Source organism: Phalacrocorax aristotelis, chromosome 1 (genome assembly GCF_949628215.1).
Source record: "Phalacrocorax aristotelis chromosome 1, bGulAri2.1, whole genome shotgun sequence".
NCBI lineage: Eukaryota > Metazoa > Chordata > Aves > Suliformes > Phalacrocoracidae > Phalacrocorax > Phalacrocorax aristotelis.
In genome coordinates this window covers 161,679,637-161,953,589 of record NC_134276.1, presented here as the reverse complement: position 1 = coordinate 161,953,589, position 273,953 = coordinate 161,679,637, and the positions used below count along the sequence as shown (strand labels likewise).

Here is a 273,953-nt window from a genome sequence, read left to right as displayed (position 1 = left end):
GCACCTCTGCCCTCACCTGAGTGCCCACCACAGCACCTTTGGGTTTTGCACCCCTCATCAAACACACCAGCAGTCCCCCACTAGTCCACTAGGGACTAGGGAGCCACTTGCTTTGCTTTGGGGATACCACAGTTTCGTGCCAGTCCCAGCACACGCTCAGCTGGGTAGCCTGCATGGGCAGTGCATGGTGGCCCCAGACACATTACGGTGATATAACCACAACCTTGATCAGCGTCATGTAACTGAGGCTGAGAAATAAAACTCAGGCTCTTATCAACCCTGCAGTGAGTTGCTGCACGCTTACACAGTGACCAAAGTCAATTAAATCTCCAGCAGAACTAGGGCGGGTTGAGCTCGCTGGCTGAGGATGGGAGGCAGTAGCCACAGGTACTCAGATGGCCCTATAGCAGTGAGGTCCTCAAGGGCAGGCAGAAGAGCTGAGATAGTCCATGCCACCACATGTGGGAGAGGCAGAGATGGCGCAGACCCATGCTCCATTCTGGCGGTAGCAGGAAGAAACTGCTGGTCAACATAATTGTGAAATCTCAAGGGTCCTTCCACCCATCCATGTAAGAAGAGGACTTGGGAAAGATTTTATGCAGCATCCCAGCTGCCAGAAATGGCAAAGCTATTGATCATCAAGTTACAGAGCTCCGGCATAAAATCATGTGAATCCAAAGAGTGAACAGATGGCCAGCCTGAGCAGGGATGAAATTATTTTGTTGCAGAACTGACAAGCAGCTCGATTCAGTGTTAGTGCAAGAACCGGATTTGATTTGGCAGAGAAGACAGGGTGCTTGCAAGGCTTGGTAGTGCCACGTTTATTCAGCTCTTGGATTTTTATTCATCCTGAGGTTGTTTCGCTCGAGTTGGGGATGCACTCGCAACTCAGTCAGCTCATCAGGAGTTTGATGCAGTTGCCCAACTATTGGTGTCCAGTTTCATTGTAGATAGAGTAGCGTACACTGCCTGGCCTCCAGCTGCTGCTCCAGACGGGTGTTGGTCTCCAGTAAGTTCTGTGGCAGATCTGCCAGCCCCCTTCATGTGTCTCAGATACCCTAAGACATCTCAAATGGCTCTAAACGACTCCATTTTGGCAACAGGATCCCAGAATTATGGTTATATTGAAGAAAATAATTTTGCTGCTCAGTCATTTTCTGATAGTGCTTTGGGGATTCTAGGTAGCACAGACAAACTTCTCAAGAATTGGTCATAAAGCAATCAAAATAAAAGGCTCTCTTCAGCACCAGGGTGGCAGACAAAATCTTTGTAGAGCCAAAGTCAAAGAAAGTGCAAATACTTCCACTCTCTTGCACTCTCTTGCAAGGACCCGTCTCTCTGGAACTGGGGTCTCTCACAGAAGCACATCTATGAAGGTTTTGAGAATTTAGAAATGCCTGCTGCTGACATGATGCTTTTGAATGAAATTGACCAGAAATCATAACTGGAGTCTGAAGAAGAAATCGGCCAAAGAGAGGAACTCTGACCCAAATAGCAGCAGCCACCAAAGCTCCTTGCAGAATCAAGTCCAGTGAAGGCAGAGGGATATTCGTAGCTGAGAACAGTCCATTCTCAGAGCTGTCTTATTTTGGTACCACTAAAGTAGGATGCCTGGGAAAGTCCCCTTATTTTTTCGTTGAAAAGGAGCCGGTGCCAACGTAAAGAAGCCTGGCAGAGCGCAAGGGCAGGTTCAAGCAGGTTCAGCCAGGGGAAGTTGGGCTCTGGAGGCTTTACCAGCTCGGTGCAAGCAGCACTGCATAGTCTCCTCTCCCAGGGTACCCCGCTGGCAGCATGCTTCAGTGGACCTCCTTTTGCAGGACGAGTTGGGGAAAGTAGCTCTGCTTTCCCCCCCTTAGTCCCCTGTCTTGCAGAGGAAGGACAGGGAGAAGGTTGGGAGGTGATAGTTTGGGAAGAAGGATCCCAAAACAGAGGAGCCTCCTGGAGATTTGCAGACATATCCAGGGGCACAGTGAGGTTCCACAGGGTCTGGGGCAAAACGCAGGTCTGTGATCTTTCCTAAATGAGGATGTCTCATAATGTAATGAGCCAGGCCTCTCTCAACAGGTACCCGGGGGCAAACTGCTCTCACTTTTCTTTCTCCCCTGCCGCCCTGCCCACCCTCCAGCTCATCCTGGGCATGTTAAATGAATTAAAATTAAATGCATCTCTAATTTATCTCCATTCTGTTCTCCCTGGAGAATGATTGTCCCAGGGCGAAACCTCTGATAATGAGAACTGCTTTTGAAAATTAAAAAATACTTGTTATAGAAACCCCAAAACTAAATGTCCTGAGATTAACAAGGGGGCTAAATCCCCCGATGAATGCAAATTTGGAGTGATTAGCAGCTGTTCACGTGCAAGATGACCACCCAATGGCATATGCTTCCAGAGCATTGACTAAGGCCCTACAGAACTATGATAGATTAGGAAAAAATGCTGGCAATTGCTTTGACTCTGTGAGTGGTTTCATGGATATCTTCCACAGGCAGGAGTTGGTGGAGGCAGACGCCCACCCTGGGCTGGTAGAAGCCGTGTTACAGAAACAGGGGTGGGACTCACAGCCCAGACATCTGATCGTGAAATTGGAGGACTATTTGTTAGTGAAATTCCAGTGTGTTTTCCAGAGAGAGGGGTTAAGGGGAAAGGAAACGACTGCCAAAATAGCTCCAGCCCTGCTTCTTTGTGATGCTTCAGTAAGAAGCACAAAATAACCCAACACTAAGAGGCTGGGGAGAGAAGGTCTCGCTGAACAGGTATAAAAATCCCCATCACTGTGAACGCAGCACCTCATCAGGATGATAATGGGATCCCGTGCAGAGGATGTTCCTTCGTTATGTCACACAGTACAAGGTCAGACATACTAAATCACAGCACTTGTCTGGGGACTGAGACATGTAAGAGGAGACTAGATGATGTCTGTTGTAGGTGTGGTGCTAAAGCCATTAAAGCCCTGCAAGTGCTGCGCTCAAGACAGGAAGAAAAGAGAAGCACAGCCAGTTATGGAAAAAGCAGACTGCCTAGGAAAGCCTTGAGCTTTCTGGTGTTAGACGTTTCCCAACAAGGGTCTATGTGCTGCCCACACAAATGCAAGCTTAACCCTGCGGAAATCATCTGATTCCTCACTACGTATGGACCTGAAACCTGCCCCAAGCAGGAGGCAACCCAGCCCTCCCCTGACATCCTTGCCCCTTCCATCCCCTTGGTCCCCTCTGCCCTTTGCCCCTGCTTCCCTTCACCGTGATCAGTTGTTCCAGCAGCAGCCTCCACGCTCACTGCCGTCTGCGTGCCTGGCTTGGGTGACCTTTCCCCGGGACAATGGCTGCTATTGAATCCAGGCAGGCATAGCCGGCAATGACACGGAGCTGCAGACACAACGGTCCCATCGCTGCAAAGAGGGTCCTGCCCAGCACAGCTGGGAGCGGGGGAGGCTGGCCTGGGAAAAAGGCTTCAGCCATGAGCCTGCCTTTCATTGCACTCGGTGGCTCATGCGTCACATGGATGGCTCCATGGTTAGATACGCTTCTTAGCCAATTTAGTCCCACTGTGAGGTGCCAGAGCCTCAGCACTGAAAATTAAAGCCTATAACATGACTCCAGGAGCTTACAGTGATGGTAAATATCTTCCCATGTGCCCACACACCATAACAGCTTTGCTAGGGAAAAATATCTCAAATAGTTTTGGAGAAACAGCTACTTTGATTCACCAAGTCCTTTGTGGCTGCCGTACCACGACAGGGTAGTTGTCTTTCAGGAGACACTTGTCACGCAGAGCCTTGTGGACGTGGAACTAGAAGGCAGGGACAGATTTATTGATCAAACCCCACTACTGGTGCTCTCTGCAGGGCTTGGGATGTCTGCTGCCCCACATCTGCCATGGGCTAACAATTCCTCCCTGTCTCACCAGGGAAAATAAATGAGTCAGTGCACACACAGAAATTGCAAGATGGAAACTGATATCTGAATGCTGTGATGATGATGAATATTACTATTGTTGCTATTATTGCCAGTGCCAGACAGTACTAAAGGATCTGTTCTGTATAACTCACGCTACCTCCCCCCAGCCCCTTCCAGCTCGCCTGCATTTTTACAGAAATATCAGCCCAAGTTTGGCATTTCCATCCAGCACCACCTCTCGGCAAAAATCACAGGTCTTAATGATTCAGAGCCCATTGCTGCATCCCTGCTCAGAGCTAGAGCAGGACCAGAGAACACCCTGCTGCCACCAGCTCTTGACAAGCCCTGTCCCTCAGCAGAAGGAGGCCAGCATCACTCCAGATCTGGGATGCAGTAAACTGCAAATGAGGGGGAACTGCCAGCTTGAACACAAAAGGCGGAGAGAAAGACTCTTCTATCCCCGCCATGAGCTAAACTGCAACCCCTCAATCCAGAAGAAGAGGCAGGAATACAAATACACAGTATTACTATACTGAAGTCTTTAGATTGGTAATTTTGATCAGTGCTAAAGGCAAAAATTGTCTCTGGAAACGTGTAGAGTCAGTCAGGCAGGAACCTCAGGGCAAACCTCGAATGAGGAAAGGTACCACATTAAGAAAATACACAGAGTAGTCCAGCATCATCAGATTTTAAAAGGTGCTCACCACCCCTGGCTAAGGCGGCAGTCGGAGTGGCCCTGCACTAGCTCTGGGTAGAAAAGCTCCCAAAGGAAGGGAGAAGCCTCCCTCCAAACCCAGACATTCATTCTGAGCCACACAGCCAGGTCACCCTCCAGAACACCAGAAAACCAGCCTGTCTAGGGCCAGCAAACACCTTGCCAGGCAATCCATGAAAGCTCTCATGCCTTTCCCAGACACTTCCCTGGGGGTTTGCTGTCTGCTGGATAAAAGAAATCCCAATTACACAATCTCACCTCTCCCCACCATCCTCGGTGAGGGTGGTGTGTGTCCCTGTGCACAAATGCAGGGGGGTTTAAAGGTTCGTATCAACCAGCCCTCTCCCTGCAGGCCACTCCAGCCTGAGTTCCCACACATGTCCTTGGGAACATGCCTCCCTCGGAGTGGAGAACAGATACCTGGGATTTGCTTTGCCTACGGGGATGGTTCCCCCGGACAGGGGAGAGAAAAGGGGGGTTAATTCAGGGTTTCATTAACCTAACAGTTGATTGCAGACAAAACTTGTCCTATATAGGAATTGTGTCAGGAAATAGGCTGAGGTGGAGGGGGAGAAGACAGTGGGTTATAGCAACCTTGCTGCTTCTTCCAGGCTTGCTTCTCAGCTGAGGCCAAGAAGAACAGAGTGGCTTGTGTGGGTTTGGCTCTCAGCTCCAGGCTTATCAAACTCCAGGTGGGCATGGAAAAGGCAAAGCTGTGCCATGGCACACGGCCACCTCACATAAGAAACACAGATGATCCCACAGGCATGGATATGGGCACACATACGAGTCCATAGAGAACCTCTGGGCCATTTGAACAGCATCCATTCCCATGCAAGAAATTATAGGGCAAAAATCTCCCTGCGCACACTTATGTGGCCTTCTGGAGATGTGTGGAGCAACCCTTGAGTGGACGCAGAGACATAGATACATACATCCCACATAGCCATAGGGATACTCCACAGCATGAAGTGAGAGTGGGTCTTGGAGTGAGTGATTTCAGGATTGGTTTCCCCTGGTGTAAGCTTCTGCTGCCAGCAAAAGGACTGGTGCCTCCATACTGGCCATGCCGTCTCAGCTTCCTACATCAGCATGAGTGTGGAGGTGGCAGGGTGGCAAGTTGGAGCTGATCGGGCTGAAAACAATCCTCGCAAAATGAACAAACCAGGATAAAAGAGGGAATGCACAGCTGGGGGAGAAGGCAGGAGAGCTGCTTTCTCCAGAAGCTTTTTTCCAGGTGACTTGCGCCAATTTTGAAACCACACCCTCAGCCACAGACAGAGATGTAAATACGTCTGTTCCCAAGCAGAGCTGCATCATACGGACACCTCTCCTGTCCAAAAGTACCCGCTTGCCTGCCCTGCACAGCTCGGGCCAGCCGGGGTGGGGGAGGAGAGCACGAGGGGGGGTTTGCTTAGGACCCTCTGGGAGGACCCAGGTGCAGTTCTGGGAATGTGTGAGAGCTGCAGAGGTGGAAGGAGGAACGGGGGAAGGAAGGAAGGAGGTATTGTCACCAGAGAGGACTTTGTGCGACCAGCATTGCTGAGATTCCTGCAGCCCTGGTAGCCCTGCAGAGGTTCCTGCTGGGATCGAGCAAGGAGGAAGGAGAAAGAGAGGCCAGATAGGTTGACAAGAGAGGCCATGCCATTCCTGGAGCCCGTGTTTTCTCAAGATAAGTCTGACCTATTTGCAGTCACTCCGGAGCAGTGGCAGGAGCTGGCCTTTACGTCTGACTTGACCTTCTATTGTGGCTTAGACACTGGAGGAGATTAAGGCAGTAATCAAACAACTCCCAAGCTTTGAGGCATACCCAGCATGGGGCCAGGGCGATGCAGAGAGGCCCAGACTTGCCAACAAGTGCCAGGTCCAAAACAGCCCGTCTGGCATGTCCTGTCTTGGACATATGCCAAGCAGATTGACTTGGGAGGCTGAGGCATCGGGAAGCGTCTAACTCACAGCATATGCATCCAGTGACCGTTCATCCCAAAATCCTGTAGGACACCTCTCAAACCAAAAGCCAACCACCTAGATCAATGGCTTGGAGTCAAGTCCAAGTAGCTGTGGGACACGAGTTTGCCAGAAGCATCCAGAATGCTATTATTTTCTGCTTAGTTAAGACAAGTCCAGATCCAGGCTGTAAATACTTGCAGGAGGAGGAAGAGAATGAGAAGAAGGATGGCAGAAAGACTGAGATGTGGCAAAGGTACCAAAATCCATGTTTCATGTATCCCTGCTTGGCTGCTTCAGTGGAAAGGACGAGGTCTTGTTGCACCTTGGAGCACATGCCCCTCCTCAAACCAGGGTGTGGTGGCTGAGGACGTGGATGCGATGAACTGTGTCTCCTGCTGCCCACACAAATATCTTGGCATCTTGGCAGGTCGATGTGTGCTCCTTCATCACTTCTGGACCTTAGGGAGCCGTGCAGTCAGCCCAGCACCCTTCCTCAAAAAAGGGGACAGGAGAAGAAAAGTAATGCCTTCAGGAAATCCATTCAGGGGGTACATGAAGAAAGTAAAATGTTTTGTATGTTTTAACCAAATTTTCATCAGAGCTGTGAACAGGAGACTGTATCCCTGTGCTGTGCCTCAAGCCAACTAATACACGCACTGTGTTAGACAATGCTAACACAGTGAAGATGGTCCTCTGCCGGCGTTAGCAGCACTGCCTGCTGTGTGGTGTGTGTGAGTGGTACAGGCAGCCCTGTCCAAGTGGTGCAAGGCTGTCGGGAGCTCCTGAGCCCTGTTCACCCTGCCTGAGGTCAGGAGAGTTGCCCTGGAGTGGCACATGGCCAATGGCTGGGGAAGGGCTAGTCTTTGGGTACAGAAGGTAAAGACCTGCATGCTGGGATTGACTTCAAGTCCAGTAAGAACTTGAAATGGCTGATATTTAAAAAAAAAAGAAAGTTGGGGTTTTTTTTAACAATAAGAAAATATCCTTGGATCCCAGCTGGGTCCGAGGGTCTGCGAGACATGAGGGTATATCTGTACCACACTCCCCTCCTTTATCGGGATCTTTCCATTCTCTGAGGTATCTCAACCCTCCCTCTGCCCAAGATAATGGAGAGGCAGCCAAAATGGCATTTTAAACTCTTGGCACCCTCTACCAACAATTGGACAAAGCAAAGAGGCAGGATGGGAGAAACTGGCTTTCTGGAAACTTCTGTTAGATGGAGAGGGGTCACACCCCCTTCAATAGAGATTGGAGTCGGGGGTCATTTTACATCTGCCTTTAATGAAGAATGGTGGGAAGGGAAATTTAGCTCCGATGAGCTAATTAAATATATATATAATTTCCACTCTTTTAGCAAGAAAAAAAAAAGCCTTGGAGCAGCTGCTAGGTCATTGTTTGTGAATTTAAAAATAAAAGTTTCTTGGCATCGATTTCAAAGATGGAGGCAGTATCTTGCGTTGTCATTTCAGAGGGAAAGGGAGAGTGAGTGAAAGAAGGATGAGGCCAGGCAAGGATAGTTCAGCTTGACTACGTGTTGCTCAGGTGTGTCTTGGCTTTCAAGCTTCTATTCCCTCTGGCTGGTTTAGGTAATCAACATCCTGCCCAGATGGTGAGCCTCACCAGGGACAGATTTACAGGCCCCACACCCTGAAGAGCTAGGAATGTCCTCCCCCAGGGATGGCTAATGCTTGGCAGTGCACTGTGCACATTGGTGGGGCTTAATGGCCCCAACAAGACTCACCTGGAACCATCACCCCTCTGCCCAGGGGCTCCATTTAAGCTCAGGTCCAGGTACCTGTTTCTGGCCTGAGCTATGTTGTAGGTGTATCTGAGCCTGGCCTTGTCCCTGGCTGTCCTGGTTTCCTGACTGGTCATCCCAGATGGACTTCAGACCTTAGCTGGTGGTAGCTTTGTCTCCAGGATGTACCTTGGACCTATGCTGCAGTCTTGTCTCCAGCCCTGTCTCCTGTTGCTCCTGACCAGACCTTGCCTTGTCTAGGGCTGTGACTGGAGTCTGCCCCTATTGTCACCTTGGCCGTGCTGATCACCTGTGGGACCATGTTGGAGTTGTGCTTGGACCTGGGCCAGTCCCATTTGTGGGGCAGCCCTGCTCCTGCTGCTTGCTGGCCATGAGCTGAGGTCCCTCCAGTCCTGAGCTGTGCATGATGGATCCTGATCCTTGGGCTGTGTGGGACCTGGCCCCGTGCCTCCTCCTCAGGTGAAGGCCACAGACCTTGCACCCCACTGCTTCCCCAGAGGCCCTAGGGCACTACTGCATCCCTCTTTCTGTCCCTGCAGCTCATCAGTGATGGCTCTCCCATGCCACCTACCGCTACCTGGCCTCTCCACAGTGGGGCTTGGCACCCATGTCTGCCAGCCTTTGGGACCCCTTTTTCATCTCTGTGTCTCTGAAGCAAATTCATGGCCCTGCTTCCAAGTTATGATCCCAACCTTGCTTCAAGTCCCCAGTCCCCATACTGTGACCCTGCCCCGGTTCTGTGCCACCATCCTGACCCAGCTCCATGTCCCTGCCCTGGCTGTGTGTCACCCAAGCAACAGTAGCCAGGGCATTTCACAAGGTGTGAGAACATACCTTGCTGGTTGTCAGGACACTGAGTGTATAACTGGGCCTCTTCTGTCCTGGCCAGCCTCAGCTGGGACTTGCACCCAGACATCCTCATGGCCCAGGAGCTCCATTTAACCCCAGCTACGCTGTAGGTGTGCTCATACCCAACCCAGTCTCCTCTGTCCTGGCTTACTGACTGGTTTTCCTAGATGGACTCTAGACCCACTTTGTAGGTCGCTTCATCTCCAGTTCCATCTCTGTCTCTGCTCAGGTACTGAAAGATTGTACCTGGATCAGTGGGGTCACCACCTGGGCTGGGGTCACTCCTGGCTCCAGGCTTGTCCTCTGTTGTGGAGCAGCCCTGTTCTTGCTGCTCCCTCACACTGGTGACGAGCCAGATCATGGTAGGAGGCCTCATCTCCAGTGGCCTTGATGCTGGTTTTTCCCTTCCCACCCTGCTGCATCCATTAGCCTGATGCTTTCTGGCAGTGGCTGCAAGTGGAACGGGAGACCTGAACTTTTCCATTCCCCAGCCTCCAGCACTGCCAATCCCTCTGAGCTGGGAATGGGCATTAAACTCACTCTCCTCCAACAAATGGCTCCTGGCTCTCCCTTTCACTTCTTGAGCCCCACATGCTGTTCACCCAGGCTGAGAGGGAAGGATGGGGACATTCGCCTCTGCCCCAGTGGGTCCAGCCCCTCTCAGTTTCTCTACCTGCTCATATGATGTCAGCTGGGGCTGTAGCAGATCTCTCCCTTGCTGTGAGTACTTAGTGCTGCTCCTTCCTCCCTCCTGTCCTGCTGACAGCTCTGGCACACTTGGTGTGCTGTCCTTGGCACACACGAGCGTCACTCCAAAGAGCCTGCCCCCCAACTCTTGGCAAAAGGGAAAATAGTAATAGTAATAGTAAAAGACTTGTAATTCCCTCCCCCCCCCCCCTCAGATTAGACAGCCAGGAAAAGAGAGCGAAGCATGGGAGAGCGTGGCTGGCCTCAAAGCCCTGCTCCACCTGCTCAACGGCTCAGCCACAAAGCCAGGGAGGGTCTCTCAAGAGACACTGTTCAAAGCCAAAGGAGAGTAGGAGGAGTTTTCCTTGCTTTTGAGGCAGTGCCCCAGCCCATCTGCCTGGATCCTGTTATTGGAAATCACCTCTGCACCTCCAGACACCCTCCAGATGTGCTGGCAAGCTCAAGTTAGCTCCTGGTGTCCATCCTTGTGCAGAAAATACTGCTGGCCCATGCTCCCCTTTCCACTGACACAGAGCAGTGTGGTCAATACTCACAGTCTAGGCTTTTTTTCCGCTCCAGGAGCAAGACAGAAAGGCTTCCCACATGTGTACTTAAGACAAATCTGTTCATCAGGAGGTGTTGGCTCCCTCCTCACTGTGGTTATGGGAAGGCCTTTTTGTTTAAAGAGGAAAACAAATGAATAGATTCCCCTGACACCCAGCCTTATCAGGCGTGATCCCAAGGGAGTCCCTTGTTTAAACATCAGGAGTACATTGCTGGATAACACCCTCCTTCTCCCTCCCCTCTTGGCCTTTTTTTTGGTTGGGTCAGGCTTTTTTCTGCTTTTATTTGCTCTTTCTGAGCTCCTTGCTTCTTGTCAGACATGCTTGGGGAAAGTGGGAGGACAGTGAGGGTCCTACAAGCCAGGGCTTCTGGGCTGGAACAGCACAGGGCAGAGGTGCTCCAAGGACTTGCTGTGGCAGAGCAGGAGGCGAGGATGCTGCAAGCAGGTGGGAACATATGGACAGAGTGTTTCGGGCACATCAGGGCAGGACACGAGGAGACTGAAGTGGGAGAGAAAGTTCCCTCTCTCTTGACCTTAGGTTTTCCTCTCCTCTCTGCACATCTAAGCCGGTGAGGCAGAAAACGGTGTGCTCTCCTCCTGCCTGCCCTACAAAAATAGAGACCAGAGTCAAACTCGGAATTCCCCTCTGTCTCATCACTGGGGAGACAGGGTCTTGGTGGTGATCTCACCCCATCAGAAAACTTTCTGTGCACAAGGCTAGTGAGCAATGAAGAGGGAGGCCGGGGAGGAGGAGGGGAGTCATGGCAGGAAACCAAGAACACATCAGACACTCTAAATTTAGATCTTTTTATTCAGCTCGGACAATATTGCTTGATTTCTTATTGTTCAGGAGAGGGCAGAGGGCAGGGGATCTATTGAAAGGCTTTGTCCTGAGAGATGCCACTTTGTCTGGGTATACGGGGGTGGAGGAGTTGCAGATTGGGTCAGTCCGGCGTGGGCGAGAGGTGCGTGTCCCACTGCTCCAAATGGCCTTGGGATAGGGTGGTGGGTGAATGTCTCTGAGCAGCCCTGGTACCTGCGAGGCAGAGCTCGGGGCTGCCCTCAACCCCACGAGCCCACCACTATCCGTGGTCAAGGCGGTGATAAGGACAGGCACGAGGACCCTTTGGTGAGCACCCGTGACCGGCAAGCGGCACCTTTGCTTTGGGGCAGGTCCCCATGCCAGCAGGGTGTCAGGCACAGGGCGTGTAGGATAAATACACACCCGCTCTATACATCTCGCTGCCTTTCCGGCATCACAGCTCAAAGTCTATTTTTAAACTCCCTCCTTTATTACACAGGCCAGCAGATAGCAACGGCCTGCCTCCCACCATGCCAGGGGTACTGCTCTCCCACACGCCCTGGGGAACAGGGTGTCCTCCACAACCGCGTGGGGACCATCCTGCTCGGGGACGGGGATGGGGTGCAGGGTGGGCTATGGGCATGAACCCAGTCGTCTCCCCTGTCACAGGCTTAGGCCGCAGCATGTACAGGCAAATCAGGTTGCCCGGCTGCATTTGTGCTGTTGTGAGCCAGCTGCTGGCTACACTGGCACAAGGGTGCAGCAGGATGTTTCATCCCACTGTATCAATGGGATGCCAGGTTTTTTGGGGGGCCTGAGGCTTACGGGAGGTAAATGAGCTGAGGGTTGGGTGCAGCATCACCAAATCCGCACGCCGCTGGTGTCGGCGCAACCGAATCAGCGCAGGTGGGAGCACCAGCTCTCGCGGGTAGCGCACACAGGGCATTCCACCTCGGGCAATGCCCTGACCCCCAGCAAGCAGTATTTAGAGTGGGCTTTGCTCTGTGATGTGAGCAGTGATAGCAGGTGGGGGGGCGATTTTCATTTCACATCATGAGTCATGTTACGTTCTGAGCTGAGTAACTGCTGGGGCTATTTTTACTCCAGCTCAGCAAGCTTCCTTCTCGCTGCTGCCACCACCACTGCCGCTCGCTGCAGACCCAGGGGCAAAGGATGAGGAGACGGTGAGTGGCAGAGGCCGAGGGCAGGGGAAGTGGTGTTTGGGGTGGTGTCAGTGGAAAGGGGGACTGCTGCCCACATAACCAATTTGGAAACAAAAATAGTATATGCCTCTTGAAAAACAACAGATGACCTGCGATGTGTGGTGTATTCACACACACACATACGTATATATTTATTATACTGGGAGAGGGGAAAGGGGGAGGGGGAGAAATTCCTTTCGAGTGCTATTCACCAGTCTGGAAAAATAAAGAAGGAAAGCAGAACATTTTTTCCTTTCATCAAAACAGGAAAGAGAGGGGGAATGGGGTGGGGAGCATATCCATAGACATAATGGATGGTTGCCAGAGTAAGGAAATTGTTCCCTTCTACTCTAAACTTGGGGGTTGAGGTGGGGGGAGAAATATATGGTAGCATGAGCCGGGAAGGCTGCATCCCCTCCTCCCCACCTGGCGTAGGAACGTGTATGCACACGAGAAAGAGCTGGGAAATCAGTCCCCCCAGATTTGCCTTCTCTCTTTGAATCCTGCTCGAGCTGCACATCTGCAGAGATGTGAAATGTCTTTGCCTTCTCCTCCACCCCGAAGCGCAGGGCAGCAAGCTGTGGCTGGCACAAGTCCTCTCCCTCTCTGCCATTGTCAGGGGCTGTTGTCTGCCCTCTGCATGCTTCTGTGTGCTTGTCCCCCTTCCCCATCCTCTCCTCTCTGCCAGATTTCTGCCAGGAATGGGTGAGATGAAGGAGGTGGTGAGGGGCTAGGGGAGTCCCTCTGCCAGGGAGAGACAGGCAGAGGGGGGGTTCCTGGAGGAAGCCTGGCAGATCCCACCTTGCTTGCTTGCTCTCCAGGTGACACATTCCCTTTCCCCTGGACCCAGTTGCCTTGTGAGGGCTTTGCTCATCCTTGGAAAGCATTTTCCCTGCCAGCACCAGGGACAAAAAGGCAAATTATGCAAGCCCTCTGCACCCCGAGGCTCTGCCTTTCTCCGGCACCAAATATAAACACCAGGCTCCCTGCCTGTCTCTGTCTCCTTCCTTTGGTCTCTCTTCTCCTTTCCTCCTTTCTTCCTCTGTTAGGCCAAACTCAGTCACTAGGAAGTCAGGGCAGCTTCCACGGCAGCAGCCTCTGGGGCAAATAGTGTAAACAGCGACATAAGCTACGTACAACGACTCTCTTCTGATTGGGTTGGGATAAACCTCATAGAACCGGGCGATATGGTGTGAAACCAATGTGCCCACAGAATGGGCCTCCTGGTGTAAACTAGGCATAAAACTTACTCTAGGTGCTTCATTTCAGTGTCACGGCTGCTCCCCTCCATTGACGGCTGCAGCAGCCCTGTGGAGTGGGCGTAGAGATTGCTCATCCTTCTCCTGAACTTAGAGACCGGAGCAGGAGCAACACCTAAGTTAGATACCTTGAGTGGGCGGGCTGACTACACGTTGCCTGTCAACACCTCCTAATTTCTTTCCATTGATTGTTTTTCAAAATAGGACTCATCATGGAGAGGCTGAGACATATCAGCTGTTCAAACTAAGTCTTGCTTTCCATTGTAAGTCCTGTTTTTCTTCCTGCTGTTTCACAATTTTCTCCCCTCTCTTAAAAAAAAAAAAAGTAAAAAAAAGGATATCACCCCTTACATTGTGCCTTTGTGGATGGTGGCTAATAGATCATTTTTTCCACCGACATGAGATGAGGGGAGAGCATCCCTGCAGCAAGGAATTGCCTGTTGTCCTTGGACACGTGTTGCCTTCCTCCCTAGTGATAAGAAAATAACCGAGGAGATGAGTTCAGCTGTTCACAGGTTAGAAAGCTGTAGTGGTGGTGAAAGTGTTTTAATAAGAAACCCTGCTACAGGCTCTTATGAAATCTCTGTTTTTGTTGCGGTTTGTCTGAGGGGCCATTGCCAGCTATCACAGTTGTGACTGGACCTTGTCAAGTCAGAATGCTCTAACAGGACATTTTCATAGTCCAGCAGCTTCATGTAATCTCGAAATACCTTCCCACCGTATACAATGGTGGTTTCAAACTCTTGTCCTATGACATCTGGGACACTGATAGCCCTGCAGGCCACCACACCCACCCCACAGGCCACATGAGGGGAAGACAGAATCATCCCCATTAGATTTAGGGATTCGTGGGATAAATGACAAGCTAATTTCACAAAAGCAAGACAATCAAAGGAGCACCCGCCTGGCTAAAGGCACAACAGTTTCAAGTGCACGTGCCCCTGTTGAACTCAATGCCAATGCGACTGGCCCAGCATTTAGTGAGTCTAAAGACCTCAGTAGGGAAAAATCTGTCCCTGTCTTAAGAGCAGAAAGATTAAGGAAGATCGAGCGAAGCCTGAGCAGCTTGAATATCATTTTGCTCTATTTCCAGGCCGGGTCATAGGTAGATGATTAGTCAAATTCCAAACATCCTCTTCCTTGCCGTCTGGAGGTTCAACAGGGATTAGCTTTTTGTTTCTGATGTCGAGCTTCTAAAAACTGCCCAGCATCATCCACATGAAAATAAATAACTCTATTTCTATCCCAGCTTGCATGTAATGTAGCCGGATATTTTTTTTTAAAAAAGAGCATAGGACACATAGCGCCCCAAAACCAGGCCCTGCAGCAGCTCTTGTTGCTACTGAGCACGAAATTTGCAGCAGTCCCTGCTAGCTTACTGCTGAGTCCTCCTCTCCAGCAGTGATATCTCTCCCTGCTGAGGAGTTTAATCAACCCTCCCACGCGCAGGCTGTTCTGCCGTGACCAGGCAGCCACTACGGCGTGGGGGACCCTCTACACAGCTTGAACAAGGTGGTGTGAAGATGGTGGAGCCACACCAGGTTATTCAAGGGCAGAGATCCTCCAAGGGCACCTGAGCCTCCATTTACCCCTTTTGAACTTTAAACATGTAATGGGGTCATGGACATTTGGGACCTAGCTTCCCTCAGCTCCCTCTACATAGATAGAAGGACTCCTAGAAGCTGGTTTGGTCATCCCAAATCCTTGGCTTTCCTCCCCCCGACTGCCAAGGAGCCCAGAGCTATGGTGTTTCTTTCGCTGGTGGCATCTGGAGTGAGGTGAGATGGACCCAGGCCCTTTTAAAACCCTTTTTTGGAGCCTCCTAGAGATTTCAGAAGGAGTTTCAGTGCCCCGGTAGACATTAGGGTAGTAGCTCCACCCTGCCGGAGGGTCGGAGCCAAATTGTCATCACATGAAACGGCTGGTACACTGCTGGCAGGCCAGGATGGAGAATGAGGGGAATTCTAAGAGCGTCCTGAGGAATTTGGGGTGGGACAGGGCTGGAGCATGGTAAAGGTAAAGTCCTGTTAAGGTCTCTGGCGGTGGAAATGAGCAAAGGTATGCATTGCATTTCCACTTCCTCCCACTTGAGCTCCAAAATTGGGACCAAGCCACTTGAGACTTGGTTTGAGGGACTCCCAGGACACTTCTTATCCCTGTACTCACTCACCTCAGATAGCCTGGGCTTCGGAGCTGCCATGGCTCTAACAAAATCCCCACGTGGGGGGAAATCTGCCCCTTCTTCTTCTGGGTCAGGGTGAAGTGTGGTGGTCCCTTGCAACGCGAGAGCATCTTGACACGCTGCCCTACTGTAGGACCTTTCATTTAGTGTTTTCTTTACCTGTCTCTGCAGTGGGAGTAGCAGAGGAACTATGGTATCTTAAGAAGGCTATGAAGGACCCCCAGTCCTCCTTGTGTCCCTGTGCTTCCTGAGCAACATCCATACCCATGAGACCAAAGTCAGGTTCAGGGGTGTAGCTAGCCAAGCTGGGACGTGTTGACAGATGCCTACTACTACTACAGATGATCATTTGGTGGGCTGCCTGCTGCTCAGTCCTGGTAGCTGCTCCTTGTACCCGGACACTTTGGATGGTGCATACGCGAGTGCTGGTGTGAGACCGCGTGTTTTAGAGAGGGTTGGCTGCGTGACACTCGCAGGCACCTATATAGTCTAAGCGAGCATGTGTGATGCTGTGAGATGAGGCCACTGGTATGCTGGTGGGTGTATGTATGTGAGAAAGGGAGAGAGAGGGGGAGAGTGAAGGAGAACACATGGATACCCAGGGATGTGTGAATGAGACGAAAATTTGCACGTAGCTGTGCATGCGAGTGGCTCGAATAGAAGCATGTGCGTAGCATAGAAAAAGCAGGGAAGATGCTTGGGATTCAGAGCGAACGCCTGCTGAGTGCCTGCGGTGCATGACGGTGCAGGAATGTATCAGTGGATACGAGCCTGCACAAAGATGGTGCAGAAACCCCTCCTGGTCATGCCTGGAGTGTGCTTTGCAAGTGTGCAACCCCGCACCAGGAGATCGCTCATACGTACATGAGAGGGCGTGCGTACGGGTGTTTTTTCAATAGGATGTGACTCTTTCTTGAACTCACCTGTTAGCAGCCTTTCCCTCCCCATCCCTCTCCCCCCTCAGCAAATATCTGCTTGCTTAATTTCCCTTCAGATGTTTATTACATCGTGGAGATAATAATGCAGCAAAATACCTCCCGGTGCCACGAGCAACACCAGATTGTCTTGTAGCAACATTTAAATTTCTCTGGCTTTTTTTTTTTTTTTTTTTTTTTTCCCTGCACACAAAGAGATGTAAGATATTAAAGCCATCTCTCTCCCCGGAGCTAGTGGTGTAGCAGGGCAGGGAAAAAAGCGAGTGGAGCTTAGAAAAATGGGCTCCAGACTGCAACAGCGAGAATCCAGGGCCAAAAAAATAACAAACTACTGTGCCGGGAACTCCTCTTTCTTTATCTCTTCCTACGGAGGAAGGAATTTCTGTCCCCATTCCTCACATGATATTAAAGCCACATTACACAGGTTATCACAGCATTAGTAATTTTTAATTAATTTATCATTTAAATTAACACACTTTTTATTTTGTCAGCAATGGACTGCTACTCCCTCACTAGATTGTTCGCCTTCATACCCAGCTAAAAGGAGGATGGCAAGTTATGCTCCACCCATCTCCTCTCCTTTATAAAAGGAGCAGCCCCAAGTGCCAGTTTAGTCTCTCTTGCAGCTCGCTGGCTAAAATAAAGACCCATCGGCTCACTCGCCTCCCCGTCAATTTTACCTTTTCTGCCTCTTTTTTTTTTTTCCTTTCTTGTTGCAACAGAGCAGGGGAGGCAGTAGCGGCTCAACTCTGATGCTTGTCAAGGCTCAGCGCACGCACGCACGCACGCAACCCAGAGAGAAAACATTTTGCTCTCACCTGTCTCCAAACCCAAAGCAAACCTCACGTCCAAGCAAACCGCCGACACTTTGAACGAGAAGGCACCCGAGCCAGAATCTAATGTAAGGGGAAGAAATTCTATGTGCTGTAGCAACTTTCCGCTAAAAAGCAAGCAGGCGTAAGGAAGAAAAGGAGCATTTTACGAAAATGACACCTTAAGGAAGATTTTATTTTCGGATTTTGTACCAAACTTTGGAAAAGTTGTTTGTTTTCTTTTTAATTGTTATTTTGTCCATCTTTTTCTAAGAACATTGAGTCGTCGTCACCTGCGTGTAAAATCTTTCACATATACATATTTTAAAAAGGAAGAAAATCAAGAGGAAAAATAGCATGTGGACCACCTAGCAAAAGGCAGCGCCAAAGCATCCCTCGCGGCAAGGGGGGCGCAGGCTCTGGATGCGTCTAATTTCGAGGGACTGCATTTTTTTTCCACCGGGCTTATGAGATAGCACAGAGACAGGCAAGTCACCGAGATTACTTCTGTCTCCCCTCACCACCACGACCACCTCCTCTTCCAAGGGCTCCTGCAACTCTCCCAGCAGAGCCCGGCTCGGCGGGGACATGGGAATGCGCGGCGCCCTCGATGCCTGAGGCCGGGCGGCCGCGGGGCTCTCTGCGGGAAGCGCTTCCCTCCCGGGGCTCGCCGTCCATGTGCCCGCAGCCGGCGGGGCCTGAAGTCGGGATGAATTTCGGCGTGGTCTTCGCGTTCATCCTCTCCCTGCCCCTGGCCCGCATGGAGGTGAGTTTCCGTCGCCGGCAGCGGGCGGTGCTGCCGAGCTGGGAAGCCCGGAGCGGGGGAAGGAGGACCGGCGGCGGCGGCAGCGCCTCTCGCCCCGCAGGTGCGGCGGGGAGAAGCCCGGGGCTGGCCGGAGCTGCACGGCGGGGGCTCGGAGCCCCGGGCGGGCGGCGGCTTTCCTGCCCTTTTCCCTCAGAAAAGGGCTCCGCAGCAGCGCGGGCGCTAATGGCGGGCAGAGCCGGCCCTGAGGGGCAGACACCGCTTCCCGCCCCGCGGCGGGGGCTGTCCCCCCTCAGCAGGGGGAGCCTCCCCTCAGGACGGGCCCCGCCGGGGTGGATTCGCGTGGAAATAAGCCCGCCCCAGTGTATGTCGCAGGCTGGAGTGGGCGGCAGGCTGGTGGGGAAGGGGAGAGCGGGCTGAATCGGCCCCTGGTTAATGTGGGAGCAGGGGTGCTGCTGGGGAGCCCCGGGGAGCCCGCAGCCCCCTCGCCCCACCGGCAGCTTCGCCCAGCGGCTCGCACCCCGGGGCGCGGTGCCAGCCAGCGGCTCTGCCAAGCCTCTCACCCCCTCCAGTTATTTTGGCATCGCAGCATGCATGCATGCATGCAGGGACCGAGGCCCAGTTGCTACCTCCAGAACAACGCGCAGCATGAAACCCAATGTGACCGCCAAGGGACCGATGGAGAAAGGGCTGGGGGGGGCTTCGAAAGGGGCGAGGAAGGGGGACAGTATGGCTGCAGATGCCGACACCAGCGCGGCATGGTTGTTCAGTGAGGTGTGTGTCTAGCTGGGGCCATGGGAAGAGGCAGGAGATGAGTGTCTCTGCTGCGCTTGCACGGTCATGCAAGCATCTTGTCCTGCAGCCCTCCTGCACGCTCTGCTCAGGAGGAAGCCAGGCACAGGGCGGGGGCCAGGTAGTGGATTTGGCTGATGAACATACACCCCAGCCCTCTTCAGTTTCCCTAAATGGAAATCAAAGCCTCACCCTGAGACAGGGTCGAGGAAGGGGAGCCCCAGGACCCCAGATTCTTTGAACTCTGCTGCCACGTTTCATCACCTGATTGCATGCAGATTGAGGGGATCAGAAAGCCCCTAATGTTCACTCATGGTGCTCTGTTCCCACTTCAGCTCTACCCAAGGTGGCAAAACCACGGGTTGGATCTGCAGCTTAGGGGCTCTCAGGGGCAGGAAATATCCTTCCACCAACACTTTTCTGCCTTTGCATCATTTCTTTCTCTTCCTTCCTCATTTTTGGGCAGCCCCTCTTGTGGGTGGCAGGGAAGGGGTTGGGTGTGAGGCATCGCATCACCTCCTTATGGGCCCATTTTGCCCTTGCCCAAGCCGCAAAGGGAAGCAGTTAGAGCTGTGGGCTGCCCAGTGGTTATGTTTGTTTTGGGCAGAGGATGGTATTTCCTCTGTGGGTGGCTCAGATCTCTTCCCTCCATACAGCGTGAAACATCAGCTATGGTTGGCACTGGGGAACGGTGAAGATGGAAATGTCTGATCCTGGGGGGCTGTACTATACTCTGTACTGTACTGGGGACTGTGTTGTAATCACATTAAAAGACTGCACAGCTCTATGAAAGCCTAGCAGGGTTAGAGTTGGGGAATTCTGGCTCTTGGGAGGTTTCTTGAGAGGAATCATGATATTCGTCACTTTATGACAAGAAGTCATAACCAAGAAGGTTCCTGCTTGGGTAGATGCTTCTGCCTGCAGTCCCGACATCTACTTTGAGGGCAGTGTGTTGCACCTCTGCACCAGGTGCATACAGCACAACTAAGACCAGGCTGATGAGCCACAGTCATCCTCTTAACAGGGCTTGCACGTCCTCCTCAGCCCTGTTGGAGAAAGTGCACAGGGAACAGTAGCTCCGCCTGATCAGTAGAGGCCTGAGCCAGGAGATGAAACCTCCTGAGTTCTTCTCCCTCTTCAATCACACCCATCTGGAGCTGGAGGGCCCTGGAGCTCTTCCAGTGGGAGGGAGTACGAGCCTCAGCGAGAAGGTATTTGCCAGTTGGGAAGCAAGGATGCTAAACCAATTTGCATTTGCCCCTCAGGCTGTAATAGTTGCCTTGCAACATTTACAGAGATGGGCTGAGCCCAGTGTGGTTGTGCTGGGGTGAAGCCCCACTGGCAGGGCTTTCTGGAATTCCCAAGGAATGGGGTGCGGCCAGGTGCTTGCTTATAACCTTGGCCCAGCTCCCCATTGTGTCTTCCTGGTGCAAGGCTCCAGGGCTCTTCCCAAGTCTTTCTAGCATGAGGCTGTGACAAGGACAAAGCAGTGGAAGCTGGGATGGATGACATGTCTGGGGTGAGCTTGTGGAAGGAGCTGCCTCCCTCTCACCATCAGCTGATGCTCAGCAGCACGAGAGAATGACAGTGGTTCCTGTGCTGTTTGCAGGGCTGCCAGTACACAACGAGCCCTGGGGCTAGAAATGCCTCCAGCCCTCTCAGTGGAGGTGTGGGGGGAGTGTGGAGGAGCAGGGTGGAGCAGTGGAGTCCCCCTTGAAATGGGAAGAGGGTGGGTAGGTCTGGTTCTATTTTAGGAACGTGGGCTAGATCAAACGTTGAGTTTCAGTCTTTTAAGGGAGGAAAACATAAGCTGCCATCCCACATGGAAGGGGCTCGTGTGAGGAGGGTTGTGCCTGCTGCGGGGAAAGGCACGCGTAGTCCTCCAGCAGGCAGATGTCAGGGTGCGAACGTCACCAGGAGTGGTGCTGGAAGGATAGAAGCCCTGTGCCAGGGGAGCGAGAGCCTCGGGTTCAGCAGGCTGGTGGCAGGTGCTGCCGGTCTTGATCTCTGCCTGGGAATGTGGGGAGTCTCCCCTCAGGGTCCTCACATCAGCTTCAGAGGGAATTAAAAAATGTTGTTTGTTTGGGTTTTTTTTGCCTGGCTGATCACTCGAGACCCTGCTGCCAAGATCCCCTGCCACGGTCAGTGTGGACGTGCTCAGGAAAGTCCTCCTCTCCTGGGCAGAGGAGCAGATAGCTGGGTGCTTTCCTACCCTGGGGCCACTGCTGCTGCTACCCTTCTGTCCTTCTGTGTGCAGTCACACCACCCAAAAAAAGAGGCTGGAGGAGTCCTCACCTTGGGAATATCTTTGGCTGGTTTATTTGAGCCCTGAGGGTCTGCCTTCCCCACCGGTTGCACAATCTTTGCTCCCTCCTCCTCTGTATCCACTGTGCTACCATGAGAGACACACCTTCAAGCAAGACTAAAACCATTGCCTGTGAATAGCCGGAGGGAGGACGGGAGCACAGCCGTGCATATTCGCTGCACCACCTCTGCGGTGGCTGATCCCAAGGGGACCTTTCAGCATCCCCAGTTCTCAAAAGCATACGTTGGCAGAAAGCTGCAGAGGTGGGGTTAGACAGGAGGCTGATTTCGGGAAAGTATGGGAGTGGGGACAGGGGAATGTCCTGTTTGCAGGTCATTGCTGCACGTGCATCGGTTTGCAGCGGCCAAACAGCAGTGCTGACATCTGGGAGGAGGGAGGCAAAGCTGACGCGCTGAGAAGCCCTGGTGTCACAGCCGCAGCGCAGAGCAGCTGCCGGGCGGGCAGGGCCCCTGCCCAGGTGCTCTGCTGCCTTGTGTCAGGTGTGCCCTGGCTCTCCCCCCACGAGTGCCAGCAGCCAGGAGAAGGGGAGGGGATGTCTCCGCCAGGGGACTGGCAGGGTGGGGGGTGCCCCTGCAGTTCAGGGGAGTGCCAGGCACTGGGAGCAGAGGGAGGGAGGGAAGAACAAACTTTCTTCTAGGAGTTCAGGACCTCGCAGGAATACAAGGCCAGGCCTTGGGGCCCTTGACAACCAGCCAGGAGTCCATTGAGACAAAAGTCTTCTTTCATCTGCCGCACAGTTAAAGGAGATTGTTAACCTGTGTTAGACAAATAACTCCAGAGGAGCTGCTAAGCAGGAAAAGCACCAGCTGCTTGGGCTGGTCTGTTGGAGATCCCACCTCCTGCAATGCTCCTCCACCTTTAGAACCCATGGGATCAGGTGGAGGTCGCTGATGGACCTCTGCTTCCCTGTGTCCCATCCCCACCAAGTGCCCCAAGCCTGGGTGTGTGTGGTGCCCCGACCTCAGAGCCCTCCAGGCACAGGGCCTGGATGGGGGGCCAGAGGCATGGCTGTTCCCAGTTACAGACCCCAGTGGCAGCAAGGACAAGTCATGCAGCTCAGGTGTGCATAGCTGCTCTTAGGGCAGCCTTGGACACGATTCTGCAGCGCTAGAGGAAAGTAAGGAGCTTCACAGGCTTGCAGTTGTTACTGGCAGAGCCACCTCACAAACCCTGGGGAGGAGGACAGGATTATGAGCTATGTGGGCTGGTGATACGCCGTAGCCATGCTGATAGTATCTGCAACAAGAAAAAATTGGCACCTAGAACTGCTGCTGTGAGCAGGGAGCGGAGCTTGTTCCTACAGGCAGTCCCCAGCAATCCGGCTCCTGAGGGCCTGCATTTTCAATCCCTGATTTGTATCTGTTCCCCCTGCTCAGTTAGCAAGGTGACACCTCCCAGCTCGCCTCCAAAGTCACCGAGACTCGTAACACCTGCCCACACTCTCCCCCAGCGAGTGCCGGAGTTTAAAATAAAGTTCCATTTCCTACACGTATTAAGTGTCAGGAAGGACCAGGGGCATCAGTGCACAGCAGCTTTCGTACACAAATGCATTTGGCTGACAGGTGCAAACATTAAAAAGCCTGCAAGTTCACCACCCAGCGCTGAGCTCTGGCTTCAAGTACTGGGAATTGCAAATGATCCCTTTTCCAGTAAATGTGTGTGGCGCAAGGCAGGGAAGTGCTGCAGAGCCTCTCCGGCACTGGGCTGTTGGTCCCACTCTTCCTCACGCAGCAGGAGTTGTCAGAAGGCATCTTCATTTTGCTGCTATTCAGTGATGCCTGAATTATACAAGTCTCTCTCTCGCTGTGCATTCATCACTGATGCTGCTTCCCTCTCCCTCAGAGACTTGAGGAAGTGATGCTTGGGGATGTAAAATCTGCTTTTCGCTGCAGGCAGACAGCAAGATCTGTGGTGAGATGTGACAGTGACAGGGACGGAGTTGGGCAGAGAGGCTTGATCTGACTCGAACTCTCTGGTGGATCTGGTTGTGGAGGTTTAGGACGCAAGTGTTGTCTGCTCTGCAGCTGTCCTGGAGGTTTCTGCCCTGTGACTTGGGCTGCAGCAGCCTTCAAGCCACTGTCTTCTAGTTGAAGTTATTGTATTAGAGGGTGGGCTAGCAGGGCTGAGGAGGGAGCCCTCCTACTGCCCTGTTAGTAGAGGTGATGGGCAGGCGGCCAAGGGACAGGCGCGTGTGGGAGGGTGCCAGGCTCAAGCAGCCATGCAAAAGTGGCTGCAGGTTTGGGCTAAAGCCCTCAAGGTTTAAAAGCCAACGTTTAACCTGCCTGGTGGTTTTCCTCCACTCCGAGTGGAAGGAAAATGTTCTACACTGAAAGCAGGCAAGGAGGGAATAGCTGTACACTAGCAGGACCACACACATGCTGCCAACTGCCCATAAAAACCCACATGAAACCCCCTGTGTTTCACAAGCACACGAGCCAAGTTCTCCGTTACAGGGGCATGTGTAGGGCTGTGGCTCAGACAGCATCCAGCACCCGGCTGAAAGAGCAGCTTTTCCACATGAGTAGCCCTGAATGAAGAGAGCTAGGAGCTATGCAAACACTTTGGCCAGTACTTTCCTCCGTCTCTTTTTCTAGCCTTTCGGAAGTATGTTTTAATCAGTGCTTGCTTTCCCACACCGCTCCTTTGTAGTCCTGTTAAGTGCTGTCACTGGGGCCCATTCAAGCCTGATGTCAGAGCAAAATTCCCAAGAGATTGATGGCATAGCACCTGCCCACACAAACCCTGAATTTGGCCCATCATCTGATCTATAAACCTTCTTACTCAAGGTTTTTGGCACTGGCATGCAATGACATCCAAACTCTCACGTGTTTCTTCATCCCGATCAGCTCCTCAGCCCACCGCCTCGAACAGCCTTCCGTGTCCTCCCTGCAGCGTTTGTGGTTTCACTGGGGCAGCTTCAGCTGCAAAGGTCAATCTTCCTCTCCAACCCCCACCTTTTTTTTTCTTTTTAAAAGAGTATGCAAATGATGTATATTATTGGGCCGCTGTGGTTTGAAAACACACGCGCACGCACACGCACATACACACGATATCTGACAAAGCCCGTGAGGGAGTTTCATAACAGAGGGAAATATTGGGAAGGTTTTATCTGATAGCGTAAGGGAAGTCTGTTAAAACGCGTTTACTGCAGGCAGTAGGAATGAGAGGCCACCTGGAGAAGTCATACAGCACCGGAGAAGGAAGCCTTGCTGGCTGCTTGCATACCGTTTGGGGATCTGCTTTGCAGCCTGGGCATTTTTTTGCTTTTTCAGTCTCCCAACCACTTTGTGAGAGGCAGCGAGAGGGGCTCTCTCGCTTTTGCTCAGGTTTCAGGCTCGTGCGTTCATGAGGGCATGTCTTTGTGTTTCACTGGTTCTGTCATCCCGCCTCTGTGCTCCTTCGACTTCATCCACTCCAGCCCCGTGACACAGTCAGTATTTGCAAGTCACCTCTCTAATGCTTGTTTCTCCCCTTTTCTTTTTGTCATCTGGCAGGGGGACCCCATACCTGAAGACATTTATGAGATTTTGGGTGGCAGCTCAGTGCGCTCCATCAGTGACCTCCAGCGCGCCCTGCGGATAGACTCCGTAGGTAAATCTCCTCTTCACCAAACACTCCTCTATTTTTTCTTAACTTTCAGCATGGGAAGGGAGGGGATATTATGTTTTCCAGCAGGTACACTACCAACACACCTCACTATAAATATAGGAACCATTCAGGAGCCAAGACCTGGCTGTTTACACACCCAGCCCCCATGAAAGCTGTGGGAATTAGGCAACTAGATGCTTTTTTAGATCTCCCCCTAACTGCCTGGTCTATCAAGGGGCACTGGCTTCCAAAAATGATAGGAGATGGGCAAGGTGAGTGCAAGGAACTGAAGTCAGCACTTTTCACCCTGGGAGGTGCGCAGGCAGCAGGGCTTGAATTGGTCAAGGATCAGTTTAGGAGGTGGAGAAAATAGGAGGTGGAAATAGTGTGGTAGAGGAGGAAGGGGCTGAGTGGGTTCTCAGGTTTAGCATCCACAAGAGTCCATGGGCTCCTAGAGGCTCTCAGGATGAGAGCGGAAGAGCACATGGCCATGGGTGTGATGCAGGACAGGGGCTAAGTCAGGGTAGCATCGCTTTGCCTCCTGCCCGTAGATAAGAGCTCCAGGGGCTGCAGTGCCTCAGGGTCAGTTGGCCAGGGCTGACCGCAGTGAGCGGCAGGAGCAGCGAAGCGTGGAGGGGTCGGCACGTGTGGGAATTGGAGCACGCGCCACGGCGGCTGGGCTGGCCCAGGAATTTATTTATAAACGGTCTCTTCAGAGCAAATTCCTTTCTATTCTAACCCTGCTCCCGCCCGTCGTCCCCCGGCCCCCCCAGCTTGCCTTCTCTCTCGTGTTTTGTCTGTTTGGAGCTTTGTAATCCTTGCCGAGACACTATCTACGGGGGAACAGAATTTCCTGCTTTTGTTTCCTATGCCAGTCCAACCACTGGCGCAGTCTCAAAAGCATTCCCGCTGCCTTTCAAAACGGCCCTGGAGGGGCAGGGGGGGAGAAGCAAGGGGGAGGGCACCAGCTGCGTTCAGCTATTGTTTGCCTTAGAAAGAGGCGACGAGGCTCCCCACCACCGCCACAGCCGCTCCCTGCCCTCACCAGTTCCCTCCTCCTTGTCCACGAGCCACACAATGGGGCAACTTCCAAAATTAGCTGTGCTGGATTGTCCCAGGCTGGTACCCCCACCCCAACCGTCTTCAGTGCTGAGCCAGGGTGTAGAAGGACAACCTGGGGGAGGGAGGGACCCAGTTTTCAATAGATGTGTTTCGAGTCAACAGTTGTTGCTATTCCCTCTCCCCCCATCAACTCAACCTCCCTATAAAAGGCAGCCCCCACCCTCGTTTGATAAAATGCCAGGCGGCACAGGATGGAGGGGTGGGGAAGGAGTGGCTGAGAAGATGCATGCAGTCTGTCATGTCCCAGTGTCTAAGGAACAGATACATCTCTATCGCAGATACCAACCACCCTCACAATTAAGAAATAAAGGGGCTTCTCTTGTTCGCTTGAAAAGCCCAGGGGTATGAGAGAAGGCTGCAGAACTTTGAGTCACTGGTTTCACTTCAGGTCCCAGATGGGAAAGGCTGGTCAGGGAAACAGAAAATGCTGCTGTGAAGCTGTCTCTTTGTTGCAGCCTGTGGCTCTCATCTGGTCCCCGGAGTGACCAAGGGGCATCACCGTTTGCTTGCCCAGTGTGGAATTAGTGTATTAGCAAAGTAATCCCAAAGCAGCTGGGGCTATTCCCTGTGCTGTCAATGCCCCATGTACGTGTCACAGTTGCTGCCCTCCACTGACTGCACAGGGAGTCAGGATTAGGCAGCTCTAGGAGGCAGATGAGTTGAGATAGTGCTCTCCCATCCGTAGGCACTACTGTAGACCTTAACTGTGGCTGCCCGCCAAGCAGGCATGACCATCTAAGCCAGTCATATGGACATCCTCTGTAGCTCCCTGGAGAGCTACGTGCCCTTCTAGAGCGTGATCTACCAGATCTCGTTTTGGGTGTCTGCCTCAGGGAGAGATGGTGTCCTAGAATCAATCATGCCTCTCCAGCCACTTTAAAGTGTGTCTGTCAGCCCACCTCGCGTATAGATGTTGATTCCTCAGGCACATGATTGCTGCCTTGTGAATACAGCCCCTGTGCACCCATCCTAAATCCTTCAGTGATTGCTTCAGAGCTAAGCAGAGAGCAAAGCCCCTGCACCCCCTTATAAGAGGGCTACACTAGGGCAGGACTGAGGAAGAGGGATGGGACATGATAGGTATCGGAAGTCTGCTCCACCGCACATCTGATAAACAGAGATCTTCCACTGGCCCCAAATTCCCTTTAAGAAAATTGCTCCCTTGATGCTGACGTCCATTCAGCTTCCTTCAGCTGCTAAAGCAGGTCAGAGAAGGAAAGAGCTGTGGCTGGGTGGGAGCTATCTCTGAGTGCGGCCATTGTCCAGAGCTCAGGAGGGGCTGCATGTTGGAGTACTCCATGGGGATTATGGGCATTTCTCTATTCAGCGCTTCCTATGGGAAAAAGCGGTGGGGTGGGAGGGAACTGCTCAGGGCTGGCCTGAATGCTATCTGCCTTCCTCTCCCATCGCTGACCGAACTGCCTCCAGACTCTGCAGCTTGCCTTAGAGTAGTATAGGGGAAAAGTAATTTTAACTTTATTTTTCTGTTCTTCTGTCATAAAACTGACTCTAACCTAGAGCAGCTGCGGTGGGTTGGGAGAGAGAAAGTAAGCACCCCACCTCCCATCCATCATCCTCTTCACCTGCCCCCTCACATTCCAACTCTACCAGTCCCAAGCCATCCTAGCAAGGCACCTCAGTGTTATATACCACATTTTCTGCTGGTCCCGTCTGGTCTTTGAGCCTCCTTGCCATATCCTGGTTTCAGCCAGCTTATCTGGGTCCCTCTGCTACTGCTCTCTGACACCAGAAAGCCCTGCCATAGGCCTTGTCATTCTTGAGCTGGAGTTTTCCTCTCCCAGACCTCTCTGGGACTCCTCTTTCACGATAGGCTTGTTGCTTTGAACTGCCTAGCCTGAGCAAAGAACAAACCTAGAGTCTCCGTGCCCCAGCACAGCTGTGACCTTGCTGGTGGATTTATACCTAGCGTGACGTACTGGGGCCATGGCTTATCCCACGTCTCTGCACTTTGCCTGATGAGCAGAGCACAAATGCGTGCTGTCTTCTCCTGCCTTTACCTGGTACTATTAGGTTATGCCTTTCCCTTTGCAGAGGAGGATAGCTCGAGCCTGGACCTGAATGCAACTCAGACTGGTAAAAACCCCGTGGCCCTGTCTCGAGAGCGACGAAGCCTAGGTGAGTTGAGGGCGTTGCACCTTGTGATTGTTGGGGCGCTCACGTGAGCAGCTGTGGGTGGGTGCAGATGCATGTCTGAGATACATGTGTGGGGATAAAGGTTACAGTGCTCATGGATGTGTAGACAGATGAGAAGGAGGGTCTGGCCCTCACGTAAGAGCTGGCTGTTACACCCCAGGAGAGCAGGAGAGGGAGTCTGGTGCTGATTTGCTCTAAAGAAGTGCCAACTCCTGCCTAAGACGGCTGCTGCACTAAGAAGCATCATTTTACTGGGGCCTCCTTCACAGGGCTTGGATCTCTCTAGGGAGGAGGCTGGAGGGGTGGGAGAGAAGGTGGCTGCAGTGGGTTGGTAACAGCTGCAAATCCCATTTCATCCCCCCTTCTTCTGTCGGCCCTCCATAGATGCTCTGGCAGCAGCAGAGCCAGCTGTCCTCGCGGAGTGCAAGACGCGGGTGGTGGTCTTTGAAATCTCCCGCAACATGGTGGACAGCACCAACGCCAACTTTGTGGTGTGGCCGCCCTGCGTGGAGGTGCAGCGCTGCTCTGGGTGTTGCAACAACCGCAACGTGCAGTGTCGCCCCATGCAGATTCGTGTCCGGCACGTCCAGGTAAGGGAGACCCCTCCCACTGCTTCCTCCTCCCACAGCCCACCTCCATCCCTACCCCCCAAAACCAAAACCACAGTGGGTGTCAGGTACAGGGCTCACACAGCTGTCTGTTCCCTCGCACTCCCTCTGCAGTCACGTCTTCTGCGTTAGCCATGCAGTGCTGCAGCCTCTAGTGTGGGGTGATGTCCCTGCCAGCTGCTGGGAGGGCTGGTGCTGTCCAGCAGCTGGGGACTGTCACCACAGCAGAGCTACAAGGCGCCATCCCCAGCTGCAGCTCCATGCCATGGCTATTTCTGTGGCTCGAGGCGGCCTTGTCTGCTGTGTTAGAGCAGAAGAAACAGGATGCTTTCATTGCGGGAACTGTTTCTGAGGCAGAGGAGGGCTTGCAGTGTCAGTCTCCATCCCCCCACTGCTGCTGCACCTTCTTCTCATGACGTTCACTTGAGCAGCTTCTCCTCTTTCTCAGCCTCACGGTTACCTCGTGACCCACTCCAGCAGCAAGCAGACACCTGATGGCTAACCTCTTGCTCTGATCCTGCCCTCCTCACAGCTACCAGTGATCTCCTCACAGCTTCCTCCCAGACAGCTTGTTTAAAAATAATACTCATCCCATACTAATCCTCTGCCTGAGCTGTAAGAGACTCCCCCAGGCAGGCGGCAGAGGTTGGCTGGGAGAGTTTGTATTCACACAGCCCTTTTCATCAGGAAATTCCTTTCTCAGAAAAGCCAGGCTGAATGAGGGAAAAATGGGGGGCGGGGGGGGGGGGGAGCAGGAGTTGTTTTTGTGGAAAAAACAAGTGAGAGGTCAAAAGCTGGCCTGAAAAAGTGACCTGGAAATGGTTTCTTTGAGGACAGAGGTCTCTCTATTGTTTGGCTGGAAGTGTTTGTCTAGTGAGCAGCGTGTGGTCTGAAGCGTGTGGAGTGGGCTTTCAAGGAAAGATAAACAGCCTGGCTGCTTCGGTGCTGGCTGAGGGATGCTGCTCGGGGCAGTGGGTTTAGAGGAATTCAATCCCAGATGCGCAGCAGAGCAAGTATTTATAGCCTGCGGAGCACTTCAGGGAAGGCGGTCTTATTAGATAAGCTGAGTGGGGTCAGGCCTGGCTGCTCCCGGAGTGGGAGGATACCCTAGAAAGCTCGTGCCCTGTGGTGGGATATGGAACAGTGAGCCTTCCCTCTGAGTCAGCACTGGTGGAGAGTCTGAGGGAATTTCAAGAGTACCGCCTTTCCTGTGAAATGCAGAGCTGAGGTCTTCAGCCCTGCGAGTTATTAAAGAGCTTGAGACAAATTCAGACAGGCCTCAGCAGAGCTGGTGAAGCTGTGTTTGCTTGCATCGGGCCCGAGTTTTTTTATCCTTTTGCCCTTCCTGTAGGGTCCTGTGGGAATTAATTCTGGTTGCCCCTAGGTCTCTGCCATCACAGCTGTCAGAAACAAGCTACTGTATTCTGCACGTTCCATGTTTCTGTCTGTGATCAACCAGTCGTCCTGCTTAAGCAGCAGCAATAGTTAGGAATGGGGGAAACATCAAAACTAGCCTGGTCTTAGGTCTGCCCTGCTGGTGTGTGAAGAGTTAGCTCCCATACACACCACCCCTGAATTTGAACCGTGGACTATAAACTGCCTTCTGACCCTTTAGGAAGAAAGCCAGTACCGAAGCGTACTGACACTGGTTATTTTTACAGAGTGGGAGCTACAGATGTTTTCATCTTTTGCTTGCCTCCCTCTTCCAAATAGGTGAACAAGATTGAATTTGTCCAGAGGAAGCCAAAATTCAAAAAAGTCATTGTGCCTTTGGAGGACCATGTGCAATGTCGGTGTGAAGCGGTGTCCAGTCAGCCCCCCAGGAACAGCCGGCCAGGGCTACGTGAACAGAGACGTAAGGATCTTGGCATTAGCGTGGAGGGAGGCGTGAGAAGAGAGGGTGGGGAGGGAGGAAAGAGCCCTGCGCTCGTTTCAATCTGTTTAGCACCAGTGAATCCCATGGGCCTTCACTGGTTTATACCAGCCGAGGGACCTTTCCCAGGGTGTCTGGCTGCCAGCAAGGGGCTGGAACTGAGGGAAATGAAGGGGGGGAAGGTGAGAGGTGAGGGGAAGGGCATCGTGGGAAAAGGGAGAGAGCAGAGACTGTGGAGAACAGAGGATGAGGGACACAAGAACAGAAGAAGGAGGCCTTGTGGCCCTCCCGTTGCAGACCTCTGTTGATAGCATGTGGAGAAAGATATTTCAACAGGACCCAGCTGCCGCTCACTGTACAGACACTCTCCCCTCTGTTTTGGCAGGCTTGTCACCGTCGTTCACCACAGCCGCTGTCTCACAGAGGCAGCGAGTACGCCGGCCGCCAGCGCAGAAGAGGAAACATAAGAAGTACAAGCACGTCAACGATAAGAAAGTGCTGAAAGAAATCCTCGTAGCATAGAAGTGCTGGCAGGGGAGAAAGAGCACAAGGCAGGTAACAGCAAGCTGGCTTTTCCAGTCAGGAGAAATGCTCTCCCAGGACACAGTTTTGCCCAAGCACCTCTGACACTTCCTACAGCTCCAGCTGCTCGTTCAGTGTGGGACTACTGCAGGGCCTGGGTGTGATAAAACCGGGGTTGAAGGAGGGGGAAGGACTAGGCTGGGACCCAACACGTGCATCATATTTATGGCTTTATGGCTCTTCACAGAGGTGGAAAGATCAGGCTGCAACCATACTTGCTCTCGGGCCCTGCCCTCCCCTTTCTCTGCCTCCCTTACAGGCAGAGAGTGAGCCTGACTTCTCTCTACACCTAAACTTCCTCGGGCTCCATGTAATTAATCTCTTCTGTGGAGTCTGTGGAGCAACTCCTGTTCTCCTTTCTCTACTGCTTCTCCATTGAAAGCAGAGCATTAATGTTGCTCTGGGGATCTCTTTTCCTTTTATTTCATTAGTTGAGTTGGCAGAAAGACTGAAAAGCACCGACACTTTCAGTTCATCTCTCTCCTAGCGGGAAGCCTGTGTGCATAAGAAAGGTCATACCAGGGGAAAGGAGAACTGGAATCTCTGGCAAGAGATCTGGACTTTGTCAGCCCAGGGTCTGATTCTTCTCTCCCTGACTTGTGTAAACAGGAGTAATTCTCATGTCATCAGAAGAATTTCACTGGTACAAGGGAAAGGAGAATAAGCCCTGGTTCCGCGTGAGAGAGGGAAAGGTGCAGAAAAGAAAGAATAGCCAGGGCATGGATCTGGGGGGCACAGCCTAGCAGGGAAAGCCCTGGCCTGTGACTCAGCAGTTCCAGCTCTGCTGCAGCCTCTTGAACGAGCCTGGGCCACTCACTTCACATTCACTTCCCTTCACCTCGGGAGAGGGGGACTATGGGCTTCCATCGTGTGGCCTTTCAGGAATTGGGGACAAGGGGCACCAGGCAGTGTCTTGGGATTGGTATTCCCACGCTTAGCACTATGAGGGCTCATATTATCCTAGGATCGTCCTCGAGGATCCAAGGTTCCCAGGGTAGAGATGATGCAAACCCATGCAAATCTCAGCTCTGGCTCAAGCTGTCCAGGGGTAAAAATAGAGGAGGTCAAAAGCCCTTCTGGGCTTCTAATCTGGCACTTTGACACAAACATTTCTAGAGGAGAAAATGGGAGAAGAAGGGAGTTGCAGGGGCAGAGGGTTACATATTCTAATGCTGTGTCTGTTTTTGTTTCACTTCCAGGTTTATTTAATGTATTTGTTGTATTGCCCCCATGGGGTCCTTCAAGTGATAACTTCTCGTCTTTGTCCATCTGCCTCGACGTCTGATTCAGACGGCAATTGGTGCTTCCCTTTCCATCAATGGACCTTCTCCCACCAAAGCCTCTCCCTTCTTTCATTTACAAGCATAATTTTAAAGTTTTACACACACAAAACCAGGACAAACATGACCTCTGTGTGTGTGTGTGTATATATATATATGAGAAAAGAACAAAGTACAAATAAAACCATGAACCCTGACAGCCACAGCATGCGATGAGGACAGGACAATGCCTTCCCTGTCCAGGGGACAGGATGGAAAATGTGAAAAGGAAAGTGGGTCCAATTTCTTCCAAGAGGAGGAGAAAGACAAATGGACAGAGGGTGGAAGGGGAATACTCTCCCCTCCCCTTGTGTTTTGGGTAAGGCTGGGGAGCCTGACTGAGATCTACACTTGCACTGGACCTACATTTTGAAAACAGGCATATCTCAGATTGCCAGCGGCGACCGATGATGGAAAATGCACTAAGGACTTTTATCGCCCTACCTGGACAGATATATATTTTTAATTGTGTGTGTGTACATTTTATTTTGAAAAAAAAAAGAAAAACCAAAACCACTAAGGTATTCAACATCTCGGGGAACAGAACAAAACAAAAAAAAACCAAAACAAAGAAGCCAAATGCATTCCCCCCCTCCCTGTCCCCTCCTGCTCCTGGTGCTGACTGGAAGGTGTTTGGATCGTGGGGAAGGAGCAGACAGCAGCAGAATCGTCTCCACACCCCCGGCCCCTGCCAAGGGGAGCCATCTTTGCACATGCTGGTGGAGAATTCAACTTTCCAGGCTCGGACTCAGATTATTTTTTAAGTTCGCTCTGTATGTGTGCGCGTGTATATGTGTGTGTATATATATATATACGTGTGCGTGCGTGCGTGTGTGTGTATGTGTATTTATACATACATATATAAATATATCTATGTTCTTAAATGGATTTCATTCCCCGGTGGCAGGAAGCTCGGCGGCACGTGTACGCATCGGTTTCGTTGGGCTGGCAGAAGAGCGCGCTGTTAGTGCAGCGCGCCTGCAAGGTCCACGATGGGACAGGCAGAGACATCATCTGATCTCTCTCCGTCTTGTTGCCCTCTTCTCTCACTCTCCACCAACCCCCCAGCACAACTTCCTTGCAGGAGAAGTGGCACCACAACAAGACCAACAACAGCCAAACTTAGAAGCATGACTTAATCTCAGTGAGCTGTCCTTGCCTGCTCTGGGGTCCTGAAAGCAGAATCATGTCATTCCCACGAGGTTTTTAACCCCTTCGGGTGTCCTGTGCATCATGCCTCCACTGCTCTGTCCATGCCAATGTCCCCACATCTCCCATAATTTTTCTCACATTTTCCCTCTCATATTCCTACTGGATTTTTGCCCATTAGATGTTCCCAGCCCGCCTAACTTGGATGTTGGTCCAAGATGTGGTCAGCTCTGTGTAGGTATAGAGAAAGAAATGAGGATGGTCTTTGCAGTTGGCAGCAGCTGTCTGAGACATAAATGAGCTCTTCTAAGTGAGGAGGATTGGGAGAAGAACTGGAGGGTCAGCTGTAGAGTCCCTCCTGGGCCACTGCCTGCTCTGGAGCAGGGAGGAGGACTCTGTGGGCGAGGGCTATTTCTGCGCACCCAATACTCAGTCACCATTAGCAGAAATGTTACATATGATGGGAATTTCCAGTGTAACCTTGGAGTCCCGGTCTCGGATTGTGCCATGCTGAGTGCTGCAGAGTTACGCATGATGAAAACACCTGCCCAGAGCTAGCACCGTAGTCCACCCCCGCCCCTCCTGCCTCCAGCCGCTTCTCCGCTTGCACACACACACGCACCCCCATTGCGGGGCAAAGCCCCAGAGGGAGCCAGGGGAAGGAGGTGAAGCTGCAACCTGGGAGCTGTTACGTGTTGTGGAGGGACGCAGCCTTCGCCTCCTGCAAGCCCAGAGCACTTCTCATACCACTGCCAAGGTGGCATGTTGGTCCATCCCTCCATCCCCAAGCCCTTGAGTCTTAAGACATTTTGTTTTCCTGTTCCAAAATCTGTTTCTTTTGGTTTGTAAAGATGGTGAGGCTTTATTTTATTTTAAATTTTTTTTTGCCTTTTTTTTTAAATGTAAAATTAATTTATACCCAGTATTGTATTTAAAGCTGTAAAAAAAAAAAAAAAAAGAAACCAAACCTCTCAAGCAACATTTTCTCTTTCTTTTGTGAGCTGAATGAAATATAGATGTCAAACCAGCTCACTGCGGGGTAGAGTGTGATTCCCAGGGCCTCCAGTTTCATTTTCAGGACACTTATTCTGAGCTTGTAGAGAGAAGCGACCAAATCTGGGAAAGTCCTGGGAGCCCACGCGCAGCCCTGCCCACGGCCGGCAGTGCTGCGCTCCTCCTTCCCGCCTGTTGCCCAGTGCTCGGGCTGGTTTGAAATGACTCAGGCGCTGGGGATTTTGTCTCAAAGAGGTCCCCGTCTCCTTAGCTGCTCTGTTCAGACACCCAGCCAGAATTTCCCTGCGCTTTCATCCGATCTCCGGATTCCTCTTTGAAGGGCTTGGGACAGTTGGCAGTGTTTACACTCCCCAAAGCTGTACAAACAGTCGGCCCCTTCCCTCCTTAGTCACATCGTCTAGACAACGGCGGTCCTCCCCTCAGTCGGAAAGGCCATTGCGTTTCCCTTTCCTCCCAGCAAGGGAGGTATCATGTATCTGGCACTTGGGCACGAGGCCACAGGGAGCAAAGGCAGCTGCTGCTCCGTGCCTCAATTTTAGGGTCCCCCCGGGACACACACAGCACCCCCAGTCCGTGGCTCGGCTCTGAGGAGCGCAGACCGAAATGGGGACTTGTGCTGCAACGGTGACCCTGGGGAGCTCCGTGTCTGGGTGTGCTCCAGGAGGCCATCGAAGAACAAGCCTGGCACTCCTGGGTGTGTGCCTCGCTCCAGTGTGGTTCATTTTGGGGTGATGACACATTTTCCCTGATCCTCCAAAGGGAGCTGGAGTAGGGGTGAGCTCTATTCATCCCCAAGGATGGAAAGCAGTGAGGAAAATAATCACATCCTTGCTCTGATTTCCTTAGGATAATCCTGTGGGGAGAAAGATTTTTGCCGTGAGACTTCTTTGGGCTTGAAGACCTGTCAGCAGGGAATTTGGGGAGCAATGGGTGCAAAGAGGGGTACAAGGCACAAGAAGCATGGGTGCTTCAGCCTGGTCCAGGGGTGAGAGGGAGGGCTTGGCATCCCAGGGGGTCAGCACGCCGCCTTGGCCACAGCAGCCTTTGGGGAGGCATGCAACCCCATCCGCAAGCGTGCGCCTCTGCTTTTAACAGCTCGAAATGAATAGGTGCTGAAAGAATCCGCGGGCCCGGGCGCCTGGAGCTAACACCTCCGCAGCGCCTGGCGTCCGCTCTCAGCAGCTGCTCAGGCACTCGCTTCAACGCCATTTGCTCACGGTGCCTTGGCAGGTGTTCAGCACAGGTCAGCGCGGGGCGCAGGAAGGCAGGTGCCCGCACCACTTCTCAGGGCTGGAGCAGGTGGTTTACATCCACCCTACAAAGCCAAGCTTGGGAGATAAATCCTGAAAAAAGCCCTGGGAGGGCTGCAGCATGCCGCCAGAAAGCATCTCCTCCGCGCAGGGATGCCAGCTTGGCTTGCCGGGTGCTACAGGTGATCTCAGAGGAGCCGGGGAGCCTTGGCAACTCTCCCTGGTTTAATTGCTCAACTGCTGCTTTACCCAAAGGCCCAGCCTCAGGATATATCATTCAATGGCAGGTTCAGCTTTAGCTGGAGGAAAAGCATCCAGCCTTCAAGGTGGCACAGTGAGGCTTTGGCAATGGGTCCTCCTGTGAGAACATGGCACCCAAAAGCAGCAGGCCAACAGGGGAGCAAATTCAGACACAAAAAGTAAACCCCCATATTTTAAAGCCAGTCTTCAGGCTTTTTAGCATTGAGGGTTTGCAACAGCAAAGCTGTTGCACGGCTAAATGAAATGAAATATCAGTTTGCAAGAGTTTTCTCACCGGCCCCAGGAAAACCCTTGACTGTTTGTTTATTTTATTTGAGCTTAGGAATGTGAAGGGCTTAAGCTCTCCTCCATGCCTGGCCGTGGCTGGTCAGCCCAGCCGTGCGGCACAAAGCCCACACAGGCATTCCCCTCCCTGTGCTGGGCTCGCACCTCCCTGCTGTAAGCTGTGCCCCCCACGACGGCTGCCCTGTCCTGCTGCCTGACCTGCCCATGCTCCGCATTTGTCTGGGAAAGGGCTCGGTGGGAGCTGTTGCCATCCTGCAGAATCCTGGGTTGGGCCTGGAATCTGTCGGAGGGTGGCCCTGTCTCACTGTCAATGCACCAGTGCCTGGAGGGCCCTGGGGGCGGAGAAGCCGGCTGTGCCAAGGGAAAAGCAGGGTACAAAGAGGGAGGAAAATATTAAGAATTAAAAGCTATTTAGGAAGAAAGAAACAACAAAAAACCCTCTTCCAAGCATGCAGCTGTTCCCTGCTTGCCTTCACATAGCCCGTGACCAAATGGTGCTGGCCTCCTCCAAGCCATGATCTGCCCGTGACCAAGCGCAGTCTGAAGAATTTCCCATCTTAAAAGACATTGCGAGGAAGCCAGGTGGCCTTGGCTGTTTTCGGTTTTCATCACAGGGTTAAAGGAACAGAGCCCCCCAAAAAATAAGCAGGAAGAGAGTAGGAAGTGAAGGGAACCCCAAATGCCGGGGCCTCACTGCAAGTGGTGCAGGCACTAGGTTAACATGAGACCCCCAGACACAGTGGTGGGTCCGTGGGGCTCTCAGCGGAAGAGCCAGGAGGGCAAAGAGATCAAAAGATAAAATTATTGCAGGGCTCACCTCCCCTTTTTCCTCCCCCAGCCAGGCAGATGCCAAACGGGACTCTCCAGTGCGACGGACTGCCTTGGATTCACAGCAAAGGCTGTGAAGCAGCCTCGAGGGAAACAACTCCCTCGTAATTACTAACTCAATAAAAGAAGCTGTTTGCAAGCAATTAAGTAGCAACCCAAACACGGCAGGGTCCCGGGCAGCAGGGAGGTTTGCGGCTTGACAGTCAATGTGCGTTTCGAAATGTTTGCTGTGATTTTCTTTTTTTGCATGCGCTGCAAAACGAAGGACAGACGGTGCAGAGATGCTGGGCAAGCAGCTCTGCTGCAGGTCTTGCCCTGGCAGCTTTGGAAACTCCCAAGTTCCCAAATGCCCTGACCTTCAGCCCTGGCCAACGCTGGTCAATGCAATCAGTGAAGGCAAACTCTGCTCCCCAAACCCGAGCCCTGCTTGGGTGTTTTCTGCATGAAGACAAACTCTTTTTCAGTATGAATCTTGGCACAGACCTGGGGAAGAAGAGGGGAGAAGGTGTTAGCTAGTGTTGGTCCCTGCAGCGCAGAGTTGGCTGTGAGCGATGACGTCAGAGTCAAATCAAATGAGGTCAGAGCAGGAAAAGCAGTGATTAATGAACCAAGGTGTGCTCTGGGAAAGAAGCCTGTACTGAGGCACATGTGCCTAGTGGCAGCCCAGAGCACCCAGAAGACGGCGGGCAGGAGGTTTCTGGATGCCCCACAGGCAATCTTCTCCCCTGGTGACATCTGTTGTCACCCCATGAGGGTCCAGCACACGGACAGCCTGGTGTATGCACATGGGGTCACATGTGAACCGCACCAGGCACCTGCACAAGTGCTTTTGCTGCCTAAATTAGGCAGGCGGCTGTGAAGAGGCACTCTGCAGTGTGCATGGCAGGTAGGACGCTCGCTGTCTCCTCCAGCGGGCAGGGTCCAGGGTCTGCCAGAGCAGGCAGGGCTGCACAGGAGGTAGCAGAGCTCAGCCAGGCGTACACAGCAGGGTGCGGAGGAGGTCCTGGGGTCAGCCATCTCCGTGGAGGGCATTTCACCCCTCCCCAGGCCTCGGCTGAGGATGCCAGCTGGCTGCATGGACATCGGCAGGTTATCAGGGGACTCAGGAGGGTTTGGGAATGCTGGGGTATTAGCAGGAGGACAGGGAGGTTTGCTGTGACGCTGGCTTGATGTCTGCGAGGAAGAACCCTGCGAGGTGCCTGTGTGAGGTGCTGTCATTGTCCCCAGTCCTGGGCTGGCTACACGTGTCGGGGTAAAGCAGGATGGGGAGCAGCCACCCCCAGCCTGCTCCAGCATGGCCCCAGGAGGGCACTGCTTGGGGTGCAGGGGGCTGCACAAAGGGCCCTGCGTTTTTAAAGCCAGCAGTGGTGTTATTTAGGTGGAAAAAGTGTTTCACTGTGACCATGGAGATTGTTTGTATTTCACTAACTGGCTGAGGAGACAGAGAGAGAGAAAGAGAGAGAGAAAAGACCTTCCTTCCCTCTGACAGGTTCAGGAATTTTTTCCGCTAATCAAGAAGAAAAACAAAACAGTTGTGCTGGGAGGGGGAGGGGAGGAAAAGGGGGGTCTCCCTGGTGTCCCATAAACCAAACGACTATGGACAAAACACCACAATCGCAGCACAGCCTTGTCCTGGAAAGTTTGAGGCAGCACTGGCTGGCCAGTGCACCTCTCGCTTGTGGGGTACCCTGCTTCAGAGCATCACGGGCTGGGCACGGGGCATGCTCTCTCCTAGAGGGATGAACAAATCCAGGTGAGGCTTTTGGTCCCTGAAGGGCAGGACCGGCACTCTCTGCAGCAAGGCAGATGGCCAGTGGGGCAGGTTTGTCCCTGGGGTGGGATTGGGGTGCTCTACTCATCGGAGCATCCCAGCAGCACTGTCAGCCAGTTGTAAAAGGGCAGAAATGGGTGCTTTTTGTATTTAGGTTTGACAGGGATGAGGCTCTCCTGGCTCCACTGAGGCTGCTGTGAGCAGCCCAGTAATCGAATAAAGCATTTTCCCAGGGCAGCCGCCTTCAAGTGTGTTAAATCAAACAGAAAGGAACAGCTGAACAGGATTTGCAGCTTTTTCCCCATGATATGTATTTTCCCTTTTCCATGGATAGTCCCACCGGGTATGCTTCAACCTATTGTTGTACTTATTTATTTACTCAGGTTTTGTATATGGTTTCAAAGCTTGTGGCCAGGAAGGAGCAACCCAGATGCTGCTACCGTGCAGGACAGAAAACCTGCCCCAGTTTCCCGCTCTGAACACAGATGCAGAGCCAGAAAGCAACCCCAAATACAGAGCTGAACCCCATTCCCTTCCCTCCCTGCTCTAACCCAGTCATTAGAAACTGGGATATTTCATTGCAAGTTCATCCTGTGTGTTTTTTCCAAGCAAGATGTTAGTTGCTTGGAGTGGTTTGGGTTAAGGAGCTGCTCTTCCTTTTGGAGAGAGGGCCATGTTGGGTGGATGGGTGTAGGAGAAGCCCTGGGAGCTTGGACGGTTCCCATTGCCACGATGAGGAAGAGCAGGGGCTGATACACCACCAGTTCCTGAGGAAGGCCAGCCAGCAACAGGGGATTTTTGCCAGCTGAAAAACATGAATATTTCTGAACCTGGATTAAAAAAAACCCCAACCTCTAAGGAATCTGGGTGCATGTGAACACTCATCCGGGAAGTGGAGGCCCTCGGGCAGCAAATGGCGGGAGCTGGCATGGTGCTGCCATGCCCACCACAGTGCTTCGCCTGCGCTGTGGGTGCAGCTGGGGCGGGATGTCATCACTGCTGGCAGCATCTCTGGCATTTGGGGTGCCCATGGCCACAAAGCCACGGCGTCACAAGCTTGACACCACCCAGCCCGGAGTCCCTTTCTTGAGTCACGACAGTTGAGTGTGGCAAAGACATTTTAGTCAGATGAAGTGCAAACACCAGGGTCTGGAGGAGACCTCAAACGGTTGGTTTTTTTGGAAGCAGGAACACCTCTGTAGGTGATTCTACCTGTACAACCAGGACCAGAAGCACTGAGCTGGGTCTACAGCATCCATGAAAGTCTCTCCACTGGAAGCTCCCCACCCATGTTTGATGGGCTTTCGGGTCCCCTGGAGACCAGGACATGACAACTCCCCTGCTAGGCCTCCCGCCAAGCTGTGGGTAAGGCAGGTGGGTCTTGAACCTCAAATGCGATGAGTCCTTATTGACTTGGAGTGGAGGGAAATAAGAGCCTGGTGAGACCTGGATGCCTACGCTCAGCCAGAGCTGGTACCATCTAGGACACACTGCAGGGTAAGGTGGGGGTGGAAGCGGTCACTGCAGTTCTTGAGTCTGGGAGAGCAACAAACTCTGTTGCTCCCCAGGCCTGGTAGGGCCTGAGTCCCTGGGGTATGTGTCACTGGATGGGAGAGGTCACAGTGCCAGGTTTTGGCAGTATCAGACGTGCTCTGGGTATGGGCATCTGCATCTCAGGTCTCCATTGCTCATATAAGGTGGCAGTAGTTCCCATCCATAGATTTGAAAATGGACCTGAGAAGTTTGTGAGACGCTGCAGGAACCAGCTACCAGGAGACAGAGCAAACTTATAAAGGAGTGGGAGGGTGAAGCTAAGCCCAAGAAAGGCGGGAGTTTCTTTTTGGGAGCTTTTCCTTTCACTCCTTTCCACCCCTCAGCCAAAGACCCCTCCTGCTTGCCAGGAAACTTGGTCAGGCAAGCATTTTGCCACCTGGCTTATGCACGCATCGGTCAAGGAAACAATTCTGCAATTGAAAGAGGAAATCTTGGTCCCGGCTATTTCCAACCTCTATTGTTTGTTACTCAACTCATGCGTTACACAGACCAGTAAGCAAAGCAGCAAGATTGCAACACTCTGCATGTGCTTTCAGACATGTAATTTTAGCATTGCAAGAAGGATTTGTGGTACCAAGAAAGCCCAGTTCTAAGGAAAGAGGAAACCTGTGATTCTGACACTTTATTTTGACCATAAAAGGAAGCAGATCATTTGGGTGACCTAACAGGTTTAGTCATTTCGGCTGTAATCCTCTGGGAGTCCAGCAAACCGCTGCTGGGGTTTTCCCATTCCCAAGGACCTGGGTTGCCTGGGAGCCCTGGGAAGGGCTGAAGTCCTTGAGCAACTGGAGCTTTGTGTCTCGGATTGAGCTCCTGATCTTTGGACCTTTGTTCTGGGCAGCACGGGACTCATGCACACCCCTTCTCAAGGAATCTCAGGCCAGAACAGGCTTTGCCAGTAAGTGTCAGACCTTGACACCATTCCTCCTATGGACCCTGGGTCATTACATGTGTTTATAAGGCACTTGTCAACATGTTGTCCAAAATCCTCCCACCTTTCCTGAATACCAGGGCTCTCCTCAGCTGCACATGTAAAAGGCTGTTTGAAAATAAGTTGAATTTAAGGAATTTAGAAATAAATGGATCTCTGTATGGAGCTCCTGCACAGCACTGGGGGCTGATTTCAAAGTGCAGCATGGCTTAGTCCCCTTCCAGTGGAGAGTAAAAAGGCCCTCCATGCTGGGAAGAAAATAGGGACCAATGCAAGGCAGCTCTTCTCTGCAGAGACAGAGACAGTGAGGAGCTGTCTCCACACTGACCAAAGGCAGCTTATCTGGTGTTGACTGCAGTCCTGCAGATACCCGACCCTGTGTCGCGGGGCGTTCCCCCACCAGGAATACACCACGGAAATAGAGAAACCTACCAAAACTGCAGTGGCTTGGTGGTAAGTCCCCCTGCAAACAGATGAGCACCAAACAAACTCCAGACATCACCAGCTCCTCACGCCACCACTGCAGGGCAAAGGCACCAGGTGCTGGGATGAGGCTGAGATCCCTGCTGCACACCCAGACGCGGGCTGAACCCACGCCCAGCATGCCCAAATTTTCTGCCCGATGGCTGCAGGGAGGGCTATCACCAGGACTCCCTCGTGAGCCTCCTGCAAGCCTGCTCAGGCCTCTGAAGCATGGCTGTTCTGGCCGCTTCCTAAAATGCAGAAGCACCCTTGGGGTTTTTTTTTAAATCTTGCAGATATAACATGCTTTCAATTCCTCAAAAATGGGGTTCTGCATGTGACCAGAGGCACTGTCCTCTTTCCTCCCCATCCCTTCCCCTATCACCAACAAACGTGTGTTCAGCTGGTGGTGGGAGCCGGGGAGTCTCCTTCTCCTTCTTTTTAGTGGTCCATGGGGCTACGACATGTGTCTCTTTCATTGAGAAAGTTACCAAACCCTGGTAGATTGCGACAGGGGAAAGTGGGAAGCTGGAGAAGGCAGAACAGGGGTGTGTTTTAAAGAAAGAAATCTTTCTTTTCCTAGGTACCTGGTTATGCAAGACCCTGAGGATCTTGATTTGACCGTGAGACAAAACCATCATGACATAGCGCTGGCCAAGGGTCAGCATTGACCCTGCTTAGTTTGTTGCGTCAATGAAAAGAAGGGGGAAACGAAAAGAAAAAGAGCTCTTCTTACTGCAGCACTTGAAAGAGCTGGATTGGAGATCCTGGCTCACCTCTGCAAGAATGGAGGGGCTGGGAGGGGGTCCAGGCAGTTGGCTGAGGGGCACCCTTGGGCTCTGTGCTTTGTTTGGGGGTGAAGCAGGGCTGTGGGTGTTTTCCTGCACCCCCGAGAGCTGAAGCAGAGCTGACAGAAGGAGAGTGTCCTGCGGGCTCCTCCATCACTGCACTGGTTCCCAATGGCGGCTTGGGGGCAGGGGAAGCACCAAGCACCCTTCGCTTCTCTGGAGCTGCTGAGAAACTTAGTATGGCTGCTGGGTCAGGGATTATGGAGAAGGAAGGGGCAGGAGAAATGTGCTTATTGAGAGCTAAATTCAACTGGGCAGACCAAAGTAACTTCAACTCCTGCATATCCCTGTCCTCCCCATGCACAACACCTCAACGGGGAAGAGAGTGGGGCTTTCTCATCCAGTGAAACCCCAGACTGCAAGACGTGAGCATGAAGTCCTTGCAGTATGTTTTTTCCAGTTGGCCAGGGTGGCCAAGGGCAGGACACGGGGACTCAGCAAGGCCCCACAGCCTTTCATCCTGCAGCAGGTGCCCTCAACCCCCTGGTGTGGGTTCACGCTGGTGTGCCCTGCTGCAGGGCCAGAGTACTGGGGCCGTACTGGAAAAGGCACTCCTAGGACACAGCCGGGAAGGTCAAACCAAGGGACAGGTGCCAGAAAAGGGGCCAAGACCGCCAGGGTAAGAAAAGATGCCAAGAGGGCTGGGCTGCTTCCATCTAGGGACCTAGTGGCCACGGAGGGGTGGCCCAGGCTGACCCCTCGCCCTGGGGAGGCAGCAGTGGAGGCAAAGCATGGGTGTGCAGGTGGCCAGGGTGGCCACCCGTGGGTGCCCTGTCCCCCCCCACTGGGCTGTTTTGCAGTCATCGGCCAAGGCAGGAATGCCAGGAATGCGAAATCCCGGCACACTGCCCCGTCGTCCTCCCCTCGGCTGCCCCCCGCTTCTCCGGCCCGTCGCAAGAACAGGATATTCACCCGAGCGACGAGCGACGTACACTCACACACATCTTGTTATCAGGAAAAAACACTCAGTCAGCGTCTGGAATGAGTTCTGATTAACTGTGTGGCCACCGGGTGTTTCTCGTGGGGCCACAGGGAAAGTGCCCGCTCATGACAGGGTACAGGCAGTCGGGCAGCAGTGAGTTGGAGTCACCGGGGCTGCCAACATGGAGGAGGGCTGGAGGTGAGTTTCGAGTGCTGGCACAGCCCTCCCATCACCCAGCAGTCCCTTGCACCCCGCTCTCCCTCCTGGCAGAGCTGCAGGGCAATCCTCTGCAGAGGGGAGTGTCAGGCCTCGTGGTGGGGGTTCACACCCTCCTCGCCATGGTGAAGCCGGGACCCTTAGGCTGAGCAGTGCCCCCAGCCCCATCTTCCTGTGTCTGCTGCCCTGAGTCATGTCAACACGTCCCCACTTCCAGCACAGGCTCTGCAAAGACGTCCTGTCTCAGGTAAACAGGATCTCGCTGCGCTGTGTGACCTTGTTTACCTCCCCGAAAGAATTTGGCTGGAATTTTTTTTTTATTTTTTTTTTTCTTCCTAAGGGCTGGTGAGTCACCCCGCAGCAATGCGTGCTGCCTTTCCACACTGACTCACCCCACTGCCCGCGCTCCCGCCTCTCCCTCCTGCCCCGCCGGCTCCAGGGCAGGCGAGAAGCCCCCGCTCACCCAATGATGCAACCTGCACTCTGGTGCCGATGGCAGTGCCGGTGGCCGTGGCGGTGGCGTCTCTGCCACAGGAAGCACGGCCGAGCGCTCGGGCAGCCCCTGTGCCAAAACACAGGAAGAGCGCTGAGAAATTACCCCGTGCATTGTCAACTCCAAAAACACCAAAGAAAGAAAACAAAACAAAGCAAACAAAAAATAATGTAAAAAAAAATTGGCCTCACTAGAACAATTGCCCAGAAGAAAAGAAAAGAGAAAAAAAAAAGAGGCCAATGGACCTGGCCTGGCGCCAGGACCCTTGTTTTCCTTTCCCAACACAATACACGTTAAATAATACTTCCTTCTCGCAACAAGGCCCTCCTGGGCCGGTTTTGCTTTTCTCCCCTGCTGCGTGGTGGTCGGTCAGCGTAGATGGCTCCTGTCATGGCAGCATCAGAATTTTAGGGCTGCTGCTTGTCCCCACTGCTGTGGATAGCCCGTTCCCAGCACCACGGAGGAGCGAGGGCCCTGTGGTTGGGCTGCCCATCACCCTCTGGCTTCCCTGTGGGGTGCAGGGGGCTTTTCAGAGCTTCTCCTAGCCTCTCCCACCCACCAGCATAAGCCAGACTTGGCTACTTTGCAGGACAATATCTCCTCAAGGAAGGCTAGGCAGCCATCTCAAGCCACCCCTGCATAGCCATACCCAGGCTACGAAGCCATCCATACAAGTTAATCACAGCGGTCATATCATATACATCAACCTACTGCCAGATTAAATAAAACAGAGTAACAAAACAATATACATCACAGGTGGGATGAATGGTTTCACGACATTTCTGGCCAGGCTTCCAGGCTGGGACGAGGGGAACCCCTGTTACTTGCACCTTGGCTCTTCCGTTCCCATTTGGCTTGCACTCAGATTTCTTCGGGATTTCTCTTCTCAGTGACAGCGTCACTGGCACCCAACCGACTGTATTTAAATGTCAGCATTGCAGAAGAATCCAAGTAAAACTGATTTTGTTTATTCTAACTTCTTTCCTGAGAAATTTAGCATCTGAGACACCACGCCTCTCATTTGTTGGCGGTGTCAATCAATGGTCTGCAAGGTGCTGATCAGATCTGTATCTCTTTAAGGATTATTGGGATTTCTGATTAAATAGCAGGTGCGAGAAAGAACGGAGTTGTCCTTCTAAAAATCAAAATGAGGTCTTTGTACACAAAACCAACATTACTTCAGCTGCATACGTATCTCCCCAGATTTCTACTTTCTTACGTGAGCACCCAGGCTTCCAGGCAAGACGGTCCCAGTAGTTCTGAGTGCTCACAGACATGGCACATCTCTGTTACTGACACGGCTCAGCGCTCAGTCAATAGCAGGCGCAGCTGGCCAGCCTTGTCCTGGCACCAGCAAAGAGGGCCAGGCTCTGCAGCAGAGGAGCGGACGGCAGGTCTAAGTAGACATCTGACGTACACGTCCGCTGACGCTCTGAGTTGAGCGAACTCATTTGTTTCAAGGATTGACTTTGTGCACTGACATTCCTAAGGCAATCCAGAAAAGCCAGATCCAAAGTCCCACCTCGCTGCATTGTCTGGGCTTAAACGTCAGCTCCTGGTCCTGGGTGATGGATTTGTGTTCTGGGTAATAACAAATGCATTGTGAAGGTGGCATCTTCTTGGCACTGTTTTGGTCTGTTCTTCTCTAACCCAGAAGATAAGCCCATCCCCTGCTGCAGGGTGTACATGGTCATTAACATCAGCAGTCAGGGTAACCTCTTGGTCAGTGAAAGCCAGTTTCTGAGCAAACATTAGCCATGTCAAAGAGGTTTTGGAGATGGATTAGTGGGAGGTTATTAGGAAGGAAATGGCAGCAGAGCTGGGATGCAGCACGCATCCCCACAGGCAGCTGTGTGTTTGGACTTCCCCTGTGCTTGCTTGGCCCTCCATGCATACCCAAACCCGTTCAATTGTGGTGGTAACTCTGGTCACCCACTGGGGCAGCAAGCTCACCTTTGTGGCCAACAGTGGGATTCACAGCAGACATCTAAACGTTGGCTCTGAAATGTCACCCAGTTGCCTCAGCTCCCTAAATAGCCAACAGAGTGAGATGGGCAGGTCCAGAAAGCAATTCAATTCCCTGGCTTAATTTTTTTAAGGTTGGGTTTGACTTGGGTCTGTTCAGCCTGGAGAAGAGAAGACTGAGGGGGGATCTTATCAATACTTATAAATATCTGAAGGGCGGGTGTCAGAAGGATGGGACTGGACTCTTTTCAGTGGTGCCCAACGACAGGACAAGGGGCAATGAGCACAAGTCAGAACACAGGAAGCTTTACTTAAACCTGAGAAAAAACTTCTTTACTGTGAGGGTGACAGAGCAGTGAAACAGGCTGCCCAGAGAGGTGTGGAGTCTCCTTCCCTGGAGACGTTCAAAACCCACCTGACACATTCCTGTGCCCCCTGCTCTAGGTGTGCCTGCTAAAGCAGGGGGGTTGGACAAGATGATATCCAGAGGGCCCTTCCAACCCCTACCATTCTGTGATTCTGTGGGGTGAATCGTGCTGTGGCAGTGCTCTCCATCTAGAGAAGGAGACAAGGGCTGCCAGTGTTTGCTTCATTTTCAATCAGCTCAATTTAAGGTGCTTAATTTTTAGCTGGCAAACATGAAGCACAGTGAATCCCACCTCAGGAGAACAATGTGCCAGTGTATGGCAAGCAGCAGCAAGTCCAGGAACACAGCTCCTGCCTTGATTTATTTAACGACTACAGTTAGTGCTAAAGTTTGATCATGGGAACCACTGCTTCAGCAAAATGCAGCTTGCTCAACATGCAGAGCATGCCTCATCCTCCAACAATTTGGAGGTTGTCAAATAATATGTCCCTCGGGGACCTTGAAACATGTAGGAAAGAGGAGCTGAGGCTAGCAACTTGCCTCTGAGTGTGGCGTTTTCCCTCGATCTGGCACAGCACTTGTCTTTATCAGCTACCAACCTTTTGCAATTCACCCATTTCTGATAACACAAGTGAAAACCTGGAATAGTCAAACCCAAACATTTAGGCCAAATTACCATGCGTATGTGTCCTCATGCCTGGTGGGAGCAAACAGTTTGACCATATTTGCCTCTACATCCAGGCCAGCCCCTGTTCTCGGTGATGGAGAGCGGTGCTGCCGGTGGATCTCCCTCCCGCCTGTGAGAACTTGGTGGAAACTTTTATCCAGCAAAATGTTTGTTGCTTGGCCTCCTCTGCTAAGGGAGCAGGTGCTGGAGGTTGTTTGGCTAGCTGATTAAACAAATCCCAGGGTTTCCTGCCAGAAAAGGCGAAGTCAAGGCTTTTCAGCTGCCTTGTCCCTACGAGCTCATTAGGCAGCATTCAGCAGCTCAGTTACCACTGAATATTCAGATTTGAGGCACAGAGTGTTGCCCTGGCCATAGCCCTAATCACAGCCACGAGTTCAGCTTTGAAATGGCTGTAGGAAATACCATGCAACTACCATAAAGAAAAGGTAATATTCATGAGAGGATAGTCCAGGTTGTCTCAGTACTGCTGTGAATATGCTCTTCAAACCATTTTTAATGGTCTTCATGACTCAAGCCTGGAGGGCTATGTAGATAAATGGTGGGCTTGGCTGGTCACGGGACACCTCGCATGTTGAAAGCTGTAGCAGTGTCAGGCCAAGTCACCACACTGAGGTGTTTTCAAGGCGACTATCAAAATGATCACTTCCCATGGCAACCCATCACAGGGAATATGTGCTATTTTGATTGGGAAAATCCATCCATAACTCTGGTCACTCCCCGACTTGTGCCCCGTTTGTGGCTGCTCTGCTCACTACAATGGCAAAGTCCAGCAGGATCCCATTTTGGTTAGGGAGGCAAGCATATGTCTGGGATGTGTGACAAAAACCTGCCAAGCTGATCTGCATCAGAGGAAGTGGGAAGCAATGGTGGTGACATCAGCCATGGCTGAGCAATGAAAAGTCATGTGAACATTTTTAAAAGGAGAGGTAAGACACTACCCCACTTATGTGGTATCTCCCAGCTCTCTCCACTCAGGTATAAACCTCCTGCAGATGATGTCAACCCTACGCTGGAAGATTGCTAGTTCAATGATCCACCGACATGTGACCCCTCGCTGCTCTCACCTTCTGCGAGCAGAGGTGTTACTGGAGATATATTTTTACATTCCTCATGCAATATGTGGCCTCGCTTAGTGTTTCCATTGCCATTTCTTTTGTACATCCCCCTTTAACAAACCACCCACTCCCAAAACCACTGGCTGCGGTCATGTGGAGCTGCAGCAGGCAGCTTTGGGATAAGGCACACCAAAAGCGACAGCTTTACGGTGACATCTGTAACATCGATTGTCTCTTTTTCCTCAGCTTTAAATTATTTACATGTTTATCTTACAAAATAGTTCTATTGACTGGCAGCTTCCTTTGCGTGAACTCCTAGGTGTGATGGTGACTAGTGACTCTACAGAGCCTACATCTTTTAGTGGGGTTTAGTTACCCACTTGACCAAATCAGGTCAGGAGTCATCTTTCTGCCAGGTTTTTGCAAGTAGACGGTGCTGTATCTGTCAATCAGGCTTTCCTCAGCAACAAATCTAACTACACTGCAATTTCAGGCTCTTCCTAAGAAAACTCTCTGAAATGCAGTCTAAGGCTGTATAATTTCAGACGGGAAGCGTAACTGCCTGCTGAGAAAAATGGGAACATACACTCCATTTTAAGCTCATTACAGAAAGGAATTACTTAGAGAGTCACGCGGATGCAAAGCTAATATCATCCTCTAGATAGTAACTGCTGCATCTAGTACTGCTCAGCAATGTGCAGAAATAGAAATGGACAGAAATCTACCCAGACAAAAGCCAAGATATTTTTTCTGATGTCATTCGGGCGCCCAGACCTGGCTCCTGAGCTGCGTTGGCCTGACCGTGTCCCGGCCGGCGCTCCCTCCTCAGACCCGTTCTCCCAGACACCTGCAGTTTTCTTTGAAGTGAGGACATGGAGAACATTTCCCAGACACATGTCAGGATGCAGAGGGAAAAGCAGAGAGATGGATTCTATCTGTCAACTCACGATGAAATACAGCGGCACCCCCCTGCCCCAGCCCCAAAAGAAAGCTTAATTTTTTCTAGTTAAAAAAAGTGTTTGGCTCAATCCCTAGACCAGCTGCTTCCTACAAAAATAAGAGGTATGCACGGTGTACAGAAAAGAATATTTGACATTCCTAATCAATTAGATAAGGGGAAAAAGCAGTCCATTTTCCTGTTCAAAATAAAATTATCGTGGTTACTACAGATTTCAAGGGCATTTATCTTTCAGCCTCAGACAGAGGGGCACTGAGTAGGCTGCAGGTTGCTGACCCGGGGCTGGAGAATGACTAAGCTGCCAGCTGGGATGGAGGAGCCCAGGCCCGGCTCCTGCTGGGACGGGAATAGCCGTGGCAGTCGCCAGCCAAGTCAGGTGTGCATTGGTAGAGCTGGGCTTTTGTGAGGACTGCGTCAGGCTGGAAATAGCTGGCAGCGCACGGGAGGGAGCTAAAACACTTCAAACCAAATTGTTCAAGGGAAGCACTCCCGGATCTTTCCCGCACGTTCCCTGGCTTTGAAAACTTGTATAAATATTTACCCAAGGAAATGCCAAGGAAATCAAGGTGAGGAAGAAGGTGGCTAGGAGAGCTACAAGAGAACACAGGTGCCTTCCCTACCCCAGTTCAGCTCAGGACATTTCAGTGGAAGAGGCACAACCTAAGATACATTGGGTATCTTCTACCCAAAAGCACAGGAGGCTCCAGGCACTGGGGCGGGTGTTGGGCATCGCTGCCAGCCCTGCAGCAGAGGCAGGAGGCACAGGCATAGTGGCATGGTGCCCTGTCCTCGAAGGGCACATGTCTCTGGATCACCAGCAGCCTTTAAGGCCTCTTCACGGGCCTCAGAGAGAAAAGATGAGGTTTTCGAGAGGACCAGCTCTGTTGTCTCCCAGTTCAGGGGAAAACAGCAGCCCCACATCACTGCCTTTTGCACCGCCTTGGTGCAGCCAGCGCAGGTAGGTGTGCAGGTCCTTTGCACGGGTTTTACCCCAGGCAGCTCCAGCCCCCCTGTGTGGGTCCTGGAGACTTCAGGCCCAGGCGGCTGTTTCGGAAGTCTTGATTGCTGCTGCTTTGCTTTTGCAATATCACTTCCATGTTCTTCCAGGATTTGTCAGGACATCATGTTTCCCCAGGAAAAAAATATGCAGATAGGGCAATGAAGCATCTGAGCCTACAAACCTCCACTCAGACCCAGAGGAGCCCTCTGGAGACTGTGCTCGCTCATGAAACCCTGGGCCTGTAGTGCCACCTAATGAACAAGTGCCATTCAGAGTCCACATCCGTGCTGTTGTGTTCAGGGAATTCAGACAAAGGTGGTTGCAAAGGCTTCCTCAGGGCACTTCATTCCTCTCTAACCCTTTTCATCCCTCTGCCAGTGCTTCAGAAATTACTTACTCGGTCCTTTCAACCCAGCTGTTAGGCACCAGATAATACTAATCCTGTTCTGTGGACAAGTCACAGAGCAGCTTTTTGCCAAGCCCAAATACACAAGGCAAGTCAACAGTAGTTGAGTAACAAATTAGAGGAAGTCCTTTCTCTGCATCACTCCTGGAAATGCTGCTTCCAAGGGACAGGGCAGGGATGTGACATGGTGTGGAGTGTTGTAACCTGCACCACCCTCCTGGGACTCGCCAGCTTGTTCCCTGTGCAACATCAGGGGCCTCCTGAGTGACAAGCCATGAACTCGTGATTTTCAGGAGGCAGAAGTTGGGCTCCATTTGACCAGCGAGGACAGTGGTCAAGCATGAGGGTCAGGAATGGCTCTAAAGGGCATTCCCTCAGGAAGAAACCAGCTGGCGCTTGGTTTTTACATAGGAAATCATCGATGAGAAGGAGAAAGAATGTCCCACACAAAGTGCAAGCTTGGTGCCAGCGGCAATGATGCCTCCCCAGACACAAAGAGCAAGACCAAGGTACCGAGGTGCCTCCCAGGACTGAATTCAGGTTTCTGGCCTCTGCTGATGTAAGGAGGCAGCCCAAAGGGCAAACCATTACCCAGGAGGAGGATTTGCCTAGTGGCAGAAGGCAGAAGGCAGAAAACATGTGAGAGCTCAATCCCTCCCTGGAGCTTAGTAGTTAGGGCTGTGCGTTCCTCCTACGCCACCATTTACATTCTCTGTCATGATCTCAGATCAGGCACCCACTGGAGCAGAGGCATCTTGTAAGGGTGTTGTCACAGAGTACAGCATGCGTTTTAAAGTTAGGTGTGAGGTCAGAGGCCTCTCCCAGAGAGTGGGAGAACTGAGCTAAGTGTTCTCCTCAGCCTGGAGGGACTGCAATGCACTCTTTACACTGGCCTAGTCTGCTCTACTCCACCTGGCCTGGCATGGCAGGGCATGGCTTAACGTGGTGTGTCTGTAGCACAGATGAAGAGCACCTCCTAGCTTCTGCATCCCAAGAGCATAACCCAGACACATCCTGCCTTGAAGGCTGGGCTTCAGCATCTGGCGCTGAAGCAGGAGATCAGAACACAAATGCCAATCACATCACAGCCCGCAGAGATGCTGAACCCTCAGCTAAGTGTGAAAGACTCTCTGGCCCCATACCTGTTTTTTGTTTCTTTCTAAGTTTTCAGAGTGCTTCAGGCATGAAGAAAGCGAGCACTGCAACTCTGTCCCCTTCACAGTGGAAGGAACAGGGGACATGCACTGTCTCATGTGCAAATAGTCCCCTGCAAAAGAACACATTTTTAGGGCTGAATGCTCTACAAGCAGGCAGTGCCCCAAGAGGATCATGCATGAGAGTGGGAGTTTTAAGCAATGAACAGCTGAAGAAGTTTCTATAGAGCATGTGGGAGCCAAGGCTTTTCAAAGACCTATCATATGTCCACAGATGGGCAGGCTTTCACTAAAACAACAAAACTCAAATTAATTGAAACAACAAAACTAAATTTCATTGAAACCACAAAAATATATAAAAAAAACCCCAAACCACAAAAGCACTTATTTCCTCTTGCCCACCCACACTTCAAGTCTAGGCTTCAGAGCACTGAAAATCCTGCTGCAGCTTCCTGTAGAGGAATTTATCTGAACTGTGTATTTTGTGCACCAAACCAGTGTACTTCACTTTTGCTGTGACACAGAAGAACTCAGCAGTCAAAGTGGCCCAGAGAGAAGGAAGACCATCCTCTAGATAAGTGTTTACCTTGGAAAGCGGAGATTGGCATTTCAGCACCTTCACTAGGACCCGTTTAGGTGTTTCACATGAGTCAGGCACTGGGTGACATGTACACACATGTACAGGTCAGGGACTGGGACACAGCTCTCCTCTTGCCCAGGAAAATAACCATGGAGATGAGCTGTGTCACACCAGTTCCCCTGCTCAGCGAACTCTGAGTTTGTCTTGCACCCAGCGAGACAACTTCAGTGGGTGAATGCGTGCTCCCCTTGCTCCTGAGAGAGATAATTGGTGTTTGCGGCAGCCTCCCAGAAGATGGGATTTCACAGCCCTGAAGACAGAAGAGGGGCTGGACCTTGACCACTGACACTGCTCGGAGTGTGCTATAATGTTGAGCTATCATTTACCATGTAAGGAAACAACAAGCCCTCTTCCAGCTGCATTTTCAAATAAAAAAATGGTAGCTGCTACTTTCTGCGCTGATCTTGTTCTGGGAAGGCTGGGAAGAAGCACCTACCTGGTGGTTCCCAGTCACACCTGGGTGTGAGGCAAGGTGCAGAGGAAAACTGAGCTACCCACCAAGTTGAGGGGACACTAAGGGAGAAGTGCCAGTTGTGTGGTGTTCAGAGGATCACAGCCTGGGATTCAGTGCACCCAAGCCATGGCCACAGTGAAAGGGAAATGTAGGGTGCTCTGATCTAAAGAGCGTGAAAGGCTAAAGTAGACAACTGTCATTTATGCCTTGTGGAGAAGGCCCATGCTAAAAGGTGCTAAGGGGGGAAGTGAAATGACATTGAGGCCACAGGAGGTATTCTTCTTCATGGCAGACCCCAACCAGAGCTCTCAGAGGGATCTACGCTTGAGCCAGATTATCTTACTTCTACCCACTAGGACTAGCTCCTTTGGCCAAGGCAAGGGGAATTCCACGCCCGTTTTCCTTGTGCGTGTTGTGTAACCCTCAGAGGCAGAGCACTACTTCGCGCTGGGGCTGCACCTCGCTGGCCATCCGTCTGCTGCTGGGAAGTCCCTGTGCTGGGAGCAGAGCAGAGCCAGGTGAGGAATGTGCAGCAAAAGCTCAGCTTTAAACACAGTGTTCGCTGGCTGCTGTCCCAAGAGCTCCGGGTAAACCAAGGAGCTGCCAACTGGCAGCAGAGGGCAGCTGCACTCTTCCCATGGGTTTTAAGAAACTAACATTAAAAGTACTAATCAATATGGACATAGCAACAGGGTTGGTTTTCTGGTGCCCCTGGGCTTAACTGCACAGATATTCAGCGCATCCTGCCTCTGCCTCAGCCTGCTCCACTTGCTGAGCCAGCTCCGGGTCTGGCAGGGCCGCTCTCCTGGGCCGGAGCAGTGCTGACCGTGCCCATTTGCTGTCCTTTATTTCTGCAACGGGTTGCCGAAACCACCATCTGCGTATAAAATGGACCTGTGCTTGCAGAGCAGCATGACGAGTGCCATCTACTGATAATTAAACATACCACACCACAGAGAGAGAGAGAGAGAAAGGCCGGTTCACCCATCAAGTCAGCGATGCATCGCAAATGGCATCGGCGGTACGCCTGTCCATGGCTGCCGGCTCCCGTGGCATTACGGAGTCGTGGCAGCACCGTGCTCGTAGGATGCCAAGGCTTGCTTCTGCTGCAAGGTTTTTTCTTGAAGCTTCACCAACCAGTGTTTCTTCAGGGATGTGCTGGGATGTTCTGAAGCGATGCTGATTTTTGCTGCAGTCTTCTGGAAAAAAAGTCTTTGGCAGGATTAGGCTTGGTAGAATATAAATGATCAGTAATAAATTTTTTGTGTTAATGTAAGCGCTTGCATCAACTGGAAGTTGAATCACTTAATCAGACTAGTAGCAATTAAAATGGTAATTTTTCTGTACTAGATTCTGCTTGTAATTTTTACTGAAGTAAAACTCTTTGAAGTTAATTGGAATTTTGATTAAAGGCTCCTGGATCTGGGTCTCTGAATTTGTACTGAAGAAGGTTCAATATTTGCTTTGGTTTTCTGCACATTGAGTTCACTGCTATATATTAGTGTGACTGTACAATTAGTCATAACAAGAACAACTCCAATAAAGATTGCTGTAATCTAGTTCTTGATACACTTTAGGAAAGGTCTTTTATCACAGAATGGCTTTTAAAGTATTGCTAAAACAGGCTGTAAGATCTGAAAAACTTGATTGCTTACATTGCCTTAATTATTTCTAGGTCCTATAAATGGCTCAGTAGCATCCACTTAACGGTAATTCAGAACTTGGGATGGGGTGGGAGGCAGGGAGACATTCTGGCTCTTCGGTTTTTGGTTGTCAATGCAAAAATGCCCTACTCCAATTGCATTGTAACCCTTAGTAAGAATTAAAAGTAACTGTGGCATAACAGCTTTAAAAAGTAACATTTTTGTCGAAAAAGTTGCCAAAAAAAACTTCAAACAAATAAACCATCTGAAAAAAAACCCCACAAAACCTGACCAGACTGTTAGTAGCATTTTCGGAGAAGCAAAATGAGCCACAAGCAGCATGTTCTGGTACTGAGGGCGCTCGCAGAACCAGGGGAGTGTTGCCTTTGTAGCAGTCCTGACTCACACAGTTTCCACTGCAGTCGGTGCAACTGCACGTGAGAGCAAAGCCCCCGTGAAGGAAGGAGGGCTTGCAGAGGAAAATCCCCCAGCAAACAAGGAACACATATTTTTTGTTATGTCATGCAATTTGCCTGGAACTTTGCGGTATGCGGATGTCACCTCGTGGACAGATTTCATCACTCATACTTCCAGGCAAAGCAGTGCTTTTTCAAAAACTGCGACATTACCGATGCAAATATTGCTTGAACTTCGCTTGGGTCCGTTGCTGGTGTGAGAAAAGGGAAAAGCAGAAGGAAAGAAGGGAATAATTGTGCAGAAATTATACCCATATCGAGCATGTGGGTTCTTGTTGTATACCTCTGTTTATAAGACGACTATTATTGCTTGTGATCAAAATGCAGGTTGATTCATATTGAGAACTCCTTTAGTATTCATGAACAAAGTTCCTTTAATTTTGAAAAAAAAGAATTCTCGACCTCAAAAAACACATATTAAATAACAAGTTGTAAATATCCCGTACTAAGAAGTGCAACAGTTTATTGATAATGGATTCACCTGCACATTTGGTGTGACTGTGGGATTTATTTATTTATTTTATATTATCCTAATGTGGTCATCGGAGCACAGTTTCTTCCATTTTCCAGTTTGGCACTGCAGTAATTGGATTCCAGTGCAAGGAAGGGTCTTACAAACAGGTTGCTGCAATTCAGAGAAATGTTTTCATCCTCTTTTGTCTCTACTTTTTCTGAAGGTCTTAATTTTGAGAAACAAATTAAATTTTATCTTAAATATTTTTCTCTATTCCTTTTAAAACATAGAAGAATAATATGAGAAAGGAAGAATGAAAAAGATCAAAATTTTTATTATTATTTTGCAATTCAGCACAAAAACCTTGAATATTCATGGCTATGCTGTTACAGAACCAAACCTATGTTACAAACTGCTAGGTCTGCTTAATGGTTAGCCCAACGGTCACAATTACCAACAGTGATCTTTGAGTTCTTGTAAGTAACCAAACACCCTGCCAGTTACTGTATCCACATGTATGGGTTGGGTACGTTGTGTGAAAATGAATGCTTTCAAACTAAATTACTAACATTAACTCACTCTCACTGTAGACTTCATTTTGTATAATATTTGCCAGTTATACAGTAAGGTTTCTCCTGTCGCAGACTTTGCATACTGTGTCCAGAGACATGCAGTCGCAGTGGAGGAGCAATTGAGCGGACTTGTGAGAGGAAGGGTAGCTACACATGTAGAAATAAGTCCCTGCTCCGATGAAAAAATGTCCTAGGAGACTTAAAAAAAAAATAATCTATTGTTTAAAGCAGTGATCAGGAAGCAAAAGCTTATTCTGTGCACCAGATCAGCGCGCAAAGGATCCTGGACTAGAAATAGACCTAAAAAGTTCCTATTTGCTCCTGCCTTACCCAAGCAAGCCTTGGCCACCCTGAAGAGGCGGCCTTAGGTCCTGTCTGTTTCAAGATGTCAAATAGCTACGCGTGTGCCATGCCCGTGAAATCTCTCAGCACTTCACGAGAAGGCGCTTGAAGAGCCACAGCGGATTTCTCCTGCCCCGGCCTGCGTCGCCTGCCTCAACGCTTTGTCACCTGGTGGTTTCCCACCCGCCTAGGGCCATTCCTGTGGTAAAACACCCGTAAATACCACCGCTTTGCAGCGGCTGGATACCGCGCCGGCGGCGGGCAGAGGCTCCTCACGCCGCTCCCCCTGCAAGCGGCGGGGTGTTGGAACCCGGCGGCCCTTTGCCGTGAGGGAAGCAGGGTGCCAGCGGGAGCCTGGCTCCGGGAGAGGCGAGAGGAGGCCGGCCGCGGGGCGAGGCCGAGCGGCGGGAAGCGGCGGCTGAGATGGGCAAGCAGCGGCGGCCCCTCACCCGGTTCCCGCCCGAGCCGAGCCGAGCCGAGCCGAGCCGAGCCGAGCCGAGCCGAGCCGAGCCGAGCCGAGCCGAGCCGAGCCGAGCCGAGCCGAGCCGAGCCGAGCCGAGCCGAGCCGAGCCGAGCCGAGCCGAGCCGAGCCGAGCCGAGCCGAGCCGAGCCTCGCGCCCCGCCCCCCCACGAGCGCGCGCCGGGGAAAACGTTGCGCAGGTTCTAAAGCGGGGCGGGGGGAGGGGAGGGGGCGCGGCCGCGCGCGAGGGGGCGTGTGAGGGGGAGCGGCGGGTAACGGCCGCCAGCGGGCAACGGCCGCCGCCGCCGCCACCGGGGCCAGCCTCGCCACTGCCACCCTTTCCCCCCTCCGCCTTGCGACAGCCGGGGCCGCCGGTGGCCGGCGCCAGCGCCGCTGTCCCGCCCGCTGCATGGAGCTGTCGGCCATCGGGGAGCAGGTGTTCGCTGTGGAGAGCATCCGCAAGAAGCGTGTGCGGAAGGTGGGCTGCGGCGGGGCGGGGCGGGCACCGCCGGGAGCGGGGGGGGGCACCGGCACCTGCCCGGGGCTGGCGGGCGAGGGACGCGCCTGTCGGCGGGAGTGGCTCGTGGGGTGGGTGGGGTCCGGGGGCAGCCGGGGGGGCGGGGATGCCATTGCTTGGGGAGGGGGGCGTTCAGTTTCTGCAAAATGAGCGCCGGTGACAACAAACCGGGCACCCCGAATGAGGAGAGGGTTTGCAAAGGTTGGCGGCCAGCTTGGTGACTCAGTTTCCCCAGCTGCAAAAATGCTTTTCAACCCCGCAGGGTGTTATGGCCCGTAAGCACACAGCACGTAGGGATCCTCTGGTGGAAAGTTCCTTACAGGGCAGTGGTTTCAAACATTGGGAAGCTGATGAGCCCCCCATGAGGAAAATTACACCCGTTCTTTGGCACAAGTACCTGAGCACTTTGCTTGCTGTGCTGTCAGATAAAGGTGTCTGCAGCTGCAAGAGTGGCACTTCGAGGGATGGCCATCCTGAATGGATGAAGGCCTCTGCCATCCTTTGGGAAGTGCTTAACAAGTCCCTCAGTATATGAAAGATGTTAATAGTTGTACCCATTCCTCAGGAGCTCTTGAACATGGTTTCCAATCACTGCTTTTATTTTGGTTTTGCTTTTTAAATCTTCTACTTGGAGTGCACAAATAAATACGTAACTCTGAACTTCAGTTGTGAGCTGCTGTTTGCTAGGGTAGAAAGGTTGAGTGACTGTGATGCATGGAACAGTGTTTGAGCAAAGTGTGTAGCAGCTGGAAGGGAACATGTCAAACAGGCACTTTGTAGGATCTGAAATATTGTATTTCTTGTCTCTGCTTAAAAAAAAAATTCCTCTCACACTTGCTTCTGGCATACATCTCCCTCTTGCGTTTATGCATGCTGACTTCTTGTAGGATTGCCTGTAAATGCAGGAATGGTTGCAGTTGTCTTGCCGGCTGGCTGTAGGGGTTTTTTGCCTGCTAGGCTTCTGCAAAGGTATGATCCCAAGATGCTGGTAATTCAAGTATGCTTAAATATCCCCGCGTGCCCATTTGCTGGAGAAAAAGGTATAGCAAGCGTAGTTGAGTGAGGAAGTGGCTTTGTTTTGAAAATAAAGTGATGGGAAATGAGCTCTTCAGTTGCGGAGTTTAGTCCTGTTGATTGGTTGCATCTCTTACTGTAGCCCATATTTGATTGCAGAGTTCACCTGTTTTCTTCTTCCTTTTTCCGCCCTTAGGGTAAAGTAGAATACCTGGTGAAGTGGAAAGGATGGCCCCCAAAGTAAGTTGTGTTTTACTTGTCTTTTACTCCTTTTCTTGAATCTTTAATACAGCTTACACTGTATCTCTGCAACTGAGCAGCTCGTTCTTAATGGGCAACCTTTTGTGCCTCATTCCAACAACAATAAACAAAAACAAAAAGCCATAAACCAAAACCAAATCTATTTCCGGACTGGCAGCTGAGGGATACAAACAGTGCCAATCTATTCTGACTGGTTTTTGCCACCACTGAAATATTCCATTGAGATGCTTTCTAGCTACAAATGTTTTTAAATTTATTATGAGTTCAACAGGGAACCCTGATTCTGCTGAACTTGGAATGGCTCCTGCTTTTGTAAGTCAGCACCAAGAGGGCCCCACTTTATTTTTAAGGCTATATGCAATCTTTTAAAATAGAAAACAAGTAGATGGTCTTGTCTTGTTGTCCTACTGCTTCCACTCTGCAATTCACGGATGGAAAGGGGCAGTGTTTCAGATTTATTGATTGTAGCCAAATGCAGGTGATCTTTGTCCCTTGAAAATTTGTCGCCATGCCTTCATTTCCTTGTCTGAAACCTTCTGTTACTTTGAGTGCCTTTTTGAAACAGAGCAAAAGCAGAAAGCGAAAAAAAATGTTTTTGCAGTATTGCTGTGCATTGTTTACAGATACTAAATGCAGCTGCCTCTGAAGAAGAGTGATTGCTCTGTGCCTAAACAGTCTGTAAAAATGCTTTGAGATTAAAAGGATTAGGTAACTGGAGAGTATTTCTGTGTTAGCTAGCAGTCTAGTAGAACAGCCTCCTGGCCAACCCATATGGGGCCCTCTCTTTGCTTTTTTTGTTTGTAACTGTGTGTGTGTGTGTGTGTGTGTGTGTGTGTGTGTGTGTGTACACATACACAGTGTGCGTGGGTACAGCTACATAACACATGCAGCTGCACTGCGTGTTGCTAAGCGAAGGGGACTGCTTTCACAATTTCATCCGTGCAGTTGCAAAGCGGGGCCCACTGTGATGGCCCCAATAGATTGTACCTGGTGTCCAAGAAGATGAAATGTGTTCCTGCATGCCTAATCCTTGTGCTTACAGGGGATGCATGAATATAAGTAGCTTCCCCTATCTGGTGTTGGTGGTAGAGGGTGACTTCATTCTTGACTGTAAGTTTTGTTGTCAAAGTGTATCCTTATGCACTTGCTGAGCACAAGTTGCCATATAGTGCGGGTCAGTTCTTGGACTTCTTCAACCTTCTAAGTAGCCAGCCCTAATTTAATCACTGGTAGGGGTAGGGAAATGTATTTGTAGTCTGTGAGGCACCATCCCCTTTTGGCCAGAATACTGATGTTTATCCCATTTTCCGTTCAACAAACGCATTGAGGTCCTTCTCTTGTAAAGTCACTTGCCAAGACGGTGGGCTGAGGCATGGTGTAATGCTTCCTTGGACAGAGCAGCACTTATTCTTACTGCTGCCTTTCCTTTCCCTGTGCCTTGGGGCTCTGGGGGAGCCAGAAACTATCTTATGGGAATTAAAAGCACAGCCTTCTGTCCAGGGAGCAAGGGGATGTCAGGGTTCCATTCTTTTCATGCTGTGCCATGTTCGAACACCTTCCCTCTTCCCCCAAACTCCAAATCTGAAGAGCACTAATTTTCTTTTTTCTTTTTTTTTCCTCCCTCCATTTTAACTGTTCACTCGGAGGCTTGAGTTGCTTAAAACCAAGATGCTTTGAGCATTGAAGTAACTTTCATCCTGCTAGCAGTCTCTGTTCCTTGTTTCTAAATGTACATGTACCTGTGATGGCATGCAGCACCCCAAGCTGTTTGCTTCAAACATATTCAGTTTCCTCATCCCATGTCGCATTTCTCTTCATTCCCCTCCCCACCCTTGTCACATAACTCTTTGTAATCTCTGTACCAGTTATCCCATTGTTCCCACTGGAGGCTTCATGGAAGGGAATATGGATAGGTCAGTATTTTGCTGCTTTCCCAAGTAATTGATATTTCACTTCCCCCCCCTTTTTAATAAAAAATTCTTGTTACTGCCCTGCACCTCAGATTTCTGAATTATACTGCTGGAGCCAGGGAATGGACGAGTTACAATCCAATTCTAGCTACAAGCTTGTTTACAACTTGTGTTGGAGTTAAGAGGGGAGGGGGAAGAGGAGGAGTAGAAGGAGGGGGAAGGAAGATCATATGATCTATGTTTTCCAGAGTGCCTGCTCTCTGCAGTTCTGCTGCAGCCTGGGCTGTGTGTACCCGTATATATAGCTCTGTGCACGTCTGTGTGCGCGCGCGCATCAAACTGAACCATGTTTTTTTTATATGCAGTGTTTTGCCACTGCAGCGAAGCCAGAAACTGAGCTGCAGAGAAAAAGGCAACACCCACCAGGCTTTTAAAAAGCAAATTCCCTTTCTTGTCCTGCCCATGAAAAGCAATCCGATGTATTCCTCGCCCCACCTTGTGTTATTATTTTTCTTAAATTTGTAGAACGAGTGCCAGAATCTTGGCAGCTGGGAGGAAGCCTTCCTCTGTTCAAACAGCATCTTGGCTTTGACAGCTTGCAGTCAGGTTGCTGCAGGAAGCTCGAGCAAAGGAGGGAGGGAACAGCTGGTTATTAAGACATGTCTGTTCTTAACTCTCTGATGTACAGGGCACCTTGGGATATCTGAATTTTGTATTTTTGTTTCTCACTTTTGTAAAAGAATTGTACTTTCATTTCTCAAATCATTCTCCAGGAATGCTCCTGTATTTCAGTACCTTCTGTCTTACGGAAAGATGAAAGGGAAAAGCATTCCTGAACCACTTCCCCTATGTACATATATACATGTATCACGTGCCCTCACATGCAGTCTGTTCTTTATCCAGAAATGTAAACATCCTGAAATGCTTTTCCGCTGTTTAAAGGCACTGATACAAATGCACCCTTGCCCACCTGCATGTGGCTGCTCTCTGGCCCTCTTCCCCAGGGGCTGGGAGGGGCTTTGCCTCCAGGCCCTGGACCTCCCATTCCAAGTCATTTGGGGTTTCAGACTTCCTTTCTTGTCTTTGAGTTTGTATGGTAGAGACACACTACTGACCTTTTCTGGGCAAACATGACCCCATAGAAGCAAATATGCCATGAGGACCACCTTGTGATCCTTTCACCTTCCACAATGGGAGTTTTTGGCTGCTTCTGCCTGGTATTAAGTGCAGCTGTGCCCCTTGGGAACCGTTTTTGGTGTTGCCTGCTGGGTGGGTTCAGTCCTTTCCTAAGCATCTGACTCTTGTCACAGCTGTCTGTTGACCAAGGAGGGAGATGAGGCAGTGAGTGACACTGTTCACAGGCTACTTTCAGAGCATCAAGCTTATTTTAAGTAGTTTTGGTAGCCCTAACCACAATGCAGATGGGTTGCTCCTGCGCTGGTACAGAAATACTGATGACCTCTGCGAGATAGAAATAACCTGCAGGGGGAGTTGAGCAAGAGGAGGAATAATTGGAAAGTTGCCATCAACTTGCCTCAGGGCCCAGGTCTAAACACGTTTAGTTGAATGGCATCAGTGGAGAAAAATTAAACTCTTCTTAAATGAATACTTTCAGTTCCAGTGATTAGAGGTAATTAATAGTGCAGGTGAGAAGGCGTACTTACTCTCTGAGCACTCTTAATTTAGAGAGACCTGTTTTTCAGAAAGCTGTAGCAGATCACATCTCATTGTTCCATGGGGTTTGTTGGATTTGAGGCGGTTCTGTAGATGAGACCTGTTTAGGCATTGGCTCAAAATCAGTTTGCAAGTGTCAGCACAGGCTTTGCAAACAGCTTGTAGGGGCCCTGGGGAGGAAAGCCTTCCCTGTTCTCCTGCAAAGAGCTGCTTGACACTTGGCCCTGCTTTTTCTGGGATGGGGAGGTGGTGTCTGCAGGAAGTTGGGGAGGGAATGGCTGGGATTCCTCAGAGCTCTTGCAATGTTGTGGCAGGCCCCACTGAACCTTGTGAAGACAGTATCCAGGGCTGTGGCACACTGGTAGCAGGCCTGCAGAGAGAATGTTTCATTAAAGTATTGTTTACTTTATATTCCTTATGTTTTTCTTCAGATACAGCACATGGGAGCCAGAGGATCATATCTTGGACCCTCGCCTGGTAGTGGCTTATGAAGAAAAGTAAGGGCGCATGTTCTTTCTCTCCCTGGACACAGGAAATGGAAATAGTGTCTTTATTTTGTAGTGTGCATAAAGTGCCCCTGTCGTCCCTACTTCAATCAAAGATGGGATGTATAGCATGAATCCTGCTTGATCTCTGTACGCTGCTGTTGGCTGAGGTGGACAAGACAGGGTTAAAGCAGCTCTAATGGGCACTGTTCAGGAAATGAGGCCAAGAGCAAGCAGCATTGAGCCAAAGAGCATCAGTCTCAGGTTTTAATCAGGTCCAGGGCTGAACTGGAGTGATGCGAGGTGATAAGTTCCTCCAACCCATCCTTGATCAGCTGAGTCAGAGAAATTCCCTTACTGCAAAGGCTTTCACTCCTTCAAGAAGCAATTCTGGGATGTTTTCCAAGTGCACACTGGTCACTGTTGGGTTTTAATGGAGGAAATAAGGGAGCTGTGCTGTGAAAGGTAGAACTCCTGACTAGGATTTGTGCTGTGGCATTTATTACTCAGTTTGATTTGTGTTCCTCTTTCACAGGGAAGAGAGAGACCGTGCGTCGGGGTACAGGAAAAGAGGCCCCAAACCAAAGCGCCTCCTCCTGCAGGTAGCCTCTTGCTCTTCTCTGTATTTCTAACTTATTAGCGGCTGAGCTGCTCCTCTGCTCACAGGGAGGTGGAAACTGTCCATTGGCCGTTGCATCGACTAAATTGGAGGTAACAAGTGAACACAGCAACATGAAATCAGTGGGTAGGCAGATAGTTTTAACCTGCTAGCTGAAGAGCCAGCTAACATGTCTTTAAAAAGGCAAAACAAACAAAAAACCCGACCAACAACAGCTCTTGCTCCCTAAACTAAGATTTTATTGACTTTGGGCTTGGGTGGTTGCAGGTTACCTGGTTTCTGTACTTTTAATTTCATGTTGGGCTTGGACTTTCCATCATGTTAAAGGTAGCCGCTGGTTGGAAGTGGAGCTCAGCGTGCTTTGGCTGTTGCCAAGCAAAGCAGCCAATCCTAGGAAGCATATATTAGAAAGAACTTAGATGGCAGTTGAAGAGGTGAGAGGAACAGTGTTGTAGAAGTAGCACAACTTACCCTAGCTCATTCAGGGACTGAGCAAAGAATAGTTTCCTGGCTCCCGGGTGGGAGCCCTGACTATTATCAGATTTCTGCTCTGACCCTTACCACGTTGATCTCTTGGCAGCGGCTGTATGGCATGGACTTGAGGAGTGCCCACAAGGGAAAGGAGAAGCTCTGTTTCTCTCTTGCACGGAGGTTTGGAGGAGGAGACAGTAGCCTGCCAGGAGCCAAGCCAGGACAGGCAGAGTTCTCAGAGAAGACTGGGGGAGCAGTCCTGCCATTCTCTCTCCGGAAGCAACGCAAAAACCAGAAGTATCTGCGACTGTCAAGGAAGAAGTTCCCCCGCATGGCGAGCCTGGAGAGCCGGAACTGCAGGCGTGAGTTCTTCCTGAATGATGCAGTGGGCCTGGAAGCCAGGCAGAGCCCTGAGGACTGGGAGACCATGCAGCACACCAGCAAGGAAGGTAAGGCCAGATACTCCTTGGCTGTGAAGTTCTGGGGCATGGGAAGGATGCTCTGCATGTTTCCTCCTTGCTTGCCTCGTCCTGGGTTTGTGGTTTAGATCAGGTCCTCAGAGCAGCTCTTGCTGGCTCACACTGTGACGTTTTGTCTGCAAATTCCTTTCTTGTTTGGATGAACGGTCCTAATCTGCTTTTTTGGTGATGTTGCCTCTCTGTGGTCTCATATCAGTGACACCCCTGCCAGTGTTAGAAAACATATGGAAGGTACTGCAAGTCACCCCCTTCTTCTGGTTTCCTCCCAGCAGAGGTGACGTGCAGGTGTGACAGTGATGAACTCTGCCTCTGTTCAGGCTGCTCTGCTAAGAGGAGCTTGGCTGGCAGTGGACAAGCTTGAGCACCAGCACTCCTCTCACAGTGCTGCTCTGAGGAGTATATAGGAATGCTGCTAGGAACGCACAGGGCCTTCCTCTGCCCCCTCCTTCCCTTTCCTCCCCACACCCCACGTCACCTCTAAAGCCTCTTGCTCTAGAGCTATGTGAGAGGGGGATGAGAGAGATGAAGTGAGAATGGTAACTCCTGCCTGATCCCACTGAGTACGCAGCATGAGTGTAGGCACGGGAGATGTCCAAGCACATTTGGCATTTTGGGGAGGAATACCAGCATCTTGTGCAGGAGGGCTGTGGGATGTGCGCGTTGCTCTGAGTTACCAGGGAAACTCTGTCCCTGCATTATTAGAGCTTCTGAGGGCGTAGCTTTCCTGAGGAGTGGAAAACCAGGGCCTGTGCTGCTTGTAGTAGCTAAGGGAATCCTGTTACTCCTTGCTAGGAGTTGCTGGTAGCCAGGCTGGATTAGGCAGGGTTTTGGGGAGAGGGCTATGTTCTGAGGAGCAATGCTATCGCCTCCTCTCTGAGAGGGACTCAAACAGCACCCAAAATCCAGGGAGGCAGCAATGGGACTAGCGCAGAGGAACCCAGTGTTGCATCCTGGCAATGGGCAAATATGTGGGGCTGTTGTTCTGCTAGAAGCACTGGTCTCTAAAGCACTTGGGGATTGGAAGAGTGAACGGCACTACAGAAACTGTTTTTGTTCTCCCCTTGACTCAGGACCTGCATGGAATTCCAGTTACTGTTGGGGGGGTTGGACTCCTTCTGAGGTGAAAGTAGGCACCACAGGTATTTGAGACAGGGGCCAGGAAATACTCTGAAGGGGCCCTTGTTCCTTGCCTGGGTTGGGACGACAAGGTATATAGTACAGACATAGCGACAGAGAGGGGGTATGTTTTTCTTCCTTCCTTTCTCTGTGTATTTTTGTGGCTGTCCCTAGGGCTTGGGGAAAAGTGAGGGTTTGGGTGCCAGAGGGACTGATAATTTTTCTCACAGTGAAAAAGTGCAGGGATGCTTGGGTTTCTTGTATGGAGCTATCAGGGCGCAAAGGAAGGATATAAGAAGAGGAGAGCAGCCTCTCCATGAAGCAGTATTGGTGGATTTTTTGAGAGAATTGTACCCAGGCTGCATTGCAGGTGCAGGACAAGGAAGACCCTCTATTTTGGATTTCTTTGACTCCCACAGGAGTATCTGAAGAATGTGTGTAAGAGTGTGATTTTTGACTTTTCAGCAGGGTAGGGTATTTATGAGCAGGGGAGCTCACACCCAGTGAGTGTGCTTTGCTGACACAGAGCCAAATTGGGGGCTGAGTTGGGGTGAGAGGTATCGGGGAATTGTGGATGGTTAGATGAGCTGGGTGGTGTTAGAGGGTCTTTTGACCTCCATGTAGTCTGCCTCGAAGCTGGTGTGTGTCTAGACACCTTTGCTACTCTTCCCTTTTCGCATTATATCCTGCAGTGATCCTCCATTTTCCCTTAGCCTCTGAGGGGAGGGATTGCCCATGCTCTTTCTTGTCTTGTATGTGCAGACTCAGTACGGGCTGATTTCACCCACCATTTTTCAGAAAGGAGGCCCCTTTTCCATCCTTCCCTTCCCTCTCCCTCCTTCCATCTCCCTCAACCTCTCTCTCTCTCACTAACATGCTCTTATCTGCCTCTCCTGCAGCAGATGTGGATGGCAGTCTCCCTTGGATTCCCACTGTGCCCCCCAGTGAAGTGACAGTGACGGACATCACGGCAAACTCCATTACCGTCACTTTCAGAGAAGCACAAGTGGCTGAGGGCTTCTTTCGAGACCGGAGTGCGCAGTTCTGAATCTCTGTTTTCAGTGCTCCCCAAATCCAGTGCTTTTAGGGTGGGGCTAGGGAAGGATTATTTTATCCCTTAAGAAAAAAAAAATCCAAAATGTCTCCTCTTAAAATGTTTACAGAGACCTTTTTTTTTTTTTCTCCCCCTCTCTTCTCCTTTCCCCCCTTTCAGATACGCAAAAAAAGGGCAGCGTAGGGGGTGTGCGTTTGTCATTGCTTTGTCCATCTGAAAAACTGACAGCCCTTTCCCTGGCAAAGACTCCCCTCCTGGATGTGAAAGCAGCAAGCCAAACAATTCGCCTTTTATCCTGTTAAGTGGCAGCAGCTGCATTTGTGGGGAGAGGGCATGTGGAGGTGGAAAGAGAGCTGTATCTCTAGCCTGCCGCCTTGTTCTGCAATTGATATCCCTTGGATAAAGATACTTCTCTGTGTGTTGCTCTTCCCACCTTCCTCCTCCCTCTCTTCCTGCAGCAGTGAGAGGCAATGGATCCTACCTGTGTTGATAACTCCAGCCTGTTAAGACTTTTTCTCCAGTGCTGTTTTCCCTGTGGCCTGCTGTCAGGACTTCAGAACCGTATTTGCCTGTCTGTGGTAAGTCAGTCTTTGCAGAGCAGGTCCAAGTAGGCAGGTTTCTCCCTTTGGTTGTTGATCATGCAGAAAGACTGAAATGCATCTCTGAAATCTGGATTGGCGACATGAATTCAATTTGCCCTCATTAAAAGCTCAGAAATTCAGCGCAGTCAAGACATACCATTCTGTATATGCTAAACAGGATTTCCAGGCTCGGCTCTGCTGTGTGAGGAATGCTTTATAGAAAGTGGGGTGTTCTTACCCCTTGCCAAATTCAGTATTAATAACAAATGCTGCTCTGAATCTGTGGTAATAAGTTGGTTGAAAAATGACTCCTCACCCCTGGGAGGAGGAGCTAATAGGACAACCAAAGCATTGCCTGGCATTGCAGAGATATCCAAGATACTGGCACAGGCCCAGGACACAGGAATTGGACAGAACTGAGCTAGAAATGGGCCTTGATTAGCAGCAATTTCTGTTCTTGGATCCTATTGAGAGATCCAAAGTAAACAACATGTGGGGAAGGCATGCATTAGATTTGAGGAGGGGAAAGAAATTGTTAATTCTTAGCAATGAGAATTCTTGGATTGTACTGCCTGAGTAATATTTTTCCACGACTCCAGTCTCCTCACAGTATCTGTGATCCTGTACCTCTTTACTGATGGGAACTTCCCCTTGGAAGGCTTAAAAATCTTTGCCAAGGAAAGTGGTCTGCATTTCAATAGACCCTGCCTGATCTTGCACTTAAAGATGCCTTGTGCTGGACTGCCTGTGACACTTTGAGGCTTTTGAAGAATTGCTATATTTTGAGTTGGTAGTTTAGCATAGCATCTGTTCGTGCACGTGCATGTTCTCTTCCTTTTTTTTTTTTTTAAGCAAATCTTATTTAAATAACTTGGATTTTTAAATATAGACCTTTTCCTATGGAAAGGAAGAGAAGTAAGCTAGAGTCTAAGGTGGGAACTGCAGGACAGAGTGCTGCAGGGTTACATTGGCTACGGTCATGATTACTATCCTTAAATTCTTTGTTTCCTCTTCCCACCCCACCTGAAGCATCTCTTACCTGCTCTGTTTATTCGAAAGGAAGCTATGAGCCTTCCGAGCTCTGAGGTAAAGGTACCTGTGGAAATCCTCAGTGTGTTCCTTTGGAGGGCTTGGCTGCTGGCCTGCAGAATTTGGGAGCTCTGGGGCTTCTGGCCCTCCAAGCATCTGCTTTTTACAAAGTGCTTGGACTGCCCCTATGGTTTTTATAAAAGCAGGTTTTACCTCAGATGGGATACAGCAGCTCAGTGTGGACTTAGGATTTCCCCTTCCAGCTCAGAGCTGTTTGAGCAGGCCTCTCTTCCACTGTGTCACAGCAGTTTCAGGACCACTGGGAAGATTTTGAATTTCTGGACTAACCTTTTTGTCTCTGAGAAATGACATGGGAGTTTTATTATGGAGAAATCTGAGAGGGTGAGAAGTGGAAGCTGGGGGGGAATTATGCGGTGGGAGGAAGAGTGAGTGGGAAAGAAGCTTGTAATAGCTAGCAAGGGCAGATTGATGAGGTAAGCACACAGGCTCAGGATGTTTGTTTGAATGTGGGTGTCCAGAGCGAGGCTTCTGTATCTGGAGTTGCACCCTCTTTTGCAGGATGCGGCGTTAGACAGTGTTGTCATCTTCACCCCCACACGCACACCCAGTCTTCCCAACACATGCCAAATATCTTCTCTTTTTGTTGTGACCAGTGGTCACACCATGTGGCTGAGTCCACTCTTGAGGCTTGTAGCAGGTCAGGTAGTTGTGGTTGCAGGAGCATGATATTTTAGCCTGTTTTTTTAAAAAGTCTTGAACTCCAGCTCACCCTGCTAAATCTTCATGGCACTTACTAGATCTGGTTTCTTTATTCTAATGCAGCTACTGCTGCCTTTGTCCTGTCTTCATCTCGGTGTACAAATACATCAAAAAGCTTCTTCTTTATTAAGGTTCCTGGCTTTGGCGGACATCAGAAGCAATTCCAAACCTGCAGCAGGAAAGAGCTTGTCCTAATAAACTGGATTTCCATCCTCTGCTTTTCCCTCCTTGCACCAGCTGAGGTTTCTTGATGTTTTATTTTGGCATTTCTCTTTAAACATCTTTTCTTCCTCTTGCAGTGGAGTTTTCAAAGACCTGTGGTGGTCTTTCAAAGAGGATTCATCCACAGCTTCATATCTTAACCACTTTTTGGATCAGGCTAGCTTGCGTTCTGCTGGTGACTAATCTTCTCCCTACACAAAGTGTTGAAAAAAGTACCTGGCTTTTTGTACAGGTCAATGAGGAGTTAACCCTTATCAGGTTAAGTCGCAACAAGTTGCATGTGCGTGGGTTTGGTTTGTGTGTGAGGAGGAGTTTGTGGTAGGAAACTAAGCAGTTACTGTGTTGGGGTGGACTTTTTTTTTTTTTTTTGACATTCATGAATTCTTGCTTATCTTAAAGATCTTCTTGAGAAGATTTTTCTCTTGATCTTTTAAAAATGTGGCTCTGTTCCATATTGTCTGGTGACATATCATTGTAAACTTCCTTGGTAGAGCTGGCTTTCAGGGACCTTACAATTAGCTTTATTCTGCTTCTGCAGGTCTAGAGATGTATGGGGGTTTTACTTGTGCTGGCAAGAGAGAGTGTCTGGGTTTCCTTGTCTCTTCTTCTCAATACCGTCCGTCTGTCAGTTCAGCCCAAACTCTGAAAATTGAACTGGGACCCCTTGGGCTAACATATCATGAAAATCAGATGCTGTGCTCAGAGCTTCGTTAAGCATTCCGTTTGATTAGAAGAGCCAGAATAGCATCCAGCTGAAGCTGAGTTTAATAATTCTATTTGAAGCACAAGCCGAGAATAGAAATGGGCTAACTCTCCCATACCTCGTTTGGCTCCGCGGCTGTAAACAAGAAAAACAAACTTCAGCCAGTGGAAATTGTTGAACTGTACGCAAGAAACAAACTTCTCCAAGAAGAACTGTTCTAATAGTCATTCTTAGAACTGTTTCCATGCAAGAGTTTACCAGCCACGTTTGTGCCACAGAAGTTTTCATTTCATAGATCTTCTCACAATGAACTCACTGTATATATGACACAACTGAGGAGCTTCATGAAATTGGAAAAAACCTTTATTGTTAAAACTGTGGGGGTTGTTTGTTTTTGTTTTTTTTAAAAAAAGAAAGGACTTCCTCTGTTCCTGGATGGTTATAAACTACATGTTATTGCTCTGATATATAAGTGATGCCTTGGAACAGCAAGTTTTAACACATAAATAGTGGCATTAAGTAGCCTAGTAGCTCCTGCATGTTCCTATTGTCCTGCATTTGCTTGGGGGCCCTTCTGCTTGTGAATTCAAACCAAGGTGGTTTGGGTTGTTTTTTTTTTTTCCCTTTTTCAAGCAAGGCCAGGATGATATTGTGAGAACACCCGAAAGCAACTTCATTTGCCAAAATAAGCCCAAATTTGTTAGTGAATTGACCCTTGTTTATGTCAGAGCCTCAGACAGAAAGAAGTTTATTGAGAAACGAATGGGTTTTCTTTTGTTGTTAGTGTTGTGAAACTGTCCAGAATTGTTCTTCTGGTGTTTTGTGACTGAATGTATAAAATTGTTTGTTCACCTCACAGGGGGCCCTTGGCCCCAGTGCTATTTCCTGCTGTACACCAGCTAGTGCTGTTTGATGGTTTCACTGGAAGAGAGAAGGGAGGCTTTGCGCAGGTCAAACAATAGGCAGGGTACCTCATGCAAGACCCCCGGTGGTAGCCACAACAGAGGCTGGGGTGCGGGACGGCAGCGGGGGCTGTCAACCACATCCATGTATTTGAGCAAAGCTAAATCTGGCACCACCTCTCCGCTGCTTCCTCTCCTCCCTGGCTTTACATTTGTGCTTTCTGAAGTAGGGAAAGTGTAAAAAAACCCTCCTTTTCTCAAGCTGATGGTATTTACCCATCTTCTGTTCCTCCCTTGCTTACCTGCAGCCCAGGAAGAAGAGGGCAGTGGGCCTTCCTAGGGAAATAGTAGGGGCAGCTGCTTGTCAGTGAAGGGAGGGAAGGAGTTGCCTCAGAGTTGCTCTTTCTCAGCAGTGGAGGACAGGCCTCTGAGTGAGCTGGCAGCTGAGAGGGAAGGCATGTTAGAGGTGCAAGAACTTGTAGTGAAGCTGATCCCTTGCATCAGTGGGTGGATGCCCCTTGGAGTCCTGAGTGGGCCCTGTGGAGAGGAGATGGTCGGAGCTACATTTATCTATCTGCAGTTTACCATTTGGGAGTGCAAGGGAGACGTGTACGTAACAGCTTGCATAGGGTAACCTCTACATGGGAATGTACAGCATTGGCACATACAGGTGAAGAGAACGCGTCGCTTTTGCTGTGCTTGGCGTAAAACAGTTTTCCCCAAGAGCATGGTAAACTTGTTTTGAGACAATGGCTTATCATCAGGAGACCACGTTGTCCTCTGCCTGCTGAACTTTCTGTCCTCGCAGAGCCAGCATGAAGCTTCTGGGTGTTGAAACCCCCGGATTTCACCCAAGCAGCTGGTCAAGGTGGGAAGGCCTATGAAACAGCCCCAGGACAACAGGAAGGAGAGAGAAGGAATCACTTAAAATTTAATTCAGACCCTTCAAATCCTTTCCTGTAACAAGCACGTCCTAGAGCAATGACCCCTTTTTCTCTTCCACCTCTTCCACTTGCACCCTTCATTTCTTAAGAGTGCAGTGGCTTAGCAGGGAGCAGGCAGGAGATGATCCCTGGTTAACCAGTTGCAGAGAGGAGCGGAGCCCAGTGGGAGCACGTAATGGCTGACGGGGGAGAAGGATCGCTACCAAGCTGCAGTGGGGTAGGAGCTTTGCTGCTGAGATTGTTTCCGTCTGCCATGGGCTGCTCTGCAAAGATACCAGGGGTTCTTGTCTGAGAGCACCAGTTGGCATTGAAAGGGAGAGCTCGTAAGACTGTTGGGAACCTCTGTCACAGCTTACCTCGTTACTGAGGTAGCAGAGTTTTGACTGGGAGGGGGATTTTGGAGGAGGTGGAAAGCCTCTTTTTTTTTTTTCTTTTTTTTTTTTTTTTTAACCAGAAAATGTAGTGTCAGCACAGAGAAGCTTTTTGCAAATCTGTCAAAATGTTAAGCAGCTTTTTTTCTTGCTTTTAAATCTGAAGTATGTTCTGAAGCACTTTGGAAATGCAAAGCACTAGGAGTGCTAAGTACTCCTTATCGTCTGTCTGAAAGTGGCATTTGAAAAGCAAAAGATGTATCTGTTTCAGGCTGCTGGCTGCTCCTTATCATTTTTCCAGAGCTGCCACCCAGCCCTTTGCCTCCCTCCCATGGCTGAAGGGGGAGTGTGCTCTGCCAGGCCAGGTGAAGGAGGGCTCCCTGAGGGAGGAGAGGAGACCTGCACAGTCCCTGGCTCACCTTCAGGGTGCGGGTTGGCTTCCTCCCTCCCCACCGCCTTTGTCTGAGGAAAGGGAAAAATGAAGTTGAGTTTCAGTTTGAGCAGTCCTAGTCTGGAACTACGACCACTTCTTCCAGCTCTGGAGACATCTTCATATAGAGAGTTTCCTGTCTGAAAAATTGCACCTTATTAGCGTAGTTGAGGAACGGGGGGATACCTGTCCTTCTGCAGGGAGTGGGGAGAGGAAGGGAGGGTGAGCCAGGAGCTGTCTTCAGAAGCTGCTGGATTTTTCCAGAGGCCGTTTCCTCACCTCATCTCCAACGGAACGGCAACAAAAGAACTAAAATAATTTAGATGAAGCTTTTGTTCTGCGTATCTGGAGAACCTTTTGAGCAGGCCAAGATGAGAGAATCTTTTCCTCACTTAGCAAGCTTTACAGCTGGGGGAACCCCGGGTCTCTCGCTGGGTTTACAGCACCAGCCTTTTCCCTCAGCGTACAGGTGTCGTTTGGCCTCTTTTTGCACACCGACTGATGTGATTTGGTACGCTTCCTTTCCATTGGGGGGAGGTGGGGGATGGGGTCAGTTAGAGGGGAGGGTCCCCAATTTATTTTTGTTCTTGTCTCTCCAGTTGTCGCTGTTGTTCCTGTCGGCACGCTAGAGTACCTGAGTCTTTGCACACAGAAAGCTTCCTTTTGCACAGAATGAGCTTCTAGCTTTTGTACAGACTAATTGAATGTATTTGGGGAGGGGGGGAAATAGGGAGTAAACCAATTCCAAACCAACCAATCGGAGTATAATGCCTTTTCTGAGCGAGTATGTGCTATAAAAGGAGATTGTAATAGCAAAGGGAGGGCAGGCTTGAGCATAATTTGACACAAAGTGTGGTTTTATTTTTGTACTGATATGGATAAGAGACTGTACAGCATCTATTTATTTAGATGATTTATGTGGTAAATGTTGCAAACAAAATTATTAAAATATTAAATATGAGAACTGACATTTACCTATTGGTCTGTTTGTGTGGTGATTTACCTCCCCTTGCTTTAATTTTACAGCTGAATTATTTTCCACCGGTCACTTCTGTTGGTATAAACATGCAGCGTGGCTGGAAAAAGAACGGAAAATGTGTGTGTGTGCATGTGAGATCAGTAAAGAAGGATCAATGAAGAATGGAGCCTGCAAAATGCTGTTTCTGACATTACCCATTACTTGGATTCGGGGCGGTTGGGTTTGTATTCATTTTTAACCCACTGGGTAAGTTAGAGCTTTATGGAGGTGACCCGGGATGGTCAGTCTTTGATGGATTAGAAGTTGAAGAGGAGAAGGCTGATGGCAGGGTGATGGTTGCTCTGGGTTTAGGGAGTTCTCGACATCCTCACACAACACTGTGGTGCTGGGACAGCTCTGCCGGCACCAGCCAGAGTAGGGTGCCGGTGTGCTCCATGTCTCCTACGTCTCCTGTGGGAACAGAGGAAATCTGAGGTGAGGCCTGGGCTGCCAAACATGCTCCACACCAGTTGCCGGTGGGGAAGCCCGCTCTCTTCCATGCCAGAGCCTCCAGAGAGCCAGCCTGCAGGCCTTCCAGGGAGCTCCCCAGGACCCCAGCGCCTCCTGGGTGGAGTTTGGCCCCCAATTCACAGCAGGTAACGGGGGGCTTAGCTGGGGAGCCCGATTCCGGGACTGCCAATACTCTGTGAAGAGAATCCTACAGTCTCATTTAGCCCCCTTTGGTTTCTGGCTTGCTCCCTCAAGGTGTGTGCCTCTCCGTCCTCCACGGAGGGGGAGGCTAGCTGTTAATCGTGGCACCTCAGCAAGTGAATGGGGCTGTCTGAGATGCCTTCAGCAGAGGTAACGTGGGGGTGAGCTGTGCACCCGAGCACAGCTATGACGTCAATCACAAAAGCACGCGGAGCAAAAGCAGAGGGGGGTGGGGTAAGTTTCCTGAGTCGGTCATGGCTCAGGGCAGCGTGGTTAGCTCTTGCCTGCGCTACCAAAGCGCTGTTGGCATACTTGACCGGAGCCAGGGAGGCTGGACCTGAGCGATGGCACTGGAGCAGGACTCCAGCCAGCCACTGAGGTTCTGGCAGCAGCTAGCGAGTCAGGTGAAGTTGTAAGAAACTGCAGTGCAGAGTTACGGGAAAGCCTGCTCCAGAGATTTTCTTCCGACCCCTGCCAATGCTGCAGAGGCTGGCTGGCACTGGGAACTCATAACGGCTTGTCCTTTCACACGCGTGTGTTGGTTGGATTAAAGGTTAATCGGGATAGTGCTGCCTTTTTTTCTTTTTTTTTTTAAATAATCTGTTGCTACGGCTGCCCCTCTGATCTGTGCAGAGCAGCCAGCTTGCCTTGCACGGCCTTCCTGGTGGGATGCCCGTGAACAAGGGTGGTGAGCTGCATCTCGGGACGTGCCCCCATGCCCCGGCTGTCCTAGGCTGTACCCGAAAGGGGAAATGGCACAGTTTGCGCAGCTCGGCGCTCTCTCTTGAGAAGCGTGGAGTGAAAGGCAGCGTGCACATCAAGTCTGCCAGGAAACTGGCAGTCGCCTCCTCTCTGTTCAGGGCCACTTGCCTTCCCTGCTCTTGGTCCTGCTCTTCCCAGCATTTTGCTCACCACGCAACTGCATTTGAAGCAAGGATGCTAGAAAGCTGGGTGGCTAGGCCTGCTCTGGCAGGCTCCAGGGATGTCATTGTACCCCGGAGGTGCAGGTGCTGCATGAACCCCCATGGGCCTTCTCCTCTCTCTGCTACGTCAGGAAGTCAGCAGGCCAGAGGGACAGCTGTGCTGGCCACTGCTTGGGCCACCCGTCACTGCTGCGCGAGGGGGCACGTGGTCAGCTCTGAGGGGGTCTGTCTTTTGTTCTTGTGTGTTTCAGAGCTGCGGCTGGTAAATCTCGCCACGTTTTGACATGGACAACCATTGCCCCAAGGGTTTGCTTAAAAACTGATGCAGTGTTTGCTTGAGGGGCTGGGGCAGGTGCAGTTCCACTGGCTCCCAGTGTAGGAGAGGGAATGACCATTTCTTTACAGAAATCTGCCGCTCCTGACAGCGACCTCCCTGGAGCAAACATCAACGGAGTCGGCTGATCAAGCCCATGGAGTTGTTCCTACTGGAGGTAAGCACTGTTACACCTGCCAGGTGACAGGTCCGCTAAAAATGAGCCTGGAGGCTGGTACTGGCTTCGAGTAGGTGAGTCTGCCATTTTCTAGTGCCATTTAAGAAATAAATAAAAATGTTCTTGCACCTGCTGCTCTCCCCCTATGCTCGTACACCGCTTGCCAGTGGCTCTGGTGAGAAAGGTCTTGTTGCTCCCCCAAAGCTTAGTGCTTCCCTGCGCTGGCTTCTCAGCGCTACCAAGAAGTGCTGCAGTGCACCCTGCGGCACCAGGGTCCTGAGGGCAGCCAGGCACCAAAAAAATACTTCATTTCAGTGTCTGTAATGAACAATAGCTGTTCTGGGAGAGCCGTTGTTCCAGGTTGGTTATTTTTTGTAGTGTGTTACTGGAAATGTGAATGAAACAAAGGAAATACCCAACAATGCTCTGAACAGCTGGATATTCTGCTGCTATTTTGCTTGGTGATAGTAAAAGTTAGATGAAAGAGCCTGGGGTCGGGCAATACCTGTGCGATGGCTGCTGGCAGCAATTTCAGCAGTTGCTGTGGTTGGAAAGAAGGTCCTGCTGACAGGCAGAGGGAGAAAACAACTGGGAAGAGCACAGGGAGCTCTCAGAAATGTTGCTGCCCCTCCTGGTCTGTGGATGGGGGGTGCCTCATGCTCCTGCCCTGAGGTGACTTGTGATGCTCATGACCCACACGTCTGTTTGGGGACAAGGCCGTTGGTCTCAGCTGCTGCGCCTGCGCTTGTGTAGCTGCGTAAGGAGTTTTCCCCAATTTTACCTGGGACTGCCTGCTTTTTTTTAGGGTGGATGACACTCAGCCACAAGCGTAAAAGCAATTGTTTAAGTGAACAGTAACAAATACACCAATTTAAATGTGGATGGTGTTAATGAACACTTAATATGCAAAGTTGAAAGCAGTTAAAAAAGTGAAAAGCAAAACGCAACGGGTGTGATCGACTTGTTCTTTTGAAGTCACCTCGAAGGGTATAAAGAATTGAGATTTAAAAAGAGTGGTGTCTCTAGAAATTGAGCAGTCCAGAAGGACATGTCCCATTCTAGGTGAGAGGCCCAGGTGATCTGACTGGGCTTTTATTCTCAGCTGGGCTGTGACGGTAAATGCCTGAGAAAGGGCCTCTTACAGCCTCAAAGTGAGCAACACGACCTAAATGCAGAATTATCAGTGGTGAAGTACTGTGCTTCGGTCCCTGACCAAAGAAACACCTTGTTGTCTGAATTGTTCCCATCTCCTGAAGCAGGGTCCGTGTGATGGTCCGTTGGCCACCTCTTCTCTGCCAGCATTCAGCAACCCCTCCAGCCAGTCCCCTTCGAAGGAGGACAAGGCAGTGGGGAACACGTCCTCCCTTGTGTCACTTCTCCAGTCGGAGATCTTGTGGTGGCTCAGCCAGTGGGAAGGGAAAGGGAAGGCGAAAGGAAAAATGAAGAAAGGGTTAGTAAAGGCCACAGGGGCTGTGAGTGCTCCCTGCGGGCCGGCTGAAAGGCAGGTAGCAGAGGGGTGCCGGTGCCCTGCAGGTAGCCAGTGAGGTTGCATTGGGTTGAGAAAGAGCACCACAAGCACCATGGCTGTCGCCTACAGCCCTCATCATCGCTCCCCCTTCTTCCCAAGGGTATCATTCCAAAACGCACCCCCTACTCACCCTAAAGACGGAGATAAAGCAGTACATTCTGCAGTGCCACATGGCACCTCCAGGTAATGGAGGACCAGGAGCTCTGTGTGAAGAGAGCTGCAGGGCCACGAGCTTCCATTTTGAATCACAGAGAATGATTAGCGATTCATGTTGGGGTTTTTTCTGCCTTTTTAGCACCTGCAGGAGTGCATAAAACACACTGCAAATTAACTAGGGTTTTGCAGTAACACTCAGGGCAGGGAATTTCTCTGACTTAACTTTTTTTTTTCATAAAGGTTTATGTAGCATGCTTGGCCCATTTACCCTGCAGTACCTTATACTGGCTCAAAAATGAGGGCACATACAAGCACCAGCCAAAAAAAAAAAAAGTATTTAAGCGCCTTTATTGTTAGTTTTTGCCATAGCAGGTACTTCAAGACTGCCCACTTCCCCCCATATACGCAGGGCCAGCCGGCTGGCTGGCGGTGGGTGAGGGTAGGGGCTGACGGCGCATCTGCGTGTGCAGGAGGAGGGGAGGAGGCTGCGCGGCCCCCGCTGCCGCCATTGTTTTAAGTAAAAAAAAAAAAAAATTTGAAAGAATAAAAAAGGGCCCGTTCGGGCGGGAAGGGGGCTGAGGCGGTGCTGCGGCGCCACGCCGAGGGTCTGTCCCGGCCGGGCTTCCCCTCCCGCTCCCCCGGGAACAGCTCGCTGCTGGCCTCGAACGCCGTGCCCTGGCGCAGGGGGCGCGGGTGTCCCGTGTGTGTCGCGTTGCCCGTCCCCTCACAGGGGGCCGGCGGTTGAGCCCCCGCCCTCACACCACCCGCCGCGCGGCCCCTTTAACGGTCGGCGCCTGCGCGCGCCCCCTTCCCTTAGCAACCGCCCCCCGCCCCACGGGAGGGAGAAGGGGGGGAGGGTCACGCGCGGCCGCGGCGGGAGGGGGCGCGCGGGCGTGCGCGAGCCGGCGGCGGCACGAGGAGGGCGGGGCGGGGGGCAGGGGGGCGGGGCGGCGCGGGCGGGCGGGCGGGATTATTATGGGCTGTGGGCGCCGCCGCTGAGGAGCAGCAAGATGGAGCTGTCTGCAGTGGGGGAGCGCGTCTTCGCCGCCGAGTCCATCATCAAGCGGCGCATCCGAAAGGTGAGGGGGGGCCGCCCGCGGCGGGGACGGTGGAGCGGCCGCGGGGTTCCCCCGCTCCCCGCCGCCAGGCCCCAGCCGCTCCGCTCGCCGGCCCGCCGGGCCCCTGCCTCATACATACACCCCCCCCCCCCCACCCGTCTTCCCCCTTCCCTTCTCCCCCGTGTGTTGCAGGGTCGCATCGAGTACCTGGTGAAATGGAAAGGCTGGGCCATCAAGTGAGTGCATCCCGCCGGGGGGCCGCCGCCCGCCCCCGCCCGCGCCGCCCTGCGGGGGCCGCCCCCGGGGCTGCGGGGGTGGGGGGCATGGGACGGCTTTGCGGGGGGTGTGTGTGAGGGGGTTTGGGCGCTAACCCCTCGGCTTGTCGTGTGTCCATCTCCCCCCCGCTGCCCGCGCCCCGGCAGGTACAGCACCTGGGAACCCGAGGAGAACATACTGGACTCCCGCCTCATCGCTGCCTTCGAGCAGAAGTGAGTGTTCACCCCCGCCCGGGCTGGGGGGGCTGCTGCAGGTTTGGCTTCGGGTGGGCGAGCGGGAAAGGGCATCCGGGCTCCCTGCTCTTTTTTCTTCTTTTTTTTTTTTTTTAATCAAACTTTTATGCTTCTGTTTCCCTTTGGGAAAAGTTTTAACTTCTTGACAAATTTGACTCCCTAAAGGGAACGAGAACGTGAGCTGTATGGGCCCAAGAAGAGAGGACCTAAGCCCAAAACTTTTCTCCTGAAGGTAACTCTTATTTAAATAACTTAGGCCTAGACAAATGTCTCTCAAACCTTGCTGGTTTGTGCCCTTGGAAGGACTGGACTTTCAAGTCACTTGTGCCTGCTGCCTGGGTCTGGGAACGCGGAGGCAACCCACGGGAAGGCGGGTGGGGGGCAGGAACGCAAAAGCGTGTGAGGGGAGAGCATGTGTGCGTGCGACGGGTGCCCCAGCAGGACAGTTGGTACACGCGGATGTGCACGGTGAGGCTGCAATCTCTTTTCCAGTATCCTTTCTCTCTTTACTGCCTTCTGCTGCCGCAGTGGAGAGCTATCCTGCCCCGCTCCCTCTTCCTTCAGTAGCCTATTCCATCCAGTCCGTGCCCTGCAACTTAGCAGCATGCTGAGCAATCGGGCAGCTGTGGCGGGAATCCTGCTGCCACTTGCACTCCTCCAACTGTGTTTCGGGATGTAGGTGCTCCACAAGAGTTTCATAAAGGGTTCATGTTTTGGTCTGTAAACTGCAGGCTTGTTTTGCGCTTTTTTTTTTTTTTGGGGGGGGGGGGGGGGATGGGGTGGGAGGGACGAGTGTTCCACCTCTGTATAGGATAGCGGCTGAAGTTTCCAGTTCCCTTGTGACAGACCCAGCACCTCTGCAAGAAAGTATTGTAGTATCTCTGCTTGCTTGCAGTGGTGACTGAGGAAGATAATCCCTAGTGCAGGCCCCCCCCATTTTTTTTGCTTTCTGGATTTTTAAATTAAGAAATCTGGTGTCTTTACATTGCTACCATCAATTTATGTCGCATATGTGATCACTGTGGGAGCTCTGTGGATTTATTAGTCTATAGACAAAACTCCTTGCCTTGTTCCCCTCTTACTCCCCTTTCTCTCCAACTATCTCAATCTCAGACTTCAAATGATTGTAGAAACACAACACACCTTTGTACAGTTAAGACAGATGAGTGAGTTCACAGCTTCCCTGGTTCTGATGCGATATAAAGCCCTATAACAGCCAGGGTGGACCCTGTGGTAAGGCATCACTATCACTAAGTCATCCTATGGCTTTGGGCAAGTCATTTAGCCTTTGTGCGTGTTTTCCCATCTGTGAAACAGGTTAATACTTCCCTTTGCCTGACAGCGGTAGGAGCTTTACTCAAGTCAGTGCAGCACTTTAACCGTATGAGCACCAGAAAGAGCAGTGAGGGGTAGGGTGTCACCTCTCCTCTGCTTTAAGGGGATGTAACGAAGCGCACAGAAGAAATGTGGGAGCAGGCGTTTTCTGATGCTCTGAGTAAAACCCAGGGGACTGCGGTAATCCTCGGAAAGTCCTGTTGATGGAACTGTCCTCCTCCCCCCTCGTTGCCTGTTTTTTCTGCTAACAGTTTTCTGTATCTGCAGACCGAGAACTACAAACATAACTGATATGTACCACTTCTTACTTTTTATTCATGGAAACTAGACTAGTTGGTTTTTCTCTTTCTGGCAGTCATGCATTAAATGAAACCCTTGTGTTTAGGTTTCCAACAATGCAGAGGAACACTTAAAGGGAAACCACCAGCTTAAAATAGTTCTCTGCTTGAATTAAAAAATACTGGTATTTGTAACACCTGACATTGTTCAGAGTGGTGGCGAAGTGTTTATGCTGTGCTTTTAACATTGCTGTGTGTAACCAGTTTCTTTTCTTTTTGATTCTGAACATGATACGGTGAAATCCACTGCCAACTTTTCACTCATTTGAAAAAACAAAATCAACCTCCAAACTCAAAACCCACTCACTCCTCCTCTTCTCCCCTTGCCCTTTAAAAACCCCCTAAACTTGGAACCTGAATTATTCAGCAGCATCTTTTGAATCATGTCCCTGACACGTTTCTGTGGCACATCTTCCTTCTGCCAGCTTCTCAAACGCTACTGAAAAACCGTAGGCTTGTGGAGTTGGCTTGGTACTTTGTAGAAGATGGATCGCGATAGGGAGCGAGATGAGCTCTCCTGAAGGCTGGTGCCACGTTGTAGGAGAGGCTGGCAGGGCAGAGCGCTGGCACTGCTGCTTGGTTTGTGGCTCTGTTAGTGCTCTGACTTGCTGCTTTCTGTGACTTGGGACCCTACGCTGAAAATAACACCGCAAGCCAGGCAGCAAGAAGTGACCCTATCTCAGCTCACCCTATCTGAACTTGTTTGAGCTTTGTTCAGGCAAACCAGTAGCAATGCAACTGTGGCTAGAAATGCAGCTGAGACCAGCATTATAGTCTGTGTCATATGCATATCTCTGTCAAATCTTCTGATCTGCTGAAGATGTGGGTTTGACCTCGGCCAGCCCTGCAGCGCTGGCCCTGCTGTGGGAGGAGTGGGATTCAGTTCTACCTCATGCATTGCCAGTGATGTTTTAGGTTCTTTCAGCTGCAGAATCTCTTGACAGTGAAAATTTTGGAAGCAGAGAAAGAAATTTGATTCTTGCGTCCCAGAGGGAGTCTTTGGAGTTGGCAGTTAGAACGATATTATTTTTGATTTGTTAACAGATTAGGCCTGGATGCAATAATGTTCAAACAGGAGTCTGGCCTAGGACTACTTTGGTTGACTAGTCTGTCTTTGACTCAGTGGCTTGCTAGGATTTTTCATGTGTGTCGGTGCTTAGAACTTAGGCTTCTGACTCTGCAGTAAGACATTGGAATAAGTGTCTCGATACGCTGCTCGGTCCCCTGGTTTGTGTGGGTGTTTTAGTTTGCAGTTGGGGCTAGGTTCATCCTGGGATTAGCTCTCAGAAGCTACAGATAGGCACCCAGGGGGATTTGCAGAAAGCATTCCAGCAGGTTAGTGGCCCATGCCTCTGGAAAAGCTTTGAAAAGCTGCATCTTCAGCCACCTGCTGCCTTTGTAAGCCAGGCTGCTGTTGCCGAGAGCTGTCTAACACTTGCCCTTTTGATCAGACTGCAAAGGGAAATTACAGTTCAGGCTTTGTAATACCACTATCAAGATGGCCGGTGTTGAAAATGACCCCTGCAAACTTCAACTGCAAAGTTTTGGGCAGGAAATGGGTCTTTATCCTCTGCATGCTAGGGGCAAACTTTCCCACAGCTGAGATCAAGCTTGGCGGGAGGTTGTAATTCTTGGGAGGCTGCTGGTATGCCGCAAGCTTTGTGCGGAGAGTATGGGAAACGGAGTCCTTGGTCTGAAATGGGTAGTGCTGTACGTAAGGCTCACCTTACTACTTGGGTGTCTGGCAGAAGTCATCCTTGAGGTCAGGCCCTTCAGCTACAGGTCGGAATAGAAGCTGGTGTGAGGTTAGAAAGAGACATAACACATGCTATAGTGATATTCCTCTTTTTCCCTGCTCTGTTTGCTCTTTTTATTTTGCTTTTCCCTCAGCACTCTGCTGAAAGGAATGCAAAACTCGCCAACTAATCTAATAAAGTCTAGCAAGTGCTGTTAAGAGACAGAGCTCGATCTGCAAGCTCAGTGGGTGGCTAGCAAAGACCCCTACTTGGGGTGGCTGTAAATACTAAGGTGAAAAGACTGGAGATGGCTAATGGGGAGGAAGAAGTAATGGAGAGCAGAGTAAGGAAGAGCCTTAGTTGTGGGGGGGCACGGGAAGAAGGGGCTGAGCAGCATGGTGTTCTGTCGCTTCGCCCTTCCTTGAACTCTAAAGTTGGAGTTGGGTTTCTTTTGATCTCCTCCCTGTTCGTAAATTATCCCCAAGCGGTTTGAAAACAGACCGTTCCCCTTTGTAGCATTTTGTTCCCCATCCAATAGGGAAACTTTAGTTTATGGCAGTGTTGCTTGGGAGAACTGTGCTATGAACTGGCTTGCTGTTGCCTTGTCACTTGGAAGACTGCAGAAGAAAGAGGGCGATAAAAAGGCAGAATGGCAGCCAAAAAGGGGAAAGAAGAGCTCTTGCGAATGCTGTTTGGAGCAAGGACTGTGGGAATGCAGGTGGAGAATAAAAGACAAAGCAGAACCAGTAATTTATGAGAGAGTAGTGCTACTATGGTGCAGCAGCGCTACTGGAAATGACTTGATTTTGAAATAATTAACTAGAAATCCGTTGCCTTACAAGGCCTTTTTTTTAGTGGTGTGGTTTTTTTTTTCTTCCAAATTGCAGAGGTTTTGATACAAATCAGGTAAGAGAGGCTTTTCTAAGCACGTGTCCGTGTACGTGCTTGTGTGCCTCAGTGCGTTAAGGGAATGAATGAACAAATATGCTTGCTGGGCCTCAAGGGACATTTATTCAGAAATAGTAGGGAACAGGGGAGATATATTAGTTCCCAGGGGCAATGAGGGAAAGCTGTACAAGCTAAATAAAGGTGATATGTATCCCAAAAGGGAAGGGGGGGAAGGGAAGCAATCCCGGCAATTGCCTTGCTCTCGTGACAGAGCACTGCAGCAAGACTCCAGAAGCTGCATCCTGATGTAGGCTGAGCTGTAAGCAGAGAGGGAATTACTTGTATACATGCTGAATACCTCTTCAGCAGTGAGCAAATCCTGCAGGTGAAAATGGCAAAACCCAGAGAGGTGGTTTCCATTTAGAAAACTTCTGAGTTAAGTAGCAAACTGTGGTGACACAGCTGAAAGGATTAAACAGGTTTGTTTTTCAAAGAGCTCATGCTCATACGGTTGGTGAGCATGAGATCAGGTAATGGATCTGTAGCAGGGAGAAGTGTGTTTCCAGCAGACAAAACTGAATGCTGAGTCTTCTCCAAACCAGACGTAGCAAGTTACTTAATGTAAATTTGGAAGCAGGAGAAGGAGAGCCCAGAAAATGTACTGTCCTCTGCAGGAGGACAGAGTTTGAGTTTGTATAGTTGATGCCTGATTACACCCGATCCTGTGGTAGGAATACTGAGCTTTGCAAGTGAGAGGGCTCTGGGGGCTGGTCTTAGATAAAGCATCTGATACGATTTTTCTTGAAACCCTGCCTGGAAAAACAAGCTCAAGGTAAGCTGAATATTTGCATGTTGCTCTTTGGAACTCATGTTGAAGCTGGTCACTGGGGACAGCAGTGTAGCAACTGGGTGGGGACTCTTGGGTTGCAGCTTACCCTCTCTTAATCTGGGGAAAGAGGCGGATGGTGTATATGTAGTCTACCTGGAGACTACTGAAACTAGAGTTTAATAAATGCAGAGAGCTGAAACATGAGTTAGAAATGGCTTCAGCCTTGAGGAGGTGCCCCAGAAATGAGTGGAAAAAGACAGATAGCAAGTGAAGGAGGCCTAGTGGTTCTGGCACACTGGAGAAGTCCTAGCCATGGACCAGGGCTCTATGCTAGCTGCTGTGTAAGCACAGAACCAAGACAGGTGTCTCTCAAAACAGGGCAGGAGCTGATTAACGTGCACAGGCCAAGAAAGGAAAATTGGCAGGCTTTGGAAATGGCCGGGCAGTGACCATCCCAGCATTATTGCTTTTCATTTAATGTGGTTGATGGGAGGCTTTGAGGAATTTTGGCATGTATGAGGCAGCTGTGGCTCAGGGCAGATGTGGGGGGGAGGCCTGCTTCTGTTTCACTTGGGTGATGGAAAGCAGCACTGGGGGCAGGCAGCAATTAGGCTCCACTCTGAGCAGAGGGGGCAGAACCCCTTGCTCCAAGGGGTGATTACAGGGTAGTGAATTAATCCAGAAGACATGCAGCGTTGGCAGCGGGGGAGGCCCTGAAGGATGGCTGCGTCTATCTGCTGAAGCTGTGGATCAAGGATTTTTACCCATGCATCTGCCTGTACCCTCTGCCTGGCTTCCCAGTCCTATATTTTGGAATGGGACATTGTGTTGCACTTGCTCTCTGCTGAGAGTGGTAAATTGGCAAGAAGCCCAAAGCACAAGAGCAGCAATGCTGGAAGGGCTGGCTGTGGTGGGGAAGGGTGAGGGGGGAAAGGAAGAATAAAACTGTTAATCCAGGCTGTGCTGGTATGTAATGTCAGAAAGCAAACTGTAGCTTGTCCTGGTGTCTGCCAGCTGCTTCAGAGGGACCTGTGAAGATGGGGGGCAAGCACAGCCCTAGATGTGCATCTGTCTGTGCCTGTGACCTCCTGATGGGATCTGCGGGGTCTCTAAGTTGTACATCACTGGGATGGGAGGGGGAGAGTTGTACACAGTGTGGGGTTCATCTGGTGCTGCTGCTGTGCTCCAGCTTGTAGGGTGCCTGGGATGGGAACTGTGTCTAACTATTAATTTTCTGAACAGTTTGGGGCATGGAGTAGTGCATGAGGCTGAGCAAAGAGAAACTAGCTGGACACGGATGCTTCCTGCTACGGCAGGGCATGTCGAGGTTTGGGCTGCAGATGCTTCCCTCTAGCTAGGTGAAACAGCCCTGTACAGCCCAGGGTTAACGTGGAGAGTGTCTGTGCCTGCCTTGATAGTCATGTTACTCATCCCTCTTTCTTTGTCAGTCAGCTAATTGAGAGTCTAGCGTCCCTGGTGCAGGTGAGCCTTCAGTCTGCATTTTTCACATACAGCTGAGAAGGAGGCCTCATCTTTGCAGTCATTTTAAAGCCAGGATACAAGTAGTACTGCAGGGCATGATCCAGCATTAGCCAGGGAGGAACAAAATGTCTTCACATCTGTTTTCTGCTCGTTCAGGATCTTCTGCAGTTCCCATGGGGATCTCGGTGGGAGAAGAGGGTCACTGGGTGACGACAAAGTTCTGGGGATATAGGGTCAGGGCTTTGAGTTTACTGTGCAAGAGCTGGCCCAGGCCCCTTGCTTAGATCTGTTAGATCCCTGCCTTTACAGGCACATTTTTTTCCCCAGGCGTTTCTCTGGTAGGAGGCACAGCCTGCAGGGTGACAAAGGAGATGGTGTTGGGAGTGCTTAAGCTCTTAGCTGGCAAGAAGCCATCTGGATCTTGGCGTGTGCTAGGGGGCAACGGGATGGAAAAGTTGGGGAGGAAAAGCAGCTGTCTTCTAGCACTGCAGTTCTTGTTGTGCCCACGAGATGGGGGAAGCGGCTCACTAGATGGGCAATCGGGGGGGGGGGCTTGCCTGTCCCCTCCAGGCCTGGCTGACTTCTGCCTCGGACTGCTGCTGAGAAGGAATAAGGAAGGGGGTTTCTTTGGGCAAGAAGCAGGGCGCAGGTGCGAGGCTGACCCCTACAAGCAACTGTGCTCTGACAAGGGGTGAGGTAAGAATATGCTCTGGGTTTCTGTGCCCACAGGGTCTTCAGGTCATACTGCCTCAGCTTACCAACAAAACTGTTAGTCCTGCTGTCAGAAAATGTTCCTGTCTCTGGTGCATGAACCGGTACAGGTTTTGGCATTCTCTCCAAGCACCAGAAGATCTTATAAGTCTTGTTCCCCTACCCTGGCTCTCAGGGGGGACTGGCACCGAGCAGTTGAATCAGTGCTGTTCATGCTTTGTGTTGTTAGTAGGTTTCAAACAAGCGTGGTGTTCAAAAGGACAAGGCAGTCTTTTTGGAGATGCAGTTAAACTTGACTTGAGTTCCAACTGGCCTGGTCTCTGGCTTTAAACACTGGACCTTGTTCCCACAGCAGAGTAAGGATAAAAAACTTGCTTGTGGTCTCTGGTTAAAATTAAGCTTCAGATCTCTGCATTTGTTGTGTTTAGTTAAGACAGCTCTGTCAGGCCATCCTCACGTGCCTCTACCTGTGTTCCTCAAGACCCCCTTCTACTGCGCTTCCCAGAGCAGATGAGTCTGGTTGTGGGAGGGGAAGAGCAAACTGGATGCATTACTCTTCCTCTCCCCATTCTCATGCTCATTTTGTAGAGGACTGATACAGTCCCCTGTCTTGTGACTAGTACATAATTTTGAATGCTAACTCAACGCTAACAGCCCCAGTGCCTCGGAGGACATTTGGTTGGTTGGCTGACAGTGGAGGGTTGTGCATGTTGCCTGATGATGACTTGAGGGGGGGAGGCCTTGGAAGCCTTTAACTGTAACCCTGAAATGTGGCCCGAGGGTGGCAGTTTCCTCCTGGGGGGAAAGCATGTGTCAACAGTGGCACTGCCTAGGGGGTAATTGACTGCCCAAAAAGGGTGTAGAAGCACCCCATGCTTGTATGGGGGCTGGGCAGTGGCTCTTAATAGTCCATAAGTGTGTATGTGTGCTTGTCATTAATGTGATAGCATTCTTGTCCTGAGGTGAGTGATGCACGATTTGAGATTTGGCTGCACCTAGGCTTCTTCTCTGACCCTGTTTTTCTTCTCTCTCCCCACCACCGCAGGCTCGGGCCCAAGCGGAGGCCCTCCACATTGGGGATGTACACTTTTCTGTCAAGCCTGGTTCCAGCACCTCCTCTCCCAAGCTCCACTCCAGCGCTGCGGTGCACCGGCTCAAGAAAGACATCCGGCGATGCCACCGCATGTCCCGGCGCCCCCTGCCCCGTCCAGACCCCCAGAACGGCGGGAGTGTGGGTGGCGGGGCAGGCATCCGTCCTCCCGTCTCGCCCTTCTCGGAGACCGTCCGCATCATCAACCGTAAGGTGAAACCCCGCGAGCCCAAACGCAGCCGCATCATTCTCAACCTCAAAGTCATTGACAAAGGTGGGAAGCCAGCCAACGGGGCCGGGGGCCTGGCTCGGCCCAAGATCCCGTCCCGAAATCGTGTCATTGGCAAGAGCAAAAAGTTCAGCGAGAGTGTTCTCCGCACCCAGATCCGTCACATGAAGTTTGGCGCCTTTTCACTCTACAATAAGCCGTCTGCTGCACCTGCCCCCTCTCTGGAGGGCAAAGGGGAGGCTGAAGGCTCCCAGGCAGCCCCCTGTGGGCTCATTATGGGCTCTACCCCCTATGATGCCCCCAGCTCCAGCTCCTCCGGCTGCCCATCGCCTGCTCCCCACTCCTCCTCTGACCCCGATGATTCCCCTCCAAAGCTGCTTCCTGAGACCCTCAGCCCAGCCGTCCCTGACTGGCGCGAGTCAGAAGTCCTCGACCTCTCGATCCCACCCGAGTCAGCCGCCACCAGCAAGCGTTCTCCCCCAGGAGGGTGCAGCAGCGGGCAGACACCTTCCTTGTCCCTTTCCTCTTCTGACCCAGAGCAAGAGGCTGGCGACTGGCGTCCCGAGATGTCCCCTTGCTCTAACGTGGTGGTCACGGATGTCACCAGCAACCTTCTCACTGTCACCATCAAGGAGTTCTGCAATGCGGAGGATTTTGAGAAGGTGGCGGCGGGCGGTGGTGGCGGCGGAGGCAGCAAGTGAGCAGCCAGGTCCCCCTGCTCCAGGGGCATGGGGGGAGCTCTACCTGCGAGAAGTCATGGTGCGAATGGCTGTCCTTAGTTCTCTCCTTCTCCCCTTGGCTGTCCCTCTGCCCTCACTGCCACCCTTCCTCCTCCTTTCCCCCACCCACTCCCTCTTGCCTGGAGGCTGGAGCGTGTCAGTGGGGCAGAGCGGGGGCACCCACCATTCTTGGGTGTCACTGCTGCTGGGAGGAGGCAGGGAGGGTCGTGGTGGGGCTCGGGAGTGGTTGTTTGTCCTTGAATGTGTTGTCGTCCAACGGGCGGTGGAGCCTTTGGGGATGAGGGATGGGTGAGCATGTGTCTGTGTGCCTGTGGGGGTGGTGGGGAAGGTGCTCTTCTTCCTCCTTCCCCTTCCATCTTTGACAAAAACTGAAGAGGATCTCCAGACCCTCGAGGGGAGGATGTTAGAGGATTGAAGCCCTCGCCCATGCCCCCCAAGCCTTCTCCCACAATGTGCATGCAGTCTCTTCCATTCCTGTGTTTTCCACTTGCCATGACTCCGATCCTGCCGTCCTTCCCCTTCTTGGCCTGTGGCCTGGATCTGCTGTCTTCCATGCTGTTCTCATGGCAGTGGCTGATCCAGATGCCCCCAGACCAAAGGGGAGAGGGGCAGGTGAAGTGTCATGCTTGGAAGGTGCTTGAGGCAAAGCTGGGGTGGTAGGGGGGTGCCCCATGCAGCATATGCCCCATATTGGCTTCCTGTTTCCTTTGACTATTGGTGCTACCTTGGCAGTTGTATGGGTACTTTCAGATGGCCTGGTCCCTTTTCTGCTGCATCTTCCAACTTGCTCAGCTTTGCAGGGGGAAGGGAAGAAAAGGGGTTTCTGCTTCTGGCCCAGATCTTCCTCCTGGTGTTCATCACTTGCACTTGCCTGGGGGAAGAGGGCATGAAATGCCCTTCCCCGGCCTTTCTGTGGTGGAAGTGGAGTGGGCCGTGCATCCATCCTTCGGGTCAGGGAAGATACGCTGACAGCGTGATGCTGCCCGAGCTGGGTGAGGCTGGTCTCCCGCCTTACGTGTAGGCTTCCTCCAACCCTTTTTGCTTCCCCTGCTCCCTCGGAAGGATGGATGGATACTAAGGTGGGTCATTTGTTCTTCCTGCTTCCTTTCATCTCCCCTGCTCTCCCTTCCTTGTGGTGGATGGCCTGGACGAGGGTTCCCCTCTGTCATTTCAGCATCTGAAACAGCCCTTACAACTGTCAACCAAAGGTGCTAATAAGAAATAACTGTCTCTTTCGCATTGTATGCATGTGCACTGGATCTCTTCCCCAAGAGCTCCCGTGTGCTGATCTAGAAATTCCTTCTCTTTGCCCCTTGCAAGTAGGAGCGAGCAAGACCACAGCTTGCCGTTCTTTAACCACAGCTCCCTCTTTCCCTGACCACCCTTATTTACATCCAAAATAAGCTCTCTCTTTCTCCCGCCATTTCTGGCTTTCTCCATTTCTGTATGGGTCCTAAGCTTCTCGGTGAGATGCCATTCTTTTGCTCTTCCTTCTGCCCCTACTGGCATAGGGCTCAGCCTGTAGAGGCAAGGAAAAGTGGTGCTGATTAATCAGTGGGAGAGCCTCACACTCTCAGCCCTGTCCCCTCTATTTGGGATGGGGCAGAGGGGTATCACTTCTACATAACATGCTGCAAGAGGTGAAAAGGGTGGAAAAAATACCCCGTGCCAGGGCTCACCTACTTAGAAACCTGACCTGGGCGGGTGAACACAAGTGGAATTGGCCCCTCTGGTGCTTCCACACAAGGATACTCTGGAGCCGCCGGCTCCAAGGATTGTTCTCGTGTGGAGTAGTGATTTTGTGGTTGCAGTGGTCTGAGGGTAGAAGGAAGGCAGTTTCTGGGAGAGAGGCAATATTTGTTTGCCCAAGCAGTGTCGTTGGGGCGGTAGAGGGTTAGACCAGCTTCTGACCTTAATTAGGGCTTCTGTGCCCAAAGCTTGTCTTCTCCCTGCCTCCAGCGCTTGGGTTGGTGTAATAAAATCTTTGCTGCCCTCCCCATAAGCCTTGCCTCACAGCAGGTTGAATTCAGAGCCATGGGGCACTGTGAATTCACACCTGTTGTGGCTTGGTATATGCGCAGACAGTCCGAGGGGGATTCCAGGTGCTGATAGCACCACCCTTTGCACACCTCTTTTTCTTTCCTTGGTTGAAGATCTTAGTGGACTCTGGGGATGCCGTTGCATTCACAGGTGAAGCTAGGGGCAGGGAGAAAGAGACTTCCCCAATCCATTCACCAAGCTAAGGCTTCCTATAACTTGTTGGACTTGTGTGCGTGTCTGTATTAATACCTGCCTGTATTTTCGTGTCTTTTTTTCTTGCATCTTTCCTGTGCCTGGCACACCCGGGGATCCCTTACTTTAGCATAGCCTATCCATTTGACTGCAGCTTCAAAGATGAGCAGTTTGTAGGCATAGGGAAAAGCTCGCTCTTAGGGATATAGCGAGGAGATTCTTCTCTGGTTTTTTCCCCCCTTCTCAACAAGGATTATTCTGTGGCTGTGAGATAAGAGGAGCTTATTTGTGGGGTGGATGCAAACCGGCCAGTCACTTTAGGTTGTTAAGTTACTGTTTGGTGTGTATGTGGTGATGTGTTTTGTTTCGTGGTATTGAGGTTCTGAAAAAAAAATTGAAGCGTTTAAGTGGGAGATAAAAGGGAAATTTAATAGGAAACTCTTGATGTGTTTTGGCCAAGATGTGTTCACTTGGCAGAATTCTTTTCCCCAGTGTCTCTTGTATGGTGTTCTGTGGGGGCAGGGGACAGGAATTGTTTAATCAAAGGGTTTTTGCCTTTCTCCAGAGTGACAAGCAAGGGGACTGTCTGAAGAGCAAAATAGTGGGTCGTTGTAGGGATACTCCATGAGGACCTTCTTCCTGTGGTGAGGAGATGAGGGGACTTGTTGTGGCAGAGGAACTCGTGCAGTAGATCCTCTTTGTGGAGGAAGAAAGGAATAGGATCCGGCTTGCAGACACAGCTCAACTGCTTGTGTGACAAATCTCTCCCTGGATGGGTCACCAGGTGGGAACCAAACCCTGAACCTCTAGATCCGAAATGAGGATCCTGTGCTGTTTTGAGTTAGAGGTCTGCTAACTCGAACGCAGCCTCAAGTTCCCTCAGGTGGATGAGCCACTTGAGGCTGACTAACCTACCTTCGTATTCACGTGGGTTACACTCTTCCTTCTGAATTTTTGCCCTTACTCCTTAATGGAGATGGGAGGAAAGATTTATCCATGCCCTTTAAAAAGGGTGTGGGATTGAGGGAGGAGTTTATTTGAAAGTATCCCCTTCCCTTCCCCATAACCCCTAGGGAAAAAAAAAAACCAAACAGGGAAATATTCTCTGTGTCTGTGCCATGTTTGTTCTCTTGTCGTCGTGTTTTTAGAGGAGATTTTATGATGGAGTGGAAAAAGTGAAATGATTAGTTTTGCATAAAAAAAGAAAAGTTTAAAAAAAATTTCTACAGGGAGAGAGCGAGAGAGAGAGTTTAAAAATTAATAATAAATGCAGTGATTGCACAAACTGTAGTGGTATTAGATGGTCCTTAGAGAAAAGAGTATTTTGTAGTATTGAAGCATGTGTGTCTGGGATGGTGTTTGACTTGCTTGAACTGGAGGGAAAGGCATTCTGGGACTAAGCAGCGATCTCTGAGCTGAAAAGGCAAGTTGCATGTTGGAGGAACCCTGTCTACAAACCCTTCCCGTCCTTGCCTCCCAAGCGTTGGAGTGAGTTCCCTTCCCTCCCATACCTCTCCTGTGAGCTAAGGTGGAGTCTCCCAAGTGGTTTTCTGGCCGAGCGGCCCTCAGAAATGGCTGGTTGCGTTCTGCCAGAACGTGGATCAGGCCACCAACATGGAAACAGTTGACTGACTTTGCATGCACAGCAAGCTGCTAAGATTTGGGGTTGGCATGTACCTTTCCTGCCGAGTCTCTGCTGTCTCTTCTCTTTTCCCTCCCCCGTATCCAAGCAGGATTAAACATGGTGGGCTTATCTCCCAGGAAGCAGATAGGCCTCCCCTCCTTAGGGTCTCTTAGCTTCTTCCAGCGTCAGGTGGGGAATGGCATTTTTCTGTATAGGATTCACCACATCAGGACAGAGAACCAAGTGCCATCTGTATGTAGTCTGGTGTCCCATCTCTGACAGTAGTCGAATCTTCAGAGGCAGAGAGAGAGCTGCCTTGTGTGCTCCAAGGTGTTGCCAAGTGAGGCATACCCTCTTTTTAAGGCCAGCAAATGCTGGAGGTTTTTAGGGTGGGGAGGGGAGCACCCTCACGTGGCTGTGTTCAGGTAGGGCTGCTGCCTTCTGCTCCAGCTTCCAGCGGGGTGGCGGGGAAGAGTTGTCCGAATGTTTCTTCCAAGCAAGGAGGCAGCTCTTGCATGCTGGCTTCCCCATCAAAGATGTCTCTCCTGGGCATTCATCTGGTGCATAGGAGTGACTTCAGGGAAGAGGGAAGCCACCAGATGTTGGTGTCTGAGCAGGAGGTGGCGGGCAGGCGATGCTAGGACAGCTTTTCTTATATGGACTTCTCTGGTGCCCTTGGCTTTGCAGTGGCAGGTGACAGATGTCTCTGCCTCCCATAGCCTGGGCTGCTCTTGGGAACTTCTCCTCCCTCTGCCCATCAAGCTCTGTCAGTGCTTCCCACAGCCTTCAGCTTGGAGTGGTGGCCTCCTGTCTCATGCTCTCTTTTCTTCTCGCTGAGCAGGGCGGGACTGGGGAGGCGTGAAGCTAATGAGATGCAAGCTCCTTTTGGGATGGAAGACAGAGAAACAGAGTGTGGCGAGCAGGCCCAGCTGTGGTGAGCCACTGCTTAATTTCTGCTTTCAAAACAGAAAGGGAGCATTTCTCTGCATCTCCCCTTACCCAAGTTCCTAGGGAGATTTTATGAAACAAAACAAAACAAAAAAAAACCCCAACCACAGTCCTGCTTTTTACCAGGTAGGAGCTGTCTCTGAGCTGAGTCTTCCTAGGGATTTCACTCCCTTTCCCAGCCCCTCTTTGTAGAGGAGGCTTTGGCAGCTCCCAGTGTTTGGAGATGATCACCTTCCTGGGGAACCTCCTGGCAGAAAGAGGTTGCCATGCTGAAGGATGGTGTCCCAAGTCCCCCACGCTTCTGCCCACCCCAGGTCACGGCAATAGCGGGGCTGCTTGGGAGCAGATTCCCTCTTCCCAGGGAGGTGTAACAAACCTGGAGTGCGTGTCTGGCTAAGTGCTTATTTCCCCCCCACACCTCCTTCCCCACCTCCTGACAAGACCTTTTCCTCCTTGCCTGGCGCATCCTTTTACTCCAATGTCGCTTGCTTTTGCTGCATTTTTCAATTGCCCAATAATCGTGCAAGAGCTGGGATCTTATTTACTTTTTATATATAAATATATAAATATAAAAGAAAACCTCTCCCCTCCCCTTGTTACCCCCCGTCTCACCCACCACCCCGCACATAGCCTTCCTGGTCTCTGCTCTGAAGGTGGTGTGCTGTAGAGGGTTGATTTGGGGCTGGGAATTTGGTGCCTCCTGGGTTGTGTTCCTTGGTTTGCCGTGGCCTTTCTGCCAGCTGTGTTGCTGCCCTGTGCCTCCGTCTCACTCGTGCGAAGGGGGTGGTGGGTGGAGGGGACCATCCTGCTGAGGGTGCTGGCAGCCTGGTTCCCACAGCGTTTGCCCAGAACTGGAGGAGTGCCGAATATTGCTTCAGAAATCCCCCTCTCCCTGTCCGTGCTTCCTTCCCTAGGTAACTCCAGCAAGTGTCTTCATTTCATCCATGCTTTGGGGTTGAGCAAATAAGTGGCTTTTGGTTTAAATTCTATTTTTCAGGACCCTCCCCAGAGCACAACATGTATGGTTTTGTTTTTGGGCGTGTAGATGGGAGGAGATGCTGGAGTCTATCTCCGTCCTCACCTTTGCCCTTCCGTCCTCTACTTTTCTCCCCTTTCTGTGTTGCCCTGTGTCAGACTGAGGTGGCTAGTGGGGTTTGCGCCCTTGCTTGAGCAGGGTCCGCAGCCTTGGCACCAGCAGCTTCACCTGTGTGGTGAGTCTGAGGTGCCCTGTGTCCCACCTGCCTCGCCTATAAGGATGTTGCAGAGCCCTAAGTTCTTTCTCCATTCCTTTAAATTTCTCCTTCCAGGAATGAAGGGAGGTGTAGTCAGTTTGTCCTTCCCGTGGTGGTTGGGCTGCCTCTGGCAGCTCTTCTGTCCCTTCTGGCTTCTCTGTTGGGGAAATAAAATGTCTCCAGGACTGTCCAAAAGCGCGGTCCTCAGGGTGAGAGTCCCTCCACCTTAGGTGGGTGCTGTGCTTTGAGCCCTCTCCCTCCAGGCGCCCATCCAAGAGTGCTGGCAGAGATGGCGCTGGGGTTGGAGGAACGGGGATGCCCTCTCTGCTCCTGGGTGGAGTGGAGCAGGGAGGTGGGCAGCAAGCAGCATGCTGCAGCGTGGGGAAGAAGTAAGGTGACAGAACTATGGCTAGATGCAGTCAGTGTGATGCCAGCTTCAGCAGCGGCTCAGAAAATATATCTGGTGGGAAGGAAGGGGCATTGTCGGGACAAACAGCTGAAGTGTTAATTCCTGTTGCAGGGCCCCGGTTCTTGACCTTGTTCCTTGTTCAGCCGAGCACTTAGAGCTTGAACTGAACCGCAGGAGCGTGGCTGGGTCAAAGCATCTTGTGGGGCTTTGGGGCGTTGTAGGACTAGCAGGGCCCTTACGTGCTGCTGAGCATCCCTCAGCTGCCCCCCGCTCTCCGGGCGTGCCGAGGGTTTCCTTCTGTGCAGAGCAGCAGGTAGGTGCTCTTTAGCTCTCCTGGAGGGAGCCTGCTGCTTCCAGCCCCCTGGCTGCAAAGGGAGACATAGTCTTAGGTCAAGTTCTCAAACAGAACAACAAAAAAGATTCATTGTGATGACTTTTTAGGAAAAAAAAAAAAAACAAAAAACAAAAAAAGCTGTTGTGCCTGTGCCTCCCCCAAGCTAATCAACGTGGTATGCTGTCTTGTCCTCCCCTTCTTCTCTGCCCTGCCATTAAGCCTTGTACGCTCCTTAAGAATAGAGGTGTCTCTCTCTATTTTGGGATATCTCTTTCTTGTTTTGTTTTCTTTTTGGATAGAAGGCTGTCCGGTGGTGGTGGAGGGCAGCGGCCTGCCTAATCTGTTCCTTCCTTTCACCTTCCCCAGTGCCAAGCTTAAGCTCAAATCCTGCAGATCCCTGCAAATACTGAACTTGGAGCAGGCAAGTTGCCCCCGTGAGCTCTGTGGTACTTGGGTGCTTCAGATTCTGCCTGTGCTTAAGTTTTGGCAGCATCAGAGCCGTATCCTTTCTCTTAGAGAAGGCCAGACCTAACTCCTAGAGTGCTGATGGTTCTGGTGCAACCCATCTGTCTCTTCATTTCCCCTCACTTGGCATACAGAGTGAAGGTGGTAATTTTTTTTTTTAATTTAAAATAAATATGTATCTTGTAATTTTTTTATTTTGAAAAAAATGCATTTAAGGATTGTGCACGGATGAATTGTATATCTATATATTTTTTGTCTTGCAATTTTCATTTTAAATATAGTGTTTGTTCAGTTTTTTGTTTTGTTTTTTTTGTTTTTTAATCCAGTTCCCAGCTGGCTAAACTCTGTCTAGAGCGGATGGGTGGGAGGCATAGCCACTGGAGGGGCGATTGAATCTCCCCTTCCCCTGGCGCTTCCCACAAGAGAATGGTTTGCTCCAGGTTTGGGGGTGGGGGTTGTGCTAATTACTCTTGTATTCTTGTACATTTTGTTCTTTCTGCTGCTCTTGAGTATTGTATCAATGCCAGAAATGGGGAGTTAAAAACTTAAAAAAAAAAATTAACCCCAATAAATTGTTACATTCCAAAACCTGTTGTCTTCTCTTACTTTGGTGCGCTGTGACCTGCTCCGGGTGTAAGCGACCCGTGGAGCAGGTGGGCGGATACTGAAACACCTGCCCTGAGGCAGCATCAGTCAGCTCTGCAGTCAAATACAAACACCTTTTCACCTACTCTGGGTCAGTTCTGGGTCTTCAGACCCTTCTGGACACAGAGAAGCTCCAACAGACGAGTGAGACTGTTCCTGCAATGCTGAGGGAAGAGGGGGCACTTTGGGAAGGCCAAGCTGTAGCAAGGGCTACCTGAACAAGTTCCTCCAAAGTGCTTTGGAGAACCTCCCACGGGTTTCCTGTGTCCTTTTCTTTTAAAAATGAAATGAAGATTTGAGCACAACCTTGCGCTGGGTGGCTAAAAACACTTTAGGTTTTTCCCAACTCCAAAACATCTGCCTGAGTGCACTTTGTCATGTGCTAATCTAAGAAATAAGGTGAAAATACTCTTAGTGTATGTAATCAAAGCCCCAACTTCCCTGCATTAGTCTCTAAATATAAAAAGGTTACAGCAAAATTTCAGGTGGGGGAGAAAGCGCTATTGGCATGAGGTGTGAAGGGGAAAGCAGGTGTGTTTTGGGTGCAAGCTCTCCAGGAGGGCAGGAGAGAAACGTGGGCGAGCCACTACTTCAGGGTGCTGGGAAAGGGGTGTGTCTGGGCACAGCTCTGGGATGTTGCCATCGAGCTGGCTCTGAACAAAACAGCCCCCGGGGGTGCCCTTCTGCCTGGTGATCCGGGTCTTGCCCAGAGGAGGGATTGGGTGATCTGGGGTTTCCTGGGTGAGAGTTGCTGCTTCGTTAGCCAAGGCTGCAGGTGCCTCGAGATGCCTCTCCAGTGTCCAAGGCTCTGAAAGTCACGGGAGAGCCCTCTCCATCAGTGACATGTCTTGGCTGGCCGGGAGCAGGGAATGCCGCCCGCCAGAGCAGAGCACGGCCAAGGCTTCATGCTGTTCACATCGTGCCATCAGGCTCACCCTGCCTCCTCTGCGAGCCAAACCACCTGCAGGGCCAGCACTCTCCCTCGTCCCTGCGCTCTGGTTTTGCTCAGAAGCAAGCAGCCTTTTCACTGTACCCAAGTACTGCAAATGAAGCCACCTCTGACCCACGCTTGCTGGAGCTCGAGGAAGGCTGGAAAGGCAGACACCAGCCTTGATCAAACACATCCAAGGAGGTCCTGCGCGAGTGTGCAGGTATGAGCAGACCCTGTAACGGTGGTGAGGTGATGTGAGCTGCATCTGTGGGGCAACAAAACCTCGAAATGAAAGAATCCAGGATTTCCATGCAATGTGGAGTCTCCAGAACCCCATGTGAGATGGACAGAAGGCTCGTGGTCTAAGGAGAAGGTGGAGCTGGGTTGGTGGGGTGGCAGCTGCAGAGGAGCCCTTTTGCCCTATTAGGATGGCCTCGGGTGTGCCCCTGAGCTGGGTGATAGCCCTGGGGGGGGAATCCCCCACCCCAGAGACCCCAGGTTACCCTCCCCTGGGAAAAGGCTCTCCCCATTCCTCACCCCCACTACCCTGTAGGCCTGAACATAACAAACAGACCAGGGCTTCCCTTGGCTGGTGAGGGGCTGCCCTCTTCCCGCAGGGAGGGTTGGACAGGGGGCAGTGTGTCTGCTGGGCTCAGAGCAGGCTGATCTCCAGCAGCCCGTCCCGATCATCCCTCTCACGTGGGGGCCATGGTGGGGTGGCCCCTTGGCCCACCTTACCCTGCCGGCGGCTGCCCTTTGGGGGCAGCTGCCAGCCCGAGACACCATTTGGGTGTTAATTAGGTGGAAGAAAAATCCCTTAATCGCTTGCTCCCTGTCCCTCTGGGATGAAACTGTAAGCTCTTGTTAAAACCAGCTTCTGTCACCAATCCTGTTCAAAACCAAGCTCCCCAAAGCACCCCCCAAACACCTCCCCCTGTCCCGTTGCCCACAGGAGGGCAGGGTGTCAGCATCACCATGTCCTCTCAGAGCCAGCTGCCCACGGAGCATCTTTGAGTCGTTATTCACAGGACAGGGAGGCTGCTCTGGCTACTCACCAGCCTGAGTCATCACCCCCTGCAAGAATCTATTTTTGCTGCCTGTTTGTCTCTGGGAAGAAGTTGTGGTCCTGACTGAGGGAGAGGGAGAGATTGGGACCCTGGGAGCAGTGAGCCCTGCCCCGCTGTGGCGCTCAACTCGTCCACCTCCCGCAGCCTCAGCATAGGCAAGTGGGTTGGGGCTGGTGTGGAGGGGCTCACCCACCCCACTCACTGCCACAGCAGCGTCAGCCAGAGGGATAAACCTTGCCACCGCAATTCTGCAGCCTTTGGCAATAAAATCTGGACAGCATGTGAGGGATGCTTGGCCGAGCCAGTGCAAAGTCCCCAGCACAGCATCGCTTCCCCCAGCCTGGAACCCAAAGAGCCTCGGGTAGAGGCATACTGCATTTTTTTTTTCTTCAGGGTTGCAGGTAAAGGACACCTTTCCCATCCTGATCTGCCTCTGTGGGGTGGGGTGGGCTGGTCCAGCACCCTCATGGGTTCATTTCAGATCTGCTCCTGCCTGGCCGCTGGCAGGGTTGGGCAGGCTGCAGGCAGGGGGTGACACAGGGGGTTGCAATCTCTTGCCATTGCCAGGAAGGGGCAGGTCTGAGCCCGGTGGCCTCCCTTCGTGCGGTGGGGCTCAGGCTTCCATTTTCTTTGCATCCTGCACCAGTGCCCGCTTGTCCAAGTGCTCTGAGCTCTTGCCTGCACAGAGCACTTGCCAGCCTCGCCACGGGGGCCAGGTGCCTGTCACTGGGCTTCCTCGCCCCGCTGCATGCCCACCTCTGTTTTTCCTCCTCACAGTTCCCTTCATCTCTCCCTCTTCCTTAAACTGCCCCATCTGACTTGCTCTCCTCCTCCCACCCGCAGGCTCCCAGCACCACGAGCTGGACAGGCCTCTTGCTGGCTCTAGGGTAAGGATTTTGGAGGGCTGAGGTGCAATGAACACTGGGGGGTGAGAGCGTGACCGTGTCCCCCTGCTCGCAAGAAGCTGAATTTGAGAAGCCTTTGTAGCTCTGGCTCCCTTGCTATCCACTCAAATGTGCCTGGGGGGCAGAAGATGTAATCTTTAACCAGTGTTTCATATCCAGCATTGGAGCTGTTTCAAACGCACATGCTGCCGCTTCCCTGCCAGCTAGGAAGGATTTCCTGCCATTACTGAACAGAGCTTAAAATCGATTTTTTTTGCTTTCCCTCCACTGCTCCTCTCGGCTCAGCCCCTGCGTAGCCAAGGCACCGGCATGCCTGGGCAGGGGAGGGGGCACGGCACAGCTTGTGTCAGACGGGCAAGCGCGCTGTCAGAGCAAGGAGAAAGCAGGTGCCTGAAGTATCTTCTTGATGAGTGGTTTGAGGAAAAGTAATGGTAGGTGAAGATTAGATGTAGGTATTTATTTCCCAAATGGATGGTGTGGGTGTGCGGGGCAGGGGGGCAGGCATCCCACGGCTGCTGCCTGCAGCAGTCGTGTCTGGGGTGGGAGAGCAGGACAGCCGCCCTCCTGGGGGAGGCATTTGCCAAGAGTTGGAAGGTTGCTGGTTTAATTTTTAGGAGAAAGGCAAGGACCCGCCAGCAGCCCCAGAGACCCTCCCAGGGGATGCCTGATCGCGAGGTGTTGACCCTCAGGGTAACGAGGGACCCTTTACTTCCAGCCTAAGCATCTCTCGGGAAAGATCCTCCCTTGGGCTGTTCCTGGAGGAGCATCCCCTTGCTCTCGGCTCCCACCAGGACGCTTTCAGTTGCTCCCGAGCCCAGGCTGTCCCCGGGGCGCCCCGGGGGTGCCCCTGGGTGTCCCCCCCCACTCCCGCTCAACCCCCACCGCCCCGACCCCCGCACTGGCAGCCGGGGGGGAGGGATGCTCGAGGGGGTGGGGGGGTCCCTGAGAGGGGCAGGGCCGGGCGGGGCTGCACGGTCGAGCCGGGGCCGGGGCGGCGGCGGGGGCGGTGCGGTGCGGTGCGTGCGGCGCCGCCCGGCAGATATAAGCGCGTCGCGCCGGGGCCCCGGTGCCGGTGTTGCTGCCGGTACCGTCCTTCCCCGCCGGCTCCCTCCGGGCCGTCCGTCCATCCCTCCCCACGCGCTTTGTTTTCTCGCCGTCCGCGGGCTCGGGCCCCCCACGCCGCTGCCACCCTGAAGTTTCTGGCAGTGCTGCTGGCGGCGGGCATGCTGGCTTTCCTGGGGGCCATCATCTGCATCATCGCCAGCGTCCACCCGGCCGGCACCGCCGCTCCCGCCGCCGCTCCCGCCGCCGCCGACAATGACTCGGCCGCCGCCGCCCTCCTGCCCGCCGCCGACAAGGGGCTGGGGGCGCTGCACGGCCCCGCCGAGGCTCTGGCCAGCCCCGGGCCGCGCCTGCCGGGGGCACCGCCGCCCCCGCCGCTCTTCAGCCGCTTCGTCTGCACGCCTTTAAGCGCCGAGTGCCCGGCCACCGGTACCGGTACCGGCTCCGCCACCGGCCCCGGTCCCGAGGAGCTGCTGGCGCTGCGGAGCGCGGCGGCCCAGCTGCGCCGCACGGCGCTGGAGCAGAAGGAGCGGATCCGCATGGACCAGGAGACGATCCGGGAGCTCACCGGAAAGCTCAGCCGCTGCGAGGGCGGCCTGAGAAACCCCCCCGCCGCCGCCGCCGCCGCCCCGCCCGCCGCCGCCGCCGCCGCCGGGCTCCGCGCCGCCCCGCGCCCCGGTACCATGGGCCACCCCCCCGCCGAGCCGCCCGCCGTGCGGGAGCTGGAGGAGGCCGTCCGCGCCCTCCAGGACCGCATCGACCGGATAGAGGTGCGAGGGATGCTCCCGGGGGTCGGGCGGGGTGAGGGGATGCTCCCGGAGGACGATGCTCCCGCGGGTCTTGGGAGGACAGCCCCCCTCTCTTACCTCTGCAGCAGGGAGGTCCCACGGGGCCAGGGCTGCCCTGCTTTCCCCCCAGCCTGCACCCAGGCGGGGCGTCTCGCTCGCCCCATGGCACCTGCCAAGGCCTCTGCTGGAGCAAGGGCAGCAGGTTGTCAGCTCGGGGCCAGATTCTGCCCTTTAGCAGAAAGGTAAATCCCTTACGAACGGGACATCTCACAAAGCAAAGCGCGGTGCCACCCGCCGCAAGCGCAGCACCCCTTCCCCGCACTGTTCGTGGGAGCTGTAGAGAAGGGGGCAGCCGGAGCTACTTGCTGTGCCCATCACTGTGGCATCGGGCCGTTGGCACTCGGGCCGTGGACCCTCAGTCCCCACCCCATAGCATCCGTGAAGGATGTGCCCGGTGGGCTGAGCCCTGGCCTGGACACAAGCCAGCAGCACCAAAGGCTCTACGGTGACACCTGTGACGGGGCCCGTCACAGGGCACACGTGTGTGTCAATTTATTTGGGCTGATATGGGCTCAGCAGTCACACGGACCTTGGCAGACTTTGCAGGATACAGCCAGGGCAATAGTTTGGGCACATGAGAGCTGCTGGAGGGGAGTTGTATCGTTTCCTGAGGGGGGGTTGCTCCAGGTGTCCCATCTTTTCATGAGGGTTGTGCTGTCCCCTGAGGTCTGCCAGGGGCCAGAGCCACCTGCAAGGAACCTCCTGCAAGTCCTCAACCTCCTCATCTTCCTGTTTGGTTCCCTGTTGCCCTCTCCGCTCCTCCCCGGAGCGCGGAGCTGGGAAGGGGGGTCAGGCAGCACCCCAGGAGGTCCCTCTCCCCAGCTTTGCCCTTCTGCCCTCCCTCACTGCAGCCATGTGGGCACAGTCGTGGCAGGCCACGGGTGGAAAAATTCGGAGCCACTATGGTCACAGGCTGAGAAACAAGACCAGGAGAGAGCGTTATTGTAAATGGATGGAGATATGAACAGGGACAGAAAGACGGGGAAAGGCAAGTAAACACATGCACACGCGCAGGGAAAGAGCTGGAGACCAGAGGAAGCACCTGTGAGCTGCCAGGGTAGTGCACATACATGCAGGAAAACAAACACAGAGGCATGCCAGGCACGCATGGGGAGACGGGGACGCACAGCCTGGCTTAGCACAACGCCCAGAGCCCGATGCAGCCAAAGCGAGAGACAGAGCCATCCCTAAAAGCCCCTGCAGCCCTAAACAAACAGATTCCCATGAGTGGGATAGCATAACCGGGTTAAGAAATGCATGTGCAGACAGCAGACGTGCTCACCCAGAAACAAAGAGGGGGGAAAAATAAGCCCCTGCACATGCATACCCGTGTGTGCACAAGGAGCGGGTAATGCATGGTGGGACGGTGCCCAGCACATCAGTTTGAACCTTGGGGAGCATCAGGCCGTTAGCTGCTCTCTGGCCTCACTCTCCTGCTTCTCCATAGGGCAGCATCACCCGTGAGCTGCCCTGGCCCCTTCTCCCTGGGGTTTCTGGTGATTGTGGGAGGTTTGGGGTGGAGGAAGGTGAAGCTCACGAGGGCTGGAGCAGGCTCTCATGTACGCCTGGGGAGCCTGAAGTAATGCTGGGTTAAGGCTCACACACACACACACACATACTGATAAGATAAGCAGGACATCACCAAAAATGTTTCCTTTGGTGCTGCCGGGGACCTGAGGGTCCCAAGGGTGCTCTGCGGGGGAGACACAGCACCGCACCCCGTGGCTCAGCAAGCACTGCAGGCTCAGGAAATAGGGCAGCGTGTCGCAGGTGGGCTGGACTTTGGCTGACCTGGCTCCAGCCTGCAGAAATGCACTGGCTGGGCCGGCCCAGTGACAGCCACAGCCTGGCCAGCCGAGCCCTGAGGTCACACCTCAGCTGTGCAGTGGTGGTTGCCTCTGGCCCCCCCTCCCAGGCTTGCCATTGCCCCGCCACATACGAGCAAACACCTAAAAATGGATGGTGGAGTGCCCTGCACCTCTCCATCCCGCATGGCTCCATCTGTCGGCCCTGGGAACCTTCCTGGGGTACCCCATGGCATGGAGGACACCCCCAGCCCCAGCAGCTCTCCTGAAGCGAGGCAGTGATCACCCCAAAAGGTGAGCTGGGTGGGGACAGTCCCCAGGTGGCTGCCAGCATCCCGGAGACTCTGTGAAACCCAGTGGGAGGGAAGGAGGGAGAGGAAGCCCTGGCAAAGCCCAGGGGTGGCTTAGTCTCAAGAGAGGGATGACACAAAATGCTGTGGGCCCCCCTGGGAAGGCTGCACCCCAGGGCATCTCCCCGCAGGCACTGGGTTTGCCGGCAGGGAGTACTGCTGAAGGCTCTGGAGCTGGGATTGTGGGGAGGGGGGCTGGCGGAAGATCACCGATCTAATCTGGGCACTCTTGGCCCTGGCTGTAAGGCATAACAAGATTTATCAATGCGCCGAAAAACCTATTAAGTCATTTGATTCTCAAATTTCGTGGCACGGCAGCAAGGTTTCCTGGGGGGATGCAGGGAGAGCCCCCATGGGCTCACTCTTTGCCCTCCACTGTTTTGGCAAGGATGGGCAAGCACCAGTGTGGTGTTCACATGGGGACATCTTCCATTACCTCCTCCTAACCCCACAAGCCATCGCTCGTGCTTTGCTCGTGCACAGCAGCCTGGCTGGGCTTTTTCCTCCATTCCCGTTTTTGAGCTCCGTGCATGCTCACGTCTGTATTCTTGGGTGCATCTTGGCACACAGAGCCGGCATGGGGGCGGGGGGGGGGGCAGATGATCCTTTTCCACACTTTTAATTACTGCTGCAAATGGCAATGGAGAGGTTTCAGAGGAGGGAGGGAATTGCCTCAGCCCCCTGGGCTGTGCCAGGGTGCAGATGCCCTCCTTGTCCCCATCACCCTTTAGAGGGGAGCTGACCAGGAGTGGGGACAGCCCGATGGACCCTAGAGGGGTCTCAGCCTCAGCAGAGCTGTAACAGCCTGTTTGCTTCTCAGCCGGCATGCGGCCGTGCCAGCCCGGCTGTGCCGTTGTGGCTGGCAAGCTGGCAAGCTGGCAGGAAACCCACAGGTAAGGGCATGGAAATGGGAGTGAGCTGGCTGCCTCCCGCCTCCGTCTCTGGCAGAGTGGGGATGGACAGCCCCAAATCATGCCCCGGGACAGCCCCAGGTCCCGCGCAAGGTTTGAGGGGGACGGGAATCAGCAGCGAGTTCTTTTGCAAGGAGGAGGAGGAAGAGGGAAAGGCCAATGCATCCCTGCTTGCCCCCCACCCTGGGCAGACTCTCCTGAGTTTAATGACCCCTCAAGCTCCTGCCTGGGTCTGAAAGGGACCAAAAAGGTGACAAGGTCCAAAAAAAGTCCCAGTGTGGCAGGTGTGCCATCCTGCAGCAGTAAGCATCCCACAGCGGCAGCCACGGGGGAGCTGCAAGCTCAGCATCACGATCCCTGGGGTGTGCCAGGGGCATTGTCCCACAGGCATCATCCTGTGGTCCTGCCCGCCCCGTCCCAGCAGCTAAGGTGGGCACTTGCATGCCAGCAGCCGAGGGGGAGCAGCGGGGTCCAGATTTGCCGATGCATTAGTAAATGAGGCTCTGATCTCCTTATGTAAAGCAAAGTGAATTCACCGACCAAGGGCTATAGCCCGAGCGAGCGCACGCCGATGTGGCTGCCCTGGCTCCCTGCCTCCCCCTCCCCACCCCCCTGCCAGCTGCTGACATTTAATATGATTAATATTACCTGGCATCTTTCAATCTTTTTTGCTGGCTCCGGTGGCCAAAAAGCGTCAAGCGAGCCTCCCCCGCACCTGCTGCCCACTCCCCTACTGCCTGTGTGGCAGCAGATGGGAAGCTGGGCGCCTGCTGAACAGTCAGGGAGAAGGCGCTTCCCCCCCTCTCCCCTCCCCAAAGGTCACTGGTAGATAACAGCTGCACAGCTAGCATTAATAAATTTGCAAATAATTTGATTTGGGAGAAAGATTCTCAAGCGACAGCTCAGAGATGCGGAGGATGGTTAGGGGATGCAGCCCAGCTTGGCAGAAGGGGGATCACCTGGCATGTCCCAGCTATGGGATGGAGAGGTCCAGTCTCCTGTCTGGTTGTGGTCTGGCTGCAGGAATGGGGATGGTGTCCGTTGGGATGCTTCTGGGATAATGGGGTGGACCCCAAACTCTGACAGATGAGGGTACCGCCTGCATCCCTTGCCACAAGGAACATGGGGCTGGCAGTGGTTTGGCCGGTTGTGTGGGTCCAGCTGCACGTGCCCTGGCTGCTGGGCTGGAGGGGCTGGGAAGAGCTGGAGACACGGACGGAAGGGAAAAGTCTCAGGAAAGGGGAAGGAGTTGAGCAAAAGGGGAGAGACAGCGTGTGTGTGCATGGAGGGGTGCATCAGGAGGAGATGCTCCGAAGCCAGAGAAATGAAAAAGCCATAGGGGTAAAAGTTACAGATGGAAGAAAATAGCAACAGGGAGAGAAGCAGGAGGAAGGAGGAGGAAAAAAAAAGCACTCAGTCATTACTGAATAATGTAGGGCAGGCTATCGGGGGCTAGTGAGAGTGACAAAAGCTCCCAGCCTTTTCTTTTTTCGTCATTAACAGATGGAGCCGTGCATAAAAGCAGGGATGTAGGCTCTAAACCCGCAGCTCGAGCAATCAAAGCGTGCGGCAGACGGGAGTGTGCCAGCCTCCGCCGCAGCCAGGCGGCCCGAAGGGATGAGAAAAGCTCTCGGAGCCTGCGGGATGTGGACAAAGAGGCGAAAGCAACCCCATCCCACCTGCGCTGCCCCCTGCCAACACAGCCAGCTCCACTTGGATGAGTGTGGGCAGCCCTGGGTGGGAATTACCCCTGCTGGAAGGATGAGAGTTAACCTTTCCACTCACCTTTCCTTCCTGCCTGCCATCCCTCCCCTGCTTCTCAGCCGCCTGCACTGGTCACCAAGACACACTCCCCCCACCCCCCAAAAAAAGGGCTAAAGCCCTAAAGCCCCCTCCCCATCAGCTAATCCCTCCCTGGTTTACAGAGGCCAAAGGCACCTTTGCCAGGTGCTTTTCCCTTCCCAGAGGGGTTTTGCTCTCCATGAGAGCATCCCCAGTGCCTCTGGAGCAAGTTGGCAGCGAGAGCTGGCGTTTGGTCAGGGCTGGCAGATGTCCTCTGCACAACTTATCTTTTCTTGCTGGGTTTTGTTCTCCACATTGTTTTTCCTCACAAGGCCTGTGGGTTTGTCCCAGCAGACCTGGAGGCTTCTCCAGACCCCAGGGCATTGCAGCCACCCTCTTATTTGCAGCCCATGTGTGTTCCTGCCTGGTGCAGGGCTGTTTGTTCTCACACTGACACCATCTTCTCACGCCCCCTCTCCCTGCTACCTTCTCCCTGCTGTTCCCATCCGCCAAGGCTGCATCCTGCCTGGCCAAACCCGGCTTTCTTCTGGCCTTCCCCTCCCCTCTGTTGTTCATGATAGCAAAGACTGGGGATGACAGGGGGACATGCCCCCCTTGGATCTTTGTGTGTGATCATTGAGTCCTGTCCATCTGGGAAAGCAGGATATAGGGAAGAAGAAAAGTCTAGAAGCTGCAACCACAGATGAGCATGGTGACCTCCTCCAGGCCGGCTCCAAGGCTGGGGGGGGCTGTGGCTGTCCAGATCAGCAGGGATGGCATCATGCCGTGTCCCACCAGCACAAGCCATGTGAATGTCTAGGGCTGAAGCAGGCATGCAGATCCCTCATGGTGCCAGAGTGACCGTGGTGGCCCTTTGCCTGACTGAAGGTATGGTAGAGGCCAAGGCAGGGGCCACCATGGCTGCTCCGGCACCTTCAGGAAGGTCTGGCAGCATGGAGAAGGTGGTCACCATCTTTCCAAGCCCATGGCAGAGAGCTTAACAACCCAAGGAGGTGGGGAAGGGAGAGGGCTGCTATTTATGGAGAAACCCCAAGAACGTGGCAAAGATCCACCTTCTCCCTTCCAGCCTGTTTTTTTTTTCCCAGCCAGGATAGGGTCTCCCAGAGGTGGGATCTGGGTCTTTGCAGGTACTGCAGTAATGGTTGGGAGCACCTTCGCCAGGCACCAGGTTTTGGTCTGGGTTTTAACTCTGATGTGACAAGATGTGCTCAATAATCTCAAGTGATTGGTCATGTCTTGAGGACCAGAGCACCTACCATTGGTCTCACTTCTCTGTGGTATCCTGATGGCCCGGGAGAGGCTGGCTTATGCTTACAGAGAGCTACCTGCCTCACTTGGCACGCGTGCATGCACCCCTGTGAGCTGGCTTAGCTGGGCTAAAAGGATTACAGCCCCATTATGTGATGTTAATGTGCTGGCCATGGCTCAAGCGGCCTCACGTGCGGTGGGGAAGGGGACCTTTAAGCTCCTTCCCATGTTGTTCCCTTCTCATGGGAGGCTGCCCGCGGGAGCAGAGCGAAGGCGTGACCTGAGTGCCCACGCATGCCATCCTTGCTCTGTCTCTGAACTGGCAGAAAGTCATTAAGAGCAGCTATGCTTCATTTTGCAGCGACTAACTCAATGGGGACTCTGAGAGGGGAGGTACAAAGTCAGCTGGAGGCTCTTGGAGAAGACCCCGCTGCAGATGTGGGGTTGTGGTCCCAGCACTTCTTGTGGTGGTGAGGGCCAGACATGCCCTTATTAAACGTCTCACAGTGACACCATGCTGAGTTTTCTCTTTTTTCCTTCCTTTCACCCCTGTGGCCACTGCTGCCGAGTGCAGCAGGAGCTGCCAGCCCGTACCAATGGCTCAGGGCCCACTGCCCCAGCGCTTGCCCGCGACACCCTCCACACCAAGATGGAGCAGCTGGAGGAGCAGCTCCTCTCCAAGATCCTGACCTTGCAGAAGGAGCGCCAGGCTGCCAGCACTGACCGCAGCCAGCAGCAGCACGACATCGAGAAGGAGCTGAACTCCCTCCAGAACCGGGTGACGGAGCTGGAGCATGGTGAGTCTGGCCAAATGGGAATGGATGTGGGGTGGGGGGGCCTGGGACAAGCCACCCTCATCCAAGCAATAGGTGTTGACCCTCGTCTCTCCTCCCCATTCTTGACACGTAGGACCGCCAGGCTACAGCCCTCCCAGTGCCTTCAAGGTGACCATCCCAGTGCAGAACAACTACATGTATGCCCGCATGAAGAAAAGCCTGCCAGAGCTGTATGCCTTCACCATCTGCATGTGGCTGAAGTCCAAGGCCCTGGCAGGGCTTGGCACCCCTTTCTCCTACTCCGTCCCAAGCCAAGCCAACGAGATCGTGCTGCTGGAGTGGGGCACCAACCCCCTGGAACTGCTCATCAATGACAAGGTCAGTCCAACCAGAGTGGGGATGGGAGGGAAGCCCCTGCCCTCGTCTCCCTTGCTTTAACCCTCCTGGGAAATGATGCTCCTGGGGCTACTAAGGTGGGGGAGCTGGGAGGAAGGGACCTGGGGTGGAGCAGGGAGGCAGAAGCATGATGAGGATGGGGAGAATGGCTCTCCAGGGTGGGGTTTGAGAGGGAGAGGCAGCACATCCAGATGCCTGTACAATTTGGGGTGCCACCAACATTGGGGTGCACTGCTTGCTCTGTGAGGGGCTGGGGGGACGCTGGGGGGACACTGGGGTCCTCTGGCAGTCCCACCGAGTGCTGGGTTCTTGCTTGTCTTGTGAAGGTTGCCCAGCTGCCACTGAGCCTGAAGGACAAGGCCTGGCACCACGTGTGTGTGGCGTGGACCACCCGGGATGGCAAGTGGTCAGCGTACCAGGACGGTGAGCAGCGGGGTGCTGGCGAGAACCTGGCCTCCTGGCACGCCATCAAGCCCCAGGGCGTCATCATCCTCGGCCAGGAGCAGGTACGTGCTGGACCGCCACCAAGGTCTGCCGTTTCATATCACGCTGGCACGAAGCCAGCCAGGGGGGACAGCCCCCAAATGAAGTGAGGGCAGGGGGGTGGCGTGGGCAGGGCACACTGGCAGGGTGGGCAAGGGGCTCTCCTACCTGCTCATCCAACCTCTGGGCAGGCCATGTCTGCTCATCATCTTCTCTTCTTCCCTCTCCCCATCCTTCTATCCCCCATTTGCTCCCCTCCTTGTCTGCTTACATCTCCCCCACGCGTCCATCTCTTCCCTTTCTTGCTTTGGGCATCTTGCTCTGCTTCTCCCCCTCTCCTCCATGCTGTTTGCCTGGAGGATGTGCATCCCCTCTCCCACCCCATCCCTGTCCCATCACCTCTCCCACTCTTTCCTAGGACACACTGGGTGGCCGCTTTGATGCCACACAGGCCTTCGTGGGAGAGCTGGCGCAGTTCAGCGTGTGGGACCACATGCTGGCACCGACGGAGATCTTGGGCTTGGCCAACTGCACCTCCCACCTCCAAGGCAATGTGATCCAGTGGGACGACCAGGCAGTGGAGGTCTTTGGAGGTGCCAGCAAGGGGGGCTTTGCTGCCTGCGAGGAAGGGAGGAAGGCATGAGTGGCCCCTCACCCCCTCCCCAGCACCAAGGAGCCCAGCAGCGGCCCCAAAGGAGACAGCGGCAAGCCCCTTTCTCCCTTCCCAGACCACCAAGCCTTGTCACCGTACCAGGGCAATGCTCAAGACCCCAGTGCCAGCATCCTGGGAGGCTGGGGGGCCCAGCAGCCTCCCTTTTGGCCTCATGCCAGCAGCGAGGCTTGTCCCCGCTTCTGGCACGCCTGCCCCTGGGTCTCGCCTTGCCCCACTTCTGTTTTGGGAGGACCTCGCCATACCCGCAGGAGTCTCTGGTACAGCGAGGGTCCCCTCCTTGTTGGCCCCAAAGGGGAGCGGGAAGGAGACCTCCATCTACCCCAAACACGGTCTGGCCTTGGTGGGATGCCAGCGTGCAGGCATACCCTGAGCTCATCCCCTTTCCTTATTTATTTATAGCGCCTCACTATCTGGTTTTGTGAGCCTGTACTCCAAATAGCCGTGAGCACCTTCCCCACTGGCCCCATCCCCTCTTTTCCTGCCCTCCTGTTTTTTCAAGCACAGCCCCAGGGAAGCTGAGGGAGGATGGCAGTGTCAGCGGGGTGGCACTCCCCTCCTGCACCCCTTCTCCTTGCCTCTGCTGCCTGTTCAGGCAGGGCTGCCCAAAGGGAGTCAGGCTTTTGAGGCAGAGGGAAGCAGAGTGGGACCCCCCCCAGCTGGGGGAGTCAGTCGGCCGCTGAGGGAACAGGGGGAAGGGGCAAAGCATCCCACAGCCCTGGCCTATGTGCCATTAAGGGAGTGAAAGCAAGAAAAAAAAACCAAGATGGAGGATGGTGGTGACTGGAGGAGCCCTGCTGTCCATCCCCTGGCCTTTGGGACACTGGATTAGGTTGCTGCCCTCGTCTCCATCTGGGACCCCTGCTTTGAGCTGCTCCTGGCCAAGGACAGGGCCACTACCACCCTTGGAACTGGGGGGGTGATGTGGGGGGGCAGGTGTTTTCCCTGTGGAGTGCCTGAGCACACGCTGTGTCCACACTGCGTGGTCACCGATGTCTCGATACGTGAGTGTGTGAGAGTGTGTGTGTGTGTGTCTGGGGGGTGGGTGGGAGGGTTATTTCAGGGGTCTCATGGTTGCTTAATGTGATGTCCAGCTTCCAGTGCTCCCCTCTACCCCAAGTCCCAGTTTGCGCTTTCGGTGACGGCTGCCCCCCAGCCCGGGGGAGGCAAAGCAGGCAGAGAGGACAGCCCCACCACCCAGCATCACCCACCCGCAGGGTCCCTGCCAGTGGTAGGGCAGCTCAGCTTGCTGGGGGTGATGTGGCGGGGACAGGGTGCACCCCTCGTGCCAGGTGGGAAACACTGTGACCTTCGTGCACCCCGCCGAGCTGCCCCCTCTTCCTCGCTCGCTCGCGCGCTTTCTCTAATGCACGTTCATGAAAGGGGCCCCTGACGTGCGCCCATGTTGGGATGTTTCTTTTGTAAAGCTGATTGTGAACAATAAACGTGATGTTTTCTGTTCGAGCCTCCCACCAGGTGTGAGGTTGCTGTGGGGACGGAGGGGACTGGCTGGCCCAAGCCGAGGTGTCCTTCCCTGGAATGCTCAGGGTGACATCCCTGAAGGGAGATGGCTGGCCCACAGCTGCATAGGCAGCATTACAGAAATATCATCGCAAGGGTCTGGGTATCATTGCCCCATGGCGGGGGGTGTCACAGTTTGGGCACCTCTCGTCTAATCCATCATGGAGCAGCATGGGGTACAGGCTGCTGCTGGGGTCTCTGCGGAGAAGGAATTCCTATCCCCATGACAGGGAAGCAGAAAACAGTGGGAAATCATGGCCTCCAGGTCAGACCGTGATGGTGAAGAGCTCACGTGGGGTATAAATCTAATTAAGTACTAGTAATGAGTTTGTGACCTAGCTTGGCATGACTCTTGGAGCCGCCTATTCTAGTGCAACCCATGGCCAGGTCTGAATGTTACTTTTGCCCCTCCATGGGTCCTGTCCCTCCCAGGAAAGGCACAACCTCACCCATATTTGGGGAAATCAAAGCATAAAGCCAGAGGACCCAGTTTTTCCCAGGGCCCTGCCATTGCTGGTGTGCCGATGGGGTCTCCTCACTGAGCCAGAACCATCCCTAAGGGTCACGCTGCTCCTTCTGGAGCTCTGGGGCTCTCGCCTTCAGCACATCTCAAAGTTGAGAGGTTTTTTTGAAGAAAAAAAAATTAGCTCGGAGTATATACTTCAGCTAGAGCATACACTCAAGGGCTTTGCTGAGCTGGAGGCTCACCCCCACACCACTAACAGGAGGGGGTTCAACAGGTGACCTCTGCTTGTGCACCCAAATAATAGCAGCATAATTAGGAAGGATGGCACCTTTTGGAGGTGGAAATGTCCAAAATCATCGCTGGGGTCACAAACTTGGCAGGAGGCGAAATAAGTGGGTACTGGTCCAGAAGACCTTCCTGTTAAAACTGCAGGAGTCCTGTGAGGGGGCTTTTGGGGCTGCCAGCCAAGGCAGAAGACCTGTGGGAGGATGAACAAGGATGGAAACAGACTGGACACTGATGTAGGGTATTGGCATAAAACCCATTCTTCTGGAGCTCAGAAACCCAGCCCACACTGAAATCTGTGTGAACCCCTGTCTCGGAAAAGCAGGAACAAAGGGACACCAGGAGATGCTTGGGCAGGGATTGCCCTCCACCTCCTCACCAGACTATGCTGGCACAATCCCAACCCCAGCTGTGTCCCCAGGATGTGTGGATCTGTCACTTCTGGATGGGAGAAAGGGGGGAGCCCGGCAGCACAGCTTCTGTGGGGCGACCTCCTCTCCCCACAGAGGGTCGCAATGAGTTGTGCAGACAAGGGGGACACAGGACGACTTGATATAATTTATCCAGACATTTTAGAAACTTATGGGAAATGCCTTAGGCTCTTCAGGAACCAAAGGCATTACGGAGAGATCATAAACTGGCTGGGAGACAGAAAATCAAGAATAGGAATAAATATTTTATTTCCATCAAATCACTGCCCTGACTTTCTGCAGGAAGAGACGGCCACTTCTCACCCATCCGGGGAGGAGGAGAGCAAGAAGGGACCATTTATTTTTGGTAAGCTGAGCCTTGCAAGAGCTGCAAACCTGCAACAGGGCTTAAAAGGTGGAGGAAACAACAAATCAATGGCATTGCTGGCTGGAAGGAGTAATTACAATGACTTACACATATTGCTTGCTTCTAAATTAACCAGGAGCACTCAGGAGAAGACCCGTGTCTCTCTAAGGGCAGCTGGTTGGAAAACAATGCGTCGTGTGCAGGAGAGGCGGGTAACAACAAAGTCACCCTTGGGGGGGCGGGTTAAAGAAGGAAATTTTTAACAATGGCACAGAGGAGGTTTTGCAATTGGAGTAGGTGCACTCAGCTGGGATGCCATGTTGTGTCTGGATAACTAAGACGGGGGCAGAGGGGAAAGAGGGAAAGAGCTGAAGGACACCCAAGATGTGGGCAGAGCAGAGGCAAGGGCGCTGTCGGGCTATGGCGGTTCAGTGGGAGCTGGCAGAAGAGGAGATGGTGGGGGAGACAGACAGATGTGATCGATCCTGCCTGTGCACTTGCCTCAATCCCCCCACCAAGGGGCTGTTAAGAAGCTTTGAGGGGAGGAAAGGCACTGCTATTTCCCTTCCTAATCTGCAGGACTTGCTGCTGCAGGGCTTCCCATGGGCTGAGGGCTTAGCTGTACTGAAACACGCCCCTGCTGAAAAGGGCTTCATCCTGCAGTGAACAAGAACACCAGGTCAAACATGGCAACGGGAAACCTTCAGGCCTGATGGCTATTAATTATCGGGTTTGAAAATGCTGCAATTCCTAAATCCCTCCAGCCCCTGACCGGCTTTCCAGAGGGCACTGCCAGTGCTGCAGGCTCTGCCTCCCTGGGGACACAGGCAGCCCTGGGACCCCCACCTTGGGGTGGGCTTCAGGGAGCTCCTGTACTCCCCGACACCTGCAGCATCAGCTTTGGGCTTGCAGGTCGTGGCTCCCTGCAGCGTGTCAACCTCCTGGTCCCCTTAAACCAGGTCAAGCCAGCCCGCACTTTGACCCCAGGAGGTGACACTTCTGACGCCCCCATTACCCGTACTGCCCTAGCAATGGGGGGCTGCCTTAATTGCCTCCCCACGCCTCTCTGTCCTGCTGCGAGCCTCCTCCACTCCCTCCCAGAGCCAGGAAAGCTCATTAAGACTCGTGCAGCACTTGCACAGGAAACACGCCGTGCTTCCAGGGCATCTGGCACAGGAATGGCTGCTAGTGCTGTGGCAGCAGTCATTACTAGAGGCAGCAGCTGTTACTAGAGGTACTAACTAAGGGCTCATGTGGGACACTGCCTTGCCCAGCAGACCAAAGCAGATTGCCCTCTCCTCCGGAGCAGCGGGCTGGGCTGCTTTCAGCTGCCACCCATTCTTGCACACCAGTGTTGCCTTCCCTGATTTCAATGCAATGTGGTGGGTCTGATCCCAGATAAATTTGGCTTCAGAATGCACTCTGGGCCTCCTGAGCACTCCTCCTGCCACGAAGAGCTGTGACCCAACCCGGGGCAGCCACAGGGTGGGCCCCGACATGCCAAATCCCCAGCCCAGGCCCTTTGGTACTGCCTGAGGTCATGCAGAGCGATGCCCAGCCCCTGGGCTGCAGCTGATGGGCAGGACAGCAATCTCTAGCCCCTTGCTTTTTCACAGAGGAGAGCCAGGGCATGGCAGGGCCTGTGCCCGCAGGGATGATGGAGAGGTCTCAAAACCTGGCCAGAAGCAGCCAAGGAAAACAGAGTCCGTAGGTGCCCTCCACAAGATGAAGAGTCAGCCTGCTGTCCGGTCCCCTACCATCAATGATGGACATGGCTAAAAGAAAGCGTGGGGCAGTATATATATTATATATACCTATATTTTGCAGTTGGTTGTTACATTTGTTTCTCAGCTAAGGAGTACAACCCAATCTAATGTCATGTGGCAGAAGGCACTTTGTTTTAATGTATTTCACCATGACTGCCAAAGGGCTGAAAGGATTTCCACCTGTGATTAGTGGCGAATAAGAAAGGACCAGCCAGAGCAGCGTAACTATGGTGGTTCCTTACAGATCCAGAGGTGTGAATCAGACCCTTGCTCCAGACTCGCCTTCACCTACAGATGGGCACCTGGTCACTTGATATGGAAACTAAAGACCAGGTGCTGTGAAGCCAGCTGTGTATCTGCCTTTTGCGCTAGCAGCTAAGGGACCGGCATGTGTTACTTGTGGTAGCCCAACAAGGCCTTGACTGGCTTGAGGCAGCCCACAGAAACCCTGAGCTTGATGGTCCAGAAATGACCTGCATGCATTTTGCCAAGCCATAGCAGATGGAGAGGAGCCAGTGGGATGTCCTCCTTCCCGGGAGGCAGCTCTGCCTTGCAGCCCCACTGTATCAACCACCACAGTCACAAAACACACGGCATTCCTAACTTTGGGCCCTCTGCAGTTTTGGGTTTGGCCATTTTATCTTAGCTTTTCACCTAGGAGCCGCGGATGAATAATCCTTACAACCAGTCCCAGCATTTCCCGAGGGAAACGCTCCCTGGGGACACATTGATCAAAATCAAAGCACATTTAATTGAACCCAGAATCACATACGCATGCGCTCTCTGCCCCCCCCACTCCCCATGAACAGAGGCATACGCACACAAACACCAGCTCGCGCCGACTTGCTGGTTAGTAGCAAAAGTGGGTGAACTACATAGGGATTAAAGCGTTAAAAAAACCACAGCAAGAATATGATGCTTGAAAGCACTATGTCCCTGGAGAGATTAGAGTAGCTGCCTGGAGATAAAGTAATGATGATGGAAAGATCTTCCTTGCAGAGGTTCTATTCCTAATTATGTCCCTTGAAAAAAAAAACAGAGATGATATCCCAGCTTTTATCTGTCTCTTGACAATTTTAGCTCTGTGCCTGCCTCGTTGCAAGAGGCTGACACTCGCCGAAAGGAGGAAGGAGAAGGAATCGGCGCAGGAGGTAGGACCAGTAGGAGAACAAGGGGGACAGAAGGCAGTGCTTCATTTCTGTCACCAGCAGCAGTGAAGGCAAAGGGAAAGACAAACGATCACTGCAGCATTGTCTTCCCGAGCCCAGAGATGGCTTTGCTGCCTCCACCACTGCTTTGTCAGGCAAATGACAGCTAGGTCTGATTCACTGCCACACCAGCAACAAGAGGTCCTCCCTACAGCTATAGGGTATTATGGGGAGGGAAGAGGACTTCTTCACAAGTTGGCAGGGGCAGGAGAGCGCCCAGCTTGTTCCCCACCCCACCCCTGACTCTTTTTCCTTCTCAGACAGCTAGAAAGCAATTCTTTCAGCAGAAAGAATTCTTCTTTCTACAGCCAGGAATGATGACGTTTCAGATATATGCCAGCCAGACTGCAAAAAGATCTGGCTCACAAGCCACCCTGTAAGACAAGGACAGGTCCTGATGGAAACCCAGGCACCGTGCCCAGCAGCCGGGGCTTTGCACAGGAGAAGTCTTTCCCCTCTGTATTATACTGGAGCTTGTTGCTTCTCCACCTGTATCAATTTTAGACAAATGCAATCCTAGACCCCCAGGAAACTGTTTAAGCCCTGGTTTAGAAGCAATCGGTGTGTAGCTAGCAGGAAGCAGAGACAACACAGGTTTCCTAGAGCTGAGGGTCGAGGAAAAACCCAAAGCAAATAGACATGACAAATATAAAGGCTGTGGAGGGCAGGAGGGGGACAATGAGCTCAGCCGGGATGGGGGTTGGCATTACAGGAGCTGCTTGCAAACTCATGACCCACTCTCACCCTCCCGGGGTCATTTTCTCCTTCTTCACAGTTGCATCCATGTGCGAACACAAGCATACCTCTCCCATACCACAAAAACACGCAAAACATCTTAATTTCCCCAAGCAACTCCTTTATTGCTCCAATATTTATCCTTGTTTAAAACAAGAGGTAGAACTAGGTCCCAAAAGGGTTTTAAGTCAGAAATACTAAGTCTCCACACACAAGGCTGCAGGGCACAGCTGCGGCTCCTGCATCCACGCAGGACCAAGGGCACGGTGCTACGGCGGGGGTGTTTCACGGTCCTCCGCCCACCCCCCGCCGTGGTGGCAGCCCCTCCCCAGCCCCAGGGCCCCCCGTCACTGTCACCGGACGGCGGTACTGGGCTGAGGGCGGCGCCCTACGGACACCGCACAGACTCGACGCCACCGCCCCAAGCCCCCACACGGTATCCGACAAGGCGCACTGCCAATCAGACGCGCCGGGCAGTGCGCTTGCAGCCAATGGGACGGTGAGGTAGGTGGGACTTCCTGCGCCGGTTGCTACGACAAGCGCGGCTCTTCCTTAGCAACTGGCGCCGGGGCGGTGGCGTGGGCCGCTGTGGCGGCGGGGCAGGTGAGGCTGCGCCCGGCCCCCCCCTCCCCCCGGTCCCTTCTCCCGACTCCGCTCGGTGTTCCTTGCCGAATCCTTCCCCGTTCCCACCCGCGGGGCTGGGGGCCGACATGAGGGCGCTGCTCCGGGGCTACGGCCTGCTCGGACCGGGTTCCGGTGGCCCCGGTCCCTGCTTCCCCACCCTCCCCCTTCGCCGCCGGGGCTGCTGTGTGCCTTTCCTGGGCTGCACCCTAGACCGTCTCCCTGCCCTGTCTTTTAAACGACGCAGCCGCCCGTCGGCGGCTCCTCCCCGAGGAAACCGGCCCGTGGGGCAGCTTCTGGCTGCCCGCCTCGGCCTGTGGCCCCGGGAGGGTCTCAGGGAGAAGCTGGACACTGAAGTTGCTCCCGGCGTGTGCGCCGCTGTGGGAGGCTGGTGCCAGCCGGGGACTGTTGTGTTCTGTCCTGTGGAGCTTGAGGTGGGGATGCCTACAGGTCCCACGGTCCCTCGTGTGAGAGCTGGTGGTCTGTCAGGGTTGTACTTCAGCCAGCAGCTCTACACGTTTGGCACAAATGCCTGGTCCATGCAGTGTTGCCTGATACCGTGCTTGTTTTGTTTTCCATTTAACATGGGATCACCCATCCTTCCTCCGGTAGGAGAGGAAGGTGCTTTGTTCTGCATGAGAGAACCAGAGGGAAGATCACGGTGAAATGTTCTGAATCTGCTAGTCAGACAATGTCCTGCCTCTGCCTTGCCTGAGTAGAGGCTGGTTGGTAATTAGGCCCAGAGGCAAGGTCCAGCTTTTTCCCATATGGTCCTCCCCAGCTGACAAATGCTCAGGGGTGTGAGGACCGAGTGCACAAACCAGACCAAGATGTTCCTGATAAACATTTCTGTCCAGACATGTACACTGATCCTGTTCCTAAAACACTCTTACCCTTTACTTGTCATGCGCAGTTTGAAACCCTCACAGATAATAGCATCTTGGGAAAGTCCTTTTGGAATTAATCAATAGACATAACAGCTGATGTACTGTTCTCTTCTCCCTTGTCGGAAGCTGTACCCTGACTTGGCCCTTCCCTCAAGCTTGATTGGTGCTTCTGGGAAGTGCTGCACTCTTGAAGCCTTGTTTATGGAAAATGATACATTTTTAAAAATTTGTTTGCATTAATGGTCTGTAAGATAACTCTCTAAGTGTGTGGCATGTGGAGATGGTACTGAGAATCAGTAAGTAGCTGAGATGGGACAATATACTTATAATAGTTTTATTTGCCTTCCATTTTAATTCAAAGCTTTCTTTTTCTTCCCTGTGTTTGTTTTCATTTAAACAGCATCCTCTGGGCCGAGAAGATTCACCTCGTGCCGAAGCTGCTCTGGCCGTGTTTACAGAGCTGTCTTTCTCCCAGCTGTCTGCACTGCAGCACCTTGCCAAGCTCCGGGCAGCCCCTTCACCCCTTCCAGTGGCCACTGTGGAAAGACCATGGCAGACACTGGGGAGGGGAAAAAGGAGGAGGCTGATTATAAAAGACTTCACAGCTTTCCACTGATTAGGGTAAGAAGAAGGACGGATTATGCATTTACCAGTGTTACAGATATGAAATTCTATCTTCATTCTTACCAAACTTCCAAACAAGCATTTTTCCCACTGAGTAGTGCTGTGAGAACATCTGTACTGATGGCCCTGTGGAAGGATCCCTGTCATCACTGCTTCTTTCTCCCTATTTTTGACCACTGCCAGGGAAATTTATTAGCACCATTGTTCCCCCCATCAGCCAGGGGAAGCCTGACGCAAAGCGATCTGTCTAATAATTGAGGGCTGGAGCACCTCTCCTATGAGGACAAGCTGAGAGAGTTGGAGAGTTGGGGTTGTTCAGCCTGGAGAAGAGAAGGATGTGGGGAGTCTTTATTGCGGCCTTTCAGTACTTAAGGGGGACTATAGTAAAGATGGGGACAATCTCTTTAGCAAGGCCTGTTGTGACAGGACAAGGGGTGATGGTTTTAAACTAAAGGAGGGTACATTTACAGAATCACAGAATGGTAGGGGTTGGAATGGCCCTCTGGAAATCATCTTGTCCAACCTCCCTGCTTAAGCAGGGACACCTAGAGCAAGGGGAAAAGGAACACATCCAGGTGGGTTTTGAATGTCTCCAGGGAAGGAGACTCCACAACCTCCCTGGACAGCCTGTTCCACTGCTCTGTCACCCTCACAGTAAAGAAGTTTTTTCTCATATTGAGGTGGAACTTCCTATGTTCCAACTTGAACCCATTGCCCCTTGTCCTGTCATTGGGCACTATTGTAAAGAGCCTAGTCCCATCACCCTGACGCCCACCCTTTAGATATTTATAGGTATTTATGAAATCCCCCCTCAGTCTTCTCTTCTCCAGGCTAAACAAACCCAAGTCTTTCAGCCTTTCCTCATATGGGAGATGCTACAGTCCCCTGATCATCTTCGTAGCTCTCCGCTGGACTTGCTCAAGTTCCACATCCTTCTTAAACTGGGGGCCCAAAACTGGACACAGTACTCCAAATGTGGTCTCACCAGGGCAGAGTAGAGGGGGAGGATAACCTTTCTCGTCTGCTGGCCACATTCCTTTTAATGCAGCCCAGGATGAAATTGGCCTTCTTGGCCACAAGGGCACAGTGCTGGCTCATGGTCAGCTTGTTGTCCACCAGCACTCCCAGGTCCTTCTCAACAGAGCCGCTTTCCAGTAGTTCAGCCCCCAGCCTGTACTGGTGCATGGGGTTGTTCCTCCCCAGTGCAGGACCTTGCACTTGCTCTTGTTGAATTTCATCAGGTTCTCCTTGGCCCAGCTCCCCAGCCTGTCCAGGTTGTGCTGGATGGCAGCACAGCCTTCTGGTGTATCAGCCACTCCTCCCAGTTTGGTATCATCAGCAAACTTGCTGAGGTTACACTCTATCCCATCATCCGGGTCACTGATGAATATATTAAACAGGTTTAATATAAACAGATTTAGACTGGATATATGGGTGGTGAAGCTCTGGAACAGCTTGCCCAGAGAGGTTGTGGAGAACCCATCTCTGGAAACATTCAAGGTCAGGTTGGATGGGGCTCTGAGCAACCCGATCTAGTTGAAGATGTCCCTGCTTGCTGCAGAGGCGTTGGACTAAATGACCTCTAAAGGTCCCTTCCAACCCAAACCATTCTATGATTCTAATAGACTGAACATGCTGCCTTTGGAGCCCTCTCCTGTGTTCTGGATGCAGCCTGCTTTTTTCCCTAGGGGAGCTGGAGTGAAGGATCTTGCTAGCCAGCCAGATAGCAGAAAAGACTGTGTAACTTAGACTTCTTTGTTATGCTTATAGCAATAATTAAGGACTGTGGCTAGAGCAGTATTAACACATTTTCTCTTCATCTAATAACAGAAAAACTGACAAATGTGTTTATCTCCTCCTTTAAGCTGTGCTTGATTAGTCTTAATGTTAGGTAGAGAAGAATTCTGTAATTGGCTGGAACGAAGGGACTGGTTGTAATGCAATAAGCCATTTTCATATTTACTGTTCTCTGAAACAGTGGAAATGGACAAGTGTACGGACAAGCCCGTCTTGCTGGTGATGCCCCCCACCTTGAAGCAAGTGTTGCCAGACACAGAGACTAGCTGCCCTTTGCCCACCCCCAGCAGTCTGGGCACCCACTACATCCTTGGCAAAGAAGGCGCTACTTAGTGTAGTCTTGTTTCCAGGTCTTATTTTTCTGCTTAGTTCCTCATGTTTGTTTGGTCTTTCCAGCACACAGACATGCCAGAGGAGATGCGTGTGGAGGCCATGGAGCTGTGTGTTACGGCATGTGAGAAATACGCCACCAACAACGAGGTACTAGCCAAATCCCAAAATTGCCAGCCTTTGGTTGCTGTGTCTCGGTGAACCTGCAGGAGCGGGGCTAAGGGTGCAGGGCAGAGTTGAGTCAGATCCCAACATCCTCTTACTCCCTTTCTGCACTGAGCAAGGGTAGAAGAAGGCATAGAACTTGGCTAGATCTCAGATTCGGTTCCCTTTGTCAGCAAGATCCCTAATAGCACTTTGCTGTCCTGCAGGAAGCAGAGATTAGTAGCAATGCTGCCTCCCAAACATTGCCTCCTTCCTGATCCTGCCTTGCCTGTGACATGCTTCCCACTCTGTAAAATGCCCTGCGTCCTGAGGGCTTGGCTCAGAGCTGTGTGGAGACAGGCCCTTCCTGTCTGTTCTTCAGTGTTGAGCAAGGCTGTCCCCACCAGAGTGGGGAAGAGACTCTTGTTTTGGGGATGAGTATGTGAAAGTCTTTGAATGTTTAGGTACAGTCTATGAAGTCTTCCCTCTCAGCTTTCAGCCTCCTGAATGAAATTACTGAGACTATTTAAATGGGGGGTGATGTAGCAGTTATGCTCTTTAAAAAGATTGCCCTTAACTTGGAGAACCAACGATAAAGGAAAACACACCTTGCTTTGTGGGCAGGGCACAGACCACTTGTTGCCGGAGCGGTTTTATGTTGGAGCAAGGCAAAACCATGAAGCTAGAGATTCCTTCTGTCCCATCCTGCCTGACATACTGCATGTCACTGCAAAATATTCTTCTCTCTGTTTTTAGATCAAGCAGGGTGTGATCTGGGAGAAGGGAGCCTTTTAGAAGTCAGCCTAGTTTCAGTGTTTTGGTAATTAGCTAGAGAGAGGAAAAAAAAAAGGAATCCTATAAAAATAGCTGCAGCTTAGTGACCTGAATCTCCTCTAGTGCTCACTGCTCCCAGCATAACTCCATCAGCATCTAAACCAGAACTCTTGCTTCAGACTGTGTGAATGAGAGAGGTGATTGCTGTTCTTTAATTTCTCCTAGCTGCTGTGTCGGGGCTGCTTAAACATAGAGACCTGTTTTTACCCTTGGGTGTAGCTCTGGGGAGAACTGGCTCCCAGTTCCTGCATTGCAGCTGCTAGACTTGTTGCCTATGGCTTGAGTAGACTGTTAAAGGGAGAAGACATCTAGGGGGATGTTTGCATAAAAAGTCACTGCTTGCTCTGTCTCACTCTACACTCTCCCCTTTAACATTCTCCAGAGTGCTGCCAAGATGATCAAAGAGATGATGGACAAGAAATTTGGGTCCTCCTGGCACGTGGTGATTGGGGAAGGTTTTGGCTTTGAGATCACTCATGAGGTGAAGAATCTGCTGTACATGTTCTTTGGTGGCAGCCTGGCCGTGTGTGTCTGGAAGTGCTCCTGACATCTGGCCGGGTCCCAGGCTCACTACACACAAGAGATTTCTTCCTTCTCTTGACCGGTTTTGTACAATCTGGAGGTGGGGCTTTATTTTTAATAGTTAAATATGAAGATTTTCTTTCATACTGACGTAACAGTTCTGTGGGATACATATAGTTGGTGCGTGTGTGCATATAAACTTGCTAAGCTGTCCTGTCCTTGCTCGCGGGATTTCTCGTCTGTCTGTGACTCTTCCCTTGGTGTTTGAGCCGAAGCAGGAAGGAGGTGGGGAGTAAGTAATCTCACGACATGCTGCAGAGCTGCACAGCAGCACTAGGAGGGGGAAGCGAAAGAGAAAAGGTGCTACCTAGCCCTACGTTTGGGTTGGGTTTTTTTTCCTCCCACTTGTTCCACGTCATGTCCTCTCTTCTCTGCCTTCCCCGCTACCATGTGGTACGGCTCTGACCAGCACTCGTCTCTCCTTTTTCTGATTGCCAAGAATACCTTCTTCCTGCCTTTTAAAATGTCCATACAGAACTGTCAGTGCCAAGGGTCTCCCTTCAGGCTGCCTGTGGAGGTGTTAGCCACCAGGAAGCAGGCTCAGCTTGCCCTTCCCCGCTCCTTTTTGGGGGGGTACAACAGCTGAGCTGCCTGGGTGTAGGAGGTTGCTATGCAAACTGCCCCCTCCTTCCTCACCCACCGCACACTGAGATAGCATGAAAACACGGGCGGCTGACGACGCCTGCAGAGTGGGTGAGAACTCTTCATACGGCTCAAATGCCTCCCTGTCAGTTCTTGGGCGTGTTGCAAGTGCTGTGTACTTACAGCATCTTTGGAGGCTGGTAGAGGAAGGAGGCTCCGTGTGAGATATCAGAAACCTCACGTCTTTTTGGACTTGGCGTTCTTTTAGCCTGTTTCATTTTTTTTATAAGCTGTCAGTGTTGGAGGATGGAACGAACGTAATTGTGCGTTACGTATATGGCTTATTTATATAAATCTGGGGAACCGTGTTTTTACAATAAAAATTTAGCAAAACGTCCTTTGCTCTGTGTGTTCTAAAATGGAAATCACTATGTGGAGGATGAGAAGGAAGAGTAGTTCAGGAAACATGGAAGTAAGTAAGCAGTGGTGTAGCTCCTGTGGAGGACAGTAACATCCTGCCTCTTTCCTGGCTGACTCGTAGGTACCAGAGATGCACTCGCATCCTCCCTGTTCAGTTCCTTTCACCAGTGCAAGCCGTGATGCTGAGGAAGGTTGCCAGTCTGCAGTGCTGCTGGCCAAAGTCCTCAGTTCACACAGCCATCTTAGGTAGCAGCAAGGGAGTGTACCTGTGTCCTCTGCCCAGCCAGTGCCTCTGCTCTGACCTTTGGGGTCTCGCACTGGTGGCTTCCTTCTTGATTTTCAGTCTTTCCTCTCAGAGCATCACCAGCAGAACCACTGGCACCTCATGTTTTATGAGGGGCCATGCTCTAGTCCACAGTTCAGTTCCAAAGGACCTCTCTTCATTAGAGCCTGCAGTGGATCAAACTGGTGGAAGGTCTTAGGATTCCTTTTGTTTCTTCTCTGAACCTCAGTGTTGTGCTAGAGATGTCCTTCCTCCATTTCATCACATCACAAGCTCTTCTATAAGCCAGGAATTCCAGTAATATGAAGATAACTAGAAATTATTTCAAATTTGGACCCTCTGTGCTGGCTGGGCCCAATGTCCTCTCGCATTATTGAGCAGGTGGAAGGGAATTGCGAGGTAGGGGGGACACATAACTGGTACCATAAGGCCACTGGTATTGTGATACCTGCCATGTGCAGTGGACCACAATGCCAGGAGCATTGTGCAGCATAGCAGGGTCCAAATCCTTTGAGCTGTCTCGGTGTGGTTACTCTGTCTCACTCCAGCTGGCTGCCTTTTCATGAAGATAGCACTGTTGTCTGGCGCGTTCTGCAGCTGGCAGGTGGGAAAGATGATTTTCTCTTCCACAACTTTCTACCTCCTCTAGGTTCAGAGCAAAAGGTAAAGCCAGTGTCTTTGGAATGCCCTGCATTGGAGTGTGATGATACCTTCAGCCATACCATACTCTCTTTAATCATGCTTCTTCCATGCTAATGAATAATTAACTGCTGTGTGCATATGCACAGACACGCTGGTCATGGGCATCTCTGCAAGGTCGTGCTGACCTGCAGATGAGCGTAGGGAGCTGCTTACCTCAGCACACAATCTTTTGGCCTCTCTGCTGGTCTGTTATCTCTTTGGCCACCAGCTGACCAAAGCTAATGTCTCCATGACCTGCATTGGCAATAAGCGAACGTCGATCGCTCCCCAGCCTTCTCGAAGCATGAGCGTGCAAACAGATTGAGGTGATCTAGGTGTGAATTTGCAGCAAGTCAGCTCCCACACTGTAACTCCCCCAAGGTAAGTGCAAGGTGGCTCAAAGGAGAGCGGCAGGCTATTTTTGTTTCCAAGGGTAACAGCTTTCCCACAAGAACTTACCACAAAGAAGCCAACCCATCTTAGCCGATTTATGTGCCTGTCATCAGCGCTGTACGCGAAAGCACAAACCTCTGCTTCCCAAAACTCACCTGTGCGTGTCAGGCAAGTGTTCAATAAAACAGATCGATTTTTCTGCCTGTTGCATGTTGAGCCATGCTGCACTGGCTCCTGTGTGTTAGAAGAAAGGCTTTCGCCCTCCTTTTGCTCTGGAATTGGCACGAGTTCAGGCTTGCCTGTCATTTTCAGGGGAGTACGGTTCATGGATGGGAGAGGGTCCCTTGTCCTGTGCTTTCCCACAGGAGACCCCTCTGTGGCTGATGCTTAGGATCCTCTGGGGCCTATCTGCTTTTGACTATAAAACTGTAGTCCCTTGCTGGAGGCTTTTACCTTATGGATTTTCAGCAGAAAGCTGGGTAAGTTGGCAACAGGTGGCTTGCTATTGTGTCCTCCTCTCCCTCTCATTTCTTGCCCCCTGCATATTGCTGCCATTACCCATCAAAGCATCAGGCTGAGTCAGATGTAGAAAAGGAGATGAGAAACGTGGGGTGATGCATCGGTGCCAGCCAAAATGACCCTTCCTCTCCACCCGTCCCGGAAAGCTGCAATAGCAGCTCAGAGGGCTGTGCTTCATGACTTCATCCCTCCCTGCTGAGGGGAGATGGGCAACATCATTATCAACTGCCAGGGAGTCCTGACTCAGTGCCAGCAGTGGAAATGTCCTCGGATGTACAGCTCCTCCTCCACCCGAAGGGTGACTTGAACCTGCTGCGAAGGGAAGGCACTGGGAAGATGGAAGAAGAGTATGTGTGTGGGGGGGGGTGATGGGAAGAAAAAGGTGCAAACTCAACCCATTCTCTGAGATGATGTCATGGTAACAAGGTACCTCAACATGCTGTAAGACAATCGGGGCAGGCTTTGAAGCTTTCCAGCTCTTCCCCATTGCTGCAGGTTCGTGTCTGACTTGCTGAAAAATCTTTTGGTTAATATTTAATGCTGGCATTGAAATGCTAAAGGTGGCAAGTGCCCCACCTAATCCCACTGCCTCCACTTTCCCATGGGATGCTAAATCGGGGCGGGAGGTAGGATTGCAAGCTCCCCTAGCCTGGGGCTGGGACTCCTGGTCAGCAGGGTGGCTTCAGCCTGTAGGGTGCCTGCCCCGTCTGGCTCTAGGATGCAGGAGGGAGATTTCTATCACCACCCGCCCCAGTTTGGAGCTGGTTTGGGGCACTGGACAGAGGGGTGGGGGGGGAGTCTCCCTCTCCCCTTGGCCTCCCAGAGCTGGCTCTGGAATAAAGAAATCTGTGGCCCTGCTCCGGGACCAGAGCCAAGTTCCTTTGATGCAAGTGGTTAGCACATGTTTTTTGTTGGTGCGTTTGTTTTGTGGGTTGTTTTTTTTGGGGGGTTGTTTTTTGTTTTTTGTTTTTTGCTAAGTAATGACCTAAAGATCCAATGTTCCAGTGACAGCCCCTCCTAGGCGCCTTCTTTCCAAACCGTATGTCCGGACTGGATCCAGCAAACCTCCCGGAGCAAGACGTCGTGTTCCCTTCCCCGGGGAAGCCATCTGCTCCCCTCCGCCCGGCTCCTTCTGCAGGGCTTCGAGCTCGCCAGCCAGGCTGGAAAGCTCTCCTCCTCCTCCCCGTTCGCCCCAGCTCCCATCGGCCATCTTGTTAGCGCAAGGCGCAGGGAAGGGAATGCAGGGCTGGCTGAATCTGGGGTGGCTGACGGTGTCAGCCGGAGGCGGTTTCCAGGCAACTGTCGCGCTGTGGGACACGGCGAGCCAAGAACACCGGGAACACCGTGTTCTCGCCGCAACGCCTGGGAGGGGGCCGAGCCTGGCATGGACGGAACCGGCTCAGGACGGCACGGAGAGGGCAGCGTGAGCAAGAGGATTGTGCAGGGATAGCAGCAGAGTGGGGGGAGTCTCTAGCATACCCCCCTCCTGCCCGCTGCTCATCATACCCTCCCTGGCTTGGAGCGAGGGTGTCCAAGCTGGCTGCTGGTATATCACGCAGCAAGGAAGGGCCGCACGATGTATGGCATTTTGTGTGCCCTCTGCATCCTTTGGGAAAATGAAAACAGGAAAAACATTGCTCCTGACTCTGTACCCAAGCCCCCAGGTTTGTTACAGGTGGTCCCATGCTTCTCCGTCCCTTAACAAATCCAAAGCTCCCTCCCTACAAGTCACCAACTGCTTTTTCTCACGCATCCCAGCTCTGTGTCCCTGGAAAAGTTAATTTCTTGTAAAAACGGGCTGCCCTTCCCTTCCACAAGCTGCCAGTCCTCCCCAGCGCTCACGTGGGTCCTGCTGCCCCTCTGTGCTGATGCCTGAGGCAGCAGGCAGCATCCCCACTCCTGCCTGCCCACCTCCCCTGCCTGCTTCAGAGGCCCTGGGAGCAACCCCGCCCGTGAACCTCACCTTCCTGGCAGACCTTCCTTATACCGCCAGCCCAGCTTTTCCCTTCCCAGCGATGCTGATATTCACATCCCCTTCTTTTTACCTAATTTGAGTGGTTTTGAAAGGGCAGGTTGAGTACAAGTGATTTTTGAATAGATGGGGGGGGTGACGAAATTGCTCTGGCTGAGCAGCAAGGAAAAAAACTCTCCTGGGTTATGAGTGTGAGGACATGACGGACATGGGGAAGCGGGGTGCATGGTGCTGGGCAGGGTGGGTGCTGCAGAGAGGCAGAACCGCTTTAATGCCCTGTATAACAAGAAATGTTCTGCAGCCCCATGCAGGTGATATGACAGAGGGACAGGATGGTGTGGGGGTTATCTGCAGCCATCGCTGTCCGCAAGCCAGCCTTGCGGCTATTGATTTGGAACTTGCCCCGTTCACGCTAACCTTGGCAGTGCCAGCTTGCCCCTTATCAGCATTGATAAACCCCACCACAACCTCCCATCCTGCTGCCAGCCCGGCGGCGTCACCCCGTGAGGTGCCACAGTGACAGATCTTTCCTGCAACTCTGCCCTTGCACTGGTTGCTCTTTTGCTGTAATGCTCTAAATCCAGGACACCTTGCTCCTATTTTTGCACAGAGGCTGTGGCCGCACCAACTCTCTTGGAGCCCCGGGTGGGTCCCCACCCCTTGCTGAGTGCCACAGGTGAAGAAGGATGCGGTGCTGGCTGCAAACGCTTTTCCAAAGGAAATTTAAAGTCAGGCTCCTCTTTCTCCTGCTCTTGGCCTTCCTGGCACACCTGGTGATAGATTTGGCTCTCCCTGCAGCCCACAGGCCCTGCGGCTGTGATGCAAAAGCAGCTAAAGCCTCGGGTGTCCCATCAGGCAGCTCTGTGCTTGCTGGCCCCAAAAAGCTGAGCTTGCGAATCCTTCAGGATTTCAGTGGCAGCAACGGCTCCTTGGAGAAAAGCTCCCAGCCACAGGGAGCAGGGCCGCGCGCAAGGGCTGGACAGCCGGGGGTCTGGCACCAGCACGGAGAGGCAAATGCAGGGAGGACCAAGGGATCAAAGCTGGCGGCGCTCTTCGAGCATCCTCTTTACAACATCCCAATCCCGGAGGTGACAGAGAAAGACAAGCTGTTTGTCGTCAACCCCATGGAGAAGTTCACCCTGCGCAGCAGTGGGAGCGATGAATGGTGAGGAGTGAGCTCAGCCCCGGCTTACTTTTGGGGGATACATGGGTTTGAGGGGACAAGCAGCAAGGACCAAGCATGTTGTTTCCCTGCATAGATCAGCAACCAACATAGAGGCCCCAATTGCTGAGAGTGCTCTTCTTGTGCCTCAAATCACCTCTTAGCCCTGCATTTCTGGGCTGCTACCCAGGAGCTTGTGGCCCGTGGCAAAGCCAAAGGAGACTCTTGAATTATTCATAGTATTATGTAGGGTATATTTTAGGTGGTCTCCTCGTCTCCTTTCCTTCCCCAATGCAAACTAGCCTTTGGTCTCTCTATATATGAGGAAGTCCCCACTCCAGACTTCTAACATGTTTTATCCTCCTCTCCTAACACACTGGAGATGCAAAGCCTGTAATGTAGGTTACCTCTAACTGTGAGACCGGTCCCGCCCTGCATTTCGCAGGCCATTGCCTGACCTCTTTAGGCTTGGCCGTATGGTGAGATCACCACTGCTGGCTGCCTATTTTTATCACTGGACTACTAACCTCTAATTAGGAGGGGAGATATTAAAAGCTTTAGCATCAATAACATGTAGCAGCTTCCTTATGGAAAGCACACCTTCCAAATGTGGTGGCTGCTAAAACTGGGAGGGAATAAAAGCCGGTTTAAGAGCTGGTTTCCGCAAATAGGCATTTGCCGTGTCTCTGAGGACCACCTCGCCTACGGATAACCATGGGAGATGGGTCTGGCTTGACAAAATTTTGGCACAGTCTGCATTTTCCTAGAGAGAGAGACATGGATTTGTTCTAGATGCCCTGAGCCAGGCTGTCCCATTGCATTGCCAGTTGGTGCTGGTGCAGAGTGGGGGCAGATACTCCCAGGAGCCCCCCTTGAATGCCAGCAAACTGCAAATTTGCAGGAGGCACAGAGACAGGGATAGCGCTAACCCAAACGCATCCCCCCCGGTGAAACCAGGGGTGTGCAATAAATCTGTCCAAGGGGAACTGGATGTTGAGGGCGGGAGTTCATGTCAGTGCTGGGGATGGCTGGGAAGCCCCTGCTCCTCAACCCCTGTTTTACGGATGCATATGTGTCCCCAGCGAGCACATGGTGGGGTGCAGCCAGTTGTATTCCCGGGAGCTAATCCCTTGGGGGGAAAGCAACAAGACGAGCTACTCCAGCAGGGAGATAAAGGGATGGATGAAAGGAGCAGGATCAGCCTGGGGATTTTCCGTGGGGGATGCGAGGGAAGACACTGAGCCTGCTCCAGCCGTGCCAGCAGGTCTCCCTGGCCACCAGCCGTGGGTGGGATCTGCCCCGGTGCCAGGGGCCCCAGGAGGGTGCATGGGGCAGAGGCTTTTGCCACCATCCAGGGCTTGTGCTGGGCCCTCCCCCAACCTCACACTCCATGCACCAGCTCCTGGGAAGGGCCTGGAGACGTGGGACCCGTTCTGTTCCAACTAAACACTGTTGTTGTTGTTGTTGGGGTGACGGTGGCTGTCGGGCTGCAGGGTCAGCAGCAGTAAAGCCGAGACGCTCCTCCCGACAGGGAAGACAGCCTACGACACCTACCCCACCTGGCTCAAATTCCACGTTGGCATCAACCGCTATGAGCTGTACCCACGCCGGGACCCCCTGATGCCCACCCTGCTCCAGGACTTGGCCATGCAGAGGATCGTCAGCTCCGGTACCACCTCCCTCCCTGCACCCCTGCCTGCACCCCTGCCCTGCTACCCACCTCCCTCATCCCCATGTGCCTCCTTTCAGTCCAGAAATCCGGTGGGACCCAGCTCAAGCTCATCATGACGTTCCCGAATTACGGGCAGGCCCTCTTTAAGCCCATGAAGTGAGTAGAGCTGGGGACAACCCCATATCCCACCAGCATGGTCCCGTTAGGTGGCGAGGAGAGGCTAGAGGAGACCACGGAGGGAGAAATGGAGAAATGCTTCGTGCACTGCCTTGCTTCAACCCTCCCCCCTGCCCCCCCCCAACTAAGGCAAGAGGGATGGTCCCCTTCCTTCACTTCCTTGGTGGTGTTTGCAGCAGGCTGGGCGCAGCTTGTGATGGGGTAGTGACCTCCAGTGGTGGAAAGAAGAAGATGGTCCATGAGGACCATCCAGGACCCTCCAGTCCATCCGGGCTTCCCAGCCCTTGGGTTGGGAGCAAGGGGTGTGGGGGGGCCTGGCTGGGGGGTTTGGGGCCGCACCTCCTGGCAAGGGAGTGACTGGAGGAGACTGGGTCTTGCTGTGTCTCCAGTGGCACCAGGGACACAAGGTGAGGGGTGGCTTAGAGCCAAGCCCACACTCTGGGTGACCCCATCCATGGCCATTGCCCCCACCCTCCCCTCTCCTCTCAGGCAGACCCGGGACCAGGAGACTCCCATCGACTTCTTCTACTTCTCGGACTTTGAGCGGCACAACGCGGAGATTGCAGCCTTCCATCTGGACAGGTGAGCGCAAGCTTTGCATCCAGCTCTGCCCTCCTGTGACAGCAAAGCAGCAGAGAAACTGCTCCTTCATCCCACCTCCTCTTCCCCGTTGCAAGGGATATCTGCATCTCATGGCAGTTTTAATAACTCGCTGTGAAAACCAGCTGGGGTCGACAAGAAATTATTCCAAGTTCTGTGTTTCAGGATCCTTGATTTCCGGCGAATCCCCCCGGTTTCTGGCCGTTTGGTCAATATAACGAAGGAGATTCGTGACATCACCACAGACAAGAAACTGGCCAAGACTTTCTTCATCTCCCCAGGTGAGCTCTCATGCCATCCATCCCCTCCTGCAGCCACCACATGGAGCTCACCTGGAGCTGGCTGCTCCTGCCCTGGCTCCCCCTGCACTGGGACAAACCATCCCTTTGGGGACTGCTCCAGCTCCCACCGGCTCCCCTGCCGCCGGGCGCTGCTCCTCAGGGCCTTCCTTGCCATTGCTTTGCTGGTGGCACGTGGCCATGGTGTGTGGAGCGTCCTCATCCGGGCACCTGCCGGACCACCCTGCATGGGGGCAGCAGGCTCATTGCCTTCCTGCTCTTTGTCAAATTTTGCTTTGTCCCCACGGCCAGCGGGCAACGTCTGCTTCTACGGGGAGTGCTCCTACTACTGCTCCACCGAGCACGCCCTCTGCGGCAAGCCGGACCGACTGGAGGGCTCCATGGCCGCCCTGCTGCCTGACAAGACCTTGGCCAAGCGCCGCTCCTGGCGCAGCCCCTGGCGCCGCTCCTACCACAAGAGCAAGAAGGCTGAGTGAGCTGGGGCACAGGGGGTGTGGGGCAGCAGAGCTGTGGGATGGGAGGGGGCTGCCCCACAGTCGCTCTCATGGCCCCGTCCCCTGTCCCGGCCTCTGCCCACAGGTGGGAGCTGAACCCCAATTACTGCGCTCAGGTGCGAGAGACGCCACCCTACGACAGGGGCCATCGCCTCCTCGACCTCATCGACATGACAGTCCTTGATTTCCTTATGGGTGAGCCCCGCCATGCCGGTGCTGGGGGCTGCTGGGGCCCCTTGGGACCAAGAGGCCCAAACGGCTCTGTGTCCCACGGTACTGCACCCTGCGAGGTTTGTTGGCCAAATCATTGCTTAGGCTGCAGAGAGCTGCACTCTTACCCAAAATGAGAGCAAAGGGTTGTGTCGTTAGGGCACATCCCAGGCAGAAGCAGAAGGACGAGAGATGCTGGGGAGATCCCAGCTGAGCACCCCAGGCACTGGAAGCGCCTCCTGGCAAGCCCCCATGTGCAGCCCCTGTGGAGCTGGGGCTGGCGGCGATGCTCCCCAGGGCTCGTGCCGCCTCTCCCATCTCTGGGGCCACTCCTTCCTCCCCACGCTGTCTCCCCGTCATCATCTGACTTGGAGAGCTTCCCGCCTCCTCATCCCCAGCTTCCCAACCATGCGTTTGCTGTTACTTCTGCTCCATTTACTGCTGTTGTGCCTCCACGGGGCTGCCAGGTTGAGAAGGGTCCTGGAGGCCCCAGGGATTCTGCTTGGGTCCCTCCCCATGGCCATGGCCACCAGATGGGCACCTTAGAGGTGCTCCCAAGCTGTTTTCCCCAGCCTCTGAGTTTCAGCCTCGCATCAGGAGGGGAGGGTGCTCCATGTCCGTGCTCCCACCTCCTGGCCCACCACCCCATGGCAAATTTGTTGCCCCACCGCAGGCAACATGGACCGGCACCACTACGAGACCTTTGAGAAATTTGGGAATGACACTTTCCTGCTTCACCTGGACAACGGCCGCGGGTAAAGCCGGGGTGTGCGGGGAAGTAATTCCAGCAGAGGGGTAGGGGGGAGACCATGCGTCTTGCCGAAATGTGCCTGTGTTTGGCTCTGAGCCACGGGGCAATGCCGCCCTGACACCTGCCGGTGGGCTTCTCCCCTCCAGCTTTGGCACACACTCACGCGATGAACCATCCATCCTGGCCCCCCTAAGGCAATGCTGCAGGTAAGGGGATCCTCCCACCTGCCTTGGAGCTGCCGTCAGGAAGAGGCTCCCTGGGTTGAGACCTCTCCCTCCTCATCTTCGGCAGCATCAAGAAATCGACCTACCTGCGGCTGCAGCTGCTGGCCACCCAGCCCTACCGCCTGAGCGACCTGCTGCGGGAGGCGCTGGCCACCGACCCCTTGGCCCCGGTCCTGGCCGAGCCCCACCTGCGGGCACTGGACCGTCGCCTGGGGAAGGTGCTGGCGGTGGTGGGACACTGCCTGGCCGGGGCGGCCCACCTGGACGAGGTGCTGGTGGATGATGTGGGGTCACAGGTGTGACGGGGGGCTCAGTACCCCACTGGGTTGGGGTGTTTTGGCGCGCTGCCGGGGGCGATATGGTCATCAGCGTGCAGCTCTGACTCTGTGTAGCATCAGCTTTCGGTGACGCTGGAGCAAGCGGCGTGATGCACCAGGAAAGTGGACTGTAAGGATAGATGGGATGGGGAGGGTATTTAAATAAAAAGGTTGGCCTAGTGGAGAAGACACGAGCTGAGATCTCCCCCACTGGGGCTGCTTTCCCAGCCCTGACCTGTCCCTGCATGCCTGGACGTGTCACTTCAGCCCTCCAAAGCCTTTTAGGAAAGGTTTGGCATTTTTCCTGGCTTTCCCTAGCAAGAGCTGCCAAACTTGAGCAGTTGGCAAGCTCCTTCTGCCACCCCCACCCCTGCCCCCAGCATGGCAATGCTCTGGTGATACCCAGAAAAAGAGCTGAGTGTCTCCGCTGCTGCTGTGGGGAAACTGAGGCACGAGTTCCTGGCCACTTGCTGCTTATCCCTGTCCCGCTCTTGTCCCGCTCTTCCAATGCCCACCCGAAAACCTGGCATCGACATCGTCGCCTCCGCTGCTGCACTGGGGGTGCAGCAAGGCGGGACAAGCCTCACTCCCTCCCCAGCATCTGCCAAAACCCCCTGAGAACTGCTGCCAGCTCCCTCCCTGCCCGAAAAAGTGGCTCTTAGGAGGGGATGGATTGACCCAGGGACGTGCACCCTATTTAGTGCCTGGTGGCTCAGCACCCAGCTTATCCCCTGAGCCTCCCGGGGGGGTTAATCCGCGGCAGGGTTACATCAGCTGGGGCAGGTGCTATTGCTACGGCCACCACCAGTGTCCCCAGGACAGGGCACAGGGTTGGCATCGGCGTGGCCAGAGATAAAGGTGCCGTGGGGGAGGAGAGCTGTCCTCTGGCCTGGCCGGTCACCCACGGAGCAATGGGAAGCCACAGAAAAGGGGGAAAAAGGGCAGCTGCCACAGTGGGAGACGGATCTGCGCCGGAAAAGCCAGGCAGAGATTTAGGCCAGAATAAAAAATGGGCTCGAAAGGGAGGAAAAAAAAGAAAGGGAGACAAAGAGGATCTGTCTGTGTTACACAACGGGACCGGGGACTCTGAATCAGGGTTTGTTGCAGCGTGCCCCCCCGATGCTGCCACACGTCCTCCTGCTTCTGCCCCGGCTTGTGTACCAAACCCCAGCGTGGGGAGGAAAAGGTTTCAGGGCTGTTTTGCAACAGGTTGCTCCCCTTCTGCAGGCTTCGTAATTTTTAACCCTTTCTAGAAATGCCTTTTTGACACCGTACCAAAAGCCGGCGGGGCTGCTCCCGCCCTGTGCCCCACGGACGTGGCCCCACAACTGTCTCTGGATACAGGCGGCCGGTTTCCCCCTCGCCGAGCCTCCCCCCCGGCAAATCTTTTTCTGAGGCGCCCTCAGATTTAGAAGCCGGGGCGTGGGAGGGCGGCTGTTTTCTCAGCCCAGCGAGTTTGCACAAGGTCCTGGCTGCAACGCCGCGCGTTCAAGGTCCCACGGGAGCAGCCAGTCTTGGCTCGCACCCCCCCTGCTGAGCCGGCCCTGCTGCTTGTGGGGGGAGAGGGATGGTAACGGGGTGTCTGCGGCTACGGGCCCGGGGAGCAGCAGAACCTGCCAGCCCGGTCGAGGCGGCGTGGGCGCACGGGCGTCAAGCGGGGCTGCCCGTGCCGCAGGGACAGGTTTGGCCGTTCCGTCGTGCCGCATGGTGTGTGGGGGTGCCGGCTATTTTGCACCCACCGAGAGTCCAAACTGGCCACCCCAGCAAAACCCAAATTGGGCCGGGGCGCAACCCTGCACCTGGGAGCCCCTATTTTGGGCTGGCGTCACCCATGGGACCTGTAAGGAGCCTGGCTGTGCCTGGCAGCGTGGGCTGCCTGTGACCCCCATGGGCATGGGAGTGGGTGGGTGGGGAGCCCCCCGGGGCAGAGGCGTTTGGTGGCTGTGGGCAGCTAAGGGGTGGGGAAGGGCTCCCCCGTCGCCCCCCACAAATGATAATAAAATAAAATAAAATAAAATAAAATTAAATTAAATTAAATATTACCATAGCGATGATGATAATAGTAATGTTAATAATGGGACATCGCAGGAGCCCTAGAGGCGGGGGGGAGGGGCGCCCCCCCGGCGGGCGCGCGCGCGCCGTGCAGCGGGGCGGGGCGGCGGCGGCGGGGGGGGGCTGGGGGGGAGCCGGGGGGGGGCGGGGGCCGCCTTCCCCTGCAAAACAAAAGGGAGCGGAGCGGCGGCGGCGGCCCGGAGGGACGGTGCGGGGTTCCTGTGCGTTCTGCGCGACTCGCCGGTGGGTTTGCGTGGGGCGGGGGCACGGCGGGTTTTGCGTGGGGGTGGGGGGCGGGCTGGCCGGCTCGTAGCGCGGCCCGGGGGGTGCAGGGGGTCCGACGGGGCAGCGGCTCCGTGAGTGGGTGCTCGCGTGGGTGGCCTGTGGGAGGGGAAGGGGGTTTATAACCTGCTAAGGGGAGGTGGCGGCGGGGGGGGGGGTTGGGGGGGTGGGGTGGTGGTGGTGCTGGTGGTGTGGGGCGCGGCTCCATCCCGGCCCGGGGCAGCAGGTGCCCCTCGGCGGGCTCGGAGACCCCCAGCCGCACTGGGCACCCCACGGGAGGGGGTTTCGGTGTGTACCGAGACCCCTGCTGCAGGGGTGGGGTCCCGCCGGGTGGGTCCCCTTCCACTGACAGTTCCCTCCCCAGGGTGAGCCGTGGCCCACCCGTGTCGCGCTGCTGCCATGTCCCGCCGCAGCCAGCGCCTCGTCACCACGCGCTATTACCCCGGGGACGACGATGCCACAACCAGCAGCAGCAGCTCCCTGCTGGGGGGACAGCAGCTCCCCTTCAAAGAGAGCACCAGCAGGTTAGTGGGGCGCAGGAGTGGGGGTCCCCTCTCCCAGACGTGGCCGGGCGCTCTGTCCCGCACCATGGACCGGGCACCTTCACCTTCATGGAGCGGGGCATCAGGGCAGGAGGGAGCAAGACGGCAAGCTCGCTGCGTTTCGGCATGGCCGCCTTGGCGCTGGCTGCTTCCCCACGCCAGCAAAAGCCCCGTGCCCCTCGCCCATGGCACCTCCGCGTCCTCCCCACCGTGCCCCGGCACAGGAGGCTGCCGTGGGCGGCTGCGTGCCTCCTCAGCCGCGGCCGCCTCCAGCTTGATGGCGGGAGGGAGGCGAGCAGCGGGCCGGAAAACCGCAGCGGTGCGAGCGGAAGTGGTGCCGGCAGCTGCCTCGGGACAGGCAGCGGGGCCTTTCGCAAAGCAGCGGTTGCAGCCTCTGAAACCTGCCGCCATTTGGCATGGCAGGGTGGGGGGGGTGCAGAGGGAAGTGATGCCGGTGGAGGGAGTGGGGTAAATTCCCCGTTTCTCCTCCACAGGTGCAGTGTGATTATCACGCCCATCCCACCATAACCACACATGGCTGATGAGCTTGTTCTTGCCCCTGGCAGGACGATCAGAAGGAAATCGAGCAGCACAAAGCGCCTCTCTCCTGCTCCCAGCACCCAAACCTCCTACTACAGCGAGTCCATGATGAGCGAGTCCTACCTGGGGGGCAGCCGGGGCCTCGCTGCCCTGGGCAGCTCCGTGCTAGATGATGCCCTGGACAGCACCATGTACTGGGGTGAGCCTTCCCTCCTTCCTGTGGCAGCTGGCGACCTCCCTGGGCACCAGGGGGGTGTTGGGGCAGACCCCCAGGCTGCCTCATGGGGTTGTCCCCGTGGGGGTGGAGGTGGGTGGTTTTTCATGGCGACTCTGTGTTTTGGGGGCAGGTGGGGAGCTCTCTGCCAGGAGGAGAAGAGGTACAGGGGACACTGAGTCCAGTAAGATCAACGGGTTGCTGGAGAGCAAGACATATGACACCTACGCCTCTTCGTCTGGATATTCCTCGGAAGATGACTACGCTGGTAGGGTTGCACTGGCCTCTTCGTGGTGGCAGGGATGCTGGGGGTGATGTCCCCAAGGGGACCAGCCCAGCGCCTGGGTGTTCCCAGGATGAATCCAGCCCCCCCTGCATGCCATCACCTGTGCAAAGCCTTCGCCCTGGGCAACGCACAGGGTTGCAGGCTGTGTTTGGTGGCTTACTGCCTCATTTCTTCCTTTCCAGGTCACTTATATTCAGGCCAGAGTAGCTCTGAGTCAGGGCTGAGGACTGCAGCCTCCCGGGTGGGCTCCTTCCTCTGGCAGGTGCTCACCTCCCCAGGTGAGTGGAGGGCTGGCGGGGGGGTTTCTAGCCGCACCTTTCTTCCCTGCCAGCATCTCCACTCCCCATGTGCCATGTGTGCTGTTCCCTGATCAGGTGGAGGGGTTTTATTCCCCTGTGGGAGCATCCTCAGGGACGGAGGGGATGTCTGTGCCGGGACTCCACCTGAGGCTCGGTTTCTCTCCTGGCAGTTCGGTTCGTGGGGTGGCTGTTCTCGGGGCTGGCAGCTGCCTGGCACCGCCTCACCGGTGCGGCTCCCCGCCTGGGTGGCATCCCCTTCTCCAGGTAAGCATGGTGGCAGGACACCGGGATGAGGGAGGTGGGGGGAAAACCCACCAGACCCCAGAGAGGGGGTGCCCTGCAGAGCCTGGCACACATAGGGTGGGTGTCTTGTGTCAAAGCCCGGCTGGGCTTTGCTTTCCCTCTGGCCCCCATCCAGAGGAGCGCTGCCATGGGGGAAGGTGGCCGCAGTTCTACAGGCACCTCTTTCTTCTCTGTGCTCCAGGCACTACCCGTGGCTGAAGAGGTCCCTGCTTCTGCTGCTATTCCTCCTGCTCCTCGCTGCTGCCGCCTATGGTGAGTCAGCCTGAGTCGATCTGTTGCCCTGAGATCAGTGCAGAGCATCCCACTGCCGTGCCCAGGAGATGGGATGGGGTGGCCCCAAGCTCAGTGCTCGTGGCTCCTGGTACCCTGGTGCATCTGCACACCTGTGCTGGGGCCTCCTGGTAACCCCAAGTGATGCTGATGGCTGAGCCTCTGCACGTCCACCCTGTCCCCTGCTGTGGCCCGTTACTGGCTTGCTGTTTTAACCACCTTGTTCCCCTGCATGCCCAGGAGCTTGGTACTTTTACCCATATGGGCTGTCGATGCTCAGCCTCCCTGCCTTCCCGTGGTGGGGAGTTGGAAAGTCATCTTCCTCCCATGTGCCTGGGGCAGGGGACCTGACCACGCTGGACCAGGTAAGCCTTGGCAAAGGCATGGTGGTGGTGGCCCGGTTGGGGTGGGTGCCTTGAAAGGAGAGCCAGGACAACGTAGTCCATGGCTGAAGGAGCCCTTCCAGGGGATGGGGAAGGGGTGGAGGATGGGGTAGATGGTGCCTTCACACTGGTGGAAATGGCTCTCCCAGTTTGTGGCCCTCTTGCTCTTGGGGTGCCCCAGGGATAGAGCAGGGGGAACATCTCCACTCTCCTGGGAAGCAGCAGATGAATAAGATGCCACTGACTCTGGGGACAGGGTGGCCTGGGTCCCCTTTCACAGGTGTCCCTGTGGCCCCCTGCGGGTCCCCACCTCCCTGGGGGGCTGCATCACATCCTGCGTTTGTCACCACAGGGGCAGCAGGGGGAGCACCGGCTCCTGGCTCGCTTTCAGGCCCTGGAGAAGCGCTTTGAGGCGCTGGAAGCTGAGATGTCTCGGTGGGAGCTGCGGCAGGGAGCGGCAGTGGTGGCGGCGGGGGGAGAGCTGCCCCCAGGGGACATCCTGGCACTGCTGGAGGGGCTGGTGAACCGCCGGGACGCGGGGCTGAAGGAGCATCTCCGCACTGACATGACCAGCCATCTCCAGGTGAGGGGCGTGGGGAGCGCACAGGGAGATGGGGGCATGTGGGGCCGGGGCTCTGATGTTCCTCCCTGTTCCTCATCCTGCAGGGCGAGCTGGATGCCCTCCGAGCCCAGGTGCAGAGGGATTTAGATGGGCGCCTGGGGAAGATGGCGCAAACCTCTCAGGTAAGGGGATAAGCATGTGGTGGTACCTGGGCAGGACGACATCACCACTAGCATCACAGGTCTCACCCATTCCCCTTCTTCTCCTGGCAGGAGACGGAGGCACGCTTGCAGAGGCTGAAGTTGGAGTGGCAGAGGTAACCGTGGCTGTCTGGGCAGAGCCGTCACTATGTTAGGGGCAAGCAAGTAGCAGGGTGAAATCCTCACAGTGAGGCTTAGGAGGGGTTTCTAGGTCTGTTTTGCTCGGGGCAAGGGAGAGGTTGAGAGATACCCATATATCCATCTCTCCAAGATTGTATGTTGGCAAGAAAGTGCCCTGGCTGGCAGCAGGGCTCAGAGAACATTGCAGCAAATGACCTTCACCACCGTAATTTTGCTTCACCGTGGGGAATGTGGCCCTTCAGCTGAGGGTCTAGCGGGGGATGATTTCCCATGGGATGTGGTAGAAGAGGTCGTTGCCACAGGAATTAAAACCATTTTGGGTGGGAGATGGGGTTGAGCATAGGCAATGGGGGATGAACCCCCTCCCCCAGTTTGCAGGGGGCAGCTGGGACTGTTGGTGCAAGATTTTGTTGCTTTTCTTTTGGCGCAGCTCAGTGCAGGAGGGCCTGCGAGGGAGCTTCCAGCAGGAGGTGGGCAAGTTGGAGCAGGAGGTGGCAGCGCTGAAGAGGGAGCTGGCAGGCCTCAAATCAGACCAGGAGGTGATGGGGAAGCACATGGAGGGAATGCTGGAGCAGCTGAAGGCGATGCGGGCTGATGTGAGTCCCCAGTCCCCGCCCAGTTCGGCAGAGGGAGATGCCGAGGTTCACTGTGGCGGGGCTGAGCTCTGGCCCCACCGTTTCAGGTGGAAGCACAGTTCCCGGCGTGGATCAGTCAGTTCCTGTCACAGTCCCGGCGGGATGGTGCTGCTGGCCTCATCCTCCAGCAGGAAGACTTGCAAGCGGAGCTCCAGGCCCTGGAGCGCAAGATTCTGGCCAAAGTTTTGGAGGACCGGAGGCTGTCGGCACGGGATGCTCAGGCCGGTATTGGAGTGGCCCTGCGGCAAGGGGGGACCACAGGGGTAACGGAGGAGGTGAGTGTGTACTGGCCTGAGCCCCAGGGACATGATGGTGACCACAGGTGTGGGATTGGGGGCTCTGCCCCATTACGTGTGTGGAGGGGCCAGCACATGTGCCTGGCAGATGGGAGAGCCGTGGGGACAGCCCTTACAGCTGGGACACTGATGCTGGGCTCACATCCCACGCGGCAAGAGCATCCCTGAAACTCCTCCATCCCTACTCTCCCACCAGCCTCCCCTGGGCTGTGCTTATGTCCTTGTTCTGTCCTGGAAGGAGTCACAGGTGGTGATAATCTGCATGCCTGTGGGGCTCTTGCTGTCTAAAACCCAAGTTTTTGTTTGTGCGTCTTTCACCCAGAAGGTGGGGCAGGTGCCAGCAAGGCTTCCATAGGTTGAGGATCTTGCTTACTCCCATCCTTCAGCAGCGCTGCTGAGTCATTTGGGGCAAAGCATTTCAGCAGAATGACACCAGGGGAAAAAATGAGCCTGCTTGCTTTGGAAAGAGTTGTTAGCAATTCCCTGTGGAGGTGGCAGAGGGGAGGGATCAAGCTGGAATTAGGACTCCCCACAGTCTGCACCAGCTTCGTGCACACCATAAAGTTTAGACCCACAGTGGTGTGCTGTAGGGTCCCAGCTCCTGGGGCTGGGTTTGGCTCCAGAATGATGCTCTAGATGGCTCTACCTTTTCTGGATAGGTGGAGCTTCCATCGATCCTGCAGGATGGGGCAGGAGGGACTGGCAGATGATGCTGGGGGAGGACTGGGTGGGCTGTCAGGTTGTGTCTGGTACCTGCTGGGGGATACCTTTCCCCCCCTGGGGCCGGCCCCTCTTTTGGGATGGGGATGGGCAAGCCCAATGTGCCTGGATACTGCCCCTTCATTGCACAGCTCCTTTCATCTGGGGTATTTTTAGCAACCTCTAACGTGGCTTCCCAGCCAAATGCGTGTCCTCTCATTTTTGCCATGGTGATTCATCCCCCGGCTGTTTTGTGGGAAGGTCCTTGTGCCCTCTCTGTCCCTGCAGGGTGGAGGTGGCTGGGGGACAGGACACCCACCCCAGCTCTTCATCCGTCTTGTACCCTCTGTTCCTGCCACAGCAAGTGCATCTCATTGTGGGTCAAGCTCTGAAGCGCTACAGTGAGGACCGCGTGGGGATGGTCGACTATGCCCTGGAGTCAGCAGGTAGGTGGTGGTGGGCTCTCACCCTCCCTGGGACAAGCCAGCCATCCTGGAGAGGGATGTCATGGGGCTTACCTGCTGCTGTCCCCTCTCTGCCCCAGGGGCCAGCGTCATCAACACCCGCTGCTCGGAGACCTACGAGACACGGACGGCACTGCTGAGCTTGTTCGGCATCCCCCTGTGGTACCAGTCGCAGTCCCCCCGTGTCATCCTGCAGGTGGGCGCCCTTGGGGCAAGACCCCACAAAAGGGGGAGATAGGATGGTCCTCGTGTGGGCTTGGTGGGTTTTATTGGGTTCTCACTGTTGCTCCAAGCAAGTGTCCAGGCTGATGGCGGGGGGGGGGGGGGGTTGAAAATAGCACTGATGGTGATAACCTTGCTTGTGTCTCGCTCCCACACTCATAGCCAGATGTCAACCCTGGGAACTGCTGGGCGTTTCGTGGGTCCCAGGGCTTTGCTGTCATCCGCCTCTCTGGCATCATCCGTCCCACGGCTGTAACGCTGGAGCACATCCCAAAAGCCCTGTCACCTCAGGGGACCATCCCCAGTGCCCCCAAGGACTTTGGTGTCTATGTGAGTGCCCTCACCTGGACCTGAGGGAGGAGTGGGGGCACACAGTGGGAGGGTGCCATGGTGGAGGGTGTGGGAGGGGAGGGCTAGTGAGTCCCCATACATGGCTGTGGGGTGCTCTGGGGGATTGGTCTTCTCCTGAAGAGAAGGAAGAAGCAGTACTGGGGGGAAGAGTGGGAGCACTAGGCTTCAGGAAGGGTTGGGGAGTGGGGGGACACAACACTGGGGGAGAGGGGATTGAGAAGGTGTAACTTTCAGGTCTTCCCCCCGCCTCCCTCCCCACTGGCCCCTGGCCCCATTTGTTTCTTTTGGCCTGGAAGAGCAGGAGTGGGGGCCAAGTACACTTGTGTCTCCATCTCCCTCTTCTGACCTGGGTGTGCTCACCGCCTCCAGTTCTCCCTCTCTGACCACCCCTGGTTCTCCCTTTCTGCTTCCCTGCCCCTCCATAGGGCTTGAAGGAGGAGGGAGAGGAGGAGGGCCTTCTCCTTGGGCAGTTCACCTACAACCATGACGGTGACCCCATCCAAACATTTTACTTGGAGGTAAGTGCTTTGCCCTTGGAGCACTCAACCCCAAGAAGAAAATGGAGCCCTTAGGGTCTCTGAGCCCTCAAGAGCTCATGTTTTTCTTTCCCCCTCTCCCCAAGGGTGACGCTGTGGGCACGTACCAGCTGGTGGAGCTCCGGGTGCTGAGCAACTGGGGACACCCCGAATACACCTGCATCTACCGCTTCCGCGTGCATGGGGAGCCGGCGCACTGACCCCCAGCTCCTGCACGGGATGAGGATGCTGCCGGGCTGACAGCAGGAGAGGATTTGTCTGGTTCGCTGCTTCGCACGTAGAAATCCTGGGATGTGCCAGCAGCCACCCTGGGAAGCTGCTCCCCTCTGGGGAGGAGAAGAGCTGGTGTTTAAGGGGTGAGGCTTTCACTCTTCCAAGGACTGGGGTGGTGAGGCAAGAGCATCCCATGTCCGTCCTAGCGCAGCCTGGCTTGTTTTCAGTGAGTGTTGGACATTTTAACTTTTTAAGCTAATTTTTAATCGGGTCTGCGCAGCCCCTCGTCCCCGTTGCCCTGCACCTCTTTGACGGCACGCCTAGCATTGCCAGGGCTTGGGAAGGGGGTATGTAATTTTGCAATGTGCTTCACACGGGCTTGGGCGCGATAACAGTGTACGGGACCGTGGTGACTGGCTCGGTGCCGCCAGAGTAGGTGGGAGCCACTGGTTGTGGCCGCTGAGACTCTCCCCTTCATGCGGGGTCACTTCTCCTGCCTTGGCCTTGGTTTAGGTAAAGATTTCCAGACCTCCACTGCTGGGCTGGCAAAGGGGAAACGAGACAGTATTAATGAAGTATTAACATAAAACTAATGGTTTGGGGCAGCAGGAGGGGAGAAATTTGGCACGTGTTGGTGGCAGAGCCTGCCCCGGTGCTGCTGTCTGTCTGCTTGAGCCCTCCTGCCGCTGGTGGCTGTGTTGGGTCTTGGCGATGCCGTTGGCCGCCCCTGGCTGGCTCGCTCCCCCATGTTAAGCTTGATGCTATTGAAAACTCCTGTTGCCTGCTTCCCCTTTTGGTTTGTTCTGTGGGTTTTTTGTTTTTTTGTTTTTTTTAAGGGGGATGGGGAAGGGGGTTATTTTCCAGTTGGGGTGTTGGGGGACTTTTTTTGTAGTAACAAAGGAAGAAATACTTTTTCCATGCAATTTCTACTTAACCGGAGAATGTTATGCCGGGCCGCTCAAGTGAGTGGCTTAGACACAGAGAGGGCTAGAGCTTCGTTTAGTTGGAGAATAGCGTGTGCAGTAGGATAAGCTAGAGTAAGATGAACAGAGCTGTTTAAAATAAGGGTCGTTGGTAGCTGGACCTGGGAGACAAGGTCCTCTGTGGACTGCTGCTTGGTGGGGTGGCCAGAGGCACTCCTGCCCTCCTTGCTCGAGAGATGTCCTCCAAGACTGCAACATGTGGCTGCGGCCTCTTGCCCGCAACTGCATCTGTATATAGGTGACTGGAGTGAGTGGGTGATGCTGCCCCAGTGCTCTGCACGACTCTTTGTGCCTCAGCTGTCTTCTGCGTGGGAGATGGGGCAATCCCCAGGGCTCGCAGGTGCCAGCGTGCTTCTGCGCCTTGGGGAGCAATAGGTCCTCCCCCTACCTGTGGTGCTCAGGGCTGCTTCTGTCACCTCGTGGTCCCCGATGGCAGATGGCTGGTGCAGGCTGACCTCCTTTGTGTTGGAAGGGCTCCCTTTCCCTCCTGCCTTGTCCTCACTGGCATTGCTTGGTTCCCTGAGCCCTGGCTGCAGAGGACCATGGCAGAGCAGGATGGGGAGTTCTGCCAGCAGCGGGCATGTAGATCCTGCCTGTACCTATGGTGTGATGGGAACTGTTGCAGGGGACTGCAGGAAGGATGCACAGGGACCTTCCCCAGGCTGACAAGTGCTAGGGCCATCTGGCCATTCCACCTCCTGGCTGCCTGCATCATGCTTAGTTTGGCTTATGTTCTTGGGTGGCGTTTACAGCCTCCACATTTGTCTTACGTTTCATTGAAAGAAAATCTAAAGGGCTCATGTTTAGTGTTTCAGCCCTATATGATGTTGGTATCATCCCTCCCCTGACACCATGAGCACTAGGGGAGCACCATGAATTGATTCACATTCTGGTCTTCTCGGCTTGAAGCACTGTAGGGCGAGAGGCATGGGGGGGGGAAGGGGCTGAAGAAGCATCTCCCTTCAGCATGCCCTGTTGTGTGTCAGGCAGAAGCACTAAGCCCTGGTCCCCTTGTTCCAGCTCGAGGGGATGAGGATGATGGTATCACGTCCCTTCTGGAGGAGTCTCCATGCTCCAAGCAAGGGAAGGGAGCCTGAAAGGCACAGCTCCATCTAACAGGTTAAAATTATGCCATGGAGCCCCCTGCAGAGCTGGGAGGCCTTGTTGCTGGGCCTGCAGCCAGAGCCAGTGACGATAAATTCTCTCCTATATTGCGCATAGTCTTAATTCTTGGCCTCCACAGCCAAAGTTATTTTAAACTTGTCTACAGCTGCCTGCTTGCCTTGGAGTCATGTCTGTGAGTGCCCTGTGCACATGGGGTTGTGCTTTTATGAATGCCTTGCCCTGTCCTGGGCTTGGCAGAGCAGTTCCTGTATTTAACTGAACGATAAAGAGAAAGCAGAGATGAAGCTCACCCCCTTCCTCAGGCGTTCTCTGGCTGCTGGAGCAAATGCCATAACCATGAGGCTGGAAAGCCCCTTTTCTTATGTCCCTTCTGGCTCCCTGGTCTCTGGATTGGGCTGTCAGTGTCTTTGCCCAAGAAAAAATGATTTCACAGTAAATCAGGCATGCTGGTGAGAGGTGGGAAAGGGGGACCTCTTTCCCTGAGAATGGAGTTGGAGTGGGGTCTCTGCTCCTCCCATGGGACTGTTAACCGGTGGCTGTGGGGCAGGGAGAATTTGGCTTTAACAGGGCAAGCTTGCCCTGTCCTTTGGAGACAAAAGTCTCTGCTCGCCTGAGGTAAAACCCCACAGAGACACCAGTGAGAGGTCACCCTGGGGGTTTATGCCCTTCTCTAGGGATAGTGCTGGTTTTGGAGGCCTCACCGTGCTGACTGTGTGAGAAGCCCCAGGAAGGCATGCTGAGGCTACATCTGGTTTTTCAGCCCCCAAATTCTGCATCGGTGCTGAGCTGCAGCCCAAGAACCTGTACCAAGTGCATGGTCAGCTGCCTCTCACCAGCAGCAGCTTGCAGGATTTCTGCAACTGTCCTGAGCTGCAAAGGAAAAAAGGGCACATAAAACTCCTGCTTGAGCGTGTCCATCTCTGCCTGGGGGTATTGCATCTTAGTGCTGATGCAGAAGACGAGCCTGGTGAGGCAGGAGAAATGTGAAACAGCTGTCAGAGCAGATTTCCCTTATTTACTCCATTTCCCTCCTCTATTCTCCCTCCTTCTTGATTTGCCCTACACGTGCTACAAATTAGTCCTGCAGAAACAGATGGTTACAGGCAGGAGACGAGGATGTACTTGATGCTGTAGCCTGTTGCAAATGCTGCACTGTTTTGTTCGTTTTATTTTTTTTCATCAACAGGTTGTAATTTATGCCTATGCAAGAAAAAAAAATACCAAGACAAATAAATTATATCAAAACTGCTGTGAGTGTTTTGGGTGTTTTGCAGGTGAATTTGAAAGTGGGAATTATGCACAGCTAGTAGACAAAGCTATTCTTGTAGCTGCTGCTCTTTTATGTATTCTCATGGCAAATCCTTTTTTCCCAGTCTGATATACAAAGTGTAGGGTCAGCAGTTTTCACCTTGTTATCAAGCAGGCTCTGGGCTGCAAATACTGCTTGGAGCAATGCTGAAGACAAGACGTACTCTTAAAAACTCAAATTCCTTGGGACTTTGAGTAGTCTGTGACAGACCATGGCTGTGGGCTTGGTCCATCCTGCAGTGACCTCCAAGCCACCCCTGGGCATCAGTCCATCCTCTTCCTTATCACGGGCCTGAGCCTGGCTTGGCCCTGAGCAGGGGCAAATAAGACTGGGGCAGCAGGGAGGGCAAGGACAAAGCCTGACACAAACCACACTTAAGGGTAGCTGCAGGTTCCTTTCTTTTCCTTAACATGGGCTGTAAATTACTCAGGCTGCTATGAGTAAGTAGAAAGGAAATATTTAGTTGTCCTCAGCATGAGGAAGCTAACCTAGCACCTACAGAAAGGTTGAAAAAAGATAAATTAGACTGGCTGGAGCTTGAGGAGGGTCACACCAAGTACCTGCTTCACCAGGATGGGCTCAGGAGGCAGGCTTGTGAGGAGTGCCCATGCAGCTCCTTGCAGAAGGCCACCCTAGGCCAAGGGTTGTTCTCTGCTGGCCCTGGATCTGCCCTTGCTGCTTTCCCCTGGGAGCAAGGGAGGCTGGGCACTCAGTGTCCCAGCTGGGGAAGGGGGACTGACAGAAGAAGTGATATGGACAACTGGGAAAGGATGGGGTATTGGGTGCTCAGGACCCAAGGGCTCAAGCATAGGCATGTGCAGAGAGGGGGGGCAGACCTCCAGCGGCATCGCCACTCCCCAGAGGTGTCCATAGTGCTGATACTTCAGGAGTAAAGGGGCTGGGTGGGCCTTTGCTCTGGCTACCACCAGTCCCCAACCCAACACTTACCTGTGTTAGGAAAGGGCTGTGCAGGGCAGGAAAAGCCTTCGTGAACCAATGTGAGATCAACTGAGAAGGCAGGAAAAGGCCCATTCCAAGCCCTCGGAGGGTCCCACTGTATTTACAGAAACAGGTGAGGTACAAATCACTGTGAAGGCCCAGGGCCGCACAAGCTTATGCAGGCAGTGGAAATGCTGTGCTAAAAATCGCATCCTCTAGCAAAATACCTCCAACAGAGTTGGACCCAAATGGTTTGCTATAGCAGCTTTTCAAACATGCATATGCAACTCATCTACAGCATAGCTCACACCATGCAAGCATTCTTATTTCACCACTCTGCCGCCAAGAAGCACTAAATCTTAGGCAGTGTAAAAGCTGCCGGGGCTGTGCAGGGTCTCAGCAGCAGCTCTCCTGTGGCACGCATGTCCTCCCCTGCCATCACTACAAACACAGCCTCTGTTCCTAGCCAGCAAAAGAACATGGTGCCAGGCAAACACGCTTGGTCTGGCTTTCAGCATTAAAGCGGCAACTGCTGGTTTTCCAGAGGGACAAAAAGGAACAAGACATACTTTAACTTGGAACAAACTTTTTTAAAATTTATTTTATAGATCACAACCACCTGAGTGATCTTTGAATGCTGGTCACGAGAGAGAGATCACACCACCTCCTTTGCACAAACTGAAGTAAACCCTCTTCCAGTCTTGGCAGTCTCCTTCATGTGGAGCACAAGCAATGGAGAAAGAGAAAACTGCCTGGAGCTCCCTGCTCCCTTGGAAGCAGAGGGCAATGAAATCAGATGCAGTTTGATGCTGCTACAGGGCCAGAAGACAAATGAACCAGGCCCTCGTGCCCTGCTTAGCCACACTTCACACCCCCTCACAATGTGGGTGCTATTAGTGTTGTAGCTGCCTATAGTTCCTCCCTCTCCAGGAGAGTGCTGGTATTTAGGCACATAGCTTGGAAGGGGATGTCTGACCTCCCCGCTTCCACCCACGCTCAGGCCACTGCAGTCTCTAAGGCAAAGTACCCTCATCTCCACATTCCTCACTTCTCCCGTGCCACTTAATGCTTTTGGCTTGCTGGTGCTGGCATCAGGAGATGCGCTCTCCTCCCGCCCCGAGCCTGCTGTCCCTCAGTCAGCTGAAAGCCTACCTCGAATCACCAGGTGAACTGGAATGACCTCCACACAGGTGCCACAGAGCGAGAAACAGGAACAACCCGCTAAGGAGGGACAGAAACTTTTCAGTCTCCCTCTAATTAAAGTCCTTCATTGGAGGAGGAAGCCCTCAAAGAAACCGAGGCTGACCGCACCTGCTGGGGAGAGCAACGATTCGCTGAGGATGCCACCTCCTCCCTCAAAATGCTACTATGCTCCCACAGCTCCCCACAAGCCAGCAGAGGATAACTCCTGTCCTCATGGGAGCCAAGCGAGGAGGCAGGGTTAGAAGAAGAGAGATCAAAATACACAGGGAATTGATCATTTGCAAAACCCAGGGTTTAAAAAAAACCACATTATAACAATAAAGCTAATTCTTAGACCGTCCTTGAAGGGCCTTCCTAGAAAAGCCAGAATTTGTCATTAAAAAAAAAAAATACACTTAAAAAAAAAAAAGTAAGTTAGAAAAATTGCCACATACTTCCAAACCTGAAAGCACCTCTGTAGGTTTGGTACCAATTCATCATTGCCCTCTTCGGCCAACAGGGGAGAAGACAAATCCTACCTCTGCCATGGCAAAGCTTGGCCAGTGAGTTCCAAAAAAAGATTTGGGAAATCTTGGAGTAAACCAAATCAAGGGGAGGTCATGTCTGCCTGGTGTCTCTCTTGCAAAGGTATAGTACCACCTGTGACCTCTGTCCGTCAAGGTGAGAAGGCTTTCTCTGGCTCAAGGGACGGACCGAGTGTTCCTGCACTGTATTCTTAATACTGTCAATTGAGCTGCCGCAGCCTTGAGAGGCGGGTTAGATTTGCTCCAATGTGCACTGAACAAACAATAGGAAAAGCAACATGATGGGAAGGGGAACAGGATGGGCGAATGCTAGCCCACTGAATTCTGACTCTAGAATCTTAAGTGCTATCAACATATTTGACAAGTATTTAGTATAGGATTCCTCAACTTAACATAAAGAACTGCTTTCCAGTTTGTTTCCCTGTTAGATTTCCAACCAATGATCTTTCTCACATCTTCAAACTTCAGTCACTATCACATCAAATTAAACCCACTTAGAAACAGTTTAAGATGGAGGGAATCCAGAAGCATATTTGGCATGGGGCCACAGTGGTGAGGAAACAATGCCCTATGGAGCCATCCTAAGCAATGTGTTTTAACCTTTGCAAGTCTGAAATTTCAGGCATTTGATAACCCCTGGATCTGAGACAGCAAATAGGAAGAGAGCAGCAAGTCCTGCGGGCAGAATGGGGTGAGGGAGGAGGGAGGCAGCTAACTGGCTCTTTGCAGTTCTATCCAGACTCCCCTCTCATCTTCATGCACACAAAATATAATAAAAACTAATAAGAATAAAAACTAAGCCCATGATGTACAAAAATGTGTCGATAGGGGGAGGAGGAAGGTGTCAGTTACTCAGTTCTGTGTGTCTTACCACCTTCATTAGCTTATAAATTATGCTCCTCTCCATCACTTCCTTCAGGGAGGAGGGACGAATCTTCTGCAGCCAATCAGCTGGGATGGGTTTTGGTTTAAGCTGCTCTGGATCTTTTGGATAAGAAATGAAGGGAAGGGGAGGAATTCCTCAGAGGGAGGAGGAGTAAGAAATTCAGCAGCCACTGGCAGGAGTCACACAGGCTCCCTGAGACTTCACTTTATGGCGCTGACCCCCACGTCGCCGGCCTCCTCCTCCAACTTTTGACTGAAAAACAAGAAGATACACTTCAGTGCGCAGCAATTTCTGAATCAGAGTATGAGCACAGCAGGAGTTCAGATGGATTACACACACGTTCAGACAGCTGGAGGGCAGTTGTGACTGATCAGCTTCCTACCACTGCAGGAAGGAGATGAGGCAGACAGACACACCATGAGGGAAGGAGGAGAGACAGACACACCATGAAGTTCAGCTTTTCAAGCTAGGGAGGACCTGATTTCCCAATTTTCACTCCCATGAGAATCAGCGGGTGCCATGGGCTCAGCATCTGAAAAAAATCGAGGCCTCGGACTCCCTTGGCTTTGTGGAGAATGGAAGGAGAGCCCCCCACCCCCCTACCAGGGCTCTCTTGCTAACCTGGCTCTGTTCCCAGCCTCAGGCCAGCAAGCCCACCGTTCTCTTTTAAAGCAGCCAAATACCTTATTGCCCTCACGGATGTGGGGCTCTTCATCCAGTGCAGGCTGAGGGGATGCAGCAAAGAGAGAGAGGCAGAGGTAAGCAAGAACAGAAGCACAACAAACTCTCAGAGGGAGGGACAAAACAAAGAGCAAGCTGGGAGCACTACTTACAACCAGTGACGCTACAACAAGACCAGGAGGAGATGGGGGATCAGTAAGAAGCTGCAGGCATATGCAAAGGGAGAGAATCCCTGCCAGAGGGCCCTCTTTCAGCAGCCAGCCTGGCTCAAGAGGGCGAGATTTGACCAATGACAACTAAGATAGCTAAAATTAAGAAGGGGAACACTGACCATGCCTCTTGACAGAATCAATTCCTGAACCTTTTGCTTACTATATAAGTACAGTAAAAGAAGATCCATGTAATAAAGCTGATAAATAGCTCCCCAAGCCTGCAGTTAGAAGTAAGTTTCCATTCCTTTCAGGCCAGAAAGGCTAGGTCTCCTTCTTGGACAAGCTGAGCTGAGAAGACCTAACCAGCAAAACATAATAATTTTCTCTTGAAAGAGATAAGCCTTTCCTCCTCCTTGGATATCTCCATCTTCCCTCCTTGACAAAGCAGACGACCTGTGTCTGATACTACTACTTAGGTTGTAATTCCTCTGGTGTGCGGATGTTCTACCTCTCATTCAGGCAGCAGAAACCCATTCTGTGACTGGTTGTTAGATGCTTCACTAGTTCAGCTACTGGCTATACGGAGACGCTTCTTCACCGTGATCACAGTCAAGTGGTGAAACAGGTTGCTCAGGGAGGTTGTGCAGTCTTCCTCCTTGGAGGTTGTCAAGACATGACTGGATAAAACCCTGAGCAACCTCGTCTGACCTCACAGCTAATCCTACTTAGAACAGGAGGTTAGACTAGACACTTCCTGAAGTCCAACCCGAATTGTCCCAGGACCCTGAGCTGCCAGCTGCAGAAAGTTCAGCCCTGAGGAGTCATCCATTCATCAGAGAATTCTGATTTCTGCTAACAGACTACTTATAATTCTATTTGTTTCTGTTGCACGTTGAGTCCCAAGGTGAGTTCAAAGGTATGAGGGGATAATGCTTGTGCTTTAGAGTACCCTACCTTCCTCCAACAGATGAAACCAGGATGCAAACAGCGAGGACAGACATGATGTTTTCCTCACTTACCAGTGGTTGCAGGACAGCAGGTGTCAGTGGCGCTGCGGCTGTTGAGGGGGCCTCATCCCCAACTGGTGGGCCTCCAGCTGCTGAGCCCACTGGGGGAACACTGTCTTCTCGTTTTGTAACAGCTCCCTTCTTGGTTGACTGCATCTTGATCTGCTGTGGCTTGGAGTTCATTGGCGAGTTATTGGTGGTCTGGAGTAACTGCAAATTACAAAGGGAGAGGCCAAAATCAGCATGAAAATAGCTAGGCCAACATGGCAAGGTTCAATGCTGCTTTTTAACAAAAAGCTTTGTGAGAACTGATACCAATGGCCATTGGGAGAAGAATGCAGCAGCAGCTGTTCAAAGAAATCTAGGCCTCTGAGCTGCCCTCAAAAACCCTTGGAGGGTAGAAAGGGCCACTCAGCTGAGGTGACATTCAGCCCCCCACAACATGACTCAAAGGGACCAGCTACAAGCTGTCAAAAAGAGACCAAGCCATAAGAACCAGAGGCATCTGGATCACTCCCCACCCTCACGTTCCTTCACGGACATCAGCTAACACCCACACACAACAAAGCACATTGGCCATCTGCAGCTTATGTCAGGGGTGACATCTGTGATTGAAGGATGGCCTCTTCCCCCAATTTTCCAGAGCTATCCAGATTCTCCTGCTGGCTTCTCAGCACCAAAAGTAGCTAATGGGCAAAAAAAAGTCAGACTCCTCGGCCTTTACCTTAGTGATGGTACCCACAGCTTTGGTGCGGCCTTCACGGAAGACCAGACGCTGGTCTATATGCAAATATTCCGGTGTTTTGATGAAGCGAAAGTGCACTGTGGCTTTGTCCCCCGTCCGCAGGCAGTCCTTGTCCATGCTGAGAATCGTGGCCGTCTGACGGATGCTGCCACAATGCACTGTGAATGTAATGCACAAAGGCTTTCAACAGCCGATGCCATTAGTGGAATAAGCTTCAGACAAACATCTAAGGCAGCTCTTGCTACCCTACAGCTACCAGCGCTGAGTTTGGAATGTAAAAATCTACTGCGTACTGAAGACTATACAGGGCACATGGCTGCCTTTGTTCAGTCGTCAAAAAGAAAAAAACATACAGGCTAGAAGAGTTGCCTTTGAATGGAGACTTTCCTGAAGCATCCTCAACAGAGTCCTACATGTCAAGCAGCCAGGCTAGAGGGCAGACCTAAAATGAGTCTCTCAGTCAGCATTTGAAGCTGAAGAATCTTTGCACCATGGAGATCTGGCTCAGGCAGGCTCCGAGTACACCTGGAGTCACACACCTGATTAAGGAAAACCTTGAATATATTGAAGTCAACTATGGTGATTGTGACTGCTCTATTGAATGCCACTGGGTTAAAGTCAAAGGGGTCATCTCCAAGCAGGACCTCACAGTGGGTATCTGCTATCGACCTCCTAACCACGATGACGATGCCGACGAAGCGATATTTGGGGCACTAAAGCAAGCTTCTGGCCAACAGAACCTGGTCCTGATGGGTGACTTCAACTACCCAGACATCTGCTGGAAGAACGATATGGCAGCTTGCATGTCATCCACCAAGTTCCTGGAATGTATAGAGGACTGTTTCCTGATACAAATGTTAGATGTGCCAACCAGGAATGAGGCACTGCTGCACTTGCTGTTCACAAACCGAGAAAGCCTGCTTTGTAATATCTTGGTTAGTGATAGCCTTGGCTGCAATGACCACAATATTGTAGAGTTCAGGATCCTGCTGAGTGTGCTGAAGGTCAGCCCTAAGACAAGGGTTCTGGATTTTAGAAAAGCAAACTTCAGTTCACTCAGGGCTCAGTTGGGAGTGATTCGATGGGAAGCTTCCATGGAAGACAAAGGAGCTAGTGAGTGCTGGGAGTTCTTCAAGAACTCTCTATTGGAAGCACAAAGCCAATTTATCCCCTACAAAGGAAAGGGAAGTAAGCAGAGCAAGAGGCCCCCATGGTTCAATCATGACTTCCTGGGTCTACTCAAATCCAAAAGGGAAGCATACCAGAGATGGAGAAGTGGAGGATTATCCATCAAGAGCTACAAGGGCATTGCCAGAGCATGCAGAGATGCAGTTAGAAAAGCAAAAGCCCAACTCGAATTGAAACTGGCCGTAGAAGTCAAAAATAACAAGAAAGGTTTCTTCAGACACGTCAACCATAAGCAGAAAAAGAAGGAAAACATAGGCCCACTGTTAAACAGAACAGGAGAGTCAATCACCAATGATGCTGAAAAGGCAGAGGTCCTGAACACCTTCTTCACCTCGGTCTTTACCAGCACTGTAGGGTCCCAGGCTTTGGGAATGAAATTGCCAGTTGATGCAAACACCGACCCACCATCAGTGAAGGAAGAGTTAGTTCATTAATTACTACAGGAGCTTGACCCCTACAAATCAATGGGCCCTGACGCCATCCACCTGAGGGTGTTGAGAGCGCTGGCTGACATCATTGCAAGGCCACTCTCCATAATCTTCGAGAAGTCACGGAGAACGGGGAGTGTCCCAGAGGACTGGAGGAAGGCAAATGTTACCCCTATCTACAAGAAAGGCTTGAGGGAGGATCCGGGTAACTATAGGCCCATCAGCCTTACTTCAACCTGTAGGAAAGTTATGGAACAAATCCTCCTGGCGGCCATCACAAGTCAAATGAGGCACGTGATTGGGAAACACCAACATGGCTTCACTAAAGGCAGATCGTGCTTGACAAACCTGGTGGCCTTCTATGACAAAGTGGCTTGCCTGGTTGACATGGGGCGGGCAGTGGACATTGTCTACCTGGGCTTCTCCAAGGCCTTTGATACAGTCCTCCACAGTCTCCTCCTGGAGAAATCAATCATTGTGGCCTAGACAAGTGGTTTGTGCAGTGGGTGGGGAACTGGCTGACAGGCTGCACCCAAAGGGTGGTGATTAATGGCTCCTTATCCAAGTGGCAACCTGTCACAAGTGGAGTCCCCCAGGGATCAATATTGGGCCCAATGTTATTCAATATCTTCATAAGCGATCTGGATAACGGCATCAAGTGTAGCCTGATGAAGTTTGCGGATGACACCAAATTGAGTGGGGAAGTAGACACTCCAGAGGGAGAGCCGCTCTGCAGGGAGATCTGGATAGGCTGGAGGAGTGGGCCAGCAAGAACCTTATGAAGTTCAACAAGGAGAAGTGCAAGGTCATGCACCTGGGAAAACATAATCTGGGAGTGCAGCACAGACCGGGATCCACCTGGCTGGAGAGCAGCTCTGTGGAAAGGGACCTGGGGGTCCTGGTGGACAGGAAGCTCAACATGAGCGAACAGTGTGCTGCTGCGGCCAAGCAGGCCAACAGGATGCTGGGTTGCATCAAAAAGGGCACTGCCAGCAGAGAGAAAGAAGTCATTATCCCACTCTACTCAGCGCTTGTCAGGCCACACCTGGAGTACTGTGTAGAGTTTGGTCCCCGCTATACAAAAAGGATGTGGACAGGCTGGAAGGGGTCCAGAGAAGGGCCACCAAGATGATCAGAGGACTGGGAAGCTGCCATACGAGGATAGGCTGGGAGAACTGGGTTTGTTCAGCCTTGAGAAAAGGCGGCTTAGAGGGGATCTCATCAGCATGTACCAGTACTTAAGGGGTAGCTACAAAGAAGATGGAGACTCCCTTTTTACAAGGAGTCACATGGAGAGGACAAGGGGAAATGGACACAAGTTGCTCTTGGGAAGATTCTGACTGGACATGAGAGGAAAATTTTTCACAGTGAGGACAGTCAACCAGTGGAATAATCTCCCCAGGGAACTGGTTGACCTGGCCACGTTGGACACCTTCAAGAGTCTTCTGGACAGGGTACTGGGCCATCTCATCCAGACTGTGCTCTTCCTAAAAAGGTTGGACTAGATGATCCCTGAGGTCCCTTCCAACCTGTGATTCTGTGACCTTCTTTTTACCTACAGCTTTTGCCACTCCCTGTCAGCTCCCTCCCCTCTCTCTAATGCATTGCTGGGAAAGGTCAAACCAGGAACCATAGCTTATATTCAGGCTGACCGAGCCATCAGGAGAATCTCACGCTAGAGCTGATACAAACTGTTACCACGGGGAAACAAAGACAAACCAACACTGAGACACATACCCATGGCCTGATATCGTGGGCTGATGGTGGTGGGGTGATGGAGCACCAGAATCTCTGCTTCAAACTCCCATGAAGCTTGTGGATTCAGGCGGGGTGACACCATTACCATGCCTTTCCGGATGGAAGAACGCTTGATCTGAAAAGCAGAGACACAAAAAACCTTAGCATGATTCTCCAGGGAAGAAACTTGCTTCTCTGTCTGACTGCATCCAGAAGGATCCTATGGTATTTCACAGCTATTAAGTCATGCTCACCAAAAGGCAAAGCCAGAGCTGTTTAGCAGCATGTAACAATGTTATGGATTACAAAAATCAAAAAGGCTGCAGCTGAAGTTTCTAAGGAAGCTTTAGTTAGAGTGTTGGGAATGCTGGACACTGACACAAAAGTTTTAACTCACTGATCCTTTATAAGCAAAACATAAATCCTGGTTGCACATTACCTCAGCATATGATCTCTCCAAAACCATGACGTCTGTTATCACAAAATGATAAGGCTGAACACATTAAGATTGGTATAGCTTAAACTATAACCCCTTAAAATCAGTACAGCTTCTATTGACAGAAGCCACTAATGCAGCTGCAGCACAAGAGGAGACTTTTCTTGCAATGCCTCCGGTTTGTCACACATCTCCAACACTATCCCTTATTACCTTGGGTGTTGCTGCTGCTACTACCTGGCAGCTCTCAGGTGGAGCAACCAGGACTTAGGACCCACAGAGGTTCTGTGGGATTCTAACGTGCTGTGAAATGAGGCATCTGAGGTTTGCAGAAGCAGTCTGATTGCAGCTGAACTCCAAGAGCACTCTAAAATTAGGAGGATTGTTCCTGTTCTGGCAGTCTAGAGCAGATCACCTCACCTTTTTCAAAGCAAAGGAGGCAGTCTGGCCTCCCCGCACTTCTTTGACAGGCATTCTCTTGCGGTGGATGGACTTGACAGCAATAGGTAGGAAGTTGCCAAGAGGATCTGGCCCCAGCAGGAGGGTGTCATTTAGCTTGATTAGGCCTCTCAGCGTTGTCCCAGACACAACTGTTCCTACGCCCTATGCCAAAAAAACAACAACAAAAAAACCCAGTAATTGGGGTTACTCGACCACGGTAGCAGAAGAGCTCTAGAACTCCTCTCTCTAGGGAAGATGCCTCTTCAACCTGAAAGGAGGAGCGGAAAATTATTCCAAATACCAGGCCCCTTACCGGGACAGAGTAAGTGTCATCTATCTGGAATTCTGCTGGCTCTTCTTCCCTGTAACTGGTCCGTGGAGACAAGAGATTAAGAAACATCTTCAGCAAATCCAGGTTCTCCCCCGTCACATTTGAAATCTGGAAAATTGGGCACATCCTGCAAAGCAAAATTGATGAAAATGGAGTTAGTTCACCTCCCTGCCTGGAGTTCCACATGTAGGGAGACATCCAAAATCTTGGGACTGAATTCAATACACATTGCTAGGAAGGGAGAGCCTGGCAAGCAGTCAGATGTGCAACACCCCATATTTGAAAACCTGCAACATTGCCTCTGCCTTCTAATGACATTCAGGAATAGGTGTAAGGTTCCAGGACTGAAGGAAGCCGAATACCCTGCCATCTTCCACAGACTGCCCAGAAGCAGCCTCTCATTTCTGTCTCAGAGAGGGGAACACAAGCAGGTCAATCTCAGAATCAACACATTCTGATGGAATTAACACACCACATGGCAGATGCAACCTTCACACATCTAGACAATGGGACTCTCTTTCTGAATCTTCTCACCCAGTCTCCAAATAGGATCGAAAGAGAAATGACTCTCCTCTACTCCCGTTACCTCTCTGAGCTGAAGTTGGAGGCTGTTACAATGACATCATCCTTGCTCTGAACCAGCACGGGAATCTTCCTGCACCCTGGGGACTTCAGCAGTCGCTGTAACAGCTTCAGGGTTTCTTAAAGGGTGAAATGAATATTGTTAGGGCAGCATCTCCCGTCTTTACAAACCGCTTTTGTGGGGTCTCTCCCCGAAGGGAGACTGGTGCTCTTGCCACAAATAGACAGGAGGAGATGGCTAAAGGTGCGTGAGTGAGACTGAGTTTGCTGCAGCCCAGGTGAGACTTAGGGGCCATTCTATTTTCCATTTCATGCCAGCTAGCCCGCTGCCAAGCAACACCATACATGAACAGACATACATGTTTGCATCTGCTAGTGCAATGCTGTGAAGTAGGCATTTTATGGCTATTAAGTAGCTTTAAGCAGTGACAAGGTTATTTCCTCTTCCTGTAACGGATTTTTCATATTGAATTCAATGAAACCCAGCAGCAGTCAGGAATTGAAATATTTGAGAATATGTGAATTAGAAATCAATTTGACCAAACAAACCTCAACTCACTTTTTCCCTGGCAATCAACCTGCCCAAGAAGGTTAGAGAGGCATGAAAGAGGTAAAGATCACTGTCACAGACTAGAAGAGTGTAGGTAGACCAGATTCAGAAGTAAATATTTTGGGACAAATCTCATGTCTCCCGACTTTGATCTTTTGCCTCTTTTTAATTTATTTTCTACGCCTCATACCTATCAGCCAGCAGGGGCATTAGCTGATGCACTAGCATCAGCCTCCTGCAAAGTGCGTTACAATAAATGGGGGGGGGGGGGGGGGAAGCTAGTAAGGGCTTAAAAGAGCAAATCATTTATATTCTGCGATTGTCATCCAATTAGATGTTTTTTGTGATCAAATGATTGCCTATGGGGAAAGTACTGTTTTGGATACAGAAACACAAACATCTAATCATGCCATCTGCTCTTCACAGATCACTTAAGCCAAATCTTGTGTCTATTTAATTTAAACAGAACATGACACAGGAGTGGCTTCTCCCAAGAGCAGCTCTTCTCTCCTCACCCCAAGCCAAACATTCTCCTTCCTTCCCAGTTATCTATGGTCAGGCCTTACATTTATTTGCCAAACATCTATTAGAGAGACATTTAGATTATCTTCTGATCACATGCATCTGTTGACCTGAAACATATTTAGGATTTTTAGAATAATGAACTAACCACAGACAGTACGGGGAACATTCACTTTCATGATTCTTAGGACTGATTATCTAAAAAAACAATTGCTCCAATTAACCACAGCATGTTCCTGAAGGTGTGAGAAACGCATCAAGAGAATTTTGAAGGTGAGAGCTGGTCACAGCCTGAAAAAATGTCAAGCATAGGTTAAAGGGACACTGCTGGGGTTAGAGGTGCTGCTTTAACTGCTGCTGAGCAAAAAAGTCGCTAGCCCCTACTGCTCACTGCCATCCCCGCTTGTGTCTAGTCCAGTCCTGCTACCTTAGCTCACATATGCAGCTGCTTTGAACCATGGTTTACTAAGTGTTGGTTGGTTGCTCAAGATGGAGGAAGGAGCTGCTGTAGTTAGGACAGCATATCTGAGAAGTGCCCAGGTGAGCAAGATGTAACAAGCTGCTGCCCCTTCACCTAATGGCTGCCAGAGAACAAGTCTGATCACAGCTTAAGATAAGACTCAAACTGTGGGCAAGGAGGAAAGCAGCTCTCAAGAGAACTTCCAGACTTCCCCTCCAGGTTTAAATATCCAGAGAGAAAGGAGAGGCAGAACCCCAACTGCATGCTTCTCCCCTTGGAGATCAATTAAGGAAAATCCTGTAGCAAAAACTTTTGGGTTGCCCAGCTGAGTCCCCCAGTTCAGGCAATTTTGAAATTGTGACTACAAGTGAACTGCCTGCAAAATGGGCAAGGGAAAAGCATAGATTTCTGGAAGGTGTTTAAGATGCAGTCAAAATCAGATAAAGCAGCTCTCCTCCAGCAGTAATTCCTCAACCCAAGCAGAGGAGAACAGCACATACAGAGGTAAGTAAAAGCCCTGAAGAGAGCTTGTAAGACTCACCTTGCAGAATGTTGGCAGGACACATGTCGATCTTGGTCACTACAACAAAGACAGGAACGTTAAGTGCAAGCGCCAGGCCCAAGTGCTCCTTGGTCATTCCAACAATCCCAGCGTTACTGCCAACCTACACCAGGGATACAAGATATGGTGATGTAAACATTCCTCCTGCAGTGAGCTGCATTACAGAGAAGGTCTTGTGTCAGACGTGCAGTAGGCTGTGATTAGGTCGTAGTTGCATCATTGGGGCTCTATGAGCAGACCCAGCTCATTTCAAATGCTGTTGGACACTGGCTAAGGACTCATTGTTCCTCAATTTTAGCAAGGTGTTCTTGAGTTTAGAAATCTTTCCATTTTCAAGAACCATACTCCTGGGCCTGTCTGCAACTGACAGTCCTGGAACACTTGCCTTAGAGCCCTGGCTAGATATCCACAGTGGCTGCTGCTCTCCACCTCTGGGAGATGCTGCCTCCCTCCACAACCCCACAGGGACTTTGCAATAGGAAAGAAGTTGTGGCTGTTAAAGCTGTGAACAGCCCTGCGCCTGCTGGTACTGTACGTTTTTCTTGCTACCTACCATAAGCATGCAGAAGTCAGGTAAATGGCCGGTCATGCCAAAGACGGTGGTTTTCAGGTACTTCTCGTGACCAGCCAGGTCAATGAAAGTAATGACCTTGGTGGATTTCTCACAGATCTTTGTCCATTCCAAGCTGCCACCGTGGCTGTCAGGCTTGTTCACCACGTTGCCTTCACTGTCAAAGCCCAGAATGTCATTGCCCACACTGCTGGTGCGGCCCGACTCAATCTCGTGCTTATGGCGGAAAAGCTTTTGCCGAGCAAAGCCTCGGCCATTGTCTAGTTCGCCATGCGTCAAGACACCTAGCAACGTGCTCTTTCCTGCATCCACATTGCCAACCACTGCTACCCTGGAGGGGAAAGGAAAAAGGGACCTGGTAAAATCTGATACCTCAAGAAAAAAACGATCATTCAAAAAAACCCCCAGACACCACTGCTCCTACAAATAACTAGCTTTTTCTCCCTAACCTTCAAACAGAGATTCAAAAGTGTTAGACCTTCACAAGCAGAGCAGAGATTCTTTCACAGTTATTAGTTAACAGTGGAGATCCCGGACTCTGGGGACTAGGATGTGGAAGACTGTGGAAACATGTCACTGGTGTCCAGAACATGGTCAGCTGAACCCGATATTGCTTGATGCCACATAGAATATTTCTCTTCCAATCCCTCATCTCTGCAATTCAACATGTGGCAATTCAAAAGAAAGATTAAATCTCAACTTGGTCTAGAATACCTCTGCTTTTCTCATACTCCTCATGCTGCAATAGCACCAGGTGCCAGGGAGAGCATAGAAATTCAGAAATTTAAATTACTGTTCCCAGAACAGGAAAAGCTCAAACAACAATGAAATGTTTTAGGGGAAAACCCTCTCCTACAGCAACTTCCTTCCTTGCCTCTGTTAAAGGCAGCTATTACAACTGTTGGCAAATGTTGGAAATCCATTCCATCCAGGTCTGGGCAGACTCTCAAGTCATCTTACACAAGCTATTATATGTCCATTAAAAGGTGACTTGGATCACCACAGACTTGGAATAGAACTGAACCCTTAGTCAAAAGTATTGTATTCCAGCAGCGTGCGTACATGCACACACATACGTGCACACGTGACTTCCTAGTGGGATTCCAGCCACAAAAGATCCCCAAGCTGTGAAGCTGTCACCCAGACAGCAATAGCCCCCAGCTAAACACAGGCAAACCTCCACAAACATTTTGTTCACAAAAGAGACAGCAACAACAACAAAAAGGTGATTTCATTAGCAAGGAGGGGTCAAGCTCAAGTCCCTTTGTTGGGTAGCTACAACACCCAGACTCAAATCAGCGTTGCTGGCTCAGCATCATGGACTGCTCACACAGTAAAAATGCAGCTGGGCTACTGACTAACCCTGTCTCCACCCGGCTCCTCACCTGACCTCCAGGAAGTCGTTGTCACCCACACGTTTCCGAACAAGGTAGTCGCGCACCTTGCCCCCTGCCTCCTGGTGCTCCCGCAGGAGGATCACATCTGCCTCAATCTGCTCTGCCATGCTCTTCAACGTGGCATAGGATGCTTCCATGTCTGCCTCGCTCAGACCATATTCAGTCCCATCTAGTATGATGTTGAAGAGACAAAGGACAGTCAGTGAGCACCACCTTGCAACAGTTAGCAGCAGTGTCATTCTGCCTGGGACTTTCACACCAGTCGCGATTTATATGTGGACTGGGGAAGTCAGACATGTAAAGAGAATAAGCAGCCTTTGCCCAAAATAAAAAAGGATGGTCTTCACTCTAAGTCTTAGAAGATATTAGATAAGCACCATTTTTCACCTAGAGGGGTTTTCTTCACAATTTCTACAAGCAAATACTTAGGGATTGGCAAGAAAGACACATTTCTGTCTCATCCCCTTACTGAAGGTGATGAGTGAAGGTGATTTGCGTGCAGTTTCCTTCAGTCAGATAAAACATCTCCTCTCCCATTGCAATAAAGGGGAAAGCATTAACAAAAGGAAAGCTCTGACTGAAATATCACCACAATTAACCAGTGAACGTGGGACCAATTTAAACAATCAGCTTATTTTATAAAACCACATCCCAAGAGCAAATTTTCTGCAAGTCTGGCCTGCACAGCAATTTCTTTAGCCCCCACGTAGTCCAGTTAAAACAATGTTTTTGGCATGTCTCACTGCTTTCATCCCAGCACTTGAAAGAAATGCTGACAGCACATGAGGCCAGAAAAAGCCAAGGAGGTATTGCTGCCTCTGAACAGCCCACCCAAGCAAAGAGCTGACAGTCAGAGCAAGCCAGTGGCAACCATCTAGACAGTTTCAAGCCACCACAGCTCTCAGCTTCTCTCCTAACCCAGATACTGTGAGGCTGCACAGATTTCAGGCCAGAATCTCCTCTGTGGGTAAAAATTAAAACAAAGAAACCAATCAACAAAGGTGCAGAGACACATTACACCTGGATGACCAAAGCTATTGCTGTGTGTGCATTCATAAGCACGGCTGACTCATCAGCTGGTAAGCCATAACTGCAGTTTGCATGAACTAATCAGCATTTTAACTACTGCACAGCTCTACGACAAGTAGAGTTGCTGCGTGACTTCCAGCCTAGCTCATAAGCTGGCTGAGCAGCTGTTGAGACGGTGGGGAAAACAAAAAGTACCACGGCTGGTGTCTTGGATCATAGAATAATGAGAAGCAGGGGACAGGAGAGGCTAAGAGCCAAGAGAAGACATGAAGGCTCACTACTGATGAAGTGGTACACCTGCCAGTCTTCACTCGCTCGCAGTCAGCTGGGTTGGGTATCCTTGATGATCAAAATCATAGATACTCAAAGTGAATAAGAAGGAGGGACAGTGGCAGGGATGTCAAGATTTATTTTCAGCTGGCTATTTTTTCCAACTTACAGAAAAGATCCCCATGTGCCTTGACTACGCAGTAATCCAGAATGAAGTCAGAAGCTCATATTTTAAGAAAGAAATGCCTGCTTTTAAGTACATCATTGCAACAACCATCACTTAACACCCTCACAAGGTATCCTAGAAGAGAAAGCAGTTACTAGCCCTACGAGCTAGATCTCCCCTGCAGATGTGGTTATCCCAAACACCAAGGATTCAGACTACACATGGGAAGCTCACTTGGACACAAGAGCATTATGCCCATGATACTGGCTGCATGACAACTGGTCACCTAATCCTGGCTTCTCTTCTGTGTCGGCTGCTTCTCAGGATACCGAGAAAACCTAAAAAGCACACACTTCTGAGGTAACGCAACTCTCCCTCCATTATCTCAGCCAACCCTGGCACTGACGACATGGGTTTTATATTCTTCCTCAAACGTAGTAACTAGTAGAATGTCCGATCATAACAATTTGATATCCAGCAGATATCCGATATATTTGAAACATGCCTTTAGCCTTATGATAGCCATAGATAATTCTTTTTGTATTGAGAAATTTCAATTTCAAAGCAAGGACGTGTTCAATATTATTTTACCAGCATCAGATGCAAATATTCAGATTGTGAAAAAGAACAAAAAGGGAACCCATGCTAACTGCTAAAATCTGCAAAGGCAAATGACTGCAGTCACACCTGAATTAATGTGACAATGTGTCCCTTCACGCTGAGAACAGGAAAAGCTTTCTCTCCATAGTACAGACACACACTAACAAAGAAAGACAGCAGCATATATTTTGGCTATCTGAAGTATCTCCAATACATTCCTGTGGGGTAAAAATATTGTTATTTACAATGGAGAAGTGAACAAAACCAGACAGAACAAGACCTCTGTCAGACACTGAGGACATTTGTACTAAAACTGTTGTTATAATTTGAGATCCTTCGTCTTTTCCTGGTGTGCCCAGACAACTTATGCTTTATTTCCAAAAAGAACTTGTACGATTTTATACAAAAAAATATGTTTAGCTCCACTACATAAGACAGTTGCTGGCAGGAATAAAATAAAAGAATCTGTCCCACATGTTTGGCTATACTTTATGGAGGTTTCCAAGTTACTCCGGAGAAATAAGTACTACCTTCATCAGCAGCCCAGTGAGACGAACTATGTTTTTCTTATAATGTTTTTTGGTGTTTTCCTGAGGAAGCTACACTCACCTGATCCTTGACCAATGACATAGATGGTCTCCCCACATCCCTCATCAATTCTCTCTGACATCTGACGGAGCAAACTGTCGTACTGCTCTGAAGATGGACTCACCATCACCAGCTGGAAAAAAGATTTAAATATCCATTTGCAGACATCAAGCAAACAATTTCAAAACCAGCTTCAGTTATAAGGACAATCAATCTGTACGCTTTATTGAAAGAGAAGGGCTCTTTTTCAAGGACCACTTCCTGATGTGTTGTTTTTTTTTTTTTAAACCAGCTTTGCTGACAGCTATTTCCTTGTGACACCGTACAAGGTTATTTGTCTGACCTCAGAGTTCATTTATGTTGGAAGATATACTTCAAAGCAAGTAAGAATACCAAGCATCTCATTTTGAAGTAACAAATTATTAAAGGCCGCATTTAAGTGAACATCCAACTTCCACTTCTGCGTAATACATGTTTCTGAGCAAGGAAAACAGAAAGGGGAAGAGATATTTTCTCCAAAGAAATTCCTTAGCTGGGTACTCCACAGTCCCTGCTGCACAGAGTGCTACGGCTCCCCCAGAGTATGTATGACGGGACAGCCAGAGGAACCAGCCAGCCAGACCTCACTGCAGAGCACACCCAAGCATCAAAACCTAGAGCATCTCGTAAGTGTTTTGCATATTTGATCTCCCCCTTTGTTTTCTAATAGGGCAGAGGGGAAGGAGAGAACACAAATAAGCATTCTTTCCAAGCTCGTAACAAAACTTTAGGTACTTTACGCTACAGTGCTGAGAGGCAGACACACAAAGCAATTTGTACAAGCATATTTGGACATTTCACCAGTGGAGAGCTGCAGTTTTGCAAGCCCGCAGCTGTATTACCAACAAGCTTTGACTGCAGTTACTGCAAAAACCACAATTTCTTTTGCCCTTCCCTGAAGAGGCATCAAGAGAAGGAAAAAGTGGACAGAAACAAAGCGGAAAACGAGGACAACAAGACAGTGCTTCAGGAAGGATTTTTCTCAGAACAGAATAGTGTAGCACCATTTCTGGTAAAAACCCATGTCTCTCATACAGTACAGCTGAGGACACTCGCACAGAGCGGTCACAATGGTGGCGTGGCAGTGGCAGACCAAGGAGACCTTCATCACCCATTCAGGACCAACTGGCTACCTGCTCTCTGGTCACCTCCATGCTTACACATCTGTTGGCGGCCAAGCATGCTGGTACAGTCGCTCAATAGCTGTTGCAATCAAGATATGCATTTCTGTTAAAAAGGCACTTCTAGCAGGAGTTGTAAAGGCTATCACCTACCGATAGCCCTATGGGTAGGCACGCCTGTGCCATGCTACAACTCAATGAAATCCATACTTCCACTAGCCGTCCTTACATACACGTTCCAAAATCATGCCCAGAAAGATGTACTTCCCTTCACTATGCACTAAGACCAGTCTGAAATCTGTACTAGATTTGCCTAAAACGTATAGTTTAAAGCAGTTCACAATGATTACAGTCTTCAAGCCTGCCCAACATTCTTTGCTACCACAGCTTGAATTGCTACCACAGCTAACACAATGTACATTCAAGGAGGAACTACCTTTACCACATACATCAGCTGTGTAGTAGTAGAAGACCTTTATTAGAAATCTAAAGTGTTAGGGAACCCAAAACCCCACAAATAACACTTAAGCAGCTTTCAAAACTATAGTGATACATGCATCTGGAAAAGCTGAAGCACAGACAGCAAGTGCTGGTTAGAAGGTTTAAGGCAGCCTAAGCAATGCTTTCCTCAAATGTTAAGGGTCACACAGAGCATATGTATGTGTCTGTAAAAGCCAGACAGCTACGAGAGAGACAATCGCCTTCATGTGCCTACTTTAGATGCATGCCCTACCTAAGGCTTTGAACTACTTGGCATAGTCTGCAAAGGGTAGCAAAGCACTCTGCTCTGGAAGGCCACATAGTCTTTCTATTTCATGCTACAAAGGACTGAGTTTTGCCTTTATCAGTTGTTCTTTTGGTTTTCTTCTTAAAGGAGACCACTGGGTGTAAATGTATTGAGAGGGAAATCAGCAACAGTTCAGAGGCTCGATCGGGACATGAATGGAAGGCTGTGTGATGATGTGTAGGGCTTGTTTTGCCCATCGAGCACTTTCAGGAATTCCTGGAAGCACAGCAGACAGGCTCACTGTTCAGGCCAGTGCACCAGTAGAGGTCAGGGACTCAGGAAGATCTCTCAAACACACTGTTACACATATAAAGATCAATAAAATAACAGGCCACCAGCGCAGAGGTACACGAACTTCAGTTTCTTCAGGCCTCATCATCAGTTTAATTCTTCTGTGAGTTCAAATCCTTCAGCAGTGTGAGTGGGCAGGGTGTCGTCTAAAGTACCAGGGGACATTTCAGCTGAGCAGCTCACTGCAGCCTTTCTTCATGGTGCCAGGCAGGAGGGCTGGGGGCTCAAACAGCATGGTACCTGCACACATCAGCTTAAAACACTCTTCCCCCACCCTGCTGCTTTCACTACCATGCAAAGGTGCTGCTGAAGGGTCTTCCAGTGGTAGATAGCCTCCAAAGCCTACCCTGGGGCCAATGAAGCTTACAGCTGATATGATACAGAAGGACATCAAGAGAAGGATGTGTAGAACAAATAGCAGCTTTCATGGATCACACCTTCCAATGGCGTTCAGTATTTCTAATGGCTGCTTCTACAGCCCACAGCCCCCGGCCAGTTCTGCAGTTTACTAGGTCACTGTAAGACTTTACTTGCTGTTTTGAAGATCTCTTTAGCTAGTTTCCTGGACAGAGGGAGCCTGTTCTTTGCCATCTCCTTGGTCGGAAAGAGGCACTCCATCTTGGCCTCTCTGCTTTTTTTGCTTTTCACCTTTGAACAATCCCCTCCACGCTTGCACTACATATTCATGTTTTTCAGAGGTTTTCACAAAGCTAAAATTTTCACTTGTGTTCCTTCCACTTTGCCAGGCATTGAGCAGTTAACAGTAGGAGCCGCATGGGTCTAGCAACCTCAGATTTCCTATGGGGCAAAAAAGTAACAACCAGTTATTTTTTTTTATTATTCTCATGATAGCATGAGGAAATATAACTCACAGGTTTGAGGTGCCATCTCTAAAGTCCCTTCCCGATCTCTGGGGAGAGGTGGCTTCTCCCACCTTTCCTCTGATCAGTTTTGAGAAAACGTACACCAGAGGTGGGTAATGGCTACAGGTGTCTGAACTTACTCTAGGGGGACAAGTTGGACTGTGCCATTCTGCACTGCCCACAGCAAGCAAGAGGCCATAGCATTAATTAACAGCAAGGTCAAGACACCAGTGAGACTGAGCTGAGGTTATATCAGCACTACTATGGGCAGTCCTTACAAAAGACGCATTCCATATCCATGAGGCGGACAAACTATAAAGATTAAGGGCAAACCAAATACTATATGATATGTAGTGCTGCTCTTTATTGGAATAACACAGCCTGACATTTTGCATGGCTGGAAGGCTACCACCAGCCATTCGGAAGTTAGGGGAAAGGCACCTTCTGTAATGCCATATTTTGCTGTCTATTTCCTGTGGACATACATAGTTCAAGTACTATTAATGTTCTGCTGCCAGCTGATATAAGTACCGGCTTAATTAATACTACTACATATCACTTGCGTGACGTTTTTTGATCTGAAAGATGATTACTTCTGCAGTGTGTTAGTACCGAAGGGAAAACAAACACTTAAGATCGACATCCTAATGAATTTGTGCTGATGAACGGAACTGTTTGCTTGACCAGCTGACAAGGTGCACCTGATAACAGAATCCCAAAGTGTCCCCCTCTAAAAAGAGCACACTTTACAATGAACACACTGGGGGAGGACTGGGAGAAAAGTATGTAACACAGTGAGGGGGTGGGTCAGACCAGGACAGAAGTAGCGACTAGCAAACAAATTGACTGCGGTGGGAATCACCATTTTAAGCAGGAATTGGAGGGCAGCAATTCAGCTGGGAAGACAGAAAAGGTGGGGGGATTGGGGAGGGGGGCAGGTTAGCTACTGCGTTCTCACGGTATGGGATTGCTATTCCGAGCACGTAGCAGGAGACTAACTTGGAGGGATGGGGCAGAGCTTGTAGTCTTACCTCTCATCCAAGATGGGGATGAAAGAAAAGTCTAGGGAAAAGGTAGCAGGCGTATATACACTGCTGTACAGAACAGTAACTTGTAATAAAGGCCAAAAAAATGCTTACCTATCGCTTCCATAGTGCCTGCAGATTTCTAGGAATGGAAGACAGGCTATCAACACAAATGGAGGTTGTGGAAGAAAAACATTCCTTTCCCTTCGTCAGAGTTTTGGTCAGGTTCCTGGCTGTCAAGAATCAGTGACGCAGCCCTTGGCATCCTCCTGGGCCCTCTTCCACATCAGCCACGTCCAAGACATAGCACAGATCAATATTGGCATCCTGTATCAAAATCTTGTCCAGCTCATTATTGAGCCACCTGTTCGTGCCGTAGATACTGCAGGTTTGATTTCTGTTCTTTACTATCTTACAAGACATCTTCATAACATCCACTTTAATACAGTACCACATTGTAAAATATCCAGTCATCCCCTCAAAAACAAACGTTTCCACATCCACACACCACAATTCCTCTCTCCCCATTTCTCCACAAAGGGCAAGGAAATCCAGGATTTTGGAACAATTCCAGCTGGAAGCACGAAGAGGAGAGATGGCAGAAAAACAGGAGGAAACACCAGCTATGCTGACTTCTGAATCACATAATTACAAGCAGACCGAACCAAGTTTTCAGGAGACTTTAGAGTGGGAGATGGCATCACGACACATCAAATCCTTGGCAGCAAAAGGAATATGGTTAAAGAGATCAGCCAATTGGGAAAAAATTAGAAGATGGTGTGGAAAAGCAGCTGATGTAGTCTGTGGCGGGCTCTGGCACGCACATATTACTACAACGTACCCTCCTGCAAGATGGAAGTGAGGACCGATTCTGACAGAAATAAGACCACCCCACGGTTTTGACACTTGGATCCTAGAAAGGAACTGCACAAGCTGAAAAAAACCTTTCTGTGCTGACTTAACCCAGTTTGCAAGAGCAAAGCACCCTTGTCGCTGAGCCCTCGTGCTCAAAAGTTACAAGCTCCAACCTGCTTTTAAGATTGCAAAGAAAGCCCCATGAACTAGTACGACTGGCAGCAGAGATAAGTACAGAGGATAACTACAGCGCAGAGCAAAAACGTTAGCGAGACGTTAAAGCAGCTGTCAGCTTCAAACCCTGCGCTGACCCAGAGGATGCAACACCGGCTGCCGGCGCTTCCCCGGGGAAGCCGAGGAGGGGAGGGAGGGCGGACAAGGCTGCCAGCTTTCCCGGCCGGGGCACAGCTCCCTCTCAGCTCTTTGCAGGCCGACTTCACCGTGCTCCTGCTGGCCGCCGCCCCATAGTACAGGGGCTCTGCCAGAGCGCGGCCCCCCGCGCCCGGGGACGGGTGATGTTGGGGTCGGTGGCGGGGGGAAGACCCGGGATGACACCCCCCACCCGGGCTGAGGCAGGCGGCCCCTCCAGCCCCTCGCTCCCCTGAGGTGAGGGGAGCGGCGGGGAGGAGGGGGGGCTGGCCCCGGCCGGCGGGGTGATGATGGGCCCCGGCGGGGTGATGGCGCCCGCCGCCGCCGCCACCCGTCCCCCCGCCGGGCCTACCTTACTGGTGAGGTCAATCTCCGGCTCGCCATTGAGTGCCTCGCCGTCCTCGGCGTCGAAGGAGGCGCGGAGGGGACAGGCGGCCGACGGTACGCGAGGCCGCCCGCCCGGGGAGCCGGGCTCCGGGGCGAACATACAGGCCGGCACGGGGGAGCCCCCCACCGGGGATCGGCTCCGCTCCGCCGCCGCCATCTTCCCTGCCCCGGCCCTCCCCCTCCTCCTCCTCCCCTCGCCCGCCCCTCCGCCCCGGGAGGAGCGGCAGCCCCGCCCCCAGCCCGCCAAGGCGGTGCCAGCCAATTACGGGCGGAGGAGCGGGGCGATTAGCCTGTAGCCATGACGACGGCGGGAGGAGTAGTTGTTATTCATGAAGGGAGAGCCACGCCCCCGCGAAGAGCGCGAAGCCAATGGGAGAATCACTGCCAGCTCGACTCGTTTTCCATATATACACACACAACAGAGCCCGCTCGACGTGGCCGGTGCTTTCTACCCAATGGAAGAGTCGGTCCTCGTGACAAACAACCCTAAGGACCAATCGAATAAGAAGAGTCCAGGGATTGGGTGGGACTAAGCCGCTGCCATAAGATGAGCAGGGCCCGCCCCGGTGGGTGGGTACTCTCTCGGGCTAGCTAATGAGAAAGAGGGGATGTTTTTACGGATAGTAGCGTAAGCCAATGGAAAGGGGGGGAGGGTGCTGGGTGTCCCTCGGAGCAGCAGGCGCGGTTGCTCCGGCCGGGCGCTCCGCTGAGGTGAGGGTGAGGTGAGGCCCCGGGGCCCCGGCAGCTGTCACGCCTCTTTGATGAAGCCACCGGTTCCCGGGGTCGGTTGGGGATCGGCAAAGGTGCCCGCCGCCCCCTCAGGCCGTGGGACGCCGAGGAAATAAAATATCCCGCCCCGCTGAGGGGCTTTGCGGGCTGGCGGGCGGCCCCGAAGCGGGCGAGGGCCGAAGCCGCCCGTCGCCCTTCCCCTGCCGGGTCACGCACTCGCTCCTCAACCGCCACAAGCCCCAGCTTGGCACGGCGCCGAGGCGGGGAGGGTTTATGTTTATTAACCGGGCGGTAAAAACCACTTCAGTTGTCCCGGCTTATTTATGGCGGCGCGAGACTCGATGCTTTTATTAATTAAGCGGGCGAGAAAGGGGAAATTGAAGCTCAGGGAAAATTAACTCGCGGGAGTTAATTTCCGAGAGAAAAAAAACACCGAGGGAGCCCCATCCCGCCGCCACCGCCCCCCTCACGGCCGCTGACGTTAGGGGGCGGGGGCGCGCGGCGCCGGCGCGTGCGGGGCGGACCGCGGGGCACGCGCCCGGGCGGGGAGGGGGGAGCGGGTCACGGGGCGCGAGGGGCGCGCGCGCGCGCGTCGCTTAAGAGCGCAGTGAGCGGGCCCTGTCGCGCATGCGCGGGTGGCCGTCGGTGCGGGGCGGTCGGGGCCGAGGAGCGGGTGAGGCGGCGGCGGCGCCCGGCCCGGCCCGGCCCGGCCCGGCCGTTCCCCTCGTCTCCCTCCTGAGGGGAAGGGCCGGGCGCCTCGGCCCGGCAGTGAGCGCTGAGGGGCAGGGAGGCTGCCAGGCGGGGGCCGCTCTCCAGCGCGGGGGGGGACCTGTGGGGGTGCTGCGGGGCCGGGCCTTGCCTGCGGGAAGGGGCTGCCGCACGGGGTGGGGGCGGGAGGAGTCCCCCGGGTTTCCTGGTGGTGGTGGTCGTTGTGCGAGCGCGGGGTGGAGAGGCCTGGGGTCGGAAAGGTGCGAGGTAGGCCCTGGGGCTGGTGCCGCCTGCTGCCTGCCCGCCTCGGGCTCCCGCGGGCTTTGTGCTGCCTCTCCCCGTTGCTAATGGTGGCTTCTCTTTGTCGGAGTGCAGGGTGACTTGTGAGGAGTTGCTTTCCCCGGAGCCTGGACCTGGGGGGTTGTTGTGTGGCCTAGCAAGAAGTGGTTTCTTTTCCCGAGCTGTTGGCATCGTCTTGCTTGGATTCAGTCGTTCCCAGAGGAATGGAGGAATGCAGCTGATGAGTCCTTAACTACCCTGTGCTCCCATAGGCAGCACCAGAAGCTGGCTTCATCTTCTCCATTTTGGCCCTTCAGGGGTGGGCCTCTCATTGTTACCTGTTCTGGGTACCTTTTCAGTGGTGCTACAGACCAAAGGAGATGGAAGAAAAGGAGCGATGTGATAAATTCCAGCTGGTACCTTGAGACTAAGGGGATTCATATCTTTTGACATTTTCTTTTCCTAGGTGGGGAGGGGGGGAGGGAAGTATTACATTTTATGGGGTATGGGAGGAAGGAGGAAAAATGTGTTGCAGATCTTTATGTGGTTTTTAAAGCCAGCGATCAGAGGCAATTACTGAATAAACTGAAGCATAACAGGAGGGTTTGTGAGCTGGAAGCAGTGCTACCCTGCAAAAGAAAGGGGCAGTGGGCGGCTGTTGTGACTGTGGAGGAAGAAACTTCAGCCTCCTTCGTTTCTCGCCACCTACTCTCCATCCACCCTACGTGAAAATGAGTTGTGTGCCATGGAAAGGTGACAAGACCAAATCAGAATCACCGGAGCCACCCCAGCTGCCACCACTGCATATCTACCATGAGAAGCAGCGTAGGGAGCTGTGTGCCCTCCATGCCCTCAACAATGTCTTCCAGGACAGCAATGCCTTCACTAGGGAAACCCTGCAGGAGATTTTTCAGAGGTAGGATACTCTCTGCACTGATGTTAGCTTCCCCATGTCCTCTGTTGCTCAGAGGAGTTCTCGGATCTTGTTTGGTGGGAAAAAAGAGAGCAAAGGAGGGGATTCAGGGTATGCCACTGCTTTGAACTGAATGTAGCTTCTTTATATTCCGTCCCTCTCCTTTTTGATTTCTCTCTCCATGCAGAAATCCTCTGTCGTTTTACTTGTTTCTTAAACTATTCTGGTCTGCAGTTTTGAGCCCAAGGGCTTTATTGCAGATGCTGTCATGTGGTTGGGCTGCTGTCTTCTCCCCCACCCACCTTAATGCATCTTCTACCTGTCATATATTTCTGCCCCTGCCATGTGTAGATATGTTATCTTGATGTTAATAATGGATTTTGGGATTGCCTTGGGAGAGTGAAGGCGGCAGGAATGCCAAATGGGTCATTGTAAAAACTTCTTGATTTAGTACTGTAACACTTCTAAGTTTGTTGTTTTTTTTTAATTGGGAGCTTTGCCAAATGAGTGACTCCAAGCAGTTAAGTGAAGTTCTTTAAATATTATGGGTTTTTTTCCATGCAGCCGGACCCTGTGTACTCTGTCAAACTGGATTTAATTTCAGTAGCTAGATCCCCATTTTCTTTGGCATTGCTAAATGTTTCCCAGCAGCTTCAGATAATAAAACTGTTTTTGAGTATTACTGGGATAAAAGTAAGTTATTGGTGTGGCCTGTACAATAGCTCATATTTTGCTCAGTGTTTATTTTAAGCTGTTTTGATGCTTTGTGGAAATTCTCCTCTGTGTGCTTTTGAAAATTCTGGTGACCTTTTATTGATGAAGCTAAGTAATCAATTCAGAAAAGGTGTTTCCTGTGATAATCTGCAGATGTTGTAAACGTCATGTAAGTTACACTTGAATACCTGCTACCAGTGGTGGACAGCATCTTGTGTTTATGACAGGTAGGAAATAATGCCTCATGGCAGTGGTTATGCAGGTATGGTTGGACAAGGTGGTCATGGTGCCCTGCGCTAGGGGAGCACACACCTGTTGCTGCTGTCCTGAAAACCAGATTTATGGAACTGGTGCTTGACTCATCAAACATGTGCCTGTCTTTGGCAAAAGAAATGTGGTGATGGACAACAGCAAATACTGGATTGAAATGCTATTTACAATAGCCTTGTAAACAAAACTCCTGTTGGTGAAGTGGAACTGGTCCGTGGCAGGCTCAAGGCACTCTTTATCCAGTGTAAAGATGCTGTGGTTTTGTCCCAGAGCAGTGATTGTCAGAATCTTAATCACAGATGGATTGCTATTGGCCTGAAGCAAACAAAGGCATTTCATGTGGTAGGAGTGTGATGATCTAATTAGTTGGCTTTCATTGGGTCTGGTGAGAGAGAAGTAGTGTGCGGCATGAAACCTCCCAGAAAGAGCTGGGATGTTAATCTTGTCTGACCGCTTGCCCTAGAAGGTCTCTGACTCCAGCCTGGTATTGTTCCATCCTAATATTTGGATCAAGATACTCAGATTGATTCAGCCCCATTTAAGTATGGAAATGTGTGTGAAAAATCCTCTCAGAAAAGGATGAGCTATAAGCTATGCATAAGAACTGCTGCTACCTTTGCCTCTGTTAGGTTGCAACTCATGTCTAACTCTTTGACTTGTCTTTAAGAAGTATGAATATAGTTGCCCTTTATACGTTGCTTTTCCGTATGCCTTTCCTGTGTCTAGACATATTCTGTGTTGGCGGCTCTGAGAAAGGACTGAGGAATATTTTCAATAAGCTACAAAAATTTTGCAAGGTGTGATTTTTAAACCTGGTGTTGACAAGGTAACGAAATCACAGATAAGCTTAAGCTTTCTGTAGCTTTTACCACATCCCTTGAAGAATGATTGAACCACATTGCTTCGTTATTAGTTTCCCTTTTGCTGCATCCCATTGCATAAGGCCAGCGTGGTCTGATGATTGTAGTCTCAAATGTGTGCCAAAACTTGCTCCAAGCTCCCCTCTGATTCTGTAGGCATTCCTCTCTTCTTTCCTCTAGCACAAGAAATAGCTTTCTGATGTTCCTTTGGCTTTTGTTGCAGGAAGTAAGATTGCATGTTCCAAATGTTCCATGGAGATACAAACAAAATCTCTTCACTTCACTGGAGTCTGAGTATCGAGACCTGATCAGGAAAAACAACTGTGTACAGGAATCTTGGAGCCTGCTGAGTTAAGGCAACATGTTGATAGAAAGCTCAGGAGAATTATTACCTGGATTTCTGTCCAGCTTTGCCAGTATTCCTCAGCTTAGTGTCTAGATAAAGAAAAAAAAATTAACTTTGGGGAGGCAACTTAATTCCTTGTCTAATCAGAATCCTTCAGCTGATGTTTGTGGACCCTGTTTAGGTGTGTCTGAGTAGAGATGTTGAGGCGATTCTCAGTGAAAGTTTGCCCATGGGTACCAGTTCTTGGAGTGTGTTGCCTCTTTTGGTCTCTCCATCTCATTTCTGGGGCTCTGGAAGTTACGGGAAGGAACAAAGATAGATGTATTCTTTCACCTCTTAAATAAGCTTGTCTCTAGAAAACGGTGCCACCAGAGGGTGCTTGTGCAACCCAAAGGGCTCTGTTAATTGGAAGGCTTTCCAAGCTCTGCTGGCACTAGTGAGAGCTAATAGGTTGAAGCAATGATCTTGAGGAATTAGTTGTAGCCAAGTGATCTTGCTTTATGGAGATGCTGGAAAAGATGTGACAAGCCACAGTAGCCTCTCTGTGATTAGTAAAATAAAGCAGAGCTTTGGGGACTGGAAGCCATGGTTCTCTGAAAATGTCACTGCCTTGCTTGGAAGTGCCTGGTGGTGGGTATTAATAGCTTTTCCTATTACTACGCTGTTTCAGACTCTTTTTCCCTTCTGTAGTTAAGTCACTTCCCAGGCTGTTCTGCTGCAGTCTGCTCCACTGCAAGAAAAATCACAGCTGATGCAAAAGGCTACCTGTCTGTAGCCTCTCTAGCTTTGGTTGATCTGAAACTCCCAGCTCAATCCACTGCTTTCTTGTCAAATAGTTTGTGTTGTATGGGGAGGAAGGTAGAAGGGCTGAGGGATTTTCACTGGATGAAATATGCCTGCACAACTCATGCTGTGCTAAAGGCTGAGTGAATAACACGCAGGAATATCAGGAGCTTTGGGGAACGGAGTTGATGTGCGGGAGGGGTGGGTGAAACAGAATCACAGAACTGTTGGGGTTTGAACGGACCTCTGGAGATCATCTCATCCAACCCCCCTGCTTGAGCAGGGACACCTAGAGCAGGGGGCATAGGACTGCATCCAGGTGGGTTTTGAATGTCTCCAGGGAAGGAGACTCCACAACCTCCCTGAGCAGCCTGTTCCAGTGCTCCATCACCCTCACAGTAAAGTAGTTTTTCCTCATATTGAGGTGGAACTTCCTGTGTTCCAACTTGTGCTCATTGCCCCTTGTCCTGTTGTTGGGCACCACTGAAGAGTCCAGTCCCATCCTCTTGACACCCACCCTTTAGATATTTATAAGTATTGATGAGATCCCCCCTCACTCTTCTCTTCCCCAGGCTAAACAAACCCAGGTGTCTCAGACTTTCCTCATAAGGGAGATGCTCCAGTCCCCAGATCACCTTTGTAGCTCTCTGCTGGACTCTCCCCAATAGTTCCCTGTCTTTCCTGAACTGGGGAGCCCAGAACCGAACACAGTACTCCAGATGTGGCCTCACTAGAGTGGAGTAGAGGGGGATGATAACCTCTCCTCGACCTGCTGGCCATGCTCCTTTTTATGCACCCCAGGATACCATTGGCCACCTTGGCCACAACGGCACAGTGCTGGCTCAGAGTCAGCCTGCTGCCCACCAGCACTCCCAGGTCCTTAGCGGAGCCACTTTCCAGCACGCCAACCCCCAGCCTGTACTGGTGCATGGGGTTGTTCCTTCCCAGGAACAGGACCTTACACTTGCTTTTGTTGAAACATGGGTGTTTAGATGATATGAAGCATCTGAACCTTGTGCCAGCAGAGCTAATGGGGTCCCTACCAATCAAAAGAGCAACCCATCACAACAGAATTGGTCTCAGACTTGACTTACTTTCATTTGGCATGAGAGCCTTGCTGTTACCTGCTCCCAGTTTCCCCCTGTGGTTGCTCTTTCAGCTGTTGAAGCCCGTCTGTCACCTTCATAATAATTGACTCCCTTGTGATTTCCCCTCCTTACAAAATTGCTTGGGGGGGAAAAACATAAAACAATAAGTGTCTAACTGTTTTGGTTTTTTTTTCCACTTGTCTCCATGTTTTATGCCTTGCATCTGTTACCTGCATTTGTGGAGAGGCTGTCTTATATTTTTGCGTGTAACATGATGGGGACTGTGATTCTGGATTTTTAGATGCTATAGAAATGCAAGTGATGCTTAGGCAAGCTTATGGATTAAAGCTGAGATTTGTTTGCAACAAGGTTAGCTGTTACCTACAGCAACAGATTTTTGTTTTTTATCCTATAGCAACGGCAATGCTTTAGAAAGCTTCCAAACCCAAGTATCTTCACAGCTTTGTGTCTGAATATTTCTCTCATCTACCACTGGGGGGTGAGGAAGAACAACTGTTTCTGCAGCCAACCCACCCTGCCTCCTGTTATCTCATCCAGTCTTCGAGACTCGTGTTGGCTGTTGAGCTCTTGAAATTGTGATAGCTGTTGTTCTAAATGGCAAACCAGCATCTACTCCGACCATGAATTGAGGAAAAAGTAATTGAAGCATTCCTTCAGGAGTACTGGTTCAAGGGGGGGGGGGGGAAGAAGAGCTTCCTGCTTTGAGATCTCTTTCATGTCAAAGCTAGGATCTTTGGAGGCTTTGTACATCAAAGTTACTCTTAATGCACTATTTAGCCTTCTCAGCCCCTCTGAGTGATAAGGGGGAACAGAATAGAATCAGAGAATAGTTTGGGTTGGAAGGGACCTTTTGTGTTTAAACACAAAACCCCTGAAAGCAGGCTTCAAGTTATATGGCACGTAGCCCTTTCCAGCTGCGGAATATAGGTTCTGCAAATGCCTGCTAGAGCAGTGTCCTTTTCTATTGGCAGGCTGTCTCCCAACACCATGGTGACACCCCACAAGAAGAGCATGCTGGGGAACGGAAACTATGATGTGAATGTGATCATGGCAGCGCTTCAGACCAAAGGCTATGAGGCGGTTTGGTGGGACAAGCGCAGGTACTGAGAAGTCGGGTAATCCTGGAGATGGCTGCTCTTTGTAAAAATGAGAAAGAGATGAAGTTAAAGTATCAGAATATCATCTTACTGCTGTCTTTTCTGCACTCTTTCAGGGATGTTAATGTCATTGCCCTATCTAACGTGATGGGCTTCATCATGAATCTGCCCTCCAGCCTTTGCTGGGGCCCCTTGAAGCTCCCCCTCAAGCGACAGCACTGGATCTGCGTCCGGGAGGTGGGAGGCACCTACTACAACCTTGACTCCAAACTCAAGGTGCCCGAGTGGATTGGAGGTGAAAGTGAGCTCAGGTAGGATTTTTTTATTGTGTTCCTCCTCAAATCCTTCCCTCTTGGACATGAGGAATCTGTCCTTGAACAGCTCATGGTTAAAACATTCATGGTTGACCTTCAATAGCAAAGATTTGAGAGTAATGAGGTTCTTGTGCCTTCGCTTAGATTTATACCCCGTTTCTGCAAAGCTAGGAAAATGCTTTCGCCACAGGTGATATCTGTGAGCTCAGGAAAGCCCGACTCTGTCTCTTATGTGGCTGGCTCTGTCACTAGTGATGAAGGTAGGGGCCAAATGTGGTATTAGTGGGTGACACCTGCAATGAGAGGTGCTGTGCCTCACCTTCTCCTCAAATGAGAGAGTATCAGCATTCCTTTGCCTCTTTAGTAGCGATCTATATGCACGTTCCCAACAAAAGGCTTTCCAGATTAGAAGTGCAGCCTTTTTCCAGCAAGCAGCTTTCACTGCTGTCAGGGAATCACCTGCCTGGATAAGCGTACGCTGTGCTTCTGGCTCGACTCCCCTCTTCAATCTTAATGCGAAGTAGTTGGTGTAATTACTTTGACTGTAAAGTCTCACATGCTCTTAGTTGCCGTTCAGCTTCCATTCCATCCTGTTCTAAAGCATACTAGCAGCTTTGCTGTCTCAGCTAGGCTTGTTCTGAGGTAGGGATTGCACATGAAGGGTATTTGGAGAGCCTACCGTGCTGTTAAAGCCTTGATAAAGTGAATGTCAGCCTTTTGTGAACTTCTGGGATAAAGTAACACAGTTCTGGAACTGCTGTGCAGAGCTTCTGGTGGATTTTATCCTAGGTGTGCTGTTCTTCAGCAATAAATAAGGGCTTCCTATGTAGGGAATTTTGGAAGTCTGGGCTGAAAGATATCAGAGAAAACATTGATTTGACTTTCATAGTTACTAGAGATAATGCAAGTTTGATACTAGAAAAAGCTTATGGGCAGAAAGGGGCTGCAGAACCATGTCGAATGACCAGGCGGTACACTGCTCCTACAACCTGTGATAAGGATGTTGAAACCATGTTAGTTTTGTGGTTTTTTTTCTGGTTTGTTTTTTTTTTTTACAAGTATTCCAGATTTGTTGGAATTATTTTAAAACACAGTGGGATTCTTGATCTCTGAGATCTGAAGAAACTGAACTTGGTCTTAATTCTATTTTTGCCACCTTGGAAAGTGTTACCTACAAAGACATCTCTGCTGAGGTTAAGATCACGCTTATCCCATTCTGCAATAACTTGCACTGTTAGAGGTGCGATAAATCTCATGGGGGAAGTTTAATATTTGGGCCTTTTGTGTTGGTTTTTTTTAGTCAGAAAATAACTGAAGATGGTGTGCCTGGGTTTCCCAGCCATTCCTTGTTGTGTTTGCAGATTTAGTTGTGTTTAGTTGTTGCAGAAGATGACAAAGTCCTATCTTCAGTAGTGCTTATTTCTGTTTCTTTTGTATGATAGGAAATTTTTGAAACACCAGCTGAGAGGAAAGAACTGTGAACTCCTGCTGGTGGTGCCAGAGGAGGTGGAAGCACATCAGAGCTGGAGAGCTGACGTGTGACCCGCACAGTCTCTGTCCTCCCACTACAGCTCTTCCCCTTTACTGAACTCCCGATGTCCCGAAACCTGGATAACGGGTGCCCCGACTCTTCTTGTCCGGAAACTTCCTTCGTTAGGCTCTTCTCTTCCTTCCTTGGTGCAATAGGGCAACAGTGTAGGACACTGCAGGGCAGGGGGGGAAGAATTGAGGGCAGAGTGGAGGAAACTGGAAGCCAATCACTTTAACTGCAGAGGTGGGTGAGCCATGTGCCCTTCGGCCAGCTAGAAGGCATTGTGCTCTTCAAAACTGGGCTTTGGGACTAGGGTGTCAGGAAGCCTCTGGCCTCCCTTTCCCCACACTGGTCAGGGCTGCATGTGTTGGGATGCTTCTCCCTCTGGGGAGGAGCAGGGGCCGAGCATGCTGCCGCTTCTTTGGGAGTGTCTCCCTCCAAAACACGTCGTCCTGAAGACGTTTGCAGTTCCTAAGGGTCTCTCAGGACACTCAAACACTAGGAATGGTACGGTGCTCAGCATGACCCTCTGCTTCCTAGGGATGGTTTGTGCCAGGAATAAAAAATTATAATAGTGTCATTTTTCAATAAATCCTTTGGGTAGCTAGAGGATTCTTCCCCAGTGTCTCCAGGGATTTATGCACGTGGCAAGCAGTTCTTTGGCAGCATGTGGCTGGCTAGGGTGATGTGGAAACAGCAAGCACAGGCTAATTGAGGAGTTTCTTGACTGGAGAGGGGCCATAATCTGCTTTTGTTTCTTTGTGCTGTGTTGGGGTTTTTTTCTTAATATCTGTGTTGGTTTTCTGCATGGTCACCCAGTAGTTCAGGGGCTGCTCAGAGAGAGGAAGAAAATTGAAGGGGTTTTGAAATGAATTCATTCCCTTTTATTTTCCTTTTTCCAGAAGCCTAGCCCACAGTAACGAACGTCATGCAAAATGTTCCAGAAAAGAGGTAAAGTTACAAAGCAGGAATTGGCTGAGAAGGAAGCCTTTGTAGTAGTCAGGTTTTGCCCCTTTTCATAGTTACTAGGTGATAGGGTGGGAGATGCAGAGGGTCTACCAGAGCCTTCAGGTGCTAGGGAGACCCTGGCCTGGAAGTTGAATCAATGTCTCTTAGTGTTGGCCAACAAACATTCCGTTATGGACAAATCACTTTGTCCTCCCTTCCCTTCCACGGGGAAAAGAGTGACTAGGCACAGAGGTGCTAAGAGGAACCTGTACTGGCTGTTTCCTGGTCACCTGGGTGAGCCATAGCTCTGTCATGCCTTCCACAGCAGGAGGAGGAAATGCTGAATTTGGAAGAGACTCTTGCATTTGGCTCTTCCTGGCTGAGCTGCCATTTGCTTCTCTGTTACGCATGGGATGTCTCAGTAAAACAGCCATCTCTGGGACATGATGGAGCTTGAAGGATCCTGCTCCATCATGCTGGGAAGTCTCATTACTGGCATTTGAGCTTGTGAAAGGAGGGGGCTTGTAACTACCTTTTCTCAGTTATTTTTCTCTTGAGAGCTCCACGGAGCGCAAGTGGGTGTTTGAAGTCGAGAGACCACCACACTTGCACCTTCCCAACAGCAAACACAGGCCATGTGGCAACAGGATGACTATGTTCACTGCCCCCGGACACCTGGCCAGCAGCATTTCAGAGTCTTTTGAGCACAGCCTCCCCCAGTCAAGGGCAAATGGCTCTTAGGTTTTAAAGACCCAACATTTCTATAAAGTCCTATTTCATAACACATTCCACTGACTGATACCAGCTGGCGGAGTTTTTAAACACTTTACAGGCAGGAGGCGCAGCCTGCAGGCGCTCTGCTTGTGACTTGAAGCCATTTCTTCAAGGTGGGGTGGGTGGGAGGGTGGGAACAAATCTCAACAGCAATGTTTTCTGTGCTGATTGAAGTCGCACTTTGGAGAAACCCTGTTTGCATGGAAACTGCAAGCCAACAGCTCAGTGCACAATATGCAAAGATGTTTTAAAACATTTTTGGGGCTACTTTACTCTCCTTGTATGTCAGCAGCTTTCCCATGGCGGGAAGGCCAGGGGGAAACAGCGTGATCCGGCTGTTCAGGTAACAGGAAAGCGCACTATTGTGCCCCCACGGGAGGTGAGGCTGCTGTGCCCGAGAGGGTGGGTGAGCTGGTCCAGTCCCACCGCTTGGGAGTGGGGAAGCCTGCATTTGTTTTCTTGCCTGGTTGGTTTTTGTTAGAGACTTGTCTTGGGTTTGTTTACAGAGATGTATTTTGTTTAACCAAATATTAAAAATGGAAGAAAAAATTTCCATATAAATGTCCTCTTACTTCTCTATGTTCAGCTGAATTGTTCTGTAACAAAGTATGTAAAGGAAAAATAAAAATTTTTTTTCTTTGGTTATAAAACTGCAACCTTTCTCAGAGTTAAGAACTTTGGAAGTTAGTTGCTGGTGCTGAGGTAGAATCACCTTTCCCAGAGCTGCTGTAAGCCAGCTGTGCTTTGTCAGCCACCTGCAGGTGCCAAAACCTGTCCATCCCTTCCCCTGCAGCCACGCAGGGGCTCTCCCTGCAAAGCCCCCAACAGCTCTGAAAGGCAGGCTCACTTCTAAAGGATGTCTATTAAAACCACACTGCTCAGGTTGGATTTATTTAATATTCAATACAAAAAAATATGCAGCTGATATATCTGAGTTCTACTTTATGAGGCAGAGGTTCTGTGTGGAGGTGATCGTCTTGAACCTGGCCTGCTGCTCCCTCTCTACTCACAAATGTGAAGTTGCAGGGACCGTGTTTTTGCACATGTCTTCCCAAAGAGCACGTTCTGCAGGGTACAGCTACCTGCACCCCTCCTTCCTTTGCTTTGCCTGCTGGGAAAGTTGCTCCTCCTCCCATTACTGGTATCCTTCGGCTCCAAGTCGGGTGGGAAGGGATTTGTTTAGTTTGGCCAGTGCCTTCCAAAGCCTGACTTGTGCCCCAGGGTGGGCGCGCGGGGGGCAAGGAGCTTCCCCCAGTTCAAGTCCTCGTAACTGGTGGTGGCACACTGAATGAAAGGAAAGACTCGCGACTTCTACAGGGAGAGGGTGCAGACAGGACCTTTCATCGGGTCTGGAGAGGGGACTTCCCCCACCTCATTATGAACAGGTCAATGTCCCAAAGGAGAACCAAAAATAAAAACAAACAACCAAAAAAAAATGCCCTGACCCAACAAATCAACAGTTCAATATATCATAATCTCAAGGTCTTCCCACATGATACGAATCCAACGCAACTCCTGCAAAATTAGATTTTTCCGGACAGTGGAGGCAGGGCCCCTGGCATTCCCCCCGACAGCCCTGTGTTGGGTCCGAGGAGGATCTGGAAGGAAAACGGTCAGTTGAGGGGCCGCAAGGACACAGGGTGTCTGCCCTGCACGGCCCTCCCTCCCCCCCCCCGCCCATTTGCACGGTGGGACACTGATGCTTCCACCACCTTTCAGCAGCATTGGCTCCCCGCCCCGCTATGACAACCAAGTTTAATGCTTGACCTCAGCAAACACCACCGGAGGGGGTTTGGCGGTTGCTGCCTCAGGCCTGTGTGCGGTCCTCACCACTTATTTCAGCCCAGCAAAAGCTGGGCTGCGTTTGCTGGAGTTTGCTGCCAGCCTGTTAGCAGGAATCAGCGAGGCCGCCCCATTGGAACACCCGACCAGAGCATCTGGTGGGATGAACAAGGCCAGAACGTGTAACAACCTGCACTTTGTTCCCTCAGCTCCTTTGACAGCTGGTAACCGGGAGTGGGTACAGGCACCCTGAGCCAGCTCCGAGGGGCTGGCAGAGCAGTCCAGGGCACCCCCGCCTCACCTGTCGCTGCTGCAGCTGTTGCTGTTGCTCCATCTGCAGTTTTTCAGTTTCAAAAACGACAGGAAGAACCAGAATCATGAAGGAGGTGGTCCCAATCCACAGAGCTGCCCTGGAGAACCTAGGGAGGAGAAAGCATATTAGGAATCAGAAACGGTTCCTTAGCTGCTTCTCAGGGACACTAGGCTTCTCCCACGTTTCCCTTTCTGTGCCTTAGACAACAGCCTTCCCCCAGTTCCACCCTCGAGCCCATTTTCCCGAAAAGCGTGTCCATTCGCCCAGCGTGCAAAACACCGAATTACGCACAAAGCAGAGGTATTTCATTCAAATAACTTTTGTGCAGAGGCGGGTGCTAGGCGGTAACCCCACAACGCCAGCATGCCGCACCGAGGCACACAATGTATTCACAGTTAAATGTGTCAGTCACAGCCAATATTCCCGCCCCCCCCAGCTGATCATTGGGTAGTTTCTCTCTCGTTTCACCTTAAAGGCACAGCTCCCTTTAAATTTACCACGCATGCGCAGAAATTGAGTGGCTTATTGAAGTAGGGGGTTTTCCAGCCTGTGGGCGTGATTTTTAGTATTACAATGAGGATGGTTCACCTAAAGGACGCTTAGTTTTAGCTCTTACCAACATCCCGATTAGTTGTTCTCCTGGACTATACACTTATCACCCAGCTCTCGGCGTCTTCTGAGGCGGGATGTTCCCTGCTATCAGTCTCTCAGCTCTCAAGGATATAGCCGTAAAACAAACGCTTCCCTACCTCCCGGCTCCCTTCTCTGGCCGCCACGTTCTCTTTCACCAGGCTCACGCGGTGCATTCTTATTACTTAGCAGAAAAACTCCATTTCCCTCGGGACACCGTCCGCCGCACCGCCCCCCGCCCGGCCCTGCCCCGCCGCCCCGGAGCAAAGGCCGGTTCCCCGCCGCCCCCTCACCGGTACATCTTCTGCGCTACCGTCAGCGACAGGTCGAAGGTGGCTCCGGCCGCCGAGCGGAGGCTCTCGGGGAACATCTCCGTCAGCCCCCACAGCCGCTCCGCCAGCGTCTCCTCCAGCTGCGGGCGGCACGGCGTCAGGCACGGCGTCAGGCCCCGCGCCCCGGCACGGGCCCCGCGCGCCCCCGCCCGCCCCGCCCCGCTACCTCCTCCTCGTCATCCTCCTCCTCCTCCAGTTCGTCCTCCAGCTCCTCGGCCTTGCCCGGACCGCCCTTGGGCAGCAGCTCCTCCGGGGACAGGGACGCAGCGGCCGCCATTGCCGTCAGCCAGGGACAGAGGGGCGGAGGGGGGGTGGAAGGCCGCCGGAAGCGGGGCCCTGCTTCCGCCGCCCGGCCTTGGTGGGGGGCAGGGGCCAGCGCCCCTGGCGGCCAGGAGGAGCTCAACCCGTCCCCCCGCTAGCCCCCTCCCTAGCCCGACGCTGTACATAACAACAAACGCTCCCAGAATCTTGTTTTTCAACGCAAATTTTTATATCAAGTATGCAAAACCCCTAGCTAACGCGCAGCTCCAGCATCCTGCTCGCCAAAGATGAGCCGGGAAACTTGTACGAGCCCCTCCAGGCTCCCTTGAGGGGACGGGGATCTCCCTGCATTTGTAAGTGCAGAAAGCAGCGAGGAGCCCACCCAGAGGAGGGATCTTCTCCATCGCCTGTTTTCAGGCTGCCTTAGGAAAGTGGGTACCAACTGCTGAGCTGCAGTGAGGAAACAGCAAGGCAAAGTGCTCCTGAGAGAAAATGTGAGTGTGAATTAAGTGTTGCGGCGAGGAAACGTACCAAGGGAAAGTGCTCTTTGAGAGAAAACGTGAGTGTGAATTGTGGCGGCATGACTCGCTGGGGCACCGTTACACAGTACCTACAGCACCGCATGATGCTGGAGGCACTTTGTTACTCATGGTCCCATGGAAGGAAGTACCTGCACACAGTACCAGGGTGGCCAGGAGGCCTGAGCCAGACCCAGCATCCCACATGCAGGGGCAGCCTCCTCGCTCCCCTCATCCTCCAGCCACCTCCTCTCCTTCACTTCCTCCTCCGGCTGTGGTTCTTCAGCTCCTCCAGCTCCTTCTCCATCAGATGGGACTCAGCAGTGGTCTCAGAGAGCTGCAACACACAGTGAACAACAAGAGTGAGCTACTCCTGCCACGGCTACCCTGTGGCTGCGGGGCCAGCGCCGGACCTGCCATCTCAGGTGCGTGTGCAGGGACACGAGAGCCCCTAAGAGGGATCAGAGATCGCTCTCCCTCTGGAGAAGCGCCCTGTGTCGCGGCAGAGCAGGCTGCGAGACACTTGCGCCTTGGGAGCTTTTCTGATTTCATGCCACAACCTTTCCTGAGTCATCGCCGAGATTTACAGTCACAGGCCAGCACACCCATGTGAGGGAATCTGTTCCCGTTGGAGCGAGACGGAAGCTGAAATTTCACTGAAATTGCCTGGAAAACCTGGAGGGCAGCCGGGGCTCCTCTCACCTGCTCCAGCTACACAAGCCACTTGCCAGTTTTAAAACATGGGAAGGACGTAAGGAAGGACAATGATGAAGGAACAAGTAAGTGTTTGTTCAGACTGACATAAACGTTAAATCACTTAACAGACTGAGAATACACAGGTATTCTATGCCACTGAAAATACCTTCAGATTTTAAGCATGAAAGCTGTGATCTCCAGGTAATTTCGGTTGATTTAGGGCTGATTTGGGAATTCTTTCATCCATAGGTTTACATACAGAAGAGATGTCACACCACTTGTCACAGCAGATGGAAGCTTTAATCTTCTGTGACTAGAAAGGGTGGCTCTAACTTGCTTTCACAGTTAGGGGAGAGGCCAGAGGGTCAAGAAAATGGTGCACTCCGTGCAGACAGGGGAGGAGGAGGTGCAGCACAGCCAGGGGCTCCTCTCTAACCAGCTCACAAAAGGCAAGATCTGCTGTGGGGGGAACCTTCCCCTCTTCTCGCAGAGATCAGACTTTACTTCCACAGTCACTTCACCATTAGAGTTGTCTGGCATAGCAGGGTAAAGCAGAAGAGAGTAGGGCGCGGCGAAAACAGCCTCCTTTGGGGGTCCCAGCACCCTTTGCTGGGGCACTTCTGCTGCTATGGGCAGATGGCAGTTCAGCAAAGACTCACCATGTCCAGCAGAATATCCACTTTCAGCCGAAGGAGGTTGTTTTCTTCCTCTAGCTGCTGGTTCCGTTTGCGCAAGCGCTGCATTTCCCTGCGATCCCCCGTGAAGCTTCCCGATTCTGGAAGGAAAGAAAGACGTCAAAATACAGATCGTCAGCCAATGGCGGCTACCAAAGCAAGCCGAGCCACGCTCTACCTGCCACCCACTGGCCATTTTCAAACTTGAGGCTCTGGCCAGCGAGGTTCATGGTGGGGATGCCGTACTCCAGGCCCAGCTCAATCTCACGGGTCGATCTATCCAGCTGCAGGGAGGAGGAAATCACACTCAGCGTTTTGCAGAAATCCAAAGCCACCCCCCACTCTCCAATTTCTTAGTGACTGGTGTTCCAATGGAAGCTGCTGGTCCGACTGGCCCTGGAGGAGCCTGAAACCCTACTTTTAGTCACGTGCTACTGCAGGAGAGGAAACATACAGTCATCTCCCCAGGCTTAGACCGTTGGTGAGAAGCTTTAGGTCAAACAGTTCTGGGCTGCGGGTGGGGTGACGACAACCCTACCCCGAGCTGTTCCATTTTTAACTTTGTTATGTGTCATCAAAGGCAAGAGGCACAGCTGGGAGCTCTTGTAAGGGTCACGTCGCTCATAGTAGGAGACACCCACCCCTCACCTCCGAGCAAGCGTTCCTGCAGGCGAGCCACAGACGATGGGACTCACCGAGTGCAGGTTGGAGAGAGAGGCGCATTTCCTGGGGGGGGTCTTCTTGGGGCTGAAGGTGTTCCCGAAGAGAGGCATCGTACACTGCTGGCCGGGGGTGCGGGTGGTCCCGACAGCCTCGCACTGCTCCCTGAGCTAGGAGCGGACGGGTACAATGGGCTGGTCCAAAGCCGTAGGCCAACAGCAGTGACAAGAGATGGTGACGTCGGCCGGGAGGGGGCTTCCTCTAGCAGCCTGTTTCCCAGCACTTTCACTGATGATACCTGGTTTCCACCTAAAACCAGACCCCTTCTCCTCACACCCTGTGTCCCCTCCCCGCCAGCACGCGCCTCCCTCACACCTCCGCCGCCACGTGATGGTGTGGGGCCGCCTCTGACGTCACACCTCACACACCACCACCGTCAGAGCGGCGGACGCCCCCGCCACCGCCCCCCCCCCGCGCAGGCGCAATGGGCGGCTCTCCCCAGCGCCACGCGGGCCGGTACCGGGCGTGGGGTATGAGCCGTACCACCCAGCGGGAGCGCTGAGGAGAAGGGCGCAGAGGAGAGCCTTATTCCCTGCACCGGGCCGCCGCCGCCACCACCGGGATGGTCCCTCGTACTGTTTTCCCTGCCGGCATCTTAGTGGGGAAATCAGCGGCCTCGGAGAGGGCCGAATCACCCCCCCGCCCCAGAGTGGTAGGGTCAGCCCCGCGGTGCGGGGGCGGCCGGGCCGGGTTGTTCCATCGCGGTTCGCCTTAATTATGGGGGGGTTGTGGCGGGGTTGGAAGAGCACCTCTCCGGCGAGCCGCGTCCTCTCCCGGCGCTCCCCTCCCGTCACCGCGCCGGTGGGCTCAGCCGCTGCCGCGTGCCCCGGGAGCGGTTTGCGGCCGTTACGTTGCCATAGTGACGGCGGGGCTCCGCCGCTCCTCCCTCCCCCCCCCCCCCCCCCCCCCCCGCCGTCGCGGCGGCACCTCAGTCGGGTACGAACGTGAGCTCCGTCCCGCCGGCCCGGACCCGGTTTCCTTTGCAGTTAAACAACGAAACGGCATTAGGCAGCGAATCCTTCTCATTTGGGAACAGGGAAGCGGGGGAGGTCTGGGGTCCCGCACTCCCCGCGGGCAGGAGCTGGAGGGGCAGGAACAGGCAGCTCTTTAACGAACTGCCCATGAAGCAGCGCCAGTGTCCTAATTTTTCTGCACACGTTATGAATTCCTCCCTTCTCAGCGCTTGCTGGGATAAATTTAGTCTTAATGTCTTAACTTGCTGGCTTGTATTCCCTGGGAGGTGGCTTTGGAAGTTGGTTTGGATATTTTGAACGGACAGCAGGGGTATGTAGCGGATATCACCAACGTTTTTTGTATTGCAGAGACAAAATACCACTCCTTTCCTAAAACTTAAAGTAATTCTCCAGTCTGTTAGAACTTGGTGGTCTGAAATTACTTGCTTCATTGTTAGAAAAGCTGCCATTGAGGACTTTGTGAGGCTTTCCTGAAAATTTTACATAAATGGGATATTAGGATGCTGACTTTAGTTAAAGGGGAATGATAAAGAAAAGGAGGGGGAAAAAAGGGAGGGGGGCAAATAAACAGAAGAGGAGAAACTAAGAGAATCACCAACAGTGTAATTTGGTTTGTATGTGTATTAATACTCCACAAAAAAAGTTCTTTAAGAGTCATTCTCAGAGTGCTTAATTGGTGCTCTGCCTGAAGGGAACCAGAAAATCGCTCACTTGGAATGAGAATTGGAAAGATACCACCGTATCAACCCACTGACTATAGGCATGAAAAATCTCTGGTGCTGCAGAATCTTCTGATAGTCCATTTAAGCCATACCGGATTCTTCCTGGACGAGTGCTATAAAACAGTGGCCTTCTGACCCCCTGTAATACAGTCTGGGCACTGGAAATCAATGTTTTCTTTTTTCTTTTTTTTTTAATAAGGGAAGGTATTATGGGGGAGGGGGACCCAACACCCTTAAAAGTAGAACAATATCTTGCAGTTCTGAACAAGGGCTTTGTGAAGTCGTTTGTGGCTCCTGTCAGCATTTAACATCCGTATGTGTGTGTGTGTGCATATATTGCATAAGGAAGATGAAAAGAAGGGCCAGAAGGGAAACGAGGGCAAGAACTGTGGAATAAAAGCAGGGAGAATGTAGAATTACAATTTTGAACTGAAAAAAACCTGTAGCTAACCTAGGTGCTTTAGAGTCAAAGACCATACAGGATAGCGAGGAACTGAGCTCCTAATGCTCATACATATGATTCCTTAATAAATACTTCAGGGGTTTGTTACTGAGGGGGGAAAACACAGATGTGAAGAAGCTCTGGTCAGGATGTGCCCCGCCGGTAACACGGGTAGTGACGTTCACCTTCCTGGAAGAAACCTGTATGTTCAGCACAGCTGCGTGCCGAGTTCTCCTTGCGCTAAGTAGGATGAGTATTGTAGTAAAAGTTGCTCTTGGGGAGATTCCAACTGGACACGAGGGAAATTTTTCACAGTGAGGACAGTCAACCATTGGAATAATCTCCCCAGGTTGACTCGGCCACATTGGACACTTTTAAGAGTCGCCTGGACAGGGTGCTGGGCCATCTTGTCTAGACTCTGCTCTTCCTAGAAAGGTTGGACTAGATGATCCCTGAGGTCCCTTCCAACCTGTGATTCTGTGGTTACAATTATTGTAAGACTAAACTATTCAGGGTCTCAAGGTGATTCTCTGACAGCTTCTTTCTCCAAGGCAGAGACTCAGAAAAAGCCCATCGCCTCCAGCTCGCCACCTGAGGGTGAACGCCAATGTCTGTGTGCCTGATGGCTGTGTGCACTGGTGCTAGTATGTATGAGAATAGCTTCACAGCTGGTAGGGCTTGTGAATGAGAGTTCAGAAAGCTGCTCCAGAAGTTTGAGAGCAAGAAAAAGAAGTTCAATGTCTTATTTCTGGTGTGATTTGCTTCAGGAATCTTTATTCCTTTGCATGGTTTACTAAATTTCATTTCTTCCCAGACTCTATCTCCTCATAAAAATGCTGTGGAATTTCCTTGCTGCACCACCCCCCCAGGCTGTTCTGGCAGGAGCTGTTGGTGGTTATTTTTCCACTTACATCAGGTAGATATTGAGATAAGAGCCAACCATTGCTGTTTCTAGGATTGCCTCTCAGTACATTGTATTGTCCTCCTGCCAGTGGGTAGTTTGATGTATGACTTTAAGTGATGCTAAAAGCATTATGGTGCAGCACTGTGCATCCTCCTGTGCCTGCCACTTTGTGGGGAAGTGAACACCTAGCGCGCTCTCTCTTTCCCAGTACAACACCTAGAGATATCACTTAGGACCTGCAAAAGCTCATTAAACAGTGAGGAACCTGCATATTGCAGTCATTGTGTAAGGAAACCGTGTGTCTTTTTATGAAGGCATCTTTGGGAACACTGGTGGAAGGCGGAGAGAGTGACAGGACAAAAGATAGGGCTGTAGCGCATGACAGTGTGGACATTTTGGAATAGGCCCAAGCTGTTCTTGGGAGCCTGATTTGGAGCATCTTCTTTGGCTTTTTCGGTGCACGAGTGATACAGGATCTGTAGCTTAGGTGGTTTCAGAGCTGCTTTTAACTCCATAGTGTTTCTCTTGCCTTTTTCATATATGCTGTGGGATTATTATTGTTTGCTGTTATATCAATAATTATAAGGAAACGCTGCTGACTGGTGAATTCAGTAGACTTACTCCAGGCTTACTCTGATATCAAAGAGAATATTTACTGTAATTACTGCTGCTTGAAACTTGCTACATTGATTGGTGGGCTAAATGAAACTGAGTTTAAAACCTACAAAATAATTTTTTTGGCATATTGAAATTAATTCCATGCCTAATTAATTTTTTCAGTGGTGAGATAATTCCTGTCGCCTCAGTGCTCTGCAGTTAATTATGTCCCTTCTTTTAGTGTCCTAGACATTAGAAATATCTCACCTATGTTTTATTGACAAAGCAAACACGTCTTTTTTCTCTATTTGTTTCTTCTTTTCATTGTAGTCAACTCAAGAGATAGAAGAACAGCTGTTTCACCGCATTGCAAAGAATTATGCTTTCCTCCTGCTTGACTGTCACTTATCCCACCACCAGGAGGCCCTCATTAAGGTGCTGGTAGCTAGGCCAAGAAAACACAAGAGTAGTGAAATGAGATGGAGAAATCCATCCCCACAGGGGTAATCTGAAACTAATACTTATCCCATAAATAGAGATTTTCAGAGTGCTGCGCAGACATCTATTAAATGATTCTTGCAGGAATCTTAATATCCAGCCATCAGTTGTACTGTAACTTTTGAGGATGCTGGGGTGTCATGGGTGGTATTTCTGCGTTGAATCACTAAGTGACAGCCAAGAAAGTTCATGCCTTTGTCTTCTGGACAGTAAAGCTCTTAGTAATGTAAATAAAACAATAAAAGGGGGTAACGCATGGTTTTGATTTCTAGTGACTCACATCTGCTCTCTATCTTCCACCCAAGGAATATGCCTTCACCTAATTCACCTCTGCCTTATTTACTTATTCCCAGGTTCTTAATTTTCTTTTACTTGTCACAGCAGGCTTTTATTGTCTCCTGAAAGTTCTAAATAACAGTCTGTCTCATTGTTCCCTTTTGCTAACATGACCTTCTTTAAAGAAAGGGGGAAGGAGAAATGTCTTAATCCTTTTTTTGCCAAATTGTGCACTTCTTTCCTTAATTACTGGCTCTTGAAAGCTGCAGTCATTGCTTCGGCTGAAATGTAGACTTTGTTATTCAAAAGAACAGTTTGTCCATGATCTCTTAAGTAAAAAGTATATAGAGTTGTCATTTTTCTTTCTTAAACCCTAGTTTATTCTCTCCACTGCTGAGTCCAGCCTTGTATGTCTGCTTCTGTTCCGGTTTCCTAAGATCATGTTTCAGTACTGATGAGTCCAAGACACAGCTCTGCAATGCAGTTTCAGAATGGATGATAGGTCAGAGTGGCTTTGCTCCAGTCAGGAAATGCAGCTTAATTGGAAATTGCAGGCTGCAAATTGAGTTACCCTGTCTTTCAAACTCTGTTTCTGCCCTCCTTCCCTGAATTCACAGATACACATTCTGCATGTTTATGTTTGTTTACTTGGGTCTTTCTTACATGTACTAACGCGGAAAAAATGTATCTTCTGCTCTGAGAAGCAGAAAAAGTGTACATGAAGCCACAATGTTGTGTACAAAGTTCCTAGGCCTCTGAAGAAGTTTTCCAGTTGTTGTTTACCATTCTGGCCACACTGTTGACCTTAAAGAGTTTAAGCAAATATACAGGGCAGTTCTACCACTGACATGCTCTGGATGGAATCCATCACTTCCTGATGGAGTTTGCCACGAGGCTGTCCTTGGTGACCGCGAGGCCGAAAGTTCAGAGGACACGTGCAGTCCACACAGCAGCGAAAGCTTGTGTTAAGCTCTGTTTCATTCTGTTCCTGTTACCTGGCTACTCCTTGCTCACTTCCATGTCTGTCTTTTCATTCTTCTCTTTGTCTCTTACTTTCACAGCCATCTGTTTCTGTGGGTCACTTAAGATACCCTTTGCAAGAAATGAGGAAATATTAAGCCTCCGGTCTGTAGATTCCTGATTAGCAGATGCGGGGAGGCTGTACCCGGGAGAGGGTCTCACAGTATGGGTTGGTTTCTCGTGCTCTGTTGTAACCCTCCACAGCTGACAGCTGCTGGAGACAAGATGTTAGGTCTTTGGGCTGATCTGCTGTGTTGTTTATAAGGGAGAGCAAATGGGGCCTGTGTTCTACATCCCCTTCTAAGCTTATTTTGTCTCATGTCTTAGATGAGCATCAACTGTGCTTTGTCCGAAAAAACAAGTGATACTGCATCATGAGAAAATTAGAAGCTTAGTGTGTATAGCACACTATGAAGGTAGGGGAAAAGTGCTAAGTATTCTTTTCTCTTCCGTGTTCTTTCACCAACCCTTCCTCCTCTCCACTTACGTACACTACCAACCCCAAGAAGCTACACTAACTAGGACTATTCCCAGTTGGAACCAGAGAAATTCAAGATGAACAATCTGCTGTCACCAAAAGGAAAGCAGAATAGTAAGAACACTGACATAAGCAGTTTTCCCTAGTCTCTGCTACTCTAAATAAGAGTTTTGTATCCAAGCTGGGTGGTCATTTTTCTCCCCAGGATGCCTTGATCTACAGGTCTTACTCTGTACTGGTTCTTTCTGTTAGAAGGGTATGCCTGGGGATGGCCTTTGATCAAAGGCAAAAACTGGAAATAACGTGGGCTTTAGATGATGCAGTGTCTGCAGTAGCACGAGAGTCGACTCTATGGTCCAAAATGTCCTTTCCAGCCCGGCATACCTGCTGCAGGCTCATGTGCAGATGAGGTAGCTTTTCTGGCTTTTGGGGAATGCGGATGACTGCTCACCCACAGCCTGAACTAGCCTGGGGTAAAAGCTGTTCAGGAAACGTGCAGGAGATTTAGAATCCATTCCTATGAGACCTGTGAAGGCCAGGGACTGTAGTGCAGTAAATGGGAGATCCGGTTGTTTTGTTTTGTTTTCCCATCTTAATTTTGCGTTTTCCGCTGGGGCAGCAAGGGATGGAAATAGGAGACCTGCTAGGACCAGGTAGAAGGGGGTCTTGATAGCTCAACAGTTGTCATACAAATAGCTGGATGGTGTCAGTGTGTTCAGCAGCAGTAAAGCAGGATCTTCATTGGTTCACAAGGGAAAGAGAACGCTGAAAACAGGGATTTTGAATTGACATTGAATGTCCAAGCATGGAGGGTGCTTTCTTTGTATAAACTTGTTCTAAGTCTTGGATTCTAAACTTATGAAGGGTGTATTTCATTCTGCCTCCCTTCCCCAGATCCCTTCAAAATGATAAGCAGCTCAGAGAAGGCTGCTAAGCACTCCGTACGAGAATGTAAGATAAAAATATGTTCACAAAGGTATGTGGCCAGCAAGTGGATGTGTCACAGAAGCCAAGGCTTTCATTAAAAGTATCCATTGCTGACCTCTTCATCTTGTTCCTATTGCTCATAAGTTTGTTGGTTTGGGTTTTTTTTTTTCTTTGATCAGTTTGTCAGATGGCATGAAAATGGAGCTTTTCCTGAACAGCTTAGAAAGAATTCCTTGAAGTCATCAGCAGCCTTCTTATTTTCTAAGTTGGATCTTACTAATTTCAATCACATGTCCCTTGTTGTTTAGGGATTCTCGCTTGTTGCAGGTCGTCATTCCACAGGCAACACCCGTTGCCTCTGTTGTACTCTCCATCCAAGATACAGCAGATGTTTCCTTTAGAAAAGAAGTAAGCAAAGAATCTGGCACAGGGAAGATGATACTTAACTTTGACTTATGCACCAAGTGCTTAAATGTTGCAAAAAATCTTGTATTTTTAATGTTACTGGGAGGGAAGGGGTGTCTTATTTAGGAACTGGTTCCCAGCTCACTTGTTGATGTCATTTGATTCATTTTAGAAATAAAAGCAGATGAAAATCTGAGTCTGAAGATTTAAATATTGTCAGTCTGAAAGAAAGCTAAATTGTTTTCATGGGTCAACAGAGAGGCTGTTCTCACAATTCATTCATTCATTTACTGCTGAATAATATGCTACCTCAGTTCCAAGATTAAACAACTGGTGGTGATAACTTCTTGTCAGGGTTTGTGTCAGTATGTCAAGGCTTATGTAGAACACGGGAAGGCTTGTAATTGAAGTTGAGGCAGGTGAGCCAGTGTTCAACAGGCTGCAAATACAGATAATCAAGTCAGTATAAAATGGGGGTTGCAGTTTCCAAAACAAATGTCCTGATTGTTATTTAGTCACCTGGACAAGTAGTGACACTTTCCAAAATGCTCCATAGTAAGCATTTATTTTGCAGTCAATGGGAGCTGCAGTTGCCTAGCACTGAAGCTTTTGCTGTTTAATTATGAGCCTCTGATTTAAGTCCTGTTTTGAAATCTTGGGATGTGAATGAATGGGAAGATGGACTAATGCAAGAGCGCTACCACTGTACTCAGATACAGAGTAGCAAATTACTTTGAAATATCTAATAGAAATTAATTGGGGTTTTAGACATGTTTTTTGTTAGTGGTTTAGGAGGAAGGAAAAGATGGTTATTTGTCACACAAAGAAGGAAAAAGTTCTAAGCACAGAGAGCAAACAAAGCAAGGCCAAAGGAAAAAAGCAAGGGAAGGTTATTTGGGCAAAGTAGCACGGAAAAAAGTATTAACGGTGGAAGGAATGGCAGTGGTAAATGTCCATGGAGGCTGCACTGAATAGGAGGCTGGGAACACTGAACCTGATACAGAGGCCAGCAAGAATTTTCGGAGTCAGTACTGATAGAGTTGGTCATTTATTTCCCTACAAATGCTTTGGAAATAAATTGAATTATATTGTTCTTAAATTAAAGCTAAGAACAATGTGTGTGGTGTTATACACTATGCAATTTTTTTTTCCTGGATTGTACATTGGAGAGGGGGAAAGGAAAGAGGTGGTCACTCGTAAGGTCTGCCCATTCCGTTAAAATCTAGAGCCCTGGAAAACAAGCTGGCAAGGGAGTAAGCTATTCTCCTTAAAAACTGAAGTTAGGTATATCAAGCATTTTCTTTTATATTTCCTCCTATTGCAGAAGACTTCTTTCGGCATAACAGACAATTTACTCAGCTTGCATCTTGCTGATTTCTACGCATTTTTGTAATGAAAATTTGTGCTGTCACATGTCTGTCAACAAGTGGAAGCAACAACTTCTGTTTCTCTTGACCAAGCTAAATAGAGCTTGATGTGTTTTTTTCTTTTAATATATACTATTAGAGCAATCCTGCCAGGCTCCAGATCACTTTTATTTGGAATCCCTGTCTTGCTTATATGTAAATATCATCAAAGAGATACTGCCATGCTGCCAGCACATCAACTTCTCTCACCACAGTCAGGGTCTTGCCATTACAGAGTGTTAGAAAAAGCCCCCTTACCAGTGCTGCTTTGTCACTGTGGAGTGGCAAGGGGGAAACATATTTCACCGAGTAATTATGCAGGGAGTGGATATTTGGAAGAGATTGGTTTGCTTACAAAACTGACTTGGAGCAATGCAGTAACCATGTGATGTTAGTGCCATTTTTACCTGGATACACACGCTGAAACACACGAGTGTGTTGTGCTTTATTAATTTTGTTATAGCAATTTATGGAGTCAATGAATCTTGAAGGAGGAAATCTTCCAAACTTGCTTCTGTTGGAGACAGCTGACTTGACTGGGCAAATTTTATGGAACAGTTCCATCTGTTAGTTTTTACATGATAAGGATATTACCCTGGTGTCATAGCTATTTTGCAAGCCTGTAATTGCCTTCTATGACCCTGAAATTTCTCCTGCCATTTCAGCAGGAGAGGATGTTTTTATTCCTTTTCTCATGCCTGCAATGTGGTGCTGCCAGCACTAGCGGCTGCTGTGTTTTGCCCTAGAAACAGTTACCTTTTGCTTGTGGATGGGCTAGACTGTTTAAAGAGAATACATGAGAATTAAGGCATTAATCCTACTGACATGGTAAATTACTCAAAGTTTTTCTGCCTTTCACTTTTTTGGAAGGAACTGAGACATGGACAAGCTTCTAGCAAGTGCCAACCTCATCAAACAAGCAAAGTCTTCCAAGTCCAAACAGGTAAAATATAAACCAGTGACTTACAGGCATAGAATGGGAAAGAAAAGGTAAAGTATTATTTATTTTACTAAGACTTTGCAGGCTTGTTTTCTGAAGGCCTTTGCTATGCTATAATATGTGCTCCCATAGGAGAAGCAGGAGAGTGTGTGTACATATATGTGTATATATTTGTCAATTCTAGACAGCTGGAACCCATTAAAGCTGCTTGTGTGTGTATCCTCTTGTGTGTGCCTAATTAGTGCAAATACTTCCTTAGGTATTGGATTCATGGACCTGTGCTAGGCAAGGGGAACCTGACTGCTAATCTTTCAGACCTCCAGACCCAAGATGGAAAGCTTGAAAAGGATAAGAAGGGGGTGTTGGGAAGTAATCTCAACATATGCTTAAAACTAGCAGACTAAAAATAGCACCTCATGCAAGAGAGGTGATGCAGTGTTTGGAGAAGGATGGAAGATGATGTGATAGATGGAGTTTTTCACTCTCCTGCTGACATAGCTGATCTTGTTAGCATCCACATATGCCCTGCAATACAGAAAAGATTCTTAAGGGCAGTTGCTTGTGTAAAGGGGGTGTGGAAGTGAGATTGCTTTGCACTTCTTAGTGTTGGGGTTTTTTGTCAATTTTTCTCCACAGATTCTGTCTGTAAGCCAGTAAGGTCCCTTCCCTGTCCTCTGTTAAAACCTTTAGTCTTCCTGAGAAGAATGGGTTGAGACGACTTTACTCCTTTCTCTGGAAGCAGGACCGCTAAGAGAGTTGAGACAACAACTTCTGTTGTGTTGAACTATTGACAAGTACGGCTTCCAAACCTCAGTGCTTTGGATATATTTTTAGTCTCATAATGATGACAGTTCTGAAGTCTGTAGCATTGTGTGCTTCTGACAGGCTTCCTTTAGCAGTTGCTCTTTAGGAACTTTAATATAGTGTTGGTGACAAACTATGTACTGTGAACTTATTCTACCTGTGTGCAGAATTTCATTCCCTGCTTTTTTTTCCCCCCCATCAAATATACTTGAATTCCTCCTGAACCAACACCCAGATAGTTCGGACTGCTGAGCTGATTCACAGACACTTTTGCTTTAGAGAGAATTACTTCATGGCCACTCAGTCATTCCTTACAAATGCGTGGAATGAAAGATGGTTCTTATTCTCGTGCGCTTCTTATCTCCAGTTTGCTTTTGCTGCATTAGCACTGTGATAGCTGAGGGTGAGGAACAGTGGCTGGTCAGTTAGGAACATCTCATGGCTGCAGTTCAATACTGAATACTACTTTGAAATCAAAGATTTGAGCATCATGTGATCTCCTACTTGCCTCATACTCATTGCCCTAAGAACAGAGGTCATGCGTGAAACTTGGTCTCAGAAACTCTGACCTATTCCTCTGTCTTGGATTGCCTGGCCATTAAAGCAGGAAGTGCTGCCTTAATAATCCGAATGGAAAATAACAGCAGGGACAGACAAAACAGGAAGAAAGACTGTGGTAGGAAGTATGGGCGTATATTGAACTGAGCAGGAGTTGTGCACCTGCGCTGAGTTTCAGAGGCACCAATATGTCATTTATAATCACCAATTCAGCAAAAACATGAGGAGGAGAGATTAAAAGCTTTCTTCAGATACAGGCAGAGGAAATGTTTAAGAAATAGACACACTTCTAGTAAGGCTGGTCCTGTTTTCAGCTGGGATGGAGTTAAATTTCTTCATAGTAGCTAGTATGGGGCTGTTTTGGATTTGTGCTGGAAACAGTGGTGATAATGTGGAAATGTTTTAGTTGTTGCTAAGTAGCACTTACACCAGTGAAGGACTTTTCAGCTCCCCGTGCTCTGCCAGGTGCACAAGAAGCTGGGAGGGGACACAGCCGGGACAGCTGACCCCAACTGGCTAAAGGGATATTCCATTCCATATGACGTCATGCTCAGCATATAAAGCTGGGGGAAGAAGGAGGAGGGGGGGGACATTTGGAGCAACGGCGTTTGTCTTCCCAAGTAACCGTTATATGTGATGGAGCCCTGCTTTCCTGGGGATGGCTGAGCACCTGCCTGCCCATGGGAAGTAGTGAATGAATTCTTTGTTTTGCTTTGCTTCTGCACGCAACTTTTGCTTTACCTATTAAACTGTCTTTATCTCAATCCATGAGTTGCCTATCTTTTACTCTTCCCAATTCTCTCCCCTGTCCCACCAGGAGGGAGTGAGCGAGCAGCTGCGTGGTGCTTGGTTGCTGACTGGGGCTAAACCATGACAGCTGATAAAGAAGCCGTGATAATCCAAGGAAGGGGAACAACGGATAAAACAAGAATAAGCAGGCTAATGAATCTCTGAAGTTTAAAGGTGTAAGAATGAAGACAATTATTAGCTGGGCCATTACTGAAAATTAAGGCTCTGTGTGTAGCAAAATCAAGGAAACGCAGTGTTTTAAAGCTAATTACAATTCCTGAGAGCTGTAAATATTATTCTAAGCTAAAAATAACTGTGTGATGATGCAGTCAATGCCTATTCAAGCTTTAGGGTTTGAAAAACAAACTGCTTGTGATCTCTTCTGGCCACTAGCCTGGCAAACATATGGAATACAAATGGAGCAAGGTTGTTTTCGTTTTTTTTCCTGTGGTTTACATACAAACTCACTGGCAGAAGCAGCAGGCAAAGCCAAGAGTAGAAAACTGGCCGAAAGAAGAGCATGTTCAGTTCTGCAGCATGGCTGGTTTAACAGAAAAGCTGCTGCCAACCAAGAGACTGAGCCAGAAAGCCTTAACTTTTCCAAACTCATAAGGTATGTGGAAACACTGTGAAAATTATTAGTTTTTTGAGTAGAGGCTCTTCAAAGTTTGGGTTTTGTTTTTTTTTTTAAATAAGAAATGTCTCAAATACCAGTGCTGAACCTCTTCCAAGTGTGAATTTAAAAATGTTTTTCTTGTAAAATGCTGTTCTTTGATGTGACCAGTGAATTCTGCTGTGACCTGGAAAATAAAAATTTTCTATTGGTTGCACTTTAAATACATTCTTCTTTCTGAAGCAGGCCAATGAAAATGCTGTCCTGAGTGCAAAACAGAGCAGTGTACTCAACGTCATTATTCAACCTACTTGACAACAGAAGCACTCGGCTACTGTGAGCTGGAATGTATTGGAGGGGGAAAAAACAAACCATTCCATGAATTATGCTTTTTCCAGCTGTAATGTTTAAAACTCTGCTCTCCTGTGGATAAAGCTGCTTTGATTTGTGTCTTTTTTCAGATTAATTTTCAATGCTGGTGTGTGAATAAATTAGAGAAGCATTGACTCTTTTGGCCATAACAGTTAAGATGATATTTGCAGTACTTCCACCTTGTTTGTGTTAGGAGTCAGAATTTCTCTGGTGTGAAGAATAGACACACGGTTCCGTGTTCTGCAGCATGGGAGATGCATCCATAAGCAATTTTATTGTTTAAACTCCCTTTCTGATGAGTTGTTGTGGTTAAATTGAGTTTTCTGCCTCAGCTTCCTCCTAAAGCAATAATCCCCGTTGCTTCTCTCTTTTCCTGTCTCAGGCAGTAGTGTGTACAGCTGCCGCCAGGCAAATTCTACCTCCTGTATTTGCATTCAGTCCCAGGGAAGTTCCTCCGTCTGCAGGAACGGTGGGAGTCCACCAAATGGCAAAACTGATCCAATGCCTTGCTGAGGCGGTCTTCTCCTGTCTCCCCCATCCCCCAGCTGCCTGATCCCACCTTTTCTTTTTTACTGTTCAGATCAGCACCCAAGCGAATACAAATAGGAGAAATATAAAGCCATTTAGATAAGGGAGAACATAATGCCCTCCTGGCTCAAACCAAAGCTTTGGCTAACTCTGAGAGCTGCAACAGGAGATGTTAGTTGGGGGGGGCAGGTGAGCCTGTCCATGCTCTCTAGTCCAATCTGGCCTAGCCCTAGTGCCCAACTGGCCATATGGTGTTCTTGATTCCTGTGGGTGGTGGCTTCCTGTTTTATCTGTGAACAGAGGAGTATTTAGTCAGTTCTTCTGGTTTACTTAGTGAAATGAAGATAATTCACCCATGGACTTTAACCGGCCTGTGACTGAGCTTTAATACAAATGCAAGCTTGTCAGGGGCACTGACACCGACTTTGAAGACTGACAACAGTTCCATAGCAAATAAATTTTACTCATGCTTTCTTCATCCTACTTTTATCTGACCTTGGAGGTCTATTCAAATGAACAAAGACACATGTAACTGCAATTACTAGTCCCACTCAGCTACAGATGTGGGCACCCTTCTTTCATAATTAGTCTGTTATTCCTGTTTATCATAAAGTTGATTAAGCTAAAGTAGAACAAGGTGCACTTATTCCAGAACAAAAATCTATTTATGTGGAGTTAGTTAAGAACAGTTATTTTGGAATTTGCAAAAGGTATTTAGAAAGCTCTCCCAGCTCAGAAAAGTCCCATATCTCCCAAAGTATATATTTCATGATTCAAAGTAAGGTATTTCCTCAACTGCTTTTCATTTCTTGCAATAGAGATTTTTGTGCAGATTGATAAACTGCCAAAGGTCACAGCAACCAACCTCCAAAGCAGGAGGAATTCTTTTGTTACAAATGAAAGCGCTGCTTTAAAATAGATTTTTTAAATATCTATTAGCATAAGTTAGAAATGTGCTCAGTGATAAATTTTTAGAGGACTGAATTTTAGCTACAAGCAAGATATGCACTTAATCCATGTCTGTCCATTTTGCTACTGGTCTGCTTGCTAGCTCAGGCAATCATCGAGTTTCTTCTAATTTATCAGCTACCAGTGAAATGAAGAAGTGGGTGTGTCAGCCACTCGTTAGTGACATGCCGCTACACTCAAAAGCTTATTTATAGGCAAAGAGGGAGCACACCTTGTGCATAATTAAAGCCAAGAATTTATTGTTAGTATAACTGAAATCTTGAGAGTCTAATGATTATTGGACCAGATATAACCTACAGAAAGACTAATAACGCAGGGAGAGTACTTCTGTAAAATGGTAACACATACGCTTCTTGGCTTCTACCCCTTTTCCATGCATTTCACTCACCCTCCCACTGCTCCTGTGGGTCGTGAGGCTGGTAGTTTCATTCTGGTGTGTGTGGGGGGGGTAATGTTGCAAGTTGTCAGCATCTGGAGTCCTTTGCTGGAAGAATATGATTGTGGTGTCAATGGTTTCTCCTTCCTTGCCCTAGGATCCACTTGCTGTCATTTTTATATGTTTGCTAGCACGCATTTACACCTTTCTTCATTGGTCTGCAGCACCACACTACAACTGATTTTCCAGTATGTGGCGCCTATTACACATCAGTTACTATTTGTTCTCTTTGTTACCCCTAAAGTTCTCTCTGTTACCCCTAAAATCAGCTTAATCCAGCTCCAGGTCAGCATTTCCTTGACTGATCACTGGTGAGTTGTTTATGGGCATCAGGTCTCCAGCGCCAAGCCTGTGCCTCGCCTGTTACCTCCGCCTGCCTGTACTCTGTGCCACGTCTTGCATGCCCACTTCTCAAGGCCTCTGCTGTTGCACCAGGCCCGTATTTTTCTACGCTGCATCCTTGTGCTAGCCGTAAATCTATCATTCTACATAGAATAACTGTTTATTACTGCTGTTTATATAAAATGATGGCTGTACCACACACAGATAAACAAAAGTAAAACAAATCGGCCGTAGACCTGGCTAATTATGGAAACTGCTGTCACAGCTAACCAAGTAAAACAAAGGTACGGAAGAGTTGGAAGAAGTTCAGGCAGAGGAAGCCTGACAAGCCTCAGTCCTGAGGCCTTGCAAATTCAGTGCAAAGGTTATGGCAAATTACTGAGGAGAATCCTGTATTACAGGGCTATTGGTTACAGCCCCAAGAGCCGTGAGCAGGTAAGCAAAGCTGTACATGCTACCAGATAATCCATCAGGTTTGAGCAATTCTTTTAGAACTGGGTATGCTGGCGGTTTTTTTTTTCTTTTGGGGTAGAAAACACAAGAACACAAGAATTAGAGTCCCAGTTACTGAACCTTTTAAAACTAGAAGCTAGCTTGAAGTATATTGCATATTTTTACAAACAAAACTGAATGACATAGAGAATGGTAGAAAACAAGCATAACATCAAGGATAGTCAAGCACTGAAATTGTCTGGTTCTTTGTCAAAAAAACTGATAAAATCCACAGTCTCCCCAAGCAAACAAACATCTGCCAAATTCATCTGATTCTGCTTTAAGCTAGATAATCTCTTGAAGTCCCTTTCAGTCCTATTATTCTCTCTTACTAGTTTGCTTTTTTTACATTAAATAAAAAATTCCTTGTGCATTCTCAAAAGGGATTGCTTTTCTTGCCTCCTTTATCTTTTTGATAGACTCTGCATATGATATACTGATGCATGTCTCTAGAAAGTCTCTTAACCAGGTTTAGGTTTTGCAAAGCTTAGAAGTAGCCTTGTTTATTCCAGTCTTTTTTTTTTTTTTAATCATGTCATCCTTTATTATCTAGAAAGAATTACTTATTTCACAATCACCTATTAAAATGATCACAAAGAAAATGAAGCTCATGGTGCTTGGACTGCTATCGCGTACTGTATTTGTATAGTTGACATACTTAGAGATTATTTATTTTTCATTTAGAAAAATACCCATGCCTGAATTCTCTAGTCTGTGTTTTGATCCTATTAAGTTGTCTTTGGCACCTTTTCTTCTCCAGTCACATGCAGCCTGTTGTGATTCTGACTTGACCTGGCACCTCTGTAATATCAATAGGCACAGACCTCAAATTCATTATTTCCTCCAGAGTTGCAATGTTGAACCGTGGTCTGGACAGGACATCTTGATGCACAGAAGGGAGATCTCTAATCCTATACCCTATCCTTAATGATTAACTCAAGGTACATTAGCAATCGCAAAATCTGTGTCTTTTTAATGCAGGATCACTCCCAACAATGTAGGATCGAGTTATTTTGTCAGGGCTTTGCCTAAGGACCTCAAGACTAGGACAGAGACATCACTCGGCCTTACAGTACCATCTCCGTTCCTTCCAGTAGTTCCAATTTAACAACGGAGCCCTCTTGTTACTCCAGTCTGAACTATGAAGCTTGGCTGGTCTGATATTTTGCCAGTCCTACCCGGAGACCCACTGTCTGCATAGAGCTTTTGCAGTTCATCTTAGTTCTGACCAAAGAGATGGAAAACATAGGCAAGGTTTTTTGCTTTATGTAAAACTCAGCCTGCCCCAACATATGCACAGTTTCAGGCACGATCACAAGTTGGACATAGCATTCAAAGAAGCGTACCAGAAACACTGCAGATAAATGAGGGATTTGGACCAGAAGTGGCAAAACGATAAGCAGGAATTCCTTAAGTACAAAAAAAAAAATATTGTGTGGATTCATCCTACCGTGTTCTGATAACCTGAACTGGATTCTGATATTCTTTTCTTTTGCTAGAGGTATAAGCCATTACCTAACTATGGTTTTCAGAAGAGCTTTCAGATGTAGAGAAAGAGGAGGGAGCTGTGACATGTCGAGTTCGTTAGTACAGATTCCATGGGGCACGTTAAAGCAGCATGGCCTTTTCCTGAGGTTGGCTGAGGTGGAATCCGTTTGCCTGGCCCTTCCTCACAGAAAGGTTTTCGTCAGGTTTTGCTGTGGATGCGGTGATCATTAATTCTGATGTGTCTAAGGGTGTACCTAGAGTGAGACATCTATGCAAGGCTATCACGATTTGTGGATTTGGGTAATTTTGGGGATGTAATAGCTAACATAACTTCCAAAGTGGTGTTGAACTCACTCTGTATATTCTTTTGCTGTAGGAGACAGAAGAAAGTTTCTGTCTTGTTAATACTTGGATTGCCTTTGAAATATTCAGTATTCTTTCTCTCTCTCTCCCCCTTTCACTCCACAACATGTATTTTCAACTTTACGGGGGAAGGGGGAACCACCCAAAAAACAGCAATTGCTGCTAGAGAAGGGAGAGCTGAAGAGTATGAAGAAATTGCTGCATTTTTGCCCAGAAGCATTCTGCAGTTCTGGGAAGATTTCAGGTATGTCACAGTTTTAGTCTGGGACCAGCTGTAAGTGAAATGCATTCCTATGGAAACCAGAAGGCCCAGTTCTTCCAAAACAATGCAGACATAAATGTATGCTCATATCCCAGGCTGAATCTTCATGGGTTAGATTCTGGAAGGCCAAATATCAGATTATTCTGTCCTGGTTAAGAACAGGCAAATGGCCAACTTGAAAGTTGAGAGAAGGCATTAGCCTTTATATTTGACTCTAGTCCATTTGATCCACATAAATCTGAATCAAAACCAAAACCAGCCAACCAAAAAAACACCCACATGACTTCCCTACTGCAACCATGGATTGAAATGGTTAGTGAGGATGAGAAAATCAGCTGGATACTTAGTATTTTTATGGCAGTGGTTTGACCTGGCTCTTGTCTTGTCCAAATTGGGATGAGCTCTCAAGTGAGAAGAAATGCGCAACACAGTGGTATGTCCTTCTGCCAGTGCCTGACTTGCAGCTGGAGGCGCACTGGTCAGCAGCAGAGCCTGTCAGAGGGAAGGAGCAGGCTCTGGGATGCCTCAGCTCCCTTGGCTGGCGTGTAATGTGATGGGGTATGTGGGGTTATTGCATAACGCCATCTGGAAGCCAAATGAGCAGTTAATGATCACACATTTTGAAGATGTAGAACGTAATTTATTGCCCAAAGTAGCACTTTGGGGTGGGAAATGATCTTCGGATTCTGTTCAGTCATTGACCCCTCTGAGAACAATTTCACGAACCAGAAGGATAATGGAGGGAAGGTTGTTTACAGAGGCATTAGCTGCTTCAGAGCCGTTCAGCAGCACCAGAAGGATTACTCTCTGCATGCATATTCTGTTCTGGAATAAAAACATACTTTGGGAAGGAATTTGTCTTTAAAGGACTGTCTGCCTAAGTGCTCTTCTGGAATAGCTCTTGTGGAAAAAAAACGGTTTTCAAAAGCAGCGCCAGCCAGTTCCTTTGTATAGATGAAGCCTTGGGCACCCAGAGTTAGACTTTAGGTACTTAAATAAATTGCTTAATGTCCCAAATGGGAACCCTGTGAGCACTCCTGCTGTGTGCTGACGGCAGTTAGGGGCTGTGGGTTTTGTTGCTTGGTTTCCTTCCACGGGGGGAGGGTGGGGAACTTTTCACAAGCACCTTGAAACAAGCTCAGATGCTGCTCCTATCCCTTAACCCCCCACCCACCAGGGCAGCGACCCCGAGGGGCAGCTGACAACTCCTCCTGCTCACAGGACACCCACGTCTCCTTCCCGTGCAGTCCCATACTGACTGTGCTACCAGAGGCGAGCTAAAAAGGTGTGATTGCTTTCCACATACTGTCTCCAAGAAGACTGCAAACTTGTATAAGTGTTCATATCCTAAAAAGCACCTTTTCCATCCTTTTAAAATGGCAGATTAAGTCATGTGTATGACTCAGCCTCATTTTCTTGTCCTGTGACTTCAGGCAAGTCACTTCTTTTCCAGCTTTTGGAAACAGATGCTCTCCTGATGGGTTTTGACCATCCAATCCAAAAATGCCATGTGCCTTTTTGAGGAAGATGTGCGTGTGGCACCCTGATAAAATAAAGCTGAGCTGCGTTGAACTGAACGCCCTCCAAACCAACACCACTCCACGTTTTTAATTAAGCCTGTCTTTTCCAGCTGTGAAATGAGGCTAATACGATATTCCTTAGAGATGGCAAATATAGTAGTTGATAAATTTTAGAAGGCAAAATAATTGAAGACAATAATTCAACCGCGTGTCAGCGCGGGGGCAGTCCCCGTTCCTGTCAGGAGCCTGCGCGCCGCCCCCACGCTGGCGGCAGGGGGTACTCCAGCGCGAGCGAGCGGGCGGGCGAGCGAGCGAGCGAGCGGGCGGGCGGGCAGCGCGCGGCGGTAAGGCCGCCCCCCTCCCGCTGCGGCGGGAAAAGCCTCGGATCTGTTCCCTCAGGCAGGGGAAGGCGGGCAGGGTTGGGCTGGCTTAGGGAGCTCGGAGCCCTCCGCGCTGGGGTGCTGTAACCACTCGCACTCCCCGAAGTGCCTGCGGATGAGCTAGGTTTTAATTATTGGTGTAAATTTGAGGGGGGAATTTTGGCGCTCCACGGGGGAGGGGAAATTCTGCAGTGCCTCACCCTTTGGGAACAGAAATTTACATCCCCTGAAAAGGCAGCTGGCAAGGAAAAGGCAAATCTGTGTGTTGATACATGATTAATCATTTATTTTCCTCTGAGTCAATAGATGTGAAATTCCACCATGGCGCCCCTCGGGGCAGGTCAGATTGCCTGCTGCCCCAGGGGCAGGGGCCCAAACTCTGCTCCAGTCAAGTCAGCTGAGGTCCTTCTGTCAGTTCAAAGCCAGCTCATTAAACCCAATGCTATGTGCTGGGGCCAGGTCCCTGTCACACCGACAGTCTCTATGTATTAAATGGAGCGCAGCACACAGCTCTTCCTCACTTATCCTAATGAAGAGGTCCCAAGGCGGTAACAGCAGGGTTGGGGCACCTGAGGTGGCACAAAAGTGTTTGTGTTTCCCCACAAATGTCTTTGTTTCTTCATGGATTTGCTCTGTTGTCTCAGACTTCCACCCTTTTATCTCGTTCATTGCAGGCAGCCGTGGCTGAAATCCTCTGGGTCTTTGGTGTGCCAACGTAGCTGCAACAGGAGGACTTTCCACTATACAGGAGGATTTTTTTCATCCCTAAAGCTTGTAGTAGGGTACAGTATAATTTCTCCATTTTGCCTTGTAGCCCGCAGGAAGGCACAGGTCTGGGTCTGCCTCTTTTTTCTGCTGTGAGATGCCAGTTACCTAAGGATGGGGAGTGGGAGAACAATCCCATGACCTGTTCAGCTGTGTATGAAGTGCAGGGTTATGTGCATTTCAGGAGGATATTTTTAATGGAGAAGATGTAATACAATTGTAATGCCTTTTGCATTACTTGTTTTTCTTCCTTCAGTATTTGAAGTAAAGGGGTTTTTAAGATCTCTTCAAGTATTTTTAAATTAATATTTGACTGTAATTATTTTTCTGATTGATATAAAGCATGATGTGAAGACATGATTTCTCATTCCATCATTGTCAGGGTCCTGAAATAGAAGTGAAATATATCCTGACACTAACAGAAACAACTGATTTTAACAGAAGTGACTCCATTGTATTTTCACTCCAAAACCAAATAAGATCATTCTAAAATTATATTTTCTTTCTCACTTCTTGCATCTTCTGTATACACAAGATTCTTGCAAGTAAATTAGGCAGACCTTAAGTATCCACTCAGAAGCTGAAAAAAAGCTATTTGCAGATCTTTAGTCTAAATTATCCCATCCTCTGTTAGACATAGCCCATCTTGTACTTCATACTAAACCCATCTTACCTTTCATGGATTTTATTAACAAGGATGAGCAAGCAAACGTATATAGACACCTGGATGAGGTAGTTTGCAAAAGTTTTGAACAGCCATAGCTAGAACAGTGAAGACAAGCTCACAATTAAGACAGAAGCAACCTATCCATTTACAAAATCACAAAACTGATACAGCAGGTCATAAGGTCATATTTCTAAGGAACTACTTTGTATTCATTTTTTCTTGCATTCATAAAATTTAAGTAGATAATATTTAGGGATTTATTTGACTATATTATAGATAAGTGCCTATTCTGGCTTTAGGCCTTGCTTATAGGAAGTCATATAAAGAGGGCAGTGAGGCTGTAGTGGAGTACAGGCATGGCAAGTTAACCGTGAAAACCCATGAAATAAGCTCTCTGTGTATATTTTTGCATAACAGAAGCCTCAGATTTTTATTACCCTTTTTTAATTCTCTTCATGCAAGCATATATCTTACAGGCGACACTTGCAAATCTTCAGGATTTATTAGGCATTCTGAACTCTAGCAAGAAGTTGAGAACAAATACAGCTTTATAGTCTACTCTCAAGGTACATGACTAAGGAGTTGTAGCCTTCTCAATAGCACTGTATTGTGGGCTTTCTGTCACATAGAGATGGGGAAGCTGAGATGTTGCATTGCCTTTCCACTACCCTGTCTGCAACTCTGCTGATTTTTGTTATAAAAATACAGACTACCTTTAACTTTCTTACCAGAATAAATTCCACTAATGATAAATCATTTAAAAAGTTCCCACCTCCAAACCTGTACTCTGACCCAAGATTCTTGCAAGGGAATGAGATCTCTTTTCCTAATATCTGTTAAACCCTTTCTAGTCAAACTGGTTCATCTGACAGTAATGCAGCAGATTTTCTCCTTTTGGTCTGGTAGACCTGAAAATGAAGAGTTGGAAGCAGAATCCAAGTTTAAATCCATATGTGATGGCATACTTAGAGGTTCAAGGACTTCTTAAAAGTCCTTTTGTAGTCATTTATTCATTTATTGCCACCCCAATACTATCTTTGTTTGCATTTCCCAGTAGCGATCAATACTTTATTGCCTGCTTTTTCACGATGAAGACCATGGAGGATCAAGTAGTCCAAGAAGAACCAGGATACCAGGATGATGAGGTAAATTTATGGTTCATTGAAAACTATGTACAGCAAATCTTGTTTGAAGGCATTTTGACAGTGTTATGAAATCCACGGAGAGACAGGAGGTCCCCAAAGACCATCAAGGAGTTCAGTGCATTTACAATTTTGTTCCAGTCTAATACCAAGAAAATCTCACTCTCCCAGTCCCTGTACAGCCTTGCTGTTCAAGTGCCTGTCATTAACCTTTCAAAAGCTATGCACAGTTTTTAATGGGATTATAATTATTTCTTTATATTTCACACTTCTATCAGTTAATTTTATGCTTCCAAGGAATGGTCATCAGCCTGAAAAGGCTGAGGACCTGTGGTGGAAAAAATCAAGATTATGATGATTGTAACACAGGTTTTGTTAGCACAGTAGAGGATTGCTTGCCTCTGAGGATACACTTTATGAAGAAGGTGATAGGAAATGTGTGGGCCTTCTTGGCTCACTATGGCTTTGCTTATTCGGGTAGTCCAACAAGTTATATGTTATTAGGGAAAATAATTTAAATGTTTACAAATTTTAAAAAGACACATAGTGAGACAGATGTAATTACAAGAAAAAGCAAAATCCTTCTTTTCTGCATTTTTTTTTTTTTAGGAATCCTTTTTTCAGGATATTGACCTGCTACAGAAGCATGGCATTGTAAGTATTAGCAATGACTTTAGCACACAGATTTGCCCACATAAATCTATTTTAAGGTCATTCTTCCAAAAGTGTATACACATCGATACAAATAACTGAAATTCCTCCTTGCAGTAAATTTTAAATCAGTCATGTGAAGACAAATTTTGCCTTTGGTTTTCAGAAAATCTCATTCCCATCAGATTCCTAAATAAAGTGACAAGTTATTCAAAGTATTTAGCACCCAGCACTCTTGAAAAACCAACTACTTGCTAATTTATTTGAAAACTGTGTGATAGATTACTTCCTGTTCCTGCCAATCTTAGTAATTACTCCTGCATTTTTGGTGCCTGTGAAATTACACTGTGACAATTGTTGCTATACTATTTTCAGTATGCTGGTGAAGGGGGTAGAGTGGGAGTGAAGAAAATATTAGTAGTTAGAGAAATAAGTGGTTAGTTTTCTTCATCAAATATGAATTCCTATAATCGTTATCATCATCATTATCACATAAACATCACCTATTTCTTTGAATTACTGTTATTGTATGTTTATCCAGGAGCCTGTCTCATGGATCAGAACACTATTACATTCAGTGTTATAGAAGCAGAACAAAAAGTTGGGTTTGCCCGAAGTAATGTAAGATTTAACTCTAATATAAATGACTACAGACAGATACAGACAGGGAGGACACAGACATAATGAGACAGCATGAGTCCGGACTATAGTTACTGGGCTCAGCATGTCAGCAGCATAATTGTCAACTTTTTTTATTGGCAATTCATTGACAGTTTTAACAAGAGTTCTGAGGAAGGATCATGAGACTGGGAGCTCTAACTAGGGGGCAACATAGAAAAAATACACAAATTCCTGTATTAAAAATTTTACAAGTTGAGCAAAGAGGCTGACTTCATGAGCTGGAAGGGAGCTGTACTAGCCTGTCAGTATTAAATGAGGCATGGTATGCAGAGAACAATAATAAGGTATGAAAGATCTTGAAAATAAAGAATAATGACTTAAGCTGTTCTGGCTTAATGAGGGTAATGACGGTTTCCTGCTCCTTTTTTTTTTTTTTCTTCCAAGTGATTATTCTCATATCCCAGGGGAAGTTTTTGTTCTCAGCTGTGCCAGTTGAAATTTCTGTACAAACATATGATGACCCATATCTGTTAAATTAATTTGCTTAAATAAATAGTTTTTGTGGGTTTAGAATCTTTTTCCTAGGAGTAGAGAGAGACATATTTACTAGATCTGACAGTGTGGCCACAAAGAGAGTCTGATTAGCACAGCCTAGGCTGTGGTTTGATGTTCAAAAGCGTTTGGTAGGAACTAAGGTGCTGAGACCCCGCAGCCTTTGCTGAGTGCTCCTGCCACTGGAGTGTGCTATCCCTTCTTCTGGCACATCTGTTCTTATAGTCACCCTGTGAACTGTATTTGTGAAAGAATTAGTCCCCAAATTATCACAACAAAAAATGTGGTTCAGTTTTTTTGTTTGTAAATTCTCAGTCTGCTCCCTCTTCCACCTCAGAGGCGTACAACCTGGAGGACAGGGCTGCAATGTAAGGGAGAGGATCAGGACAAGCAGCTGGTGTTAGGGGGCAGGTGTGTCAGTATGTTAAGCCAAGAGTACTGCGGAGCACCTCGTAGTATTGAACTACAGTCTAAGAAGGAGTATATCCTAGGACGTTGGTTGGTACATGAGCTGCTGGTGAAAGGTGAATCAGTGACCCCGATCTCTGGATTCGGAGAAACCAGGAACTTCCACAACCAGGTTTACCACACAGAGACTTCTAATGCATAACAGCCTTAAGGCTGATGTGACCAGAAAGACACAGCCACTGGAGAAATGCAGAAGCAGGGTAATGCGTTTAAATTGTTGGTCTAGAAAAAAAGCTCTTTGCAGGAGTAGTCTGTTGTCTTAATAGAAGAACACAATAACCCACCTCAATCCTTTTTATATTTCTGGTTATTACATTCTTTTGGGTAGAAGAGTCATTTTTATTCGTGACCGATTTTACCTCATCCATCTCTATTAATGTAATAATCCAAAACACCTCACAGGATGAGAAATAAGCTTCCCAATGAACATGACTAATTTCTAGCGTAGCTCCCCCCTTCTTACGTCTTATGCACCCACACGATCTAGATAAATAGATGACACATCCAGTTCATAGTTCTTTTCAAGGAAAAAAACTTGGCTGGAGATGGTAAATTGAAGCATTATCCCAAACTTTTTACATGGTATGTTTTCTTGTGAGTAATCTATTGCTTGCCTTTAAGTTTCCAGTGATGCCAGAATCATAAAATGAGGTGAGAGAAGGCAAAATGTGTCAGTAGGGCGAAGTCATGCTGTACCCAATTTATGAAAAACTAATAATCTCATTCCAGCCCAAAGTGTTGGTTGGATCTGGAGGATATATATGTGTGTTAAACCGGACATACTGTGACCATGCAGAAACAGCACAGCAGTTAAGAGTCAGCTTCCAATGGTCCTTGCAATTCAGCTCCCCATTATCCATGACCAGATTATCATCTTTACAGATTATCTGTGTGAAGGGACCAAGGACAGATTAAGTGTCGCAGGCTTTACTAGGTTGGGCTCCACGCTATCTGAAATAATCCGTACTGTTTCTTTACTACCAGCTTGGATCTAGAAAGACTGGCACTGAACAGGGACAAGTAAGTACAACTGGACCTAAGACACCTCTCTCTCAAAAGCACCAGGTTGTCTCTACACCATGATCCTTCATACTGATATTACTCAAAATTTTCTGTTGTTGGTATCATAACAAAGAGTACTGTAAATCTATTTCTTTCTTGGTGAAAACACACACACATATGAATGTATAGCAAAACGTGTTTCAGCTATTTACTTCGCCTTCCAGTTGTTAACTGTCACGGGTACTCAGAGAAAGGTACTTTCTTCACAGAATGTAGCAGATATTAAAAAACTGAAGTCAGTTGGGATCTGCACGATCAAAGGAATCCAGATGACCACAAGACGGGCACTGTGCAACATAAAAGGGCTTTCAGAGGCCAAAGTGGACAAGATTAAAGAAGCCGCAAACAAGCTTATTGTAAGCCAGTCACTTTCCTGATGTTTAAACTTAATGCTGGCCTCTCCAAGATGCTGTGCAACTTTTCTCTTAACAGATCTTTTCACCACATCATCGAGATAATTTTGAAAATTATTCTGCTTGTTATTCTAAAGGAATAATACTTTACAACAACCAGACAAACTCTGTGGTGCTTTTCATACACAACCTGTGTAAATGAGGCTAGGGTGCAGAGAAGATATTTGTGTGGGATATTGCACTTTACCTTCAGGTTAAAGCTAAAACAAACCTCTCATGTTCTCTTTGGTCTTCCTTAGGAACCAGGCTTCCTGACCGCCTTTGAGTACAGTGAAAAACGGAAGATGGTATTTCATATTACTACTGGCAGCCAGGAATTTGAGTAAGCTGATCTCTGCTTAAATCCTTCCTTAGTCCAAATTGTTCCAATAATCACATTTATTGCCTTTAATGAGTCACAAAAATATAAAAGAACAAATATTCAGCTAGGACACATAGGTTACTTTGCATTTGGAGCTAGTGTTGGCTCAAAGATGCCTGCATCAGTAAGCAACAAAACCAACCCGTTTTCTGAGGGGAAACTGGACTTTGTACAGTCATTGTAAATAAACAGTGTTTGCATCCAGAAATCCTGAACGTACCATAATTTTTTCACCTAGTCAAAACAACCTGCAGGCCTCAGATCAAAATTATAAGACTTCAAGACCTCCCTTGAGATATTTTTATGGAATGTTATATTTTCAAAGGTATTTTCTCTTTTCTTTCTTTCCAGTAATGATTTCTATACATCTTTTTCTTGCACCGAGAAAAGAAGGATGAGACAGAGTTAATTCTTTATGAATCAGTGACCATTTAGTGCCCTGCACTTAATGCATCAAGTGAAGGCCTTTAAGGCAGAAATAATTTTTCTTAAAGTAGCAAAAATTTCTCTTTTTTGCTTTCCTCTTGTGATTTTGTGGGTTTAACTATATCATAATCCTCTCCCTTTCTCCAGTAAACTTCTGGGTGGTGGGATTGAAAGCATGGCAATCACTGAGGCCTTTGGAGGTGAGAAACCCATGTTAAATGAGTATTACTGAACAAAGAATTGCAACTGAGTTTAGATTTTAAATCAAGCTGGATTACTTCTATCAAATTTATCACACTCTAGTCATAAAGACCGGTACCTGCATGAGGGTAAGAAGAAAGAATTCACTTTGCTTAGTGTTTTCCCTTTTTTCCTCTTCATTTGCTTGCAGACTAAGTTTGAGCTGAGTAATCATTAGACTTGGGGCATGCTGACTCAGTACAACATAGCATTATTAACGTTATTAGTAACATGTCATATAGGAAAGATTTCCCTGATGCAGTCTGTGTTCCTTTCCGGTAACAAAACTGCCACAAAAGTTATTTCATTTATGCACACTTAGGACACATTGCATTTTGTATAAGATTTTGAAATCACAGATAAGCTACTATTATAGTAAATTTGATCAGTTAGTGGTTAACACTTCAATAACAGTAAGAGTTCATAAAGCACAGTACTCTTCCCTTTAGAAAAGATAAATGGCAGACTGACGTAATTTGATATAATGAGATGAGTAAACTCATAAGCTTCTCCATGATCATTTTACTGAATATGAAATGGGCCAGGTCAGTGGAATCGACCATTTCTTACCCCGCCTCCCCCCCTTAACGCTTTTACATAGGTGCCATGTGGTTTTAACTTCTACACAGAAAAGAATAAATGACCTCAGCAGTGCAGTATGATCAAATTAAAGCATTTCAGATTTTGTTATTCATGTAACACATTTCTACTGTACAGAATATGATTTATAAATTGGGGTTAAATGATTTAAAAAGGTAGAGATAGAGGTGAATTTGGTAAGTAAGAGTGTTCCTAACTGCAGTAACTCCTGAATCTGGGAAACTCAGAAAAATAAACCCTGACTTTTTTCTTTATTTAACAGAGTTCAGGACAGGCAAAACCCAGCTATCTCACACCCTTTGTGGTAGGTGTACTCCCTTGAAACAGACAGCCGTTTCTTCTCCATTCTTTACAACTGTATCAGAATTAAACACATAGAGATAAGTCAGGATCTTTAGAAATACAGTGAAGCAGACCTTGGTGACTCTTATCTCCATTAATTATCTTTGAGTAGGGAACTTATAAATTATTACTTTTTAATACTGCTTACCTGACATCGAGGTAAGTTTTGCCATAAGGAGAGAGACGATCATAGACTGTCTTGGAGAAACCAGTGAAACACACCATCTGGAAAAGCAGAGCACAAATACAGGTTACAGGCAGACAGGGGCATTGTTCAGAATAGGGCAAAGGCAAGGTTCTTTCTTAGCAACTCTTAATTTCCTGGTTTCAAGAGGTTTTCTTGAATATGACATTCTGAAAGGGCACTGAAGGGTACTTCTGCCTGACTGTAACTGGATAAACAAAGACTTTGGCAATCATTGTATTTGGGCAGTGCCAAATACAGCAAATATCGCTGATTTCCCAGCGATAGATATCTCTAAATGTGTAAACAGTAATAAATAATAACACATCTATTAATGCTGCTGGAATATAGTTACCAGAGACTGGGTTGGCAAACATTCCCTTAAATTAACCCTATACTATAACAGGAATTATGGCAACTTCTGGAAAAATAAGGCCTCTTCCATTTAGTACAGTCTAACGGTCAGCAGAGTCATTCCCTTTTGCATGAGTACAACTGAATTGCGTATTTTAGCTTATTCACTCCAAAGAGACTAAACCCACCATCAATAACTATTCACATATCAGGAAAAATTCATATCCAAAGAATTTTTGATCGTATGAGTTACAGCTGGAAAAAAAGCCTAAGTCACTACCATTCCTTTGGGCAGAGGATTAAGAGGACACTTTGTGCGTAAGAACCTATTAATAATGCCCTAACCTATATTCAATTAAAAATATACAGATTTGGTGGTGGTACTGAGTAAAGCACAATTCTGACACCATTAATTAAGTCTCATCTGATCCCCGGTCCAGAAAAGTGAGCTGCTTGAGTTGCTTCTCAGGCTGGCAGTACGTCTTGAGATGCTCATGATTTCCACATTGATTAAAACTGGTGGTTCTTTGTGATACGGATAAGTAGTTGTATTTTATTAAAAAATAATAATAAAGGGAGTCAGAAAATATTTTCCCCTGCTTCTTCATTTTGATCGTCTATGATTCACTGTAGTGACAGCTCAGCTTCCAGGACCAAATGGCTACACGGGTGGAAAGATTATCTTCATCGATACTGAAAACACTTTGTATCTTTTGGACTGTTGAAAGCTACAGGTACGATGAACTGGAAAGCCATTTCGTTTTGTTCTGAGCAAGTAGGAGGCTCCAGATAGCTTCATACAGGTAAAACATTATGACTGACACAGAAAGCCTGTAGAGCAGAGTGTGTGTCACAGGTGGTGGCTTTTTTCTCTGTCGTTTGATGAAATCCAACCTAGAAAAATTAGAGTTAGGATGCAGATTTTATTCTGTTTTTTCTGAGATCTAATATGCCTTCTTGATAATGATACAAGTGATAGAAGCTTTTCTGTTTACTTCAAGAGAAGTTCATACAAGTACTAAACACTATTTTTAACACTTCGTATCTGTGGTAGACTGTGTATAAATAGGTTTTGCTCACAGCTAAATTCCTAGAACACAGATATCCATATGTCAACCAACCCTCCCTGCCTCAAACCCTAAACACAAAACAATTATCATCATGAGCCCTAAACTATCTTTAGGGTACGTGGGACAGTGTGAAGAGAAAAAGTCAGTCTTCTCTAGGATCAAAATAAATATTCTTCCTTATTTTTCCATAGCTGTGTTTTGGAACAGAGTTTTATTATTTTCAGAGCATGGTTTGTACAAAGAGAAATCCTTAACTTTGACTAATGTCAGCCGACCAGACCGTCTTCGTGACATTGCTGATCGCTTCGATGTTGACCACGACGCAGTACTTGACAACGTGCTGTACGCACGTGCATATACTAGTAAGACCATTATTGCAACTGGCATGGTATCTGTGTTTTTTCTCTAAGGCTCCCATTTTAATAGTTCTCAGTTTATGAACTGAGATTGCCCACTGAGGATCATAAAGAATGTTTTGTTGCTAACAAAAGAAGTTAGGAGCTTGCTTCCATTTTCTGTTTCTGGTGTCGTACACTGAGCAGACCTGCTCCCTGTAAGTATTCCAGCTCAGCTGCACTACATAAACAATAAAATTTTGCAGTTTGCCACAACATTAAGTGAACTCTGCCATGTCTATGACGGGTGTCAGCATAGCATCTCAGTAAGAGACGCACCAATTAATGTAACCACGATTTCTTGAATGTACGCTAATTCTATAAATGCTGTTGAGAAATTCTCTATGATCTTTTGAATGGAACTTTGTCGGGACAGCTCCAACACACTCCGTCACAAGACATTGCATTAAAACTTCAAGGAAGTTTTAAATGGGACTTTTACTTTGAGAGTACAATATGAACATGAATAATATCATTAACACGATTTCTGTGTGTCATTTGATTCAACATTAAATTCAAATGTTTATATTGATTTTCAGTTCCTAACACAACAAAAAAGTTGTCTTCATGCATAGTTTTGTCGTGAAGCTTTTCACAAATAAGTTTTATTAGTTAGGCAAGTGGAAACTGGAACCGGCAGAAGTGCAGGCACTGCTGGTTATTGTAAAGGTAGCGTGTTACTGGGCACTGGATTTGAAACTGCTGGCAGTGAAAATATAAACAGTGCCGATGTTTAAAGTGAATTTTAAAATTCAGGCTTTTGTTGCTTCAGAACTCTTTCTGCTCCTAATTTAATTTGGCAACGGTACTTCCTACCAGGTGAACACCAGATGGAATTGCTTGACTATGTAGCAGCCAAGTTCCATGAGGAAGCTGGTATCTTCAAGCTATTGGTACAAGACTAATTTTTTTTTGTATGCTTACTGCCTTCAGAATACGTTTTCCTATTTTCTTTCACTATATTTACTTATCTAGAATAATTGCAACGCAGATCATTGACTCCATAATGGCACTTTTCCGTGTGGATTTCAGTGGTCGTGGAGAGTTGGCTGAACGACAACAGAAACTGGCTCAGATGCTGTCAAGGCTCCAAAAAATATCAGAAGGTAAGGGAGACATTGCAAAAACTGGAAAACGTGGACTGGAGTTACTGAAACGGTAGGTGTTGGTAGCACAACCACCTCATAGTCCGAGTGTACCATCAAGTCAGGCACTGTCCCAGGAATCATTCCTCACTTCACACCTCTGTCAGTTACAAAAATATCAAACATATATTATTTCAGGATGACAGGTTAAGGAATCTTTAGAACCATTGAACATTTAAACTTTTCCTAGAAATATTGTTAAGAGAGTCCTAAATGAGAGAATAAGTTGTAGAACAGGACAAATATCCAGTAAGAGAAATTGTCTTCCCCAAATTTTGAGTCTAAATACATGAGAAACATGAAGGGCAGAAAAAAGGATGACGGCACAGAGAGATAAAAAAGCCGTGCCCATTGCCATGCTCCCAGTACTTTGCAATGCTCTGAGGGATGATGACAGGATGAATAGGGATCCTCCTCATTGGAATGTCTCAGAAATATCAATAAGGAATGAGTAAATGTTTTTTTACGCAGTAAATAAAAAAAAAGGGGCAAACGGACAAAGGAGGGGAGGGGGCTGAGGGGAGGGAGCCAACAGAGAAGATGGGAACTGAGAAAGATTTGGTCAGTGGGATTCTGAAAAGCGCTCATTTTTTGCATAAGTACTACAGTTGAAGTCACGCAGGAGGAAATTCAGGCTGTCTGCTGATTAACTGCAGCCATCAGACATAAAGAATATTTGCTTCTCTTTCATTTGAAATGTGAAGTGCTTCAGCTGCAGCCTTGCTTTTACCATGGATGGGAGAATATTTTGGAATTCTAACTGGATATAGTCCACCTTCTTTGCATTGTGTTCTATTGCAGAATATAACGTGGCTGTGTTTGTGACCAACCAGATGACTGCTGATCCAGGAGCAACTATGACGTAAGATACCTTTTCTCTTTTTTTCCATTTCTTCTCTTTTGTATTACATATGTAACAGAGATGAGAACTGAGATTGTGTGGAGTAAGAGGCTCCAAGACGAAGGTTCACATTGGTCATTGGTCCCTCTGATATGGTGAATCATTCACTGATGACACCTTTAGGTTTCTCTTGTTTTTTGTAATGAGTTTTTTTTTACATTTATCTGCTGCCTGGTGTGATGGCTTCTTTCACTGTGACTTGAATGAAGAGAAACAGCCATAAAAAGTAGTAATAAAGTACCCCATTTTATTTTGGAGCAGCTTTTATATAAAGTTTAAGGTGTGTATTTCTTGAGCCTCTTGAATTCAATGAGAGGAGAATTATGCCAGCATCGAACACCTGAACATCCTATCTTGAGGCAAGGGTGTTAAAGACCCTTTTTGATATATTTACCTATTTATTATTCATTACTGAGTTCAATATGCCTCATCTGACAGCTAATTGAATTTGCACAGTGAATCATCACAATTTTCTTGCTAATTTAGCTTTCAGGCAGACCCCAAAAAGCCCATTGGGGGCCACATCCTTGCTCATGCTTCAACAACCAGGATTAGCTTGAGGAAAGGGAGAGGGGAGCTGCGTATTGCAAAGATATACGACAGGTAAATCACCTTTCCTTCACAGGAAGGAAGCTGTGTTATAAGCAACTGTAAGGTGACAAAGTTCATAGTCCTGAAACTTAATAACTTGATGGCTGATTCATGGTTTCAAACTAACCCTGTTTTGGGATGGTAAGTTGAGAGAAAATCTGAAAAGACAAGCTAATTAACAGACTTAAAGGTGTCTTGCATATTGCATACACTAAATTATGTAACCTTTCATCAAAAATCCTCCTAGATGCTCATCTCTTGAAGAAGACCATCAAATAGTTCAGTAAGACTGGTGGTCCCTTGGCAGGAAAATTCCCAAGCTGTTAATCACTAAGTTTTGCTGACCCAATTAGTATCACTTTACCTGGTAAGCTGTGGCAGACGCAAGTCATTAAAAATTGTCCCAGTGGAACTGCATGGGGAGACCGCTGTTCCTGCTCAGGAACTAAGAAATTGAAATGAGAGTTTGCACAGACAGAATCCTTCCTTCTCCGTTCCACTCCCTGGTGTTTGTCATCTTCCAAGACGTGGATTTCATATTTTCTGATCTTGATAATATCGATCACGTTCTACAGTTTGCACCTATGTATAAAGATGTTGAAATGTTCCAGGTTGCTTACACTTGCAACGTTTTGGGGAATGTTTCACAACTGCATTTGATGTGGGGAAACCCACAAGTTCCTTGCTTCTGATTTCTTTTTTCCCCCAGCCCTGAGATGCCTGAAAATGAAGCCACATTTGCAATAACTGCTGGAGGGATTGGGGACTCCAAAGAATAGGCAGGAAACCAATGTCATTGTACCGCTGAAAACCACCTGGGTGGTTGGGATGAAGATTTGTGCAAGGTCACCGACTGCCTGGCTGCATTTTTATCTTCTTGGAACCGTTTGAGATATTTTGGGAGGACATTGGGACAAACTCTGTACAGTTCAGTTTAATTGATCTTAATAGAATTTGGTTCAGCTAGGGTCTTCATTTTTCAGTTGAACTTTCAGCAGACAAAAGTTTAAGAAATATGCTTGTGAATTGTTCAAAGAATCCTTTTCCTATATTCTGTGAAAATCAAAGCTGTCCTTTCACATGAGATTAATATACTCTTTTTTTTTTTAGTTTCTTTCAAAAAAAGCATCTATGTGGTAGAATTTAATAGTGTAAAGTGGAAAAGGATTGGAATAAGCTCGATTATAAAATTGACATAAATAGATGGAAAAGGCAGGGGCAGGAGGAACAGCCCAAGAACTTGACGGACTCTCATGTACTGTAGACAAACAAGTTACTTTAAAAATACATTTTTGGGTATTTTTATCTCGACTAGGTAATTTTTGTATTTTTATTTAGCATTTTCTACTTTTTGAAGAGAATGTGTTAAAACCGTGAAGTTAAAAATAAAGATGATGAATTAGAACAGCGCTCCCCTTATGTTTGGTGCTTTGAATCAAACCCTGCTCTCAGTATTCTCACTGATCCTTCAGGAGAGAAGTCAGATGGATGAGACCCAGCATTTTAAAATCTTTTCTCTAGTTCTCTAAAGAAAAAAATTTTGTGTAATTGCCCTGTCAGTCTCCTAATATAAGCAAGAATATTAATGATGGTTATTAAGTAGTGGAAGAAAACAAAAACAGTGGCTAGATAGGGGGGAGAGGCTGACACCTGTACTTGCACCAAGGGAAAGGCACTTAGACTTGGCTTGGGAGAGCGTGCCCACAGGCCGGCCAGCACAGGTGTGGCTCCAAACTAGCCAGAGATGTGTGCCATGGGGGGCAAACCAAGAAGCCGGAGGAAAAAGAGAAATGGGAGATCAGGGGACAACATACCAATTCAGTTTGCATTACCTTCAATGCTCATGGAATTACTTGTTTTGAAATAAATTCAACAATTTGTATATTAGATGCTTTAAGGGAAGGCCTTAGTTTGTCCTCGTGAATAAAAATGCTAATTAGAATGGGTCTAACTTTGGTGTCTGGTTAGAGAGCTGGTCCTCACCAATATAATAATTTTTAAATTTAGATTTACTATTGCATGTAAGATAACATGAAGTAAAAAGGCATTGATGATCAGGAATTCATCCAAGAAAAGCCTGATGCTCTAGCCAGCGTTCATCTTGTGACAGAGCTAGAGAGTTTGCCTTCCTCAAGTAGCTTCTTAACATATCTGATATTTTTCCACTATTTTTAACTGTGGAGAGAAGTCTAGAGAGACGAAAGCAGGGAGCTTGGTTGATCTGAGAGGGCCAGGAATGGATCAGCTGTTGTTATTTCATGTAACATCTAGTTCTTTTCATGTACCAGTCTTTCCCACAGCAGGCATCCATACCGAACGGCCAAGCACCAGGCGTCTACACGGTCACTCCACTACCTTCCACCCACTTAGAAAGGTCCAAGCCTCTTCCAGTATTTTATTTTAAGCACCAAGGTTGCTTTTCACTTTGTCACATATACCATACATATACACAGCAAGTAAAACTAAAATGGTAAACAGTTTTCATCTTGTTCCAGGCTGTTATTTGTTTCAAGGGTCTGAAAGTAAAAAGGACTTGCTTTCTCTTCTGCCAAGGAACTGATTTTTGATAATCTGATAGCCCAGAAAGCACTGCCAATAGTGTGGCTGTGGTTTGGGCCAGGGCTGGGTTTGGCTAGAGCATGCAGACCACCCGCCAGACATGGCTTCTTGTGCCAGGACCGACCTACCAGCGGCTTGTTGGTAGGCGCTACTAGCAGCACAGCACACAATAACTTAAGGCCTATGCCACCTAATCACCTCATGGCTCGTTTTATTTTTTAGCTAGGAGCCTTGGGTTGATGTGGCAACTCAAACACCAGCAAGCCATAAACACGTGCCATGCCCAGCATCCTTTGAGTACTTCAAAACATTCCACTGATCGTAGGCAGTAACACCAGTGGGCGATGCGGTGAATTAAGCCACCAGTTTATTTTCTGGAGGGGCTGCTATGACCATCCTACAGCTATGGTGAAGGGTGTGTGATGCGGGACTGCCACCATATCCCATTTTGGGCCCCGTTATGCCATTTTGTCCCGGCCTCCTGTCGCTCAGGCGAACACAAACATCATGGCTGCTGTCGCTCCTGGTCCTGCCCCAGAGCCAAGATCCCCCTACTGATCTGCCAGGGGAAAAAAAAACAAGGAGGAAAAAAAAACAAAAGCGGAGGGATAACCCAAACCCACCGGCCCCGTGCGGGCTCGCCGACCCGAGGGGGCCGTTCCCGACCCCCTCCCGGGCGCGCCGTGCCCCTGCCGCCGCCCCCCGCTCCCCGTTCCCGTTATTGTCTCCTCAGCCGCGCCGCCACGCTCCACGGGGCCAGCGGCCGCGTAGGCGAATGGCCGTATTCCCCAAACTCAACTACGCTGCAAAATTAACGTAATCCTCCGACCCTCCGCCAACCCTGCCTGCACAACCCGCGGAAGAATTTTACGCAAAAAGCGCCGGCTCTTCCTGCCCTACGCCAAACTGAATTACGCAACTTGCGTACGCCGTGTACTTACGTAACGTACGCCTCGGCCTAGGTTTTGCCTACTGTCTAGAAGGGGTTACGGAGTTGACTCCTTGCGTAGTAGACTTTGAGGAATAGGGAGAGCGTTATTCCCCTCCCTCCCTTCCTCACGCGGGTGCCCGGCTCAAGTAAAGAACGCTACGCACCTTTCGTAGCCTACCTGCCGCGCGGAGCACTGCTTCGCCAAGCTAATTTACGGCGTAGTTGGCTTCCGGGAATAGGCGTAGGCATTTTCGAGGGCCGCAGTTTGCGCAGCGCCGGGCCGCCCGTAACGTAACTGGAGCGGGTTGGGGCAGCGGCAGCCATTTTGTGCCGGGAGCCCGGAGGAAGAAGACGCTGGTGTCTCCACACTTCACGGGCCCTGGAGCCGACCGAGAGCCCCGCCGTTCCCTCCGCCGACGTCCAGCGGGTCTCTGACCCACTGACCACCTCTTCTCCTTTTGTATCCCACCAAAGAAGCGAGGTGGCGCAAAGCGATTCCTCCGAGACACAGCCACCCCTGGCTGGACCGTCTCCCCGTACCCCCAGTCCCTCGCCGTCCCCACGGCCGGCATTCCGCTGCCTCTCTCCCACCCCTCCGGGTGCGATGAGAGGCTTCGGGGACCGGGGCCGCGACCGAGACCGCGGCGGGTAAGGGGGGTGGGGTGGGGGTGGGTTGGGGGGAGGGGGGAGCTAGGGGGAGGAGGGGGCTTGGCGCGGTGCGGGTCGCCACGGCGTGGGGGCGGCGGGGGAAGCCGTCCCCCCACGTTAGGGGCTTCGGGGGAGGAAGGCCGGGGCGGAGTCGTGGGGACGAGGGGGGAGCGTTTTCCCCCCAGATTCTCATGTGGGGGTGGGCGGGAGCTGGAGTCTTTATTAGGACGGTTCTGGCAGCAATGGGGGGTGGTGGGTTGTTCAGGTTGTTTTTTTTATTATTATTTAGTTTTTCTCTCGTTCATGTGTAGCTGTGTGTGCTTTGCTTACAGTTTTAAGGCCTGCCGTTTCCTCGCCCCTCCCTTTATTTTCTGCCTCTTCTTTACTTCCCTCCCCCCGCCCTGGGCAAGCCACGAAGGTCTTGGTGGCCCTGGCAAGGGTGGTTGGACAGTCTGCCCTTCTGGTTGTCATTGCTCCTTCTGGACTTACTAGAAAGATGGCAGTTGGCGAAGGATCTTTCTCAGTTGCACTCCCAGGCTTATCGTGAGAGGAAAAGAGATTGAACACTGCTGCCGTGCAGGGGACTTGCATACTCGGAAGGGCGATCTCAGTAAACATGGCCCTGGACCACACTTAACGAGCATGACCAAGCTTACGTAGCAGTCAGACAGGAGTTGTCTGTGTGGCACTGCAGAGGCCTAGTGCTTGATATGCTTGATTCTGCTATTTAAAGCAAGATTAGCCTGGAAAAGGTTTTTACAGGTTAGATAAATACAATGGAATAACTACAATGCAGTAAATACAATGGAATGCTATATAGTATATAGCTAGTTTGAGACGAGTTTTTTTAAGGGTTGAAAGTAATAAAACGTTCATTCCAAGCCTTTTTAAAGAGAATGTTAGTTCTAACTTAGGAGACTGGTGTTTGCTGTCCCTTAGATCACAAGTAGTTAGGCCTCAATTCTTAAGCATTAACAGATAAACGTATCATGTGGGTTCTCTTAATATGGCAGACTAGATCTCAGTTAATGAGTCGTCTTGTTTGTTGGATTCCCCCCCCCTTTCCTTTTCTTGTTTTCCATCCCCACTGGGAGATTCAGGAATATTTTCTTTATATGTTGCAATGCATTTTAACATTTAGTTGCTCGCGTCTGTAGAGAGAGATAGTTGTATTCTTGCGTTATCTTACACCCACATTTCACGCTGTGAAATTAAAAGATACTTCAGTTTCTTTCACAGGCAGGAGGGTTCTGGTGTTTTTCTGCTGTGAGATTTCCAGCTCAGTTTAACACAAGGACACCGGAGTAAATGCTTTGGCAAGTCTGAGATAGTTCAGGCTCCAGCTGTTTTTGGAGTTTAGTGAGTGAATTTGAGTATGCAGATTTATATAGTTACTTAAAAGAACACAGTCCAAAGCACTGTCACAACACTTGGCATGCCTTAAAATTCGCGTCAATGATTTTGTGTTAAAACTTTGGTTATAGGTGGGTGTTTTTCTTTTAGATCAGGGGTTTTGCATAAGTGCCTGCATGGTTCTTTGTGAAGTTTTTGGACATTTGCATGGAAAATCGTTTCCTCAGCATATTATCCTGGAAGCTTTAATGCATCTGGATTCAGTTTGTTACATATGTCTATTTAAGTTGTGAAAATGTTTGTAACCACTAATAACCATTGTACTTCATAAATAACCTTTATAAAATTTTGGGCCACCCAGCATGCTGGTTAAGCACCATTTGAAAGTTTATCACCTCGGTGGCGATCCTTCTGTAGGCTAAACAAATACAGGCTTTCTGTTTTCCTCCTGTCAGGAACGAGTTGTAGGTGACTCTTAGAATGGAAAGTTGTACTGTTTTGCTCTGGAATGTAACAAATTTGCTTGGTTCTGTCCCAGAAATGATGGTACCGGTAATATTAGAGAAGAATGTTCTGAGATAGTTTGAATTCACACTTGAAAAGAGAACTGTTGGCAGATCAGTGGAATAATCTTACATGTAAATCAGTTTAACTGGAATTGGAATCTCGTTTAGTCGGAACGCAAAGTGTCAGTTACTGCCAGTTTAGCCGATAAACTTCAGAAGAGACAGGGCTCGAGGACTGCTGCAGGCCTCACTTCTTTCAGGTCAGCATACAGCCGTATTGTGTATTATAATGGAGAACTTAAACTACGTGGCTTCTATGTAAAATACATTGATTCTTCCCTCTGGATAGCTATGCAGCAAATATTCATACTACCCAGCGGTTTCAGTGTCCAGTGTAGTAATCAGTTCTTCCATATGTTTCTGTTCATAAGGAAACTTACTGACCCTTGGCTTAAGTGAGGCTATGGGTTTTGTTAGTTCTCCTTGGATACAGAAATGGTTGTCATCTTGATCTCAAGGTAGCGTGATCAGTAGCAGGCATCTTCACTAAAGGTGGATGTTCCTGTAAATGAAAATCTATACTATAATTTTTTACTTTGTCATGAAAGAAAATGTAATGCTTAAATGAATTTTTGAAGTTGTGTTCCACAGTCTTTTCATATGACAAAAATTGCTGATTATGCAGGCCGTCAGCGGGATCTGGTAGACATACTAGTGAGAAAATAAGGGATATTTCTAGGAGAGGGGACTTAAAGAAACAGTTGCAATAAAGCTAACATTTTAAAACTTAGCAGGTTTTAAGTTAAATTACACCTACCATACTTAGCTTTTCCAACAATGTAACCCCTTCCTGTTAGTATGTTGATTTGAGTTCTGTTTTTTTTGTCTCTTAATCACTATAATTTAGAGTATCTATTGGGAACCGATTTAAAGAACAAATGTAGGTAATGTCTGAACAGATAGTCTTGTACTTATATCAGAAATTTATTTCAGATCTTAATTTTTTTAGTAACTTCCCCCCGCCCCCGTCCCCTCGTTACTAATATAAGAAGATTGCTTTGGGATTTTTGTTGCTTTTGGTTTGTTTCATTAACAGTTTTTTTACTTACTAGTGGACTGCCTGGGTGAGGTGCAGACACTTTGGATTTGCCAGTTAAATAAGTGTCTTGTTTTAAATGGGCATTTCTCATGAATTCATGTTTTGCAAAAAGCTGTAGCTTTATTAGCCAAAATCTGAATTTGACCTGATAGCATTTGGAAAAGTACCTTCTGCTGCATTTGTATGATACTAATGAGAGAGCTGTAACTTTTTCTGTGGAATGTTAAAATATATAATTTATAATATTTACAGTAAAAATGATTTTATGCCACTCAGTTTTCAGTTACTCTTACAAATTATTGATAGAAGTTCATGTTTTGTCTACTGCATCATGTACTCATTACAGTTAGTTCTTAACCTTCTTAAGTGTATTAAATGAACAGGGTGAGCGAGAAAGAGCAGTAACTTCTGAGTAATTCTGCTAGTTGGGAATTTTTTAGCAGAATAAATATTAGCTTCTTACTCTCTTGAGTCTTCATCAAAAGCATTTGAGAGAGGATACGATTTTTCCCAGGTACTCCCCCCCCACCCCGTTAGACTCTTGTTTAAAAAGATTTTTATTTTTAAAATTTCACTTCTTTGGTTCCAGAATTACAGATGGACTTGTGGGCTTGGCTGGACCTGTGTGCTTTCTGTTCTTCACTCTTCTGTTTTTTATTTGAGGCATACTGCTTGATAAGAAAGGAGAGAGACACAGAGGGGGAGACAGGGGAGTAGCTATTTTTGTGTAAAACTAACCTTGAGAGAGATACAATGAACTTGGGTTTTGAGGTTTTTCTCGTCCCTTTCTTTCATCTAACCATGTTTTATGTCTGCTGTCATATCTTTCCTTGAAAATGTGTTATAGCTGTGCCCACAGCTTTGTCCCGAGGGAGGAAACCTTGATGTAGAAACCTAGAGGCAGGAGCTTTAAGGCAGTAACTTACAAATGGCTGTACTGTAAGGAAGATTTAAGATGATTTTGGGTTTAGAACTGACTTAGAGCAGGTTTATGTTATTTCAAAAAGTTGTATGCCATCATAGTGGTTGGAGGAGGGAGAGGCGGAGTGAGTTTTGCTAGGATATTGTGCTCATGTGTGAACTTGGGGAAAAAAAAAAAAAGAGTGGAAGATGCTTAAGAAACCTGCAAATTCCAGAGTAATTAAATACTCTTGTTTGTAACTAACACTGACATTCCCAGGTTTGGAGCAAGTCGTGGAGGTCCTCTTCCTCCAAAGAAATTTGGTAATCCAGGGGAACGTTTACGTAAGAAAAAATGGGATTTAAATGAACTGCCCAAGTTTGAAAAGAATTTTTACGTGGAACATCCGGAAGTGGCTAGGCTTACTCCGGTAAGTTTTCAGATCCTGTCTGTTCCATTTTGTCTAGCACAGAAAATGTCACAGATGGAAAAACTTGTGCTAGGAAGCCTGGGACAGCGTGTAATAGAACTCTCTTTTCATTAAGCTTGTTTAGTATGTGTGTACTCTGCAGGCTACTGGTTCTAGCTGCCTTCAATATTTAACATTAGCTAAGGTGATGCTTCTACTTTTAGCTGTTTTTATGAGATATTTTACATTTGGTCATTTGTAATGTGTCATCATAATGCTTGTCTGTTCTATCTATTTGCCAGTGTAGATAAGACTTAGAGGGCCTGAAGGTTGCAGTAGTGGGGAGGCCCTGGAAGGACCTAAAATAATTAAATAAGTGGCAGAAATATATGAGAAACGTTTGAAAGAATATTTTATTATAATAATAATTCAGGCTAAAAGAGACCATGGGAGATGTCTAGTGTAATTCTCTGCTCAGAGCAGGGCTGACTGCAAAACTAGAGCAGGTTGCTTAGCCCCTTGTCCGTTTGAGTATCCCCAGGGATGGGGAGAGTTTATATCCTCTATGGGTGGCTGTCCCAGGGCTTAGTGTTTCTCACGGTATTCCTGCTGCCCCCCCCCCATTATTGGCAACATCTCTCTACCGACCCATTGGGTAATTCAAAGTAGCAGTTAAATTCCCCTCTTAGCCCTCTCTTTCCCAAGCTAAATAAATCCACCTCTCCCAGTCTTTCTTCGTACAGCCTGTACTCCAGCCTTGCCCCCATAATTGGACATGCCCTGTTAAAGCAGTGTTGTTCCTACACTGGGGGCTCCAAACTGGATGCAGTACTTTGTGTTTACTCTGTAATCTCCCCTTCCTACCCCACTCAAGTTTAGAGTATTTTTTTCTCCTCTTCAATATCTTTTTATATTTAGAAATTGAGATATTTTATTCTTAACATGAGCAAACAAGCCAAAAAAATGTTCTTATCCAATTACATAGACTTACAAATCTTTATGTGAAATATTAATGAGATTTATATGGCATAAAGGAATTGAAGGAGGCATTGGCTTTTTAAAGAGACAACAACTTGAACTACTGAGTCACAGTTAGCGTTAGCTGCTGTAGCTGTCTTTGCCTTAGCCAACTAAAAGAATTTTCATGTTTTTCTCAGAAGTTGTTTTCTTTTTATACCTTTTCATTCAAGCTCAAGAGATTTTCACAAATAGTAAATTTATTACTTTGGATAAAGTGCATGTTTGGTACTTGTATGTGTCTTTCTGTTGATTTTTTTAATAAGCATTATAAGGTCATGAATTGTAGAAGCATGTTGCAAAATGCAGTTGGACTTGCAAGATAACCTAGACAAAGCTAAAACACTTTTTCTAATCCTAAAATTATGCTTATGTAGATACACATTTCAGAAATATTTTAAGACATTCAATTTTTTTTAAAGAATTGTGAGGTCTTAGGGTATCATTACGATGTTGCCTGGGCTGCTTTCATGCAGACAACAAAGAGTACTGGCTCCAAAAAGATTCCAAGCAACATTTCTGAGTTGCAGGTTGTGCAGCAAGAGCTCTGTATTTAACCACCTCTGGAATGTGTTAACTGAAGGAAGGGGGACTGCCCTGCCCTCTGCCTGTTTGTAGTATATTAGGGCCTATTTATTTTCTTTAGTTCTTGGCACTGCCACATAAAACATGTTTCTTATCTGATCCTCTGTGTCTAATCACCTTTGGAGCTGTTGATTACTTCTGGCCTCTAGAAGAAGAGTAAAACTCTTAAAAATACTGTATTAATGCACTTTTTATTAAAAAGGGCTGGTTGGAAGGAGAGAGGGACATTTGTCCTTCTAGACTACTTAGAGAGCTCATACCTCTGAATATTGCAGAAGCTATGTGATAGCTCAATCTCAAGAGAAAATCCTTAGAAAAGCAGTCCTTTTTAGACTGCTGTTTCAGTTCAGTTCTCTAATGAAGCTGTTATCCAGAGGTGTGAAGTGAGTTAGTAGTTAGAAACATGCCCTTTAAGTCTGCCCTGACATTTGACATTTGTGTTTCCTTTTTTTTTTCTTCACATAAATAGTATGAAGTTGAAGAATTGCGAAGAAAGAAAGAGATAACAATTAGAGGAATGGAGGGCTGCCCCAAGCCTGTGTTTGCCTTCCACCAGTGCAGCTTTCCACGTAAGTATTTTGCCATTTATTTTAACTATAATGATGACTACTCAAAAACAATAACTGTTTAGACCTGTTCTGTTTTCTAAAAGGTCTTCTGAAGCTTCAGTTATCCTTTATTCTTTTCTCAAATTCTTAGAGTATGTGATGGATGCCTTGATGGACCAGAACTTCACAGAACCCACTCCGATTCAGTGCCAAGGCTTTCCGCTAGCCCTCAGTGGTCGTGATATGGTGGGCATTGCGCAGACTGGCTCTGGGAAGACCCTAGCAGTATGTATTCTTCCCTTTTATTTATTTGGTTAGTTTTCCTAGTTGCTTTGCAGAAATTATCCTTGGCTACTTGTTAGTCGTTTTGGGCTTGTCAGTACTACAAGCATAAAGTGAGATGATTATATGTTTTTAGAGCTTGCTTTATTGCATCATGGGTGAGACTTAAGTCTCAACTCAACTAGCCTGTCTTATTCACAGGCATGTATTTTTGTGTGTCTTTCTTTTTGGATGCTTAGTCACTTCTCTTTGGCCTATGCTTACATTGTGGTTTAAAAACCAGTGTCTGCTCTTCAGCATATTTGTTGTATTAACTATGCAAGTAAAGGTAAAGAATGGTTGAGTCTTAGAGGCATATTTAGTTTTATCTGCAGTGTTTAAGAAGGAATTTTATCCTTTATGAAAAGCATTGGTTAGAGCCAAAGTTGCTCGATTCTGCTAACTTAGGCTCCAAATTTAAATGAGCCTTCCTTTCAGAGGTGCTGAGCAGCTATATTTTGTGCTCATTGTTATGAGCACATGACATTGCATGTCAGAGCAGGTATGGTTGGTCAGTAGCTCTGAAAATCTTATGTTCTGTTGGATAATAACTATCTGTTTTTGCAGAATCATGATTTTTATATAGCCAAGGCTTCTTGCTGTCTCTCACATCAGGTGTTGGCTTCTTGAAGGGATGTTAGCCTAAAGTGGGCTCTTGCCATGATCCAGTTGTTGTGGCAGGTGATCATTGGCACTGAATATCGAAGTCCTGTGTTTTGACTTCAAGTTCTTCTGTTTTAGTACTTGCTGCCTGCAATTGTTCACATCAACCACCAGCCATATTTGGAGAGAGGGGATGGCCCAATTGTAAGTGCTTATCTGTTCTCTTCCTTTTTGTGTCTATGACATGGCATCGTTAATGAGATGTGTACTTTATTTAATTGGTATAGCAGAATAGTAAGTAGAGAAATGTTTACTGTCACAACATGAACTTCCCACTTGGTTGAAATTCTGTGCAATTGCTGACATAGTCTAAAGATACTTAAATGTTTTAGCTAATAAAGACCAGATGGTCCAACTTTGCTTATGGTATCTGTGCGAAGCCCTTAACTTAAGGATGCTTGTGCAGCTTGGCTATCCTGAATCGATTCCTTTTGCAGTGCCTGGTTCTAGCACCTACTAGAGAGTTGGCTCAGCAAGTGCAGCAGGTGGCTGATGATTATGGCAAATGTTCAAGGCTGAAGAGTACCTGCATATACGGAGGAGCACCCAAAGGGCCCCAAATCAGAGATCTAGAAAGAGGTAATTTAAAAACAGGTGTTTGCAGTTTCTGGGTAAGGCGCTATTGTAAAATCACTGTAAAAACCAAAATGATCTTCTTAAAACCTGTTTGGAGGGGGGTGTGTGTGAATGAGCAGCTGTCTCTTTCTCCAGTTACAATAATGGTGCCTGAAGTATTTATCTTCTTTATTGTGTAGTGACTTACTTGAATATTAGATTCCTTTCCATTTTCTCTTTGAACTTTCGACTTGTGGAGATGATCAGGACATAGGAAAGGGGAACGGAAACTTAGCAAAAAGGAAGAGGTTATTTTGAGGAAATGTAGTAGCAGCAAGTTTAAGGAATGATTTTTCTTAAGCCAGATTGCAAATTTTCTGCCCCAGCTTATTCAAATAATCAAACCTAATTTCTGAATGTATAGAAACTTCTTTAGGCAGTGGCTTTTGGTTTTAGTATTGTTCTTAAGCACTGAGCTCTATTTCCATTCATGCACCCCATAATGTTCTGTAACTGCCTTTCCATACATAGCAAGGGGCTGGAGTTGGGAGGGATGAGGAACCATGGTTCTACAGCAGCCACTGTAACACAGTAGTGCTCAAGTGACCTGACCCTCATATTGAGGGCTAGTTACGTACAATTTCAAATGCAGTAACGTGCTGACGGCTTTCATCTTCACTAGGTTAAAAAAATGTGATAGAATTAGGTGAAAAGAGTTAAGAAGTATTATCAAGGTAAGCTTAGATATACAGATCTACTCAAGAAATCAGAAAAGTGTACTTACTCCAGTTTGCAGAGTCATTATTGAAAACTGCAGTAATGGGATAAAGGCATGTGTGGTAGAAAGCTGTGGGATGGCTCTGTTCAAGAAAATGGTAGTGCATTCCAATTAAAAAGTAGTGTCTTCAATGAAGAGTCAAAGGTTACATGAAAAAATGTTGGGAATTTCAGCTTGGTGGGGTTTTGCACACCTTCCTGGAGTGCTGTAAAATAGGTGTTCTGCTTATGAAGAAAACCACCTGGTTAGAGGATGTGGGCAGGTTCAGCGCTTTTAGTCCTTTCAGGTGTTACTGGCTTTGGAGGATTGCTTAGTATTTTCTGCAGCAAAGATTACTGAGTCCAGAAAACATGTTGGGGTTTGTTCTTTTTTTTTTTCCTCAGTTGTGATTTTTTTTGGTATTTAGTGAATTTACTTTGGAGGAGTACATAACTGACGACAGATTGCAGTTTCTTCAGTCTCCCTGGCAGACTAATGGCTCCATTAGAAATCTGATTCTTGCATGAGCTTTATAGAAGCTAGAAGTATGCCCAGCTTTGACAGCTCTGAGGAACCCAGGTTGACAGAGACAAAAAGATCTGGTTTGCCACAAAATACTCTGCATCTGTAAGTGCAGTATCGAGAAAGCTCTTGAAGTTTAGTTCTTTTTCACCTCACTGCTTACCTAAACTTACTTCTGTGGACATTCCAGTGACACTGAAGGACTCACCAGTAAGATCTGGGAATTGGTGGGAACCATTCTCTCCTTTTAAGGAATGTATAAATTGGCATACCTGATACTAGTTTTTGAATATTTGAATTCTGGTTTTGTGCTAACAGATACGGGTAGGGTGGTTGTCTGTCACTGTTTATGCACAATTACCTGGCATTAAAGCCCATGCTATGGCTTTATATGTATAAAAAAAAGTGGAAGTAATCTGACCTGTATACCAAGAGCAGCACTTCATGTTTGCTTAACGTGAGGAGTTTAGCTGGAGTTCGCTCTTATTTTTCCAGAGAGCTCTTGAGACTGTAATTCTGGGTGAAGGTGGGTCAGGCTTGAGTAGAAGCTTATTTTACTTCTGATTTTTGGACAGCTCTTTACTGGTGTTTTCTGACAGTAAGCTTTTAGCTTCTATACTGCATTTATTATTCTAATGGCACTGTAACAGTAATTTCAGAATGAAAAAAAAATGCTAGAAGAAACTAGGGCTTCTACTGAAATGACTCAATCTTGGGTACGAATGAGGGTGGTGCTTTTTTTTTTAAAACAGTTTTGCTCTGGAAGGTGATTCATTCTGACTAAAAATACCAATTGACATTCAAATGAAGAGCCTTACTCTTTTTCCTCATTCTGTTTTGAAGGTGTGGAGATCTGCATTGCTACACCAGGTCGCTTGATTGATTTCCTTGAGGCAGGAAAGACCAACCTTCGTCGGTGTACGTACCTGGTGCTGGATGAAGCAGACAGGATGTTGGACATGGGGTTTGAACCCCAAATTCGTAAAATTGTTGACCAGATAAGGGTGTGTGAACCTTACAAAAAAGGCAGCCTCCTTTGGTTTCCCATTCAAAGTCCAGTACCTTAACTAAATCCATTTTCCCTTTTTCTTAGCCTGACAGACAGACTCTGATGTGGAGTGCCACCTGGCCAAAAGAAGTGCGCCAGCTTGCCGAGGACTTCCTGCAGGACTATGTTCAGATCAATGTGGGAAATTTGGAGCTGAGTGCCAACCACAATATCCTGCAGATAGTGGATGTATGCATGGAGAGTGAGAAAGACCACAAGTAAGCTGATTATCCTATCATTTCAGGTTTTTTTGTGGTACTTAAAAATCCACGTTGCTTTGAGAGCCAGGTGTGAATTCTGAATAGTGAAGTTAATTGTAGAATTATTTAACCTTTGAGTGTTACCAAATAAGTGAGTCCTGTAACTAACTAGTCCATTGCATATATTTAACCGCACCTTTGTACAACAAATGCAAAATTTTGTGTGATAGTGACTTATGTGGATGTGTGTTGTGTATGTTCTCAATGTGAATTGAGAGTGTGCTCTTATATTCTTGTATATGTGGATACACATCTTGTCTTTCATGTCTATTTTAGACTGATACAACTGATGGAAGAAATCATGGCAGAGAAGGAAAACAAGACTATCATCTTTGTGGAGACAAAGAGGCGATGTGATGATCTCACTCGAAGGATGCGCAGAGATGGGTGATTAGCTTCCCTCTTCCCTCCCCTTGTTTCTAGTGGGAAACAGAAACAGTAATCAAAAGCAGTAAGGTTTAAGTGCTCATGATGCTATTGTTGGGAACAACTTCTCTATTCTTTTCTTGGCTGAATTCAGTCTTAGTTTCCCAGAAGGTTCCAGGCCATCAAAGCAAGATGAGAGGATTTGTCAGCTGGGCAGCTTTTAGCGTATCAGAACACTGATACGGTGGCTGGGACTGTGTCAATATAGCAAATGTGATTTGGCTTAGGTGGTTGTTTATAGACTCATAGAATCATTTAAGTTGGAAAAGACTTAAGATCATCAAGTCTGGGTAGGTAGTGGGTTTAAAATGCAAGCAACAAACCAATATCCATGCTAGGTAGATCCAGGCCAGAGGAGGACAGGGAATAAAATAGTTCTCAAGTCATTTATTGTTTGCCTTTTTACCAAAGATACAATAAAGCTTCCTCTTGCCTTTAATGTATGTACTTTCTGTCTATACTAATGTGCATTTCTGTTTGGCAGTTGGCCAGCTATGTGTATCCATGGAGACAAGAGTCAGCCAGAAAGAGATTGGGTGCTTAATGGTGAGTCCACCACTGAGGGGAGAATAACTCGGGCTGCTGTATGTAATTTACTGAGGCGTGTTTTCCTCCAGTTGTCTTTTTTTTTTTTTTTGTCTCTGTACCCCATAGATGCATTTCAAAAGAACTTCCTTTGCCTTTGTACTTTTAATTTCAGTACTTGTATTTGCCTATTTATTTTTTTTTTTATTTTTGACAAAAACACAGTGGGAAAATTGCTTAACCCAGAGAGTTGGGTTTTGAAAGATAGCTGACACCTTACATCCTGACTTGCTGGGGTTTCTGAAATTGACCCATCTTACACAAGTTCTGGAAAATGAGCATTTAGTGTAAATCAAGATCGGGTAACTTTATCTTTTTGAAAAATCTTACTTCATAGCATGCTTTGTTTTACAGAGTTTCGTTCTGGAAAGGCTCCTATCCTCATTGCTACCGACGTTGCATCTCGTGGGCTAGGTTTGTACACATAGACCGCTCTTGCCTACTGCTGCATATTTTTCTTCTTTGGACTGAAATATGTTTTCTTTTAAAAAAAAAAATCAAAGCGTGATTTTCCCCCACATGTGAAATACGTTTTTTAACATTAATCTTTTTTTTTTCTTTCATATTCAAAGTCTCTTCCTGCTCCTAATGAACAGGCTTTGGTCTGCAGCAAGGCCTAGGCATGACCAATCGATCGCCAAGAGGGAGAAGAGACGTCCAATTATGCAACCCAACCCTTCCACCACACTCACTTCTTCCCCAAGTCCGGCTTTTGTTGCTGGATGATAGGGATGGATTGCTCTCAGTACAGAGCGTGTCAGATAAAGTTCAAGTAGGAAGTTGTGGGAGAGCATTTCAACAGCAAATAGCTAATATTCTCCCCGTATGACACACCACAGATTTGAACATACCAACCCCACTGTACACGCATGTTTACCCCACAGATGTATTCACATCTGAGAAAGCACTGCTCCAGATCTTTGGTCTTGACATGCAACCTTCCCTCCTCTGTGTTCCTTCTAGGCAGGACCACTGAGATGATATATGGCCTTTAGCATCGTGTTACCCAAACATGTAATTGAATCGAAATTGCACAGCTCTGTTTTGGTGGTATGAAAATGATCTGTCTGGATGCGTCAGTTGTGCCCCCTTTTTTAATAAGCATACTTGTATTGTGAAACACGTGTGCTAAGCACAGTCCTTATACACTTGTCCACTCTAGAAGAGGAGGATGACTTCTGAAGTGCTCCGAATTTAATAATGGACATTGAGTATTGCCCCCTCCCTGAGTTTGGTAGAAGATAAACTCCTTGGGGGTTGACGTCTCACTTTAGTAAATTTTAGACAAAATCATTGCAAGCCATTGCAAATAAGCTCAGAAAAATCTCTAGCTGTTAAAAATCTCAGTTGTCTGAGCTATTTTTTTTTTTATATGCTGAAAGGGTGGCTGTGCTGTGCATCATATGGTCACTTTAATACAGGCAGACCATTACTAGACTTGGCAGCCTTTGTTCACACAACCTTCACCCCTCCTTCCCCTCCCCCCTCAAAAAACGTCCGACACTTCCTCAGAGAGGTGATTATATGGACTTCAGTCTCTGCCCTCTAGGGTCATGTCTGGACCTGTGCAGTTAGAACTTGGGCCTGTTGGGAGAAGGGACTGAGGCCTGAAACCAGTTTGTATGAAAGAGAGCTGCTTTCTCTTAGCAGCATTTTTTAAACAGGCTTGCTATGTGCTGGTAGCTTCTTTGTGCATCTTGCCTAGACATTTAAAACAGCCTCACCCCCCTCAAAAAAACACTCCCCCCAAAACTACTCAATTGGATAACACTTCAGAAAACAAGTCTCCCCACTTCCCATCCTCCACTTCACCTGAGCTAAGGGGGAAAGGTAACAGAGTCTGTTTCTTGTTACTGAACAACATCTCTGCTTATTTTGGGGCCCTGAGTTTGCTGCTTCTTAAAATAAGTCACTTAACTGGCAAACTTCTGGACGACTTCCTCCAAGATCCTGGAAAGTGAAGGCTTCTACCTAAATAACATAAAACAGGGGCGCGCGCCTTTTGGCTGAGTCACCAGGGCTTTCCCTCTTCCTAATGGAACATTGGTTTCAAAAAAGCTTCTTCCAGGTAAGTTCTGAGTCCCGTAATGACTTCTTTGTGATAATTCCCTGGAGTGAGGTCCTCTCTCTGCACTGACTTTTTTTTTTTACTTTATTTTTTTTTTGTTCAGTCTATTAAACTAAAAACATTGAATTTGTTTTGTTTTGTTTTCTTTAACAGAAGCTTTGATATCAGCTGCAGATCATTCTCAGTGCAGGGGTGGGGGCACATCTACATTGATGGTCTAAACAGCTCTCTAGACTAGCATGTTTGCTAGCTTATACCTCTCCTGATTAATAATCAGAGACTGTCTGTGCCATAGGGTATTCTGACGGTCTGACAAAGGGAATGTTTCCCAGGTAGCTGTCAAAAATGAATTACAGTTTCAATTCTTGATCCTGCTACATTATCTTCTGAAAGCGCAGGAAGATTGCGAGTGTGCGCAAACACTTTGGAGCATGCTAGACTGGAGAAGCAGAGTCTTGTACTTGCTCTGGTCTTTTCTTCAGCGAGCTGCGTGCTCTACCAGGACCACTTTCTAGTCTGGAAAACACCCTTGCATTTTCCTCTTCCTGCCTTCCCATTCTTCCCACTCCTTCCCAGTCAAGTCAGTTCCGTCTGCATCGGTAGCTGCAGTTCCCTGTGCTTTCTGCCAGGAAAGCAGGTCCTTGTATCCTCCCCGGTAATTCAAGTCACTTTGCTACTGATGGATGTGCAAAACGGAACTGACTGAGGATCATGTAGCCTGCAGCTTGTCAGACTAGTTACACCCTGGCTGTGAAGATGCAATCTGTCATATGTCCTCCTCTTTACTTCACTTTCCCCTTTTTTAAAAAAAAACTGTTGCATCAAGGACCCTAGCTGGAGACTCGCGCAGCCCCCTGTGAAACCTGCCTTCTCACTCCCTTTTTTTGGTGTGATTCAGGACTTTGGAGTCAGCAAAGACTGAGGAGCCCCCCCTTTGCTGTAATAAGAAACAGACATAAAGTCCCCCTCTTGTCACTACAACGCTCTTGTTTTTATTTTTCCTACAACCCCTTCGAAATTGATGCAGTCTGGGCAATAGATGCAGTCTGACCCTTTGGATGTAATTTTTGTATCTTCATTTTTTTGACAATTGCCCCTAAGAGCCCCGAATAGGGGACAAAAAGCGTTGGAGGACCTGAAACTTACCTGAACCCAGGTTCTCCGGCGCTTCACTACCAAATGGGGCTACAGAGAAGCGTCTAAGCCAGTTCACAGAGCGAGCGTGTGTGGGGACTTCTCGCTGCCATGGACCCTTGATGCATGCTCCCCGCGCTCCAGTGGTCCCGTGTCAGAGGGCGGAGTTTTCGAAAGGAGGCCGCCAAAAATAAAAGGCAAAGAGACGGGATCGGCTGCAGCGGTTTCCCACAGGAGGAGGGAGTGTGCATCGGTCTGGTAACAAACAGAGAATGTTTCTCTCTTTAAAACAAAACAAAAAAAAAAAAAACCAACAAAAAAAGGAAAGGAAATCACAAAAATCTGTGTTTTATCTTGGATATTTTCAGAATATTCTACTTAAAATGCAGATTTTTAACTTTTTTTTTTTTTAACGAGCTGTTAGGGCACTTTCTGTAATACCATGCTTTTTAAAGTATTGTATACTATAGCAAATAGGTGTTCTTGGTAATTGAGGTGCTTTCACTGAAGTGTTACGCTAACATTTACTTTGTTTCTGTCCCATAAGTTTATGAAGTCTGACTTTCCAAAAGGCGTGCAGTTCTGATCTCCTAAATTTCAATATTTTGTATACAAAGCAGTTTTGATCATTTCATTTCCTGCTTCCATCTGATGCTGGAAGTAGGGAATTGCTAATGGAATTCAGGATCGTCCAAATTATGAAAGCTTGCCAGAACTGGACAGAACAGCACGGTGAAATGCTAGCGCAATGTATTCTGGTGATAACTACAAAGATGAGTTAAGATGTTCTGGGTCTGGATAATTTTTAATGAGTTGGCTGAATAATACTAATGTAATTGGAGTGTCTTAAGCTTTAGACTAGGGAAAGTAGTTCACTATATTTTATTAGGACTGTAAAAGTGAATATTTTTAAGATTGCGTTTTATTTCATGTTACCAAGTGGAAGGTAAGTGATCTCACTACCGTTGTTATTTGTTAGACTTCTCCCAACAGAGTAAAAGCTTTACTGTGGCAGTTCTGCCCTTCCTCCACCCCAGTTTGCTCTGTCTGATGGTGGCATTTTCACTTTCCAGATTGTGGTTTTTTTTAAAAAAAAAAAGTATGAAATTCAATTAGCTAATTCACAAACGTCAGTGTCTTTGACACATGAAGACAAAGAAATGCATTCCGGGGAGGATGAATTTGAGTGCAGGGCAAAACTGCTTTAAAATTACCACCATTTTTCAGGACACTGATCTTCATTCCTGATGATCTTAAATTTGAGTCTTCTACTCTTTTGGGATGAGTCTGTCTTGTATTTATTCCATGCAATTACTAACTTTGTATTTTTTTTTCTTATTACTGTCACCTGCATTCGTGCTCCCCACCTTTCGTTGGCACGTCCTCTCTTCTTCTCCCCTTTCCTCAACCCCACCCCTTCACTGTGCTTCGCACCTGGGCACTTCACAAGACGTGGAAGATGTTAAATTTGTGATAAACTACGACTATCCGAACAGCTCTGAAGATTATGTGCATCGTATTGGCCGTACTGCACGTAGTACCAACAAAGGTACTGCCTACACGTTCTTCACACCAGGAAACCTGAAACAAGCCAGGGAGCTTATCAAAGTGTTGGAAGAAGCCAATCAAGCCATCAATCCAAAACTGATGCAGCTTGTGGACCACCGAGGAGGAGGAGGTGGTGGTGGAGGTAAAGGCACATGGGGAAAGGGCTACACGGGGAATAGGTTCCCCATTTTGAGGGAGGAAAGACTGAAAGAGGGTAGGGAAGTAGTAAGCACAAGTCTAAGATAACAAACGGTAGTTTAGTAATAAAGCTGTTTCATACCCAAGAACACATTACATAGATGTAATATTTCCATCCAGAAGAGAGGTAGTCCACTGTTTTACCTTAGCTGTAGTATTCTTTTTCTCCTGAGAAGGTCGTCACAAAGCTAATTTTGCTTGAATTCGTTAATTCCTTGCAGTTCCTAAGCACAGGCAACAGGATGCGTGTGCATGCACATGCGAAATTGAAATCAACAAAGGACTACACTGGCCTTACCTTCAGGGACTGAGACTATTTTTCCTCCCGTTCCCTGAAGGAGTAGTAAGTTTCATTATATTTCCAAGTTAGTCCTGAATTTCTTCTGTTTCTTTGTCTCCAAGCGCATGCATTAAGAACCCTTTTTTAACTTTGTATTTACACCTTGAATAAAATGAAGAGGCGTACACACAGCTGTGCAGGGAAGTTCTAGTCAGTCAAAAGAACTTGCTCCTCGTGGGCAAAATTGTGGATGTAGATGGGGGAGAAAGGGTGGCATAATTGTACCAGTTCATTGTTTAAGACTTGTTCATGGTACTAAATCTTAATATATTCATCGCCAGGAGGTCGTTCTCGTTACCGAACGAGCAGTTCAGTAAACAACCCTAACCTGATGTACCAGGAAGAGTGTGACAGGAGGCTCCGGGGAGTGAAAGAGGGCCGGAGAGACTCAGGTGGCTTCAGAGACCGTGAGCGTGGTGACAGTTATGCCAACGGAGCCAACAAGACCTATGGCAGTGCCTACGGGAGCCCAAATTCCGCTTTTGGGGCAGCACAGAGCCAGTATGGTTACACTCAAGGGAGCTATGGAGCAGCTGCCTATGGCACGAGTGGCTATGGCACTGCAGAGTACAGTGCTAGTGGCTATGGTGCCAGCACCACAGCTGCCACCGCTGGGAGAACCTCACAGAGCACTACCCAACAGCAGTATGCAGGGATGGTGGGGCGCTCGGGCCAGCAGCCACAGCCGCTCATGTCACAACAGTTTCCGCAGCCCCCTGCCACTAACGTGATGGGCTATATGGGACAGACTGCCACCTACCAGTATCCGCCCCCTCCCCCACCCCCTCCCCCGTCCCGCAAATGAGACCACTCGTCCACTGGTGACCAGTGTAGACCTCTTGCATTTAAAGGAACCTTTTCTTTCTCTTCTTTCCCATTGTGATGTCTCTCTCATGCAGGTTAGACTTAGAATTCACCATTCAAATCCCTCGAGCCCATTAAAATGGCCCCCAGTCCACATTACTGACCCTGTCCTCTTTTTTTTTTTTTAATTTTTTTTTAAAAGATATATATAGTTGACTGGAAAAATTATTATTTTTTGTCTTGCATGTTGAGGAAATTGGAAATTTTATTTTCTCTAAAAGAAATGGGTATAAGGCAGATAGGTCCCAGCTCGATCATCTTGGTGTCTAAGGTTTGTGTGAAAACTTGGTTTTGAGGGGAGGAAGTTTCTATTCTGTAACATGTTAATTTAATTCCAGGAAGTATCAAGAGAGGTGGGAAACTTGGGGAGCTAAAAAGCACTTCATTTAAAATGATAAATGCAAGGGAGCAATGCTCACTTCTCCTAATCTTAATTTTTTTTTTTTTTTTTTTTTAAATAGCTCACTATTATTGCTTGTAGTCTACTGTAGGTGACTTTCTATAGGAAAACTCTGCTCATTTGTCTGAGCTGGGCGGTGTTCGGAGTATGGCCCCAGGTACATTGTTGGCATTTTCTGCAGCTCTGGAGGCAGCTGCCCCATCTTCTAATACCTGTAGCAGCCTGCAGTAGGGAAGGTGGGATTGAAACCCCAGTGTCAGAGACCAAACCCATCTTGGATTCAATACCTGAAAACGAGATAAGTCACTGTAGGTACCGCTGCTATAATGTTTAGCCAAGTGAATTCTTCCTGTACGATTGTTTAGTTGCAGCATCACAAATGTGTGGAGCCTGGTTATCCTTCAATGAGTTTCTGCTCTCAGATCCCTGTTGGGTTTCTTGAGAGAAGTCTTACTTGAGATTCCAGAAAGTAGAGGACTGAGATGATGAACAGCATGTCTTGTTTGTCTGTCCTTCGCAAACAAACTACCTTTTGCCACGGGTAATGTTCCGAATGCCGCTATGCTGAATAAAATGTGACAAGAGTTTTCCACACTTAAAATATAAGAGGTTTGAAAAGGGTGGGTTGTGGGGGAGGGCAAGGGGAGGAAGGGAGGAGGAGGAGGAGATTGCCTGGAATCTCCTTTTCATGAGGTAAGCGGTGAGCTGGTTAGTGCATCTTGATTCTGAAGCTTTATTTCTTTTGTACCTTGCTCTGACTATTGCTTTTCCTGGCTTTTGAGTGCGTTTCCCTGCTCCATTGGTCCCTTTGAGCTGAGCTCTCGCAGGTAGGTAGCATTTTAGAAAATGTTAGAGAAGAGTGAAATTTTAGTAAATACGTAATTAAAACTTGTTTATTTTACAGGCTAAGGTGGGTGTGAGGGGGTTTCCCCTTTAGTAAAGCATGTTGTTGATTTGTTATTTCTAATACCAGACGGTTCAGAGACAGTAGATGATAATAGGAGTTGGCTGCTCTTGATCTGATAATATGGCAAAAGAATGGATACATCTCCTGGTTTGTGAGGTATAATCCCTGCATTACGAGAGTGCAGGGTTTGGTTTTTGGTTTTTGGTTTGTTGTTTTTTTTTTTATCTTGGCATTCTTGCATATGGATGAACAAGGCAGCCCACTCCTTCTGTAGCAGAGTTGGAACTTATTATAGCCCAGGAAAGAGCTTGCTTATACAGAAATTTTTTCTTTTAAAATTTAATTTCTTCCCAGAGTAAAATTTTGGGGGATGAATGCACATGTGTTGTTTTTGTGCAGTACACAGGTAGGTTGCTGACACAGAGGGAAAAGGGAGAGATATTCCAGAACCTTGGTTCCCTCGTCCCATGTTCTAATTCCAGTGCTTGGGCAGGAAGTTCCTTTGCTTGTGTTAAGTGAAAGCCAGAAACATTTTGTTTATCCAGGCATTGACTGATTTGTCTTTGGCCTCTCCCTTGCAAGCAAGTGCAGAGCCTTTTTTTTTTTTTTTTTTTTTTTTTTTTAAAATTTGTGAGTTCAATGCAGAAATGTGTTTGAGGGGTGTAGGAGTAGAACATCTCACTGACTGGCTTTAAAAAGGGTCTCTGGACCACCAAAGCTGCCTTACCGTCTGCTATAGCTTTCACTTCTTTTGGGGGGGAACGACTTGTGCATGTGTAAACGTCTATGCCAAGTCGTGCAGTGCGTTACTGCCATTGAGGTCAGCTGAAGTCCAGGGTCTCGGTTCAGTTCAGAGTGTTAACCAGACTGCTGAATGCATAAATGCACCGTGGCATGTGCTGCCCCTGTCCCACCTGGTGCTCGCTGCTCTGTTCCATATACCAGCTGGAGGGCCCTTTTTGATAAAGCGTTAGCGTCTAGTATTGTTTGCCTTGTTTTCAACCTGTAAAAGTTTGTGGGAGTGTCAAATGAGTTGGGTGTCTCCTCCCCTCCCACTTCCCGAAGCAATTTACTGTTTGGACTTCTCTGAACAGCGGAAGGGTTAGTGGCTTTGTGTGGGATCAGCATCTCGTTTCACACACCTGCTGGTCTCTGAACACATTCCTGTTGTATTAATGAAGACTTGAATTGAGAGATTCATAGATCTGTGGTGTTCAGACACAGGATACTAAGAGCTATGTTACTATTCTTAGTTTGTAAATTGTCCTTTTGATACCATCTTGTTTTCTTTTGTAGGTATAAATAAAAACACTGTTGTCAATAAATTGTGAACTTTGTCTTTATTTCTGGAGTGTAAAACTGTCTTTGTCCCTGTTCTTCCCAGTTCTTAAAAAAAAAATAAATGTCAAAATCAAGGAGTTGGAAGCACCTGTTGGCAACCCACTGAATTTTAATTGAAATTATCCCTGTTTGTAGAAGATAAGGAACTGTCAGTGAAGGCGGGTGAGTGGGGGGAATGTTTGAACTCTTGCGGAGTTGGGAGATTGGTGTCACTGAAGGGAATGGGTTTTCCCTGAATGTTACAGGACTTGAACAGAATGGGGGTTGGGCAGAGTTAACTGTTGGGAGGATGTTAAGTTTATACAGAGTTAAAAGTAATAGTTTGTAGCGCCTGCTGTGTCAGATGTGGCCACCCAAGAAATGGGTCAGTGGCCTTAGTATTTGTTATCAGGCTTAATAGTGCTGTGTTCCCTTTAGCACAGGGACCTGTTAAAGGACCGGAGGACTAAAGGTAGTGACAAGTTCCCTTATATTCCCTGTGCTGCCTCAGGGTCAAGGTGGAGGCGAGTTTTGGAGGTAGATGCTGGGAGAAGCCAGGAGAAAATAATTTGCACTACATCAGTATTGGCCAGCACTAGTTACTAGCACCAAATTCAAGTCAGAAGAAATTAAAAAAAAAAAAGAAAAAACAAAAACCAAATTGCAGGAAAGTCTCATACGGATGAAAAGCGTATCGGCTTTCCAGGCCTTGTCTTCCTGGTGCTGGAGTGGGACTTGGCTGAGCCGTCCGTTAGTCAGAAAGGGCTGGGAAAGGAAAGCTGTGATCTTGAAGAGCTTCATCTTTGGAATTTCTTGTGTTGCCTGTGGAAATGTCTTCAAACAGGCACGGGAAGGCTTAGCTTCTTGCCTTTTAGGACTGTGTAAAGAGAAAGAGAAGGTAATGAAGGAACTGCTGTTACAACAATTTTTTTTTTTAACTTGCTACTTAAAGTGCTGGCCGGCGGGTTGCCCGGTTCGCAAACGGCCGTGAGGTTATGGCTGTCGAATAGCCCTTCGCAGGCACCCTCCCTGTGCTACTGTAGGCTAGTGGGGACAGAGCTGTGCTGTCTGCGGGTCATATGACTGTTCGTCCGCAGTCACGGCTCTATGCTGCCAGCTCCCAAGAATCCCATTCATTGCATCTAGGAGAATTTAGCAAGAACGATGAAATTAAGGAATTGTGAGAAGAGGGGAGAACTTGTGATCCTTGATGGGAGACAGCCACTGCAAAATTGCTTCCAAGGGCAGAAACTCCACAACCTATTTATTCTCCTTCATGTTAAAGGAAAAGGTTCTTGTCTTCTTGTCCATGGTTACTTTCTCTTAATGTCCCCTCTTTTTTTTTTCTTGGCGTAGTACGGAGTCTACTGTTCTATCCCCAGTGCTTTCCCCCTCCTTTTAATAGAGAACATGGCCTGAATAAATGGTCTGTGGCCAGACGCCCTGAGCCTGCCCCATCTCATCTGACCTGGAAGCTGGGATGGGAGGTCTCTCCAAGATACCGTGGGCTTAGGTGAGGTAGATGGAGAAGTGGCTCCCCTGCCCGCATGGTGGTCAGTGGTGCAGAGTCCGGCTGTTGGCCTGGTGCTGGCGGTTTACCCTGGGGCTGCGGACGGGTCAGCACTGCCCAACGCCTTTGGTCGGTGCCAGGGGAAGGGCAGAGCAGGTCCTCAGTGGTTTGCCGATGATGCACAATGTAGGGGCACAGCTGATAGACTGGATGGGGTCAGAGGGACCGTGCCAGGTCAGAGAGAGGGGCTGGTGGGGACTTCATGGGGTCAGCAAAGGGAAAGGCCGTGTCCTGCCCCTGGGGCTGAAAAACCCCGTGCAGCAGTATGTGCTGGAAAGCAGCTTGGCAGAAAAGGCCCCGGGTGGGCTGATGGATGTGATGTTGAACATGAGCCACCAACATGCCCTCATGGCAAAGAATGCAAACAGCCTCCTGAGTGACATCGCCGGCAATTCGAGGGAGGTGATCCTTCCTCCCTAGCTGGCCCTGGTGAGGCCGCAGCTGGCGAGGTGGGTCCAGCTCTGGGCTCCCAGTATAAAAAGCAGGGACATACTGGAGCAAGCCCAGAAAGATCAGAAGGATGGTTAAGAAACTAGAGCGTTGGATGTGGGAGCACAGGCTGAGGGGCATCTTCTCCATGTGTATAAGTAAACACCTGATGGGGGGAGTAAAGGAGACAGAGCCAGACTCTGCTCAGTGGTGCCCAGTGACAGGGCAAGGGGCGATGGGAAATTCCACATAAACGTGTGTTACGGTGAGGGTGGTCAGACACTGGCCCAGGTTGTCAGAGAGGCTGTGGTGCCCCCGTCCTGCAGATAAGTCAAAACCTGACTGGACAGGACCTGGAACAACCTGCTCTGGGTGACCCTGCTGTGAGTGGGGGGAGGATTTGATGATCCCCTGAGTTGCTCCTGACCACAGCTGTTCTGTGAAATACAAGCTTTTGGGACCTGAAAGCTTCCTTCCTTAGAATATCTTTCAGGTCCTTGCATTAAATAGAAAGGAGCTCACCTAGTTTTGAAAACATGACAAAGAGAAGTTGTGTTCTATAAAAATCCCTTTACAATGCTTTGGTATAGGCTCTGAAGTCTTATTAAATACATTTCTTTATGTAACATGTCTTTGCTTTTTTTGCAGCATCGCTGCCCTTTTGTCTGAGCTCTACTGTGTCAGGAATGTTTTGAAAAGATGGTTTGGGTTTTTTTTGTTTGTTTGTTTGGTTTTTTTTTTTTTTGCAAGAGTGTGAGAGATGTGCAACCTGCTATAATATTTCTGGTTTTCATAAATGACTGCAAAGCATTTGCATGCCTTCAGTCACCTTTTCTCCCCCATGATCCAGGATATTTATGTAAAAGGAAAAAAAGCAATTCTCTTCCCGCTGTGACATCCCAGGGACAAATGTTTTTTTATTCTGCCTCCTGTAAAATCTAAATTTTGCAGTTTTATCACTAGCAGTGTGAGACTGAAAGCCAGCAGTTGTTTTTTTTTTTTACCCCCTTTTGTTCCACCATCCGGAACTACACAGGGCATACATTTCTCCCAAAATACAGAAGGACACGGGATACACGAATTGAGTGAAGCTAAAATGGGAATTAGGTTTTTTTTAAAAAAAAAAAAAAAAAGGAATTGATGTGGAGCACCTTGATGGCAGTTTAACGAAGTACTGTTCTGGCTACAAAAATGTTTTAATGACAGAAGGAATTAGATTTCATCAAATTCTGTCCTCTTCAATAGAAAAGTATCTAAAAGCATGCTTCAGCCTTAGCAAACCATAGCGTGTCCCACCAAAGTTTATGCCCTTGATGCACTTGTTAGCTCTGGTACGTAGCCATTTACCAAAGCACGTCGCTGAAGTAGAAGGAGCATCTGATTTTGGGAAACGGAAAGAGGGGGGTCTTGTCCGTGCAGATGCCTGTCTTCCTACAGAATCAGTTCTTGAGAACGTTACATCTTTTCCATCAAAGGAAAAAGTAGGCTTAATAATAGCTCCATATGTCTGCAGTTGCTTTCTCAGGTACATTGTCTGCCTACAGCTATTTTTCTCGCCCCTCAAAGTATTTTTTTGCGTGATTCATAATCTTTCAAAATATACATAGAATTGAACATACTTTCATTGTTAACTTCCCAAGGTGGGGTTAAACCAGGCTTAGCTCTGGCTTAGCTTCTGCTGCGTTTCACATGCACATCTAGAGCCTTGTGAGCAGAGATGCCCACATGCATTCAACAGTTTTTTCAACAGTTTTTAAACTGGATTTTAGGTGGGCAATGTGCATCACAAATGCAGCGAAGAATAAAGTCACATAAGGATTAATGCACGGCAAGCTGCGGCTCCACTGCACGTTGCAAGAGTGCTGAATGAACGTTTTGGATTTATACCAACTCCTTTACCTACCTTTGGTAACGTAGAGATAGAAGAAGTCACAGTAGAAGATGGTTTGTACTACCCCAGAAACTACAGCGATCTGGTCATAGAAATTCTCCGTGTAGTAGCGCCAGACCCAGTTGGCGATGTAGAGAGCGCGGTAGAGGCCCAGGAAGAAAAGGTAGTGTGTTGTGATGGTCTCTGCTTCCCCCGTCTTGCTGATCATGAAGAGTTGAGGAAGGATAGCCACGGACTCCAGGTAGATGGAGAAGGTCCAGAGTATCTGTGAGATGCAAAATGAAGGCAGAGGAGAGTCTTGGTGCTGGTTAATACACGTTAAGAGTCAAAGCTTTAATTTGGCAGAGCATTGATGTGCGAGGGGGATGAGTAGCGCTGTTGGAGTTGGAAAAAAAGAGCCTGCTGTCTTAAGACTGAGAGGAGACAGTGCTGAGCAGCTATATAGATGGTATGGTCTTCAAGGCCTGCCAACCTTGCTTTTCCTGCCTGCTTTTGCTGTTAAAAATCTCAACTATTCAACATGTTGCTCCCTCTGCTGCATGGTGCTTCCCCTCCCCTTTCCTGCCTTAGGTTTTCCTTACCTCCAAGGGGGTGAAGCTGTGGTTCTCCAGAAATGACAGGCCTGTGACAGGGACCAGTAGGAACTCAAGGCGAAAGGAGTCATTCTCGCTGTCAAACGTTTTCCGGAATTTCCCATAGATCATGTACACGGTGATGTAGGCACATATCAAAAAAATTACCTGGAGGAGGAAAGGGAGACAGCAAGACCTCACCTGCGGTTACACCTTCTGTGCTTGAAGGGAGGATGGCTTTGCCAAAGTCAAGATCTTTTTTAAGCTAGTTCCGGTGGGGCTGTGCCAGGGTGAGCTACTGGTAAATGCTTTGTCTGCGCTGGTTTGTGGATTGACTTCTGCTGGAGATACTCCAGTAGTCAACTGAAGATTGCCCCACCATGAGGATCACACTTGCTTGAGCCCTCTAGGACTCTGTGTGAAGAGGCTGGTTTGGTGGCAGCCATCTGTTAATGCTCCTGCTGCACAAGGACACCCAGGCCAGTCTTGTTCTGATTTTGGTGGTACTAAATGTGGTGGGCTCAGCTTGCTCCTTGACTCTGCTGAGGGGGTTTTTTGGTCAACAGCGGGCCAGTGACACCAAAGGAAGCATCTTTATCCACCTTTCCCGTGTATAAACCCTGTTGGTGACAAGTGAAGAAGGTGGAATTGCTCCTTCTTCCTGCTGGCTGAAGAACTTAGTGAACGCATACCCTTGCCTCCTTGAGAAACCACGTCAGGTTGAGGGGAACCTCTGCTTCCACCCTGCCCTCTCCTTACCTTCATCACAGTGTTATAGACAGAGATGAAGGTGGTGAACAGGTCCAGATAGCGGGTTGTGAAGACAAGGGCGAAAAGAATCTGACTCTTCCCAGAGATACCTGCATGGCAGGGAGAAGAAAGGAAGGTAAGGCAGATGAGAGGAGGGACCCTTAGGATGGTGGTTTCCCCTTGTGCCTTCTTTGGAAGTGTTTGTATGTAGGCGTTTTGCTTTGTGAGCCTGGTCTGGCCTGTGGGTGCTGTGGTAGCTCTAGACCCACCCCAGGACTGGCCTGAGTCTCCCTAAGTAGCAGGGCAGGCTCCTGCTGACACCCCTGAGCCCTGCCTCGGGTTATAGGGACCAGCGCTCGGTGGGCATGTTCACTCTTTGGCCAATTCAGTCCTTACCGTCATCAAAATGCATTTCTCTTCACTCCCTCACCCCCTTCACCTGCCCACCTCACCAGCAGAGTTGTGCGATGTGACATCTGCTGCATCAGGGAAGAGCTGCAGGATCAGGGACCAGCCCAGGGATGCTGACGGAGCTTAGTCACCCCTGGCGGGGAGACGCAGCCAGACCCGCCCATTTCTCTACCTGTGATAATGGCCACAGTGGTGCAGCCCAACCCCAAAGCCTCCTGGGGACAAAACCATGAGCTCTGAGCAAAATCCTCCTGTGGGAAGGTGCTGCTCTGATTTCCTCACTCAGAGATGGGGCAGCCCCTGGTACCTGCCTGCCTGCTGGCAGGACCTCTGACCTAAAGCAGCTTTCTCTAGAGGTCATCAGTTTTGATGTTCACTTCATCACCCTGACACCAAACCTGCCCAAGGCCATGAGCCTTGCCACATCACATCCTTCCAACGCAGCCCTCTCCTCCTGGCAGGGTGACTTCCCGGAGGAGGATGACTTCCGCCAAAGAGCCCACTGGGGAGGGCTGCCAGCTTGCATGGGCCATCGCTAGCCTTTTCAGCACCCATTTCTCTCACACCCCTCACTGAGCAGCCCTCTGAGAAGGGTCCCCTCCTTCCCCAGGGCGTGGGATCACTCACCGGCACAGGACTTCGACTTTTGGATCTTCAGCAGGAGGATGATGATGGCCAGCAAGTGGGAGATGTCCCCCAGGATGCGGAAGATGTTCATGGTGCTGGGGGGGCTCCGCTGGGACTAAGGGAGCGGGGCACTTCCTGCTGGCAGGGAGGGTGAGGGCAAGGAGTTTTCACCCCTCCAAGCCTCAACCAAGCAAACGGTCTCCTCCAGCTCAACTTTCCTTTTTTTCCCCAGTACGGAGCCCTCTCTTCTGGCGGAGAAAAGTTCAGGCTTCCCTCTCCCCTGGTTGCAAGTGCCTTTCCCCTGCCGGGTGCTCAGGCTGGACGTCTCCCTTGCTTACTTTTTCCCCAAGGTGGATTTTTCTCTCTGCCCCTCCCCCCCGGCCTTCCTCTCCCTGCTCCAGGCCAAAAGTTGGGGTTTGTCCCCTGGAGAGCCCCAGGCTGAGCCTGCCGAGCAGCCCCAAAACCAGCGCTGGGTGACGGTGACGTGGCTCCTGGCTGGCCGGGGAGGAGAGGGAGGAGGCGATGGAGGCGGGAATAACTGCGCTATTTTTCCCTTTTTTTCCCTTCCTCTTTTTTCTTCCCCAACTTGTCTCAAGTTACATGCGGAAGTGTCGTTAAAGGGGAAAAGGCAGAGGGAAAGGGGTCCCCATCCTCAGGCCTTGGGGACGCAGCCTCCGGCGAGGGCTGGGCTTCCCAGAGACATTCCCTGTGGGTGCATTAACCTGTGTCCTAGTCCCCGCTGGCAGCCTCCTGCCCGCGGCCCTTCCTGGCCCCATCCTGCCTCCAGCACCTTCTCCCTGGTGTTCCACCTTGTCTTCTGGAGCAAATGAAGAAGCAGGGAGAGATCTGCCTTATTGGGTTGCTGCAGCTGTATGTCATATCCCACCAGGACACCCTCCCTCCCATGGCAGGTCATGGACAGCCGTTCCCTGGTGGCCCCCCCACTGGCCACCCCCACATTTAGGTGTCCTGTCTGGAGCAATGTGGATCCCAGAGCCCAGCCCCAGAGGGGGGAAAAAAAAATCCTTCCAAGGTGTGGTTTGAAACCACTGAAAAATATTAATCCTGGATTCCTGCAAGTGGATTACAAGCAATGTAATACATTTGTTGTGTGAAAGAAGCACATAGGTACTGCCATTTTTATAGTTCTAATAGAAATAAGCTTAGTAGTGATGGTTATGAGGTTTTAATATATTCAGAAACAGCCTTGGGTGACCGGCCTGGTTGGGATAAATCCTGTCCACGCAGTTGAGGTTATGCAGGGACATCTCATGGCAGTGCAAGGGGACCTCCGCATCGAGACGGGGCCGTTAGATATTCATTATCTAATCACTAATATAAAGCTGCTTTAATACAAACAAATGGATGTTTTAATTTTTCACCTCATCCCCAGGCAAATCGCAGCTGGCTGTGGGTCTAATTTGGTTCCTCAATGGTTGCATGGCCCCACCTGCTCTTGCCCCGGGGTCGGCTCTGGCGGCTGCCCTCCCTGTCCCCAGCCATCACCCGCAGCCATCTCTTTCATGTCTCCCTCCGTCGGCATATCCTTATGGGCTCGCTTGGAGTAAAATCCTTAATGATTAAAGCGTAAAAATATTATTCCTGGTGCTTATGGAAAGGACTAGTGAGTCTATTAGCATCCCCGGATTCCTTTCTGAATACATTTACATACATTTCCTCTCTGCCCATTAGGCTGGCTGCTGTGTCTTCCCTCTCTGCTGCTCCAGCACCTGCCGCACTGGGCTTTTCCAGCCGCGTTCCCAGGCTGGGCTGGAAAACACCCGCTTGGCCCCGTGAAACCGGCAAGGGCCCTTGCCTGCCCCTGCCAGGGTATTGAGGCAGAGGTCGTTGTGGTGGGAGAAGAGCAGGTTAGAGCAAAGGAGAGCATGAGCAAAGGAGTGACGGGGTAGGGACGGGCTGAAATTGGGTTTGCAGCCGTCAGAGTGGAGCCGCCTGGGATTTCAGCAGGGCTCTGCAAGGCCATGCAAGTGCTGGTGGAAGCCGAGCCCCAGTCCCAGTGGCCCAGCAGGTCCCTGGTGTCCCAGGTCCTTTTGCAGGTGGGCAGAAAGGTTTAAGTTGTGGAGCAGGGGTGGGAGGTTCTGGGGAACAGATTCAGGCTCCTTTAAATGAACAGATCCGCTTCTAAGTCTCCGGGCCTCAATGTTTGAGAGCCCTTGTCATCCTCTGGTTCCTCTGGTCCTCTTCACAGCTTCTTTTCCCACCCAGGGGATGAAGCCTCCTGCAGAGGGGTAAAACCATGGTGGGTTGCAAAAGTTTGTTCTCTTCATCTTGTGCCTTCCCAAGAAGAGCTGGTCGGCCCCAAGCCATAGTGTTATCTCCTGCTGTGTCAGCAGGAACCTCCATGTGAGGTGGCCATCAGAGGGACTTCACAGCAACAGCACAGCCAAGCTCACTCAGCTGGGACATGGTGGTGGGGCTGGGGGTCTCCCCATGGGACATCCCCGTGTGGCATGCAGGAGGGCCATGGGAAGGCTGCCAAGAGGGTGAGGGGCACCTGGACACTTAGAGAAGGAAAAACTGGCACATAAAGTGGGAGCAAGTGAAAACAAACCTTCCCTCCTTGCCACAACACAGAGCACCTTGCACTGGGTGTCTCCCTGCCTCCCGAAATGATTCCGGGCACTGCCACCACCCTGCACGGTGATGTTCTCTCCATGCCTCCTGTTTCCATGGCGACCACAAGGAATGTCACCAGGGTGACAGGGAGGGGAGCGAGCTGGGATTTGGCATTAAAACCGGGAATTTTGGGTTGTTTGGTTTCTTTTTCTTTTTTTTTTTTCCTTTTAGTTCTATTTTTGGTTTTCCCTTTCTGCCTTCACTGATCTGGGAGGCTCCTTCTCCTGCAGAGCCCCTGGGCCAGGTGCAGCAGCTCCGTTGAGGGCCCTGCCCACCTCCGCATGTCCTGCAAGATTATGGCAATGGCATGAGAAGGTGGGAGAAGGGGGGGTTCCTTCTCACTAAACCATTAGTTTCCTGCCACCAGGAAGGCTTCTGTGCTTTTGCCTCTAGAGGTGCTTGGCTGGGAGTCCCCCTCCACTTCTGCTGCAGGCTGTGGCTCAGGATGTATCCAGACCCCCTGGGAGGGCAGGCAGTCCCCACAATTCATCCCAGAGCGGACCCAGAGAGGCAAATGATTCGGCATTCCCAGAGGGGCTGGGGAACGTGGTGGGGTTGAGCATCATGGGCCACCTCCATCTCTCACCACCTCTGACCCTGTGACCAGGACAGCTTGGCCAAGGCAGTCCTGGAGCACTGGGGATAGAGATGGGATGGTCAAAGGAGGATGGCAGAGGGAGCCTATCAGGTGTTAGGGAGTCCAAAACTGTGTTGTCTGGTTTAAACATTCTAAGTCAGACCTGCCCAGGTCAGAGAGGGCTCGAGGACTCATGCTGGCTTAGCTGGTGTTGCAGGGAAGTGGGACCATGTGTGCCCAAAAGGGCTGCTGGCATGGTGGCTGGTGGTCTCACCAGGCAGGGGAGGGGTCAGGCAGCATTTTGCCACCTTCCCAGGAGCTCCTGCTTCCCCTCCACCCATCCCTCCATCCCTCCATCCCTCCATCCCTCCATCCCTTCATCCATCCATCCATCCATCCATCCATCCATCCATCCATCCATCCTTTCACCCCTCTATCCATCCCTCTATCCTTCCTTCCATCCCTCCAAACATTCCTCCATCCCTCTTTGCCTCCTTTCCTCCATCCCTCCATCCATACCCCCACCCTTCCATCCCTCTGTCCCTCTGCCTCCCCCATCCCCACAGCAGCATCGGGAAAGGTTGGCGGAGTGGGGCTATTTTTGGGAGCGTCTCCCTGGCAACGGCTGCCACCACCGTCTGTGGTGGCTTTTCCATAGGTGCTAAAATATTCCACGCTTCTTATTAAAGACGGTGCCGGTGGAGACGGGCGGGGGTGGCGAGTGTGAGCCACCCCGCTGCCGGGGCCGGTGGGCCTGGGGTGCTGGGGTACAGCACCCTGGGGGCACAAGGACAGCAAGGGGCTGGTGATGTCCTCCATGCAATGTCCCCATGTCCTTCCTGATGGCCCCAGCCGTGGCGGCTGCCTCTTGGTCATGCCAGGGTGCCACGCTGTGCACAAGGTGCAGCTATTCATCCTCTTGCTGCGCAGCTGAAGGGAAATATGACGAGGTCTTAGGGGGATCTGGCGATGAGGAGTGAAAGGCAGAGAGCCTGAAACCCAACCTGAAGCCAAGGGGGCTGCAGGGGTGCACAGGTGCCTGGTGGCTTCACCCACCTGAGGAAGGAGCAAGATACCTCAGCAGCATCTTCATCCCTTTACTGCATGGAGGGGAAAGGACTGTTGCGGTGCCAGCAGGCCGATACGCTTTCTGGCAGGGCAACCGTGGAGTTCCCATGTTCTTGGGATGCAGCCCCACGGGCCCTGGGGACAGGTCTTTTAGGAAACCAAGTCACCCCTGAACCTGAACAGGTCCCAGTAGTGATGGCTGCAGAGGGGGTGGAGGGAGCAGGCTGGCACTGCTCCATCCGGGCACCGCAGCTCCCCAGGACCCCCAGTTTGAGCAGTGGGGAGCAGCTGTGGTTGAGCCAGGGCGAGCTGGCTGGTGCATGAGGCTGCCATGCTCCCTGTTTGCAGCTGCTCATCTGTGTGGAGAGCTGCTAAAAATACCCTCTGCTCCCCCTGGGGTGGCTTTGCCAGGTGAGAGCTGGCTGCGCTCGCTGTGGCGCTCGCTGGTGCTGGTGGTGGATGGCAGTCCCTGCAGCATGTTGTGTGAGGGGGCACCCATGTGCCGGGGGATCTTGGGGTGATTTTGGGAAGGAGGGTCACGATTGCTTCAGGATCAGGACCCAGAGGGTGGTCAAAAAGTGGGTTTTTTTGACCTTTTCTGACTTTCCAGCAGAGGCCTTAATGTTGGAGGTGGCAGATGAGACATCAAGATGGAAACCACACCCATAGACCCCAGTGGCCTGGTGCAGGGCTGTCCCTGGAAGCCTGTGCCTACAGCCACTGCCTGCGGGATCATGTTTCCCGGTGAGGTGGCCTGTGCACCACCCTGAAGCCCCAAGGGCTGGTCCCTCCTTGCCCGTGCTGCTCTCCCTGGCATCACCGGTCCCGGCAGGATGGCCCCAGCACTGCAGGGTGGGGATGCCAGGCTTTGGATGCGGGGAGGCAATGTCCTGTGGCAAATGCTCTGCATGAGCTGGGACTGCCTGGTCCTTCCTCGGGGTGAGGTGTCAGCCCAGCACCCCAAATCCATGTGGGAAAAAAACCCCAACAGTGGATATTTCAGCCCCTTGCACTAGCCTGGCGGGATGATTCGCCTCCCCGGGGGCACCTGGCGGCCCTGCCGTCCCCTTCCCGCTGCCGATGGTTGCGCTCTCGTCTCCCCCATGGCGGCTCCGCAGCGGTGCCTCCGCGGCTCTGAGCTCACACGCGAGGATGGGCTAAAGTAGCGGAAAGCTGTTGGATCCTACCACAGAGTTACTGACTTCTCAGCTACAGACTGCATAGCAATCAGCGAGGGGGAGAGGCAGACAGGGAAAGGGAGCAGAGCGCAAAGGGAGGAAGAGTGGAAGGGAGAGGGGGGATTTGGGAACCAAAGCAGGGGGGCAGCAAGGCACACGGGTGAATAACGCCAGGGAAGGAGGGAGCCAGGCAGGAGGGGGAGACCTGAACCCGTCGCCGAGCCACGAAGGCACATCAGCGCTCCGTGGGATGGATGCTCCTGGGAGCGAAAAATGCTGAGGAGAGGCAGAGGCAGGAGGAGAGCACTGGCGTGGGCAGGGCAGAGTTAGGAGAGGAGCAGGTCGTGGCAGAGAACTAGCTCCTAGGGGGAGGGGGGGGAACCCCCAAGCCAGAGGCAAGTGAGGGCTGCAGAGAGACCTCCCTGATTCCTCTGGTCCAGCTGAGACGTTTCATGGTGAGATGGAGAAACCGTCCGCTTTCCCCTTCCTCTGATGTTGGCTCTGCACGGCTGGAGCAGGCGGCAGCCCTCGGCAGGACCCGGGTAAGAAGCAGTGCTGGAGCGCACCGCTCCCTTCACCGGCATGAGACCGGGAAGGGTTTTTTTTCCTTAGGAAAATAACGTATTGTTTCATCTGCGCTCGCTCTGAGGAACAGCTATAAATATAACTTAGGGAGAGATGCGTGGCTTCATGTGAGCGTGCCAGTGAATAATAAAGTTGCTTGTGTGCACGGTGTATGCACATACGGCTACCGGGGCGGCTGCAGGCCGAGGGGCAGGGGTGGGTACCTGCCTGTAAACCTCCCCAACTTCCCTCCCACCCCCCGCTGTCCTGACTTTGGTCGCTTTGCAGGTAACTTCATCATTTTTTTGGCTCCCTGTGTTTCCTTAGTGACTGCTGGGTCTTGCTTGTTGTTTGTTTCTCTTGCTCCGTGTGGGCAGTGATCCCGGCCAGTTCCCTAAGGCAGCCTGGAGGAGAATGGAGCTGGAGACCCTTTCTCCAAGCACTCGGTGCGACTGGGGCCGAAGCGGCCACGTTGGCTCTCCTGCTGCCTGTGGAGCTTTTCGGGCTTCAGATCTGTCCCCCTCTCCCTTGCCTTCAAGCTCTTCTAGTCCCAGCATGGCTGATCCTGCTGGCGGTGGGCCAACATACCCCAGATAGGCAGGGTGCAAAGGCTTTTCTGGATACTGGGTTTGGGTGAAAGAACTCGGGAAGAACTCTGTCCTTCCTCCCTGTTGGCCAGGCCAGTGTCCCTGCCAGGGCAGGAGCCAGCAGGAAGGTTTGTATGGTGCGTGCAGGTCACGTCCAACATCTCTGGTGCCACCTTCAGCCTCTGATGCCATCCCTCCTGGGAAAATTGCTTGGTGACAACCAAATCCCTCTGCCAAGAGCCTGGGCTCTCCCATCCCCACTGCCCATCCCCGGCTCCATCCACAGCAAAGCAAATGGCAGCTCTGGGGCCTCGCTCTTCTCCCCTTCCTCCCTTCACCCCTGCTGGGGGGTGCGCTGCAAAGGGCAGACAGTGACAGTGCACGCAGAGGACGTGTGGGAGAGGTGACATGTCTCTTAGACTACCCTCCACCCCTGCTCCGTGCCCTACTCGGCTTCTCGGGAGAGGGCATCCACAGGAGGTGGGAGGCGTGGAGAGGGACCTGGCGCTTGGGGTGACCCAGGGTGCAGGAGGGACAGGGCGGTGCACAGGGAGCACATCTCACTAAAGATGTGGGGACATGCCTCCTATCCATTTGCCATTGGAAGTGGCACTCACAGATGCCTGAGTCACCCCAGCACATGGCCACCCCTGTTTGTGGTCATTGACAGTAATAATAAATACAGGAGGAATATAGAGTCATAGAATCATTAAGGTTGGAAAAGATCTCTAGGATCATCAAGTCCAACCATCAACCCAACACCACCATGCCTCCTAAACCGTGTCCCGAATATGTGCCTTAGGATGGAAATGTGAGCTTGGTGGGGACAGGGGATGGTGAGGAAGAGGAGGGATGGTAAGGATGGCAACAGACAGGATGAGCTGGAGAGGGCTGATCCAGAGGGAAGTGGGCCTCTCTCTTCTCCACCTTCCTCCTCTTCCATCTCTTCCCTCCTTGGATGCCAAGACCCAGCACCACGATGTGCTCTGCTGGCAGGGGGCTGGAAGTGGTCCTTGCCCCTCGCAGCTCCCTACCATGGTTTGTGAGGAAAGCCAGGAAGCAACGAGGTGGCCAGGGAAGGACTGAGTTAGCTTTCAGAACGGGTGCCTGCTGGCCCCTCTGGCTGGTTGGCCACCCCGAGCTCAGCTGCCGGCCACCACCCTGGGAGCAGCTGTGTTCCTGGGGTCATATTGCCGGTAGGAGGGTGCCAGCAAGGGGGAGGAGGACACAGTGCTGGATACCTGTGCCTGCCGTGCGCTGACATCAGTGCAGACGCAGAGTGGAGCGGTTAATGGCAATCTGCCCTCAGCAAGTTCCCACTGTCCTGTCTCGTTATTGCACTGGGTTGGCTTAACCCGACAACACGGATGGGGATCAATAGATGGATGCTCGTGTCTTAGCGATCGATCCCTTACTCGCACACGCGCAGCTCCCCAGCCTCCCGCTGGTGCTCCTTTTTCTGTGAATGGTAAGGACTGAGTGAAGCCGTCTGCGCTTGCCTCACAGAGCTGCAAAACCGTGTCGGGCTAAATTAATGTTCCTCGATGGCGCTGCTCCCATTCCCCTTACCAGGGTGGAGGAGCATCATGTGGAGCCCCTGGAGGCACTGGCACTCGTTTTCCTCTCCAGACAAGGTCGCTTTACCAGGGACGGTCAGTCTTGAAGCCCCTTGGGAGAAATGCTGATTATCTGGCAGTGGGGGAGCTCAGGATGGGCGGGGGCTGCCCTTGGGCCGGTTCTTGCCCTCAGACCTCTCAGGCTTGTCCTCCAGCAGTGAAAGTGGTTCTGTAGCCCAGGCAGATGAAGGATGGGAGCCAGCTGCAGTGTGACCCTGTCCCAACGGCCCCAAAGACCTGTGCGCCTCCATGCCCATCATCTGGGGAGCCTGGGGGATGGTTTCAGTATTCACCCACGGGTGCATTTGTGGAGGAGATGCCACCTGGGGCTGGCACCAGCCACACTGGTATGGCAGCACCACCACTGCTCTCACTGGACTTGAGGGAGTAGAGAATGGAGGATGAGGTATCCTCCGGCCCGGCACTGCCCCACGCTGCTGGCCAGGGACTCCTGCTGCCCCTCTGCATGTGCCTGCACCAGCCCCTGCCACCATGGCAGCGGGCCTGCCCCTCGCAATCTGGACGGCTGTTTTATTTCTATGGCAACATTTCTCCTGAAACACTTCAGAGGGAGCCTGGTGCTGTGTGAAAATGAGGGAGGCAGCGTCCCCCACTCTGTCCCCTGCAAAAGGCTTGGAGAAAAGACCCCAAAACCTCTCCTGCTTCCCTCCTCACCTCCTTTCCTCCCTCCCAGCGAGTGGTACCAGCACTGGTGCAATGAGCTGCCGGCCTGATTCTGTCTGCCTCTCCGCTGCCTGCTCTCCCGTCCCCTGCCTTCATCTTTACTCACCCCTCTCCTCTCACCCACTCCCTTTCTGCACCAGGCCACAGCATTTGCACCCGTGCAGAGGGGCCAGCCAGAAAGAGACTTATGGAAAGAGGATGTCAAAAATGACTCTGCTATAGAGGAGGGTACGAGAGCTGTATGGATTGGCCCCACCAGCAGCACAGTGATCTTGGGGGCTAAAGGGCAGTGGGAATCCCAGAGGCTGAACAAGCAGCTGCTTCATCCTTCTGAAAAGCTTGATGGCATTACAAGGAATCAAAATCATTTAGGCTAGAAAAGATTTTTAACATCATCAAGTCCAACCATTAACCTAGCACTGCCAAGTCCACTACTAAGCCACGTCCCTAAGCACCATATCTACAGGGCTTTTAAATACCTCCAGGGATGGGAACTCCACCACCTCCCTGGGCAGCCTGTTCCAATGCTTCACAGCCCTTTTGGTGAAGAAATTTTTTCCTAATATCCAATCTAAACCTCCCCTCGTGCAACATGAGGCTATTTCGTCTTGTCCTATTGCTTGTTACTTTAGAGAAGAGACCAACACCCACCTTGCTACGACCTGCTTTCAGGTAGTTGTAGAGAGCGATAAGGTCTCCCCTCAGCCTCCTCTTCCCCAGACTAAACAACCCCAGTTCCCTCAGCTGCTCCTCATAAGACTTGCTCTCCAGACCCTTCACCAGCTTCGTTGCCCTTCTCTGAAGACGCTCCAGCAACTCAATGTCCTTCTCGTACTGAGGGGTCTCAAACTGAACACAGTATTTGAGGTGCGGCCTCACCAGTGCCGAGTACAGGGGCATGATCACTTCCCTACTCCTGCTGGCCACACTGTTCCTGAGACAAGCCAGGATGATGTTGGCCTTCTTGGCCGCCTGGGCACACTGCTGGTCATATTCAGCTGGCTGTCAAGCAACAGCCCCAGGTCCTTTTCCACCGGGCATCTTTCCAGCCACTCTTCCCCAGGCCTGTAGCATTGCATGGGGTTGTTGTGACCCAACAGTAGGACCCGGCATTTAGCCTTGTTAAACCTCATGCACTTGGCCTTGGCCCATCCATCCAGCCTGTCCAGATCCCTCTGCACAGCCTTCCTGCCCTCAAGCGGATCAACATTCCTGCCCAACTTACTGTCGTCTGCAAATTTACTGAGGGTGCACTTGATGAAGGGGTGCTTGCCATGGGCCTAGACCCAGCAGCCCCAGAAGTCCTCTCCTCTTCTGTCCCCATTGCTCCCACCACCAAGAAAGAGCCTTGTATCTGGGTGGAGGTGCTCAGGCAGAAGCTGTGGCAGTACCAAGTGCCAGCAGGCGAGAGGCAGGTGAGCAGGCAGGGCACCAGCAGGAGCAAGCATCGCAGCCCAGAGGAGCAGGGGTCCAACAGCAACCCATAACAATGGTGGGGGGGCTATTGCAGGTGTAGCAGTGTGCAAACACAGCTGCCATGTCCTGCTTTGCACCACTCTCCCCCTGTGCCTGACCCTGTCCATGCTGGCTTCACCTGCCACGTCAGGGAGCCAGGGGACGGGGAAGTAGGGTGGGATGGTCCTCTGTACCACAGGCGTCGGGCAGCACTTAGGCATGATATCTTTCAGGTGCATTTGTTTAACCCGACCAAGCAAGCTGCAGCGATACAAGTCAGCAGACTTGTAGTGACATAGTCAATCCACTCTGTGGGAGTGCACTTTTGCAGCTTACCTGGGATGCTCCCTCCGCTCTGTTTCTGGTGCCCGGCAAGCATGACTGAAAGGGGAGAAGCTGGGACCCTCTCAGAAGGCTGGTGGCTCCACGTTGGAGTAGTGACAAGGGTTTTGGGTGGAAATTTTTTTTCCCTGTCACTGATGGGTTAGCACTGAGCAGCCAGGCCAGGCTGGGGACTCAGCCCTTGTGCAGCAGACAGGTGTGGAGCTGCAGCTGCAGACCCTCTTGGTTGGGGGCTTGGTGCAGAGCAGGCTTTGCCCTGGCTATTGCTTGCCCTTTGCAGCTGTCGCTGTTGTTATCATCATTCATACCCCACTTGCAAGTGCCTGCTTTGCTGGGCGCTTTGCAGAGGCACTGGCAGACCGTCCCTGCCCTGTCAGGAGCACAGCCGCAGTGGGCAGGCAGACAACACTGGCCACCCTCATCCCTCTTTTCCTGCGCACTGGTAGTGATCCTCATTCCAGACTAGCCAAAAGCCATCGAGAGGCCATGTGCAGGCAACCCTCCTGGCCAGGCCGGCATGGGCTCAGCAGGGGGTCTGTGCTGGAGAGACGCTGAGGTACAGGGACACTGCTGGGGATGGCCTTTTGGCAAGGCTCCCACAGGGCAGGATGCTCATTGAGGGGAGATCCTTGGGGTGGGGGGGCTAGGGGAGATGCCCTTTTCACTGATGCAGTTGTGCAGGGAAGCTGGAGGAGGTGACCTGAGCACATCACAGTCACCTGGGATGTGGAGACCTTGGGAACACCCCAGTGCTTTCAGTTTTTCATCTCTTGCGGGTTTTGTACGAACCCTTCGGAGTTCAGTCCATGGTTTTGGCAAGACAGCTGCTGGGGCAGCCGTCAGCCCCAGCACTTCCTCTGGAACAGAGGGGACATGGTCTGTGCCCTGGCTGCCACGAAGCCTAGCTCCTATTTGGTGAAGAACACCACCCAGGGAAGGCCAGGGGCCTTCTGAGCATTTAATTTTCCCTGTGATGCCAGCCATGAAGAATAACACCCACCTACCTCACTTGACAAGAAAAAGCAGGGACTTCTCCCCGGCTGCCACCCCAGCAGCATCCTCTCCTTATGCTCCTGCTCAGCTGCCCCCTCAGCCCCTACCTCTTGCTCCCCCAGCCCTATTTCGGACAGAGGATAGCAGGTGAGCACCCATGGTAGTCCCACCAGCCCCGCCATGGGGCACCCCACCTCTTGGCCAGGATTCCGGGGAGTGGTTGGCTGCTCTTGCAGCACCTTTGCCTGGACAGTGCGGCCGGAGCAGGGATCACTGGGGCGGTGTGCGAGCAGGCAGGAGGTGATGCTGTCACCTTTCTGTGCCTCTTCCTGACTTTGTCATCCCGGGGACCTTTGTGTGGATCCCATTTTTATCTGTGTTTTCTCCCTTTCTCTCTTTCTCTCCTTCTCTCTTGCTTTCTTCTCTCCCCCTCCCATCAGTATGTGGGCTGATCACTGCTCAAACTTTTAATTCAGATGGTAATTGGAATAATAATACGGGCAGAATCCTTCTGGCTCCGTTGCTGCAGCTGGCTTCAGGGAGCTATGAATAGCTCTGAGTCACACACTGAGATGGTTTAACTTCAAATCATTTTGTTTTGTTTTCATATTACCCATCCCCAGGCTCCAGGGCTTCACAGGGGGAAAAAAAAATCCCCCCCCTTCTCACTCCTCCCCAAAATATAAACCGAGCAGAGGCACTTTAATAAAAACCTCTTTTGGAGAGAGAAACTGGTCAGCGGATCATGCCTTGCAGGGCAGATGGGGACTGTTGGCACTTACTCGATCTATTTATAATTATTGAACGAAAAGGCAGAAGTGTGTATATAAAAATGGTATAGAGTTGATTACAGCTTCCTCCCCTCACCTTCCATATGTCACTTGCCTTTTTAATATGGTAAAACTCTCCCGCATGGTGACTGTGCCTTCGCGTGTGCTCGTACAGCGCCTAGCACCCAGCCCTGCCGGCATGGAGGAGCAAGAGCTCAGCCGCTGCCTCTTGCCACAAGACAGCCCCATGGCACTGAGCTGCCCTGTGAGGCCTGGCATGAACCCCAGGAATATTTGTGAGGAAAAGGAGAAGAGGTGGAGTTACAAAGAGAATGGAGAGGACAAACCAAATGCCGTGGGTCTGCGAGGCTCTGCATAAAATCAAAGGGGTCCCCTCTCTGCTGTGGGAGTTTCCACCCTGACTCCCCAGGAGGCGAGAAGATGTCTGCTGTGTTGTCACCATGCTTGAGCCAGCAGGATGGATCTGTGGATGCTGATCTCAAAGCCAGACGGTGCTATGCAGCCGGTAAGAGAAATAAAGGCATGAAGCAGAGCGCAACCAGCGGCTGCGGTATTGACCACAGACAGGAGGGAAGCATTTGCCAGACGACTCCAGATAAAGCAAAGACTAAGAGTGTAAAAATACCCTGGGATTTTTCCATCGTCGTTCACGGTGTACATCCCAGAGCACCAGATATGGTTGTTATAAAAAGAGAAGTGGGGGAGTGCTTCAGCGTGGACTTTTCTGTTTCATGAGACTCTTCAAGTGCAAATTTAAGGAAGGATTGACAAATATGATCCACTCTGGCAGGGGCTGGAGAAAGCCTAGGACGTGCGAGGTGATGCACCATGTACTGGGATGGAGCGATGGAGATATTGCATCAGCACCATGTGCCCTGACGTTATTAGCCTCAGATTCCTCAGAAAGCAATGGCAGCAGCCTGGCCCCACGCATCTGCTCAGGGTCAGAGCAATGCTGGGGTGGCAGCGTGGGCTGATGCAATGGCTTGTGCTGCTGGAGTGCGGTGTCACCCGGGAAGGCGGGGATGACTGCAGCATGGCAGCAGTGTCCCCAGCATCGCTGAATCTAGCATGCAGGAGGGGGAAAGTCGTTGGGAAGGAGGGAAGGGCAGCCCAGGCTGCAGGGCTGGAGGCGGCTGTTTGCCCTGGAGACCCACCTGGCAGTCAGCTTCAATGCTGCAAGACAGGTTGTGATGCCCATGCTGCAGCAGCTTCCTAAAGCACTGAGGGGCTTCCTCAGGCCATGAAATACATGGGTGTTCATATATGCTGGGGACAGGAGGGGTGGAGAGGCATCTCTCAGGACCGCAGCCTCCTGCCCAGCATCTCCCAGGGTGCCCCATGCTGCACCCACTGGTGGGGTTTCACCCCGCTACCCAGGAGTTGCCACTGACTCCCCAGCTTCCTCCGTGTACATGTGGGTCCCAGGAGGCAGAGCAAACTCCAAGAAAGGCCCTCGGGCAAGCTCCAGGATTCCCACCTCTGTCCTCGATCAGGCTTTCCTCCGCCTGGTCTGCACAATAGGCAGCTGCCTGTTCAGGATGGGAATGGCGTCCCCTTTTGCTGGAGGCACCTCTGAGTCTTCCCCCTTCATATCATTTGTGTTTCAGGTTTCCAAGCAGCAACAGGACCTTTTCACAGCCATTTGAACAGAGTTTGCATAGGGTTCAGGCTTCTGGTATGGCCCCTGGCCTTGCCAAGATCGTGGCACCTATTTTGCAGGCAGGGATGTCAGCAGTGGCCCTGGGCCACCAGCTGCTTGAGGAGGGACAGTGACTACATCACCTCCCGGCATGGCTTCTCCAGGGGGCTAATGTGAATGCCAGGCCAATGTGATGGCAGTCCCCAGCCCAGGGCTTCTCGCCTGCCTGTCTGTCTTTCCCATGGTGGCACCGCACGCTGTGGGGGTGTGTTGGGGTGGAAGTGGTAAGTGGGTTTATTTTCGTTCGTCTCCTGGCTCGTGCCGCTCTGAGTTTGTGGCGGTATTACTAACGCTTCCCTGCGCCAGCTGGCAGCCGGGGATGAATCAGATCGGCAGCACCATGTCACAGACCCCTCGCTGGCTGGCCAGCTTGGGGCGATGCCTCTGGCCAAAGCGCTGGTGACATCTCCTGCCTCTGCCCAGGGTGCGTCCTGGCACCAAAACACCAGCAGCTTGACCTTACTGCCAGACATCTCTCAGTCTCGTCTCACCCTCCCGCAATTAACCTGCGGCAGACTGCGTGGCAGGGTTGTCCACTCTGCCCCATGTTGTCGGCTCAGGGCTGGCTGGTCTCTGTCCCTAATGCTTGCTGTGGGTTTCAGGTGGCTTCATGAGCTCCTCTGTGTCCACTGGCAGCACCCCTGAGCTGGGGTTGGTTCTGCAGCCAAGGGGACCTGGCTCATCCTCCTGCTGCTGAAAAAACAGTTTTGCAGTTGATCGATTCCTCGCCCCACTGGTCATGATCTTGCAGCAGTCAGTGAAGTCACACGATGACATCACAGACCTTGGCAATTCTTGTCCCTGCAGCAAAGACACAGAGATGCCTGGTCCCCCGCTCTGCTCCCTCCTGAATACCCTGTGATCTAAATGGAGGGATTTTGGTGACTGCCTCTTTTCCCACAAGCGTTGCTTAGGCTGCAGAAGTTGGCACACTGCTTGTCAGTGTCACCGGCCTGTGTGACCTAGGCTCCAGGAGGATAATTTGGATCCTCCCACTTGCCAAAAGCGTCCTGAAAAATGTCACGGCTGCTTGGCATCCCAGGGACAATGGAGAGGGCCTGCCCAGAATCTCAAGGCTTGGAAGATGATGATGATGGTGATGATGACAATGATGACGAATTCAGCTACCCCTGGCACTTCACACATCCTCTGCCCCAGTGCAAGAGCCATGACAGCTCAGGTGACAGTCAGGTGGAGGATCTGGGGGAACCCATCCTATTGTCCCTAAATTCCAGGCACTCTTACATGGTGAAAGACGAAGGAGTGAAAAATAGGATATATGCCAAGATGTTGGCCAAGCATGCACTGGAGCTTGAGGAGGAAGCTCAGGAGTTACAGGAACCTTTTAACAAAGACATGAAAATGCCTGGCAGCTTGTCTGAAGAAGACCACAGCTGGACCAGAACCTGTCACCTTCCTGTGCATCAAAGGTTGCATGTGTCCCAAGCCGCCAGTACAGCACCGTGCAACCCCTATGACCCTTTCCAGTCTAGCACGGGCAAGCACTTGGGGATGGATGTGTTTGCCAAATGGGCCCACACCAGTGACCCTTATCTGGGGTACCCAGAGTGCACCAAGAGAGCAGAGCCCCACATGCTGCACGAGGAGGCCATCGGGGACAGGGAGTTGCCGTCCCTGCAGCTGACCTACGATGTGCTGAGGGAGGAGAATGCCATGCTCAGGAGGGTAGTCAGGAGCATGCAGAGCTCCTTGGAGAGCCAGGCATGCACGGTGCGGAGGCTGGAGAGGCAGCTGAAGACCAGCCTGGCCAAAGAGAGGAAAGCCCAAGAGCTACAGTCCTTTCTCCAGCGGACTGAGTGGAGTCTCCAGCTAATGACCCAGCGGGCTCTGGAGGCAGAAAGCAACATGGAGAAGCTGAAACAGGAGATCTTTATTCTCCGGGGGGAGCTGGAGAGCTCCAAGGTGGAGAACAAAAACCTGAGAGCAGGCCAAGCAACCAGCCTGGGTGCTGTGAAGCACAACATAGATTTTGCCTTGCAGAACCTCCGCAAGATAATAACGGGTGCAAACTGGTCCATCAGACAGCTCACCTCTGGAGCAGAGTCACTGCATTTTGTTGCTGAGGTTCTTAGATCTACCGGCAAAATTTCCAATGCTGAAGCAGAAAAAGAGCTATGAACTCAGTTCTGTGTGGGTCCTACAGATGAGTATGGACTGAGACCATGGAGCTCCCACTACAGCCTATACTAAAACCATTTTCTCTCACATGCTCGAATGTGTGTGTTCAGATTCATAGCCTTTATTCTTCACGGAAATACTTTTCTTGTGATTAAGTACAAATTGCAGGTAGTGATGTAGTTTTAGCTGCTGATGTTCTGTTTTGGCCCTGCAGAGCCTGCAGCAAATGTTTCCCAGGCTCTGAGGTGCAAGGTCCAGCCGTGGTGCAGGAGGCCATGCCACAGGTCCAGCTGACTTGAGCTCCTGTGTGGGAGCCAGAAGGAAGCACAGCAGCATGGGATGCCGTGCTCTTACACAGTGTACCCATCCCTTCCTGTAGCTGTATCAGCCAGAAGTGGAGATGAGACAGACAGCCCTTGTGGTACCTGCATTTCATCTGCTTCCTTTGCCCTTTCTCTGTGAGGCGGAGAAGGTTAGGAGCAGAGATCTGGGTGCTGCGGAGCATAATTTCAGTGGACAGAAGCTGCTTAGGTCCTCCATCCTCTTCTTTGGGAGGCGGCCACCACCAGGGCTAGAAATCTGAAGTCTTTAGAAATTGTGCATCTATTCCTGCAGCTGGGGAAAGGGGTGGTAATGGTCATCAGAAACCTTTAGGAAGTTGTGAAGTATCCAACCAAGAGCTGTGGCAGTGCCTTTCCTCTGCTATCAGTGTCAGTGCTGGCTAAAGATGAGCTTGGCTTATCCAGGCTGGCTAAGGAAGGTGCCGGTTGGAGAGGATGCCATTCCTCTCCTGGCTGGAGCTGGCATAGAGGGGTATACCCACCCCTCTATATTGCCCACCTTTGTCACCTCCTAAGGACCTGTGGGACCCTGCAGTCCAAACTCTCCATGTAATCATTGAAGATGGGTCTTAGCTTTATCCTAGTGGGACCATCTGTGGGCATAAAGTGACCTTCCTTCATCACCTGGTCATCCCTCAACATTTCTGATGAATTTAGGTTACTGACCCCAGTTTCTGCTGAAGGTTCACCCACCTGCACAACAAAATTTCCCGACCCTCCTTAAAGACTTAGATGCTGTAAGGCGATGAGGGAGTGGGTGCTGCCAGAGTTTAGTGCCAAAGTGCTTTTTCCTGATGGGAACTTTTAGGCAGCTGTTCACTTTTACCCCTGTATGGTGAGTTGTGGACTACAAGGTTGCTGTCTTCTCCTGGTCCCATAATATCCCTGGTCTGAACAACTATGTTTGTGTTGCCACAGGGCTTAAACTGCCTTAGAGTTTAAACTTAGAGAAACTTAAACTGCCTTGGTCTCTGGAGGAGAGACTGCTGGTTAATCTTCATCCCAGATGTGACAACGGCAGTGCTTGCACATCAGAGGTGATATCTGGAGCTCCCTACTTGATGTGTTCTAGTCTGTGCTCCTACCTGGGGAAAGCTGGTGGTCACGTGGTCACCCTTAGCCACATGAAGCCCCATTCGGTAACACTGTTGAGGAGACAAAGATGGTTCTCACCAGCTTTTCTATCCCCGACAACGCTACTTGCTGTTCCTCTCTCCCGCCTGTGCATGACCTCTTGCAAGCAGCTCTAAACCTTGGATTTGACCCAGAAATCCTTGGATTTGTCCCAGATATAGCAACCATTGGTTGCTTGTCGGTGAGGCTGGGAGGAAGCAAACTAGCTGGCTTTGTCTGTGTCCTGCGCTCTGCACAGGTTACAGTGCAGGATTAGCATGGGTGTACAAAGCTCTTCCTAATCTGTGAGTCATTACCACCTCACTGCATTTCACTTCCTAGCAGCTCTAGGCAGGTGGGAGAGGTCGGCTCTTGAGTCTTCGGTTTCCCCTTTCTTCAGTTCAGGGAGGACCAGGCTGGGACGTAACATCTGCTGGACATCCTCCCCAGGGTCCTGCCGCTGAACTGCCCCTTGGATGCTGTATGCAGAGCATGTCACAAGGTCTGTTTGCTCTAACCGTCTTCTCCTCAGCTACCCCTAAGCCCTTCCTTTCCATCAGTTCTCCCTTTTGGCTCCACCCATCACTTTTCTTCTCCTCTTTGAAACAGAGGGATATTTTGCACCCCTTGGAAATCAATCTTCTCTGGGTCAGGCTGGGCTGATGGGGCTTCCCGAGGGCTGCCTTGCATGTCCATGCTTCTTTAGCCCTTGTATGTGAGGTAATTAGCCTGGCTGAGCTCTCATCCTAGTGTAAGCTATGATATTAATATAATGGCTCAGGGCAAGGGCCCTGCAAGCTGCTCAGCTGTTTTGCCCTTCATCTGGAGGGTGGTAAACAGCCGGCCCTGCATCTCTCCTGTTAGTAGATCTTAGGGAGCGTGGGAGCTGTGGGCTGTGCAACCCAGTCCGCATCCATCAGCTTTTCACCTGCCTGAGCCAGGCTGAGGCATGGTGCCCCATGGACACTTCCAGACCCCTCCTAAGCAAAAGGCTGGGAACCCTCGACCCCTTCTCTGGGACTGGGATGGGTGCTGTCAGGGGACGCTCTGACTGGGTTTTGCTTTATCCTTCTCTGCAAGGCACATGCCCAAGAGCAATCGCAATGGCAGCATGGGCCCCAGCTCACCGGAGGTGAAACCCAGAGGAGCCCGGTCCCATGTGAGTGCTGCTGTATGAGATCCCGTGCCCTCCCTGCTCCCACGGCCCCCTGACACCTGATGATACAGTGAGCCATGGGCAGTGTCCGAGTCAACCGGTGAGTAACCCCTTTCTCAAGGACTGCTGCTGCCCAGGGTGGGCTGGGCTCCTCATCTGGCCCCTCAGGCCCTATCTTCATCCTGCCTTTTGGTATATTCTTCTCATATTGTCTGCCAGGGTTTTCCTGCTCCAAGGTATGGCTCCTCTCTCCTTGAATCCAAGACACACCGTACACAGGGGCAGTACTCAGAGGAGGAGTACTACAGAGGAGAAGCAAAGTGCTGCGTGGTGCTGGACCAGAAATTACAGATTCCACTAGTGCTGCATAAGCCCCCTGTCCCCAGGGGTCACAACTCCAGCCACGCGTGCTTCCCCGTTCCCTTTTCCCACGAGAGGAGGATGAGGGTCATGGAGCCCATGCTGGAGGGCTCCAGCAGACATGTCAACACTATGGTGTGGGAGGGAGGCACTGCCAGCCCAACAGGTCCTGGGAAGCCAGGGCTCAGTGGTCTGTGGTGGGTTTGTGCACTCCCTTGATTTCCTCAGTGGTCAGAGCATCTTCTGCCATCACGTCATTAAGGAGTATCTGCAACAGTAGACCCAGCAGCACACAAGGGGTTGTGGTGGTGCTGTCTGCAAGGAAGAGGAGCCAGAGGGGCAAACATATCCCAGAAAGCATGTGGGGAGCTCCTCCCAGGGAGATCTGCCAACACTTGGCTGTTGGTCTCCAAATTACACCTTTGGCTTTGGATGTGGGATGCTGGGAGCCACGCGCGTTGCTGTGGCAACAGAATTGTCCTGAGCACAAGAAGTGTATAAACATTGTCACTGATACACTGTGAAACCAGTGAGGAGAGTGGAGGAGAAAATAGAAACTCATGGCCTTATATAATGTCAGGGCCAAAATGCGGCCAGACTGCGGGTGCTTGCTCCCAGGCTTCCTGGCTGTCCTAGCTGCTGTCAGGTTTCGAAGCCTAGGGTCCCTCACCACAAAGGCTGGAAGGAAGCTCAGCGCTACAAGCTTCTCCTGCTTTTCTGCCCTGTCAGGGCTTTGCTGGATACAACCTCCCAACAGCAAGACTTGCAAATATTGCAACTGAGCTCCACCAATTTGGTCAGCGTGGCACCACAGTGCAATAACCAGGGAAATATGCTCTTCTGAACTTCAATGCCATGCTGACGTAGCCCTGTGAGACACCCACACGTCTCCCACCCTCACTATCTTGGTGCTTATTGTTGTTCTTCACATATTTTTGCTGGAAATGCCTGTTTCTTCTCTTCCAGGTACAGCATCGTCTCGACCGAAGAGGATGGACACAAGGTCTCTGCACTGGGCAGCATGAATGGGCACAGCCGGAATGGGAAGGGCCATGCCCCCCGTCGGAAGCACCGCAACCGCTTTGTGAAGAAGAACGGCCAGTGCAACGTCTACTTTGCCAACCTGAGCAACAAGTCTCAGCGCTACATGGCTGACATCTTCACCACCTGTGTGGACACACGCTGGCGGTACATGCTTATGATCTTCTCCGCCACCTTCCTGGTCTCCTGGCTCTTCTTTGGCTTCCTCTTCTGGTGCATCGCTTTCTTCCATGGTGACCTCAATGCACCGGCAGTGGGAGGTGGTCCCTCTCTCCTCAAGCCCTGCATCATGCACGTGAACAGCTTCCTAGGGGCTTTTCTTTTCTCAGTGGAGACACAGACAACCATTGGGTACGGCTTCCGCTGTGTGACTGAGGAGTGCCCACTGGCCATCATGGCAGTTGTAGTCCAGTCCATTGTGGGGTGTGTTATTGACTCCTTCATGATTGGCACCATCATGGCCAAGATGGCGAGGCCCAAGAAGCGGGCCCAGACCCTCCTTTTCAGTCACCATGCGGTCATCTCTGTGCGGGATGGCAAACTGTGCCTCATGTGGCGGGTGGGCAACCTGAGGAGGAGCCACATTGTAGAGGCCCATGTCCGAGCCCAGCTCATCAAACCCTACATGACAGAGGAAGGGGAATACCTCCCCCTGGACCAGCGGGACCTCAATGTGGGCTATGATGTGGGCCTCGATCGTATATTTTTGGTCTCACCCATTATTATAGTTCATGAGATTGATGAGGAGAGCCCACTCTATGGGATTGGCAAGGAGGAGCTGGAGACAGAGAACTTTGAGATTGTTGTTATCCTGGAGGGGATGGTGGAAGCCACAGCCATGACCACCCAGGCACGAAGCTCTTACCTTGCTAGTGAAATCCTTTGGGGTCACCGTTTTGAACCAGTTGTGTTTGAGGAGAAGAACCACTACAAAGTGGATTATTCGCGCTTTCACAAAACCTATGAAGTAGCCGGCACACCTTGCTGCTCAGCCCGGGAGCTGCAAGAAAGCAAGATGACTATCCTACCTTCTCCCCCACCTCCCAGTGCCTTCTGCTATGAGAATGAGCTGGCTCTTGTCAGTCAAGACGAAGATGAAGATGATGACGAAGTGGGTGTGGTGTTAGGGGGCAGCACTAAAGAAGAGGGAGGTGTTATCCAAATGATGGATTTTGGAAGCCACCTGGACCTGGAGCGGCTCCAGGCAACTCTGCCCCTAGATACAATCTCATACCGCAGGGAGTCAGCCATCTAACTACTCCAGCCTCCCCATTCCACACCCATCGCCCACCGTCTCCTCCTCCATTCTTCACCCGTACATAGCTGGATAAGTCCCCTGCCCACACAAAAATGCCTCCTGTGACTGCCACTCAACCTCTGAGTACATCAAGGCCTGGAGCTGCTCTAATATACTCCCTTTCTCATGAAGTCATACTGCCTGGAAGAGGAGTGAGAATACACTACTCTCCCTGTGTGTGAAGCTTGTGCTAGGATACCTTTCCTGCCCAGAGACAGGAGAGCAGCACGCCTGGTTTCTCATCTCTGGAGAGGTGACAGGAGTCCCTGCCCTCAACACACAGACAGGGACCCACAGCAAGTGTTTCTGCTGCCGAGACAAAAGCAGACTTCCTGTTCCCTCTCGATGTGGGTAGGCCCCATGGCTGTCAAGAGTCATGACCGTCACTAGGAGAGGACCAATACCTAAGCACTGACCAGATGAGGATGGATGGGATGGTTTAGGACTCCTGGAGGGAGTGGGGAAGGATCTCAAGGGAGGGGTTTACTTGCATGTTTATTGCTTGTTGCACATGACTCTTTCTTTGTATATAAAACAGAACAAGAACTGAAATCCATATTCTTCCACTGCAAATGCCAAGCTAGGAGACAAGGACACTCTATGTAGCCTACTCTGTAGTCTCCTTGGCTTTTGGCATCTGTCACCTCCAGAAGAAGCTCGGCTCCATGGACTCAGACCCAGTTCTCCCAGTCCTCTTAAAAATCATGTCCTGCTCCTCTTCTGAGATGCCTGGCAGAGGAGGCAGGGCCCTGTGCTTGCATACTCAGACTGCTCCCTGGCACAGCGCAGCTGGGGTGACAGACAAGTGACCTGACTGGACAGCAAACCCTCTTCTTGCTCCTATCACCTCCTCTGTTCTTCTCCCTGCTGCCATCAGCTGTAAGACTGAATTTGTAACTATTTATTTTTAATAAAGTCTAATATCCCAGGGGGAGGTTTGGAAGCAAAGGAGAGACGCCAAGGATGCAGCCTGGTATAGAGACTGATGAGTGATTAGTACTGGTGTTTGCTGTTTGTATGGCTTTAGCGCCTGGAAGCTCCACCACAAGGGCTCCCCTGTTCTGGGCCTCCCTGGTAAAGACCTACAATAAGAGACGTCAGAGAATTTGCTCGGGGACAAGATCATACAAAATGTATGACGGGAAAGAAGGATTTGCATTAAAATTACCAGTAGGATGGGGTCAAACAATCCTGTTTGCTTTGGAGATAACAAGAGTTTTGCCCAGGGAAGGAAAATAGATATGCTTGATGAAAAGGCAGAGACATGCAAGACACTGCTCTAGACGTGAGGCTCAAAACCAAAAAAACCCAAACCCCCAAACCTCTTTTTTTGCTAGAGGCAAGTAAGAACTAGAGGAATTGAGGGAGGGAGTCAACCAGAGCTAGACCTGTAACGTCAACCTGCTGTCATTTCACAAAAGATGCGAAAACCTAGTGAGGTTTTTCCTTTAGGAGCAGCAGAATCACACCTTCAAAACTGTAGATGAAGACAGAAAGACAAACAGGCAGCTCAGAAAGCTGCTCTGGGTACCCAAAGGTTGTGCTGTAAGGGGAATGGCTGAAGAAACGATGTCCCACCCAACTCCTGATCCACAAAGCAGAGAAACAGCATCTCGATATCAATTTGGAATTGGTTCAAGAAGAGGAAGGGGGGAAGCAGCAGAAGGGGAAGGAAGGAAATAGCAGGAGTGAGAGGAAGAAGCAGGCACAGCAGGCAGGCGGAGGAGGAGGAAGGGAAAAAGAAAAAGAGAAAATGAGGTAATATGTGAGTGCACTTGAGAAAAAGTGGAGGTATACTAACAAGATGTGTCTAGAACCAGATGTGGCCATTTCTGGTCCCAGTGTGCAGGTTCTGCGGGGGAACAGCTGCCCTGCACATGTTTCCTCTGCACCCAGGCAATGATCTGACACCTTTGGGAAGCCTTGCCAAGAAAGGAAAAGGAGCTGTCAGGAGGATGAAAATGAGCAGATAGGTGACAACTGAAGAGCAGAGCATCAGGAGAGGGGAGAGAAAGGAAAGGCATCACTCCTGATGCCTCCCTCTGCTCCTGTCAGGCAGGGTGGGAACAGGAGCTCGTGGATCCCAGCT

General features: G+C 50.2%; 16 protein-coding genes and 2 long non-coding RNA genes across 43 annotated transcripts; 13 read left to right on the top strand and 5 right to left on the bottom strand.

Moving 5' to 3' along the window:
* Positions 1 to 17,410: 17,410 nt before the first annotated feature.
* On the top strand, positions 17,411 to 33,607 carry PDGFB (platelet derived growth factor subunit B). Of its 2 annotated transcripts, none has more exons than XM_075077546.1 (7): positions 17,411 to 18,376; positions 24,986 to 25,082; positions 28,254 to 28,337; positions 28,740 to 28,945; positions 30,677 to 30,818; positions 31,222 to 31,387; positions 32,618 to 33,607. In XM_075077546.1, exons 1-6 carry the CDS (start codon positions 18,221 to 18,223, stop codon positions 31,356 to 31,358), a joined length of 822 nt encoding a protein of 273 aa, XP_074933647.1. In that variant the 5' UTR covers positions 17,411 to 18,220; the 3' UTR covers positions 31,359 to 31,387; positions 32,618 to 33,607. The 2 variants fall into 2 exon arrangements, with proteins under 2 accessions (XP_074933647.1, XP_074933658.1); XM_075077557.1 differs by having other exon boundaries at positions 17,521 to 18,376; positions 31,222 to 31,391.
* A 22,695-nt stretch (positions 33,608 to 56,302) lies between these two features.
* CBX7 (chromobox 7) lies at positions 56,303 to 78,595 on the top strand. Of its 7 annotated transcripts, XR_012657801.1 has the most exons (7): positions 56,303 to 57,833; positions 59,083 to 59,126; positions 63,163 to 63,228; positions 63,752 to 63,818; positions 64,416 to 64,755; positions 67,414 to 67,533; positions 73,517 to 73,891. XR_012657801.1 is itself a non-coding variant. In XM_075077533.1 (6 exons), exons 1-6 carry the CDS (start codon positions 57,765 to 57,767, stop codon positions 75,790 to 75,792), a joined length of 618 nt encoding a protein of 205 aa, XP_074933634.1. In that variant the 5' UTR covers positions 56,303 to 57,764; the 3' UTR covers positions 75,793 to 78,595. The 7 variants fall into 7 exon arrangements, 6 of the variants coding, with proteins under 6 accessions (XP_074933634.1, XP_074933583.1, XP_074933612.1 ...); XM_075077533.1 differs by lacking the exons at positions 67,414 to 67,533; positions 73,517 to 73,891 and adding an exon at positions 75,761 to 78,595; XM_075077482.1 differs by lacking the exons at positions 67,414 to 67,533; positions 73,517 to 73,891 and adding an exon at positions 73,944 to 75,753.
* Positions 78,596 to 78,632: 37 nt separating this feature from the next.
* On the top strand, positions 78,633 to 96,461 carry CBX6 (chromobox 6). 2 transcript variants are annotated; one of them, XM_075077468.1, is made up of 5 exons: positions 78,633 to 78,763; positions 78,935 to 78,978; positions 79,165 to 79,230; positions 79,417 to 79,483; positions 87,670 to 96,461. In XM_075077468.1, the coding sequence occupies exons 1-5, from the start codon at positions 78,695 to 78,697 to the stop codon at positions 88,588 to 88,590; spliced, it is 1,167 nt and encodes a 388-aa protein (XP_074933569.1). In that variant the 5' UTR covers positions 78,633 to 78,694; the 3' UTR covers positions 88,591 to 96,461. The 2 variants fall into 2 exon arrangements, with proteins under 2 accessions (XP_074933569.1, XP_074933563.1); XM_075077462.1 differs by having other exon boundaries at positions 87,616 to 96,461.
* A 3,982-nt stretch (positions 96,462 to 100,443) lies between these two features.
* Positions 100,444 to 111,235, top strand: NPTXR (neuronal pentraxin receptor). The gene is made up of 5 exons (XM_075077452.1): positions 100,444 to 101,253; positions 108,023 to 108,245; positions 108,358 to 108,602; positions 108,947 to 109,126; positions 109,522 to 111,235. The coding sequence occupies exons 1-5, from the start codon at positions 100,645 to 100,647 to the stop codon at positions 109,744 to 109,746; spliced, it is 1,482 nt and encodes a 493-aa protein (XP_074933553.1). The 5' UTR covers positions 100,444 to 100,644; the 3' UTR covers positions 109,747 to 111,235.
* Positions 111,236 to 117,045: 5,810 nt separating this feature from the next.
* Positions 117,046 to 123,329, top strand: DNAL4 (dynein axonemal light chain 4). The gene is made up of 4 exons (XM_075077439.1): positions 117,046 to 117,134; positions 118,440 to 118,660; positions 120,857 to 120,940; positions 122,151 to 123,329. The coding sequence occupies exons 2-4, from the start codon at positions 118,589 to 118,591 to the stop codon at positions 122,313 to 122,315; spliced, it is 321 nt and encodes a 106-aa protein (XP_074933540.1). The 5' UTR covers positions 117,046 to 117,134; positions 118,440 to 118,588; the 3' UTR covers positions 122,316 to 123,329.
* A 60-nt stretch (positions 123,330 to 123,389) lies between these two features.
* On the top strand, positions 123,390 to 135,131 carry LOC142049599 (extracellular serine/threonine protein kinase FAM20C-like). 2 transcript variants are annotated; one of them, XM_075077425.1, is made up of 11 exons: positions 123,390 to 124,697; positions 127,811 to 128,365; positions 129,856 to 130,031; positions 130,112 to 130,190; positions 130,701 to 130,793; positions 130,977 to 131,092; positions 131,402 to 131,582; positions 131,690 to 131,799; positions 132,488 to 132,569; positions 132,712 to 132,771; positions 132,857 to 135,131. In XM_075077425.1, exons 2-11 carry the CDS (start codon positions 127,887 to 127,889, stop codon positions 133,089 to 133,091), a joined length of 1,611 nt encoding a protein of 536 aa, XP_074933526.1. In that variant the 5' UTR covers positions 123,390 to 124,697; positions 127,811 to 127,886; the 3' UTR covers positions 133,092 to 135,131. The 2 variants fall into 2 exon arrangements, with proteins under 2 accessions (XP_074933526.1, XP_074933521.1); XM_075077420.1 differs by lacking the exon at positions 123,390 to 124,697 and having other exon boundaries at positions 127,400 to 128,365.
* Positions 135,132 to 135,309: 178 nt separating this feature from the next.
* SUN2 (Sad1 and UNC84 domain containing 2) lies at positions 135,310 to 145,953 on the top strand. 3 transcript variants are annotated; one of them, XM_075077393.1, is made up of 18 exons: positions 135,310 to 135,401; positions 135,805 to 135,964; positions 136,549 to 136,721; positions 136,870 to 137,004; positions 137,205 to 137,300; positions 137,492 to 137,585; positions 137,806 to 137,876; positions 138,135 to 138,259; positions 138,630 to 138,860; positions 138,944 to 139,021; positions 139,112 to 139,155; positions 139,611 to 139,776; positions 139,863 to 140,090; positions 141,172 to 141,256; positions 141,355 to 141,470; positions 141,659 to 141,826; positions 142,273 to 142,365; positions 142,470 to 145,953. In XM_075077393.1, exons 2-18 carry the CDS (start codon positions 135,840 to 135,842, stop codon positions 142,581 to 142,583), a joined length of 2,142 nt encoding a protein of 713 aa, XP_074933494.1. In that variant the 5' UTR covers positions 135,310 to 135,401; positions 135,805 to 135,839; the 3' UTR covers positions 142,584 to 145,953. The 3 variants fall into 3 exon arrangements, with proteins under 3 accessions (XP_074933494.1, XP_074933497.1, XP_074933505.1); XM_075077396.1 differs by lacking the exon at positions 135,310 to 135,401 and adding an exon at positions 135,486 to 135,514; XM_075077404.1 differs by lacking the exon at positions 135,310 to 135,401 and having other exon boundaries at positions 135,882 to 135,964; positions 136,477 to 136,721.
* Positions 145,954 to 147,521: 1,568 nt separating this feature from the next.
* Positions 147,522 to 169,926, bottom strand: GTPBP1 (GTP binding protein 1). Its single transcript, XM_075077411.1, has 12 exons — positions 169,711 to 169,926; positions 164,030 to 164,141; positions 161,344 to 161,524; positions 159,941 to 160,289; positions 159,367 to 159,490; positions 157,298 to 157,412; positions 156,694 to 156,838; positions 156,360 to 156,542; positions 155,504 to 155,639; positions 152,130 to 152,308; positions 151,418 to 151,615; positions 147,522 to 149,817 (listed from the first exon to the last, which is right to left on the bottom strand). The coding sequence occupies exons 1-12, from the start codon at positions 169,900 to 169,902 to the stop codon at positions 149,725 to 149,727; spliced, it is 2,007 nt and encodes a 668-aa protein (XP_074933512.1). The 5' UTR covers positions 169,903 to 169,926; the 3' UTR covers positions 147,522 to 149,724.
* A 496-nt stretch (positions 169,927 to 170,422) lies between these two features.
* Positions 170,423 to 182,556, top strand: JOSD1 (Josephin domain containing 1). Of its 3 annotated transcripts, none has more exons than XM_075077267.1 (5): positions 170,423 to 170,456; positions 171,558 to 172,377; positions 177,428 to 177,556; positions 177,670 to 177,864; positions 179,310 to 182,556. In XM_075077267.1, exons 2-5 carry the CDS (start codon positions 172,193 to 172,195, stop codon positions 179,407 to 179,409), a joined length of 609 nt encoding a protein of 202 aa, XP_074933368.1. In that variant the 5' UTR covers positions 170,423 to 170,456; positions 171,558 to 172,192; the 3' UTR covers positions 179,410 to 182,556. The 3 variants fall into 3 exon arrangements, with proteins under 3 accessions (XP_074933368.1, XP_074933375.1, XP_074933359.1); XM_075077274.1 differs by lacking the exon at positions 170,423 to 170,456 and adding an exon at positions 171,050 to 171,147 and having other exon boundaries at positions 180,301 to 182,556; XM_075077258.1 differs by lacking the exon at positions 170,423 to 170,456 and adding an exon at positions 171,051 to 171,147.
* Positions 181,980 to 184,502, bottom strand: TOMM22 (translocase of outer mitochondrial membrane 22). Its single transcript, XM_075077286.1, has 4 exons — positions 184,344 to 184,502; positions 184,139 to 184,257; positions 183,204 to 183,321; positions 181,980 to 182,718 (listed from the first exon to the last, which is right to left on the bottom strand). Exons 1-4 carry the CDS (start codon positions 184,452 to 184,454, stop codon positions 182,644 to 182,646), a joined length of 423 nt encoding a protein of 140 aa, XP_074933387.1. The 5' UTR covers positions 184,455 to 184,502; the 3' UTR covers positions 181,980 to 182,643.
* Positions 184,503 to 184,645: 143 nt separating this feature from the next.
* Positions 184,646 to 187,899, bottom strand: CBY1 (chibby 1, beta catenin antagonist). 9 transcript variants are annotated; one of them, XM_075077311.1, is made up of 5 exons: positions 187,796 to 187,899; positions 187,022 to 187,295; positions 186,505 to 186,610; positions 186,312 to 186,427; positions 184,646 to 185,293 (listed from the first exon to the last, which is right to left on the bottom strand). In XM_075077311.1, the coding sequence occupies exons 2-5, from the start codon at positions 187,097 to 187,099 to the stop codon at positions 185,213 to 185,215; spliced, it is 381 nt and encodes a 126-aa protein (XP_074933412.1). In that variant the 5' UTR covers positions 187,100 to 187,295; positions 187,796 to 187,899; the 3' UTR covers positions 184,646 to 185,212. The 9 variants fall into 9 exon arrangements, with proteins under 9 accessions (XP_074933412.1, XP_074933463.1, XP_074933430.1 ...); XM_075077362.1 differs by having other exon boundaries at positions 187,022 to 187,156; positions 187,796 to 187,894; XM_075077329.1 differs by having other exon boundaries at positions 187,022 to 187,255; positions 187,796 to 187,888.
* Positions 187,611 to 199,616, top strand: LOC142049556 (uncharacterized). The gene is made up of 3 exons (XR_012657752.1): positions 187,611 to 187,698; positions 196,566 to 196,638; positions 198,815 to 199,616. It is a non-coding gene; the product is annotated as an uncharacterized LOC142049556 (long non-coding RNA).
* A 7,196-nt stretch (positions 199,617 to 206,812) lies between these two features.
* LOC142049560 (uncharacterized) lies at positions 206,813 to 223,243 on the bottom strand. Its single transcript, XR_012657755.1, has 3 exons — positions 223,156 to 223,243; positions 215,010 to 215,086; positions 206,813 to 207,702 (listed from the first exon to the last, which is right to left on the bottom strand). It is a non-coding gene; the product is annotated as an uncharacterized LOC142049560 (long non-coding RNA).
* Positions 207,244 to 220,910, top strand: DMC1 (DNA meiotic recombinase 1). 5 transcript variants are annotated; one of them, XM_075077214.1, is made up of 15 exons: positions 207,244 to 207,333; positions 208,460 to 208,549; positions 209,041 to 209,128; positions 209,735 to 209,779; positions 212,689 to 212,835; positions 213,132 to 213,214; positions 213,827 to 213,879; positions 214,782 to 214,823; positions 216,033 to 216,105; positions 216,740 to 216,831; positions 217,684 to 217,757; positions 217,856 to 217,970; positions 218,811 to 218,871; positions 219,397 to 219,513; positions 220,211 to 220,910. In XM_075077214.1, the coding sequence occupies exons 3-15, from the start codon at positions 209,072 to 209,074 to the stop codon at positions 220,278 to 220,280; spliced, it is 1,029 nt and encodes a 342-aa protein (XP_074933315.1). In that variant the 5' UTR covers positions 207,244 to 207,333; positions 208,460 to 208,549; positions 209,041 to 209,071; the 3' UTR covers positions 220,281 to 220,910. The 5 variants fall into 5 exon arrangements, with proteins under 5 accessions (XP_074933315.1, XP_074933307.1, XP_074933324.1 ...); XM_075077206.1 differs by having other exon boundaries at positions 209,038 to 209,128; XM_075077223.1 differs by lacking the exon at positions 214,782 to 214,823 and having other exon boundaries at positions 209,038 to 209,128.
* Positions 223,244 to 223,505: 262 nt separating the features above from the next.
* DDX17 (DEAD-box helicase 17) lies at positions 223,506 to 243,978 on the top strand. Its single transcript, XM_075077194.1, has 13 exons — positions 223,506 to 223,639; positions 227,778 to 227,928; positions 229,979 to 230,078; positions 230,209 to 230,342; positions 231,120 to 231,185; positions 231,479 to 231,620; positions 233,719 to 233,879; positions 233,969 to 234,141; positions 234,460 to 234,570; positions 235,094 to 235,155; positions 235,549 to 235,608; positions 239,847 to 240,086; positions 240,764 to 243,978. The coding sequence occupies exons 1-13, from the start codon at positions 223,596 to 223,598 to the stop codon at positions 241,285 to 241,287; spliced, it is 1,968 nt and encodes a 655-aa protein (XP_074933295.1). The 5' UTR covers positions 223,506 to 223,595; the 3' UTR covers positions 241,288 to 243,978.
* KDELR3 (KDEL endoplasmic reticulum protein retention receptor 3) lies at positions 242,859 to 250,877 on the bottom strand. The gene is made up of 5 exons (XM_075077248.1): positions 250,224 to 250,877; positions 249,195 to 249,295; positions 248,445 to 248,603; positions 247,876 to 248,128; positions 242,859 to 244,850 (listed from the first exon to the last, which is right to left on the bottom strand). The coding sequence occupies exons 1-5, from the start codon at positions 250,312 to 250,314 to the stop codon at positions 244,810 to 244,812; spliced, it is 645 nt and encodes a 214-aa protein (XP_074933349.1). The 5' UTR covers positions 250,315 to 250,877; the 3' UTR covers positions 242,859 to 244,809.
* Positions 250,878 to 255,813: 4,936 nt separating this feature from the next.
* KCNJ4 (potassium inwardly rectifying channel subfamily J member 4) lies at positions 255,814 to 272,756 on the top strand. Its single transcript, XM_075077183.1, has 4 exons — positions 255,814 to 256,225; positions 268,411 to 268,512; positions 269,091 to 269,266; positions 270,493 to 272,756. Exons 3-4 carry the CDS (start codon positions 269,244 to 269,246, stop codon positions 271,820 to 271,822), a joined length of 1,353 nt encoding a protein of 450 aa, XP_074933284.1. The 5' UTR covers positions 255,814 to 256,225; positions 268,411 to 268,512; positions 269,091 to 269,243; the 3' UTR covers positions 271,823 to 272,756.
* Positions 265,435 to 266,556, top strand: LOC142055481 (endosome-associated-trafficking regulator 1-like). The gene has a single exon (XM_075089850.1). The coding sequence runs from the start codon at positions 265,435 to 265,437 to the stop codon at positions 266,554 to 266,556; it is 1,122 nt and encodes a 373-aa protein (XP_074945951.1).
* Positions 272,757 to 273,953: the final 1,197 nt, after the last annotated feature.

What these genes read in the sequence shown, in the direction of transcription:
- DDX17 (XM_075077194.1), top strand. Translation starts at nt 223,596, where the DNA reads ATGAGAGGCTTCGGGGACCGGGGCCGCGACCGAGACCGCGGCGG. An exon ending in AAATTGTTGACCAGATAAGG is followed by an intron (nt 233,880 to 233,968) that starts GTGTGTGAACCT and finishes CCTTTTTCTTAG; the next exon opens with CCTGACAGACAGACTCTGAT. An exon ending in AGGAGGAGGTGGTGGTGGAG is followed by an intron (nt 240,087 to 240,763) that starts GTAAAGGCACAT and finishes ATTCATCGCCAG; the next exon opens with GAGGTCGTTCTCGTTACCGA.
- NPTXR (XM_075077452.1), top strand. Translation starts at nt 100,645, where the DNA reads ATGCTGGCTTTCCTGGGGGCCATCATCTGCATCATCGCCAGCGTCCAC. An exon ending in ACCGCATCGACCGGATAGAG is followed by an intron (nt 101,254 to 108,022) that starts GTGCGAGGGATG and finishes TGCCGAGTGCAG; the next exon opens with CAGGAGCTGCCAGCCCGTAC. An exon ending in GGTGACGGAGCTGGAGCATG is followed by an intron (nt 108,246 to 108,357) that starts GTGAGTCTGGCC and finishes CTTGACACGTAG; the next exon opens with GACCGCCAGGCTACAGCCCT.
- SUN2 (XM_075077393.1), top strand. Translation starts at nt 135,840, where the DNA reads ATGTCCCGCCGCAGCCAGCGCCTCGTCACCACGCGCTATTACCCCGGG. An exon ending in CCACAGGGGTAACGGAGGAG is followed by an intron (nt 140,091 to 141,171) that starts GTGAGTGTGTAC and finishes TTCCTGCCACAG; the next exon opens with CAAGTGCATCTCATTGTGGG. An exon ending in TCCAAACATTTTACTTGGAG is followed by an intron (nt 142,366 to 142,469) that starts GTAAGTGCTTTG and finishes CCTCTCCCCAAG; the next exon opens with GGTGACGCTGTGGGCACGTA.
- CBX7 (XM_075077482.1), top strand. Translation starts at nt 57,765, where the DNA reads ATGGAGCTGTCGGCCATCGGGGAGCAGGTGTTCGCTGTGGAGAGCATC. An exon ending in TGGAAAGGATGGCCCCCAAA is followed by an intron (nt 59,127 to 63,162) that starts GTAAGTTGTGTT and finishes GTTTTTCTTCAG; the next exon opens with ATACAGCACATGGGAGCCAG. An exon ending in CAAAGCGCCTCCTCCTGCAG is followed by an intron (nt 63,819 to 64,415) that starts GTAGCCTCTTGC and finishes ATCTCTTGGCAG; the next exon opens with CGGCTGTATGGCATGGACTT.
- JOSD1 (XM_075077267.1), top strand. Translation starts at nt 172,193, where the DNA reads ATGAGTTGTGTGCCATGGAAAGGTGACAAGACCAAATCAGAATCACCG. An exon ending in CTGCAGGAGATTTTTCAGAG is followed by an intron (nt 172,378 to 177,427) that starts GTAGGATACTCT and finishes TTCTATTGGCAG; the next exon opens with GCTGTCTCCCAACACCATGG. An exon ending in GTTTGGTGGGACAAGCGCAG is followed by an intron (nt 177,557 to 177,669) that starts GTACTGAGAAGT and finishes GCACTCTTTCAG; the next exon opens with GGATGTTAATGTCATTGCCC.
- KCNJ4 (XM_075077183.1), top strand. Translation starts at nt 269,244, where the DNA reads ATGGGCAGTGTCCGAGTCAACCG. An exon ending in GGCAGTGTCCGAGTCAACCG is followed by an intron (nt 269,267 to 270,492) that starts GTGAGTAACCCC and finishes CTTCTCTTCCAG; the next exon opens with GTACAGCATCGTCTCGACCG.
- PDGFB (XM_075077546.1), top strand. Translation starts at nt 18,221, where the DNA reads ATGCCTGAGGCCGGGCGGCCGCGGGGCTCTCTGCGGGAAGCGCTTCCC. An exon ending in TTCGTGTCCGGCACGTCCAG is followed by an intron (nt 28,946 to 30,676) that starts GTAAGGGAGACC and finishes TCTTCCAAATAG; the next exon opens with GTGAACAAGATTGAATTTGT. An exon ending in AGGGCTACGTGAACAGAGAC is followed by an intron (nt 30,819 to 31,221) that starts GTAAGGATCTTG and finishes CTGTTTTGGCAG; the next exon opens with GCTTGTCACCGTCGTTCACC.
- LOC142055481 (XM_075089850.1), top strand. Translation starts at nt 265,435, where the DNA reads ATGTCACGGCTGCTTGGCATCCCAGGGACAATGGAGAGGGCCTGCCCA.
- GTPBP1 (XM_075077411.1), bottom strand. Translation starts at nt 169,902, where the DNA reads ATGGCGGCGGCGGAGCGGAGCCGATCCCCGGTGGGGGGCTCCCCCGTG. An exon ending in TGTCATTGGTCAAGGATCAG is followed by an intron (nt 161,525 to 164,029) that starts GTGAGTGTAGCT and finishes ACATCATACTAG; the next exon opens with ATGGGACTGAATATGGTCTG. An exon ending in CTGTGGGTACCATCACTAAG is followed by an intron (nt 151,616 to 152,129) that starts GTAAAGGCCGAG and finishes TGTAATTTGCAG; the next exon opens with TTACTCCAGACCACCAATAA.
- TOMM22 (XM_075077286.1), bottom strand. Translation starts at nt 184,454, where the DNA reads ATGGCGGCCGCTGCGTCCCTGTCCCCGGAGGAGCTGCTGCCCAAGGGC. An exon ending in AGGAGGATGACGAGGAGGAG is followed by an intron (nt 184,258 to 184,343) that starts GTAGCGGGGCGG and finishes TGCCGCCCGCAG; the next exon opens with CTGGAGGAGACGCTGGCGGA. An exon ending in GTAGCGCAGAAGATGTACCG is followed by an intron (nt 183,322 to 184,138) that starts GTGAGGGGGCGG and finishes TCTCCTCCCTAG; the next exon opens with GTTCTCCAGGGCAGCTCTGT.
- DNAL4 (XM_075077439.1), top strand. Translation starts at nt 118,589, where the DNA reads ATGGCAGACACTGGGGAGGGGAAAAAGGAGGAGGCTGATTATAAAAGA. An exon ending in ACAGCTTTCCACTGATTAGG is followed by an intron (nt 118,661 to 120,856) that starts GTAAGAAGAAGG and finishes TGGTCTTTCCAG; the next exon opens with CACACAGACATGCCAGAGGA. An exon ending in AATACGCCACCAACAACGAG is followed by an intron (nt 120,941 to 122,150) that starts GTACTAGCCAAA and finishes AACATTCTCCAG; the next exon opens with AGTGCTGCCAAGATGATCAA.
- CBX6 (XM_075077462.1), top strand. Translation starts at nt 78,695, where the DNA reads ATGGAGCTGTCTGCAGTGGGGGAGCGCGTCTTCGCCGCCGAGTCCATC. An exon ending in TCAAGCGGCGCATCCGAAAG is followed by an intron (nt 78,764 to 78,934) that starts GTGAGGGGGGGC and finishes CGTGTGTTGCAG; the next exon opens with GGTCGCATCGAGTACCTGGT. An exon ending in ATCGCTGCCTTCGAGCAGAA is followed by an intron (nt 79,231 to 79,416) that starts GTGAGTGTTCAC and finishes GACTCCCTAAAG; the next exon opens with GGAACGAGAACGTGAGCTGT.
- DMC1 (XM_075077214.1), top strand. Translation starts at nt 209,072, where the DNA reads ATGAAGACCATGGAGGATCAAGTAGTCCAAGAAGAACCAGGATACCAG. An exon ending in CAGGATACCAGGATGATGAG is followed by an intron (nt 209,129 to 209,734) that starts GTAAATTTATGG and finishes TTTTTTTTTTAG; the next exon opens with GAATCCTTTTTTCAGGATAT. An exon ending in AAGCCGCAAACAAGCTTATT is followed by an intron (nt 212,836 to 213,131) that starts GTAAGCCAGTCA and finishes GGTCTTCCTTAG; the next exon opens with GAACCAGGCTTCCTGACCGC.
- KDELR3 (XM_075077248.1), bottom strand. Translation starts at nt 250,314, where the DNA reads ATGAACATCTTCCGCATCCTGGGGGACATCTCCCACTTGCTGGCCATC. An exon ending in TCTATAACACTGTGATGAAG is followed by an intron (nt 248,604 to 249,194) that starts GTAAGGAGAGGG and finishes TTCCTCCTCCAG; the next exon opens with GTAATTTTTTTGATATGTGC. An exon ending in CTATCTCTACGTTACCAAAG is followed by an intron (nt 244,851 to 247,875) that starts GTAGGTAAAGGA and finishes CTCTTTACACAG; the next exon opens with TCCTAAAAGGCAAGAAGCTA.
- CBY1 (XM_075077311.1), bottom strand. Translation starts at nt 187,099, where the DNA reads ATGCCTCTCTTCGGGAACACCTTCAGCCCCAAGAAGACCCCCCCCAGG. An exon ending in AAATGGCCAGTGGGTGGCAG is followed by an intron (nt 186,428 to 186,504) that starts GTAGAGCGTGGC and finishes CTTTCCTTCCAG; the next exon opens with AATCGGGAAGCTTCACGGGG. An exon ending in TGGATATTCTGCTGGACATG is followed by an intron (nt 185,294 to 186,311) that starts GTGAGTCTTTGC and finishes TGTGTGTTGCAG; the next exon opens with CTCTCTGAGACCACTGCTGA.
- LOC142049599 (XM_075077425.1), top strand. Translation starts at nt 127,887, where the DNA reads ATGCGGTGCTGGCTGCAAACGCTTTTCCAAAGGAAATTTAAAGTCAGG. An exon ending in GCAGCCTTCCATCTGGACAG is followed by an intron (nt 130,794 to 130,976) that starts GTGAGCGCAAGC and finishes TCTGTGTTTCAG; the next exon opens with GATCCTTGATTTCCGGCGAA. An exon ending in CACAAGAGCAAGAAGGCTGA is followed by an intron (nt 131,583 to 131,689) that starts GTGAGCTGGGGC and finishes CTCTGCCCACAG; the next exon opens with GTGGGAGCTGAACCCCAATT.